Source organism: Rhamphochromis longiceps, linkage group LG5, assembly GCF_057381845.1.
Source record: "Rhamphochromis longiceps isolate RC_006_pf linkage group LG5, R_longiceps_female_GT1.1, whole genome shotgun sequence".
NCBI lineage: Eukaryota > Metazoa > Chordata > Actinopteri > Cichliformes > Cichlidae > Rhamphochromis > Rhamphochromis longiceps.
In genome coordinates this window covers 14,504,750-14,750,735 of record NC_140561.1, presented here as the reverse complement: position 1 = coordinate 14,750,735, position 245,986 = coordinate 14,504,750, and the positions used below count along the sequence as shown (strand labels likewise).

Below are 245,986 nucleotides of genomic sequence, written 5' to 3'. Positions count from 1 at the left end.
CTGCGTAGTTGCCGTGCAGGCCAGAACAGAGCGGTCCACCTGCTACAAACAGCTTGGTGCCAGAGTCGTCATAGCAGTGGGTGTACACTGCATTGGGGAAGGAATGAATGTCTGAGAAGTAACTCCTCCACGTCTCATCGTGATTCTGAAAGGAATATTAGAGGGTAAGTGGGCAAAGACATTGCACATGTACACCAACTACAGTTTGACTGACCACAGTTCACTGCTTGATTTGGAAAAAACAAAAAAACAAAACTGCATACCAGCCAGCCTTTTCCCGTAGTGAGCTTGAGGATGCCATCTCCAGGGCACTTCCGATACCCTCCGTTTGGATTAAAAGGGTTCTCCAGGAATCTCTGAGCCCGGATGTCATAGAAAAGAAGAGAACCTTGGCCAGTACCCACAGTCACGATGTGCTCATAGAAACTCACTGAACGGATGCCTGCACAGACAGAAAGACATGCCAATGTAAAGCTACACAGTCAACATCTACCCTCCCACCGTTTGAGCTTTCCAACTGTCGGAATCCTCTGGAACTCTGCTTTCATTTCTAACCAGACAGAGTATGTTACAACTTTTATATCACGGTGAAAAATACAATTGTTATGGATATGTTTGACACATTGGAAGGCAATCATCATTTAAACTTCATACTAAGCAAGTATGAAGGTGACTTATATTGTGCCATCAGTTGAAAACTAACTTAAAGGAGAAACCAGTAACACACCCCAGTGGTAGTGGTACCAGGTCAATCTCACACACACAGTCCAAAGATGTGCATGGTAGGTTAACTACATTGGCTGCAAGTAAAAATGCAAAGTAAAAAGTTTTTTTCCCCCTCGCTGTCAAAGACTAGTGTTAGTTGCACTGACCAACAAGTCTGAGTGTGGAACATCCTCTGCCCTTTTGGCCACCTCTTTCAATTGCAAGGTTTGCAAATACCTTGCGTCTATTTTATAAACCCAGACAGGTTGCCAGCATACTACAATCAATCTGAGTCAGTCTGCATCACTCATCTGTGACACGTCTCTTTGTAAAAGGGGATTCACCTCAACTGGTTTCTAACTGGTGGTATTCGGGATACCTTTATATATAAAGGCAAGGCTGCTGAGCACTGTCATGTTGTGATTAAAGCGCATTATTACAGTAAATGTCATTACTTGTGGAGGAAATTATCAATTTCGGTTTCAAATCTGAAGTTCTGGCTGCCCTCTGAGTGCAAGCAGATACAGTGGCTTGCAAAAGTATTCGACCCCCTTGAACTTTCCCACATTTTGTCACATTACAGCCACAAACATGAATCAATTTTATTGGAAGTCCACGTGAAAGACCAACACAAAGTGGTGCACACGTGAGAAGTGGAACGAAAATCAGACATGATTCCAAACATTTTTTACAAATAAATAACTGCAAAGTGGGGTGTGCGTAATTATTCAGCCCCCTGAGTCAATACTTTGTAGAACCACCTTTTGCTGCAATTACAGCTGCCAGTCTTTTAGGGTCTGTCTCTACCAGCTTTGCACATCTACAGACTGAAATCTTTGCCCATTCTTCTGTGCAAAACAGCTCCAGCTCAGTCAGATTAGATGGACAGCGTTTGTGAACAGCAGTTTTCAGATCTTGCCACAGATTCTCGATTGGATTTAGATCTGGACTTTGACTGGGCCATTCTAACACATGGATGTGTTTTGTTTTAAACTACTCCCTTGTTGCCCTGGCTTTATGTTTAGGGTCGTTGTCCTGCTGGAAGGTGAACCTCCGCCCCAGTCTCAATCTTCCAAGATTGCCCTGTATTTGGCTCCATCCATCTTCCCATCAACTCTGACCAGCTTCCCTGTCCCTGCTGAAGAGAAGCGCCCCCAGAGCATGATGCTGCCACCACCATATATGACAGTGGGGATGGTGTGTTCAGACTGATGTGCAGTGTTAGTTTTCGGCCACACATAGCGTTTTGCATTTTGGCCAAAAAGTTCCATTTTGGTTTCATCTGACCAGAGCACCTTCTTCCACATGTTTGCTGTGTCCCCCACATGGCTTGTGGCAAACTGCAAACAGGACTTCTTATGGTTTCCTGTTAACAATGGCTTTCTTCTTGCCACTCTTCCATAAAGGCCAACTTTGTGCAGTGCACGACTAATAGTTGTCCTATGGACAGATTCCTCCACCTGAGCTGTAGATCTCTGCAGCTCGTCCAGAGTCACCATGGGCCTCTTGGCTGCATTTCTGATCAGAGCTCTCCTTGTTCGGTCTGTGAGTTTAGGTGGGCGGCCTTTTCTTGGTAGGTTTACAGTTGTGCCATACTCCTTCCATTTCTGAATGATCGCTTGAACAGTGCTCCGTGGGATGTTCAAGGCTTGGGAAATCTTTTTGTAGCCTAAGCCTGCTTTAAATTTCTCAATAACTTTATCCCTGACCTGTCTGGTGTGTTCTTTGGACTTCATGCTGTCGTTGCTCCCAATATTCTCTTAGACAACCTCTGAGGCCGTCACAGAGCAGCTGTATTTGTACTGACATTAGATTACACACAGGTGCACTCTGTTTAGTCATTAGCACTCATCAGGCAATGTCTATGGGCAACTGACTGCACTTAGACCAAAGGGGGCTGAATAATTACGCACACCCCACTTTGCAGTTATTTATTTGTAAAAAAATGTTCGGAATCATGTATGATTTTCGTTCCACTTCTCACGTGTGCACCACTTTGTGTTGGTCTTTCACGTGGACTTCCAATAAAATTGATTCATGTTTGTGGCTGTAATGTGACAAAATGTGGGAAAGTTCAAGGGGGCCGAATACTTTTGCAAGCCACTGTAGAGTGAATTTCTGTGTATGCAGACAGCAACAGATGCTGATGGACGATTTCTGCCTATTGAAACACAACCTGATCATCACACACTTCCACGTAGTTCCATTTTATTTCCATCCTGATGCACCACAGTCACTTTCAAGACAGCAACAGACTTTATGCCGTTGCAGATGAGTTTGTTCCACATGGTCTCCAACCTCTTTTTCCCCCAAGTGTTACTGTAGCATAAGTGCACAGAATGAAGTGTTGTAGAAATATGTATGTGTGAAAAATAGTTTGTCAAGTACTTTGAGTAAACAGGCTGATAAAATGCTAAATCAAGCTCACGCCACTGTAAATTTATTGCCACCAATATGGAAAATATGTTAAATCACAACTTTACCACTCTCAGTGCCAGAATGACATTTTCTAACCTGACTGAAAGCACACTTAGTTCTACAACATGCAACATATAAATAACTTCAGTCAGCGTTTTAGATAGCTCAACTAATCTTTGATTGTATTACTGGCTCACTTCAAAAGCCAACAGGTGACTTACCACTTCCTCTCTCTCTTGAACTAACTGACTTGATGCTGTGTGTAGGTTGCCGTGGATCCAGAAAAGAAACATGGGCTTGAGAGCCTACAGCATACACTGACCAGTCCTGTCCATATGCCAGGCACACATTTTCTTTGCAATGAGGCAGCTTGGTGGACAGTATCTAGAGAAACCAACACAGACTGTTAACACTGAAGAAACTGAATTACAAAATCCTAGCATTATGAGAGAACTATTTATCATTTTGATCGCATATTAAAAATAACTAGCACTTTATTGGAAAAAGAATTACCAATACATAAAACTATAATTTGTCAATCTATGTACTGTACCTTGCACAAGTTATGCTCAGCTTTCCAGAGGTGGAAATAGCCATCCAAGGAAACAGCACCCAGTTCCTGGAAAAAAAAGAAAAAAAAAAGAAAAAGAGGAAATGCAAAAGGAAAAGGCAGGTCATAATTGGCTTAGGTCTAGAAAAACTGACACACTCCTGTGTGTCAGTTTTTCTAGACCTAAGGCTTCAGAATTCTAAGAGCTGTCGGTCTTCGTTTCATAAATGACTACCCTGACTTAGCGATGGGTAAATTTGTTCACCGTTTTAGATGCCATTAGATACTGTTTTGAGATGCAATTTGACAAACCTCAGATTCAAGTTTATTTATTAACCTAAATAACCTTAAAGTCCACAAAGAAAAGAAATTGTTTGGTGATGTGAGGCTGAGAGAACAAGATAAATCTATACTACATGTAAAAATTTGGAGCAAAGGCGTTTCATTAAAAATATTTTTAACTTTTAAGGAAAGATAATTGTTAGGTTAGCTAAAATTATAGCCATTATAAACAATATATAAAAGTTTGGTGCATCCAATCTTTTGTCGTCCTAAAGAGCAAATTCAGCAAAAGGAGACTTTGTTGCACACAACAGTCGTGTAGGTGAGTCTTACTTTATGGTTGTTATTGAAGGCCAGAGCACGGACTTTACAGTTGTATGGGTTGGTGTACTCCTTGGGGATGTCCTTGAGGGCACGGTGGGAGATGTGGGCATAGGAGGGCACTGTCTCCTCATTTTGACTCCTCTCAGCCTGGCTCATTACTTCTTCTGTAACCTCCCACAGTCCCATGGAGCCATCTCTGGACCCTACAGATTAAGACAAACAGAGCTCATGCCTATAGACTATGTGCACCTTACCATATGCTACTTCCGGTGGGGAAACTCCTGTAGGGCGCTTCGTTTCCGGTGTGATATTCGCGTCTTGTTTACGGTCAGATTTTCCAAGAAAAGTCAACCAAATGGATGAATCAAGCGGCGATTTACATTTCTCAAGATGTCTTGGGCATTTACCGAATATATCTGTAGATGATGCTCATCGACTTATCGATATTTTACCCTTGCGCCTCAGAGCAAAAGAGAGAAGGGATTGAAATTTCTCAGTACTTGTATATAGAGTTCCCTCGTTTATCGCGGGTGTTACATTCCAAAAATAACCAGCGATAGGTGAAATAGCCAGCTTTATTTTTTACAATTATTTTAGATGTTTTAAGGCTGTAAAATCCATCACTACACACACTTTATACACTTTTCTCAGACAGGCATGAACAGTTTCACACTTTTCTCTCTTGTTTAAACTCTCAAAGTTCAAACCTTCGTAAAAAAAAAAAAAAAAAAAAAAGTCCATTATAGAATGAAACCAAAGATCAAAACCTGTTTTCAGTCCCAAACATTTTTTTGAGAAATAAACAAACAGTTTATTTGTTTTTCTATAAATAATAATGACAGATTTTAGAACAAATGAATTTAACTTTAAGCGTCATTGCTTAATTTAAGCTTAATGCACTTTATAATCCAGTGCGCGGTATGGTAAAAAAAATAAAATAATAAAATACAGTGCAAAATTGCACTAAAAGAATCTGCGAAACAGCGAGGCTGCAAAAGGTGAACCGCGTTATAGCGAGGGACCACTGTAATTGTGAAGATAAGTCACAACATACCCTTGGTAAATACTAACATATAGAGACCCTTACCTGCAATCATTTATGTATTTTTTATATCCTCTGGCTTTTTTTCACGGTTTGTTGACATGCTGTGTAGGTGTGTACTGATATCGACATAACGGGGAAACATCTGGCTTTGACTATTGTTCGCCTGTACTTTGAATGCTGGACATTTCCTGTTTAAATCATAAGAACTGTCACTATACTGTGCTTCTGAGTGTGGACGATGTGTCTTCTGCATGCAGTAATGCAGTTCTGCTTGTGTTGAGTGATGTAAACAAACAATCGATCTACGCTCTTCAAACATCAAAATTGATCATTTGATTTTTTAATGACATAGCAATGGTGAGCGTTCCCACCCACTGCTCTTTGTAACTTAACGTAATCTTTCCATTTTTGTATTTTAGACATGACTTTTGAGTCCACCTTCGCAGTAGCAATTGACTGCAAAATAAAGCTACTGGAAATGTACAACCCTACATCCGGTCTTAAAACAGGAAGTTAGCATTTTCTCATGCACAGGGTCTATTATTGCCTATACTACTGACCTACACACACACACACACGCACAAGCCTAGTATGCCCCTACAGAGTAAACTGATTAATACCCATGTTCCCTCCAATGTGAATCGTGCTAACTCACCAGAAACTGCCATGTTGTCACTGATCCATGCTATTGAGAATATCCAGTCATTGTGACCATCCTGAAAAAACAAAACAAAAACAAACAGCTACAATGTCAAAGATATACAAGCTTGTACGTTTGAGGCTGGATTTCCAAATAAACACTGCTACAGTATTAGCAAAACATTATTTCAGCATTTCATTCTTCTGTGCCTGAAGGAAAGAGAACCTTAGGGAACCTGCAAGGTCAGAAGTGAAAAGCTCACAGTTAGCATGTCACAATATTCAGGCACAGGCTGTTAGCATTCAAATACACACTTAAAATTACTTACTAATCAGTGTATAGTGAACAATTTAGTGAGTTCAACATTTTTACAGTGCCTTCTAAAAGTAATGTGAGTATACTACGCTCACTTGGCCACCACTACACCTGTTTAACTGCTTGTTAAGACAAATATCTAATCAACCTCTAATCAAGTCATGCAGACATGGTCAAGACGATCTGCTAACGATCAAACAGAGTATGAAATGAAAGGCGATTTCAGTGACTTTGAACACGGCATGGTTGTTGGCTGCCTAGGCTGAGTAAAAAAAAAGAAAGAAAAAAAAAAGTAAATGGCCTGTATTTATATAGCGCTTTACTAGTTCCTAAGGACCCCAAAGCGCTTTACATATCCAGTCATCCACCCATTCACACACTGGTGATGGTAAGCTACATTGTAGCCACAGCCACCCTGGGGCGCACTGACAGAGGCGAGGCTGCCGGACACTGGCGCCACCAGGCCCTCTGACCACCACCAGTAGGCAACAGGTGAAGTGTCTTGCCCAAGGACACGACCGAGACTGTCCAAGCCGGGGCTCGAACCGGCAACCTTCCGATTACAAGGCGAACTCCCAACTCTTGAGCCACGATTGCCCAAGTAGTTCAGAAACTGTTGATCTACTGGGATTTTCCCACAAAACCAGCTCTGGGGTTGACTGAGAATGATCTAAAAACAATAACAAAAGAAAAATCGCCACACTGCTTCAACCTGATTAGACAAAAGAAAATTGAAGAAGAAGAAACAAACAAATAAAACATTGCCTTGTCTCAAAAAATGAGAATTTTCTAGTAAAGAACAAGCATGAACCATCCAGCCTTGTATGAATGCTTTCGGGTGCTGGTGATCGTATTATTGTGGTGTTGAATATTTTTTTGCCACTCTTTGGGCCCCTTAGTACCAATTAAGCATTGTTTAAATGCAACATCCTATAAGAGTATTGTTGCTGACCTTTTATGACCACAGTGTGCCCATCAGCTGATGGCTGCTTCCAGCAGAATAATGTGCCATGCCCCAAAGCTCAAATCATCTCACACTGGTTTCTTAAACATAACAATGAGTTCACTGTACTAAAACGGATTGAGATCTGGTGACTGTGGAGCCACAGTCATCAGATCTCAATCCAATAGAGCACCTTCGGGATGTGGTGGATCAGCAGATTCACATCATGTCAATATGCACAGCAAGGATCTGTAAGGAATATTTCTAGCACATAGTTGAACTCGTGCCTCAAAGAAATAAAGCAGTTCTGAAAGCAAAAACGGGACCCAAAAAGTAGCACATTACTAGTTGTCAGTATCCTGGCACTGCATACCATCAGTCACTGTGCCAAAGGAAACATGACAAACTGACAACAGCAATTGTGCAGCAGACATGATAATTGTGCTGCAAATAACAACGAAGAGACAATGATCAGTGTAGTGACAAGATATATTTTTCATTTTGTTAAATAGCTCACTATACATTCCTCTACATACAACTGCCTGTATATGAAGTATTTAATCAGTAAATTGTTTTGGTCTTACATAAGTTGTAACATGTTATGTTGGCTTCATGTTTTAAAAAGATATGATGATCAGACAGACTTGTCACTTCATTAGACTATATTCATTCATTCAGACATTGTAACACTTAACTCTATATAGTTTTAATGGCCAAAAACAAAAATGTCCATTAAAGTTCTAACCATTTTCCTCACCATTTCTTTAGAATCTACATCTGTAGCTTAATGACTGCTATGACATGCCTGCCAATCAACACAGAAAACCATCTGTCAACACAATCCCAGACCTACTTGATTTATTGACATCTCAAAAGACACTACATGATCGCACCTCTGCAATCTTGGAAACGAGTACAAATGAGCAGAGTGGTATTACAAAACGTTGGATTTAAAAGGGAAGCTTAATGCAATTATGTGTTTCCAATTAACCTTTTATTTTACAGTGACTTCACTCCATTTGTGTGGAGAGGGTACCATGCAGAGTGGAGCAGACATGGAAAAGGAAAACAGCATTACTGTCATTACAATGACTACTCATTATACTACTGAATAAGTGGAATTAAAGCATCTCAGCAATTTTGAATGCCTAAAATCGCTAGAACTGTTTAATGAATGTTGTCTGGTATATGGAAAGTTTGATATCATTTCTAAAGCAGGAAAAGTGGATTAATCACTATTATCAATAACCAAATGTCAGGAAACAACCAAACAGTTCAAACTACTTACATCGCCAACACAAACAGGGTCTAGTGTAGGGAGTTGATAGATGGCCAGGCTGTTAGGATTGTCTCCTCCTGTGGCAAGCAGTGTCCTCGAGGGGTTGAGTTCAATAGCGTGGATCCCACAGCCTTGCTGGTCCAACCGGGTATGGGAGATTTCTGTTAAGTGATAATTGCGACCAGGCACCACTGGACCCACCTCTCCAGAGCCTCCATCACGACACTCCCTGTCTTTCAGCATGGGAATGCGTGTGATCTGTCCTGTCAGTACATCAACTACAAAAAGCTGAAAGTACATGAAGGAAATACAGCTAGTTGGCCAAAAATGTGTGAGGACAATTGAAAAAATTCTGACTAAGCTCACTCAAGAATGTTTACTTGATTTAGCTGATTTAAGATCGATCTTTATCTCTTTATAATGAAATTAAATGAGGTCATGTAAACCTACTGATTAAGTGGGATTTCTGGCAAACATTATTATAACATATGGAAAAGCCTAACTAGCTAATATAGATCACAAATAAAAAGGGCATCTTACCGTGTTGCATTTTGTCCCACACACCACCTGCCGATGATTGAGCCACTGTGAGGCAAACACTTTGTTGAGCCGCCCGAGAGAAAACTCCCTCTCCTTAAGAATGCCGGGGAGCCTGCCGGCTGCAAAGCCACGCAGGCTCCTCTGGAGCCTCAACTCATGCTGTTGTTGAGGTCTGAACTCCCGCCCCCGCAGAGCACATACCACAGAGCGTCGACTGCACCACCACTGCTGGGCATGACGTGAAGAACAAGAAACACGGCTTCGCTTGTGTGGCGCCTGACACCAACCCAGCTGTGAAAAGAGAGGGAAATAAAATTAAAAACAAAATGTCTTAGTTATTATGTTGAATGTGCAATTTTGGAGATTGAATCATAAAAACAAAGGGATTACTATTACCAACACAAAACAAATGAGATTTGAATGTATGTGAATTTCAGACTTCTTCGTGCCTATTTCAATGTCTCAGCTTATTCATGCTGAGCCATACCCATCTATCTCCCACATGACTGTGGACACAGCTTGTACACAGAGACTTGAGAGAATTATCAGAGCATTTACATTTGAACATCGAGTAGTTGAGCTGGCTGTCTAAAACGGTTGCAAAGTCAAAGGGTTTTTGTGGGGTCTAATGACAAACTGTAATATCACTGATGATAAACACTTTTCTAAAAGGGTTTTGATCATGTCATGTTTGTGTGATGTTTGTCCATTAATACATTAATTTAACTTTTGCAACAATTAGTGGCTTTCTTGGCCAATGAATACTAAACTCTGGCCATATGATTAAAGCACTATCCACATTTTACAGTTTACAACCTCAGCGCTTAAAATGTTAAATAAACAGAAACAGAATCAGACTCATACTGTGTGCGATTGCTTTGGGGCATTTCAGATCCTGAATATGGGCTAATATGTAAACATATAGAGGCACAGGGTCCCCAGGACATCATTCTCACTGCTATTAAGTACACACTAGTGGCAAATCAGACTACTTAAAAAAAATAAATCATCTCATTTTCCATCCAATACAATTACAAATGTTGATTAATAATTCTCTCACACTAAGCAAACCAATTATAAGCCGGATCACAGGTCTTGAACAATGGAAGAAAAACACTCAGTATTTGTGACTTTGTATGTCAAAGGAAGCCATTGTGCCATGTTGTTTTTGTCGTTCTTTCTTGTACTGTTTGAACATTTTGCCGGTTTTGTTCAATGCTGGAAAACTATTCTGACAATCTGACTCAAATCTACCGATGGCGGTGGCTCCATGGGCCTGAGAGGTGCACTAGAAGCAGGTCGTGATTACTGTGACCAGTCTCACACGTTCTGGTTCAGGTCAAACACGTTTTTTTCTGATGTGCTGGACTCAGTACTGGCTATTTTGGCATGCCTACTCGATACGGTATTTCATTTGTCGACAAACGTCCAATTCGGGGCGTGGACGCAACCAATCTACGGTTAGTCCGTACATACGGGAAATGGCTAGTCAGTTTAACAGTTAACGTTTCAGCTAGCGTTAGCTGTATAGCTATCTATGCCTGATAACACTACTGAGCTATTTATAAGATCAAATCTGCTTTTATTTTTGATCGGAAGGTAACGAGAGACGGCAATATTAGAGAAAAGGACTGCCAGCAGTATCCAGCCAAATCTGATAAAGAGAATAATAGCACAAATAACGTGGCTAACATTAGCTGTCAGATTGACAACGGACTGCCGTTGGCTAACGATATGTTAATATAAGCGGGTACTTTCAAATCGAAATATATTATGTTATTTGAAACAATACAGAATTGTTACTGTTTGTTGCATGCTTTTTCCATATAGCGAAGCTGTTAAATGTTATAATGCAAGTAAAAATCTGTCATAACATCTTATATCAGCTAAATCTGGCTAACTCACTGCTAATTAGCATCCCAACATAACAGTTTAGCTAGCTAATATGGACCCGCACCGGTTTCCGCCTACCTGTTGTTGGTCCTTGGGCTCTCCTGCCTTCCTTTTCCTGCTAACTGTTTTCTTCGCCATAATCTGACACACACAGTTCCCTCACCCACATGGAGGGTAAAAGTGACGCTGGACACTGGATCATATAATGGCGATGTCTATTTTGTTCCTTGGCCCTCAAAGGCAGCGTCCAGCGAAGAGGAAAGGCGATCACATACGGGTGAGGTTCGTTAAATCGCAAACTAAAATTATCCCCGAACGTCCTCAGATAGCGTACTTACTCGCCTCTCAAAAATCTCTACACTCAGTCCGTGTAAACTATTCACTGCCGAGCTAGTAGCTTGCTCTTTTTCCTTGTCAGGTCGCGTCAGCGGCAACGGCGAAGGCAGCGCGCAGCCGCACTGAAATTAAACATCAACAAAAACAAGGTCGTACGAGAACGTCAAACGTGCTCGTTCACGTTAAACTGCGTGGTACCATTGACCCGATCGTGTGACGTCAGAGCTGTCGTTTGACACACTAGATTACTACTGTATTTTCGTTGTTGTTTTTAATATGGGTATTTTAACATTGATTTAAATTTATATTCAATATATGTTCAATAATATAGAGCTGATATCTATAACTGTTTAATTTGGTTGAAATAGCTATTAATAGTTTGTTGAAACATATTCTGTTTGCTCACAGATGGTATTTCTAAACATTTTACACATTCTTATGACAGAGACAGTGGTGTAGGGTGGCTTGTTCTCCAGTTGGAGTTGGCCATCTACCCTTCAAATGCCAATGCATCCCTGGGAAAGAAATCAACCCCCAAGTTGCTCCTGTTGGTGGACAAACACCCTATATGTGTGTGAGTGTGTGAATGTAAAGCCCTTTGTAGAGCCCCAAAAGGAGCTGTACAATGTTAAAAGGCACTGTATAGAAGCAGACAATTCACCATTACAGGCGGCTTACTGGATTTTTCCGAAGTTGACTTATTGTTGGCATGAGCACCCAAGTATGGAATCACAAAGCTGATAAGCACTTTAACTCATTGAACTCTAGTCTTGTCCGTTTTTATACCTTGATAAATGCAGGCAGGATACGTTTGGCCTCTCTGCTGTTGTATACTCTGCTGACTAGGCGTCAGGTGTGCCCGTTGGATGTTTCCAGTTGCTAGTGACAATACCAATTCTCTGTATTTACTCTGTCTCTTCCTCTAAACAGAGAGAAAATAAATATAGACATGTTTCCTAACCTGAGAAAAAGAAAAAAAAAAGAAAGAAAAAAAGCCATCTCACCACTCAAAGGATGTGCACATTTAATCATTTCCAAATGATAATGAGGAAACTGAACATTTTCTGAATCACATTGTAGGACTTTGGGAAAGACACTTACCCACCATTTATTATAATATTAAAATATTTCAATGTTCATTAGATGGAGACTGATCATCGATGGAGATTTAAATATATAAATGCTTAAATATGATCGCCTAAATGAGAAACCAGTTGCGCTTCATCCTTGCACAACTCCGATGTTAGAATGAAAGCAAAGGTCAATTGGAAGTTCAGATTAGATTTTTTTCTATAATCTCTCCAGGGTGTGGGGCTGTCAGAGAAGAGGCAAGTGGACACCAGCTTTACCTATAATTAACAAAGCTACGCGAAAGTCAAGTACGGACACTATAATACCACTTGTGTGTTTGTATGTCTTCTTTAGCTTGGTAAATAGAAAGGAAGGCAATTAAAAGTTAAAAATAAAAAACTGAAACTTACTTGTTGACATTTCAGTTTCAAAAGGCTGGATGATGACGCAACGCCTTGCTGAAACCAATAATGCAAAGTTTTAACCACCCCAACACTTTGGGAATTTACTGCAAACGTGTTCATCTTTGTTTGAATGGTACCGTGTATTTTTCAGACATTTGTCACTAATATCTTAGTAAAATAATTTCCCTATTGGCAAAATAAACCAAAAAAACAAACCAAACAGACTGATGGTTAGAAGTGGTCTCCTCTCATTTGAGCTAGTCCGAGTAAAGTTTCAGTTCTCTGAGTCACCCTTTGCTTACATTAAGCCCTTAATTGTTACCATGCCTTTCACAATCCCCATCAAACCAGACACACTTTTTTAATACCGAACTCAGCAGGTCCATTACCACGTGTATAAAAGATAAAAGAGGAATTCTTTTAAACAATTTCAACCCAATTGACATCATGGAAAATGTTTTCGACTTTTTCATTTAAATGTTCCGTTTAAGACTATGGAGATGTCGACCAAACTAAAATCTGAATGAACACATATCTTACTCGTAGGGAAAAACAGTGAACCAAGAAAAAGTATTGTTTGCGTTCGTGGTATGAAATCCAAAAAGCAAACAAACAAACAAAAAAAACAGTGTGTGAATGACAGAAATCTCTAAAATCAAAGCTTTTCCGGTAAAATTTCCAGCAAGGCCAGCAGACCATTTCTCCTCTCCCAAAATCACTTGAGGCTCAAAGTGCCAAGTCAAAAGTCAAACAATATGAAATGACTCTATTGCACTGTGACGTGGCTGCAAAAGCAACCCTCACATTTCTCTGTCTTTCTTTAAACCCCGCCCCCCCCCACTGTTTTCCAGTGAAAGTTAAAACCATCACTTTTGCAAGTTAACATATCTTACATTATTATATCAACCTCTTTATTTTTAAATCAAAGTGTCAGTGTTCTATTTTAAATAAGTTGATAATTATGAAAGGTGTGTGCCCGTGCGGTATGTGACACATCAGTGCCAATACATCATGGGATATTTCTCAATTTCTTACACCTCTCCTACTCCTTCAAGCAGGCTTTCCAGTGCAGGTCAAAGAGCACAATGGGGCAGTAGTACTCTTGTGTTCATACTTATGATGACAAATGATCTATTAATGCAATTCCTAAAACAGAAAGCAAAGAAACTGAATTTGAAACCAACATGAAAAGTGCCCAAAATGAACTGTAAAAACCAACAAGAATGAGTGAAAGCATAAAGTAGAACAGAAACAGGTGCGGGCACACCAGCACAGAGGTCACTCCTTGCGAGTCAGTTCTCTGTCTGTGCTTTTTCCCCCTCTTTTGTTTTTATTTGTTAATGTAAAACTGTTCTGTTTGAAGAAAGCGTCCACAAGCCCACCTATCCCCTCCACTGTCTACTAGGTCTGCTGTGAGCAGTGGAAGATGGCAGGTTTTTTTTTTTAGAGATTCTAAAGTTCAAACTGGTCATTCGTGGATGCACCCAGAGTTTGTAACCAGCTCCTCCTTATTCGGCTTTGCGTTTAGTTTTGTTTTTTGCCTGCAGTCAGATAAACACTTCCAAGTGGAAGCAAATCAGAATGGCATCAACTGCCACAGCTCAGTTATTCCTCCTATTCACGAATATCCTAGCAGTACCAAATCCTGGAACACCCTCAAGAAGCATGGTTACAGTTTAACCTCCTCCACTCTAGGCACAGTCATTAAGAAGTGCTGACACACAATGCGGTTTAGCACAGAGAAATACAACAGTCTCCCAGCAGTCCCTTCCACAGCCAAGGCAAGGACAGGGCATGGTATGATAGGGCGGGTGGAAGGAAAGGGGCTGTTGGGTGGTAGTGGGAGGCATGCCCTGGGTAGAGCTTTGGTTAGCCAACTGGCTAGGTTCAGCTAGCCGTGGCACGAGCCATCAGGTCCTCCAAAGCCTTGTCCTGATCGTTGTTGTGGACTAGCAGCACCTCTTTGATGGTATCCCGCTCAAATCCCATTTCACCAAATCTTGACATCAGCTCAAGAAACTGCAATGCCTAGGAAGAGTGAAAAATATGTTGAAATTACATTGTTGTTGTTCTTATTGTATTCTTAAACCTTTTTAGCCTCTCAGGTCCACTGACAGTTTTTCCTCATCTTTTTGAGATGTATATTTGGTCGTACAAACCTTTTCTTCTGAGCACTGGTACATCTCTAAACATTCCTCCACTGCACTTTCATCAAAGCCACGTTCACACAGACGACCATGGACAAATAGATAGTCCAGTACCTTGGACAGACAATAAGTAAATGTTTATTATGTGTGAAGTAAAACAAAAACTAATTCAAATACGCACATAAAAGACAACTTTAATAGCAATGTGGTACTAATAGGTTTTGTAAGTTTTTACAGTGAACCGAAATAACATCATATTAAAGTTCTTACTCTGTAATTCCTGCTCTGTGAGCCTATCATCTCACATTACTGAGTCACAATTCTACCTCATTACTCAAACTTCACCAGGTCAATGTAGATCACTTATACCAGTTATACCACATTTACTCATAATTTTCATAATCATCTAACCATGGACAAACATTGTATCATTGGTTTTAAGTATTTCATACTAGCTCTACACAACCTGATCTATTGCCTTAACTTTTCACAAAAAGAGTGAGTGGAGTGCAAAACATTTATTTTAATACATGTGCACACTGACAAAAACATATAGACAAAACGAAGTGCTAAGCACCAGGCAGCAAATAGGTTATGAATCCAAATTTGTGCACGTTGGAGTAGGAGGGAGTCACACCTGCTCCACATTCTGCCCTTGTCTTTGCATGGCCCGCAGGACGCCTTCATAAGAGTAGCCCATGCCCACAAGCGTCTCCACACACTGACGCTCGCTGGGAGTCATGCTGAGGAGGGCTCCACCACACGGTAGACCAGCAGATCCTGACCCTAGAATGGCCTAATGGCGGTGGGGGCAAAAGCATGAATATCAATACAGCTCAAAGAACTGTTTTTAACCATCCCTTGATATGCGCTTTTAATATTTTTATGTATCAAACATGTCGAGTCTTCATGAAGGGGAATGTATGTTTTCTACTTGCACAGTCAGCCCGCATGCAGTGTATGGTTTTGGGACCAAAGACAAAGCAAAGTTTGGGCATTTTTTAAATTTTTAATTCTGCAGGTTTTTTTTAATATGGCACAGAAGCATTGAAATTTTGTAACATGATAAGTTAACATCTAAAGTGCATGGTAGACTATTTAATACACCTAAAGCGAAAAGAATTTCCCATAGAGCCATATTATTATTTTATTTTATTTTTTTAAAAACGAAAAAATAGACTTCACCTTGCATAAAAATAAATAGGAGACTTGCATAGTTTCACTGTTGCAGAGTAGAGCTCTGCAGCGTGCTCACAACACTTGTGTACGCTCTTGCCTGGTTAACCAAGTTTCATTATTATAGTGGAAGTTGCAGCTGAAGTGTTCAATGTATACACTGAATTATACTCACAGGCTTTGGTGTACCACTCTTGGTGTGGCTGGCTAGCTCAGGAGCAACAATAACCTGGGCCTTGGGCATGGTTGGTGGGCTGCCATTGGGCAGGTTCTGTCGGGGAGCAGGAACGGTGGTGGGGAGAGGAGTGTATCTCAGTGGTTCTGGGTCACCAGAATCAGAGAGCTTGGGGAAAGTCAGAGAGCGAATGTTACAAGGGCGATCGTCTGTGTCAAATGCTGCTCTTCCAGGATGCCCAACTCTGTCCATGTCTAGCAAGGCAACCAACCCGTTGGGTTTGTGGGCAAAGCCTGGTTTGGATGAGAGGCTGGTGTTGATGCTGGGTGGGGATGGGCTGTTTCCACGTGATGTTGGCCCTAGCTGAGAAATCTCTGGTGGGGAAACAGAAGGAGGATGCTGTGGCTGAGGTTGAGCTTGAGGTTGAGGCTGACTCTGGAGGATGTTTCTCAGTTCCTCCTTATCGTCTAAAGTTTTGAGTTCCAGCTTGTCAAAGGGATCTTCTTCCCGCTCAAAATCAGCTAAATTGAGGCTGTGTAGCTGAGGAGTGCTGGGTTGGGTGTTCCGGTGGTCAAAGCTTCGAGCAGGCAGCGGAGTGAGGATGGCATTATGGCTCAGCCCTGCAAGAACAGGGTTCAGCGCTGGTGGTGGAAGGTCCTGGTCCTCTGCAGCAGACTGGAGTTTCTTCCCTCCACCACCATCAACCTCCTGGGCCTTGGCCAAACGCTTCCTGCTCTCTGCCTCCTGCTTGGCTGCAGCCTCTTCTGCTCTGGCTTCTGCCGCTCTGGCCTCAGCCAGTTCTGCCCCCCAGCGCACACTACGTTTCTCGAGAGAAAAGTCATACTGTGGAAAAGAAGAATGATAGGTGTTAAGGGGTGAACAGGACACAAAGTAAAAGAGAAAATATTTACTGTATTAAATTGAGAATAACAGTAACACAAATGATTCCCTCGCATCTCATCTTCAACTACCAAAAATGATGTGCAGAGCTGCATTTATGCCACAGCTAACATCTGTGGGAAAAAACCCACCTTTGTGTCCGCCAATGCAGAGCCGAAGTCTGGCAAAGAGAAACCAACAGGCAGACCCACTTTGGCTGGACAACGGAATTTATCATTTATCTTGAAGGGAACATCATCAAGATAGCTGATGGGTCCTGTGCACATTAAAAAACAAGGAGAAAGTAAGTATACTTTACAGAAAGCACACTGCAGATAAAGGCACCAACAGAGCTAACAGTAAGACAACAAAGTACTAAAAATAAGTCCTTGCCATTGTTGTATGCATCTGAGCCAGACTTCCTTGCAGCCATTTAGAGTCTGAAAACAGAAATAAGCATGCTGGTTAGTGGTCAGTGAGAGTACCGTGATTTTTTTTTTAAATTTAGTGATAAAAGAGAGCAAAGGGTTATAAGCTATAGGCTACCATATTTTAAAATGTTGTGCCACTATGAAACCAGCACAAAGTAGACTTCCACAGCCTTTCTTCCACCAGTTTGCCAACATATGTAATATTTTGTCTAATATGGGATATTTGCACTAAAGTATGTTGTTTTGAGAAATGCCAATTTGACATGTCTAATTAAAGCACAAGAGAAATAACATGCCTTCATACTGTAGTGCAATTCCTTTTAGATTGGAAATAGCTTTATTTGCCTTTGTGCATTATGTTGCCCAGTATCTTCAAGTTATATAATCCTGTTATTTGGTAATGCTGTGCAACAAAGCCTGACATTATGGACACAGACGTTACTGTTTTCAAATCTGCGAAACAGAGAACTTTGATCTGTGAGCTGGTGTGCAGACCAGCTTCCAGCAGAAAATATTTTGAAGCCGATTTAATTAACTTTGAAGTGCTCTGTGTTTTTAAAAGAAAGAGCATTTCAGATTTCCTCAGGCTAAAGTGGACACAAACACTGTATCACCTGGTTTACTGACACACTAGGATAATTTACCTGGCACTTCCTGAATAAATGAAAATGAACACCCAAGTCTACAGATGTTTACATGTTTTAGTTCCGTGTCACTTCCAAACAACTGAGACAAATCAATCATGATCACAAGACATCTCGTGATTGGGGTGCATCTATTTTATCAGATGTCTTAAGTACGAAGACGTTAGCTTAGTAGCGCCACAATAATTGGTAGGGTGTAGTAGTTGGTGATAACGTTATATAACAAAACACCGAGTCAATTGGTCCTCTATCTACTTTCACAAATGATCTTATAACGATTTCCTTCTGGCTCTGGTATAATGTTTCTGCTTCAAACCACGATTAGAGTTAAAACATATTAGATATTATAAATCACACGATTATAGTCATTTATAATATCGCAGACAGCGGTGGCTGACTCATGAAGGTAAATAAGTTTGAGTAACTTAACTGCGAAGCTAAAACGAGAACGAAAGCACCGCGATAATAGTCGAAAACACATTTTCAGACAGCGATGAGTTAAACCAGACTATTGCAATAGTCCCATTTTACACGTATGTGTCATAAAATATTCCCCCAAGTACGATATATTCGTAAGCTAGTGGCACTAAAGTTATGATAGCCTTAGCTTCAAGCTAAGCCAGTCTACACTCTTAGGGTACTTCCAGCTCAGCGCACTAACAGTTTCACAGTGACGGTGATAGTTAAACAAGCCAGCGTCGGATATAGCAGTAGTTTACTCGACATTTTAGGACTCTAAAAGCCAAATTATTTAACTCGCTGACAGTCACCACTAGATAGTGGCTAACTATCTTGGTGGAATGTCATTAAACCTTTTTTCGGCGGCTCCCTTATTTACACGGGGTCGCCACGACGAAAGATCCGCATATTTTGATTTGGCAGACACTAGATGCCCTTTCTGACGCATCCCAAAAGGGATGCATGTCTCCACCTCGACTCGAACCATATAACCGTCGGACGTTAGGCGAATATGTAAACCACTATTCATGCTAATAAGCTTAGCTTCGCCAGTGGCCTGTTTGTTATGTGGCCGGACAGGACAGGCTGCTGCCTGTGCTGCCACCGCCCCTGACATTAAACCGAGCTCATAGAAAAGAACATGCCGCTCTCACCAGTATCTGCTCCGTCTTGTTCTTTCAAAATCCAAACGACGCTTTATATCGCTGCCACTCCAATTTAAGCTAATCTCCGATTCGGTTTTATTTATACTGAAACCTCTTTCCTGCTTCAGCGTAGGTCGCCATCTTGATTTGTCAACCTCCCCTCCACTGGTTCCTGTCTGACGTCACTCGGATGCACGGCACAACGGCAGGCACACGAACACAAAATCTGTTGATTTAAACTACACAAAATGAGTATTTTAATAAACAGTCACAGCCAGGTTATAGAATAACAATGTTGAGTGGTTGCTATATTATCGCAATGCTTATTTGACGTATGGCTATGGAAAGATTAAATATCAATTTAAGTCAGGGCTGGACTGGGACAAAAAAATCGGCTAGAGACCGGCCCACCAGGTATTATAGGAAAAGCCATAAAGCCTTTGAATGAAACAAAAGCTGTCGTGACAGTGACGTACACTGTCTTGTGTATGTAGAGGTGGCCCCATGATCGGAAGGTCGGGGGTTCGATTCCCCTGAACAGCTACCCTGAGGTACCCCTGAGCAAGGTACCATCCCTACACACTGCTCCCTGGGCGCCCAATGGCTGCCCACTGCTTCACTGAATGGGTTAAATGCAGAGAGGAATTTCTCCACAGGGATCAATAAAGTACATTTTCTTTCTATTAAAAGCTAGACATTTTAAATGAGAATAAGAAAGAAAAGTATTTCTTTGTGCCCCCTTTCCCTGTTACTGCCCTACCTGGCCCCCTGGCAAAACTTTGCTAGACCCGCTCCTGCACAGTTACCAGCTGTAAGCTATGTAGAAAAGGATCCTGGTGTTATTTGTCTCTCAGAAACAGTTCATAACTTCCCTTCAACTCATTCATGTCACCTAAAAGGTAAACCTGTTTCTCCATCACCTGTTCAGCAATGAAGATTCAGTAAGGACATCTCCTGGTTTCATCTTCATGTTTCCCTCTCACCACATATCCAAACCAATATCAGGACCAGCAGCTTTACAGCTGTGGCACCACCAAGCATCAGCTGACACTAGAAATTAATATTAAATAAATTCTAACAACAGCTGATCAAGCTTAAACGTGCTGCTGTTGTTTAGCGCGACATCCGCTGGTTTCTTCTTATTGGCACAAAGTGGGAGATAAACAAACAAGAGAGACGGGACTTGTGACAGAAAAGCCGATCAGCTGATCATTGATCAGTTTCATGATTGAAGTAGCAACAGGAGAGGGAGGGGAGAGAATGAGCGAAGAAGAGGCAGCTGTGCAGCGTAATGACAGAATAACTCCAGCTTTGTGTCTTTTTCCATTCTAGCTGAAGTACAGGACAAACTGCGTTCCTTTTCAGCTCAATAAGAAACGCCTAATATTTTCTCTCAATACGGGACATTCTGTTTATTACAGGACGGTTGGTAACTCTACTAACTAACCTTATGAATAAAATAAAGTTCACTATCAGTAACATCATAGCACCCACCCAGCGTTTTATTATTTTTCCTACCGATGAAGACCTCCACCATGGTCATTCCTACTATGCCAATGAAAATCAAGTAATAGATAAGCTTTTAAAAGATATTAGATGTTTTTTCCAATATCATCTAATATAGAAATATCCTTTTTTTTTTAAATAATATAATTTTACTTTTGTTATTATTATTATTATTATTATTATTAGTAGTAGTAGTAGTAGTAGTATTTGCAGTGGGTCCATGATAAAAAAGAAAAAAGAATTAAAACACAGTCTGAACAATGAGCTACCAGAACTTATTCTGTAATTTTACACATTTACAGTGGGGCAAAAAAGTATTTAGTCAGCCACCGATTGTGCAAGTTCCCCCACTTAAAATGATGACAGAGGTCAGTAATTTGCACCAGAGGTACACTTCAACTGTGAGAGACAGAATGTGAAAAAAAAATCCATGAATCCACATGGTAGGATTTGTAAAGAATTTATTCGTAAATCAGGGTGGAAAATAAGTATTTGGTCACCTCAAACAAGGAAAATCTCTGGCTCTCACAGACCTGTAACGTCTTCTGTAAAAAGCTTTTCTGTCCCCCACTCGTTACCTGTATGAATGGCACCTGTTTGAACTCATCATCTGTATAAAAGACACCTGTCCACAGCCTCAAATAGTCAGACTCCAAACTCCGCCATGGCCAAGACCAAAGAGCTTTCGAAGGACACCAGGAAAAGTATTGTAGACCTGCACCAGACTGGGAAGAGTGAATCTACAATAGGCAAGCAGCTTGGTGTGAAAAAATCAACTGTGGGAGCAATCATCAGAAAATGGAAGACATACAAGACCACTGATAATCTCCCTCGATCTGGGGCTCCACGCAAGATCTCATCCCGTGGGGTCAAAATGATCATGAGAACGGTGAGCAAAGATCCCAGAACCACACGGGGGGACCTGGTGAATGACCTGCAGAGAGCTGGGACCAAAGTAACAAAGGTCACCATCAGTAACACACTACAACGGCAGGGAATCAAATCCCGCAGTGCCAGACGTGTTCCGCTGCTGAAGCCAGTGCATGTCCAGGCCCGTCTGAAGTTTGCCAGAGAGCACATGGATGATACAGCAGAGGATTGGGAGAATGTCATGTGGTCAGATGAAACCAAAGTAGAACTTTTTGGTATAAACTCAACTCGTCGTGTTTGGAGGAAGAAGAATACTGAGTTGCATCCCAAGAACACCATACCTACTGTGAAGCATGGGGGTGGAAACATCATGCTATGGGGCTGTTTTTCTGCCAAGGGGACAGGACGACTGATCCGTGTTAAGGACAGAATGAATGGGGCCATGTATCGTGAGATTTTGAGCCAAAACCTCCTTCCATCAGTGAGAACTTTGAAGATGAAACGAGGCTGGGTCTTCCAACATGACAATGATCCAAAACACACCGCCCGGGCAACAAAGGAGTGGCTCCGTAAGAAGCATTTGAAAGTCCTGGAGTGGCCTAGCCAGTCTCCAGACCTCAACCCCATAGAAAATCTGTGGCGGGAGTTGAAAGTCCGTGTTGCTCGGCGACAGCCCCAAAACATCACTGCTCTCGAGAAGATCTGCATGGAGGAATGGGCCAAAATACCAGCTACTGTGTGTGCAAACCTGGTAAAGACCTATAGTAAACGTTTGACCTCTGTTATTGCCAACAAAGGTTATGTTACAAAGTATTGAGTTGTATTTTTGTTATTGACCAAATACTTATTTTCCACCCTGATTTACGAATAAATTCTTTACAAATCCTAGCATGTGAATTCATGGATTTTTTTTTTCACATTCTGTCTCTCACAGTTGAAGTGTACCTCTGGTGCAAATTACTGACCTCTGTCATCATTTTAGGTGGGGGAACTTGCACAATCGGTGGCTGACTAAATACTTTTTTGCCCCACTGTATGTCTTACAATTTAAGTCCAAAGTGTCGTGCTGACTGGTTTTGTTTGCTACAGCAGCACTATTTTTATCATGTACAAAATTGAGATATACTGTTCAAACTGCACTTCTTTTCTTATATTGATATATTCCAGATATTAAATGTACAATTAAACCTGTTTGCACTGATTGAAAGGGGGATTTCACTGCTCCTTCTCACTTGAGATCAAAGTAAGAGTCATATGGCCCACAATGTACAGTAAGTGACATCTGTGTTGTAGATGCTCTGAGAATTGCCAGTGAAGGAAATTGATTGAAAAAAAAAAAAACACTAATTGTGATCTCGTCAATATATACACCCCAACTAACCAAATACTTTATATGACATTCTTATAAGTAATAATATATGGGGATATAGTTAAGGACAGGAAGTAGACGTAGGTTTAATGAAAATTACAATAATGTCAATAATGTCTGAGATCTAATATTAATGCCCGTATGTGTGAGGACTTCACGCTGCAGATATTTAGTATTAAGAAAGAGAGCGAGGGAGCTTAGACAAATAATGTAACCAACTTACATAAAAAATAATAACATATTATTAAAATATGTTTTACAAATATGTATTTTTGGAATCTAAAACATAAAAATGTCACGCGAACGAACATGTAAAATAACATCGAGTGCGCGCACGTCACGTTCAGATACGCGCTTTACGTTCTGCAGACACGCGCAATGATAGCCGGAAGCATAGATGGGAGGAAAATAAAAATCGATTAAATCCACTGTAATTCGCGAGTATAAACCTCTCACTTACTGTCCTTTTAGCGACCGCGGGCTCGAAATTTTCAGTCTTTTACACTGTAACTGTGCCGGAGAGACGACAAAGAGCAGAAAATCTGCTCTATTTGAACGAAGTTGCTCGGTAGGGGTTTAGCTGACGTGTGGAGAAGTTGAGACTGCCAGTGAGCAGATAAACAAACATAAACAAGCAGAGATCAGCTGGGCGCCTGTCCGAACCGAACCAGCAGCACGGAGAGATGGCAGGGAGAGCCAGAGTCCTGTTTTAAAGCCAAGAATGATCCGCAGGAGACCGTGACTTACACTGATATTTGCTCCATGTCAACTGTCAACACTGGCACACAAAGAATTTCGGAAACACAACACGAGGAGCAGCCATAGGCTTTAGCAGGGGAAAAAAAGCCACTGCTATTGTCACTGTCTCTTTGTCAAGGCACAGCCAGGTTAGCATGGACAGCCAATGAGTTTATCCTGCAGGGCTCAGCTATAAGGAAGCGAACACAGTGCAAGGAGACAGAGGTAAACACTTTCTGTTAACTTTGCTTTTTTCCCCCACTATAATGGGCCTGCGAGCCAAACCACTGACATAATCAGGCTTTGCAGGCCACAAATCCTGAATGTTTATGAGCTGTTTTTGTGTGTGCCTGGTTTTTTTTTGTTGTTTTTTTTTACATGTAGGGTTTAATTTCACAGCGTTTTGCTTTTCCTATCGTTTTTGTTAGAAAGACTCCTGTTAATGAAAGCAAAGCTAAGACACTGCAGCTGTTTTCTGAGTCAAACTGGTCATGATATTAAAAATGCATGAAAAGTGAGTAGAGTCCTGACAGTGTCATTAAACTCGTAATATTTCTGTCCACTCCACAATTCCTGCTTCCTCTCACTGATCTGTGCGGCTAACTGTTGTCAAGAAGTGTGGAAAAGAACATGGCCCACCAGTCAACCCCTAGTTCCCAGAAGGCCCTCATGATGGAGCTGAAGTCTCTGCAGGAGCAGCCAGTGGAAGGCTTCCGCATCACTCTGGTGGAGGAGTCTGACCTCTACAACTGGGAAGTGGCCATCTTTGGTCCCCCGAATACCCTGTATGAGGGAGGCTACTTCAAGGTGGGACAATCACTTCCAGTACACATATTATGTGAAGTCATGCTTACTTAAAGAGTTCATATGAAGCTATTCATTAGCGAACAAACACATACAATAAATATGTTTAGGGACCAAATATATTATCGGCTAGAATTTCTTTGTAATATAATATATGTCAGGGCATGCTACAATTCTTAACACAGCTTTGTAGTTTAGCCTCCTACTAAAATCTGTACAAACTCAAACTTTCAAACTAGATCTTTTTCACTTCTTGAAGCTGTAATTGAAACGTGGTTTGCCTCTAATGGGCGAGGAATTTTTAGGCTTTATATTATATTTTATTCATTTTCAGTCGTTCTGTCCTGTCCTTCTCCTCGGCCAGCCCTCACCCAGCCCTCACCCACCTCACTGTAAGATGGTTGTGCTTGCTATTTTTAGCTACGAGACTGATATAAATGGCACCTGAGTACAGAGAGAAGGGACATGATTAGATTCATTATATTTTTTTCTTTGAATATGTTGCATATTCGGTGAAACATTTAGAAAATGTAGCATAAAGAGCACCTGCTTTCAGCTTGGTGCTACGCAGATGATGCTGTAGCCTATTGGGAATGGAAGGATAAGACAGAGCAGGTATTGCTGTAGTATACTCTTTTAACTGGCATGTCTTTAGCCACAAAAATTTGAGGAACATCAGCACTAACAAATGTCAGGATTAGATGCCACAAGTAAGAGTGAACTCTGGGCTGGTTTTCCAGTCTATGTGATAGCTAGCAAACAGGAAATGTGGACTTCCCTTTTTTTTTAAGGGACATGTATACTACTCGTTTGTTGAATACTTTGGCAGCCAGTGCCTAATGACATTAATAAATTACTTGTTTAGTCTTGTAAATGCCCGACTGGTGGGTGGTGCAGCTGACCTTCATTTAATGAAAAACTGGTGAAAGTGAATTGTAGTACAATTCAGGTGTTTCAGTGTAACTTTGTTTTTACTGCCTGGTTCCTGCAGCCTACACCATACACAATCATGCTTTTGTACAGGGATGAGATATTTTGGGATATCTTCAGTGTCCCCTGTAATTATACTGAGAGTAAAGTGAAAGGTGTTTGGATTTAAAGTCAAGCAACAGCTTTCAATCATTCCCCAGAATTCTCTGTGTTGTGTTGATTGCCCTCACTTTAAGGTATACAAAAGTAATTTTAGGATAGACTATGTGATGCAGACAGAAAAATAAATAAAACCCAGAAATCCAGACGAGCTCAAAGTGATAAAAAGAGAAAGATACCCATGAAGGCAACTACATGTTAGACTTTACTGTTACTTTGACACCAATCTGTTAACTTGTGTTTGCACATTTAAAAAGAAATGTTGCTTCAGCGACTGATACTAAGCAGTGGAACTCATGCCAGTGTGTCATGACGTCTACGTGTTTAATGTCACACAGTTGCAGTAATTTAGTAACTAGCTGTGGAGTAATGATAGTCCTATCAGACGGGCAAGCAGTTCAGTGAGAGTTAGGGCGGAGCTACACACACCCAAGCCTGCCATCCTTTTTCTCTGATAATACTTTGGAAAGAAAGAGCCAGAAGCACCTGATGTTGTGTCACAGTGAAATTAATTAGGAACCGATGACAATATAGGGTGATTCACAGTCTAATTGTTGGTATGGCTGGATGTGTAACTATTTCTCTGATGTGATGTGGTTTAAAATATGACGGTAAAGGAAGCAACTTTGTGGCTGACTGAAACCCCGTGTCCAAAAAGAAGTTAGGATGCTCTTTAAAATGTAAATAAAAACAGGAACTTAAAGGGTTTCAGCTGCTAAACTTTGTATATTTTTTTCATAATGCCCCAAATGCCAGTTTAACACCCTTCTAAAAGTTAGGCTGTGGCGTTACAACAACATAACTTTGGCGTTTGACCTGCTTAAATAAGCAAGACCTTTCATATGTATTGCTCCATAGAATATCAATATTTTACATGTTTTCACAAGAGTCCGGTAGCACCTGAGTACAATAGTACTGCTTTCATAGGAATTAATAGCAGTCAGGTGCTACTGATGAAATGCTTTTTATTAACTGATCATCGGAAAGTGTGGCCATCTCTATAAAAGCAAGATTTCTTTGCAGTTTGCAGATCAGCCCAGCAAATTCACCCCAGGTCAGACTGTGTAATGCTCAAACATGAAACCCAAGAACTACATCTCAGATTCTACAGACTTCGGTTAACATGTTAAATGTTAATGTTCATGACAGCACAATTAGAATAATACTGAACAAGTATGTCTTTTTTTGGAAGGGTCGTCAGGCGAAAGCCTCTTCTTTCTAAAAAGAAATTGGAAGTTTGGAAAGCTGCATCATAGGTCAATGTCCTCTGAATATTTTATTTATTAACCTTTATTTAACCAGGAAGATCCCATTGAGATTAAAAAGCTCTTTTTCAAGGGAGACCTGGCCAAGATAGGCAGCAGCAGATGTCTCACAGTTACAGAAATTACTCAAACACAGGCAGTAACAACACACATGCAACAATAAGTGAAAGAATACAAATAAAATAAAAAATAAAATTCAAATAAAAATAAAAAAGTCAGTTAATAGATGAGACCAAGTTGACACGTGTGGCCATAGTGAACAGCACCATGTCTGCAGAAAGGCAGACATGTGATACCAACTGTAAAGAACGGTGGTGGAGTAGTGGTGATTTGAGCTGGCTTTACAGCCACAGAACCTGAGCAGCTGGGCACCTTGCAGACATGGAGTTGGCTGTGAGCTTCTCTGTATACAAACATGTTCTAGAGTTAAATGTGAGGCCTTCTGCCTGACAATGGGACAGTGATCCCAAGCACAGCAACAAATCTGTACCACAATGGATGAAAAAGAAAAGGATCGAGGTGTTGCAATGCCGTCGCAAATGAACTTAGGCAACGATGCAAAGAGTGGGCCATAATTTTTTAAATATATTTTTTTATTTACTTTATATGTGTGTATGAATTGTCCCCATAGCAACTTAAATCTACTGTCAACATCTACTTAATGTAGCTTTTTGATTCCTTTGTCCTACTTTTTGGTGAACATTGATAATTATAATTTATTATTGCACAAATAAAAATACACACATGTGCAGTTTAATTGGATAGTGGGGTTTTTTCACATTCCAGATGCTTTCTCCTTGAAGTTAAGACCCCAGTAATCTTAAATGGCTGAAGCTTAGTTACAAGTAACTGAAGTCAGACTTCTGTTTGTTCTTTCAGGCTCACATCAAGTTCCCAGTTGACTACCCATACTCCCCACCAACCTTTCGCTTCCTCACCAAGATGTGGCACCCCAACATCTATGAGGTTTGTCCTGAAGGATCTTAATGCTTTCGTGTTTGCAGTTTGGCATTTATTTCCTTTTTAAAATGGATTTGTTTAAAGACGCTGCCGCGTTTGTGTTTTCCTGACAAATGTTCCTTTATGTCTTTTGGTCTTCAGAATGGAGATGTGTGCATCTCGATCTTACACCCCCCTGTTGACGATCCTCAGAGTGGGGAGCTGCCCTCTGAAAGGTGGAACCCCACCCAGAATGTCAGGTAATTTCTCAGCAAACCTTCTGGTCCAAGTTCACCTTCACTAATTTTACACCTTTAGGCCTGTTGATAAGTCTTGGGGGTGTCTTGCATGTACAAGCATGAAAAGAATTGTTTAGAGCATACTGTAACACCGGTGGGAGCTGTGTGAAGCCTGACATACTACCTCAAGTGATGTCAGTTTACAGTTGTTTTAATACTGCATGTTTGAACATGAAGAATTCAGCGGCGGGGACGAGTTAGACAGGCATGAACCCACTAGACCCCTCAGTTTCTGATTTCTGCCAAAAACTAGCAGATCGAGTCTAAAAATGCTGCTGCTAGGAACAGCTAGCTGTGGTTCAGTTTCCTTTTGGCTAAATTAGACATTTTTTGTGGCACAAAAATTGGATCTAGGTCTTATTTAATTTTCATAAATGAAATTAAGAATTGGATATAATTATCTTCTACCATTTCTTTGTTCTGTATTCTATCTGTAGCGGTAGACACCACTGTAGGGTAGGTTTCTGAATTTCTTCTAAATTTAGCATATCAGCAAGAAACACAGAGTTGCATTAAAGTGCCGAGTCTGTGTTTGAAAACTTGAGCAGATTGGGTGTAGAATGTAATTGAGCCACGAGGGGAAAGAGGTGAGGTAACACCTCTCTCCGAGCTGGGATACAGCTTCTGAGGTTTCAAAAAGCTCGTGTAGAGGTTTTCTTTCATATGACGACGACATCTGATATTACAGTGTCCTCATTTCGACTCTCTGTGTGTGTGTGTGTGTGGCATGTGTGCGTACGTGCTGATAATCAGGACCATCCTGCTTAGTGTGATCTCTCTGCTCAACGAGCCAAACACCTTCTCCCCAGCCAATGTGGATGCCTCAGTTATGTTTCGCAAATGGAGGGACAGCAAAGGCAAGGACAAGGAGTATGCAGAGATTATCAGGTACAAATGAACACACTCTTACCAGTGTGTGTAGTTACTTTGAAGAAATGTATTTTATGCAACATGGAGAAAAAAAATAATAATACACCTCCTCCACGTTTGCTCACAGGAAGCAAGTGATGTCAACAGCAGCAGAGGCGGAGCGCGACGGCGTCAAAGTGCCCACCACGCTGGCCGAGTACTGCATCCAAACCCGGGTTCCTTCTCAGGACCGCAGTTCAGACCTTCTCTATGACGACCTCTACGACGACGACATGGAAGAGGAGGACGAGGAGGAGGACGAGAGCGAGATGGAGTCTGTAGGTGAAGCCGGGGGAATCGGCGCCGTGGAGGACTGCGGGACGTCCACCAGATGTTACGACAACCAGGACGACTCTGGCAACGAAGACTCGTGATGATCTGGATGATAACTTCTTCCTGCCAACTCCACCACCCTTCTTCTTTTTTCTGTGTGTGTATGTGTGTGTATGTGTGCACATGTATATTTGCACATACAATGGGGTCAAAAGTCTACTGCCAAAAAAAAAAAAAATCTTTCATCATTTATTAAACTAATACAAGCGTTGGGTCAAATGCAATTCCTTTGATGCTGTTACGTAACTTTTCAGCAAAACGTTGTAGGTAGTGTTCTCGCTGAAAGCAGAATTTGACGTTTCCACCGTTTGCCTTAATTACAGCTCGCACTCTGTGTGGCAACGAACGTTTTATTACTCCAGCACTGTTTGAGAGTGTCCTGAAGGTGTTTATTGATTTGAAAACATGTTTCACATTTTTAAAATGTGCCATGGAAGAGTTTGAGGGTCTGGCCTTTTCCTCATTACCATAAACCACAAAGATGGCGTGCTTCTGCAGACTTGAACATTAGAGTGTTTCTTTATTGTTAGCATGTGTTCAATCGCATCCAAGTCACAAAGTAGATTATGCCTCGCTGTATTACAATCTCATTTAGACAGTTGCTCATATTACCTTACTTTAAGTTATTTGGTTGTGGTTAAGTTTAGCCTTCAGCCATTAAATTTCAGTGTTGTCTTGCTAAACCAGTCATTTTGTTTTAGAAAGAGTAGGTTGTTGAAGTCACACCTTGGTTTTAGGAAAATCAGTTTAGCCAACAGCAGCAATGACATAATAAATATTACGGTGTAGTAGGTGTACACATATATTTGAATCCTACTAGATACACGGTAAAACAAAATCTTCCAGTATATCAATATTTCCTGCTGCACATCTCCTAAAGCTAAAAGAACTCTTTGATTTTGAATAAGTAAGTAAGCAAATTGTCTTAGCTTTGATAAATGATGAAAACAAATAGTCCTTGTGGTGGTCTCTTGAACTCCGCTGTCACTGGCCAGCCCCATGACGGATTGTTTGGTTTTGGGTTGGAAGAAAAGTTGGATCTATCCACTGTGTCTGTCCTTGTTGCTGTTTTTATGTGTTTATTTGACCGACACATTCTTCACTTGTATTTTCTCAGAAGGCTCACACAGGCTGGTTAATGGACACTTACCCCTTTGGCTCATTAACCAGTCGATGAGTTGGCCAGCTCGTCACGTCACAGTCGTTCATTCTGCCCCCCCTCCAGCAGAATATCTCTGTCCCAAACGCTAGCCTGTTCGACTTTGATGCAATCAACCTGAACGTGCAAACGCAGGCTCTGGCGTTCCACCTTCTTGGATACACCTTCAGTAGTACCCTCATTTTCCGGCAAAGCAGCGTTATTTCATTAAGGGTGTGGGGGGGGGGGGGAGTGTTCTCGTATCGCCTCCCGCACCTCTCTCTGCCTCGTAAACCTCAGGGCCTCAGACTTTCACTGAGAGAGAAAAAGCAAAGAGAATCTTAAGACACACCTGCTCCTCACCTCCGCCTCCTTTTCTTTATATCTCACTTGGTCTCATTAGAGGGCTAAGATTGCTCTGAAAGTTTCCGATCCCTCTTCAAGCATTTACACATCACTGAATGTTACTGTTAGTGCAGACTGGCGTCCGTTAAGTCATTCTGTTTTCGGTAGGGTAAAGAAAATCAAAATGCATCTCTTTCTCCCCAATGCAATGCTCGCATTACGTTGCGATAGATGTGAAAATCTTCTCTTTTTTTGTGCCCTGTGACTCCCAATTGATGCTTCAATGCAACTTAGTGAAAACTGGATGTTGTTACTGTGCTACACCACATCCAGAGTCTTGTTTATCGACAGGGACAAAGATCAACATGCAGCTTAGATACACATTTGCATTTGAATGAATACGACACTGATTGCCTGTTATCCCCGTGTGTGTATATTTACATTTACTATTCATATTGACTATGATGTCAGGGTTTTCCTTTGTTTCAGTAGTCCAGTTGATGAACCATTCAGTTTGTAGGCACTTTGTTCAAGTGCTGTTTCTGGAGGCGTGAATCATCTGAGGATTTGACTGATTTAAGAAAAAAGAAAAAAAAACACACACATTTTGAGTATTAAGCTTTTGAACACACTGAACAGCATCATTGTGCCGCATCGAGTAAACCATGCATTTTGAGCTATGTTTTAAGAACCTGTTGCTCATTGAACACAGTGGAGCACTGGGGTTGTGACTCCAATGGATGGATTTTATGCCAAGGAAAACAAGTCCAGCCCCACATTCATTCATTTTAAAGACTATGGACGAATGGATGCATGTAATGGATTTAATGCAGAGTGAGTAGACTCTTAGAGACATACCTTTTTGGATTTTAATGTGAAGCCAAAGGAGTGAAGTATTGTCTCCTGGCCTTGTGCTTTGGAGGTTTGCAAAGACTGGATTCTGTTGAGAACGGCGACAAACAAAATTCACTCCTAAAAGACTGAATGGATTTGATACCAAGCCACGAGAGGAGGTGGAAATATGATTGAGATTCTGGACTTCTTCTTGTTGTGATCACCATTTTTGCCCATCACCACGTAGAAAGAAGTAAGCTCAGTAGTAAACAATGGAAAGTACAAATCTCACGTGTGTCTGCTAAAGAGAGAGCTGAACATTTTGGGAAATGCATGTTTTCTGATGCTGAAGATTGATATGAGAACGTCTAAATTTTGGATTGTAATCAAAGGTTATTAATTATTACTTTTGTTTATTTAACAAAACGTCTTTAAGAAATGTAAAAATGAACGGTTATATCAATCTTCTAGTCTCAGTCTCAGCACAAAAAACAAATAATTGCATTTCCTAAAATGTCACGAATGCTTTAAAGCCAGGTTTTTGCCTTTCACCCAAAATTTAGAAATCTGAATTCACATTAGAGAAATAAATAGATCTAGTGTAGCCCTTTTGGTAGCAATTTGATGATGAATTTAATCAGCTTCAGTATTAGAACTCTCCACTTCTTAAATAAAACATATGCCTTCTTTTTATCCTGAGGGGAGGTGGAGAAATGCTAAGAAGGCCGCGGACTATTAATGCTAAAGATGAAGAAACAAAAAAAAGAGAAAAGATTAAATAAAATGAGTCGCAATCCATAATTTTAACATGTTATTCCACACACAGTTGCATAGAAAACTGAATGAAATCATTTACTTTGTTTATTCTCTGTGTGTGAGTGTGAATCACAAGCGTGTATTTTCTAAAGTGTGGGTGGACACAGTGAGGTCATCCTGAGACATTCGCATGGTCCCACACTCTGCTGATTGAGCTGTCCACAATGGTACCACAGTCTGTCCACACCTAATGATGTTTATGCTGTCCTTGTCGGTTTCATCTTATTTCATTTTTTCCCATCATTTTGTTTGTGAGGATGCAAATGTCACTCAGTTTATATTGTTAAAAAAAAGAAAGAAAAGAACATGACGTTGTTGGGTTGTTTGCAATATGGCTCAGATATCTGTTGCTGCTAAGCCCACATGTCATGAAAAATGGACAACACAGCAAGTTTGATTTTTGACTAAAATTAGGAGTGATATGCAAATGGATAGTAATGGTGGTTCAGTTTGAAAATCATAAGAAATAAAACAGTATGTCATCAAAGCCTATTGAAAGGATTTTCACCTTATTTGAGCCACTGACCCTTGATTACTCTCAAACTAAGTAAATGATACTAGTCAATTTTTGAGTGTTGAGCTCTACAGGATTTTTGCCTTTGTGCTTGACATCAATGTATAATAATCAGATTGGTAAAAATGGATTTCATTCTCATTAGTTACATGTAGTTCCAACATACATTTACAATAAGGTTTGTGGTGTACCCACAGTCACAAGGGTATAGTTTTTAGCAAGATGTGTTACTGTAGGATTTCTCTTTCCCTTCTTCGTTTACAATAATAGATATCTCAAGGGATTTTCATAGTAACGTAAAGATCCTCCACTTTTAGAGAGAGAAAACCCAAACACAATTCTCTATGAGCAGCACTTGGCAAAAGTGGGGAAGAAAAACTCCCCTTTCACAGGATGAGATCTCCAGCAGAACCAGGCGCAGTGAGGGGCAGACATCTGCTTTGACTGTTTGTGTATGAGGTGAAATGGGGGGAAATAGTGAGAGACCAAAGTCAAAAACAAGGACTAAACAAACTGAGAAAGTGGATAAAAGTTAACTAAAAAGAGGGAGTAGGGGAGAGGTCCCCTTCTCATGATGAGAACTCTCCCATTAGTCTGAGGCTAAAGCAGCATTACTAAGGGATAGTTCGGATCATTTGACCCAGTCCTCTACAAACGTTATTGAAAAGGGAAGTTTTAAGCCTCATCTTAAAAGTACAGAGGGTGTCTCTACTCTGTGTCTCCTGAATCCAAACTGGGAGCTGGTTCCACAGGAGAGGAGCCTGAGAGTTGAAGACTTGGCCTCCTATTCTAGTTTTAGAAACTCTACGAATCACAAGTATGCCTGCAGTCGAGCCTGCTCATTCCAGACTTTGTACCCAAGGATATGGATTAAAAAATCTTCAAGGATTTTAAACTCGATATCTTTCTTATATCACCCGTTCAGTCCCTGGGTTTTCCCAATTTATATGTGTAAAGAAGTAAGTCTAGAGACAAAGCTGGTGAGGGCCATCACTATGGCTAAGGTGACAAAGATACTAAAACAACTGCTGGATGACTGTGCCACTGGGTGGCTGGAATTCACCCTGACTTCCTCAAGGTTCATGATGTTTTGCGGCTTTGTTGGTTAAATCTCTTCTGCATAGTCTTTATGGAAGTCTGGAGCAGTGACTCTGGATTAGCAGACTGGGGCGGTGATACGGGGATTCCTGTAACTATTCTTGTAACTGTGTGTGGTACATTTACATGGGAATCACACTTTTCAGCTCACCTGGAAAGGTCTTGCCAGTGTACTGAGGCGGTGGGTCCCTCTGTTAGAGTGTACTTGGAGAGGGCATATAACTGCGTCCTTTGGAGTGTCCGGGTGCTTAGGGAGAATGGTGCACCTGGCTCATTGTCATATTCAGTCCCTGTACAACCATCACAAAAGCATGGCTCATATTGCCAGTAGTAACACTCTTCCCAAGAGCATCTGCACCTGGAGCTGTTGAAGGAATTGAATTATCTTGGCTCTCCTTCACGAGTGAGGAGTGGAGTGGAAGATAAATACGGTTTTGCGGTGTTGGTAGTGATGAGGGTCTTATACTGGAAAGTGAAGCTGTCAATTTACCAGTCTATCTATCTACAGCCATGAGCTCCTGCTAGTGACCAAAAGAATAAGATCACAGAAACAAGCAGTAGATGTGAGTTTCATCTGAAGTGTGTTTGGGCTCAGCCGTAGAGATCGAGTGAGGAGTCATTTGGAAGTAGAGCTGCTACTTTTCTTTATCAAAAACAGCTCACTGAGGTGATTCGGTGTTCTGACGAGGATGTCTCCAGGGCACCTTGTAGTGAGGTGTTTTTGTCATAGAACACCAGGAAGATACCTCGGGGAAGATCCAGGACACGCTGGAAAGACTACATGCCTCGGGTGAGTTGGTGGTTTTGCCACTGAAGAGATCCAAGGCGTGGCTGCAGAGGGGGGTTCTGGATTACCGTGCGAGATGATATTAGGAAGCACCATAGCATAAAAAGAAGCTAAAAAAGTAGCATACTTCACTGTTAATGTTTACTCGTGAGGGTAATTTCAAATCCATTAGTCGGCTTTTAATATTTGTTGGAAGAGCTTGTAATCTCTTGACAGACATAAAAAAATTATTACTGACTTACCTTTTTGTAAATATTATATTTTCTAGTATATTAAGGTAGATGTATCGGTGTTTCAGTGACCTCCACTTACATGATCACTGCCGTTGCCCGTTTGTGTCTTCATAATGACAGATGACAGGTAATTAAAACCATAAGCGCTCCCATTCTGCTTCTTGAGTTGAAGGCACACATTTTTTTTCCTCAAAAACTCTCATTTTATCCTTTCAAGCAAAGGCATAGTCCTCTATCGTGAAATCCAGAGCAGACTGTCTAACTGTACTTATATAAAAGAGCAGCAGTACCCAAGAAAAGGATGATGTTTATTCTCACCATTTGCTTCTGAGCAAATAAATGTATTTAGATCCAAAGATGTTGTTTTTTTAACTGTTATATTTAATGTAGAACTTTTCCTCGTGACAATGATGATGTTAGTTATCTGTTGCAGCTTTTGATATCAAATGTGCAGCTTTAGGAAAAAAAAAAGTTTGTCCCCACCATGTGGCAGCATCTGCTGTTTACAGTTTATTTTTATCATTAGTGTTTCACTTGACTGTTCTATTATTAGCCCAGTATCCCCTTGCATCTTTGTAATGCATGTTTAAAAAAGAGAAAAAACAAAACAATCCATTCAGAAATTATGTAAAGCTGAGTAAGTATCAAAGGTAGGAGAAAACCTTCGTGTTGGTCTAAATTTAATTCAAACTGGAGACAGACCGAAAAAAAATGACCAAAAAAAACCAGCTGTAATGCACAAACCTGCAATACAGCTTATTTACAATCATAAACGCATCATTTGTGCATTTAATCCTAGCATTCAACTGTTGATTTTATTTTCTCTCTGATTTTTTGTGACTTAAGGGAGTCTTTCTCTTACATAAGGTTCTGGAAAGTATTTAAAGAAAGACAAGGCAGGGAAAGTCAGACTCATTCAGTTAAAGGAATTAGGAGCAGTGCTTTCAAAACAGATGCTCTTCCAGAAAATGGTACGATCCCACATACCAGCAGGAAGTTACTTCCCATTTATGATCTTCTCCTCTGTGACACATCATTGTTTGTCCTGACATGCCTCTAGGTGTCTGTGTGCTGCTCTCAGTGTGTCCTGCAGGTCTTTGTACCGGGCCAGAGTGCAGGCTTCCTCTAGCTGGGCCCAGCGGTAATCCTGGTGCTCATCAGACAAAGTCACAGCAGTCCCTGGGTCCTTCAGCTCAGCCAACCAGTACAGCACCTCTTTGGGTTTGCCACGCACCTCATAGTGCAACTCCTGAACAAAGCCTTTTATCACTTTCAGGTGCTCTGCCCCAAGCCCCGCCTCCTCCTTGGTCTCTCTCAGTGCTGTGGTGAGGTCATCCTCACCTGGGTCCACATGACCTTATGGTGAATTTATTAGGGGGGAAAAAAGACTCATTAACGTGTAATTTTCTGTAATGAAGAAAAAATCAATCTAGTGTTTCTTAAACACACCTTTCGGTGGCGTCCAGTGGTGTTCCCCATAAGATGTCTGCAGAAGGAGATACTCGATGTTGCCTGGAGGAGGGATGCGGCCGACTAGACGGCGAAATATGATAAAGCCACAAGCTCGGAGTACCATCTTCCTGTTAAAGCAACTTATACACAAACACAATTCCTCTGTTATTGTGTGTTTGCTTTCCAGAAAACTAAGGACTTTATTGGATGATGACAACATTTTATAACCGCAGATATAGAACAAATTTAAAGTGTCAAACCACAAACTCATGCATCCTGCACTCAACTAAAATATAACATTTCTTTCAACAGTGCCTTAATAAAAGTCCAGTGCTAGTCATTTTTTGTTGTTTATGCATCATGTTTTGCATTTGTTACATAAATGTGTATTTTACAGATAAGGTGCACATGCCCACAAATATTAACATAGACAAATGTACATATACTCACAGGCCACTTTGTTAAGTACACTTGCTCAACTGTATTAATCCAAATATTTAATCAGCCAATCACGTGGCCACAACTTTAAGGTCAAGACGACTTAGTGAAGTTCAAAGTACGTGTCAGAATAGGTGATTTAAGTGGCTTTTCATGGCTGTTGGTTCCAGTTGGGATGGTTTAAGTATTTCAGAAACTGCTGATCTACTGAGATTTTGCCACAAGGCCATCTCTACGGTTCACAGAGAATGGCCTGAAACACAGAAAATACGCTGTGAGTGGCAGTTCACTGCTTGACTATACTATGCTGATGCCAGAGTTCAGAGGAATGGCCAGACTGCTTTGAGCTGACAGGAGGGACTCAAATAACTGTTCATTACAACCAATGTATGCAGAGGAGCATTTCTTAATCCACAGCATGTCAAACCTTGAAGCAGGAACAAGAAACTGAAACAACAATTTACACGGTCTCACCAAACTTGAACAATAGAAGATGGTCGTAAAAATGTTGCCAGGTCTGATGAGTGTCGATTTCTACTGCAACATTTGAATGGTAGGGTCAGAATTTTATGTAAATAAGATGAAAGCATGGATCCAACCATACATCAGGCTGGTGGTGATGGTGTAATGGTGTGGGAATTATTATCTTGCCACACTTTGGCCTCTTGGTACCAATTTTAACTTCACAGCCTGCATGTCATTCCTTTTAAGACCACTGTGTACCCATCTCTTGATGGCTGCTTCCAGGAGGATATTGTGCCATATCACAAACTTCAAATGATCTCAAACTGGTTTCTTGAGCACGACAAGTTTTAAGCCAGGCTATTCCCTGTATTTGAATGGCCAAAAAAGCTCCTTTGGGATATGCTGGAACAGGAGATTAACATTATATTGACATGCTGTCATATCAATATGTACCATAACCCATAGAAGAATTAAGGCAGTCCTGAAAACCAAAGGGGGTTCAATCAGTACTAGCAAATTGTGTATATCGCTTTTTGTTAGTTAGTTACGGCAAAGATTAATGATGGGTACATTTATTATTGTACATGTGGTACTAAGTCCTGTGAAAATAGTTATAAACACTCTAAACCAGCTCAGTGCAGGTTTTGAAATGTAGCTTTGCGGGAAGACTAATTCTTTTATATATTTATTTTAAAATCAAGCGACAGTTAAAGACTAATTCTATACCAGATTCTATGGATTTATTTTGTAAAACACAGTCGCGACGATTAAATATTTACTGACGGAAAGAAATGTGTTAGTATTTACAGCACACGGTTAGCTAGCTTTCAAATCGGATGTGAAGCCTAATATGAGCTTCAACCGCCGCTTTTATGGTGGATGTTTCTGCTCCACCGGACGCACTGCTGATCTTCACCTCATGCTCACACACTGCACGAGGCCATTATAAGTCAATTATTTTCAAGAAATCAGCGCAAACTACTTACAGTGAATGATTTGACAAGGAAGAGAGAGCGGAGCGCCGAGAAAATACTCCGGGCACTCTGCAAAGAATGACACAGATAGTTCCGGTTTGTAGAACAAAAATTATCAAATCAAGTCTAAACCAATCAATAAATATAAAAAGTATTCTATTATTGGCTTATATAACGTATGTTAATATAGCATTACATCACTAAATTATTCCTGTTAGCATATATTCTGTTGTCTCTATAATATAATGTCACTATGCAAACCGGTTATTAAGTCTATAATAATGTATTGTGCATAATGCATATATGTAAAATATATCATTATATGTTTCTTTCACATGAAAAAAAAAATCTCTGACCAATAACGTCAGCTGTAGAATCAAAACACTAGTATAAAAGCCAGTTTTGATTAAAAAAAAAAATTTATCTCCTAATTTTATAAAGCTACTTTCCACCACCGGTACAGCTCGTTTTACTTATGATAATTCATCTTGAATTATGTTAATTTTGAGGTGAATCCCAAAGCAGTTAAATGCATTGGACTAAAATAAAAAAAATTAAATGTACTTATATGTGATTTAAATAACTAGTTTTTTTTTTTTAAGAAAATGATAGAAATCTCTCCCAGTGAAGGCTTAAACCAACGCATTTCTTTACAATCTTTGTAGCTGATGTGCCTGAGAGAAACTGATAAGTAATGTATCCAGTGTAGGACCAACCAACAGACAGCTTGTGTCTGAAGATAAAAGACACGAGCCCCCACTTTTCCCACACAACCCTGGGCTGTCAGCTGTACACTTGTTCAGCTTGACAGAGGCGATACAGCGGCTGACTTTCAAGGTAAGGCGATGCAAAAGTAAAATGAGTTATTTTTGAAGCAAAACCACCAGAGAGAGGGGCGCAGAGGTACTGAAAGTCCTTAAAGGATCACTTGAAGACTTTTCTTCTTCCTGATATTTCATTATATTTCCTGCTTGCTCATTTCAGCTGGCTGTGCTTTGGCCACAGGCTTCAGGGCATGTGACTTTCGCTGCTACTACTACTGTGCTTACTCATCCTGTGTGTAGGGCTCATTATTCCACTCCACTATACATGAACATGAATCATCCTCACATTCAGATATTTTTGGTATATGCTGCCTACAAGGAGATCAGACGTGGAGATGATGTAGCACTCTGATCTTTGGATAACCCATTCTTGTGTTGAATGATGACAGCTGAATCTCTGTCAGTTTTTTTGTTTTTGTATTTCCCATTCAGTTTGTGCCAATTCATGTAGGTCATTTAGCGAAATCACTGTTCTCTTGTGTTTAGCACAGCAGCTTTATTTTCTATACTACGATGGATACCAAATAATCACGAGACAGATAATAGGGCTTAAAGCTCAGGGCCTTGGTGTGTTTGGAGCAGAGCTGATCAGTGCCAAGAAATGTTCTTACATGAGTGTTCTTGAGTTGTTCTGGACTTAATTTAAGCTGACAACTGTGAGGTGAGGTGCCAACACAATAATCCCAGTGACGAATCCAAAGCCCACACCTTTTTTACGTGTGTGGATTCAGTTAAGTTTTTACCCTAAAATACACCATAGTCACTTTGGGCCACATATGAGAATGATGGAGGGACAAATACACACAACCTTGAGAACTGATGATATGACCTTCTTGACCTCAAAGCAGCATTTGGCAGCCACATGGAGGAGAACGAGCAGTCAGCAAGAGGCCTCCATTTCGTGGGCAAGAAGGATGAACTTATTGAAGCAAAGCGGTCTTTCAGATCAATAGAAGATCGGGATATACTGATTATCTACCACCAGGGAGTCTTCTATGCTATGGATTCTTACTGTTACCGTAAGTGCAATTTTTCTAGTGAAAAACTCATAGTGGTCACTGCAGAGAGAGGAAATACACTGGGACCTTTAACACTGGGCTTCATTATTTAATAAATTATTGAACATTTTAGCACATGTCATCTGGAAAGTGTGTCCTTTTTAGCAAACTGTTAGTATGTTTGTTTATTTTGTGATACACTGATACCCCGTCATTTCGGCAGATGCTGGAGGAATGCTGAACAACGGCGACATTGAGGTGAGTTTCAGGTTTAAATTACGAGGGTTAGATCAAGACAACATTCCAAAATATCAGAGCAAATATCTTCTACAATCACTCAAGCAGTAATTTAACTAAACACATGAATACTTAACACAGTTTTCATATCTGAATTTACTGCCATTCACTACAAAAGCCTTGAACAAATAGTGCCTCATCTCAACCTTCTCAACTGATCTTCTCTAACTTTGGCTGTTTTTAAGAAATGTTATTAATCACTACTGCTTTTAAGTAATCTGGTATCTGTATTATTATAGTTATTATTTCTTTTTTCCCTCCCCCTTTAAACCACCTTGAATGACTATAGCATTTAAGGGTGATATATAAATAAACTTTCTTTGCCTTGTCTTAAGTTATTATCTCATTCCTGATTTAACATATTCTTGTATCTGCACAATAATGACTAAAGGCAAATGCTGGGCTAAGGCTGTGAGGATATTGTATTATTATTTTATAGTGCAAAGAAACCTAAAATGACATACACACAAGGTCATTTATCTGCCTTTTGTCCACAAGCAGGAAATTAACGGCAAGCTGTGCATAATTTGTCCGAAGCATAAGTACAAGCTCACTCTAGCCAAAGGGGAGTGCTTATACAAAGGCAACAACCCCAAGGAAAAGCCACCTGTGCCCAGATGGTACTCCAAGGGTGTGAAGCAGAGAACGCACACAGTCACAGAGAACAATGGGGAGATCTACGTCAAGCTCTCCGATAACCCAAATTGGATCGAATCAGATTACTACCAAGGAGAAAAAGGCAAGATAGAACGAGCCAAAGCTGAGGCGTCTGAGAAGGAAACATCTTGACAGTAATGGATGAAGATTGCACCCAAGTGTTTTCTTTTTGTCTGCTTTGATCTCCTCTAAATAATTGCATGATGACTGTATGGCAAGGTTGTTAGTGATGACATGCACTCTGTGGTCAATTTATTAGCACTCAGTTGGATAGATAGCTCTAAAGTGGCTCTTGTTTTTGGTCATTTTTGACTGTATTTACACTTTTGTTTGGGTGATGGTTTATTTCAAACACTGGTAAAGCATTGCCATTTAACACTGATGTCTGTTTGTCAATAGCATCATCTCCATCTCTAAATAAACATTTCTAAGGATGAATTTGGATTTCTGTGTCATCCATCTCATATAGGACAGTGACATCCAATACTCTTTGTGTAGTATGCATACAGGGAAGGAATCAGTAGCACTGATGAGATCCTAGAGTGGAGTGGTTTTGCAGTATCCAAGTCTGTATTGCTTCAAATGGCTTTAGAACGCAAGTATATGATCTCAGAGGCTGCATAGATTTACGTATTTGGGATTATTGTCACATATGTTTTCCCCCAGTAACTGCAAAAAACGAAAACCTGTTTGCTGAGAAATTAGATAATCCAAAAAGTCTTGGAGGGTTGCAGATACAGCACGCATTTGTCTGGCTCTGCGGCCTCTGAGGGGGCCCTGCATATTTTGTATAAAATGTATGGTTTTTGTTGGGGATACTTTTATTTGTATCCAGTATTGCATAGGTGTCAAACTCTGGCCCGCGGGCCAAATTTGGCCCGCAGCCTAATTACATTTGGCCCGCGAAGCCATACCAAATTACTATTAGAGCTGGCTTACTGGTATTATACAGCTAATATATATATTGTTTAGTATTAAGCTTTGCTTGTTCCATATTCAGTTTTTCAGCAAACCTTGTTTGAGTCCATAAGAAAAGATTCATTCTTATATCTAGAGGAAGATTTTTTTTCAATAAATATTAATGTTAGCCCGCGACTTTGTTCCAGTTTTGAATTTTGGCCCACTGTGTATTTGAGTTTGACACCCCTGCTGTAGCTCAACTGCAGGCATTAGCTGGATAAGCAAAAGAAGATGGATGGACGGATGGATTAACAATTTCACAAAGCAGGGAAAATACATACAGTTAGTGTTATTATTATCTATTTCATCACATGTCAGTAGAATTAATGTGACTTAATGCATGGCTTTCCTATACTTCACATGCAGTGCAAAAGAATGAGGCTGTAGCATTTCTTAACCATTTGATATGACGGGTCAAGGCAGCCTGTCACATTCAGATTATTTCTCTGTTTCTGTACCAGAATTGTACAATAGTGACATTGGTTGAGAGCACAAATGCTGTGGGGTATAGAGCCCCTCTGTGCATGAATGATGCTGTTCTCTAGCTGGCTTATAGCAAACTCAGTACTGTGTGACTCTTCAGATACAGTCAAGAAAGACCCATGGTTTACATGGAATAAGGGGGCAGTTTAATTACATAATCAAGTTGGGAGTCTTGACAGAAGGCAGTGGCCATTGTCTGCAGGTGGTCATTTGCAATAGGTCAAGCGGTGGGCTGTTCGTCAAGATAAAGAGCAGACTGTGGGGAAAGTGCTTAGCAGGGCCAGTGCATCTGCCAGAAGGAGAGCATGTAAGCAACACAGATTTTCAGTGTAGAAGGGCATTCAAACTCAAGCCCTGGTTTTATGTTATGCATTATTCATAATGGCTGCGAATGACCCATGAGGCTCTGATTAAGCCTTTAAGGGTCAGGCTATTCTTCCCCTCAATTCTCAGTGGATGCCCTGGAGCTTTTCCAAGAGGGCCAGCCAGATCTTATTATTACCTTTTACCTACCTCTCCCACAACAACAAAACACCTCCCGAAAAAAAGCTGGTTTAAGCATTTTAAATGTCGTCGCAGTGTCAGCAAATAGCCGGTCGCGTGCTCACTTTGGTGGTCATTATTGTTATCCCTGTCATTAACACTGAGCCCCGTGCTTCCAGCTCGAGGTAATTAACTTTTGTGTGAACGCCTGTGGAGGAGTGCGGTGACAGTGTGGGGCAGCGGAATGGTGACAGGCGCACACACGAGCCGTGCAGAGGGGCAAAGCTGCGGTGAGGCAACAAGGTGTAAGTCCGAGTAAACAAAAACGGGTGAGGGTGTTCGTTTGTGCGCGTGTGTTGGCGCGTGTATGTCCGCGCGTGCGTGCTGCTGAGTCAGACGCGGCCGCTCACGGTTCAGTCAGCCCTCCTCTCTCTCTCTCTCTCTCTCTCCCTCTCTCTCTTTTCCTTCCCAGTTGTTATTTTGCTAGCGACACTTTGTTTCATCCACCGACGTCATCTATACAGTCTGGACACCGAGGCGCGAAGCTACCCTCCCTCTCCGTAGTTAATTGTTTCCTACCGACTGACAACTTGTTCGCCTGTTAGCGCACTGGCTGTCTGTCCATGGGCGCTGCTGTTTACACACTCTGCTGCTCCTCCTCCGCCGGCTGGGCTGTCCGGTGCGCCTCTGCGGTCGGTTCGGGACGGTGTCGAACTCCGCTTTTATGAATGAATAACGAGACGGGGAAATGCCCGTGACTGCGAAACTCCCCCTACAGCCGGGCTCCCGGGGGGCCAGCCACCGATGAGAGGGATTACCGACGGAGCCGAGCCGCGGCTCATTGCGGAAAAAGCGAGCCTTGACTGCAGACTGGCGTGGAAAGGCACCGTGAGAGGGAAACGGGCTCCATAGCATAAAGCAGCGGAACGAAACCGCGGTGACCACAATGTAAGTTCCTCTGGAGCTGCAACTCATTAAGGCTTATGAAGAGATGGGGCTCCTGGTTGCATGCCTTATTGATTTTTTTCAGTATATCACTGCTTGGAAAACACACAAAGATAGCGGGAATAATTTGTCCGTCTGAATTATTCTAACATAATACCCACTCAGGTGTGATAATGAAGGCCTGGGCGAGCTTCTCTTCAGTGATTTTCAGTGACATAGCCGTGATGCACTGTCTCCGTGAGAGACATGAATAATAAGGTCCAGTGCAAAGAGAGGAGCCTCCGCTCCCTCGGTGCTCTTTGATCATCACCATCATCTACCTGTGTGGACTGAAGGCACCTGTGTGATGCCTTCAGTCCACTTTCAACCACGAGTTGTCTGGCTTGCAGGTCCATCCACATCGTGGCGCTGGGCAGCGAGTGCCCCGGAGGAGTCGGTCCAGGAGATGAGATGTTGGGGCAGGGGCAGCTGCAGGGGGGGTTGCTGTGGAGCTACTTGGGTCAGGGAGCCATGGTGGGACCGTGCGACCTAGAGAGCAGTATGCACAACCCGGCTTTCATGGAGTACACCTCACGTGTCTTTGGAGATGTCACGGTAGTGGTTCGGGATTGTCCCAGCTGGGTAAGAGACAGGTGGTGTGTTTGAGTGAGCAGACTGAGAGAAGCAGAGACACCTGCATGAGTCAGCTGTTACATTATGACTTTGGCTTGTGCATGTATTTGTGCACTGTAAGTCTGATCTTCAAGTGCTATTATGGCTCTTTTCCTCTACATTTACATCCTCTTGATAGTTTATTTGTTTAAAATAACAATCTGCAAATTTTATGCCAAATCAAAGGCATTTCCAGAGTACTGTGAGAAAATGTGAGTTACTTAATGTATATGCTGTTTACTTTTCAGTCTGCTTCTGTTTCTCAGAAGATACAGCCTTCTACAACATTTCAACTTCCAGCAGCCCTTGCCTTGCAGCGCTGATTGCAGGCTTTATAAAAACGTCTCTATTCTTAGGACGCTATTTTAACATGCATTGCAGAAAAAACCTGATGAAAGAACTTTTGTTCTTAATAGCATATGCACTGTTAGGGTTTTGTATGCATCCTATTATAGGCCTGTCTAACCCCGTCAGGGGTGTTGCTGGTGGAAGTCTGTTTGTCTAATTCTGCGTCTCTGCCTTTTATTTTTAATTCAAAATGCTCAAAGCTTTCTGAAGCGTTTTTCCTTCCTAATGGGTTGAATTAAGTTGGTTTAGAGTAGCTAGCCTCATAAAGATCTCTAGGGGGTAAAGTTAAAAAACCCAGTTACACTGATGAATTTGTACTTACATGAGAGGAAGCGTTAGGTTTATATGAGGTGTGGTGAAGACAGGGGTGTAGATACATCTCTGTGTATGTCTTTGCTTGGGTCTCAGCCCTCCATCTATTTACAAATGTCATCCTTTCCTTGCCTTTCTAGGACTTGCTGGACAGCGACTGGGCCAGTGTTCGGAAAGTTCTTGAGCAGGCGGACATTTTAGTTATTAAATATTCAGTCACTGACAAGCTGGCCTTCCAGCAGGTCAGGAATGGCTATGCTCCGAGACTCCGCCCACTCCTGAGGCACTGGGGCGTGCCCGTCATCCTCGTTGCTGTGGGAGCGCGGCTGAATGGTGAGGATGCCTTTTGTTCTGTGTTTTTGTTGGAGCAGGACCTAGTTTAGTTTAGCCAACATGGCTTGCCAACCCTCCAACTGTTTATCGTTGCTGCATATGAGCTGTCACTGTACTGGATATCCTGGCAATTTCAGGTCAGCTGACTGTTACCTAAGCTGTTGGTTTTGGTTTCGGGACAGCATTATGCTCTTCTTGCTGAGATCACTCAGTGAGTCTTGTATCCTCTAGCATGTCCACACAGCAATGAGGAGGATGCTCATGATTAACTCTCCTCTTGGCTGCCTTCAGGCTGTCAGCTCACATGCTTCCCCACAGGAAACACTCCAAAGAAGTACAGTGTACAGTACAACTTTGGGGCTTTTCTGTTCCAAAAAAAAGAAGCCTTGCTTGTAGACAAGAGTTCATTGTTGTGGTGCAAAAAAAAAAAAGTGCACCAGAACAGAAGTATGTGCCTTCAGCAGGATAGAGCACACATTTACAGCCTTACTGGAGGCTGCTTAACAAAATAAGCATTAACATAACACACATGTGTTGGCATCTCAGTGAGTGACCCACACCCTGTTAAAATTAAATCCTGTAAACAAGCCCATCAAATGTACCAGGTTATATTTTTAGCACGTGTGCTCAACATACTTTGAAATCCTGTCAGAGCACTGCAGCAGCGTGATCACAGTGAAAGTCAAGTCTGAAGAGAGAGAAAAACGAGAGGGGAGTGGATCACTGTAGACCAGAGCTTTTGTTTGTGTTTGTGTTTTTTTTCTTTTTCTTTTCTTTTTAGCAGCTGCTGTGAGTAGTTTCATGCAAGCCCCCCCCCCCCCCGCCCCCCCGCCATTGTGACTGCAGAGAATGACGGCTGAGGTCTGAGCGCTTCCTGTCTTTAGACCACCTAAGGCACATCTGTGGCAGGGGGAGCGCTGCCGCACGTGCATTAATGCAGCCATTAAACCAGCGAAGAACGGAGGAGCGCAGACAGATTTATCCAAGGGCACGCACGCACACCATTGCTCGCACAAACATACCACTGATATGCCAAGTCACAGCCGCTCCGATGCTCACGCGCGCACTTACACACACTCCTTTTCCTGCTGTCACCCTTGCACTCACTCACACGCTCTCAGCCTGCCATCGTCTCTGTGTCACGCCTGTGGGTTATTAGCAATATGATTTATCCAGTGCCTCGGGACTTGGCTGTATGTCCTGCAGATTCTGCCTTTCTCTCTCCTCCTTTGTGCAGCCCTTGCTCTAGTCTTTTTTTTTTTCTCCTTCAAGATAATCCCTCTAATTTTCTGTCTGATTCTGTTTCTGTGGTCTCCCTGTGCACACATGCCACAGTACAGCCAGTCCTAGTCCACGTGCCACTGCAGATTTTACACATCTATATGATCTTGCTGTACAATTACTGACCCCCCCCCCCTCATTAACTTGCTGAAGAAATTGCAGCTTGGGGTGTGCAGCAGAAATATTTTTTTTTGAAACGATGATTTATTGATTTTGTCAGAACAACACGAACAGCAACAAGTCAGCACAGCCAAGCACAAAAAAAAAAAAAAAAAAAAAAAAAAAAAAATAACAAAGCAAATGCAGGTATATGAGTTACCAGTACACACGCCTGGGACAAAATATGTAAAGCGTTTCACATTCGAAGTCAAGGGAAACAATAAATAAAAAAAAAAAAAAAAAAAAAGGGGGGGGGAAACACAGACATTAATCAGTGTGTTTAAAAACAAACTGCGAGTCCCCTTTATGTAATAGCACAGTAAGGTCATGAGGTAGGTGATCAAGCAGAGGCTGCCATATGCTACAGAATGCATTACAATTGCCCTTTATGATGGCACTGAGGCGCTCCATCGGCAGCACCCTGAGCAGTTCTCTGTACCACTGTGTAACAGTAGGAGGCCGTCTCTGAATCCATTGAAACAGTACACATCGCCTCGCCAAATGTAAAAGTTTACTTAACAAAAGCATCTGTACAGAAGACATAGAGAGCCCTTCTATAGATAGACCCAGAACGAACAGCATAGGGTTCAGTGGGATCGTTCGGTGGAAAATAGAGCAAAGCTCTATAGCAATATTCTTCCAAAATCTAGTAATTAAAGGACATTGCCATATGCAGTGGTAATAGGTCCCTACAGCCGTATTGCACTTCACACAAAGAGCAGAAATCTGAGGGTGAATTTTATTTAGGAACTCCGGCGTACGCTGTAGTCTATGTAAGATTCTGTACTGGCTTTCCTTTAGTCTGTTACAGGGAAACAATTTCATGGCAGATCTGAAAGTTTTGGACCATGCTTCCGCACCAACCTGAGCTTCGAGGTCGGTTTCCCACCGAACCCTGGCCTTATCAGTGGTTATAAAGTTCAAAGACAACAATTTCCCATAACAAAGAGAAATAAATTTCTTTTTTGTAGTCATCTCCTCGTTAACTTTGAGAAGAAAGCTTTCAACAGGGTTCAAAACTGGTTGATTGGCTGAAAATTTAAGGGAGTTCACATAATGCCTTACTTGCAGGAATCCAAAGAAGTGTTTCTGTGGTAAATTATACTTAACGAAATATTTTTAAAATCCAAACGTACGCATGCATGCTTTCCCTTTTAAAAACCCTCGCTAGCTCTCTACATAGTCACCCAGAGAAAGAATTGAGGAATCGGGAAAAAGGGCGAGGCCACACCATAAAAGCCACATGTGGTTGTAGCATCTGGTTCATATGTTCTGATTTGTGAAACATGCTTTCCATTCTAGTTTAGTTTGCAAAATGTATTTTTTGCTCCAGCAGCACTGACTAACAACACAACACTTTTGCATTCTGTAAGGGCATTGTTTTTTGTTTATTATTGTTTATTTTTCTACAACTTTTTATTGTAATTATTGAGGAACATTGCTCATCTGAACAGGCTAAGTGTTTGCCATGGGAATTTCAGTCACCTGAAGGGAGGGTGTGTTTGTGACTATTTTAAATCTAATTATTTCTTAGAATCTGTTCAATTTTGCTGAGTGCCCTTCAGTGCGCTGCTACTCCTTTGTCACAGGCATGTTATTCTTTTCCACTTCCTCTGTGCTTGAGTGGTTCAGTAGAACTCACTGAGTCACACATGGATCTAGTACTGCCTTAGTAGGTTCATGCTTCTCAAAAAGGATAATGTAACATCAATAGCACATGTATTCCTTCAGATATACACACATAAACTAGTTATTAGTAAAGTGTGCATTACCTCATCCTACACTTGAATTCTACTGTTTTCAGATGAAGGCCCCCCCTGTACGTGTCCACTGTGTGCCTCTGACTGGAGCAGCTGCGTACCTCACAGTGAAGGTTTGCAGTTGTCCCGGGACTTGGGGGCCACCTATCTGGAGTTGCCCTCCCTCAACCATGTCTTCGTGGGTCGCTACTTTGGCAGCGTGGTAAGTGATGATGCAACACTGGAGTCAGAGTTGATGCTGTGGTGTGTTTTTGACTCAGCGTCCCCAAAGAAGAGAAAGACAAAAACACATCTCACGATGTTCTTTTCCTTCAAAGTAGAGTAACTCTGCGTTTCCAGATTGTAGATACAGTGTTTAGTAGGGGAGACAGTGACAGGTTGGACGTCCCGGGACGTTATTTCTAAAGCAACAAGATGATGATGTAACTTCACTATCTTTGTACAGATTTTGAAATAACATGTATGTTGTTTGTGTTGTTTAGCTGGAGTACTTCATGATTCAGTGTCTGAAACACAAAGCCAAAGAGAGGCCAGAGAAGAGGCGAGGAAATAAAGTGAATGAACTTCGCCCCCCTCACTTAGAACAGCCAGGTCAGAGGAATACTATGCCAAGCAATGAGTTATCCTGGCTTTGTTTCAAGTGTCATGCATGCCTGCCATTTTTAATTCATTTAAGCAGATTTGTAGCCTGTGTGTGTTTTTTAAAAATATATTTCTTAATTATATATATTTTTGTCAATTGCCGTGTTTATGGTGTTTAGAAACATTCAGTGAACTGGATGGATTGTTACCTTTTGAGCTTACATAGCCATAAAAAGAGCTGAGCACAAAGGTTTTATCTGGATCAATACGCTCTGTTCCAAACTGGAAAGACAAAGAGCTAGGTAGACTACTTTTATTCACTGACATTTGAATCAATTTTAGCCTGAGCAAACAGAAGCAGTAACAGCTGAGTTCCCTGCGTTTGGTGGAGGCAGCTCAATGATTGTTCTTATGAGACTGTGGGATTACTCCTTAACCTCATCTTTTAGTGAAGCCCTCTCATGTTGTCAGTTCAGCGCTTGGTCCTGTATGTTATGTGTTTTTAATTTTTCATGCCTATTATTGAAGTTAATTATTCACAATATGTTTCCCCCAACAACAAAAAATTATCTTTATAACCAAATAAATGTGTTGATTATAATGATTTTTGTCAAGGCAATGGTGATGAGCTTCTAAAATCTAGAGCAGCGGTCCTCAACCTTTTTTGCGCCACGGACCGGTTTATGCCTGACATTATTTTCACAGACCGGCCTTTAAGGTGTCGCGGATAAATACAACAAAATAAAACTAGTACCGGTACCGAAAAAAAGAAGATTTATTCATAACACACGTGAAAAGACCCAGGAAAACCAAGTTAACGATAAAAACGATAACAAAATAACGCTGAAAACCGATAAACCCCCTGAAAACCATACATTTCACACCTGAGCCTCAACTCTCGCGGCCCGGAACCAAACAACTCCGAGGCCCGGGGGTTGGGGACCGCTGATCTAGAGAAGAGCGATCATGGATGTTTAAAAAAACAAAGAAAGACCAGACAGTTTCTCCCAGTTCTCTCTTTAAGTCGCTCACACTACAAAATGACTCAAATGGTCCATTATAAATCAAAAAGTTGCCAGTTAATTGCTGACTAATTACTTAAGATGTTATTTAGTCTTAGTCTGCTTATCTGAAATTCAGAATTTTAGATGAAATTGCAATTAAGCTGCAAAAAGCCACTCATGTTAAAAGTTCTCTCTCTCTCTCTCTCTCTCTCTCGCTTTTTTTTTTTTTGAGGCCCTTGCAGATTTATTGCAGACTTAATCAAACTGCGTCTTATCCAGTCACATTCTGCAAAAGACCACAAATTATGAGGAGATAAATGATCAAAAGAGGCTAAACCTCACAGAAAGGCTGACACACAGCAAACAGCTTAGACACAGCGAGTTTGATTACTGTAGAAACGCTGAAAAAGAAACGGGCTGAGCTGGAGTGCTCGGTGGCTGCATGTCTGCTGCTCTCCCTTTCTCTTAATGCTCTGCTTTTTTGGACGCTCTTTGTCCTAATTGGATACAAGAGAGTCTGATTAAAGCTGCAACTGGCTGCTGGATGTTGCCACAAACTGAAAGCTTTCTGTGCACTGAATTTGAAACCAGGAAATTAAAAGTAACAACTCCAAGACCTCGAGTAGACGAAGTAGTCTGGTGTTGTATTCAGGGAGGGGGTTAGAATACAGAGCTGCACTCCTTGGTTCACTTTTCTTCTCCTCTCTGCTATGGCCATTCCTGCATGCAAAGTCATGCTTTTAAAAAAACCGAAACACCTGAACATATTTAACACAAACTACGCTGTTAAACCTGTGTTAAATATCGATCCGAGCAGGTTTCCGCTTTGCCTGTTTAAATCTGACTGACATTTTTAAGTGCTGCCAAAAAAATGGCAGCAAGTGCCTGCAGGATTTATTGGTGTCGTTCGACACTGCTTAGCTCCCTTTACGGTGTAGCTTACATTAACAATGACATACGGGGATTAAGAAGCGGCACAGTTGTCATGGCTAAAACAGAGCACTCATAAAAAAGGAGATGAGCTCCACAGAGGTGCAGTAAGTATTAAGCATCAATAGGAATATAATAGGCCAATGATTAGTGAAGCTGAAGCTCCCTCGCCCTGCCTTCTTTGTTCCCCTGCTCAGTGCTTTTTTACTTTTTACTAATTTGACTTCATGAATGCATGAATCACTGAGCGTGCACAGCTTTGCCTCCCATTTTTCCAAGAGACGCTTTGTTGTGTTTTTCTTCGTTGCAATTTTCTGTGTATTCACGTTTGTCATGCAGTTCACTGCAAATCGTTGTCTTTTTTTGTTGGTTTTTCCTTTTTGTGTCTTCTTCATTTATTAGATTAGTTCCAAATCTTTTTAATCCCAAAGTTTTGGGGTGTGCTGTTCATTTTAGTGTTTTATCACCAAAACAATTTAAAAGTAAAGTTGACAAATAAAGGTCAACTTCAGGTCCTTTTTCAGTCTCTGACCAGACCAGACCAGACTAGACCAGAATTTCACTGCAGCAGCCTTGAGCTACTTTCATCTTTTAAGGACTGTTATTAATGCAAAGACAAACGTACCTGGAAGCCGTTCTTTAAACATGAGCAACGAGAAAGGACAAAAATGACCTGTCTCTTTTTCTTGGCTTTAAAATCTCACTGTGCTGTTGCTGACAAGATCACTCCCTCGACCTGCATTGTACACCCCAATTTTTCTCTGAGTTGTCAAAACTCATTGCCAACAGCCTCCCAAGAAAACACAAGTACAAGTAAACAAGGCAGACTGAAGGAAAATTGAGTACACCAAATATCAATACTAAAACACTCCTGAGAGGCTTTGAACATAACAAGCCCATTCAATATTCTGTGTTATTCTTTGATATGGAGGCAAACTGAATTTCAGCAGTAATTGCTCATCATCTCTGTCCATCCTCACTCGTTTCTTTTGTTGCTCTCTTCTGTTCAGCTCGTCTTCCCCCTATTAGAGTGGAGGAGTCCAGCTTCTCCCAGGACATGCAGTGGTTGTTGGAGCGTGGCGTGCAGTTCGCCGATGTGGCTTTCTATGCCGGGGATTCTGGGAAAGAGCTGGGTTGGGCGCATGCCGCTGTGCTGTGTGCTGTCAGCCCGTACTTCAGACAGCTACTCCTTGGGCCCAAGACCAGGTAGGAGAGATATTAACCTCTTCACAGCATGGGGTTTAATATCCTATTTCACCACCTGAGTCTGTAGCCAGCGAGAGCCCAACTATTTCGGCAAACTTCTCTGTAATTGAAACATTTTCTTCTATCTCTGGTTGGACAGGGAACGTCCACAGTCGCGGTGTGTTTGCAGAGAGCGTGACGGAGGTCCCCACTCGCTGCTTTCCACCTGGGATGGGAGTATTATTGATGACATGCCGAGATCAGATGGACACCTGACGGGACGCCTCACTCGTCTGGTGGTGAAGGACCCCCTGCTGTGCATGTGCTTGTGGGAGACTCTCATGTTCATTTATAGAGGTAAAAACCTCCATCCAAAGAAAGATTTGTTGCTGTTATCCTAAATCTGCTGTTATGTATCTTTATAGAAAATGCCATCATGTCCATTTATCCAATTTAACAGCCACTTGTAAGCTCTCGAGGTACTGAATGTGGAAATCCACCTGATTCCTAGTGTGACTGAATGAAATCGAACAATTTGACAAATTAGCTGATGGATGTTTTCTAAGGTCAAAGAAAATGAAACGCTATATCACAAACCTCTCTTTTTCCAAAAGAAAGAGAAGTGGTGTGATATCCTGTACTGTATGTGTTGTACCAGCTGACAGAAAACTCACAGGCCTCACAGACGTAGCTGCAGACTGAAGATTAAAGGTTCTGTAATCTGAAAAATCCCTTCTTTGCTAGGAAACTGTTCTGGGTACGCTTTGGATACATTGCTCATTGCTCGTATTAGTAATATATAGACAAAAGCAAAATGCATGAAGGTAAATGGTTGACAGGAAGAGGGTTTTGTTTTTTTGTTTTGTTTTGTTTTCCTTACCTTTAATTTATAGTCTGATTATCTTAGAAAGGCTTCATTACCCCACACAACCCTGAATTAGTGAAGAAGATGGATGGATGTGTGATTGGGCATTAAACTAGTGTTGCTGTAAATGTACAGGCACCTATATTAGTTAGAAAAGCTATTTATAAGCAGTAACACTGATAACAAGTCTAGTAAAGCAATTATTATTAGGACTGACATAGCTATCATGATGTCACTCATTCGTTTCTGGAGTGTGCATTTATGCTGGAGTATTGGCAGCTGCCATGCTGTTTTTTTGGTGCCAGAAATGACCGTATTTGGATGAGAGGTTGGAGAATTAAGTTATAATCTAACACTAGTCAGCTTGGTTGGCAAGCTGCATCCTTAAAGTGTACAGATGCTCAAATACAGACATGTACTATTTAGTGCTAAGCAACAGACTAAGAAAATATTACAGTTTCACACGGCATTATGAACACAGGCCAAAGATGAAAATGTTGTTAGCATTACTAAGGGGGCAAATTTTTCTGGCTGACTGGCCAGGGGCGGGCAGCTGAAGGGAGTTTTGTTCTCGCAGATTTGCTGGATGAGGATTTGTGGCAGATTTGTATAGTTTATGCATCAGAGACTGTTCAATAAACTATGGATATAATTTTGAGAGATGTTTGCAGACAGTAAATTTAAAATAACAAACGTTGGAGCCTGGTTTGATTGCACCATTGCTTGGCAGGATTCTTAGTCTTCATCTCTTGGTTGGCTTTTCCTGTGCTTGTGAAAGATAGAGGCTCACCATAATCTGATGGATTTTAACCATCATGACGTTTTATTGTGGTGTAAAGTAGGTAGCTGATCTATAGTGTCATTCCTCCAGCCATGCTGCTAGTGTGGCTGAATAAAATGAGAGTTTTTTGGTAATTAAGAACAGTTATACTAGACTGCAATCTAAATACTGTGGTGTAGTTTGTGTTGCTAAATAATTTCTGTGTTAAAAGCTGGACCAGCTTAAATGGAAACAACAGATAAACCACAGACGAGCCTCTCATCTCAGCCGATTAGCGGCCTGTGATTTCGCCAGCATCGAGTTGCCCAAACGGACACCCTGGCAGCAGGATGACATGCACAGAAAGTGCCAAACAGAAATTGGAAATCAGAAAAGACAAAAAAGTGTCTCCAAGCATTGGAGTCCAAACAAAGTACTTTATCCAGATAAAACTCAGTCATTTCACTTCCATGGTGCTACATGATTTCTGGAAAGTGCACATTGAAATGATTATTTTTACTGAATACTACAGGCTTATTAATATTTGATCCATTGTATACATCCATCCATCCATTCGCTTCCGCTTATCCTTTTTCAGGGTCGCGGGGGGCGCTGGAGCCTATCCCAGCTGTCATAGGGCGAGAGGCGGGGTACACCCTGGACAGGTCGCCAGTCTGTCGCAGGGCCAACATACAGGGACAGACAACCATTCACACTCACATTCATTCGCACATTCACACCTAGTGACAATTTGGATTATCCAATTAACCTATCCCCACAAGCTGCATGTCCTTGGACGGTGGGAGGAAGCCGGAGTACCCGGAGGGAACCCACGCAAACACGGGGAGAACATGCAAACTCCACACAGAAAGACCCCGGCCTGATGTTGGAATTGAACTCAGGACCTTCTTGCTGTGTGGCAACAGTGCTAACCACCGTGCCCCATTGTATACATTTATGACATATTTAAACAATGCAGTCCTGTAGTGATATTTTTTTATGTTGCCAAAGCCAGTGCTGCATCCTTGATGTTTCCTGTTTTGCTAATTTAGACACATTAGGTACATTACAACTGGAGCAAAAATAGCTGGACTGACATTCACAGGAAGGGAAATCTATTCCCTAAAAGCAGTTACTCTTTTTCTAATAATTTAGATGTGATGATTAATGGTCCTGTGGCAGCAGAAGGCAGTTTTCCTGCTGCTGGGCCTTGTCCAATGTTCCATTACGCCGAGGAACAGAAGTCAGTCAAGTTGAAAGTACTTAATAGCAAGCAACTGTAGTATTTTAATCTAGGACCAGATCAATCATTTTGTAGTAGTGTGATCTTGAACTCCTTTCTGGAGCTACGCTTGCACTTCCCTTGGCTCCCTCAGGACATGTATGTGTCTTTTGTCTCTCTCGTAGCGTATTTCTATTAAACATTATGGAATGACAGCAGGAGGGGTTGGCACACTGGTACACCATTGTAATTGTGAATGTGATTAGCTGATAGAGTCAGACTCTGCCACCTGTTCCTGGGGGCTTATATTTACATCAAGAAATGATAAAGTGCACCTGTCTTGTATAATTTCCAATGCCATCTATTAGGTTGCTCTCACGGACTAAGCATGCAAGCACAAAACATCCGAGGCACTGTAAACACTGAGGCAGTTGCATCCAGTGTGTTCTCGAGTCGGGTGTGAAGCCAGTAAAACAGGCATGCAATATTTTCTTCAACTTTAGCAATGTAATAAAAAAATCTTCTCGCTCCCACAGCTTAGAGTCTGTGGTGCTGTGCCTGCTGCATGTCAGCTCGCAGTGCCTGCTAGCTGGCACTTCAACACAGGCTGCACGGTGTGCACAAATCCTTATGGCAAAAAAAGCTGTGCAAACATCTGATTCCTGGCTGCCTGTTAACGTGCATGTGAGTCGCGTTGATGCTCTGACACACAAACAAATCAACAGCAGAAGTAGACACACAAACACGTAAGCTGAGAGTGTATGCGGCTGGTGGAGGGTAAGCAGAGGAGGGAAGAAGATTATAGAGTTAGACTGATTCTCTCTGAGTGACTGTCTGAATAAGAATAAGAAAACCAGCAGTTGAAATAAGGGGAGGGCAGTGTGTGTGTGTTCATGTGTACATAGTCCTTGTGTGTTTGTGTGGATATTTTTTGAGTAAGAGAGGAGGAAGATGGGATAGTGTGGAGTGGAAAAACTGGGACCAAGGGGAAAATGAGAGGGGAGAAGAAAGTAAGACCCTGCTCATCTGTAGATAATGTGATGGTAAAAAGCTGAGCACTACCGTTAGTTTGTGTGTGTGTGTGTGTGTGTGTGTGTGTGTGTGTGTGTGTGTGTGTGTGTGTGTGTGTGTGGGGGTGCTTGGAGAGAATAGCAGGAGGAATGTGTGCGTGTGCTGAGTGGACTAGGAATACCTTGTTTTCATAAAAGACTGCAGGGAGACGGTGTTAAGTCTCGTGTAAAAATTGACTAATGTTAACCTTCAAAATGGTGGGTCTCACTGTATGTTTAAAGCAGCTGACCTCATATACCGAGTGTGTGCTAGTGTATTTTCTTGAATTGGCTAATCAGATGTGAATGAGCGTCTTCTTTGCCCACAGAAACATTCAGAGCTCAGCGAGCCAATATTTGTTCATTTGCAGTAAATCCACAACAAGCTGTACTTTGCCTTTCCAGAGATGGGATAGATATTTTTTTTTGACTGTGATTCAACAACTGGCAGTTGTCGCTTATTTTATTTGGCTTTCCAGAGCTAATTTGCATAACAATATATCATGTATCAGTAAACACACACACCCATGGTGTTATTCCAAACTTGGGGTTTTTGTCACATGAGTGTGAATGGACAGTCACAGAGGCCATGACTTTGCTTGTGTGATGTTAACACTGTGAGACTCTGTCTCCTTGTGTATTGTGCTGCTGTACTATTGAATTTGTCACTTGGTTGGTGTGGTGTGTATGTGCATGTTTAACACGTTTAGTACATGTCTGTGACACAGATCTGTGTGTGTGTGTGTGTGTGTGTGTGTGTGTGTGTGTGTGTGTGTGTGTGTGTGTGTGTGTGTGTGTGTGTGTGTGTGTGTGTGTGTGTGTGTGTGTGTGTGTGTGTGTGTGAGGACATTCAGGACCAGTTGTTTTTTAGGGCATCTTATCTCAAATTATCTTAGAAGTTTGATTTGCTGACCTTGCTGCTGTGTTATTCGAATTTAGTTGAAGTTAAACTTAAGAGCCAGGAATGAAACTTCTTGGAAATGTCTTTGTGATTGTTTTTTTTTAATTGTTTACACATGATTTCTTCTCCAACTTGTTTGCCTGTCCACTTTTTGTCTATTTGAATACATAGTCTTGGTGTCCAGTTGCGTCACGTAAAAGCACGACAGCGCTTGAGCTAATCTCTCGGCCTGCGTTTGAGGTGTCTGCACCACACAGTTTCATTATCCGGCCCCGCTTGTTGAGGTAATCCCTCTATCAGGCCAAATACCATCATTATGAACTAATGATGAGCTAAATCCTGACCAGACCAGCTCCCTTCTTTCCTCGACAGCCTGTTTATGTCCCAGTGAGACAGAGTGTGCCACCCCAATCAAGCTACAGGAATGTTTTGCGTTTATAAAGCATCTACAATTTAAGATTGTAGTACACTGCAATGAAATCCAGCTGTTTTCTCCAGATGTCTCAGCTGAGGAAGCAGCATGAAGAATTTTATTTGTTTTTCTGCAGTTTTGTGCATTTTTATGTTTAGGTTTATCACGTTCATCAGTGCTGATAATTACTGGGTCGTTATATTTTACATCCTGTTTTATAGAAACCTCTGTGCATTAAACCCTGACAATCTGTTCTCGCCCTTGTTTACTGTTGAGCGATCATTTTCAGCTGCATTAGTGGTGTGGCTATGAATATTTTGGCGCATTTATGTGTTTGTTTGGTTGGTTGGTTGACCTCTTAGGTCCAGGGTGAAATATCTGCAACTGCTGAATGGATTGTCATGATTTCTTTTGCAGACATTCAAATTTTCCACATGGTGACTCAGTGTGACTTTGGCAATCTCTTGTGTTTCTTGTTACTCCCACAACAGATTTTCACAACAGCTACTGAACATTTCTGTCAATGCTTCTTTTCCTTTTAATTGAAAGTTAGGCATCACCCAGTCAAAATGTCCAGTGTGTGTTTATCATAAAAACAAATGAGATTCTCATCAGATACAGCTGCACTTTGTGCTTAGTCCTGTTTAGTATGCACACATGGAAACCGAAGATACAGTGGCTTGCAAAAGTATTCGGCCCCCTTGAACTTTCCCACATTTTGTCACATTACAGCCACAAACATGAATCAATTTTATTGGAAGTCCACGTGAAAGACCAACACAAAGTGGTGCACACGTGAGAAGTGGAACGAAAATCATACATGATTCCAAACATTTTTTTACAAATAAATAACTGCAAAGTGGGGTGTGCGTAATTATTCAGCCCCCTTTGGTCTAAGTGCAGTCAGTTGCCCATAGACATTGCCTGATGAGTGCTAATGACTAAACAGAGTGCACCTGTGTGTAATCTAATGTCAGTACAAATACAGCTGCTCTGTGACGGCCTCAGAGGTTGTCTAAGAGAATATTGGGAGCAACGACAGCATGAAGTCCAAAGAACACACCAGACAGGTCAGGGATAAAGTTATTGAGAAATTTAAAGCAGGCTTAGGCTACAAAAAGATTTCCCAAGCCTTGAACATCCCACGGAGCACTGTTCAAGCGATCATTCAGAAATGGAAGGAGTATGGCACAACTGTAAACCTACCAAGAAAAGGCCGCCCACCTAAACTCACAGACCGAACAAGGAGAGCTCTGATCAGAAATGCAGCCAAGAGGCCCATGGTGACTCTGGACGAGCTGCAGAGATCTACAGCTCAGGTGGAGGAATCTGTCCATAGGACAACTATTAGTCGTGCACTGCACAAAGTTGGCCTTTATGGAAGAGTGGCAAGAAGAAAGCCATTGTTAACAGGAAACCATAAGAAGTCCTGTTTGCAGTTTGCCACAAGCCATGTGGGGGACACAGCAAACATGTGGAAGAAGGTGCTCTGGTCAGATGAGACCAAAATGGAACTTTTTGTCCAAAATGCAAAACGCTATGTGTGGCGGAAAACTAACACTGCACATCAGTCTGAACACACCATCCCCACTGTCATATATGGTGGTGGCAGCATCATGCTCTGGGGGTGCTTCTCTTCAGCAGGGACAGGGAAGCTGGTCAGAGTTGATGGGAAGATGGATGGAGCCAAATACAGGGCAATCTTGGAAGATTGAGACTGGGGCGGAGGTTCACCTTCCAGCAGGACAACGACCCTAAACATAAAGCCAGGGCAACAAGGGAGTAGTTTAAAACAAAACACATCCATGTGTTAGAATGGCCCAGTCAAAGTCCAGATCTAAATCCAATCGAGAATCTGTGGCAAGATCTGAAAACTGCTGTTCACAAACGCTGTCCATCTAATCTGACTGAGCTGGAGCTGTTTTGCACAGAAGAATGGGCAAAGATTTCAGTCTGTAGATGTGCAAAGCTGGTAGAGACAGACCCTAAAAGACTGGCAGCTGTAATTGCAGCAAAAGGTGGTTCTACAAAGTATTGACTCAGGGGGCTGAATAATTACGCACACCCCACTTTGCAGTTATTTATTTGTAAAAAATGTTTGGAATCATGTATGATTTTCGTTCCACTTCTCACGTGTGCACCACTTTGTGTTGGTCTTTCACTTGAATCAATTTTATTGGAATTCCATGTTTGTGGCTGTAATGTGACAAAATGTGGGGAAGTTCAAGGGGGCCGAATACTTTTGCAAGCCACTGTAGTAAATGATACCTTCTAAACATCAGCATGCAAGACTTTGTAAGCACGTTAGCATGCTCATGTTGGCATTTACCTGAAAGGAACATTGTGCAGTACAGCATGTGAAGAACAGGTTCACAAATTAAACTAGTATCTTATATATCCATCCATTTTTGTATCAAATTATCCAGTTCAGAATCATGGGGGCTTGAGCCTATGCCAAATGACTTTTGGCGAGAGGTAGGGTATAGCCTCGACAGACACGGACAACCACACAGTCTCACAATCATACCTAGAAAGGCCTGAGCTCACCAGCAGGTTTTTATCAGAAAACTTCTTGTGATTAGGCGACAGTTCTACCTACTGCACTGCTGTGCTCCTCTTTTACTTCTGTCACTTGTGATTTAACTGTAATATTAGAATAGAATAAAATAGCCACTTATTGTCATTGTACATGTACAACAGAATTATAAGTGCTCCACACCAAATGTGCAGGAATAAAATATAAATAATGAGACTACAGAAATAAATAACAAATGGGAGAAATGTATAAAATCAAGAAGAATATATACAAAACAATAGAAAGACGCACATTGGAGAGCAAAGTGCTTTAAAGCAGTGCAAAAGGACTTGGTCTGAGTATAGAGTCTGTATATGAGTGGCCAGCGTGATGAGGGTTACACAGACAATGGCTCACACTGGTGAGGTGGGTGGGCAGGGGTGGGGGAATAGTGTTTGTTTACAGCGGAAGGAGCTGTTTGTGAGTCCGGAGGTGTGGGACCCGATTGACCTGAGGCACCGACCAGAGGGCAGCGGGTCAAACAGGTTGTGGGTGCATGGGGTCACCTGTGATGGGCTTGGTTTTCCTGAGACTGGAGGATCTGGCGATGGCATCTAGAGGTGGTAGAAAGCAGCAGAGGATTTTTGGGGGAGGTGTTAATTACCCTCTGTGCAGCCTTCCTCTTCTCAGTTGTGGCCCCTACGTAACAAACGCCCAAGCAGTAGGAGAGGATGCTCTCCACTGAGGAGCGGGAGAAGGCCAGCAGGAACGTCTGGTCCAGGTTTTTCTTCCTCAGGACACGGAGGAAGTGCAGCCACTGTTGGGTCTTCTTTACTGGGGCGTTTGTGTTTTGGATCCAGGTGAGATCAGCAGACATGTGGGTGCCCAGAAACCTGAAGGCAGAAACAGATTCCACCTCTTCTCCGTTTATAATGACAGGGGAGTGGACCTGTCTGTGCCTCCTGAAGTCCTGAAGTCCATTATGAGTTCTTTTGTTTTAAGGACATTCGGCTTCAGGTTATTTTCTACCACTGTATGTGTCACCGTGCCATATGCTGTCTCATCTCCATCACGTTTGTCGGGTGGGTTGATGTACAGGGCGTACAGTAGGGAGAGGAGAGGTGGGGATTGGTGAGGCCTGATTGAGGCTGGTTGGTGAGGAAATCTTTGATCCAGGTGGCAGGGGGAATCTGAAGGTCCAGTTTGGGAGTGAGGATGTCTGGGATTATGGTGTCGAATGGTTCACGAAGAGCATCCTCACTTAGCTTTTCCTGTTCTTCAAATGGCTAAACGCTCTGTGGAGTGTGATGGTGATGGCATCCTCTGTGGACCGATTTGCCCTGTAAACAAACTGGTGGAGGTCAAGAGAGGGGGGGGGGGGGGGGGGGGGTAGACAGTCTCTGATGTGCTGAGACACTATCCGTTTAAAACACAGATAGTGTCTCAGACGTGAGGGCTATAGGTCTGTAGTCATTGAGGCTGTCTATACCAGCCACATCTGAAAATGCTTTGATTTTTTTTTTAAGCATGTCTAGTACCTTTTCTGATTTGTATGGACTATGCCAATATTTCTATACAGGAAGACAGAGTGATATGAACAGAGGGTACAACTTTCAATTGTGTGCTTTTACATTTATGTCTCACCAGACTTATATAGCATGTGCAGAGAAGACTTTTAGTGGTCCTCAAGACTGATATGCTGCAGCATTGTGTTGAGGTCTGATTAACAGACTGGAGTGGTGGCTCACCTTTTTAACAAAAGGAACTGGAGAGTATGCTCCAAATTTTGGGATCACACTCCTGGGCCTCTCAGGAAGTCTGTGCTGGAGTAATGGAGAGGAAATCCACTGATAAGTTGAACCTCAGATCCAGGAGAAACAATGAGGTTTTGCTCATTGGTCACTGTATCAGCTCTTCACCCTCTCAATGATAATTGAAGGTCTGTGGGAGTTTGCCCAGCCAGTGTACATGGACTTGTATTATTGGATTGGATTGTTTCTCAGGGTAGTCTGTGGGGAGTATGCTGGTAGCATGGGCTATTGAACCTGTTGTTAAAGGCTATTTGGTCCATGAGTGGCTGGGTGTATTTTTATTTGTTCAATAAGGTCGATTGCTATACAATACAGTTCTGAACACTGTAGGTTCTTTACTTGCTGCAAAGAACCTACAAAATGTTAAATGTGGATGCTTCAACAAATGTGTAGCCTGTGAAAACAGAAGATGGCAGATCACTAATTTAATATGTGACTAAATGTAAAGTAAAATGTAAAAGATGGTCCCATTCACTCCTTCAGTACCAGACTTATGTCTTGAATAAAGGTCAGAAAAGTGTTAACTTTTTGATATGAAATGTCATCACTTCATAATTTTCTCCTATTAATCATTTGTGTAAAACTTTGCCATATTAATTGACCTTCATTAATTGTTGAATTATGGCCTAAAATGTGTTTTGTGAGATCACAGTGACCTTTAAATACCCAAATCAAATTTTTTACCCAGAAGTCCAAGTGAGTTGAGGGCATTTTGGACTTGTGTGGACTCTAGGCCCAGCTCTTCCTGCCACCAGGTACACTGACGTAAATGAAAGTAAAATATGAATTACTAACCAGGTAGTTTGAAGGCAGATTTACGATTTGTTCTACAAATGCCTTTTTTATTCACTGTTTCTGAGTTTGCTGGGTGGAATCTGGACTGGGCTCCCCACCCATAATGACAACAGATTACATAAACAGAAAAATTTTAGAACAAGCCAACTTTGACAAAAACAGGCCTCAAGTGTTTGGTGTAAGGTATGTGGGTGGTCAGAGCACAGTGCCAGCTAGAAAAGTGTTTGCCTGTGTGTTTCTGTAAACTATTGTGGATCCATAGAATTGGGTTGTTTGTGGATGTTTTGTAGGAGCGTGGGAGTGGGACCACCTCCAGGAGGCCCTGGATGAGAAGCTGAAGAATTCTCTCGCTGTGGCTCAGCTTATAGACCGAATACGATCCCTCATCGGCAGAGAAAGGGTGAGGACAAATTTCGCAATAATAAAAATCTTGTTTAAGGCTCGACTGTGTGTATGACACCGATACTGGTCTGTCCTTAATAAACAGGTTAAATAACTTTAATGTGTTAAATCTGCTCTTTGAATGTATAACATGTGTTTTGCATTTGCAGACTAAGAGTGCCTTAATTAGTGCGACTTGTTTGGAAACAGCACAGTAATAATGTTGCTATAATTAGAATATTTACATAATTACTGCCTGTAATCACCTCTCGGATACTGTGGGAATTAGCAGAAAGTAAACAAGAGATACCCTCCAAGGAGCAAAAAGCACAACACAAGAACACATGCACACTAAAATTATTTTAGAAACTGCAGCGTCACGCCTGTAATGTGTAATTGCAGCTGCTCAGAGAGCATGACATGGCTCTATGTTACAAAACAGCAGGCTTTAATATTTAGAGTGGGATAAAGAGATGTGACATGGCTGTGTCTGACAAGCCTTTGGCACCACGCATAGTCTACCAACCCATCTGGATAGGACTAGTTCTACCTGAGGCGGTGCTGGGATGAGCTGACACACCGAGACGGCTGGGCCACTTTAACGCAATGAGATAGCCTAATGTCTTGTCATGATTTGATCGCATCATCTCCAGCACCTCCGGGGAATCTGACTCTGTGAGACCTGTATAAATTAATTTCCCATAAGTTTTCCATGAGCTTTGATTGATTTATGAAATTTTAAGCCTCTTGATTTTGTTTCTGCCTCCAACTTGAACTGTGTGTGTTGATCTTGCTCTCTGTCTCACTCTCTCACTGTGAAATTATGGAGTTCTTTGCGCTTCAGTTGACTGAGAAAGGTCACATAGTGGAAATGGGATGCTTTGAAGGCACTCTACTGTGGACTGAAATCCATGTGTGCACATACACTTTGCAAAAAGCACAAACACACACACACACACGCATTGACAGATTTTCTTATTCCACCAGTTTCACCCGCTGTGCAGTACAGAATACATGAACGTGTTGATAACAGACAGTTTGGACTGCCGTCTGCTTCTCACTGTGTTCTGTGTTAGCCAGTTCCACTCATGACATTCTTGGCATTGCAGTTCGAGCATGTTTGGGTACTGCTAAGCAAGACTGGCAGAGACGGCATTAGTATTCCACAGGGGATGTGGGATAGATGCACAGAATGGCAATTGTGCTGGTAACGAGTACCTGATATGCAGCAGAGGAATTTCAACTCTCACTGGCCGATTCTTCTGTCTTCTTCTCCACTGTTTGCGTGTTTGTGTGTGTGTGCAGGGCACCAGGGACACACCGAGTGCGAGGGCAGCTCAGCTTGGTCCCCAGACTCTCGTCAACCTCTTCAATTCTCCTCTATACTCTGATGTCATCTTCATGGTGCAAGGTAAGTTCACGTTGATCCTATTAGACACACCCACATTTACAAATGCATGTAACACAGCAGAACAAGGTCATATTTTATTGCCGTGATTGAATTAGGATCTCCGTCCCTGGCCCGATCATCCATTTGGAGACAAAATAAGATCAAATAGCCCCAGCAATGGGCTCTCTTTCATTCTGGTCGTGTTTCAGCTCAGCAGAATCTCTTTTGCATTCAGCATTTCTCTATGAAATCGAGAAATTTAGAAATAATGCTAAAAAGCCTCTCCTAATCAATATTTATCTCATAAAAATTGCAGCCAGCTTTTCTTGTCCTTGTGCCCTTGAGCTGTGCGCTAAACTTCATGGAGGTCATGGAGAAAATCTGTCTTGTTAATGGTACTCGATGATGAGACTTGTGTCATTGAGAGGTTGTACAATAATTTCCTGTTCATTTAAATGGGCAGTTGTGACCGATCACTCATTAAAAGCCGAAATTACATTTATACTCTACACTTCTGCTATATTAGCAGGAATGTCTGACTGAAGTCAGCTTGTGTTCATGGCGGCTATTGAAGTTTCTCATGCCGATGCATCAAGATGAAACATGTTACTCACAAACACTTCACACTCTGTGGCTGCCGAAAGGCTTCATAGAAACTTCAACTTTACATCTTAATTTTCCACATGTGTGATTTAGGGAGTGTGCTGCCAGCCCACCGGGCAGTGTTGGTGGCCCGCTGTGATGTCATGGCCGCCATGTTCAGCGGGAAGTATGCAGAGGCTCGTAGCCGAGTGGTGCCCATCCACGGCGTCTCCTCAGACACTTTCCTGTCTTTCCTCGAGTACCTCTACACCGACTCCTGCTGTCCTGGTGAGTTTCCTTCACTTAGTCAGCAGCAGGCATAGCTGCACTGGTATGACCACTGTCTCGTTGTACACAGTAGGATGAATGATTAAGGTGGCTAAATATGGGAAACTAGCCCTAGATATTGCTTCCTTTTAACGGGGGATGATAGATCTGAACAGAGATTTGCTTGATTTTTGAAAGAGATGAAAGTCCCGAGTCTGATCAGTGTAATGATAACAGCCCAGCAACAACTGGAAATGGAAATAATCAGCGTTACCAGTCATAAAACACTCGAGAGAGGTATGTCAGCTTCTCTTCTGGGCTCCGCTTGCTCAACACAAACCAAAACTAAAGTGCAGATGACAAGTCCCATCAACCATCTGTGTGACTGCCACATCCTGCCAGTGTTGTTCTCAGGAGGTGCTCTGAAACCAGCGCTGAGCTTAAAATTAAATTAGATTTACTGATGACAAAATCAACTCTTGGCATCACTGCTTTTAATGGTGCCAAATCACGGCCCCAGACGTCTTGTTTTTGTTTTCCTGTCGCTATGTGACACGCTGTGTGTTATGTCTTCAAAGTAATTAGTGCTGGTAATTCTCTCTGGTGACGGTGGTGAGCTTTAGGAAAGAATAGAAATAAAACACACTGGAGGCACTTCTACAACATTAATTGCTGCATTAAGCAGTATTTTTAGAACTTACTCCCTATCATTATAAAAACTTTATCTTAAATATTGGACTTTTTGCTGCTTCTTCTTCTTCTTTTGTTTGAACAGATTGTATATAAACCTTTTGGAATAAGATATGAATAAACACTCATACATTTTTATTCAAATTCTAAAATGCCTTCGTCACCATATTTATGTGATATTCAGGCTGGCTCTGCTCCATGTTTGCAACTCTCAGCTTCTGGGTCAGTTAAAACATTTTGTAACTTGTGTTTTATTCTTCTTATTTATGAGTTTTTCTGCCCCCTAATGTTAAAAGATCAGTCGGTGCAGCTGTGAATAAGTGTGTTTGCTGGGGTCTCTAAAGCAGCTTATATCTAATCTGGACCTTATGAATACAAATTGAGAAAGAATAATGTGCTACGTTCATTGATTAGAAGTATAAAAATGATCACTTTAATGTATAGTTGCAGAGTGATTTACTGCAACACTGACTGTCACCCTCCTTTGTAGCATTATATAACAAAGCTGCTGAATAGACAATGCAAAACTTCAGAATAATCAGCTTTGAATAACAAGCTCTCTGCAGCTCACAATCCCATTATTCTGTGGCGTGAGATCTTTTGGTTAAAAAAAATAAATTAAATGATGAAAAAAATTCAACAAGCAGTCCTTATGATCCAGCTTAGATCAGGGTATGATAAGCAAGCTTTCTCCAGAGATACAGCTCCAGGTTGAGTCATGGGAACAGGAAATTAAAGACATGAAACTGCTTCAGAGGCTGCAGCCGCTGTAGTGTTATGTAAGAGCTCGGCACTCAAGGTCAAATCAAGGTAATTCCACCAGTAGCAACAACAACAACAAAAAAAGAAAGAAAGAAGAAGGGTGTGAAATCAAAAGTAAAGAACCATCAGAGTATTTCCCTGTGTTAAACAATGTATACTGTACATATGAGGGATGCTGTGTTAATGTTCATTTGGGTGATTGTGCAGTGACATAGCACAAACCCTCTTGTTTTGCTGCTGCTCAGCTGCGTCCTGTCAGGGACGCACGCGGAGGATCAGCGCTCACGAGTGAGTGAAGGATGCTGAAGGTGGTGTTTGACATAAACGGCGGGAATCTGTTTGCATCAGGGGTAATTTAATTTGACATTTTGACATTACAGAAAAAGATCGACACCGCTTGTTTCGTGCTTGCTGCATGCAAGCATGTAATTTGACAGCACAAAAAGAGCGATGAGTAATTATTTATTTGAGCATTAAGTGATTTGACTAAGGAGCTTTATTTAAATTCACAACCGGCTGAGATTTGATGTTAATATCTGATGATGAAATGTGTACACTGTGGTGCAGTCTGTGTTGCACCAATACAAAAATGGCAAGCTGGAGCGAGTATATAATGGGTGTTAAGGATGTTAAACAAGTTCTGAATTAATACACATTTGTTTGTATTCTTGGGTTGTGATTAAAGAGCTTCATTGAATTATTTGTCGATATTTTGCCTTTAAAATTTCCCATTATGATTATTTATTACTCTCTTTGTTGTAGCCCCCTCCGGTTTTTGCAGTCATCTCTTTATACATGCAGCAGTCACAAAGCAACTTTCTCATTATTTTGAGGTTCTACATGTGCACCTATGGCCGACCCTTAAAATAATTTGACTCTTTAATCCAGCTAGTCGCCAACCTTGTGTACAGCTCGGCAGGTAGGACAGCCGCATACTTCTCAGAAATGTGGCTTACGTGCTAAGAGCTCAACAAAAAAGGGAGGGGAACAGGTTTCAGATTGTCCGATCCATCGACTGTATGTGTCTAAGCTTTTTTAATCACTTTGCCACCACCCCCAAGCCCAGACGCGCTGCAGTGGCCGCCTCAAGCTCATCCTAAAAGACACATTTTTGGTTAAATAAATGTGATGATAAACAGGAAAAAAAAATCACTTTGCCAGTGCTTGGCTAACATTTGCACATTGCAAAACAATGAGAACAAACTCATGTCAGAGGAGTTTTCACATGCAATCCTTTGTCTACTCTGTTTCTACACTGTGTTCATAATTAAAGGTAAAAAAAAAACAGTTGGAATGACAGTTGATTTAAAAAAAATCAGATCTATATGTGCAACAAGTATTTGCATGGATGTGAATGAAATCCATCTGTAGAACTAAAACAAAAGTGTGGTCTTTAAAATGAAATCAGTCTTATGAAAGATCCTAAAATGCTTTGAGAGAAATGACAGAAACAGCAGAGCTGAGTGATCATTTTTGAGCTGTGTGCAGTTTTACTGTTTTGGGAGCAGCTGAGCATTCAACCGTATCACTCCTGTCTGTGCTGTGCAAATGCAAACCAAACCATGTCAAATAATGTTGAGTTTAAATTCTGCTGGAAGTGGTTTGGACTGATAGCACTTATGTGTTAGAAATCTGCTCTTCAGATTCTAATTGTGTGTAAAATAGACCCAAATCGGTTTTATTGTGACAGTGTTTGATTGATTTAAGCTCATTGTGGTGCTTTACCTGAATGATTTTTGGAACAGGAAGGATAAGAAAACATTTCAGCTTCAGGGAGAATATGTCCAGCTATTGCATACATCTAGAACAAAGTCGGATTTACATTGGTTTAATATACGTATAATGCTTTCACAGTATTTAATGTATACAATAACTAGTAGTGGTGGGAATCACCAGACACCCCACAATACTATATTTTGACAATATATCAGTGTGATACCTAACATTTTATGATTTATTGATTAGTGCAGTAAAACATATTGCGACTTCTCAGCCGTTTCCAGCTACAAAATCTGTCCTCAAAGTTAAAAGTTATCTCACTTCAGTTTTTTTCTGCAAAATGAGATTGCCAAGCAAACAAACACTGCCACTAAAACCTGCCATAAATGTTGCTATGAGACTGAGTCAGTCTGCAATCAATCTGGTATCAGCCTGTGATTGATACATGCAATCTGTTTCTAATAATACAGCAGTTAACTGTAAAAATGTCACATATTTCTTGCTGTCTATACAGACAGATATTCACATTAAACTATTAAATTTGCACTCGTCAGACTTCCTGTTCTATAAGAAGATAACCAGAATACAACCAGCTCGCAGCCTGCTAAGACAAGAGTTGGGTTGTGCTCAATGATGACAACTTATTCAGACTGATGGCAACATGTTGGTAATCGGTCTCTGTTTATAAATTACACAGAAAATATTTGCAAGCTTTCCACAGTCTCTCTGAGAGTGACTCCAGTCACTCCAAGTCAGACTGTGACTGTTTGCAGAAAGGTTGTTTCCTGTCAAGAAATCACCTTGTGATCAAAAGTAGTTGTGAGTGTGCAACAACCTCAGGCTCTCGACAACAATTTAGTAACTGCAAGTTACAGCTGGTATGTGAATTCAATACAATCAATTTTGTCGATGCTAGGACGTCGCTGTCCTAATTTTAAGTGACTGAGCCATTACCTTGCTCTTAATTAGGAGGTAGCTTTGTCAAGCTAAGTGTGTCCCTTGTTGGATGGTTTTTCAGTTAAACCAGTCTGATCTAAGTTTTCTCAGGATGGTGGTGCATAAGATGAGCCCTTTTGTTCATACTATTCAGAGTATTTTAATTTATATAATAATATATCAATATTTGGTGCCCATGTATTGATATTTCTCACCCTGAGGCAAATGGGATAAGCTCCAGCCCCCTGCAACCCTGAATTGGATAAGCGGAAGAAAATGGATATCAATATTTTATTGCCATGCAAAATATTGCAATGCTATGCTGTATTGATTTTTTTCTTTGCCCTAGTAAGCAGCATATCAGACAGTACTGTGTGTTTGTGTGTCCAGCCAGTGTGCTTCAGGCCATGGCTGTGCTGGTTTGTGCCGAGATGTACCAAGTGAAACGACTGCAGCATCTGTGTGAGGTCTGCGTATGTGCTTACCTTCAGAGCATGCCCAGTAGAGAGCTGGCATCAACAGGCATCAGTGTAGTTCGACTACTCCGCAGGGCAAAGGTGAGTGAGTATCAAAGTATCCAGTGCAATATTTTCTTGTTGAAACATAGTCTGTTAATCAGCAGCTGCCTTAGGCTCCATCTCTAGCAGATGCTCATACAATTTCATTTAGGAGAAGACCTGCATTTCATATAGTGTCTCTATTGATTTCCAGTGCCACAATGCAGAGCAGCTCTATATCTGGCTCCTCCACTTCATCGCCAACAACTACCTAATCTTCAGTCATAAACCTGACTTCCTGGAGCTCTCAGGTCAGTGTGCAATTTTAAAGGGATAACTGTTCTAAACACTATTACAGGTATCACCTGCGAATAAGGGAGCAGCCTTTACAGTGTTGAAACTACCCTGTGATTAAGTGCTTTGAAATAAAGTGAAGGTGTCCCCCCCCCCCCCCCCCAAACACCAGTCCATCCAGCCAAAATCACAGACTGTATAGAAAAAATGGAAATTACCTCAATCAAGATTTCCAATTTTATTCCCCAAATTGAGCATTTCTTGCTGTACCAGTCTTGTTTTGAAACCAGATGTAAGGGATCTGAGAGAAACTAAGAATTAGTCACTCATACAACAGTGACACAAAATAGCCATGTGCTAAAGCATACCTTGCTTTACTGTCCATTTGACCCTAATTTACAAAATTAATATTTTGTAGTGATTGAGATCATCAGCTCATCAGGAAAGGGTTTACTGAGGTCATAAAACAAGTAAACAGGAGGTTTGTTTTACCAGACTTCTAAACAATCTGAATTTTTTTTCAGCAGAGAAGTCGTCCCCCTGCTGGACAGAAAGAAAGCAGATTTAATGCACTTCAGCACCAGCTTCACTTCCCAGAGACAGGGCGGGACAGTCCCACCCAGAGACAGTCCCGCCCTGTCTCTGGGATTTCTCCTTTTTCCTTGTCGATATAATTATACAGACTACAGGCCAGCTTGACCAGCCACTGCACAATAACCCATTCACTTATTTGCATTGACCAATAAAATCTCTTAACACACCTGGCCCATCCCTTATCTTCTCTGTGTGACGTAAGGGATGGGCCAGGGACAGAGTTTAATGTGGAAGAAGTGGTAAAGATGGACAAACAAAAGTGAAAAGGTGGAGCTTAAAAGAGAAAAAAGAAACTACAAATAGATGCAGCAAAACATGTCAAATTAACCAACATGTTAGCATCTGCACTGTCGACATTAGTACCAGAAACAACTAGTATGAAGCCCCCTGTTCTTTTATTTAAAAAATATATATAATAACAAGCCCTTACAGTCATAGGAAACTGTTGCTCGCTTTAGTGGGGAAGAAATGCAGGAGGGACAACAACTGTAAATCTGTGGCTCAACAACAAAGTATAATTAACATGGTAAGAACATAGATGAGGGGAAATAATTATAAATAGAGAGATTCAAGCGAAATTAATGGCTACTTTGACCACGTGCTACTTCTAATACCTAAAGTGTAGCTTTTAATCGTCACATGCTGCCCTGCAGTGCAATTAATGTGTCCTAACTCAACAACAATCTACTGATTAAAAAGAGAAACTGCTTTACTATAAATAATCACACTGAAATATATACATATACACATCATTTGCATACATGTAATGTATATAGACCTATCCTTTTTAAACAATGGTTTTCCTTTATACATATAAACAAAAAGAGAAGGATTACAGATGATCTGTACATTTGGGATAATTAGCCTGTACACTTAACGTTGTGAAATATAACAGAAAAGAAAAAAAGTGAAAGACAGAAAAAGAAATAACACAAGTATTTCCTCAGATAACATAGTCCCTGCAAAATAATCCCATTTGTTGTTATTTTTTGAGTCAGGGCTCCGTCTAAAACTACATGAGGTATAATCAAAGTGCTCATCAGTTATGTGTAAATTGAAATTGAACCACACTGAACATCCACTTGTTTTTAGATAATAAAATTAAAATCATTAACTTACTTTTTTTTTTATTGGAGAATCAAGCATGGTCCTGGAAACCTGTGGAAACCTCCCATACAGCATCATAAAGCACCGTGTTTGTAAATTAGATTGTGACCTGTCAGACCTTTAAATAGTGACTCCTCATACTAGGTTCAGTACTATAACTTTACCCTTATATTATATTTAATACTTAATGTTTGTGCATATTACTGACCACATCAAAGTAGATAAAGACAACATCAACAGCAAAATTGTGTAGCAATCCCACTTTTTTATTGTCATCATAGGTCATACAAATATCAGCCTCCTTAAAGGCCATTGGACGGATATTACAGTAACAGTATAACAAAAGCCCAACAAGTTCATATTCCATATGTGTCTGAGTATTGGTCAAGTATGATAAATCTTCCTCTAACATTTTAAGAACAAAAACATCCAGTAGAGTACAAATTAGTCTAACATGTGATTGCGTTTATATGTGTCCAGATGAGGAGCGCGAGCAGGTGGAGAGGCTACGATGGCCGTCCAGAGGCTACCTGCAAGAGCTCAGCGAGTACCAGCAGCGACGCCGCAAACTCCGCAAGTCCCGCTGCCTTGTCATGTGACCAAACCTGGACGCCAAAACCATCTGTGGGGAAGAGCAAAGGAAGACAATGACAAAAGAAAAGAAAGGATTCCAGTGCACATCGACGTGTGGGAAAACTGACAGAAGACATGTTTTTTTCTTTTTATCCTGCTGCATGAAGGGCTGATCGAGAAACAACGATGCAGAGGAAGAAAAGGAAAGACTTGTTAAACTGCTGCGACGCGCCTCTCCTCCCTCAGTGGACTGACTGGCGCATCCTAATATGACTATTCCTTCGAGGGCAATAATAAAAAAACTGATCCATAAAACCCAATAAGACTTTAATATGACTGGCCACTGGCCGAATCTCTGTGAAAGATCGCATTTCTAATGGCGTGCAAAGCTGTGGATTTCAATATTGACCAGTGACACAAAATGGCTTCAGTATAATTACTGATATATCAAATGACCACACATCTGTCAGGAAAACAACCAGGATCATGTGCAAACTATTTCAAACTACATTAACGGGTAATGTGACTTCAGGTTGATTAAACAGGAAGATCTCCTCAACACTCAATAGCTTCTGTGTGTCTTCTGTAGGATTGACGCAGGACCTCTCTGTCATAGATGAAACCCTTGATCACTCATGATGCATCCCATCTGATCTAAAGATTGTGAACTTGTGAAAACAGTTTCTCAAAGTGCCCGTATATAGCTCATTTACAGGCTCGCAGTTTTATTTTGAGGCTCCTCAAGAATAGGTTTACATACTTTATTGTTCCACAACATGAAAGCATGCAGCACATTTCTGAAACGCTCCCCTTTTTCTGTTCATGGCTCCTGTCTCTTTAATGCCCCTGGGGGGAAGTTTCTGATTGGCCCAATGAAAAGCCCTCTAAGATTTTGTTAAGATCTAACAAAAAGTCATGGGAAATATTACTTTGTTTTATTTTTTGCAGCAACGTTCATTTTATTCTGTTCAACTCGTTACTTTTCAGTTTGTGTGAATAATGTTAAACAGTGAGCTAGCTATCACCAGTAAGTCATGTGACAGAAGTACGGGTCTCCCGTTCAGTCACATGACCAAGAGATGGCCTATCCGAGTTACCTTTTCACTCATTCACTCAGTCCTTGTGTGTCATTAAACTCTGGTTCATTCACTGTCGGTGTCCAAGTCAGCTTCCAGCAGATTTGCTCAATAACTCCACTTTTCACTGGCCACAGCAATTTAGTAAACACACCTGGGAAGGGAGGGAAGCTAACCTTTGCGTACAACATCTCTATAACAAAAGCTCAGTGTTTATTTAATTTATTTTCCATTCAATCCAGAGCCTTTAAAAGTCTCTGGGGTTATTGTTACTGTTTTCATGTCACCTTTTGCGCTAAATTACATCCTAAAATTTCCTGACAATACAGATGAAAGATTCCTCCCAGTGCCCTAATCTTAAACAATCCAGATCTGCACCAAACATCATTCTTTCTTTGGCTCTGCTTCACCTCTCCCCAGGTTTAAGAAACTGGGTGAGGTTGTATTTTGAGTGAGTCAGTTAAACAGCACTGAAATAATAAATTATTGACTCTAGGGTAAACAAATGATCCCGATGCAAGTCATCCACAATTCCTGCTGTTAGCAGCGTCATATGTATTTTCATGTGTAAGAAAATGAGCAGGACAGGTTTAATTACAACACTTTAGTCGATCCTTTCACATCGATGACACAGCCTCATAAACTGTCTTGCAGCCAGACTGATTTTTATAACCACACAGTAGAGTACATAGGTGTCAAATGAAGCAGTTACACTATCATGGAGAAAAGGCTTCAAATGTAAGCCTCAAATCAAACAGCATCTAGCCTGTAATTAATATCTGTAAACCAAATCAGCAACAGTAATAACATTTTTCTTTCAAAACTCCTTTTTAAAATCTACTGAGGCGGACTTTTACACGCTTTCCTTTGCGGGTTAATGAGAAAACATGCTTTTCTGTTTGCAATAATAAATAACGACCTGTCGCTGTCACAAAAAACGAGGAAAAAAAAAAAAAAAAAAAAAAGAGCACCGTATTATGAACATAAGTTAGTACAGTAAAAATCTCAAAGCCTCTGGGTGAATACGAAATATTTCTTTTATCTTTTTTTTTTAATTTAAAATGTTTTTTAATCATAAAGAGATTATGATTTATTGGTGCTCAATTATTTTTGTAAACTATACCATATGTGGACATGATTTTTGTTTTTTTTAACATTTGGAGTCGAGACGAACAGGGTGGCACTACTTTCCAGTCTAATGTTTCACGGCTGTTTACTCGATTTAAAAAAAAGGGGAAATGGAACATAACGGCTCAATTTGTTAAATAAACCTTCACCTACGCGAGGGTGAAAGCGATCAGTAGTGACAGCTAGCAGATGGGGTTTTTTTTTAATCTGTGGATCACAATCAATCAGGAAGCGGCGTGTAATGCTTTCATATTCTATTTCTGCAGTATTAACAGAAATTCTGTGTATATAGTACAAGCAAGCTCCCACTGTCAACCAGCTGCTGCACAAATTCCACTAAATTCTGTGTGTAAATATCCTCGAATACATCTTGATCTGCTAATAAACAGGAATGCAGCGATTTATTGATTGATAGTCGCCTTGTAGATATACATCGGCCTATTGCCAAAATAGATGACATTCACCAATAACATTGGCGAATGTCTTCGTTCGCAAGAGTTTGCCGTTATCATCTCTGGGATCCACTTTCATAAATATGTATGACTGAATTTGTGCTCACTGCGAGATAGTATGATGAAAGGCTGAAAGATGCTGAAACAGTTCACTTATTTATTTTTGTCCTATCACAATAATAAATCAAACTAACTAGGATCAGAAATCAGCCAAATTGTTATTTTAAACATTGGCAAAAACCCAGAACGTTACAATCCTGGTGGTGCATCCCTACTAATACGAATCAGCAAACAGCAGGTGAAACTGTGGACTGTGAAACAAAGTGTATCCCAGTGCTGCATCCACACCTAGTGTGGAGACACATGGCTCCTCTGAGCCTGTGCTGTACAGACTGTAGAATACATGGCGTCTGACTTTAAATAAAGACATGTTTTAACATACCGCTGACTCCATCGCTGTCTTCACTGGCAAGTTACTGCTTATATGTTTGTTTGTTTTTTGTCTTTCCCTGGAATTATGCATTCTACACTAATAATTTCTTAATAATCATACTGTAATGATCATAGCGTATGTTTCCTCCTGAATAAGTGGAACGATCTTAATGAAATGTTGCATAAATATTAGAGTGATGTGATTGCAAACAGCTGTATGGTGTATACAAATATTTTATACAAATCCCACAATCGTATATATTTGTACATTTTGAGAGTTCAACTGAGTGCTAAACGAAGACGTGCGCAGGTTTGCTAGTACCTATTAATACCAATTTCCAAACCTAGTGACGAGCTAAACCCTGATGGGCCACAGGTATATACAAAATAAATAAATAAATAAAATCACCCAGCTGTACTGTCTGCCTTTATATTTGTGAAAGAATAGATTACTCTAAAGAGCTCTCTGAATTCAAGTGTGGTAACAGGAGGCCACTGCTGTAACAAGTCAGTTTGTGAAATTTCTTGAATCCTAAATATTCCCGCAGAGCGCCAAACACCAAATGTTATTAATATCAGCACAGAAACTGTGTGCTGGGAGCTTCCTGGCATCAGTTTCCAGCAGATCCAGTAACAGCTTTTATAAAATACGTAAAACAAACTATATAACTTATAAAATTATTTTTTTAATAATACGAAATGTGATTTGTAAACATCACCACTTTTTTTGTTGTTAAATAATATTTTCCTTGAGTATTCCTAACTTACACTTTCTAAGCGGTTGTTATTATTTCGAGCATTAGTAACAGGGTGTGTGCTGTAGTTTAAGGTGAAGGGAAGCTACATTCTCAGAGTCCATGCCATACCTGGAGATCTTCAGGTGAATCACTGCAGGGCCCCAATGGATTTCAACTTGCCCTCCAGTTTGCCACTCCTCTGGAGGGCCGCCACATCACTGCCACCACCGATGCACTCCTCACCGATGAACACACGTGGGACCTGAACCAATACAAGAAAAAAAGGAAGAAATTCCCTTTCAGCTTCATGCACAGGGTCAGTGATCTGTGAAACATGTGCATGAATATCGGAATATCTGTGGTACTGTTGGTCTGCCACGGCTTCTGCATCAAAGGCAGCATGCATGAGCAGCAAAATCTGATAACGCATTTTATCTCGTCACAATCAAAATCAGCACAGGGAGCTTCTCTCATGTTACAAACGCTTGATTTTCTCAGTTTAAGTGAGAGATGGGGGTGAAGTCGGGTGACTATGAAGCTTGTGACAGTCAGAACTTCCCCGAAGGGACCCAACCCCAGACTTCTTTCTCCTGTTTGTCTCATTACATACTCCCTCGTGTTACTGCCACCAATCATATGCTAGAACACTTCTCGAGTAGTTACTTCTACCACAGTACATTTGCTTTTTGCATAAACAAACACAGAGATAATAAAAAAGCAGAACAGATCCAAATAATAAAGGTATATCAAATCAAATCAAAATAATACTTTAAGGACAAAAAACTGTAGTAGCTGGCGTGTGTTGGATTTGAAGAATGTCATAATCAGGAGGTGAAGTTCCTTCTTGAAATTGTGATTCATGTAATAATGGTGATTTCCAGATTATCAAATGGGCATTCTTACTTAGGGTCTGATCTACTGGGATTTTCCTGAACAACCATCTGTAGGGTTTATAAAAAATGGTTTGAAAAAGAGAAAATGTTCAGTGACTAGTAGGAAGGTAACAGTAACTTGTTAGAAGTATGCATCTCTTAACGCACAACATGTTGAACCTTGAAAGCAGGCAGGCTGCAGCAGCAGAAGAGCACACTTGGTCACTCCTGACAGGAAAATGAGGCTACAAGCCTGACAGCCCAAAACAGATGTTTGGAAAAACGTTGCCTGGTCTGAAGAGTCTCTAAATGACCACAATGTACCATCATCTGTTGGCTGCTTCCAGCAGAAAAAATGTGCCATGTCATGTCAGCTACTGTGTAATGTCATCATTTCAAAATGAACCAAAATCGCTGAGGAACATTTCCTGCACTCACTGGACATTTTATCTACCTTAATCCTATATGGAAAATCTGTATCTGCTTTATTTTCCATTTAATACCGGATGCTTTAAGGCCACGATGCTTACATTTCATTTCCCACAAATACGTAGAAGTGTTCTTTAAATTTTGTGTCAGTGCCCTGAAGATACAACGATATTAACACTGAATTTATGTGTGTGTGTATTAAAGTAAAGCTCTCGCCCTGCTTGAGACGGAGAGGCTGTAAGCTTACCGTACGGGCTCCAGTAAGTTCCAGGAAGTAGTCCTGCATACTGTCCATTTCGCTGTGGTTGCTTATATCAACGCACTCATAATGTCCCGGCTTGAACTTGTATTTCTCCAAAACCTCTTGAGCCATGGTACAGTAAGGACAGGTGGGTTTCAGAAACACCACCACTTTGTCGCCTTTAATTTTCGCCTGGACAAACTGCTGCGCCATTTTAAGTTTCTTGGTAAAGTGACGAGGAGGTGAGGAGTTCCCTACTTCTTTCCTTTTTTTTTCTTTCCAGATTAATTTTTTCGATGCAGAAGAAGAAACGTGATCTCTTTGTTTTCAACAGTCATTGGTTAAGTCAATCATTCCAAGTCACGCCCTCCTTCTTAAAGAGACAGCGCACAGATTGGGCACGAACCGGACAGCCACAAGAGTAAAACCACTGAGTAGGGAAGTGGTTGTTGGTCATCTGACACAAATCTAAACACTACTGCAGACCAGTAGACAACGTAAGATGCACGTTGCTTGTGTGTCTGAAAAAGTAGAGCCAGTTCAGAAGTATCTTAAACCTGCATTATGTTTAACGGGCAGCAGGGGGCGACTCCGCTGGAGTTTGTAGGCTCAAGTGGTAGTTTCAGACTGTACTGAATGCAGGTGTGCCCATTTATCCTGTAAGCATCCAGTGTCCTCCCTGAGGTTTCATAATCGGACGCCACAAACCAATAGATGACATCGCTGCTGCTATTGACATAGGAACAGCGATTTTCATCTCTGGCTCTCTTCCACAGTGCGTCTTCCTCCTCTCACTGCCAACCAGCTGCAACAGGAGACTGTCCCTCCCTGATCCTGGTTGTGCCTGAGGTTTCTTCTTGTTAAAAGGGAGTTTTTCCTTTCCGCTGTTGCCAAGTGCTTACTCACAGGGAGCATTTGATTGTTACTGTAGGGTCTTTACCATACAGTATAAAACACCTTGAGACGAATGTTGTTGTGATTCGACACTATATAAATAAAACTGAATTGAATGTTTTATACTATCTATGTGCAGACTGCATTAGAGCATGGGCACCCACAGACAGCTGCAGCAATTCACAGAAGCACCAAGTTCAAGTTGTAGGAATTTTTTTAGGGCTCTTCCCCCAAATCTCACTTACCAAATGAGTGTTTCAAATACAGCTGACAGCATAAAAACTTATAGTCAGTGATGTAAACTAACTTGTTATGTACATCAGTTCTACAGTTAGATTAAAAATTCATGTTATTTCAAATACTTAAAATAAAATTTAAAAAAATCATGTTGCAATAACCAGTTTGTTATCACCAGCGTTGGTGATTACAGAGGGGTTACATCCAAGTCTATTCTTTTCTGGCTTCTCTGTGGATTATGTCTTCTCAGCCTGTGGCAATGCCTCGTCAGCAAGGCCACTGGGATAAATTTGAGACATCATAAAGGGTAGGAACATGTGAATGCTGAATTGTCATAGTGAGAGCAGTATAATAAGAAATAAGAACCAAAGTGATATTTTGGAATTCAGAACGGCATCTGTCACTGATTTAATTGAGTCTCACCGGTTTTCTTCCCCAAGCCACAGGGACAAGCTACATGGAGGCCGGAGGCATATTATGTATGCAGCTGTTTCCTTGTCTGGTGCAGGGAAAGCTTCCAGGCATATGAGAGACTCCGGGGACCACATGAATCTTTGTTAAACAAGGGATGTTATATCCGAACAGGTAGCCTGATTTTCTTTTTTTTTGCATTTAGATGAGGGTGGAACATATATAAGTGTTTGCATTTTTGTTTCCAAGAACTGAAACTGAAGGTGTGAAGAATACAAGTTCTCACGCCACACATCTTAAAACATACTCAAACATCAGATCAAGCTGCCTCTCACAGTGAGTCACAGGATGCATGCTACAGATTAAAAAGAATAAATGATGCCCCTTACTCCGTGTTTGTGGGTCAGACTCAACCATCATTTTGATCTCAACTACTCTGTTATAAAGTTTCATGATTATATCTTGCACATTTTTATTGGGTTTATTGTGTGTGTGCCCATAAGTACCCATAACTGTTTTACAGTTGTGGGTATTTTTGCATACACCAGTCCATCTAAGCTCTGTTATTACCAGCTGCATCACCGAGGCTGGTATTGTTTACACCCTGTGAGCTTGTCTGTCTCTTTGTGTGTATGATCGTGGCAAAATGTGCTGCTAGACACACTTACTTTAACCACAAAAGCAGTTTTGAGGACTTCAGCAGGTGTTTGTGTGTCTGTCTTCTGTGCATGAAGCTGTTGCAACACTGTATAAAATGTTAATGAGGTGAAGCTAAAAAATGAAAGAATTGGAAGATGAGCGCTTGCTATATATCACTTTTCTGCTATACTGGAGTACTCAAAGTGCTTTACACAACATACCCAGGCAATTTCTTTCTACACCTTTGTAACATTTAAACTGGTAAGCAACTTGGTAAGCAAGTATCTTGCTCAAAGAGACATACAGTCTGGAGCAGCAAGGGATCAAACCATCAACCTTCCAGTTAGTGGATGACCTGCTCTACCTCCTGAGGGTCATCACCCCCAGGTGTTGACATTTATCTGCCCTGTCATCAAGTGAACAGAAATGCACCATCTGAATGTTAGTCACACAAAATAGATTAGACGAAACTTTATTAATCCCTCGGGTGGGTTCCTCTGGGAAATTCAGTATTTATATATTTTTTTAGATTAGAATATCACAAAAAAAATATGATCCCTTTCTGGGCCCACTCAGTAACCAGGACACTAGTATCAGATAACTCATGTTCTACCTTGTGTTCATTGCTTGCAGACATTAGTAGTAGGCATCTGCTCACAGGGCTGGACTGGGACAAAAAATCGGCCCGGGCATTTTGACTAGAGACCGGCCCACCAAAAATGTGACGTCATTCAGGGGTAAAACCGCAAAGGATTCTGGGAACTTGTGGCAAGAGGTACTAGCGCATGCAGGCTTTCAATTGAGCTCAGTTACACAGCGATAAAAAGAAACACAAAAAATGGCAAGAAGCTGTTGTATTATTAACTGCAATAGCCGGTGTTGTGCCAAAAAGTCTGCCAAAAACTGATTGCTGGTATTTAAATTGCTATGAGTAACTTGTTGGGCTATAATATGTGAAACATATGTCAAATGCATCCCTCATGGATGACATGAAGTCATCTCTCCATCTCTCTCTGCTGCTCTCCTGTCTCCTGTCACAGACTTCTCCACTTTAACAATAACACTAAGTGCAATAATCTTTTCTGGCATCGTTGTATTTTTACTCAGTTGTATATAGCATTCGTATTCTATTTTTATCTTATTGTATATTTTTATTCTATTTTATTCTACTGTATATAGTATATTATTTTATTCTATTCTGTACAGCTGTGTACTGTATTTATTCTTATTGTATTCTAATTTTTGCGTCATAACTTTTGCACTGTCCACTTCCTGCTGTGACAAAACAAATTTCCCACGTGTGGGACTAATAAAGGTTATCTTATCTTATCTTAAATCAGCCTGGTGCAACATGTAAGGATTGGCACAATTTGTTAAGATTTTGAGGAGTTTGAGAAACTAACCTGAAGCATAAAATAAAATTTACTATCAGTAACTTCATAGCACCCGCCCAGCAGTATATAAACTCCATCATGCTAGCTAGTACGCAGTACGCAGTACCAGTTATTCTAAGCGCCTGTAAAAAGTCAGCACAACGAAAACAAACTACAACTAAACTTGGTTTATATCTGACACAGACAGCAGGTCATAACTTCTTGCCTGAAGTTCAGTTCCTCTGCCACTATGACCGGCGGCCGCCTCGGTCTCTCCTCCTCTTGCCTCCCCTTTCCCTTATCCACCTGCTGGCCTCCACCACTTGCTGATGTTGCTAAATCTGTGGAAGCTATGCCATAGCTACCGCCAAACAATTCAGTTATTTTTACACATTTGGCAGCGTCTGCCTGAAGGGCTCGTTTCTTTTTGGTCCTAATTTTTTCTGCACCTTTTTTCCTTTTTTTGTTCTCCATTTTCTTTAGTTCGTCTATAAGATTGCTAAACAAGGGGGCGGGTGCATCCGACCTCCTCGGCTGTAATTGGTCCAGCCCAGAGTCGATCATGACCAACTGGCCAATCCAACACCTTTCATTATTTATACCCTTCCCAAAAAAAAAAAAAAAAAAAAAAAAAAAAATCGATCGGCCCATAAAAACAAAAAATCGCCAGCGGCCCACCGGGCAAATGCCCGGTATGCCCGATGGCCAGTCCAGCTATGTCTGCTCATATAACCGTTATTTCGTTTCTGAAAACCAATCTTATTAAAATACGTGTGACAGGTCACAGGATATTTTAACGTTAGTTGTACCTCTCATTGAAATTGAATTTTGAAACACTGGATTACTGCCAGCTAGCTTGGATCTCATTCCTATGAAGCCACTCTCTGATGCCATTAGAAAAAGTTATATTTAAGTACCTTTTAATTACTAACCCACTCTTAAGTCTTTGTACTATACCTCTTTCTACTTTTAATTGTCTTTTGCATACAAGCCTTTGTAAAAAAACAAAACAAAAAACAATCCCAACACGATTTAATAATAACTATATTTTGTGATTAAAAGGGGGAAAAATTTTTTTTAAAAAAAAAGGAAGCGAAACATCTTTCAGGTAAAACTGTGTTGATTTTTATTGAAATGTCTTGTACATTTTCAGATGGGCAGAATCAGATTTCTTTCAGAATGGACTTGTGGCTTCTTGTTTAAACATTGCTGGGAAATCTAAAACTTCCTCGGTATTCCTTACTAAACCCCTCCACACTGATTCATATACTGTTTGTTCATTATATTCTGAATTAGCTCTTACAGGGAAGTTATGTGAAGTAGCCCTTTGTAGCTCTTAATTCTGGGAAATTATCACAACCAGGAAAAACAGTACAAATACCAGCCCTTTCCCCCACAGCGGGATGGACATTTTTCGGTTGTTGTGACACCTTGTAGATACAAGTGCTAATTATCTGTCCAAAATAAAAAGTTAAGGAGAGTTTGCTATAAACCCAAATTGATTCTGACAACCAACCCAAAGAGCCAGTCTACTGCAGAGACTGACTATCTGACAGAATGCCACAATCACATATAATGAAAAACAGGACAGAACAATATTCATTTTTGTGGGAAATGAAAATAAACAGTGCCCCCCCAAAACAAAGTACAGACTCTTGTCTGCGAAATATTTCACACGTCAACAGCACAATGACAAAGTTCCTCTTTTACATCCCTACATTTAAGGAAGTTTTATTTCAGTGAAAGAGAGACATCGCATAATCAATGACTTCTCAACATTAGCCCCAATCAGAAATTTGACTCCATGGAAGCATGACCAAAGAAACAAAAGGCAATTACATTTTTTGGCAAACATTCTAAAACAACTTAGTAAATAAAATTTCCCTCATTGAAATAATTTCATAGAAGCCATTCATCCAAATCTGTATCCATGTTGAAAAAGAAATGCTCCAACTCACACCTTTCATTGCTGTGTGGAGCTCCAACTGAGAATCAAACGCACTGACATCATAATACAGAGAAGTCCTCTGGTGGATGATAACATTTTGCTTCCTTTCAAACCTTTAAAAACAAAAAAACAAAACCTGTTTGCCGCTGGATAAAGCTCGAGAGGTTGGGAGGAAGGGGGGGGGGGGGGGTTATTCCTTTGCAGGGTCTAGAGAAGAACCAAATAAGGATTTTCCTTCTTTCTTCAGGTAGGATCAGGTACTCTTACTCCAGCCAGGTCGATCCTGAGTGTTCCTGGCCGGTTTTAAACATTATAGCAGCTTTTTTTTTGTTTGTTTTCTATATTTCTTCATTTCTTCTCCACATTTCTATTTTTCCTTTCATTCAACATAATACACATCCATACAACTACACTCACAATTTGTAACACTCCTTCCAGACTTTACATCCCTTCCTCTCTCGATCACTGACATCTGCACACCACCCACCCACCCGCTCTCTCACACACACACACACACACACACACACACACACACACACACACACACACACACACACACCTACACCTGTTTCTAGGCAGTTGTAGTTCCTTTGTACAGCCAGTGGACTCCAAGCCCCAGCTCGACATTTCCGAATGTAAACACCTTAAGGCATACATAATGCACTGTGAACATTAAATATTGTTTGGTGTGGGAAATACTGCCCCCTACTGACAGGGTGGGGGGAGGGGTTGGCTTACGCCAACGTTCAACACCATTTCATCATTGCAATTAAATTCACAACCCATGCACACAAACTGTTGCTTCTTAATCAGCTCAAGTGATTTCTTCTTCCTGTCTCATTTCCTTCCTCTTCAGCTTCAAATTCAGCTTCGGCAGCAATTTATTGAAGTGTGGTTATCCACTGCTGTTTGAAGTGATGAGAGGAAATGAGGCAAGACAGGCATCTTTGTCAGATGAGATGACAGATGGATCTGCATTCAAAATGGCTTCACAAAGTCAAAACACATAAGGCCTGTGGTATTTTTTTTTTTTTTGCATTGTTTAAAAAACAAAATTAAACAATATATCATTTGCAGACTCTTACTTTGCACTACGAGTCACAAAATAAATAGATCTCCCTCTTTTTTGTTTTACTTAAATACATGTTAATATTATATCTGATGCTCAAAAATACTTTTGTCTGAAGAGAAAGTCCTTCAAAAGTTAGAGACAAACCCGCTCACACATGCAGACAGCCCCTTCCACTGGTCCAGTGGTGTCAAATCCACAGGAGAAGAAGAAGAAAAAAAAAAAATACTGCAAAAGCAAAGGATTGATGGGTAAAGTCGAAAAGCAGGATTGCAGGCACCAATGAAGCCTGTGGAATCAAAGGTCAAAAAGAAAAGGAGGAATGAAGCAAGAAAACAGGAGAAGGAAAAATGGTAAGGAAAGTAGGGGAAGGAGCTGTTGCGAAGGCAGCAACTGAAGGGGTCTCAATAGCTAAGAGACAGCTGGACAGATGCTCTTGGTTTGACCCTCCATTCTCAATACTGATGAGTGAAGCTGTTCTCTACTGTGCCCTCAGGACCAGGCCTGGGCTCTGCGCTGGTCAAAATCAGCTATGAGCCGCTTGATGTGGGCCAGCTTGTTGTGCAGGTACTCGCAGCGCAGTTTCTCTTTGTGGTAGTTGGGGCTGTGCTATTTTTATTTATTTTTTTTTTAAAAAGGGGGAAAAAAAGAAAATGTCAGTTCAGCTGCACTCGGTTTGATTTTTTAAAGTGCAGAACAAATTACACATTTTGTTCATCCTTAAAATAAAAGAAGTCAACCTGCTAATGCTCTGTTATTTTCTGACCAATCGTGGCATGCACTCTTCCTTACAGAGCACTTCAGATGAGACTTTTAGGGCATCTTTCAAGAAACACTAAAAAGGTTAAAAGTTGTGATGAAAATGTTTAACTTTACTGTGGACATTTGTCTGTTTTGTTTCACTGACCACAATTCCAGTTTATCCGGATTTTACTCTGCATACTTCAGGCACTTTTGTTAAGAATTGGCAGAGAGTTCGCTTCAGAAAGCTCTCCTTTGACACCTTGTTCATGAACAAGCACAGCAAAAAGGAAACAGTGCACTACCGTTGCCTGCACTAGCTAAACATGCCTGACATTCCTATACAAATCCATGAGGAGGTGCTTTGTCTTCCTGCTCAGAAGTTAAGTTATCTCAGCATGCCGTCATGACTTCAGCACTTTCTCACAGCTGCCATTCCTTACCGGTATTTGTGACCATTCATATTTAGCCTGCTTTAATACATTTTATAGCCATATTGAGTTGATTGGTATGCAAAAGAGGAGTCAAAGAAATAATCAGGCTCTAAACTCTAATAAGTTCACAGTTCCGAATGGTCTTAGGACAGAAAGAGCTTCTGCACATGTCCAATTATGTAATAATTTTTATGCACATGGAATATAAAGCAACAATACTGCACTAATATTTGAAGGATTTAATATTTAACGTTAATGCACCTTTTCACATCAGTTAAAACACCGTGTCATTTACACAGGTGTGCACATACCACCCTGCCACCAGTACATATATGCGTAGTGTGTCTAATTCAGATCTTAAGAATGAGCGTGATTATGGAGTGTGACAACATTTTGGCCAAACTTAATGCAACAAACATTCAAAAAAGTAAAGACTTGGTTATAGAATTCACATTGTTTTTAGGTTATATCAGGGGAAAAGGCAGAAATGCACACAAAGACTTAAAATGATGACAGCCTGTGTAACTTACTTGTTTGATCTTTTTGTACTCTTTCACTATTTCTTCTTGCACCTTCTGTAAAGATGATTAAAGTCATTAGTTGTTCCCAATGGACGTCATGTATAAACATTACAAACACGTGTTCTTTCACTTTTTGTAGATAAATGAAATACTGACCCACCTACATTTACTTTAAGGAAATAAAAAACAAAAGCTCTGATAGCTGGGGACAAAAAGCAGGACCCTGAACCAAAGCACAGAATGAAACTATTAGCACTCTAAACAAATGTCTGTCGCCTGCTGGTTGCAGGTGTCTCTGGATTGAGGAGCAGCTGTGAAACTTTGACAACACTATTACTTTTTGTTGATTATGAATAAGCTGTCCATCATTACTGCCTCCTGTTTGTTTGACAGCAGTATACAAAGAGCCAGTTGTGAATGGTTAAAGGCCAAAGACTTCATTATATTCTGTCACAGCCAACAGGACCACAAATGTATAATAATGTAGAAAATGATTAAAACACACATTAAGAGAGAGAACAGCCTGTGTCACATTTCTATGATTGTGGTCTTTCTGCAGTCATCACCAGCATCATCGAAAATGTATCCAAGCAAAAAGTTTCAATATGACCTGATGCTCTTTGGTGCCAGGGGCCAACTTCCGACACTGGGCGTCCAACTGGGTAAAGCGGCGGGTGATGTTCTCCACGCGTCCATGCAACAGGCGGTACTCGTCATACTCTGCATTGAAATCGTCCTTGTAGCTTTGCCGCTGGTCGAGGGACACCAATGCTGTGTACTTCCTGTAAACAAAGGAAAATTAGATCCATTTTAAAGTGGTGACAAAGTAAGTTTTAATTTGAAATTTCAATCCAGAAAGAGCTGTTACAGACAACACCAATACCAGCACTGGACTATGAACATGCTCTTTCCAAACTTTATTTATTCTGAATGCACCTTTGAAAAGGTCATGCCATTTATAGACATATGGGAAGTTCAACATCTGTTGCACTTCTCCATTTCAAATGTGCTACGGATAAGATATTCCCTGAACTCATTACCACTGATGTGGAAAGTACAAAACAGTCCTTGTACAGCAATGAACAAAGAATACTAGCATGCACACTGAAACACATCTGTGTTTACAGCAGCATTTCACGTGTCCTAATTCTTGTCTACTCTAATTCACTTGTGTTTGTTCAAAACATCCTCTTTTGCAATTGTTTCACAATTTGTGGTGAGAAAAGAGGAAATTAAAAAAAAAAAAAAAAAAAAAAAAAAGACTGTTGATAATGGACCCTTTTAGAATTATAACAGTTACTTACAGGATATAGTCAGGTGTATCTATTTTGGATGAAAATTCAGTGGATTGGACTGGCCTCTCTTTGTCTGAAGAGTCTGAGGAGAGACAGCAATATGCAAGAATCTAAGTGCAGAATTTATAATGAACATTAAACATAAGCACCGCTGCTATGATGGAAAACTGTCTAACAACAGGATTTTATTTTTAACCATCTTGTTCTGATGTAAAGAATATGAACAGGTCTCTTTTAGTTGATCCCTGATGTTTCAACAGTAATGTAAATGTTTGTTGCATGATGACATTAACCCACAGCACAGGATTTTTCATTCAATATAATCAGGACCGAAAGGTACTGATGGACAGACATGCACTGCTTTTATAGGAAAAGACAAACCCATTTTTCTCATGAAATCAGTGGTGCAGCTGCTGAAAAAGCAAAGGCTGCTGCAAAGAAATGGAGGCCTGTAATGTAAAGGTTTTTGTCCTGTTTTCTGAGTTAAAGTGACAACATAAATTTTCCAGAACTGCAGGTATCTGATTCAGCGGTCCATACAAGAGATTCAGAAACGCACCTTGATCTTTGTGAGAACTTTTGCTGATAACTCTCCTGGTCTCTTCATCAGGGCTCTGCCTCTTCTTGGCTCTATGACTTTCTACAGCCTGCTCCACAACACCATGAGAACTACTGCCATCTCTTTCCTTTCGCTTCCCTTTCTCCCTTTCTCGATCCTTGTCTTTGTGCTTCTTAGACTTCTTTTTAACCTTCTTACTGGTGATGCTGGACAAGGGAGGGCTAGAAATGACAGTGGAGGTAACTGTGAGTGAGGTGCAAGGCGGAGGGCTGGGGGATGGTCTGGGACCGGGGTTAGGATGCTGATAGCGATCCTGCAGGGATCTATTGGACGAAAAGGACTTGGGTGAAGGATCTCTGCAGGAGGAACTCTGGTCCACGGGCAGGTCCTGGGTGCCACAGCCCTCTGGGGTGCTTGGTGAGTTGGTGTTAGAAGCTGGGCTAGGCTGCTGGTGAGAGGGGGCAGGTGGGTGGGATGAGATGGGGAGATGAGTGGGAGGGCCTGAGGTGACATTGGAGGGTAGGGATGAGCGTTTAGAGCTGAGGCTGCCCTCGTCCTCAAGGCGATCCGAGGAGGATGCGGCTGGCCCTCGATTACTGAGGTGGGAGATGCGGGCTTTCTTCGGTGCCAAAGGATCAATGAAATCAAAGTCTGGCTGACGCTTCTGCCAAAACCCCCCCCCCAATGAAACCAACCACAGAATTTAGTCTGAAAAATCATATAACACCATGGGTTGAGCTTTAGAGAATTTTTGTTCAGGTACCTGAGGCGATGTGGGAGCGCTGTCTTTGGGAGAACCACTGGATGAGGTTGCAGTTATCTCATTAGGAAGACCTAATTTGCTATTGAAGAAAAGACAGAGTGTTATCAGTGGGGAACAGTCTAAGTGGCAAGAAAGGGCAACTTAGAGGGTAGCCTTCAACCATCATTACACTAAGACCTGCTAAAAATGTGGATTGGTCATATTCATGAGGCTTAATTTACATTTTTCCAATGCCACAACACAAGAAGGAGAAGAAATGGCTCTAAAACACAAATCTGTAGTGTAGCTAATGTCAAAATAAACCGTACCACAAGCTAGTCTAAACAGTGTCGATGTTTTCATAGAAGCTATAGCATGTACTGCAGGCTGTAGCCACACACCAAGATAACAGAACAGTGTGTTTTCTTCACTCTCTCACGAGTTTCAGCGTTTCATTCGTTCTTTTGGAAACTGTGCTCATGTATGTAAAACCACTTCTGCTTAAAGTGTAAACAGTGTTAGCCCAATTACACACCATAAAGAACAAATGCTTTATCACTACAGGCAAGCAGGAGACCATTTAGGAGCATAATTGAGGCTATATTTTGGGTCTTTTGCCATGTGACCAAATGACTGATGCTTCTATTCAAGCATGAGGATCTCTGCTCTGTATTTCACATCCTACCGTTCTGTACATTTCCTTTCAATATATCGACTGCTTTTAATTTAATCAAAGGCAACTCAAAATTAATCAGAATAAAAAGCTGAACTGGCTGCTTGTGTACCGAGTCAGGATCCGGTCAATCTGAGACTTCTCATCTTCTGAGTAACCAGGCCAGTCTCGCTGGACGTCACGGTATATGTAGTCCTTCAGAGAATATGCATTGTCTTTGGGATTCAGGTTTGCCACCTAATTTGCATAGAAACACACAGAGTTTCAAAGTTAAGTTGTGGCAGCAGGAATACTGGTATAGATACTTCGTACATCCTGTGCTGGCTAAACATCTGTGTATGTAAATACTGTTCAACGACTAACAGTCTCATTTCTCATGAATGAAGCATTAATAAAGTGAGCAGGATTTCATCAGGCAGATCTGCAAGCAACAATCTTGTTAGCCTTCTTAAACAGACAAATCTGTTCAAACTCATGCAACTCTCCTGTTGGGAAATACCTGCTGCAGGGCGGTCCCCAATGAGTTGCGATCCTTCTGGTTGATACCGTCACGCTGCAAACGTGCTAGCACTTCCAGCTTCTTGTAGGGCCTGAGTGCCAGCAGATGAATGATGCGGTCTCTGAACGGCCGCTGCGATACAGGGTTATTGGAAAGGCACTTACGAATAGTGTTGGCTGGGTTGATGGGTGTGGAGCGTTTACGCTCTGGGACCACTTCTGGGGTGGATAGTGCAGGCTTACGGATATGTACTTGCTTTCCTGCAAAACAGAAGGAAAATGGAAAGTTACGACTTCTCTTCTCGGCAGACTGGCTCATCACAGATGATTCTTTTACGCTGACAGATAACTTCTGATTAACATCTCTTATTAAAAGTGGGTGTCAATTGCATCTACATTACACATACATTAGGACTGATCCAATGATTATAATAGTGAGAGCTTAAAGAAATGGATCAGGGTTTCCACCAGTGTATTACAATCCTGGCAATGTGCTTAGGCTAAATGGATCTATGCCAGACCTATGGACTGGGGATGGGGAGATATATATATATATATATATATATATATATATATTTTATTTTTTTTTTTTTTTTTTTTTTAAAGGTATATTAAAGGACCAGGAATAACTTATACCATAATACTCTTTTACCTGTGTTCACTAATGGATTACAGTAGGCTAAATCCTCCACTGCTGTATGTGAATGACATTAACCAGGATTTGGTCACCTACACATGGGTTGAACCTTTCTGAGAGGAAATCATGTGAGAGTGTCAATGGCATGTAGGAAGACCAAAGAAGCTGAGCTGCTCAAGTCAAACCTTATTTCAAACTGACATTAGGAACTGTAACCACAGAATATAAGAGACACAATGAGTGCTTTTGTTATGTCAGTGACATTCACGATTTCAGTTTTTGAAACCAGTGACAATATGGTCTGATGTTAATGCCATTTCCAGTGAAAGTGTATGTGGCAAGAAAACTGACCATACCAAACTACATAACTACACTAAGCAGCTTAGAGAACCCATTTTAAAGTGTTGACGTTAAAGCCAGAGAAACCTTATTACTGAGCAATGTGCTTAATCATGGTGTCAACACTTCCCTGTATACCTCTTCATGGTCATTATGAAATTCTAAAGCTCTTTAAAAGATTAAGGTTAGGGAAAGGAAGAGAAAGGAAAAACTCCTCCCCTCCCTCCTCGTCAAAGAAAAGGAAAAAGACTCGCAAACAGTGACAGAGATCAGTGACAGATTCTAGCAGGCGTAATGCTTTTGCATCACATTTTTCTTCTTCAGAAAGAGATATTCTGTACAGACCATCTGTACATTTATTAAGAGTTACTGCTTTTAAATGCGACTGCAGAAGGCAGACAAAGATTAGGGAAAGTTAGAGGCTGCTATCTGAAACAAAAAGCCTGCGAAAACAAGAATCTAAAGGCCCCTGGCACATCTGTAAATATGATACTTACTTCAAACCAGGTGCTACAAACGACTGACCCACCCCCTTTTCTGTACATCATCTCGATTCCCAGTTTCTATGTGACAGTACATGCAAATATACAAATATATCCCCAGGGCTCAGAAAAATAAAAGGCTTTTAGACTACATCTACAGTAAATAGTGTACATTTTTAAATGCTTACTTGTATGTGTGAAAATAATGACATTTAAACCACAAACTGGGATTTGTAGCGATTTCTATAGTGAAATGGGACAGATATACTTTGCCCTCCTTTTCTTTTTTGGCAAGCAACAAAATTTCATCACAATTCAGATCAGGATAGAGATCAGAAAACTTAAAATAAATACAGAACAGGGCAACAGCTCTTTACCGTGGGTTATAGTGAAATTTAAAATACTTGATTACTGTAGAAGATGAAGACAACAAAGTTGTCTTCTTAAATTTGCTGGCACCCAGGTGTGAATGCAGTCTGGTTACATTGCTGAGTATCAACTCTCTGTGATCAGTCAAACTATCTTTTAACGTTGCATAAGCCAAAGTATTTGAATTTTACGCATTCTTTTTTTGTTGTCAGACATCTGAAAAGCAGGGAATACCTAATGTAGGCCTAGATTAGCTGCATGTACCAGCAGTCATTCTAAACATGCATCAAGTTTAAGAGCAACAGCTATCTGTATATAAAACACTGTAACAACTATACATCCCTCATGTGTAAGGAAAACATGAAGACATAATTTGTTGAAAAGATAAATGTTAAACACAATAAAACAAAAGTAAAGCGTGTACTATGTGGCAAGCTATGCATTACTAAAACAGCATTAGCTTTATCTGCCACCATTTGTCATTATCAGACAGACTCCTAATCTGGAAAAAACTGAGACGGCAAAATAGCTTAGTCAGTCGCAATAATGGCTTTGAATAGAGTTAGTCTGTCAGCTTTCACCTATTCAGGCTCTCAAAAGAGGCAGAGTTTGAAAAGAGAGAAGAGGGGTTGTAAAGCCATGGTGACATGTGGGATCCACACCGCCCTTTGACTGCGGCAGTGGGAAATAAGCGAGATTGTAGGAAGGGTCTTACCTCTGTACTGACCACCAGGCTTGATGACTTTGGTCCCACGTTCTCGTGTGTCCTCCACAGCCTGGGTCATGCGCTCCCGGGTCACCTGGTAGGAGTCATTGGTGGCACACACTGTGACCTTGTCGTGTACTGTCGCCAACAATGCCAGGTGTGAGGCCCCTGAGCTAGAGACAAAGAGGGAGTGTGGAGGAGAAATGTAATGCAAGAGAGGGATTACCTTCCAGCAACGTGTGGTAAGAAAGTAACAGTTGATTCAGCTGACCAGCTATTAACACTACCTCGACGCATACTGATGGATGCACTCGAAGCTTCCCTGAGGGTTGTCCTTGCCCACATTAGACAGATAGAATTCAAAATTGTGGAAGGCGTCTGAAGAAGAGTCACTCTTGGGAATCTTAATGCGCTGTCAAATAATTCACATACATATTAAGTATAACACAAACAGTATAACAGTGTATTCAGCAGTAGAGCTATAGAGGATGATGTGAACAATTTAAGAGTTACGAGGAAACAGGACAACCCAAGTTCTTATCATCTAATGGGAGGTGAGCCATGCCATTATGGAGTACATACATCATACAAAAATATATATGAACCAATTATTAACTTGATATTTTATCGAGAGGAACATCAGAGGAAAACACACATTAAAAAAGAAAAAAAGAAATGATCTTGCTTTATAAACAATTCCGTTTGAATCATTAAAATCATTAAATTGGCCATTTTGTATTGAATTTATATTTTATTACAAGTGCTAAAATGAGTTAATGCCAGAAATTGTTAAGTGGTTTTACTGATTTTAGGATCAATGAATACAACTGGCAAGCTTATTTTTATCAGTTAATGCAAGACTCACAACCTAAAATACAACCAGGTTTTTTGTTTTCCTTGTTGGACTTACCCCTTGTAGTCCCTTGAACTGTATCGTTGGCCGCAGAGAAGGAACATTCTGCAAATAATGGGAAACACACATATACTTTAACCCCTGAAACAAAAAATATATACAGACATAAATAAGCATTAAAAAACAAAAAACAAAACAGAAAATAAAGGCCTAGAATCTACACTACACTTTACTCCCAGTCCTCCTATAACATATGCTTCCATCATAATGCAGACAAATGCTGAATGCTTAACCACTTGCTCTGCATGTTTGTTTAAAGGCTACATTTAAAAACATGCTGCTAGGACTATAGCTGACAGCCAGCTGATATCTGACGAGCACGTGCCTTCTTTGTCTGTGGGAGAGCAAGTAACTAGGTCATAATCAGTATTCATGATGCAAAAGAGAAAAAATGAAGAGGCAGCACAGCAAAGATAATCCCTGTCAATCACGCAACTGGGAACTTGTTAACAGCGCTGTGTCTGATGCAGTGCTGCTGCTGATCTTCAGATTATTTCACCAATTAACCAACTGGTTGTTTGGTCAGTAAATTATCAGACAAATAGTGTGAAGCCTCACATTTCCAAAGCTCAAAGCACATCGGTCTGGCCAGAGCTATTTAAACAGTCACCCAATTATTGCAGTTTTCCTTGTATGGACAGCTTGCATGTTTTTTTCTGAAGCCATGGGTGATTTGCAGCATATAATGCTCAGCGAGCCACTTAAAGACAATCTTTACCTGAGGGCCGAGAGAGAGAGAGAGAGAGAGAGAGAGCGAGAGAGAGAGGCTATATAAATCAAAATGACCTGTGTCTTTAAGTGGTAGGTGAAATGATTTGTTTTGACACTAAAAACAAACCAGATATTTTTAAATAGTAGATTTCTAAATCTCTTTTATTTACATTTGTGCCAGTGGCTACTTGAAATAAGAGTGACAGCCACAAATATGTGGTGGCTGCTCTTCAGCGGTATACAATAAGCTGGGAGAAGCACATGACTCCCAGTTTCTTCACCCGGCTTAAGTACACAGAAGAACCAGTCAGCTAGACTTGTGAACTAGTCTGAGTGGGAGGTATGCGCATTTTAACAGATTCTCCACGTTGCTGAGTCTTCCTAAAGCGACTCAAGAAGTAGGTGACTGGATAAAATGGGCACTTTTTTTTTTTAAACATTGAAATAAATATGTCATGGTTGTAAAAGCTGTGCTACTCCAAGCCATACTCCCTCCTCCCCCCACTCGCACCGTTCTGATCACATTTCACATCACCACAGAAAGACAAAGATAGCCGGCTTCCAGAGTTCGATGACTGGGTTAGCTACAGCACACATTACCGAGAGGGAGAGAGAAACAAAAAGCAGGCAGTTTTTGGCTGCTCAGTCAGCAAGAGATTGCAGGCTGCTGTTCAGTGCAGAGAACAGACCAACATTACCACATCCAATAAGGTTGTAGCACGGGCTGTCACAAAAGAATTCCCTCAACTAAGTGATAACGCAGCCTGCCAGCTGTCACAAAACCGTGTGAATAATCATTTTGGATTTTGCTTTATATCCACATTTTATAAACACATATATTTGCAAGAGGAATTCTCACGGGGCTGACAATAAGCCAAAGCTTATCATACAAGAATGTATACAATGTGTGGCTGGCAGACGGACAGGTAAGTGTATATGCAATAAAATGATAAAGTCTCAGAAACCTCAGCACACTATAGCCTACTAGCAAGCTATAATGTATCATCCCTGAGTGGAGACCTAGACCTGGCCAGTGTGTTACGTAACAGCGTTGTTGTTGGCAGAGAAAAGTCAGGTAACCTGGCTTTAGGCCTCCTTATTCAAGACTGCAGAGGTTCAGATTAGTCCACCTGCATTCACCTCAACAAGATTACACCATTCGTATGGTTCAAGATTAACAAGTTATATTTAATCGGCACAGGCATGCAGTGATCCAGAGCAAACAGTAGTTTTAAAAGCACTACTTTGTGTTACAGCACACTGGCTTGAATTAGTTCAGAAAGAGTATGGAAATACATTACATTAATGCAAAAAAAAAAAAAAAGAAAAAAAAAAGAAAAGGACAAAAATAAGCTGTTCTTCTTGCTTTCCTTTCATTTTTTTAAGGTCTTGTATTAGACATATTTATAAATGCTGGCTCATTCTTCTCAGTGAAGCTTGATGCCAACTAGAAAAAGATATATATTGAATGAATTAAGAAAGAGAGAAAGAAAGAAACTCAATAAATAAATATTTGTCCTATGAAAACCTTGGAGATGCTTGCTCAGTTGTATCTCTAGCTAGTGTTGGACTGCAACAGATTATAACAAAGTTAAACAGTTAAAAAAGGGCGAGCCTGACTAGGAGCTCCATATCCCTGCCAGGTTTTTGTTAGGTTTTGCCAGCTGGCTAAATCTAAACATATGGCAAGCTAACCAGTCATCGACATGCTTCAAACGGCACGAACCTGTGATCAAAGTTAGATTATCACTCATTTATTGCTATGTTTCCACTCCTGCTCTTAATATATAACGTCGTCGAAAAAAAAGTTCAGGTTACTTGACTGCGATTTAATATTTTAATGTTAAAACGCTATGCTCATGAAGCTTGTCTAGTGTATTCGTCGATATGAGCCTACCACTTTCCTAATTTGGTAAGCAACATTAGTTTGGCAAGAAAAAAAATGGACTAGGTTGGTCAGCACAACATAATAACGTAGAGCTAGCGTTAGCTAATCAGCGTCCAGCTCAACCAACAGGTTTTTACGTTAAATCATATTTGTCAGTTCGTAAAACCTGGCTAGAATATAAGACCAAGGTCTCATTTATCTTCTGCCGTTGATTACTTTCACGACACCCAACTAATGTGATCAAAAAACCCAGCTGAAACTCGCTCTGTCAACAGCTTAGCTAACTTTGTAGCTTTTAGCTATGCGTGGCAGTTGGGACTTCCTAGCTGATCCGAGCAGTGTCAGTTTGAGTCCTTATTCTTGAAATACACGGCGTTTTACTCACCGTACAGTTTTGGTAGGTCTCTATCGCCCTCAGTGCTGTCTCGGTTAACTTTACATGTAATACAGTGACTCTTTCTGCGCTTTGTTGGCCACAATTTAATCCGTATCTCCCATCCACGGAGAGCGCCGCCATCTTTACCAGCCCTCCACCATCGTCCCTCTGAAGGCTGGAGCATTTAGCAGTCCAAGCTCACTGTTCGCACTCTGACGGGGAGGGATTACGCTTACTGCCCTCAGGACTCACACCTCTGTATGTCTTCACTTGTCAGCTTGCTATTTTTTCCTTCTTCAACTTTTACCACAGCGACTTTTAAGTACGTCGTAAAGATATATATGTTTTTTTTAAAGACTTTTGGGCATTAATAATATATTAAGCATTTCTTCTATAACTTAGATATGATTAGCAGCCTAATTCACAGCTGTATCTTGCTATGTGTTTAATAAAACGAGACTGCAGGAATTGCTTATTACTATAAGAGGAAAAATTACTAGTTAGTAGTCCCCCTTCTGTGTAAGCCAATAACCTCTTTCAGCTGCGCATTCTTCCTCTGCCTGCTGTGTTTTGCTGACACGGTGAAACTGATTCTAACCTGCCGAAACTGTGAAAGGTAGCTGCTGGAGCAACATACAGTCTACAACAAGTACCTTTCCTTTCAAATAAGTTTTTTACCACTGTTATCCTGAATTTCAGTTACTTTTGGACCTCTCTGAACTATAAACACCCATACTGGCCTATAGCTTGATAGTATTTTATATGGTGCCTTTAATGATATGGCATATAAGATAACATCAGCACAAGTTTTCACCCCCCTGTAAGCTGGACGACTATCTCCCAGTGTCAGTCCCCTGGAATGGTGATTATTGGCTTAGCCCCAGGCAGGGTGGGGAAAGGCTTGTGTGAATCAAGCAGATTATCATGGCTCTTTACCCCACCCTTCCCCTTGAGTAGTTACACACACTTGCATGCATGCCCACACACAAACACACACACGCACAAACATATTGAGAACTTATACATCAGTGCACTGACAAAGTAACTCTTTTCATTTCTCTAGAAAACATATGCACATATAAAGTTTATTTAAACATGATTTCAACAGTGTGCTCATTAATACCACTGACTGTAAGCTACCTTTATCTGCTTGACAATAGTGAAACACAACCCTGGCTGGGAGGAAAGCTGTACTTCATAAGCATTACATAACCTGTTCTGTGGCTTCTCTTGGATCAAATACATGGAAATATGAAGTGTGAGGTCGTTTCAACTCAAGTCGTGCTCTACTTTATCTGATGGGTTGCCTGGTGTGCAAACAATTAAACAAAGATAGGACTCCTTGATTTTAAAGCTTCTGTGTTTACAGAGGTGTCAAGTGTCGCCTGGTAGAAGCTTAGGAATACCTAAAAATTACACACCCATTGTTTTCAGGTTAAACATTAAACACGTGATGCTTAAGTTTGTTACCTGGAGCACAAAAACAGTTTAAACTGAGCTGAGTGTTGATATTAATGAATGCATGATTTGACCAGTCAGGCTTCAGTTTTGATGCCAAACAGAGGTTTTAGTGAGTGGAGTCTGAAGAGTGATGAAGATGCACTTATTCTACTTAGATCAAAGGGTTTACATTTAGAGGTATGATTCCTCAGCCTTTGAATACTCCTTCTTACATGTTCTTTTACTATATCAATAATGAAGAAAACTCCATCCAGTATGTTAACACACATTAAACTCCACAGAGTTTTCATATACATTAATGTGAACGAGAAGTATCAGCTTCTGTCATGCTGTTGTGTCTGTGGTTATATTTTAAGAAGTAGTGCAATATTGTTAGTGCTTGGAACTATTTATCACACTTTCTATAAACACTGCCAATAGTGTGGACAATGTGTTTTCTTTAAAAAGCTGCGTATAAAAGTATCAACAGCTTTTGTTGCAGAGAAGCTAATTGATCACATAAACTGCAAGCTTGTTCATTCTCCAGCTGCTGGTTAGTGTGATGCTCTTCGACATCATGTATAACTTGCCTCGGCCTGTTGGAATATCATTTCAACAAAATGAAGTATTTCTCCACCTGGAGACCTAAGCTGTTAAAGCTCTAATTTTTATATGTGAAAGATTTTGTTGCACCATCATCACCGGTGTTCTCCGACACTTTAACCTACTTCTTCAGTGAACTGTAGTTGAGACTAATAGGCAGGCAGAGGTACAGTGCCTCATAGCAACATCCTGGACTGGATTTTATCCAGATGCTTCAAGATTTCTCCTTTAGCACAGACACGTGTAGGCGGGGTGAGCTGTAGGCTTCAAACGGCCTCTTGGTTTCACATGTCTGTTTATGTGGATACAATGTGGATACCAAATCACACATGTCAATTATTTAGCTGTATTATTTATTTATTTAGTCTTTAAATAAATAAATAATATTTATTTATTTATTTAATAAGGGCAGACGTGGCTACAACTGTAGCTTGCCTCCACCAGTGTGTGAATGTGAGAATGAATGAATAATGGAATTGTACAGCGCTTTGAGGTTCTTGAAAAGCGCTCTGTAAATGCAGTCCATTATTATTATTATTTATGCACACTTCCCAGGCTATCCCTGCAATAAAAATGTGCAGGAATGGTATACAGCAAGAGTAACCTCATACTTCACCATTAAGCCACTCACCAAAGTCATTTTAGAGATAACTGATCAAAGCCTGTTTTACATTGAAATAAGGGAAGCCAAAGAAATTCAAGCCACTGATGACTCTTTAACATTTCAACAGGTAATTTTGCATTTGTGTACAGCCCACTCAAGGAAGTATATGAGTTTGAACCCTATTCTATATAATAAGAATTGAAGGAATCACCCTTGTCCTATTCATCCAGCACAACAGATTTATCTGTCAGCAAAGTAAGATTTGATATTCAGATTAATATCTTCTCACATCACTGATTTCTGTGTTGTCTCTTTTTTGCTTTAGGTTATGCTGCTCCTGGAAATATGCTCTCTTTGACCACCACTAAACCTGCTTTAACCTGCTTTGCATAGTGGAATGAAAAAGGGGCACTGATCATGGATCAGACTGACAGAATAAAGGTAAACTAAGCAACATACCCTTTATACTGTTGGTAACAAAGGTTTTCAAAGCAGGTGTTCAAAGCAAGGGAGTGGTTTCACAGGCTGATCTATAGTTCTGGTGACTGCTGATCTAATTAAAGAAATACAGATTCATAAAATCCATGTCTTTCCCCCTTTTTATAGCCAAAGAAGAAATAGGTTTCCATTGTAACAGCCACAGTGATAGTGGCTTCAAAAAAGATAAAAAAAAAATACTCAAGATGTTTTTTTTTTCTCAGTACATTAATTTGACTACTTAGATGTAAGGCACAGTCAGTCTGTCTTAGTGAAACTAGCCCCAGATGTTGAGGAACTCTGCACACGGAAATCACTTTGTGTTCTGTGCATTTGTCGATATGTGAAAGCAGGGTGTTATGAGACAGAAAGTCCACTGAGTAATTCTGTTCCAATTTGAATACCAGTAATGAGTCAAAAAACATGCAGGTAGCAAGCCGTGATGGCTTGTATTGCAGGATTATTTGAAATCCACCTTCAACTTCACTCCACGTGGCGGTCTGGCCCCGAGGACAGATTCTGTTGGCAGTGAGAAGAAAACATCTGCTGCTGTTTAAGCCTCCCATTAAAACACAGCACACATGGAAAAGAAAGCAAAGTGAGAATGTGGGTGTATGTTTGTGCGCGCGCGTGTGTGTGTGTGTGTGTGTGTGTGTGTGTGTGTGTGTGTGTGTGTGTGTGTGTGTGTGTGTGTGTGTGTGTGTGTGTGTGTGTGTGTGTGTGAATGAGAGAGAGCGAGAAAGGCCAAGGCACAGACAACACAAAACAACCACCATCAGGTCGTTTGAGTTTGCTTTTTACTCCAAGTCATAAACCAGCTTATAGTGGAAACTATTCAGTACATCCTGAAACATTTTCAAAAACATTTACTCTCACAAAGCTCAAATTTAGACACGTGCAATCTGGGCAGACAGCATCCTGTTGTGTCCATTTTCAGCCACCTGGTCTTTAAAAACCTTGAAACAGCAGCTCTTCTCGTTAATGATTGGCCACTGTGGGGAAAAGAGTGCACTTACTCTGTTGACTCTTATCGCTGCTGACCACAAAGCCAATGGAGCAGTATCTCTGAGGCTGACATTAATGGAGTAGACAGGACTTTCCTTTTAAAGAGACAGGTCAATTTCTTTTTGTCTGCTCTGGCAGAGATAGGAGGTGCAGGGGATCGTTCCCCCAAATGGATCTTTAATTCAGTGCAGATTGCGCAGTTTGCTCTGGTGTGATTGCAGGCTGCATTTATTGGCCTATAGAACAAACAGTTAAATGGAAATTGTGACGTTAACTGCAGTATGTGCCCCTCCGTTATCTTTTCTTTCCATCATCTGTCCTGTCATAACAGCACAGTCAGATATAACAATAGAAACAGTCCTCTGTGTAGATTTATGGGTCTTTTTTTTCATTTAAAAAAAAATCAACATTTGTGTTCTTCTCTCTGCTTATCATTATAAGACTCACATTGCCTTCCCAAGGACAGCAGCCTATGTACAGGCACTTGAGCAGACAGGTCAGAATCCCACCAGCTGTACTCTGGGGACAGCACGCAGGTCGGCCTGTGGTCAATCAGGTATCGGTTCAGGTAGCTCTCCTCTAGGCCCCTGGCTGTTATCCCATCAGCGTGGTCCTGAAGAATGAGCAAAGAACAAGCGAGAGCAAGTTTGTACATCTCAGATACCGCCCCGCCATAAAACTCAGAGGTGTAGTAAAAGTCTCCTTCATCCTCCTCCACGTAAGCTGATGAGCCTTCATCATCCTCATAAGGGAAAGCATTTCTTGGCATCCCATAGAGTTCTGGGTGCAGTGTAGCCACCAGGTCTCCAAGGATTTCCGCTCTAACAGGAGCAACAAACTCCTGGTCAACATCAGCACAGAAGATGTAATCAGTCTCACTGTCAATTGATTTTCGGATGGCATCACCAAGAAGGGTCATTCGACGATGAGCCAGCCTTTCCCACCCGGGCAGCTCGGCAATAGGAACCACCTTCATCTCTCGTTCAGGCCCCAGCTTGACGGGGGGATCCAGAGAGCGGGGATTATCTGTGAGGATGTAGTATGTGACTACTTGACCAGGAAGAAAGTAGGTTTCAGCCGAGTACAGGAAACGCCTGATGAACTGGGCATAAGTCCCCACCACAAAGGCCAGCAGACCTATGCGCATTTCCCGTTGTGCAAATTTAGCCCTGCACGATGCCGAGTGGCGGCTGTCACCCCACACCAAGGGAGCACCCCATGGCGTCTCTGCAGGAGTCTGCGATTCTGCTCCCTTGAGCACCTCCATGTCTGTCACTTTTCTCCCCCTGTCCATTTCCAAGGGATGAAATATAGGGTGAGCTGGGTGCACTCTGGCAGCAGCTCTGCTGCCATGAAGGTAGTCTGAGGAGGAAACACCAGACGCTTATTTGTGCAGTGCAAACTGATCTTATATACTTCTACTTTGTAACTTGTACTATGCGCAAAATATTTAGAGGAGATGATTCATAGCAATCTGTCCCAAGTGAAGCCAAAAGCAAAAAAATAAACATTTTTCTGTGGAAATTAATTAAAAGCGTGTGTTTTACTGAGCACATGACTCAGCTGAGGTTTTTTACTGTGTACTCTTCTAGGTGTATGCAGTGACACAAAGGGGTAGAGCAGAACACATTATTCTGTACACTTACATATGATAAGAGACAGGAGAAAACAGCACAGGACTAGTTGTATTCTGCTCACTCTGATTGGTCCTGCTTGAAAGGCAAACACACAGATGCAAAGAAAGACTGACATTACATGGGACTGCACGAGATAAAACTAACATTTTTCTGTATCGCATGATAGGTTTAAAAAACTGCAAGTTTTTTATGTCTGTTCTTCTTTCTGCTTGATTCTATGTGAGTCTCTTCATCTTAAAAGTAATCCAGTTTTAGCGTACATAAATACAGCACAAATCAATCAGGCGTAAACAACCAGATTTGACATCAGTCGAAGAGGTGGAGCAGTGGTCATAGATATTGCACTAACCTGATGACGCCTTGCAGAAAGGGAACAGTGCCATACTGTGACCTGCTGGTGGTAAAACACGCAGAGCCTTTCCCGAAGGCACTATTTTTTTGCTCCTCTGTTTGTGTTTCTCTGTTGCTCACTCTGTCTCTTCCTGGAAATCTACTGTTTAACTCACTGTTTTTCCACCAGGATTTTTTTTCGGGGTCAGTTTTCCCACATCTTCCCTATGGTTTGTATTTTTCTCTCGCTGCGTTTATAATATTTTCCTCTCCTTTTTCTTCACATACCTTTCTTCATCTCCCCCCTCTCACATTCTTCTTCAGGCTTTTTGCAGTATTCACTTCTGGAGAAAAACCAAAGTAGCCAGATGTGAAGGGAAAAGAGGGAAATGGGAGGAGATGAGGGGAGGAGAGTAAGACATAACAGGGCAAGAAAACCATTAAAAGGTAGTGTTACACCCACACTTCTTTCCTTCTTCCCCTCTGTTTAGACAGTACAGGATACTCAAAATAGAAGGACAACTTCCTCAAATTCATTTTTAAATCTCAAGATTTGCACAGATAAGTCATACAGCAGGCATCAGGCATTTTTTCCTTATCCTTTCTCCTTCTGCTCCACAAGGTGGCACTATTCAATATCAAATCCAGTGACAGAAGCTGCTCTAACTGCTTGTTGCATTGTTGCAACAAGTATCATACAATAAGACAAAACATTGTCACTCTCACATGAAAAAAAAAGCAATTAAAGAGGGTTATTATAAAGTAACTGAAGCAAATATTTGAATGTTTATGGGTTTAATGCATGTTTATGAGGTTTAAAACACATCTGGACAGTGTACATATGCAGCTCAGTGGCCCCATTTCAGTGCAAATTAACAAAATAGAACTTATTAGGACAATTAGTACTTCTATTTAATTTAAAAGAAATTGTAGATTTTAGACAGACAGTGCATGAAAATCTCATTTCCTTCAGATTTTCTATTCTCAGCAAGTTGTAATTTCAGTGCGAGGTGTCAATGCAGGGCTTTGGTCCCTACACTGAGATATGATCACTTATAAGTTCAGGATCACAGAAGACTAAGCAACACTACACTAATTTATTTTAGTTATTTATTTTCTGGGTATCATAAATGCCTCTACCAGTTTTTAATGTAAAAGCTGCTTATGCAAGTTCTAGTGCTAAAAGACAAGCTAGGGGATTCCAGAGTCTCTAGTCTCAGGAAACCACAATTATATGACAATAAATTGATAAATCAACTATTGGAAGGTTTTAGAAGGTTTGTGGATTAAACAGCAGATTTAGTCATGTTCTATAAATAGCAATACTGTTCTTTACAGAACATGGCTAAGTGAGTGTTAGCATTGTATGGCTTAAATTTACTTCCATTAAGAAAAATATGAATGTTCATTTTGAGCCTCAAAAAGAGAAGCTTTTCAGAAAAATCCAAAGTGCATCCGCTGGTTAATCTGCACCCACTGCTTGTCTTTCTGGACAAAATATCAATGTAGTCGTACACTCAACAGTTATTCAGCTGCACGCAATCACATGGCAATAAATTCAGTGCTTTTAGTGCCTCCTTGAAATTGTGATTCATGTGTTCAATAATGTTGATTTCTAGATTTCATAAAGTATAATCTGGACTTGATTATCTATTGGGAAACCTATCTAATGTTCAGCTGTAAAGCAAATATCAAAGCATGGATCCATCCTGCCTTGTATTAATGGTTCAGGCTGCTGTTAGTGAATTAATAGTGTGAGGAATGTCTGTTTTTGGCACACTTTGGGCTCCTTAGTACTAACTGAGCACCGTTTAAACACCACAGCTTACCTGAGTATTGTCAGCGATCGTTATCGTGTCTTTATGACCACAGTGTAGTCATCTGCATTCAGCAGGATAATGCACCATGTCACAAACCTTTAAAAAATTCAAACTAGTTTTTGGAGCATGACTTTATTGTACCCAGGTTGTCTCAAAAGTCCATTGGTCACCAATAGAAGACCTTTGGGATGCGGTGGAATGGAAGAGCCACATGATGGATGTGCAGCCAACAAGTCTGCAGCAACTGTGTGATGCTCTCATGTCAATATGGACTAAAAATCTGTGAGGAATCTTTGCAGCACCTTGTTGAATTACAGCAGTGCAGAAAGAAAAAGGGAGATCCAACTCAGTATTAGCAAGGTGGCCCTAACCTATTGCCAGAGACTCAAACACACACAAGAAGTCACTTTGCAGTTTATTAAGATAAATAATAATAATTTTTTGTACACCCATACAGATATCACAACATAACATTGGTTTGTGTAAACAACTCTGGCCTGAAGTCTCAGCCAGAAACTAAAACATAAAGGAAACAGCATGGACTACACTAAAGAATGGCTAAATTACAGGGTGCATGTAAAGCGTTTTTCCAAACATTGTTGTTTTCCTGTCACTGTGCTGGCAGAGCAGTGGGGGCGGGCAGCTCCAAGCTGGAGGGTAGGGACTCTGCATAAGAACTTCATAGCTATTTATGTCATAAACACTTACACTAGCATCTCTAAACCAACCTACATCACATAGAGATGAGTATGCACATGTGTTACAGCATATTTTAAGGCGTTCAACATGAATGTGCTTAAGAGTTGTACTGCAGAGCCCCTACTCTACACAGCTTTTGGTCAGTCAATAGATTGATTAAAATCAAACAACACCAGAGAAGTGGTTTATTTGCAAATAATAATGCAAAAAAAAAAAAAAAAAAATTGTGTCCAGGATTCACAGAACTGTTTATAGATGGCATATTACAAATTCTGATTAAAGAGCTTTTTGCACAGGAGCTTCTTTGTAAGAGCAGGATTTTTGGCAGTGCTCATTTGCAGTGATTATAACTACACTGACTTTACTGAACTGTGTCACGAGAAAATAAATAGTTTGAGACTCTATATATTGTTTCATAACCTATAAGGTATCCATAGAAAAATATTTAATTTAATGCAGCATTATACTCATACAAAATTAAACAAATTGCACAAGAAGATTAATCTGTAATTCGCTCCAACTGAAAAGATTTCCAGTGCTCTTTCAGTCATTTGTTGCTATCATAATCTTTTCTAGTTTTAATGTTTCGTCTGTATTATCGTGTCATCTGTATCATTTTACACTAAATAATCTGTCACACTAAATATATTTCTCTAAATACTTTGAAAAGTCCTCTGTTGAGGTTCGCTGACACCCTGAGAATAAATCTTTAGTCAACACTTTTAAACCTTTTCAAATGACTAATCGAATTCAAATTTAATTTCACTCTTAAATTCATGTTGATTTGAATTAGGATCAATTTGTCCCCTACAGCAAATAAATTTGTAGTGAGAAACATATTGACATAAACTTTGGACAATGCCAAAAAAAGTCTGTAGAAATGGGATTTTTGAATCAGAATGTCAAGATTTTTGATGTAATTACAAATCCATATTACAATCCATGTCTCTGAATAATATATAGATAATATATAGCTACTATTACAAAACTTAGATTCTAAAGGTGGCATGCTTCAGCAGGCAGTAAAGAGATGAGAGAAAAGGCCACCGTCAACCCCATCACCACCACCAACTCCACTTTTCGTCTGGTGTAAATGATTTTTTTTACTTTCACTACATGGAGATAAAGCAGATGCTTTGAATCACATTTGGACATTATGCACTGAATGAAGGAATTTAAATATCTGTTTACAAAAGGTGATTGGCAAGTGAAGGTTAATAGGTCAGATATGCAGCATTTTGGGGGGAACAACAGAACAGGAAGAGTTCTCTCTTTTTCTGTATCTTTTTTCCTCCTCCTCTCCCAGTGCCTGGTCTCAGCCTTCTTCGTTTCACCTTGTTCCACAGCTCCCAAACCAACAGTCTCTTCCACTTAGATCTCCTCACTGCTCTGTTAGACTTTCACTTGCGGGCATCGTCGAGCATCTCAAACAGGGCCTGGAGCAGACGGTCATCTCTGTGCCTGTACGGCTTGGTGCTGTAGAAGCCGTCACTGTAGTCACTGTAGACACTGTCCTCAGGGCTCCGGTACTTGTTGATCATGTCCAGAGCCTGGTACAGCTTCTGAGGCGGGAGTCTCGTAGCAGGGGGAGAGAAGCTCTGGCCCAGCTGCTGCTGCTTCCTCCAGGCCTTGGCAATGGGCTCAGACTGCTGCAGCGCTGGGGTCTGCTGGTTGAAGGCCGTCTGCAGGAGACGCAGCAGAGCAAGGGAGGGGGAGAAGGGTGAATTTGAGGGTTTTTTGATCTCCTTCTCTGAGTTATTAGGAGAGGCTTGGGCATTCTCAGTCTTCTGAGGTTGGGCCTGTGTTGGTTCCTGTAACAGCAGACACAAAGAGAGAAAGGAGGCTAGCCATTAGTTTGGCACACTCACAGTGATACCAGAATAATCCAATGAGGAGGTCTAAAGTTTGGTTTTGATTCTTGTGGGTCGTAAAATATGTTTAAAAATTGTTTCTATGGACAAGATCCCTGTATCACTGCTTTGCAGATGTAGACAGGCTAGCTGAAATAAAACAACATCTGTTATCAGATCTAAACAAGGTTCCTGTCATCTCCTTATCGTTTAACCCTCTGAGGTCTAAGTTATCAAATGTGCTAACCCTAATCTAATGCTGCCCCGCGCTGCTGGGAGAGCAGCACCAACAATTGCTCTCAAACTTAGTCTAATGCTCAATTCCCACACATCTTTTGAGATTATCTGAAATATAACACTGACTGGGATTCAGAACATTTCTTGTTTTTGCATGGATTCTTTTACATAGTTAACAGGATCATTACTACATCATCAAACATCTGAAAAGCTTCTGTGTTTGTTACACTAAGATTTGTCGACCAAATAGACAACATAAGCACGGTTATCGTGTTGGCTTTGAACCGATTCTGTGGTGTAGGATTTATATGCATCAAGCTGCCAATCACTATTAGAATTAAAAACTGGTACATAGTTTAAACTTCGCGCTTTCGACTCAAGTTGATCTTAAATGGATGCTTTGATCTGTTCCTTTGTGCACTTATTACTGTCTGTCAATCGTCTAGCATCCAAACCTTCGTAGGGATTCACCTGCAGTTTTAATTTATGTTGGACTTGCACTCACCTCCATCATGTCATCCATATGTTCTACACCACGGCGGTCGTTCTGCACGGCATTGTAAGGAATGTACACTCGAGGTTTCTTCATGTGCTCCGGTTTTTCTGATGTTCCATGAAGGATCAGCTTCCAGTTCAAAATCCGACCCTTGTTCTCCATGCGGCCGGACTGGGTAAGGTTTGAAAAATATATATAATATATAAAAAAGACTTAATTTTACTTATAGTAGAGAGTGGAATTTGTATTGGGAATACATGTAGAAAGAAGATTTTCATCACAACATATATAAGTATATATATATATATACATTCTTAACTCACAGTATCTGTGATTTTTAGGGTCCATGTACCAGCAGGGTCCTCCCCCCATGTGTGGACGGACATGAAGTCCCAGTTTCTGAAGCCGTTAGAGGATGTGTCCCTCTCTCTCTCTGCCAGCAGCACTGTACTGGTCCCTGAGGGAAAAGCCAAAAGGGATTATTTGAGAGCTTTGTCATTTCGCTCGCGTGTGTTATTTGTGTTTGTGTGCGTGTCTCTAACCAGCTGGAGAGGTGAGTGTGATGTGTAGGTCCCCCCTCCTGGTATATTCAATGCTCGCCTCCACCTGCACATGCTCCAGTGAGCGGACCGCGTTCTCTTGGCCTGCACAGGCTTTAGTTGGAATCTCTATAGTGATCTCCCCCGTTGCTTTTAGCTCCCTGCGGGATGCATTAAAATAGCAGTGAAACAGCAGGCAGCAAACAGCTCCTCACGACGACAAAAATTGATCATACGTGACATTTTCTCATTTTTGCAGGTAACTCAGCTAAAACAAGCAAAACGACAACAACAACAACAACAACAACAAAATCCTGCACTACTTTAGTTGCACAGCTTGCATATCAGTTTATAGTTAGTTCAGACACATATATATATGCACATATAAAATGCATATGAGGCATTTGAAACCTCTGCTCGTTTATTTGCATAAAAAAAATAAAAAAGCTAATCCCCATCTCTCCCAGACATGAATGAAAGGATTTCCGTGTTCAAGCTGGCATAAAGCTGGAGGGGGGGTTGTAGCCCACTAAGCATTGACGGAAATGTAAAGCCAAATCCCCGGGATTAAACATGGATGTTGGGCGGTAATGGGGAAACTGGGTGCTATTGAGTCCTATAATCCAAAGCAAATTGCAGAACAGACACTTTCAGGAAGACACAGCTCAGCTGACCTCGGCTGCCTGTCGGTCTTTCCAATATGCTCTTAAAAGTTTCAATGACGGATCAATTTTCTTTGATTTCTTGTTAATATAAAGATGACATCTAGTGAGATAGAGGGAAAGGAAGGTGTTTTTTTTTTTTTACTTTCTCCATGGCTGGTAGCTTATGTATTTGAATACTTAATGCCAATGCTCAACAAACAGGTAAACGTAAAGGTAAAGGCTGGCATAAAATTTAAATGACTGTGGCTTTCGTGCGTTTTCATTGCAAAGAAATCTCCTGCGCTCAGGCTTAAGACTTAATATTCTCATGACTCGAATCAACAAGTAACAGATGTGTCTTTAATAACACAGATGGGTTTGTCTGTTTGCTCTGCTGGAATCAACATGTCAGGACAAAAGGGAACAAGCTTTCTCTCTGTATATCTAAAATTAGATACTGAAAATGATTGTTGGATTGTGTGGTGGACTTAATCACGATCATGTCCGGGATATATTAGTTACAATGTGCACGTGTCATACAGCTAGTATCATCATGCATCATTTGATCAAAAAATCTTGTCCTTTTGTTGCCATTAATAATTAAAAAAAATAAATTACAACATGAAATAAAACTAACACCATGCAGACAAATGGAGCAGCAGCTGTAAAATTTTACACACCTTGGCTGAAAAGAATCATCTCTGACTATACATTGCTTCTTCTCTGGCACATGCTTCCAAGTGGCCGGGTCAGCTAGGTCCACCAAGGCTTTGGCGTTGAGAAGGCCAAACCCAAAGCGGCTGTTGACCATCAGCCCTGCTCCGTTCCTCTTCCAGCCGGGGTTATTGGCCAAAGGATCAAACTCTGATGTCCAGACCACGATGTGCTGCAGGTCTCTCCAGGTAAGGTCAGGACTGAGTAGTGAGATCAGTCAGCATTTAATAATACTTAAACTGTCAATGGCATGAATATATTTTAAATGAGTTCAAATTTTAGATCATACTTTTGTTCCAGTGCCAGGGCAAATATTCCAGCAGCCAGCGGGGCAGAAGCTGAAGTTCCAGTGTGAGTCTGAGTGCACTCATTATGGAGATCGGCACTGGTCTGAAAACCAAGCAGGCAACAAATGACGTTAAAACGAAAATCATGCCACAATCTAACCTTACATGTGACACAAACAGACATGGTTACATACGATCCTCTGGTCAGTGTAGTCTCCACTGCTGTACGCCGTAGCCAGAGTGGAGGAGCACTTCTCAGCGTACCACGGGGACAGGCCCTGCTGGGAGGCACTGCTGATTGAGATAGTGTAGATGCTGTCTGTGTAGCCGTCACAGTCACAGTTATCACCCTGGCGGCCGCCGTTCCCCGATGCCCAAACAAAGATAGAGCCTTTTCCACCACGGCCCTACAGAAGACATGAAAGACAAAAGCAAGCACAGCTTGGGTTTGTGCTATCAGATATTGCCCTGTAGCTTATACTCCTAATAAGACACTGTACAAACACTGTAATGCTGTCATATAGGATTACACACTAATATATAAATGTTGGCATTTAATGAATTATTTAGAGGTGTAGGGTGTAATAAATTTCATGTGAAAAGTTTTTGTCTTATTTTGACAAAAGCAGTCTGAGAGTAAATCAGTGCTGTCCGCTGCCAATCTTTGCTAATAAACTGGAAGTCATGGCACTTTGTCATTAGCAGTTTTATTCTCAGGAACGAATTATGTTGTCCATATTGATTTTTTCCAATCACACTTCCTTTCTGCTGCACATAGCAGCTCCTATTAGGAATGCCAAATGTGTTTCAAAGCTCCCAGTTGGATCATATACCTTCTGAATGCCATATTCAAAAGCTTTCTGCGCCAGACGACCAGGGCCCTCCACTGTCTTGCCGTCATCATTTGGTCCCCAGCTGGCACTGTAAATGTCCACGTGTTCCGGATTGAACCCAATAGAGCTCGCCTCGATGGCATCGGTCACAATCCCGTCCAGCATACGAATCCCTGAGCAGAGTGAGACGGGAAGGTCAGAGCGGTGTCCAGACTCTTGGGCTTACTGTCAGTTACTGACTATTCATTATGGTTTAATTAAAACAAAGAAAGAAAAGTCAAAGACTTTAATTAATTTGCTATGAATAAAACTCTTCTCTTTAGATTTTAAAGATGATGTTGCTGCTGCCCATTCATATTTTTTGAGCCATAATATGCAGATCATTGTTTCAGTGGATTGGAGCTGAGTAATTTTGTAGATTGACATTATGTAACCATCTGGTATCAAAATCAGGCCTCCATCAGGAAGTCTTTCCTCCACACATGCTTAAAATAAAACCAAAACAACAAAAATCCCAGGATAGCAGCCAGAGTACTGAAAAAACCCCCGGCCATTTCTGCTCTTTTGCATCCTGACTAAGAACATTAAGAAGAACATTAAAAGAGGACGGGATTGCTTCACAGTGGTACATGTGTTCCAACTTTGTTGAGATTCTTAACGTGGTATATTTTTAACATTTGGGTTAATATCTGTTTTACACACAAAGACAAAGATGCTGTAAGAGGTGGCTTATAATAAATATATGAATAATTAAACTTGGGTCAAAATGTTTTTGTCATTGGACAAAAATCCTCAATCATCTCTCAGCAGAGTGTCAACATCAGGAAATCTAAAGAAAAAAAAAGCCCAAATGGGATTTTAAAAGGGAAGAGTGATGTTTTAATCCTGAATAGAGAACAAATATCATCATTTACTCTTGGCACTCATGAGCCTTGTCCCCTCTCTTAGAGGAGAGATCTACAACAGTCTAGCTATAAATCTATAAATCTATAAATTTCCCCTCCCTCCTTCCCCTAAATATCTGTCTACTGTGGATCTAAAAAAAGGGAAACTAAACCTCTTACCTCCAACTTTAGAGTCGTAGGCCACTCCAACCCCACATTTATTGTTGTCTGCCTGCATTGCAATCTCCCCAGCACACCTAGTGCCATGCCTGAGAAGAAAAACACAATTAATTAACAACACTCATTACCCACTACCTTGTTTAGTTACATAACTTATCTCATTGAATTTCATATTTAGAGCAGAGGCTAAAACAGAGGTGTTTTTGTTTGACTGGCTCCAATTCATCCAGGAGGCTTTGAACTGGAGTGGAGTATTCTGATAACAAAGGAGCTCGGGGTTGCTGGCAGAGGATAAAGTGTGTGGATGTGCATGCGTGTGCGGCAGCTGGCAGAGGGAGGATTGTTAACCTAAACAGGAGTAAAGTGAGTCCAACGTGAGCGCTGTTTTTCAATTTTCTTGCCGTTATCTGAAGCTACTGCAGAAACACTCTGTTTATGGAAAGGATTTACACTGCTAAACTACGTATGACGACCCCTGCCCCTTGTTTTCAGTCTTTTCTCATGTGTTTCAAGTCTTTGCTACACCTGGACCTTGTGTTTCCAGACTATAAATCTGGCACTCTCTCAACTCCCGCTTGTGCGCTGCACTTGTTTTTCTTTCATTTTTGGTTATTTACTAAATTTACAACACTTGCAATATCTTTTCATACATGCACACCCTACCCCACTGATCCTGTTGATTTACACACCTCATTAGCTTGTATTTCAGTTGTTGTAACTGATAATGTTTAAATTGGCAAACGGTGTGTCCATCTTTTTGTCCCGGCTCTACAAGCCAGGTTGTGACAGGAGGAAGAGTTAGTCCTATTTTGTTAAAAAAACAAAGGAAAGACAGATGAAGCAGTGAGAATACCAGTGCCATTAACTTACTTGTTTTCATTAGTGGAGTCATATCTGGGGAAAGGGTCGGGATCATTGTCATTGAAATCATAGCTGGCTGCTGGATCCTGGAAAAAGTGACAAGGGAACACAACAGTCAGGGGGCGTTTCTGAAAAGATGGGATGAGGTCGGTTCACGCCAGTGACGACACACGCTTCAAACACAGATTCGCCATGGCCTACCTCCTGTCATGGTAACACATATGATTGCGTTCAGAGAAAAGAGGTGTTGTGGTCAAACAGTGAAACCACACATACTGAATTATTGCTCTTGGCAGGAGGTTGCGGCATGAATTTACAAACTGCCCTTTTTATTTATAGCAAGATATATCTGCTCTCCATTTTTCTCATTCCTGTCATTCTCCTGCATTACAAGCGCAGTCAATCATAGAAATTATCCTCTAGCTGAAAGGGAAGTCAAACAGAGCTGTTTTAGCTTCTTTTCAGTTTCTGGTTCTCAGCAGCAGCTTTAACATCAACTTAATGGCCGTGACTGTCATCTTTAAATGGACTGCCATTAAGTAAATGCAAATGCATGCCACTCATATGCCCTGATCGCTGAGGATGAGTGTCTCACTTGATTGGCCCTAGTTGATTAACCAGTGTTAACTTGATTACAGTGGGAGTCTTTTCCATCAGGCCTGTGGATGACCCCTGTCACACATCATTTCTCTTCTTCTCTTGCTCAATCCCTGTCTCTTCCGCCTTCATTCTCTTGCTTTCTGCTCGCTTCTGACAGCAACGGCACTGTTTGAAACCAAACCACAGATGGAGCCTTTAGAGTTTTTCTCAACAAGAGAAACTATGCCAAACTGAAACGTCTCTTTGAGCTTCTTTTCAGTCGCCCTCAGTCTCATCGGCTCATAATTACGAGACAGTCAAAACATTCACGGAGGAACAACAAATGTTTTCAAATTTTGCATCCTTGTTCGCTAGGAGTGCAGTCATTCGCAGTGAAATCATCATTACAGTTAAACGCCCATTTCGGGTCTAGAAATGAAAGCTCATAAAGCTCCTCTGAGGTAGGCATTATCATATAGATGATTTAATACTGCCTTTATGAGTCGTCTTGCAAGGTGTCACCAGCAGCATTGCTATGGAAACGACAGACCCAGACTACGGAGGCTGTCTCCATGGAAACGGTGTCTTACGTAGTTGGAGTAGATGTCTGTGTGGTTCCACTCCAGCCCGTCATCGAGAACGGTGATGACCACTCCTTTCCCCGTGATGCCTTTCTGCCACACGGGGATCACGTGCAGGTCGAGTTTCGGCAGCGAGGAGGACGTCCGCGTGTCTTGCTGGAAGAGAGGCACGACATCACAAAATGACACACGAGTAATTTCAAGTTAGATTACGTGGGAAATATCTACGACCACTTCATTTAGTCAGGCTGTTAAAGCATTATCATGCAACGGTCAGTCAAAGTTCTCCAGTCTCCTGGTTCTTCCACTGACCTTTACCGAAATTCATTACCGAATTGGAGGCATTTCCTTTGTCACTTCACTTTCACTGCTGGGCCACTTGAAAACAGATTGCTATGGGAAGGTCATATAATTCAGGCTTTTGTGTTTTCAAAAACATCAAATCGGCTGATTAGCCTAACCCTCAAAGTGCCTAACAATATCTGGAGATGAAGTGTGTGTCAGCCCACAGTTTTTCTGGTTTTCCTGCCTCGACACACATTCAATCCCCCTGTCGGCATATTTAGAAATCCATCTCTGCGGCTGTATAACATTACACAGTGTGGAGTGCATCAAGCCTGTTTTAAATGGAAAATCAGCAGGGGGTGGATGGAGAGGGAGCAGGGCTGAAGCCTGTTTGCTTTGGGAAGAGCATGATTCAGAGCTGGAGACAGTTAAACCTAAAAAAAGAACTCTGCTCTTTTGCTCTTTGTGCATTATGCACAGACACTGCAGAACGCTTCCCCAAGATGTGACTCATCCCTGTGATATATTCCCTTTTCCCCCCCCTCCCTCCCCGACTTCCACCTCAGTTCCCTGTTTTCACCCCATCCTCTCAGTTGCAGCTGACAATGAATAGAACTCAAATCTCAGAGAAAATACACAACAACTGTCACACTTTTACATAACATTTGTTCACCAGCAGTTTGTCAGAACGGCTTGTACGCCCAAGACAGCACATAGTTACACATCGCCTGTCTCAGTGTGACCAAATGACTCACTTGTTGATGCTGACAGCAGCTGAGGGGGTCTTTCAGTAACCTGCAATGCATTGATTTTAATGGTAAACACAGCAGCAGCTTTCTCAAGTCTCTCCACGCTCACTGCACATATAACAAATGAGTGGCGACTTAAAACCACAGAACAAAGATCCCTCGATGCACAATTAAAGTGGACTGACACATGTACAGCCATGGATACACACTCACACACACACACACACCCGCGCAAACAGGGGGGATTTCAGGCTACAAGTATGAGTCACTCTCTGATTAAATTCAGGCAGTCACCCACTCACGATAGATAACGACACTCATCCCAGCTCTCCTCCCCTGCCATTATGCTGGCCTCTGCCCCCGTCACACAGCTCCACCTCAAATCCAGCATCAGTGATCATCGAGTCTTGTAACCTGTCGCACCTCTTTGCTTTACTCACACACTGCAACCTTCTATTACCATTCAGCACTCTTTTTTTCTTTGCTTATTATCTACTTATTATGTGTGTGTGTGTGTGTGTCTGTGTGTGCATACACTAGAGCTAAAAAAACCCAAACATATTATACTATAGTGGCTGAGACCATCGCTTTGTCTACCTCTGCTTTTGTCCGTGCTGAGTGGAGGAAGTGAATAAATCATGATGCTTGAGGAGGAATATCTTGTGGGCCGTGCAGCAGCACAGACACAGGCTGATGTGGAAATACACTAAGCGGCACTTTAAGGCCAATTCCATTAGTGTCATCATCCCTCATCGGCAAAAATGATTCATCTCAATTTGTTTTCTTATTCTGCACAAGCGTGTGACTCATGTTCAGTTAGTGCAGGTGCAAAAAAGTCGGGGCTAAGCGTAATGCACATCCCTTGCTCTCTATTTCTTTCACCTTAAACTCACACACCAGCACATATGCCGCACACAGTTATGTAGCCATTTTGACGTAGGTAAGGCAGGTGTTGCAGATCGCTTTAAAGAAGCGTTAGGGTCAGTTAATTATTATGATCAGCGACATTTGTGTTCACCTACTTTGCTGATAAAAGGACCGCTCTGAAAAAAAAAAGGGTTATTATTTTTCCTTTTGGGTAAGAGAAAAAGCAGTGACTCAATTGATCAGCTAAAATTAATTCAATTAATCAGAATTTGAATGATTTTTGTAAAAAAAGCCAGACATCTCTTTTTAAAAAAGAGGCAAGAAAAAAGCTGTGTTTTGCCCTGAAAAGCTTACAAAAACCCAAGCAGCTGCAATAGTAGGCACTTTGCATTCAACCATGCTAAAAGTCCTGAACTTATGGATCAAACTCTATGAAGACGTTGGGGTCAGTTTGTGCTCAGGGTTTAAATGAATATGGTAGTAATGGATCTGGAAAGGGATATGATGCTGTGACATGCTACTGTTGTATGCTACTACTTGGCCTCACAGGGCTAAAACATCCAATTGAGGGTAAATTGAGACCTAATGTTCTACTCTACACCATCCCGCTGGATTATAGTCTCTCCATCCCTCTCATCTCCACGAGGGACTGGGTAACCAATTAAGCAAATGGCTCTTTTGGCAAGAACTGCTTGATACCATGCTATTGTTTCACTGTTGTCATGTTTTTCCTCTACTCTTTGGGCAGAGGTTATGGGAACAAATGGAAGCGTTTGCTGTTCATTTTGTAGACCGGAGAGTGCAAATTTTGCATATATATTTATGCATTAATCCCCCTCTCGAAGCACAAGGGCTCTGTGGGGACAGAGCAGAAACTGTAGGGAGCTGTCCAGCACTCACAGGGCTTTGGGATATATGTCTCATGGGTAGACAGACTGGGTGCATGCAAACAGAAGGCCAAACCAAGCCCAAAGTACACAACACAATGTGAGTTGAAGTGTGGTTGCCGACTTAGATCTGGCGTTTAAAGAGTTCTAGTGAGTACAAAATGTTTTAATGTTTTATACTTTGAGACTTAATTCAGTGTAACTCACCAGGTACCACTGCTGGTTCCACATGGGATCATCAAAAAGCTTGTCCACCGGGCAGTCCCTGCACTCCCTGAGGGATGCTCGTTTGCTGCGCCGTTTCTCATACTGCTGTTCAGCCCACAACACCTACACATACACAGATAGATGAAGGCATTGGATTTTGTTTTTTTCAGTCTTTAAAGGTTAGACTAGGAGAGAGACAATCCACTCACCCTATCATCCTCGGACAGCTGCCTGGTGATGTGGCTGGCGCTGCGTTTCATTCTGCGAGGATGGCTGCGGTGCTTGAACAAAAAATGGTCTTCCAGGGCCCCGATCTGCCGAGGAGAAGACAAGATGTGCGATAGGAGTGATATTTTATTCATTTATTTCATTTTACAGCATGTGACCAACTGCATCATTAGAAATCAGCCTATTTACACTTTTTGTTTCTAATATTTACAGCTGGAAGCAAATAAAATGCAGTGCCTACAGAAAAGGGGCCTACAGCTATGAAAGCTCACATTTGGATACATTACATTGATCTTTAAGGTTGTTAAAGCTTTTATTGATTACTGTTCGTAGTCTGTTCCACAGCTGAACCAATCACATGTCATTTCCAATGAGGATGAATGCAATTATTTCAAACTTCTTTGGAAACGTGTAGACTAACATACTGAATTCACGTAGGAGAAACTGCACAAATGAACACTGCTTATAACATTTACACACGGAAGATCAGTTAATCATTGACCGCTGCTTTTCAAAGTCAGGGGATCACTAAGAATTAATGAATTGAGTTTCTAATTGAGACTCAGTGTAATATGTTTGCATAGGTCTGCATTAGTCAGTCTCCAGTAACAGGAAAAGCAGTGATGCACACAGCAGGGATATTAAAACCCTGACTCCCAGGTATGGGTTACCAGAAGGATGTAAACAGTGAGTCATAGCTTGATTAAATAATTTTCCTCTAATGAAAAATGCAGTGTGTGCTTTAGGGCTATCGTTAAACCAATAAGCTTCAACTTTAATGGCTTTACCAAGAAAAACCAGAGTAACTGGCAGAGCTATATCCTGCTGGTCTGTTGTTTGAGCACAGCCCACAGCCTGTACTGTCGGCACCACGTTTAATTACCTTTTCACTCACTGCTTTCAGATTTCTAACTGTTAAATGAGCTGTTTGTTACATGAAAACGAGCCTGCAACAATTCTGTACTGGTTCCAGTTTGCCTTCATTTCTTGCCAAATACGGAAACTGCCAATACACAGTTAATTTTAGACTCGTTCACGCATATTGCCGCTGGGCGTTGGTGCCTACCTGTCGGACCAGTTCGTAGTCCAGCTCTCTGGCGATCGCCTCCGCAGCGGACAGCCCGCCCGGGATCTCCACTGCCCACTCGTTCAGGTACTGTCTGTCCCCGTAAGAAGACTGTCGGGGAAGCGCGGAGCAGAGAACGGCAAAAACACAGCACATCACCACCGGACGACATCTCACTTCCATGTCAGAGGTAATTCAACCAGAGAGGAAAAATATTTACAAAGATGCTTTGATTCCCTCCAAGACAGGATAAGCAGCCAGAATTCTCAGATATGAACGCCGTGCAGTGATAATAAATAAATCTTCTTCTTCTTTTTTAGTTTATTCTTGAAGAAACCGCTGGCTGAGATGGAGGGAGAGTGAAACTGCGCGTTATTGGTCCGCCAAGGAGAGGAAATACTGGTGATGGGGAGGGATGGCTTGTGCGCTGCATGGGTGTGCGTGTGGTGTGGTCGGGATGGGGAGGGGGAGGAGGGAGGTGATCACACGTCAAATTACTGGTGCTCTGACGTCAATTTGGCGTCTACCTTTGGTGGGATGTGAGCGCAAGTCTCCGAGGATGTAACTCAAACTGTGGTGGGGGTGGGGGGCTCGGACTAAAAATATCTCTCAGTGCCCCCCCACCCCAACCAGAGGAAGAGAAGGAGGAGGAGAAAGAGGAGACACCGGGAAGAAAACAACAATAACAGAAGTCTTATGTGATCCCCTTTAAGGTGGCTTATCCTTATGAGCCAAATGTCCTCGCAGTCTCTCGTACACGCATTTGTTTGTGCTATTATTCGTGTGCTTTTGGATGCACCTCGTAGCGTGGATGAGGGAAATCTGTCCCAGTTCACGAAACATCCCACTCTGCCAACACACACATACACGCAAGCGGTTTCAGCACCGCGGACAGCTCCTCGTCCACACCACTGATTCACGTCAGAGAACGAGGAGATAAAACTAAAGCAAACACGGAGCTGCCCGTAAGGGGGAAATGGTTCTTCCACTAACTGAGGACAAAATCCCAACATTATATTTATGGAACCAGACAATTTATTATTTATTAGCTCAGCATTATGTTATTTCAGCTTACACGATAAGAGCGTAATGACTGATACAGCTTTAGTGCAGCAGGTGGAGGTGGACATGGCTGTCAAACAACAGTAATAATGTTTCATATTTCGTAAGTCCATTGACAGCAGAGTGAAATCATAATCTAAAAGGAAGCTATACTTTAACCCTAGAACACTATCGCCGGGTGATTTTCACCCGAGCAAATGTATTTACATAATTTTCAATATGTTGCGTTTGTCTGAGTGTGGTGGGTCTCTGGGTAGCTTCAGCATTGTCTTTGACGTCTTTGAAGGCGTGGGTGTTTCCCTACCCCAAATCCCGCTTTTTCCTACAGGCATGTGTTCGGGTGAATTTCACCCAGCAATAGTGATAGAGGGTAAAGTAGGTTTTGGGTGGATTTCACCCGGTGATAGTGTTAGTGTATAAAATCAGGTGATCTTGCCGCATTTCAAGGGTGACAACATTCAGGCTCACCATATTTACTGTCCCTCTTCAACTACAGCTGTCACCCTGTTGCAGGTTTAGTGTCTTTGGCATCTCAGCTAGTGAGTAACACAGAGGTAAGGTTTGTTTAACTTGGCAATTGTTAGCTGATTAGATTTCTTTTTCTTTTCTTTTTTTTAATCTAAAAGCTATGTTATGTAGCTAGCTGTGGCATGACCTTAGTGGGAACAATAAAAGCAAACAAAAGGGAGATCCCACAAGTGATGAAAGTTAAAGAAAATCACGCGCCAGGCTCCAGTGCATTTCTTTTTACCAAAGAACTAACCTTGGTGTCCTTCCTCCCTGACAAAGCTTCAAAAAAGAAGGTTGTACTGCTCCTGTCATCCATGCATACACAACCAAGCATAGGACCCACTCGTAGGGCCGAAGTGATTGAATTTTACAACAAAACAAAGGGAGGTGTCGATACTTTTGACCAGATGTGCGCTCACTATGGTTGTGGAAGAAAAACCAAGAGATGGCCCCTTTGCGTGTTCTATGGCATGATCAATGCTGATGTGATAAACTCATGGATCATTCACAATGAGAATGCAATGAAGAGAGGTGAAAACCAAATGCAGAGGAGGCCTTATATGCAGGCTTTGGCATTGGCACTCAGCAAACCATGGGCAGAGCAGAGGCTCCCCTCTTCAAATCTGTCACATCAACTCAGAGTCCTGATCTGTAGCGTGCTCGACATCCCTACCCCTGGCACTCTTGAAGGTGAGGCACGACCAGTGGCAGCAGAAAGCAGTGGTCCCTTAGTGAGGTGTGCCCCACAGGCTTGGACAGGAAGACGCGATACAGGTGCCATGTCTGCCGTCGACCGGTGTGTCCACGCCATTACTACCCTGTGTGTACTGACTGCATGTAAGGAATAGGTAAGTAAAAGTGGTCCTGGAATTTGCATGTTATCCTTATTTAGTGCAGTGGTTATGAATAAATATCAACAAGTGGTGATTTCCAAGGGAATTCATATGGTAAAAAGAAATATTTTAGTCAACTGGTCATTTTTACCCACTCAAAAAATGCCATTTTTTGTTTCTCTCTCCTGCAGCTGTTCGCGTGTCAAGGAGACTGTGCCTTCACCAGGGAAGACTCAAATATCCCAGGAATGGGTGGACCAAAGACCAAGTTTCCAGCATCATTATATTTTTGTTTAGGATTTGTTTTGTTCTCCAACTGCTAATTTTCCAGAAATTTTGGAGCATTTTTTAGGGTCCCCCCATGAAACTTTTTTTCCATTTTGTTAGATATGGCACAGCTGAAAATAAAAGAAAACCCCTCTAATTTGTCATGTGTTGTCATATATTTTATATATTTTGATGACAAGTACTTTTTGTTGGGTATATTATATTGGGTAAAAATCACCCGGCGTTAGTGATGGTGTTACTATTTTTAGCGATAGTGTTCTAGGGTTAAATATAAGAGACTGCTCTCACAATAGTACAATATTCTGATTTAAAGCTGCTGAGACAATAACGTGGTTTAATTCTTTCTTCTTGTATATAATTATAATTATTTTTACATAAATATTATATAAAACTGCTTCTAAGGAAATCTGATAGTTACTGAAGATCTGAGAGTCACAGAAACAGCAGTGCTGCTCAGAGACAGGTGACATTAGTAGCATCTTTCTGGTATAAGCACACACAGGATGTAAATGTTTATTATTCTCATATTTGTGTTTTTTTCACCCTGTATCTAAACCAGATGATACAAAGGTTTTGACAGTGCTGCCATTAAGTGAGAATATTTAAAGGTTATTGTGCGTTGATTCTAGTCTGGTTATGTTTTTAGTGTCTATTTGCAGTTTTGATTAGTTGTGATTTAAATAGTCTTTTTCTGAATATTTGTTTTATATGTGTATATTTGGCCACATGAGGGGCTGCCACGATTAGTCGACTAGTCAAATCGTCAACGACTGATTTAATAGTCGAGGCGTAGTTTGAAGCCTTGTAAGATCCCAAAAGACGCAGGAATAATAGCAGGATTTAAGAGTGTAATAACGGACTGAAACAGAAGATGGCAGCACTGCATGTACAAGGATGCCAGCTGCCGTTAAACCCCGAAGAAGAAGTAGCTCTGTCCCAGAATTCATAGCGCAGCCCAGCTCAGTTGTCAACAATGGCGGCAGCTAGTTAGTTTTAATATTACTCTTATTATTCTTTCTGGGTCACAAAATAAACGTTTAACATATTTTCAGGCGAGAATGTAGCTGTGTAAACCTCAAATATCTGCTCAGTTTATCAAGACACCACATATTTTCAAAAGCGCTCCGACGTTTTCGGAGACGTCTGTTACCCACTAGCTCGATAGCTAGCCGGGGGCAAGGCTCACTAGAGCCCGTGAGAACACCGGACTCCCGGCAAATCGTTTTTCGCTTCTCAGGTCAAACATGATGTATGAGTCACTTAGATAACTTAAAATGTTATTGTTTGGCTTTTTTCAGTATTTTATTTGTTCCTGAGTAAATCGGTTTGGCTGAGATTAAAGTTATAGTTCTTACACAGCTGAGTAAACATCAAGCAGACAGCTGATTATCAGAAGTGTGAGATGCTGGAGAACATACTCTGGTGTCCTGTTATATTTTAGATAGCAAGGAGCAGACGGCTGAATTTATTAAACTTCACCTAAACAATCTGCAAACTTCATTAAAATTTAATAAACTAGCATGTCTTTATTTTTAGTTAGCACATACCTTAAACACTTAAAGCTGTAAGCTAATGATAGAGCAGATGCTGCTGGTGCAATAAGCTGTACGTTTTACGTCCAGTGGATGATGATCTGATTAGTCGACTAAATAATCGGTGACTAGTCGACTATCAAAATAATCGTTTGTGGCAGCCCTAGTTGTGAGCTACAGAGTTCATTGTATTTGTTAGTCTGGTAAATATAAAATCAAACGCAAATATGGCAAAAATACATCCATATACACTGGACAGTGTTGAGTCCCTAAAATTATCTACAGATTTTGTCAAAGATAATGCAACAATACTTTTTTTTTTAAAAGAGGCAAACCATGCAACATTTGGTATTATAGAAAGAATTGTTGTTATGTGGAACGGCGTTAATAATTGCGTGAAGCATCATCAGAGTTGCTAGATTTATAATTAATATAAATCCTGTGAACCTCAGATTCTGTCGTCACGGTGTGACACATGCAGAGGTACATTAAAACAAATCCAAACCAGCATATGGGTTGTAAATGTTGTCTTGCACAATCTAGAAAGAAAATAGTTTTTCCATGTAAAAATACAATTCTGCCCCCACTGACTGCAGGTAGCTATTTGTAACAGTTATATAGCCACAGATGCTGTTGAGTTTGTTTACTAATGGAAAATCTGTTTTAGTGTGCTCTGATTGCATTTAGGTGCAATGACCCAGAGGCAAAAGTACCATGATTATGGACATAATAGAAATTGTTTAGCTGCAGTGCATGGCACACAAACTGTATAAATAAAGAACCACAAAAGAACCATGAAAATAAAAACACTACTATAGTAATGGACTTATTCATTCCAGTGTACACTGTTTTTTCCCTTCTTTTTTCTTTTTTTATAGAGTGAGCTTGTTAGTCATTGTGCTCTAAACTTGTCAGAGCTGATAATGACTGATATGTCTGGTCATCTGGCAGTGTGCAAACAGGTCTGCACCAGATCTGCAGTATAATCCATCTTTACCTAGCAACCACTGTTTGCTCTGACCACAGAGGCACACTCAGGCGGACACACACTTGAAGAGCTGCAGGAATATGAGCAAGCTGGGCAGTTTATTTCAGGGGATTATGGTTTCATTACAGATCACTGAATCTTTGACTTGGTTGTCATCGATTCTCTGCATCCTCTGCCTTTATCTCTGGGATGTGTGCGTGTTTCAGTGAGTGGTGTGAGCTTACTCCTCCTCCTTTCCTTATTCCGCTGAGCGGACACTCACACCAGTTTACCAAAAAGATATGCACAATGAGTTCATCGAAATGAGGTCAAAGGTCCCGCCGTGTTTCGTCAGCTAATTATTTTTCCAGCTCTACAGACAGGCAGTGACGGAAAGCAGGAGCTTTTAGCTGGAGGTTGACGCAGAGGTGGCTGTAGAGCCACCTCAACACACAAATGTTCAGCCCCGAATCAATTAGGCGTGGCAAATAGATGTGACGACTTGAGCTGCACTTCCTGTCCCTCTCATGGTTCAGTGGCAGCAACAATATTCTAGGTTGTTTAGTGATTTATGAGCATGTTACTTTTTAAGAGCCACAGATCAAATTTCAAGCACATAAAAAAATGAACAATAATGAAATAATTTAATGATGAATTATATTCATAGTCCATTCAGCTGAAGTCTGTTATGCAGCAAACACAAAGCAAATACTTGTGACATGAGGAGATGCCTTACAAGTTATACAAGTTAGTAACCAATGGAATCTGCAGGCTGTGACACATGGTTGCCATGCCAACCCACATTACAAGCGTGTGACACATCTTCACCCACACGTCTCAATAAGTTGTCTAGAAGGACTACAGTTCATTTGAAATAAGTTCACAAGTGTCTCCTTTATTACATTGCATGTGTCATGTGTTGGTCAGATTATTGCTTAGCTGAAGTAATAGTGCGACATTTTTACACAGACATGCTGTGCAGACAAAAGCTAATAAGACCTGTAATACTGCCCTGTAAATGTACTACTGAACATCCCAAAATGTAATGTAATCTGTAATGATGATTTTCAGATAAAGCTCTTGGCCGAAACAAAAGTTTACCTATGTTAGTTTGGTTTCTAGGAGATACTGCGGTGTTGTGTTGCTATTAGGAGAAAACACTACAAGTGCAATTTAACTAGTCATCACTGAGAAATGTCCCCAGCCACATTTTGCAATCTGAACCTTGCTTTGTGCAGGCAATGTTGCACTATTTTGACGCAATGTTTGGCGTAATCTTTTAGCTATTGTAAATGAATATAAGAAAACCTAAACTGTTAACCAAAGCAAAGGTTAAGATTTTGATTAAATCATTCACGTCCCCAAAGTTCAATCAACGCTGCACAAATGCCATGTGCTATCAGAGGGTGCTGTGAAATTCTCTTTCTGGTGTCAGACAGATTGAGATTGATAGAGTGAGGAAACAGTTGATTGATGTGGGGGTGTGATGGAGTTTAAACTGTTATCGGGACGTGCAGGTGTCAAACGGACTTTGTCTCTAAAGGCCATCAGAGTGTTGTTCGGACATGTTAGTCAGTCACGTCACTTCAGGGATGTCAGCACTGAAAAACAGAGATGCGGGAAGCATAGATTTACAGGAAGTGTGGAAAAGGCTTGGTGCTGACGGGTAGATTAGACAGGAAGTGCAACTCATTGGGGTGCAATCGTCTTTGTAGACTTCTTTGGTGTCTTATCTAGTGGTCTCTTTTAATTTACAGAAGAAGATGCCAGTCAAATCGTCTGTTCTGATAGTTTCTCATTTTTTAAAGTAAACAATTTCATAAACACAAAAGCAGTCCTGAAAAAAATTACCCTGTAATGATCCATACATTTAAAACGAAATGTTTTGAATTGATGTGTCACAGACATGAACATATTAGGTATGGAGAACAATCTCGCATTAATCTGCAAAAAATTCAACATCTAGCACGTCAGAAAATGTGTTATTAGGAGTCGCTGGAGAAAGCAAATAGATAAAAGAGACTACAGAATATCCAATTCAGGCTCATTTAATCTAATCTGCATGTCCGCTGCATACAAAATTTTGTTTATGCCAGTATGTATCTATGTATGTATTGTTGACAGTTTTAACGTTATCATTACTGCCTATTATGGAAAAACAACTCTCAAAGAAGGATATATATTTATATTATACATTAGAGAAGTGCATTCAACAGATCATCTTTAAACGGTCTTCATCTTGTGTGATATTTCATTTGCAGTGTGATCAGTAACCTTCTAAACCCTAGTGAGTTGGTGCTTGTGTAAACAAAATATTTTTCCATGCTGTCACGTCATTGAAGGAGCCCCATCACCTGATATTTACTGAACATGACTGAGTGTTGGTTTGCACATTTGCCCTACATGTGAAGCACCCCAGTTTGTGCCAAAAAGTGTTTGCCTTTATTTAAACTGTTGTAAATGACTTATTGACCTATGAGCAGTCACACACATCCTTTATGAATAATATCAAGTCATTGTGAGCCAGAAAGAATATTCATGTCAAGTTAAAAGATGCAGCAGTTTTTTGCAACATGATTTTGTCCTTTATTTATACAGATAAGAAGTGCCACTGACACTTCTTTTCAAGGTTTGGCCAACAGGGAAGCAGAAATTCCCAAAAATATATTATCACAGTTCTATAAAGAATTTTAATGGCCAAAAAACACTGAATTTATTATAATGTAGATTTTGAAAAAGAGTCTTAAAGATACTTTCTACATCTCTTTATTTTATATATAATCCCTTCATAAAACATGATGACTACATGCTATCTAGAAGAAAATATGGAGGTTTTTTTTTCTAAAGAGAACTTTTTGGCACAAAACCGTAAAAGGGACACAAATCTCACGGAGGATTGCCTCGTGAAGGCCATGCGGTGTCTGCCGATTCAAATTCAAACGAGATTCTTTCAGAGCAATCAAAATAAGCCTTTGTTCTTTTCCCCCCCTGAAAATGTTGTCTGTTAAATGTTTTATGTTCACTCGGGTGAAGGCCAAAACCAAAACCTCTTGTCAAACATTCGCATTATTCATTATACTGAAAGCGTTGCAGCGTTTTCAAAATAAGAGCATTACTTATAATATGATTAAATGCAATTATAAGTAAATAAATTTTAACACTGGACATTTTTTCTGTCACGTAGAAACTAGATCAGAATGGACAACCAGTAACATCGCCATAGAAAAGGCTAATTTCGTCACTGAACACTGTATTCAAACCTGCTGTTGCTGCTGTTGTTTCGTGTTGACCCAGACTGTACTCGGTTTAGCCAGCAGAGGGCAGCATTGTGTCAAGAAAAACATCTTGCTGCGAAGGGAAAAATAACCAGGGGTGAGTCAACTCTTCCTGGAGCTGTGGGGCGTTTCCTCTCACACACCCAAACTGAAGCGAATGTGTTGGATACTTGTTTAAAATGCAAAAGAATACATTTGTGAATGCCAACCGATCCCAGTTATTTCCGCTGAACACTGAGTTTTCCCATTCACGTGATCAAATTAGAGTTTTGTGTGTACTTTGGTAACTTTTGGCTTAGTTTCTGAACCAGTCTGCACTATAAATCCTAAAAAGCAGCAGACCAACGAGACCTTACATGCTTACGCGATTAAATAAACTCCACGTTGAGAAATTTTCTGGTTTTGCCAACTACTTTAATCATCAAGGACGAAAGCTCTTTCAGCGGGAGGGGCAGCCTAATTAAAACCAAAGGCTGTGTGTCAGTCTGTAGAGTTTGATTTCCCAAACAGAACTGAGGGCACTAACGAAACTTTGAATAAAAGTTCATCCATTTAGATTTTTTAAGATGCCACATAAGAAGAGAAGCCATGGCCATCATAAAGCTACAAAGGAAGCAAAGGACGAGGTAGGATTTTTCCGTTTTTTAGAGACATGCGGAATTCAGTTAATGTGTTTAAAGATGTAAACATCTCCGATATATCACAGCTGATTATTCTTAGACAAAGCTGCAGAAGTGTTGATACTGATTTAACCTGATAAACTGCATCCCATTGCCATATATGTGCTCAAGCGAGAAACTGTTCTGCACATGTTAGAGCTTGGCTGTGTCATCGTTTGCAGAGGAATTGCTCAGGGCTCGTTGATTTATTTATAATGTCAGTAATTGGTTTTACTCGGCGTCGCGAATGATTTGCCGGTGCCAAATGCCTATAAGGCTTTCATGTCATCTTTTGTAACTATGGACTATTGCGTAAAGCCCCCCTTGGTAGCGCGCACCACTGAGCCAGAAACAAGCACAATAGAGATCTACGAAGTTCCTTCTTTGGAAATACAACCGTGTGTGTGTGTGGTGATGTGAGTCAGTGGGGTGGTTTAATGCCAGGCCTACAGGTTAATGCTGGATTGTTTTTGTTTATGCGAACCAGAAAATTTCACTGGAAAAAAAAAATTAGAGAGTGAAATTCTTTTGTAATCGCTCTGAGTCAGAAATTGCACCCCGGACAGAAGTGTGTGGCGATAATTTGGTGTCTGCTGGGAGTGGCGCTCTGTTCGGCAAGGTATGAGAAAAGATATCTGTCAGTGAAGACAGGAGAGAGCGGCATTGTAGCAGAGTGGAAGTTTTATTTCGGACAGTTGTTTTCACCTCCTGCTCTCTCATGGCGTATGCGGCATACTGGAGCAGTACTGTGAGTACATCGCCCTCTTTTTTCCCCTTCACCTTCTTCTCCCTCTTTCTTTTATTTGAGCCTCTGGCATTAGCACTTTCAAAGTAAATCTTGGCACCCTTTTAGACGCCAGGTGTGCTTTTATTGCAGAAAACCCGAACAGCTAGTCTGAAAGTGTAGGAGCGGTTCTGGATGCTCTGTGGGCTGTACAAGATATTGTTAGAACCGAAATAAAGTGCTGAAAAGACTTCGCCCACTTTTTGTCAAACACTATTCATACATGAGGGCGTGTGGCTGTTTAAACGGCCTTCAGCCCTCACGTTTCACATCTGGATTATCTCCAGTTATTGTGTCTCGGTACTGTTGCATATCAATAATGAACATTTTAGCATGTTAACTAATGCAATTAATGAGCTGGTGTTACCTTGCTTACATACCTTAATGCTACAAACTATGAAAATCTATTTGAGCAGAACTTTTTCACAGTTAAGAATATTACAAAAATGTTACCAAAAAAAGAAAAAGAGGAAAAGCTAGAAAATAAGGCACCAACACAGTAACACAATAGACTGAAATCACTGCTTCCTGTCCAGAAGTTGTGTTTAATTTAATGCCAACAACTGACTCACCCTAAAAGCCCTAACAAACTGTTGTGTGTGTGTGTGTGTGTGTTTGTAGCATGGAAAAGCAGATCCTTGCACAGCTGAAGTCAAAAAGAGTAGACAGACTTCAGCCTTCTATCCCACTGCAGGGTCCTACTATGGCAAGGTACTGACTTCATTTTCTCCTGAATGACACAATGCCTTCAGCAATGTTCTGCAGCTCAAGGTTAAAACAGGGCGGGGATGCAGTCAGCTACTTTGCTCCATGTAAACCTCACAGGATACATTAAAAGATAGGGGCTGCTGTGTGATTTTTGTCTCTCAACACTGCCCAGTAACTGAGAGTGGATACAAGTAGAAGTGTAGCTGTAAAAAAGAATCACCGCTGAACCCACTGGCCTGTTAATGTAGATGCAAACAAGTAGGTGACAATATTTACAGTTTGAATTTTCAGCTGCAGTTGCTATCAGAGCCTCAAAATTAGACTGTGATCTTTCCAGACATTTTGAATATTTCACATCTATCTTATCTTTGTTTTTCTTTGTGGGTCAAGCGTTGGAGTTGCAGGATGGATGGGAACAAAACTCAACTCTTTGTGTTTGTCTCCCTCTGCTGAGGGCAGTGCTGCTTTTGGCTGCAGATGTTTAAGGACTGCATGTCTTTTTTGTTACCCAAAAATCAGGAGACACAATGAGCGTGCATGCTTATTTAACCTGCTACATAAATTAAAAAAAAATGTACATGTTTGTGATTGTTAAGAGTAATTTACTGTGACTGACAACTTTAGGAATCACACGTGAAGCCATTTATCAAGGATCACTTTTACCTGTAATAACTTTTAAGTATCTTTAGCTGCAGCACAATATAAATTCTGTTATTCTTGTTTTCTAAAAAAAAAAAAAGAAAAACAAAATACAGGCTTCTGTCGACATCTGATCATGGTCCATACATTTGATGCGGCTCGACAGGAAGAGCTTATAGGTGACTGAAGTGCAGCGTGGATCTAAATATAAAGATGAATGCCACTTTGGTCACAGGGAGTCCAGTTACCCACTTTATGCTCTCTTACACCAGCACGTTGGTGACAACATCTGCTATTTTGTTTTCTGACACAGTTAAATATGTTGAGCATACTGCTATCTGCTGATTCTCTGATAACCTCAGTCTAGGTGAAAAAGAGTTTTTAAAAAAAAAAGACTACCACATGCCACACAACCGCTGCAGGTTCACACCAGTTTTTGTGAGGTTATGGGAACGGATAGTTTGCTTCACATGGCCGATGAGCTAATTTTGCAGGTTTGATCAGTTGACACTTTGAAAGAGATATGTCAGTCTCAGAGGGAGTGTGTAATGAGTTATGGACAGCCTGTGTGTCTCTGTGCATGCACCATCATTGCACAATATGATCCTGGAGACACCTCATATCTCCCTGAGTACTTTCCCAATAATATATTAGGTACAATAATATAAATATTCACAGGTACAGATGGTCTCTAGCTCATAGTGTTTGTTGATTTAATCTGTTTTTAATAGTGTCAGATGGTATGCATTTACAATGTTATGTCCTTTTTAAAAAAACAAAGAGGTGATGGGGTTTCTCAGGCGAGAGTGTTATCATCAGTATCGCATTGCATTGTTGAAAACAAGCGGATTATCCTCAAAGTGTGCTTTGTGCATAAAGGGCCGATTCACCACTTGTAGCTTTTTGCAGATCAAATAGGAGTGTCAGTTTCTGTCTGTTTGATTTAAAGTGATTAGTGGTAGGGTGCGTGATTGTCATATTTTTCCAAGGTGTGCCGTTAAAACGCTCAAAAAGTGAAAGGCTTGCCTGTCAAACTGATTCCATCACAGTGATTCACTCAGGGGCTGCACTGTTTGCACACCCCACCCAAGAACTACCCAGAGAGACAGATAAACTCACACTTTACAGGTGAGGTACAGCCCCATAGGTATGGATGGGATTGCACTTTCATTGGTTTTCATCACCTTTGCAACTTAATTGCCTTCCGATGTTTCTCAGTTTACTTTTCATGTTTTCCACAGTTCTTCTGGGATAATTCTTATTAATAAAGTTGAAAAAAGGGACCACACTGGTGAAGTTTCAGAAGCCCAACACCCGTGTTTCATGCTTCAGTCATGTGTTCACAGAGACACTCCCTACATTCCTCTTTAACACACCTTGTTTGTTGCTCAGGCCGTGGTGCAGAGAGACATGATGAAATCTCTTCTGTTGTCATTAGACAGGTTTTCTTTGGCTCAACTAGATGTTGAGATTAGCCTGCATCTAATCAGTATCTCTTCCTGCTATTATCCTTCGCAGATTTTATTACTGCAATGCAGAAAAGAATTGAAAATTTCAGCTTCGGCCTCTTCTGTCATGGAAAATAGCTGACACAGGCAGAATATAAAAGTTGGTCTCTTGTTTTATATATGCAGTGTGGATAGACGTATGCGCCCATGTGTGCTCAAGGCTCGTGCACTATCATATATCTAAATGTGTTCTTGCTAATGTGTAACTTGAACATTGTCCCAAATAAAACCGGTTCTGTTTTAGGTATGCTGAGTAAATTTTTTTAACACCACTGCGTGCATATCTTCTTGCATGTGTGCCCCCGTGTGCGTTAAAGGATCTATTTCCCCAAGCAGAAGCTTACATGTTGCCCCCCTTTTAAGTGGGTGTCAGCCCATGGTCAGCTCACTTCCTAGTATAGCCCGGAGAGTTACGCCCCTCCCGGTTGTGACTTCCACATCAGATCCTCTTCTCCCTGACTACGCCCAGTTTAGTCCTTCTGCCCTCCCCTTTTCTCTGTCTGGGTCCATTCCCCGTTTGATGCAGGGAAACATGCTGCAAGCCGACAGACAAGGCAGAGGCTGACACACGCGCGCACACACACACTCACACAAACGACACGTTCAGCCAACATGGGTCAGATACTGAGCTGGATCCGAGGCCCACGGGACACCCCGGCTCTGCAGGATGTGGCAGTGGAGGAGCAGGTGTGTAGTAAAAGTGTGTCTGTGTGCTTGTGTAATGGTTTGTGCTGAGTAACAAAAGTGTCCACGTGTGTTTTGTTTTGTTTGTGACCCCCATCTCTATAGATATAAAAGCATGTCTGCTGTTACTGTTTTGTTAGCTGTCCTAGTCTTTTGTGTACTGTATGTTTAACAAAGGACTTATAAGGGAAACTCACACAAGGAGGAAAACTGTCTTGGAGCCAGTCCAAATCCAGCCACACGCTCTCTCTGCTGGAATGTCTGAGGCTCCCGGTCAGCCTCTGTGAGTTCAGTGTTCTTACTGTAGTGGGATATTAAACCAAGGCTGCAGGAAGGCCTCCAGTATTTGCTATGAGGTGCTTAAACCATCAAACTACATGGGAAACTGATAGACTCCTATAAGTGATAATGGTTGTTTTGAAGGATATACCAGTTTTTTCTTTGTGAAGGCTCCCACCCCAAATAGCATTCTCCTGTGATAATCCAAAGCTGCAGATGGAGCTGTCTGAAAGGGTGTGTTTAGCTGGAATGAGCTTAAGTGCTCTGTTTTTTATTTGGACAAGTTAAAGTTGAATGCAATGTAGGTCATATGCTGCAGGCTTTTGTTAAATTTTCACTCGTCTGGCAGAGAATGTGATTGCATGCTGATGTGTGACAGTTCAGCATTGGCTGTCCTCATGTCAGTGCTCTGTTATCAGGGCTGTGTTCGTTTGCTCTGAGTCATTTTATGTGTTAAAGGTCAAAGAATAAATGTGTCCCAGGAGGCTGACTGCACACAGATAGCCTTTGGACTTCTGGTCAGACCATTTTTGTTGTGTTGCATTTTCCCAGCTCTGGGCTGCAGAGATCACCCTCCCTTGGGGTCTGGCAGCATTATCATAAAACTTAACAGGAAATGGCCACTGGGAAAATATATCTTGCCTGCACATGCATAACCATTACAACAAAGTCAAAGACAAAAAGGCATAAACAGGCAGGAGGGGATACTGTGCAAGTTAGTCATGACATACCTGTTTTTACATGGTGTGGTACATTAGAGGGCTTTACAACTATAGCGTGAACTTATATCTTTAAATTAAACTAAACAGAAACTGATGGCTTCACAGATCTTAAAAGCCAGTTTCAGTCCATTGTTTAGTCACTCGGCTCACTGCTGTACTGTTCTGGTTCACGCTCACAGAGCTTTGTCTTGTTGTCCTTGGCTGCAACGTGTAGCCGAACATGCTATAAATACCTGCTTCATACCTGCTCTCAGTAGATGGACAAAGATAAAGAGACAATAGTGTTGGAAATGAAAAACAGAGCTAAAAAGAGATTTCTGGACTGGCATTTTTTCAAGCTTGTATCTGCTTTGTCAAAGAAAAAGTTTGATCTACAAACAACTGTTATCATACACATTCTTTATTTTTAAATAAGGAATGTCGATGATGAATTACCTATTTTAAAAAAAAGAACTGGGAACTCTTTTTCTGAGACATATTATTAGTTGGAAAATCTAACCCTGCTGGTAGGAACGCTGTGTAATGAATCATGCATGTGGCTACTAGTGCTTGATAAACAAAACTAAGACCCAATGAAAAGTGTCACTTCATAGAACCGCTATAAGGCACCTTTAAATACAATATCATGCTGTTTCCTGTTGCCTGAAGTTACCTGTGTTACTGTTGTATTATTCATATTAGCTTGGCTTAAGCAGTATTTGTTATTCTAGGTTTTTGACTTTTATCCTCTTGAGACGTCTCAGCCTCCGTATGTATTTTTCATCTTTAAGTTCGATGTAGTCATGTGAAATGATCCCCTCGGTTTTACGGTTGGGCATTTGAACAGTGAGTTACACTGTACGGTTCAGTTATGAAGGACTATAGCACTGTGTGCAACCAGAATACAAAGTATTGAGCAATCACTGAGACAGTGAGACACAACTGACTCATGTTATTAAATCACAGTCTGATGTCAAGCGTGCACCTATCTGCCCCCACTGTCAGAAAATGCTGACACTCAAATTTCCATCTTTCATGTTTTAATATTCAGCAAATCACAAACAGTTCAACTAAGGTGGTTACTAATGACATCATGACACACAGTGCCCGATTGCTTCAGTTCATACGTCATAACCACCTCTGACTGCCTTCTGAAGCCACACCTCAAAAAGATCATTTCAGACCACGGTACTAAAGCCCAGTTTGCACTGGAGTGGAGGAACACACTGTGTATGAGACCATATATATACACAGAAACTTTGTTGACACATATCCTGCTCAGCTAAATCAGCCTTCCATTTCCTGTTGAGTTTGTTGTTGTTTATCCCGTTGGTAGGTACGGTGCTACTTTCCATCACTCCTCAAAACTCGTGCCTTCAGATTTGACACTGTGCTCTCAGTTTGGCTTGACACCTCATCTAAATGTTGCTCGCTGAATTTTGTTATGTCCGTTTTGGTATACCCGTCCTCCTGTCTGTTTACTGCAATGCTCGAGCAACAGCCTGTACTTGGAGCCAGATGACATTTGTCCGGATAAGTAATGTGAAGGCAGCAGACTCACGATTGCTGGAAACTGTAATGTGATGCAATGATTGAGATTCTCAGTATCGCTCCTCATAAACACGCAGGAGAGGTAAAAATGTTAGCAGGCATGCTATGATTATTGGTAATTGCTGACAAGTCCCAACTAAATCGTGTTATTGTAGTTCTTGTTCTTATTCTGTCATGTGGCTGACAGAGTCGAGCTGTTTCCTCTGGATAGGCTCTAGCCCTCCATGACCCTGAAGTGGATGGCTGGATAGATTGATGACATAATGTGGAAATGCAGCTAAGCAAGAGACATTTATAGCTTAGTCGTTTTTGTGGTGATGATATTTCTATTTGTATCTGGCTAATCTGTCTGAAAATCTAGTTATAGTATAGTATAGCATCATTGCATGGCTAACACACAAGTTTAAATTCATGGTAGAACCTAATAAGCTAATGCAGAAGTAATTTTAGCTGAAGCAAACAAACCTGTGCTGAAGATGATACAAGTCTGAAACTGAAGCTCAGCTCGCTAAAATAGCCTCAATCTGGACACTTGATTTAGCACACTTCCTGTACCTAATAATCGGTGGTTTGTTGGCAGTCACAACAAGCTAACATATTATTTTTTAAAAATATTATTACAAATATTTCTCTACTTTTCCTAGAAATAAAGCAACTTTGAGCAGATGTAATGTTTTCCCTGAAGCTTTTTTGCTTCACTTTTTTTAAACTGTCCCTATTGATGTCTCTGTAACTGAAATGTTTCACAGTAAGCGTGGCTCGCTTTACAACTGGAAGTCCGGTGAATGCTGCTCTAGTCTGCATGTTGAAGTATCTTTGGACAAGACACTAAATCCCAAGTTATGTGTGCGAGTGTGTGTGTGTAAATGTTAGACAAGGTGCTGTGGTATGAAGCTTGTAGTAAAATGATTTGTGTGCTCCGAGTAGAAGTGTGCTATTTAAGCAGTAACCACTGGTTGCTAGCATTGACCACTTGTCATGCTTCTGGCTGGGAGCAAAGTGTGTTTCTCAGATTTACCTCGGTCAAACTTGCAGGCTGTTGCTCCTGAAAACACTGCTGCCAAAACAATGAGCTAAAAGGGGATGCAAAACTGTTGTGTTTGGTTAGGTTAATCTCAACAAAAGCAAATGCATCCTTTTGATTTGACTTCACTGTGTTTATTTAAAAAATATACGATTAGGGTTTGTCAAGTTCCTCAGGCCACTCCTCTGCATTTTTTTCTGGCTGTTTGTGCACAGTCAGCACAACACTCACTGTTTTCCATTTGCACTTTTAAGTGCTTCCTTGTATCTGGTTCAAACTGAGCGCACAGATTGTGTATGGCTGCTCCTGCTCCTAATCAGACCTGATTCACACGCTCTTTCATAACAGCTAGAACTTTCTGGCAAAACACATTTCTACAAGTCTAATCTCTCTGCAGAGTTCCAATTGATTTGACTGCAAACTTTTGCCAATGTAAATATCCCACATTAGTCTTTGCTTAAAGTCTTAGTTTGCATGCAGCCTCCCACCAAGTTTGCCTGTAAACTTCTATGAACAGAGCCCACCTTTTATACCAGAAACCTCCAGCTTCTAGGTTTACCATTTCTATTGGTTGATCTCCATGAAAGGGTGTGTCTAATGTTGTCAATAAAGACAGCTGTTACCAGGGGTTGCAAACTAAGGCATTTGGATTCAACACGAGCATGTTATCTTTCAGAAAAGGGGGCAGGCTCTGGTGTGTTTTTGGAGTCAGTCAGGCGAAAGCTGTTAAGTGATTTATTTTGAAGGGTCCCAGGACAGACACAAGAATTTCTGCCAGGGCAGGAGACATCAGGAGTCTGTCTGCTTGTTCTTATAAAGACATTTTAAAAAGAAACATGGTTGAAGCCAAGCCGATAAAAACCAGACTATAGCTCTCGAAGAATACAGCGATATGTCATCATCATGCTTACGCTCTGCTGTTTATCTTCATTCGAGCTGATTATCCTGGTGCTTGATTGTCAGCTGGCTTCGGCTGATATTTAACCAAGTCTGTTGAAGCTTGTGTCAAAGCAGCTTCCACATAGAATATTTCCTATAATCCTTTTCTAGCACATCTATAATAACATTAAATTTCATGCCAAGTCTAAATGCAAAGTATTTAGAGCTGTTTGAGTTCCCATTTTAACCGCAGCGTTAAAGTACTGGGACTGAACAAACACGACACGCATACAGGCCGACATTGTGTCCAAACAACAGTCTGCAAGTTAACAGGCATGCACAACGGTTTCAGATGACACACATGAACACAATGCTCCTTTTTAAGTTTCATCTATGTGCTTTTGGTGTTTTGTGACACGAGGGGGCGCTGCTCCCCAGAGCACTCGCCTCTTAACGCGTTTGACATGTTTTTCGGTGTGGAGTGCTTGAAGAAGTTAACATAATAAGGATAAAGTTTAGAAGTTATTGACCTTTCAGCCAATCAACGCTGCCACTGCTGAAAGGTCCTGTTTAAAGAAAGGGGAAGCGTTAAATGCCCCTCTCTCTTGTCCCCCCCCAAATTCCTTTGTAACCTCTGGCTGGTATTTCCTGTCTGTTCCGTTGTTCGGGGCCTTTTTTGACGACCTGTGATGGAAACAAACATGTCTGAACATCACTGCTCTTGCCCTTTAAACTTTGTCGTTCTCCCCCATTTTAATGTTCCTCTCTGTCTGCCTTAGGGTGTGGTTTGAGCTGCATGTGATGGATCCTCCTCCCTCCCTCTCCTCTTTTCTGCCTTTGTTGTAGCTTTGCATTCTAGATTCCAAAGTTGTGAGTCTACCCGACACACCCAGACTCCTGCCAAAGCACTGCTGCAGAAAATCTACTTTCCTTCGTCACCCCTCAACTCTTTCTCTCTTCTTCACCTCTTCCGGCTTGATGCAGGCTATCGCGTGCTGAGCTGCATCATGCGTCTTCACCTAGCCCAGCCCGACCCAAAGCTTGTTCAGTTTTCCTGGCACCCATCGAGCAGTGGGTGGGGCTTCATGTGTTCAACTGCCCAATCCGACCGAGCCTGCTCTGCCATGTTGGATGAAGGGGTGGAGCCTGATGCAGCGGCGTCTTGTTGTGCTGATTCAAAGAGGGCGGAGTAGCAAGTTTTTCACTGCTGGGTGTGTGTATGTGTTTACATGTGTGCGTGTGCATGACATAAAGTTCGAACTAAAGTGTTCCTAAAGCAGGGGTCTTAGGTTAAGCAGCCTGAAGAGAGCCTCTTGGTAGTATTCACAGCAACATTTAAAGAGGATACACACTCACAGTCTGACCTATGGTATGTATCTGGATGGTATTTCCCTTTATGCTTGCTCTTTTGTAAATGCTTGCGTGGAGAAGCTTCCTGTTTGATACCTGTCACATCACTTTGGTGGCTGGTGTGTAGCAGAACGTTTGTTCAGATCAGCATTTGACAGTTTATCGCTCATGTGATCCTTCATGTTGTGGTAAGATCAGCGTGCTTCCCTTTAAGCCTCAAATTATGGAACTAAAGGACTAAAGATTTTTGTGTTAGTCTCTCTCAAATGGGCCTTGAGAGCAGTTGTTGCTAGTGTAACAAAAACTTTGTTCCAAGTAAACGTGAACGACCAGCAATCAAATGTTTCATTACTATTTATGTATGTGGCATTCAAGGTTGACACCTGGCTCTTTATGGCTTTATATCATCTTTTTGTGCTCTCCATACTGGGTTTTCTCACTGTAAACGTGTGATACAATAATCCTGATGGGAAAATGCAGTACAAACACTGAAGCACAAGGGTTGGTTTGTTTGTCTTGTATGATTAGGATTTTGTTTGGCTGCAGTTGTAATTTTGCCATGGTTGTCCTGTTTCTTGTCCTCGCCTGATGTGACAGTTAAATGCGTCACCACCTCATCAGAACAGGTTGCCTTTTAAAGTACGTTTAGTCAACGCCATTACTCCTGATTTCACCCAGCTCTCTTGAAATCTGCCCTCCAGCAATAATGCTCCTCCTGCTGCAGCTCTGTGCTAAAACTGAAACGCTTAACTTTCACACTATTGCTCCACTTTCTTTCCTTGTTATGCAGCTGACTGCAGCTTTCGTCATTTCCACCACTGGTCAGAGGTGAGCCACTTATCACTATTGACCTTTTTTCCACAAGTTGCCAGTGCTATTTTAAAACAGAAAGCTGAGGAGTCGTTTCCAGCCATTTTCACATATGCGTGTCTGTGGTGTGTTGGGTGGGGCCAGCATTAGTCATCAGTTTTCATAAGAGGGCAAAGCTACTGCTTCAGTCCCTGTTGTTTGGTAGGGCCTGGATATATGTACTGCATTGTTCCTTGACCAGTGACAAATGCACAATATGGAGTGCAGTCTTGGCGTTTCATGCCTGCGTGTGTTTTTCTATCATTCATATCTGACAGCAGACAAAGACTTGAGCAATAAACCTCAAGCTGACAGGCAGTTTCCTGTCGTGCTAAATTGAAAGACTACCAAAACCTGTTGGTTTCAGATGGCAGTGCGCCGCCCTTGCCACACTGTCACTGCTGGCCCAAGTCATGTGACAGAAATGGTGTGGATCTAAAGTGCTGCATCTATTTTGGACACACTCACTTAAACTATGCCCAGCACTGCGTCTAGCTCTCTCAGAATGACCATGATGTTACTGGTGTCCCGTTATCAACTACATCAGGCAGTGTCCTCGCTGCTTACCCAGTGGCTCTATCTATGGACATGCACGGCATGTCAGTGTTTGCATACGTCATGTGTCTTACATGGAATAAAAGATTCAACAACATATGTTCACATATCACGATCTTTATATGCGCTGTTGTGTTTCAGACTACAACTGCACCGAATCCCAGTCTACTGTATGTACTGTATGTGTCTGACAAAATCAATATGTCCTTTGCAAAGCAGATCCATGCTAACTATTGAGTCTTTTCCACGCTTCGACTAAATTTGGAACCCTGCATCATTTTTATGACACGCCCCCCCCTCTTCTTTTACTGTCTTGTGCATTTCTGTGCTGCATAACAGAAACACAGAGTGCTGTTTAAGAAGACAACATCACAAGCTGCAGAAGTTAGTTCACTGTCACGGGTTCAACCAAAGAAGGTCTCATAAAGTTTGTATTATCTGCACAGTTTTCATATATGATGCGTGCAAAGGTTATTTCTGCTCTATTGGCTTTTTTATCAAACTTGTATACCTGTTGTTTGTATAAAGAATGAGCCAAAACTTAAGGCTGGACAGAATGGCAAGTGACATCTTGCATACTGTCAGTTCTACTATTGAGTGCATCTTCTGATAAAGGCACTATTGATCATTTGGACCTTTTAAGTTTTGCTGTGCAGTATGCTCCACGTATACAGCTTATAACTCACCTCCATCAACTTCACTTTACTTTCACACAGTCCAATATGTACTCAGATCAATACAATAAATACTTTATCAAGACGGCAGAGATTTCCTAAGAGTGGATGTTAGGCCTCTTCCGGTTGTTTGGTAAAATTAGTAAATACCTCCCAAAAAATTATTCTGAAACTATAACCCAGAAAAAATGTGGCCAGCATCTGCAATCGTGTTTGGGCCACATTTGACACTGCCTGACCTCATGGCACCATAAGGCAGCTTCAAATGAGCCACAGGTCGACCAAATACCGAGCACATCTGGAAGACTCAGCACCTGCTATAAACCACGTCAAGCACGGCTCATGACATTTATGCAACACCTGGTCTGTAGAAAACAAATGTGTCTACTATGTTTGATCCAAATGTGTCTGCTCTGTGGGAAGACTTGTTGCTACTTCCTTTTTTTCTGTGGTGCGTTGTGGTTTGTGTTAACCAAGAAAGTGGTCCTTTCCCCCCACTCGTTGTCGAATAAGAGTGAACACAATTGGGTTTTCTTTGTCAAGAGGTTCTGAAACAATATTGATTCTATCATGTCAATATGCATCAAAATTTAAAAGGGAAAAACTCCAGCTCTTTGAGTCAATGGCGTGAAAAATTAGGGCAGTTTTAAAGTCGAAAGTGGGTTTAACCCAGTACCTAATGCGTGTACGTGTACTTGCAGTGTGCATCTGCTGCTGCCGTAGTCATGAGGAATGTAGGAATGCAGAAGTCTGGAGTCACTACAGACTTCCTGAGAGTTTGGGTTGGTCTCAGGTGAACACAGAGGTTACACACAAACATTTGTTTTTAATTTACCTAAATCAGTGAGTAGGACTAATCCACAAAATGTTTCATGCTTCAGGTTTTATTTTATTTGAGTTAAAGTTGATGATTATTTTTTTTTTAACCTTTCTGATTCCTAACCGTAGTGCAGGTTTCTGCCCTCGTCATCTTTGTTCACTTTTATTTTACAATAGAAATCCTTTCTTTCTTTCTTTTGTAGCATCTTCCAGTGTTGGCTTCCTTTTAAGAGGATATTTCTTTTATCTCTTTAATAAATGTTTTCAAGATCGTCTGATATTGACACTGTAAACATACTGATGAGCTCAACTATTTACTACTTAATGTTTCAGTGTATTGCTTCTTTTAATCGATTGGAAATGAACTAAGAGCTCTGTCTGTTTGCCTACTGTACAATTATAAAAGCGGGTCGTGCTTCCTGGCCTTTGTCAAGTGGCATCTGTCGGTGTTGTCGGAGTTCTGCAGTGGTGATGAGTCACGTATTTGCGTGTGGTTTTGAAGAATAGTTTCAACAGAGAATCCCTCATGAGGTAAATGCAAAAGCGCATGAACATGATTCTAATTTATACAGTGATATGGAAATATGTCATTTGTTCTGATCCGTACAGTGTTACTCTTTGTTGTAACTCACAAATCTGTTATAGGTTTTGCCATAATGTACGCTTCTGCAAAAGAAAGTTTTGATGAAGTAATGATGTCATTCATGTGGTCAGTATGATTACTCTGATGACACATCAAAATACCTTTTGTAGATAAGAAGGGGGAAGTCAATACTGTGATTGCCTAAACATCTTTAATCAAATGGAATTAGAGGTGCTTTTCACTGTTTCTTTAAATTATTCCTGTGTTGAATCAAACACTGCAGGCACATTAAAAAAACTAAATAAAAGCTAGCGCCACTAGAATGGCTTGAGTGTGTCTATTAGTTCTAGAAGTTTTCAGCAATCTCTTGTGCTCTATAGATGTTTGCAAATTCTGCTTCCAGAACAGATCACTGCCATGAGAATACAAGGCTTCAAATATCCAATGCTACTTTTATCATTTTGTCATGAAAATCCAAGCTTGTGGAGTTGTTGTCTCACATGCAGCAAAATGCGCCTGACACATCATGCAGTACAGCTCATCTGTTTCTTGGTTATTTAAGTAACTTGGCAACGTTCAGTATTTACAGTGGTAACGGGATCAACACAACTTCCCCTTGGCTGCTTGTGACCTCACTTTCTCCTCTGTGCCACTTCCTTTTTATTCTCGATCTAAATAATATGAAGTTGACTCTTAAAGCTGTCGGTTCATATCTGAAAAGTGTGAAAGGCAGAAGGCATGTGACTTGTGTGTGCTAATCCCGACCTGGATTATGACTTTGTGAGCCCGTGTGACTATTTGAGCGCGTGAGGAAATCATTGATTATGCCAAGTTGCAATCATTACTAACTCAGAGTTCACCTAATGCAGATGATTCACATGTCCTCTGTCTCTGTATGTTATTTACCTTGACTGTCATTCACAAGCATACATATGTGCTTTACCTCCATCCTACCTGTGTAGCTGTAAAAGAGGACGCATAGCTGGTTAACTCGCTCAGAAGCTTACGTGTGATTAGAAGTAGCATAATAACTGGAAGATATAGTTGGGGGGTTTCCCCACAGAATTGTATCTGTTAATCTGTTATGGATACTTCTGTACACTTCTCTTATTCTTTTATTATGATCATTATTATTATTATTATTATTATTATTATTATTATTATTATTATTATGAACAAATGGAAAAAAAACCAGTAATGCTCGCCGACAGGCTGGGCTGGGTCTGAGTCTACAATGATACAACTGCATACAATATATGGAGCTGAATGTGAAACGGACAGCAGTATTAAACAGGGTGGAGGTTCACTGCTCTGTATTCACACCTTCAAAAGAGCTGGGCTGGGCTCTGCAGCAAACTGTGCTCCACCTGGAGATCAGTATATGCTTCTAAAATACTGGACTACGTGCGCAACATGTATAATTGTTAACAAAAGAAAGTTTATTTTTGTACACGGTTGCATATTTTAGACTAAAAGCACAATCTTCACAATATTGTGAAGCTTATTACAGGTAGAATCAAGGCGTCTGGATGAGCCTCACATTTAATGACTGCACAAACAGGAAAAACAGTCCAGGGGAGCAGTGCTACTGTCTCCGCTCTACGTTACGAGGTTGTGCTGATATATTACCTGTAGCTTTCTGGAGCCTGTGCGAGTAGACGCAAAGAGTGCGATTTAGATGACCCCGAGAGTTGGCTTTACAGAGTCCATCTCCAAATGTGACTGGGCTGATCGGGTCAGATTCCAATCCCAGTGCATTCTGCTTGCAGTAACACCTTTTCATTGACGTGCGATCCTTATCCAGATAAAGGTCACATGTTTTACAGGGGGAAACTGAGTAGTAGTGTAAGGCTTTACTTCTTGTACATTTTTGTAGTTTAAAAAAACAAAACAAAATGAAACATTATTTGCTTCTGAAGGCCTGTATATTTCTCTCAAATGTATTAAGAACAATGATCTTTATGACATTCTACCTTGCAGAAGGATTTCCAGTACTGTAAAAAAACAGGCTAATAACTGATCAATATTTCAGATGACAGTTTTAAATGATAAACTACTGCCGTGCACCCACAGATAAACCATGGGTCCTGCAACTATCATTCCAGGAAAGTTTGCTTTGATTAGTACACATGATAAAAAGTAATAATATCCCATGCGTTGTAACACGGCTTCTATAGATTGTTTTATTACAGCTCAGCTATGGGGAATTTAAGACAAAGATCAAAGCATCAGTGATATAGTATGACTAATTGTTTCTATGTGAAGAAGTGCAGTGCAGAACAAATATGACTTCCATCCAGTATGCATGTGTGTGAATACTGGCTGCATGTCTTCAGCTACGGGAGGCAAAGGCCGATCTCTCCTGGTTCCTTAAGCAGAAAAATGTGAGCTATGTTAGCGTTCAGCTTGCACTGGATGCCACTGGCTGGAGATGTGAATCCTGCATTCTTCTTGTCAGTTTCTAAGGTGACCACAGACGACAGTCTCGTTGACGCACTGCTGTCAAACAGTCCCACCGCACAGTCAGGAATGTAGGACTTGAATCAAACACTTCTGACTGCTGTGTGATGGGTGTGTTTGTGAGCAGTTTACAGTCCTGCATTTCTCCCCATGTTTGTTTTCAACTTGAAAAGGAGACTGTATTGACCTGAACCTGTAACGATTACGATTTCAGCTTTATCCAGAAATAAGTCTACTGGAACGTTTTGTTTTCCAAAAATATTGCTGTTGTGAAATCAACATGTTGCTGGGTGGTTTCTTGTGTTCCCTGCACATATTTGACTTCTGTCTCTTTCTCTCTGCAGTCGCAGTCCAGCCAGACAACACCCAAACCGGCAGCTCAGGTCTCTACTGGAAAGCCTGCACAGTTTGAGGTATTAGACATTCCCCTGTAATGCTGTTTAACTTCTTCTTCTCCTCCCTCAGTCTGTCAAAAGAAACTCATTTGTTGACTGCCAGTTTGACCCCTGACCCCCCAGCATTTTCTGTTGTTCTAGCATTGTTACTTTCTTTCCTGTTCCAGCACAGCTCTTTGATTAATAGCAAAAAGAACATTTTCCTTTTCCTTCCTTCAAACTCAAGGCAGGTAACACCCTGTTTAACCCATTAATGCTGCTCGCAAACCAAGGTTGTCAAACTGCTGCTTGAATGCTGACTGGAATATTCTCCAGGGAAGACTAATGGAAATGTTAAAAGACTTCATCAGTATTTCAATCAGGAACTCATAAATTAAGTGGAATGTAACTATATTAGCATGTATATGAACTCTATTGGTAGAAAAAATGTTGCAAACATCAGCATTTTGTTGGTAAACGGTTTCCAGGTTTGCATGATTGCACAGCACATATATTTAATGACTTAAAAAAAAGAAGAATTGGGATGAGGTGGGTGCTTTGGAGAGACCATTTGAGAAGCTTAATGTTAACTTGTCTTATTCATTCCAAACAACAATTGTGTCAATCTTCTAGCTGTTGACTTGAGATTAAGTTGAATTTTTTATTATTACTTCATGCAATGTACGAGTACCACCGGCACCATAACAGCTCTGGAGTGTGTTGCTTCAGGACCATGCTCAACAGCAGATATAGTATTTTAGGAAAGCAGTTACTCCTCCAAGCATACTCTTGTGGCCAAATAGTTCATCTTTGTCTCACAGAGTCTCATTTATCCCATAAAACCTTTCTCCAGAAGGCATTTAGCTTGTCCATGACAACTACATAAATTTCACATCACCGTGGACAATAACACTGGTGTCACAGCAGTTTCCAGCTGAAGGCAGGCTTGAGCCTGTTGGTTCACAGGTTGTTCCTTAACATCCTGCTCCATTCCCTTTCATCTGGAGGTGACAGTTTGGGTCTTCTTCCACAACATGACAAAGTAGTGACATATCCGATCAAACTAAATGACCACAATATTGATGCTTATGATGAGTGTACGTAAACTTCTGACCATAACTGTATTTTATATAAAGTGTACTTCATTAAACACTTTTAATGACTATTTTTTTTTCAAAGTAATAGTACACTCCATTGCCTGTCATTTATCTCTTTTACTTGCATACAAATAATGTTTGAACAGAGCCATAGTGCCAGCCTGAATTGTTTTCACACATCTTTCAGCAGCGGGGCTTAGACGGTGTATAGTTTGGTGCCCGGCTTGTAGAGATAAGGTTTAGTCGGATATTTAGAAGTGAGAGAATTACATGGTTTTATTTTAGACCTATTCACACACTGAGCTTATATTACTCAGTCATTAACCTTCACTGTAAGTATCTCATTGCCCTGCTTCCTTCTTTTTGCTTTGCCACAGTAAAGTACAACTGCCTGTGTTTCAGTGTCCATGTGCAATGGGAAAGATAATCTACTGTGCTATAAAAAAAATATGTCCCTGCAGAATGTATGGTAATTACTATTAGCCAGTTTCTTGTCACATAAAAACACAACTATAATGTTCACCTATTAACCTTACAAATATGGAATCTTACTTGTGTGTTGCTTTTTCTGCAAGTTTAACGACTTTCAGAAAAAGCAGGTTATAATGGAAGCAAAAAAGGCTGAAAGATTTACTACATCTCAATTTGGATACTTTTGTTACCACAATTCCCTGTAGTACACGTAATGGCATAGCAGTGTTGCAAGTTGTGCAATTACCTGAAATGACAATCACATTTGACTGGGATTGTCATGCTAGCCATGGCATCTTGTGAACATTTTTAACTTATTAAGTCCCTGATTGCACATAATAATACATTCTTCTACAGTGAGCATGACAGTTTAACACACATAAATGCCAAACAATACAACAGCACGTGAAACGATAATGCTGCTAGCCAGCTTGCTAGCAGTCGCATCAGTATTTCTGCTGAGGATGTGTCCTTTTGGCTTAAATCAGTTGGTGATGCCTTCCTTTAAGCAATAGAAGGTATAAAACATGGAACCACAGTCACATTACCAGCTGATGTGCGGAGCTACGTTATGAAACGGAGTATTGTTGCAATCACCAACATATCTAATTGCTCACCACCCTCAAGCGTAACCAAGAAGATGTCATTTTAAGATATCAGGCTAAGATATATTACAGTAGGTTTCACAGTCTCTGTGGCTGTCTTGACGATAAGTTAACTAGCTTTCATGTGCAAAGCCAAGCACACAGGCAATTCTAGCATCCATAGAGCTGTAAAAAATTGCAGTTGATCAACTTCTCCTCACCTGGTGCATTGCAGACGCCAACATCGGGATCTGGAATGGCTACAAAGCCTGGGGCGGTTACCACGACAACAGGAGGAAGCTCTAATGTTGCAACAGCAGGGAAAGCGGCACCTAAAGCCAAACCAGAGGTAGATAAACTCTGGCGGGTATGAATAAAAGTGGTGGAGGCTTTCAGCGCTTTGGCGTGACATAACATGAATCTCTGCTTCTTTCTTTTGGCCTCAGCACCTCATGTGTGCTCATCACTAGTCATCTCTTTACGCGCTTCATCTTTGGTCATCACCGTTACGCAACATCTTACCTGTCTGTCTGTGACGTCTTTCTGGCACGGCCGTTCACTCATCTTGCATCAGAAGCTGGACTGTCACCGTGCCACCATAAAAGATCTGATATGACCTGCATGGGATGAATGCTCCTCACAAACTGTGACACTAACTTAAAGAATAACTGTCTCTTTTCACTTTCTTTAAACACATGCTTCTCGATTGTAGACTAACACTACGCTGGCCAGTGCTACTGTTATTGACATGTTGTTTGCAGAGGCGAGTGGCGCTACTAGAGAGGTGTTAAAGGTAATGCCATCATGGCCAAAACTCTAGCTAGTGCTTTTTCTTTGCTTTAATCCAACAATCTTTTAAATGATAATGTTTTTTGTATTATTTTATTAGAAATTTTGTGAACTGTGTGTGAGGTATTTGAATATTTCATGAATGCAAATAAATCCCCAAAGTTCAAGGTGATTAAGGCATGAAAAAGCTCCAGCATCTGAACTCTTACTGATCACTGGTCATCAGTCTCAGCCCTCATATTATTTTGAGATCTTTTGGGTAACTGTGACTGAGCTGACCAGTGATCAGTGTAAATGTTCTTCTGCTTCGTTTTCACTAACACTTTAAAAATTTACACTGTGTCAGTACATCTACTGGCTTCCTTGTGTTTTTGAGTAATCATTTGGCGACATGTTTGTAGACTGCACCTGTCTCCCAAGCCAAAGTCGCACCTACAATTCCTCCCACTGCTGGCACTGCAGCAGCCACTTCTGTGCCCGCTCCTAAAGAGTCACCTAAGGACACGGCTAAGGTATAAGCCTGACTACTAATGCCACTCTGAGTCTTCACTGCCTCCATGACTCTTGGGGTGTATCTTTCAAGGCCTACTTGCCTTTCGCTCTTCTTTTTTCTTCCTTGTAGTCTTATCAGGTTTTTTGGGGTTGTGCTTACTTGAGACTGTCCAGATACCTTATTAGCTTTAGGGGTTTCTTGGAATGCCTTGGAATTCCTTTTCGGAGTTTTATTTTTTATTTTTTTGAAGAACAAGGACTTTCATTCTTTACACTGCAGCTCTTTGCTCAGCATGCCTCTGCTCGTTGTTGCATTTCGTCATAGTCGACGCCCGTCCATTTGCAACATCGCATGCATCATCACTCCGAGTCAGTGAGGAAAAAACAAATGAAGAGGAGAGGCATACAGTTTACTCATGTCCCTTCTGACCCCAGTTTCATTGCACAACACTTCTAGATGAAAGAAGTTGGTGGAGGCTTTCTTTTCCTCAAGTGACTTCCTGTCTTTCATTTGTTTCTTTGGGTGTTTTGCATGTATGTAGCAGATCTGCACTTTTACTTGACATGAACTTGGCCTGTAATAGAATCAAATCTTGTTGCATTTTAGAGTGCCACTGCTGCCACAGCAGTCAAAGCTGATGTTCCTAAAGTTGATCCTGCTAAAACATCAAAGCCAGCTGCAGCAGGCACAGCTGCGGCTGGAAATGTGTCTGTGCAAGGCAAAAAGGAAGAAGCTAAATCAGTGCAAACAAAGGTAGATGTTCCTGAAGCCAAACATGGCAGAGGCTGTGTGTCAACTCTGCCCTCCGTATACTCTGCACAGTGATGATTTTGCATTCAATTCAATTCATCCTCTCGGTCTCTGTGTTTAATGAATGGATGAGGATGTTGTGATGAGGTGTTGTCATGGCTAGCAGGAATTTTTCACACCAATCAAACATTTTTTTTCTGGAAATTCTAAAGAAGAAAAGTCATTTCATTAAAGCAATTAACTAAGAAAGAGTTGGAATTTCTTTTTTTTATGGCTGATAATTTCATGATGCCTTACTCCTAATAGCACAATGGATATATTGTGTTGTTAAGGTCTGTGGCCTGATTCTGGATCTGTGTTGCAGGTTCAGGCGGAGGTTACATCCACAGCAGCTAAAGGAGCCCAACAGGTAAAGACTTAATGTAGCAGTGCTAGTTTCCTTTAAAAAGCATGTCGCTTGCGCTTGTGTGCTGAGCTGTGTTGCATGCGCAGGCACCTCCAGTGGATGCAATCGACGAGCTGGCCAACATACTACCATCAACTGATCCGTTCGCTCGCCCAGAGCCTGTGTTCACGGGGCCAGAGGTCAAAGAGGTATAGCATAGCCACAGTGTGCAAGCATACACACACACACACTCCAACATGTGTGTGTGTGTGTGTGTGTGTGTGTGTGTGTGTGTGTGTGTGTGTGTGTGTGTGTGTGTATGCTTTAGAAAGTGAGCAGCAAGCTGCATGGGCCTTTAGTGTGTAACCGTGTAATGCATGTGTCACAGCATGACATCACCTCTGAGAAAGGTCAGAAGTGTGGAGAAAGGGACGACACACTGCCTCCAAACTACAGATTCAAAAATACGGTCAGTGTGCACCACTTTCCACTGCTTTCTAAACTTTCTACCCAACCTCACCTTGTTTTTTGCTTTTGCGTGCTTCGCTGACAAATTCGTAGGGACTACTTTATGTTGGTAGGAAACTGTCACTTTTAGCTTATGTTCTTTAGACAAAGTTGCTTTACAGGCATGACTTTGACACCAAATTAAAGCTTTAGGACTGATAACTTGTTAGTATGAAGCAAGAGTGGCTGACTCCTGCATCTGGAAGGATATTTGATCCAGATTAGTCTGAGGTTTTCATGTGAAAATCAAGAGGATATGTCTTAGCCTTTTCCTATTCCTGAGACTATGGCAGGAAATGTCCAATTTGACCTTGCAATATAAAATCTTGCCAAAATCTCAAATCCAGATTACATCCAAAATGTAATTGCTTTAAAGAAAAACCAAGCTCCATTTCTTTTTTTGGTAACATTTTCATGCAAATCCATCAGCAATGTATTAAAAAATGATCCTGTTAAACAAAAAGAAGCAAACAAACCAAACCAATCAACAATTACTACTGGCATGTTTATTACTTAGAATTAGAAGGCCTTTTCAGATCTTAAATGATTTCACCATTTTATTTTTCTTACCAAGTGTAAAACTACTTTATACTTTCTAGGGTGGAGCTCCTGCAGATGCTAAACCTGTGGATGTCCCTGTAAGTAAAGCTTTTCAAACTCCTGCTATCAGTTCTTTGTAGTCCAGATAACTCACACATGCAGGAAGTGCTGTTTCCACTGTATAATCTACCCGTTCCTGGGTGGAGAATGTGTTGGGTGTTGTCCTAAGAAACCACCTTCTCCGTTTGAGCTTGTTGGCTCCTGTCCGACCAAACCCAAACACTCACAAATATATGTGCCCTGTCACATGCACACTTACATTGCGCACAGTGATACACCAGTTAAACCGAGGAATGTGTTCATAGTTACTCACAGTCACTAACACACCCACATTTGCATCATAGCCGACTCCCACTTTGGCCTCCTGGCATCGAAGAAGCTTTTTTGGTTCAGTGTCTCACCAAGTCTTTCTGTTCTTTCTTCCTGTGTGAGTTTAATGGTTTCAATTTTGTGTTGGTCATATTTTTGTGGAGTCAACACGATTTGTGTCACCTGCATCTCTTTAGAGAGAGTATTTGAGTTTTTGGCGTCTGTGGAATGTAAAGGGTGTGTCTGTACTTTTCCTTCACTGTTGGTACAAGTCTGGTTTGCATTATTTTGCCTTTTGATTTGGTCACTCATGCCCTCTAGTGGAACTTTGGAGCAATTCTTTCTGACTGAGTTATTTTAGGTTGGTGTAACGCACAGTATTTTTCATTTCAGAAACCACTGAGCACAGACGCGGCCCTTGATTCCCTTTCAGCTGATTTTAAATCAACTGGTCAGCCTGGACCCAAGAAACAAGAGGTCAGTCTTTAAGCATGAAGCACTTAGCTGCTACTTCCATTTGATGTATGTGCTGCACACTCCTAGTATGGCACCTGTGCTGTAGACTGCATTGGCTCCAATAATATCATTTTTGTCTTAAAGGTCTAAAAAGTCTCATTGTGTTTTTTTTTTCATCTTCATCCATAAAATAAATAGCAAAAGGCACATGTTGAGACTATAAGTGCCTCTTCTGCTGGCCCTGCGAACTTTGCACCTCCTCCTGTGAAGGTAAATTTACATTTTTAAGTCCCTGATGTGTCATTACAGCAGAGTCTGGCTGCAGAGGCTGATGCCTTTTCGTCCTTGCTGTCCCTTTTGTTGCAGAAAGCTGAAACTCCTGCAGCAGTTCCTCCTATGGCGGCTCCTCCAGCTGATAAAAAAGCTAAGATGGAGAAAGTCTCAGATGACTTCTCACTGGAGGCTGGACTCTCTTCTTCCAGCACGGTACTTTTACTGTAATGGTTACTTACAGATCTTAGCTCTGTCTTAAAATGTTTTAATAAGTAAATTTCTTATGGCTGTTAAAGTTAAAGCCAAAATTTTACTACACTGAAAATAAACCTGATTAAAGTTGCATTGTTATTCTGCATGGATCAGTGAAAACTAAAACATTTGTCTGTTTGCTCTTGTAGAAAGCGGTATCTCCTGCGGTTGCTCCTGCTGATAAGAAAGCCAAGATGGATAAAACCACTCCCGATGTCTCTGTCAAGGCTGGATTGGATACCAAAGCAGGCACCAAGCCCAAGACCAGTGAGGTGAGATGCAGGAGATGAGGTTAAACAACACAGGTGTCATTAGCTTGTCATAAATGCCATGTTCTCTCTTCAGGGTGACTCCATGTCTCTGGATGCTCTCGGTGCTCTGTGTGACACACTACCAAAAGATGCACCAAAACCTGAACCCCCCAAACTCAGACCTCAGGACATTGTATCGGTAAGAGGCACAAACAGCTGCACTGTCTTAAGCAGCAACTCTGCAGTCACTTTAGTTCAGTTACACATAAGATTCATTGCTAGACGATGTCTCACTTTGTCCCCCTTACTTTCTACAGGAGGGAAAAGTGAAGAACGAGAAGGGTGTACGTGTAGGAGAGAGGGAGGACACGCTTCCTCCAGATTACAGGTTCAAAGAGGAAGACCTCAAAAAACTGCCTCCTCCAAAACCCGAGGTGAGCCCAGAGTGAATTCATTTAACGATGAGCTCCATTGATGATAGATTTTTGAGGCCAGTGTTGATACTGATATTTAAAAAGTTACAGATTTTATAGGTTTGTTTTCTTTGTATGCACATAACATCACATTTTGTGAGGGTAATATCAGGAATCTTGAAGAATGTCAAATATCTTCTCTTTCTTTACGTCATATCTGCCCGACCCGACCCTTGCAGCCCAAGATGGACGCTGATGATGCTCTGGACATTTTGTCTGGGGACTTCAGTACTGCTTCAACAGCTCCTGCTGTCCAGGCTCCTCTCTGCTCCTCAGCTGCTCCTCTGCAGGTAAGCTCTGTCTCGATCAGTGACACCACTGTATAAAATCTAATATCCAGTTTTAATGGTGCTTTGTGATTGCTGCAGAAATCTCCCGCTCCTCCCACTGATAAGAAAGCCAAGGTGGAGGCTGGACTCTCAGCAACTACTGCTAAGGTACAGCAGAACTTCTTCCAATCATTTTTTTTAAAGAGATCTGTAAAATAACAGTGTACATCATGGCATAAGTTATATACTGAGTGAAATAGCAAGATTTATTTTGAGTTGGGCTTTTTCTTTACTGCCATCTGTGTTGTGTGGTGTAGAAAGTGGAATCAGCTGCAGCTCCTCCTGCGGCTGGGCCCGGTGCTCCTTCTGCTGAGAAGAAAGCACAAGAACACAAACCTGCTGCTGGGAAGGACGCCAAACCAGAGACCGACAAGGTTTGACATAAGATGTTTGAAGTCATTTTTCTTCTTTTTTGCCCTTCTTCCTGTTCTTGTTTCACTTCATATTCTTTAGACAGACATTTTATTTTTAATAGTTTGATAAATCCTGTTCTGTCTTCAGGGTGGCTCCATGTCTCTGGATGCTCTCAGTGCTCTGTGCGACACATTACCAGTAGATGCACCAAAACCTGAATCCCCCAAACTCAAACCTAAAGATATCGTCTCTGTAAGAGTGAAGCTACACCCTAGCATTAAATTCACAGCTTTTGATAACTTTTTTTTTTCCACCAGGTGATTTTGTTCTCTTTCTCTATGTACAGGAGGGCAAAGTGAAGGCGGAGAAGGGTGTACGTGTTGGAGAGCGAGACGACACTCTTCCACCAGCTTACAGGTTTAAAGATAAAGACCCCAAAAAACTGCCACCTCCAAAACCCGAGGTGAGACTGAAGGAAATTTACTTTATGGGTTAAACTTCAGCACATTAAGCTTATGAAACTCGTAGATCTACAACTGTTGAACATTTAGTAACTTGATTTAAGCTTTACTTTGTCTCCTCCCGCAGCCCAAGATGGACGCTGCTGATGCTCTGGACATTTTGTCTGGAGACTTCAGTTCTTCATCAGCTCCTGCTGTCCAGGCTCCTGTCGTCTGCTCCTCAGCTCCTCCTACACAGGTACACTGTGAATCAGTTATTTGTTCCTGCACATAAACAGCGCACGTATCTCTAAAAATGAAAAGCCTCCATCTTTTTTTTGGAGTCCCTACAAAATTCCACAAAATATAAAACTGCATCGTTTCAGTGCTTTGTTTCAAACTCTCATCTCTGCTTTTCAGGCAAAAGTAGAGGATTTGTCAGCTCTTGATGTACTCTCTGGAGAGTTTGTGGCTTCATCTAAGGCTTCTGGAGTTCATGCACCAGTCCCTCCTCCATCAAAGAAGCCACCAGAGGTAAACTTGTTGGTGTGAATGCGGGTTTTTGCATAAACTATTTTTTTTCCTTCCATAGAGGATTTCCCTGCCAAGCAAATAAATAAATATTATTTTGTTTTTATTTTTGCCACCATGGCTGTCATTGTGCCCTTTTACATTCATGTCTTTGTTTTCACTCCTTTTTTCCATCTCTGCGTTTCTGCAGAAAACAGTCTGTCCCGTGGAACAACCTAAAAAAGTCGATGTAAGCGCACAACAGACAAAGCCCAAAATTGAGAAGGTAACTGTGAGGAATCAAAAGTCTTCTGATTTCTTTTGGCTTTAGTTCTTCATTTATCATTCAGAGCTGTATAACATGCCTTGTCTAAAACTGGCCTATGAAGTTCCTCTTCTCTCACCCCTCAGGGTGACTCCATCTCTCTGGATGCTCTCAGTGCTCTCAGCGAAACACTGCCAACAGAAGCACCAAAGCCAGAGTCTCCAAAACTCAGACCTGAGGATATTGTCTCGGTATGTGGTGCCCAAAAACATATAGTGTTGTTTTGTTATGAGTGACACATTTTATTCCAGTAATGGTATACCAGTACAACTGAATTATCCGTGCACATATTTGGGTTTTTTTTAAACACTTGTCCTGTTTAGAACCCTTTAAAAAAAATCTGTATTTAGGAGAAACAGAGTGTCTGGACCAGCCAGTCATTCACCCTTTTCCCCTTTTTCAGGAGGGCAAAGTCAAAAAGGAGAAGGGTGTGCGTGTAGGAGAGAGGGAGGATACACTTCCTCCAGATTACAGATTTAAAGAGGAAGATCTCAAAAAACTGCCTGCCCCCAAACCTGAGGTGAGCCCAGGGCAAATCTATTTCTAAGCAACAAAAGTTAGATATTTATTAATGGATAAAAAGCCATAAAGAATATGTACATTTAGTAATTGAAATAACGGCTTATTTTCTCTCTTTATCTTCTCCTGTAGCCCAAGATAAATACTGATGATGCTGTGGATATTTTGTCTGGAGACTTCAGCTCTTCGGCCGCTCCTGCTGTCCAGGCTCCTGTCGTCTGCTCGTCAGCTCCTCCTACACAGGTACCAATCACGAAAAGCAATAGTATTAATTTCAAGTTGAGTATTATCGATTTTAAGCATAGGATTGTATTCTGTCTCCCCCTCAGGCCTCTGCAGACGCTGCTCTTAAGTCCTTGGCCGGAGACTTGGTTGCCTCCAGCGCTGCACTGGCAGTGAAGTCAGAACCTCGTATTCCTACACAAACAAAGCCACAGGTAAAGGCTCAAGTGTTTCTCATCTACTTATACTCTTTATACAACTATCTGCAGCTACATCAAAATCATATTTTTTTCTGGGGTTTTTGCACATTCAGCTGGAAGCTGGAGCAGACAATGCCCTTGATGCTCTGTCAGACACCTTGGGGGATATCAAACCTGTTCCTCAGCCCGCCCCAGGTCCCGTTAAAGATCCCGTCAAGGTAGCCAGCATGGTTTAAAAAAATAATAGAAATAATTTAAAATAATAATAAAAAATCTGCATGCCACTTCAGCTGTTTTGATTTGCCTTGTTGTTGCAGGAGAAAACGATTGCTGAGGAGAAGCTTATTAAAATGGGAGAGAGAGATGACACACTACCACCAGAGTATCGACCCACTGAGGAAGACCGTAAGGTAACCTGACAGCCTTTGAAATGAGATCCTAAAAGTGAAGTACATTTACTTAGCAGTCCATCAATTTCTCTACCAATCCATGCATTTACTCAGTACAACTTTCCTACTTTAAAGATGTGAACATATAGAGTGTTCTTCCTCTTGATAGTCTGCTGCAAGCTGGGTTGGGTAATGAGAATTACATTAAATATTGTGAAGTAATAACAATACAAAACATGATCAGGGACACTATTCATTCATTTAACTGTATTTTTCAGTCGGTGTGTAATATTGTGAAAACAGAAGTCTTTTACATTATATAATCTTGTTATTAGTCCACTAGTCCATCCATACACTACTGAAGACTGCAACATGTGACAGGGACATTTATAAAGTGTAGTATAGCATTTGTTGCTTTGAGAGTCTAAACTTCATGAATTTAATTTTAAAGAAAATGGAAGAAGCAAAGAAAAAAGCTGCCAACATCCCCAAAGAGGTCAGTTCCTCACACAATATTTCTAAAATAAAATAAACATTAATGATATATGTGAAAGATGACAATAAAGCATTCCCTTTTTAACACTCTGTAGAAGAGTATGGATGACACAACAGCCTTAGAAATGCTGTCCAGTGACTTCTCTGATGCACCCAAGCCTGATGCACCGGTCACCTCGTGTGCTGCCACAACAAAGTTGGAACCTCCTGCGCTGGACTCAGCTCCTCTGAAGGTAGTGGAGAAATAAAACCTACCATTTCTACTCCTTCTAGCTAAATTCCATCAAGGTGTGAGACATGTGCCTGTCTCACCTTAACTGAGCGTTGTGAGGTTTGACTCATAGTTGGTGACGACCATAATCCTAATCTTTGCTCATCCTGAAAAAGGAACAATGAGCTCATACCAGGGAGAGCCACCTAATAGGCTGTGATTGCGACTATCACTGATGATTACTTACAGTGTTAAAAATGGTCCTTACTTAGTTGTTTTATACCATCTTTGTACCTGAAACCACTTCTAGAAAATGCTTTCTTATGATCTTCTTGAGTTTATTAACTGTTTTTTATTTATTCTTGCTTTTCTAGCTGATGGCTGGTCCTGTTCTGGAGTCCCTGTCTGATACCCTGCTTCCAGATCCAGTAAAAGGCAAATCTAAAACAGACAAACCAAAGGTAAAAATCTATATGACTATTTAGAAGTGTTTAAATATTACACTTTACTATAAGAAACAGGACCAAATGTACATCTTTTTCTTGGAAGCTTCTAAGAAAAACGCTTCTGACTAAACTGCACTTCAGAAGAATGATTGCAGAACATTTATTTCTCATTGGTACATGGCGCCCCCTATAGGTTTCCTTTCTAGCTGTTACTGTGTCTGTGCTCACTACGTCATGGAGCAGTGTGAGTTGTAGAGCCTAATCAAGGTGTCGACTTTGTTACAGGGAAAGAGCAAGTCAAAGTCAAAATCTAAAGTAAGCAAATCGTCTGCTGCATGAAGACCTAATTTAGGCTGAATAAGCAACGTATCTGACACACTGGATCTGTGCACTTATAACTGAGCCAAAGTCTCACAGCAGAAGCAGTTATTGAATTCTAATTTCTGCAGGGGCCTCCACATAGTGGCATGTGACAAGCTGCTCACGCTCCTCACGCTGCTTTGCCTGATGTTGATTTCAGCCTGTAATACTGCAAAGGCATGAATTCTTTATCATTTTTAATACTTATTTGTTAAAAACATCAGAAACAACAAGCAGAGGAACCATCTGCCCCTGGCCAGCTATCAGCTCAGAGAAGCTCAGACGTTGTGCCAACTTCTACAAAGAAGAAGAGCTAGGTCACATGGTAAGATCTGTCATATTTAAGTGATTTAAAAAAAAAAACCCTGAATATTAGAAGGATAGATATCAAGTCTTTAAACTGACTGCTGAATATCACTTGTTACAGGTTGTCGCTTTAAATCTGTCCTCCAGGCCACGTGGATGCATCGGTGAGGGAGCTGCTCTCTGGATAACGATTCTATTTTTGTAAATTGTTAAGAATGTATATTGGAGTCAAGAAAAAAACCTACACATACCCATAACATTTACGCAATGCACACACATAGAAGCACAAACGGACATGCACGCACACTTAAACACCTATCTGCTTTACAGTTCAAAGATAAGAAGTTTTGTTTTGGGCTTTTTGGGTTTTTTTAGAGAATATAAAAGAGACTTTTAAAAACTGGATGGAAATGAAAGACGTGAAACTGTGGGAAAACGTTTTTGGGTGCCAAGAATCACGCATGTACATCACAGTTGACAGGTGGGGTTTTTTTGTTTCGTCTTTTTCTTTTTCCTACAGCAAAACACTTCTATTACAACACCGGTGACCTAAACCTGCTGGTGTTGTGACATTAGTTGGAGCAGTGGAGACTGTCAACTTGTGTGAGTGCAGTATGGAGTAGGTGTATAGCACCGGGAAGTTTTGTGCAATCCAGATGTACACACACACAAAAAGTTTTTCTATCATGATTGGACACCATTACATAAGACACTAGTGTACAGCTTAGTTCGCTTATATTTTAAACAATACATAGTTTACATTATTGAATATGTGGATTTCCCAGGAGGTGTTCTAATTAATTCTGTATTGGAGAGCTTTTTGCAAATGTCTCTCTTTAAACAGAGCAATATCTGTCAAGTAGGTCTTTTTCTGTGTTTTTGGGTTTGCAGAAAGGAAAAAAAAGACGTTCAAAAGTGCACTTATTGAAGCAGGATGTTTACAAGCTTTGTAAACTGCCGTTGTTTGTGAGCTGTAAAAGAGTTTTGCTCTACGTAACACAACACTGTAATTTGCAAAGGGCTACTGCTTTCAATTGTAAAGTTAGTCACTATAATTCCACCCTTTTTTTTGTAGAGTTAAGCCAAGATATGAGATGTATAAGGGGAAATGCTAACTAAATTGAAAAAAATAAATACATAAATAAATCATGCAGTATCATTTTATTATTATTGTACCTTAAAAGAGAAACAAAAGATAACATTAACTGACTTAATATGCTGGAGAAAATAACTAAATATTGTAGGAAAGGTGAACAAACAATGTGTTTGTAAAGGTGCAAGGGGAAATGTGTATGTATTAAAGTGCGTGGGAGTGTAATCTCCTATGAAAGAATTTTTTTATCCGCTCTTGACTTGTGGTTTTGCGCTCTGCTTACAGTTGTAGCACTCCACTTCCTTTAGACTCAAGGGGGGGGGCTTAAAAAACAAATGTCTTTTGCTCAAATCTACTTTGGTGCCAAGACCCTGAATGACTGATGGGAATCCAAATGAGTGGGTTTGATGTGTGGAAAAATAAAATCTAATAAAGTCAAATACAGTTCATTGAAGAAGGAATGCTTGTCCGAGTGGTTTTATTTTTTTATTTTATTTTGTACAGCGTTTTATGTTGAAAATAGAAACGAGAAGGTTTTTTTTTTTTTTTTTTTTTTTTTTTTTTTGAGGATGTGCAACGGTTAAAAGCAAAAACAAAAGAACGTGCCATATTTGTTCTTTTCAGTATTACTCTACAGTCTTAAAAACATGTGAATGAATAAAATCAAATGCTTTTCGAGTAAGTGTAATTTTAAACAAGCCATAAAAAAAAATCTGCTTTAAATTGTTTTGATGACTAAATGCGAGTGCAGCAATTCAAATAGTGTGTGCAGAATGCAAAACAAAAGCACACTGTTATTGCTTTTAAAACTTCCCAAAAAATTAAATAAAAAATATTTAAATTCAAAAGAATTATATACAATTATTGCTCACAGTTCAGAAACAAAATGAATTCTTCTCAGGATCATCTTCAGCTGTACCCGTAACCATAAGAATTGATGTGGATTTGCAAAATAAACTCTTTAAACCACACAATTATCATTAAAAGGGTTCAATCTACCTGTGACAAAACAGTGTTGTTAGCCATCAAGCCACATGAAAATTATAACTCAATGTTGGCAATAAAAGGCTTTCCATTTATGCGCTGAATACACAACCACTTTAAAACCATCTCATATTTTCACAAACAAAGAAAATGTTTTAGGCTGACTTTAGCAAATAGGATGAGAAGATGCAGCAATAGCGTTAAAGAAAAAAAGAAGTGTCTGAAATTTCACCATTTAGATTAAACATATCGGCCGGGCATCACTTCTTTTGCAGGAGGTGCCGTTCGAGGTCTAAATTTTAAAAGACAAAAACAGATGTAAATTTAGATGATTAATACAAATAATAATTAGTAACCTTTGTCTTTTTTAATGTAAAAAGGGACTGTTTTCTTCAAATAGACTGCAAGTGTAATTGGAAATAGGGAGAAAAAACACATTCAACAACAATCATAATATACTATGGGTATAGGTATTTAATTTTGTTATTCAAATATTAATATTATATAATACGTTTTTTTTTTTCAAAAATAAAATATTAATGAAAATAAGAAGAAAGAAAATTGCTGAACAATATTAACAAAATAAAGTCTAAAATGTCATTTTGCTGTCTGGGTATGGTTCCTGATGTTGGACTAATAACTAAGTATTCCTCATTTATTCATGGACTGTATTCCTAGACTAAAATGGAACAATAATGTTAAATGTAAAAAAAAAAAATAAAGGAATAACTTACCTTCTTTTGTGATGGTGTGGGCATCTCCGTGTCCTTATCCCTACATGCAATTGAAATGATTTAAACTTGAGGTGAAAATATAGATTTTACAATAGTTTTCAGCTTTCCAAGTGCAGAAAATGACAGAATTTTATATATTATTCAGTTCCAAATTTTATGCACATGAAGATCATGTAGATTTCATATTGAAGATGCACTTACGATTGCAGTACAATATGGTGACGATGAGGAGCAGAAGAAAAAGGCCACAGCCACCAGAAAGAGCTCCCAGCATTATTGGACTACAATTAAAAGCAGAACTGGACTCCCCTTCTGAAAATGAACCATCCTTGTTTACCAACTTTTTCTACTCACAGAATTTTAAACATGAATATGATAAATGTTATAACACATCACTGATTTTGAACACTTGCCTTCTGCTGTCTTGCCTTCACAATCACAGGTTACAATTTTGGGCACACTCAGTTTGGTGGTGCATGTTGGTGGTGCTTCAGTTTTATCTTCAGTTTTATCTAAAAAAGAAAGAAGAAGTTAAAGTTATGTGTAAACCTACTAAAACAATAAACAAAACAATAAATTAAACCAAACAAAGAAACATAACTTACCTGCAGATATTTGTGTTGTGTCTCCAAACACCAGTGTATTACCTTGGATAAGTGACGCACAGCCATATAGGCCAGCGTCATTTTTTTTGAAGGACTTCAGTGATAGACGATTATTTGCGTAAGTGTAGAGCTCATTAAAGTTTTTTGCTAAGGCCTTTCCTATGCCAGTTTTGCTGAAAGACCCAATGAATTCCATGTGATTGCTTAGAACTCGAAACCAGACAATCATGCTGGCCCCTGTTGTGTCTTTAGCTGTACAGCTGATATCAATCTTATCCCCTTCCTTTGCTCTTTCCTCTTTGAAAGTCCCTGAAGTGAATTCTAAAAGATTTTATAAAATGAGAGAAGAAAAAAAAACATTCTGTGTCTGCGAACAATACACAATAAACAAAAAAACAAACAAATCAGATAATACTTAATAATTAAGTTCAACTTACTCTGACATGACACCACAATCACCAGAATCAGAAGCCATTTTTGGTCCATTTTAATCTTGCAGACGAGAATAGGAGCTAAACACGTCCTTTTCGTGTTTATTGAAATCTGCTGGGAGATAATTCAGCGTGATATGAAACCCCGCCCCAGCTGTAACCTTCTTTTCTGCTCTGTCAAATGGGACCATTGCAGCAGAGTCTTGCAGAGACCTCCTGCAACACGATCGTGGTCTGCACAATGTTTGTAACCCACCCAATCTGCACTTCACTCCTCTACCTCTGGTTTGAAGCATTGAACACCACTACTTCATCCACAAACTATTGGCACACAAATGCAGCAGGGCGCAGTATGTAGGCTGAAAATGGATGAGATAGGAAGTGAAAACGATGCACAACAAACATAGTTCACGCAACTCTACACCAATTCTGCACAAATTAAATGGTGCATTATACCAAACTTTTCTTTGTTGAAGTTTCATCATGAACTCCTAACAGTCACTTTGTCATTGCTATGTAATTTGAATTTGACCTGCCTTTGGTGAATGATTGCTGAAATTTAAACATTCAAAGATTGCAAACATTGCTATATTTTAATCTCTCAGATTAAACTAGTTTAGAGAAATATAACAGTTTAGTTAAGAGTAAAACAGAAAGCATCAGGGTCTCTCAGAGGCCTTTTCTAAGACTTCACATTATCTTACATCTTACACCCCAGTTTTTAACATCACCATGTTCTGAAATACGGGCAAAAAGCCTTGAAACTGTAACAAGCACAAGATATAACACAAATATAACGTCAATAAATTAATTTTAAAAAAAAATAAAATATACTGTTATTATATAAACTAATATTCACTTTAGTGATTTCCCATCTTCTCAAGTTCTGGATAAAGATTGTTGTCCTCTTCAATTTATAATCACTGTGTTATATTTAAGATTTAAGATTTTTACCTTTATACTCGACTAATTTATGACAATTTCCAATATTTTCATTGTTCCAAATTATTTTAAAGTACTGTGTAGGCAAACACCCCTAAAATCCAATGTTAGGCATGCGATTGCGCAGTGTTACAACGCTTCCACAAGACCGATATTTACACCATTAGATGGCAGCAAAATGACTTAGCGCCATGTTGCTGTCAGTGCACTGAATCCTTGAACAAAATCACAAAACATACTTCTGAGCGTCCCAAAAAGCTGATTCTGTTCATCTGGACGTAGCGTTTTAAGTGGGAGAAACGTTTTGTCAACAGTACCTTTGCACAATTACTGAAACTAGTCCCCTGAATGAACAATGGGCTGTGAGGTCAGGATCTGATCAACTCACAGCCCAGTCCAGATGAACAGAATCAACTTTTTGGGATTTATTTATCTGAATGATTAAGCATCCATCAAGACATACTTCTGAGCAAAGACACAAACTTATGTAAAATAATTTGAAGTATTAGTCAAACCTGAATAATTCATTTTATTACAGGTGTACACCTGCTGAAACAAGTAATGGAAAATATGTTCAGTGACATTGGTCTGAATGGTAAATGGACTGGTTCGTAGTGCTTTTCTACTCTTCTTGAGCACTCAGAGCGCTTTATTTAACTTGCCTCTTTCATCCATTCACACATATTCATACAAGTACTTCTTCTATTGGATGGAGGGTACAGCGCATGATTTTAATCTTGTGAAAAATGAACAAAGTAACATTTAAAAAAAAAATGTTTTTATTGTTTTGTTATGCTGTGCATGAGCAACAGCATGAAGTCATTCTTAAAGATAATGGCTATCAGGTCTTTTTTTTCGGTCTTGGGGAACTTGGGGGACTGAAAATTTAAAGGAAACCGCTTGTGAGCTAACAAAAGATACTACAATTTTCATTATGGGAAAAGACAGGAATTTGAATTCATTAAATTTCTAGAATATTCATTTCAAAGAGTGTTCCTACCTGCTTCAGTTTAAATCTTATCAGTTTTATTCACAGTTTATAAAGCTATATTGAGCTAACAACTCTAGCAAAAGGAAAGAAGAACGTAGCAACCATAAAGCGTTACAGCTTGTATCATTTCAAGTGAAATGTTGTCTAAGAGCTGTACGGAAGTGAAACCCCCTTCAGATAAACTGAGTAGAGCAACAGCTGCTATGGCGCAACTCGAAGCCCTTTTTCCGGTTCAGTGCTGGAAAATAAATGCAGCAATTTGGTAATGGGCACTGAGTGCTGACATTTTGCGCTTTTGTGGGTGATCTGTTCCATGGGTGGGAGGAGACAGAAAGAATGAAAAAGAGGGGGGAGTGAGAGTAATAAGAGGACACAGTTTTGTTTGGTTTGTTAATCTCATTTAGCGTCTGTCTTTCTTTCTTTCTTTCTTTCTTTCTTTCTTTCTTTCTTTCTTTCTTTCTTTCTGTCTGTCTTTTTTGTCTTTCTTTCAACTGTTACAATAATTCCTCGAAATTCAGATTGTCATTGACCCTATTTTTGCTTTCAATAAGTCACTTTTATATTTATTACAAATTAAATCAAGTTTCAGTCTTGCATTGTTTTCAGCAAATAGGGGATTCTGTTGATGCATTGTATCAAAGGGAAGACCCAGTCAAAAAGCACACAATTAGCCCACTTCACCTTTCCATCTCTCTGTTTCAGGGTTGAGTCACTCACAAACACACCTGCATGGGCTTCCCTATCTTAGTCACACAGGGGATCTCCAACCTGAAACCTGAGCGTGTGTGTGTGTGATTATGTGGTGGGTGACCAGGGGAAGCCAGTGAAAAAAAAAAGGTACTCAGCACAATAATGCTGAATATCCTTGTGTTCTGAAAATGCCACCATTACCAGTAAACACATTTGAATAGTATTTTTTTGTTCACTTTGGCTCAGTTATCATTGCTCTGCTGCTCAACTGGCTGGTCTGGTTTCAAGCATTATAGAAAAAGGAGTAAAGTGGAAACCAAGAGTATCAAGAGGATTGGAGTAAGTAGAAATGGAGCGCTCTAAAAGACTTCAAAGTTAAAGTGATTTGGTCAGAATTTTTTTCATAATTTGTGGATAATGCTTCCTGTTACGACTTTCATTTTGCTTTACTTTGTTGGCTTTTGCTAAGTAAACTGTCTAAATATTGCAAAGTAAGAAGTTACATCTCCTTGATACTGATATCTCAAAAAGGTCTACGCTGTGTGCTTTTTACAAGCAGCACAAATTTGTCCTGAATGGGCTAAATTTACACTCAGGCCATTTTACATATAAAATGTTTCTCTATCTGAAGACGTGATGTATTTACATATACTGTTTGGGATTTTTTGGGAAGGAAGCTGAAATAGTTTATACAAATGTGACAAATTGGAAATAATACGTGTACGTGTCTTCTTACTAAAGAGCTTGGAATAATTTTGTTTGTTGCACTTTTCAATAGAGTTTTGAAAATAGTGCACAACACTTTCTGTACACATGAAAGGATAAAGCTCAATTTTTCTGTGTATTGACTCTTATTACATGCATGAAACTGTACTTAATATTGATATCTCAAGATGGTCTGTATTAGAAAACTGCAGTTTCAATTTTAGTTTATCCTAATTGTGTCACAATGTGCATATTACCTATATTTAATTAAATAATATATAAATATGTGGCTTTTATGTATTTTGTATCTGTAGCAAGACGTAACATGAGATAATAGTTATGGATTTCACCACAAACAGTTGAGTGTATAGCACTGCCACATCATTAGATTAAAAATTGCATGCTGTTATAGTTTATGGCTGTTACAATATTTAAGAAGAAAAGTACTGGATTAAATTCCCTTTTTTGGGATGTAAGCACTTGTTTTCCATGATTTATGCTGCCCCCCCCCCCCCCCCCCCCCCCCCCCCAAAAAAAAAAAAATTTAATCCAAAAAATTAATCGTGTGTATTTTCAGATAACCGGAAGAAGATGGATGGATGAATGGACGTTTACAAGACTTCACAAAGACATTGTTATTTTGCAGGTCAAACATTATACAAACATTATCATTTGCAAACAAGTTTGTTTTGTTTTTTTAAAAAGTAAATGTAAAAAATGTATGTCTGATTTGACTCTACTATTACAGGAAACAAATGAAGGAGACATCAGAAAAGTGAAAAATAACAGAAAAATAATGTTTACAGTTCATCATATCTGTGAGCATTTAGTTTCAACTGTGTCTCAATGTTTAAAATAAATCTATCTAGAAACAGAAAGCTGAAGAAATCCATTCTTTTTAGCATACATCACATAACTTAATGAATTTACTTACATATGATAATAACGTGTAAGGGTTCTATAAGTTTTTAATACATGTTAAAATTAAAAGCAAATACAAACAACAAACTCTACAAAGATTACAATATTAAGTTTTCTACCCAATGAGTTGGCGCACCTTTATGATTTGTGTTGCTGTGTCTTAAGATTATCTCATACTTACATTTTTGCTTTTCTTAAGGTGGCAGTGTACTGTGACCTTGGTCTACTTGGCTTTGACTGTGAAGCAGTAATACTTTTGCATAGTGCTGATACAGGATGTGTTTTTAAAAGTCTTCTCAACCAGTGTTACCTCAGTTTACAAGAATTCAAACGCATTCCTTAATTTTCTTGTATAATAGTTCTTGTATTTCCATTTATTAAATGTGTAACATCCTCAGCCAGTGTAAATCCATTTGGTCAATGAAATGTCTTCCAAAAACTCTTAAGAAGGTTTTCATGCATTTATTTATTTATTTTACTGCATTAATTTAGAAACTTTTTACTTTGTCTTTCGCTTACTGCTCCTCTTTCTCCGTCAGTGCTTGTGGTTCAGTCTGTGGTACTTTTTGTGGTCTTTTTGTTTCAGGGACTAGACGAATAGCTCAAAGCTGAGCGAAGCGATAGCATCTCAGTGAACATAGTTCGGTATATCCTCGTGCTCCAGCACACAGGAAAGAGCTGCGTACATTCCCTGCGACCCAATCAACCGCGAACTTAGTTGTGTCTTTGCACTTCTCAATCACCCAGGTGTAACTGGGTTGGTTTGCGTATGTGTGTGTGTGTATCTGTATGCATGCACACAAGGGTGAATAAGGAAGCAAGAGACTTACACTTACTATGAAATGACTTTGTAGCCTGTAATTTAACATTATACAGCAAAGCTTGTTGCCACATACATGGCAGTTCAAGAGAAACTGAATATGATGCAAGTTTACACATCAAAAGTAAAAGAAGACACCAAACCCTGTCACTCACCTACTCAACTTCCGCTAAGCACAATATTGACAATGGAAGTACAACGCCCACTTTCAAACCTCTATGCCCTCTCCACAGACAGGCACAGACATCTAAGACGAACAACGCAACAAAGCCAGAACGTCTTATCTGTTCCTATCACTGGAAAACATGCACAGTGCTTGACCTGTAGCTTCAGGACAGGAAGCATTTCTGCTATTGCAAAATACCTCCTGAGTATCATTGCTTTCTAGGCAATGCTGAATTTTGGATAATTAGATCACTCATAACCACCATAAATGACTGAAATGATACAGTTTTATTGTTTAAACACAAGCATGCTCACAGAAATACCGACATGACAGTGCTTTTTGTTCTGTGTCTAAACTGCTGCAATAACGTGAAAAACACAAAGAAGTACAGAAGAAAGCAAAGAACGCAGAAAACTGCACAATTACTGTATGTCTATTTGTGTACTTTGTGATGTTTGCATCAAAATAAATGATTACAGTTCACAGCACATTAATACCTGATGAATTGAAAACCACATTGATAAATTACGCTAAATGCAGCTCACTGATTAGAGGCAGAAAGAAAGATTATAGATACAAAACACAACATGGGTCTTTAAACTTTATGTTACATTATGCATTATTACATGCGTTATGTTACATGGCTGCTGCTGCTGTTGAAAAAGCAAATTTTTCTTCTTGCTGAGAGTTCATTGAAGCGTAAATAAACTCGAGATGTTGTTAGAAGACCTGATATTAGGGGTGAATCATGCCTTTCGTGGCCGGAGAGAACACTCAAACAAAGCACTTCAGTCACTGCAATCAAAGAAGCAATATTTGTTAATTTTCATTAGTTTCAATAACCATAGACAACATTTAACATATGTAATACTTACCTTAAAAATACATGAGACGCAGGTTTTTTTAGAACGTCTGCCTTTTCCTTAATAGAGAAAACAGAAGACGGAGATTAAAGCATCATCCGTGCATATGGTGGCAGAATCAGAGTTTAAAAATACTGTAAAGAATTTTGATTTTTCTTGTGCATATGGATGAAAAATAAAATGAAAGACAAAAACAGTTGTTTTTACTAATGTTGTATTTACTTTGCAAAGTGGTGGTGACACTTTCTTGGCAGTCCTGTAAGTGAGAATGTTGTTGAAGAAAAAAGGAAACATTTTAGAAATAAAACATTACTATATCACAAAATTTGATTTTCTCAACCTTTATTAGCACAATTTAATCCATTTCTGGTCGTGTCTTTCTGGAACCTTTGTCCGGCTGTTTTGTTGACTTCACGGTATTTAATGTATTAAACGCTACTCACGGCTGAAGTAACGCAGCGTGCAGAGAACAGCCAGAGCCAAGCCTCCAAGAAGTCCGACAAGAGGCCAAAGAATCATAGAGCCACAGCCTCCTGGAACAAAGGAATAATGGAGTACATGTTTCTTCCCCCCAATGGAGTCATGATATAATCAATCATTAATCAATTTTCATTTTGCAAGAAAATGTTCAATTATGCACTGCTGCAAACAATTTAAAGTCCTTTTTATTCTTTTTATTCTATAATAACTTACCCTTGGAGTCGCCTGTATTGCAACGACAGGTTGGTTTGGATGGTGGTTTGGGTTTTGGCTTAGGAGGTGGTGTTGGTGGGGTCTCTGTCAAATAAAGACCAAAGAAAGGTAAATGGACTGGTTCTTGTAGAACGCTTTTCTGCTCTAGTTCTGCTGTAATTCAGCGTTTTATACAACATATCTCTGTCACATAGAGGCACTTTTTTCTTTAAGTGTTTTTCTAACCAAAATTTACACTCTGACGAACACAACTCAAGGTTCAAGTATCCTTCTTAACATGTAGATGGGTTAAGCCAGGGATCGAATCACCAGCCTTCCGATTAGGAGATGACTTGCCTGATCGCCTGAGCCAAAGCCACCCAGAAGCACCATTAAGAAAAGTAAAAAGCAACTTTTTTCTAAAAAAAAAAAAGAAAAAGTTGTTGTTGCAGCAATTCTCTACCAAGTTTCTAATTGGCAAAGAGAAGAAACAATTGACATGATTATTAACAGAATCGCCCTCCATCTGTACATCTGTTGAGCCAGCGAACAGTTTTTCAGCATTTTATTTTCTTATTTGTAGTTAGAATTTACCCATTTGGCCTATTGAATGTGTACCAATATCTTCTGTTTGCCCGTGCTGTGAGAAAGTTTTACTGCTTAAGCCTCGTTCAGAAAGATAAGTAAGGCAGCATCAGCTAGGCAAAGAGAAGCAGAAAGCCAGGATACAAAAGAACTTCTCAACGTTTACTTGTGTCAAAGACACCAGTTTGGTTTCCAAAATGCAAATATGCATTGATTTGCAAATGATTTAAACCTTATGTCATACCAAATGTGGAAACAGAATTTTTTATGATTTGAAAAATATACACTCATTTTGATTGTGATGCCATAAACACCTTTAAAAAAGGTTTTCTTTCTCTGGTGCAGCTTTAAGCGATAAACAGTGTTCACTCACTGTCAGAAGTGTTTCTGGAGTCCGTGCAGTGATTTCCATGAAACATCCATTTTTAACACAATAACTCCAGAGTGCATGAACATCACGGGCATTCCATACCCCTTTCACGTCTGTACAAAGATTTCCGTGCATTCCCTGAATCTTTTGATATTAAGTTCTCTAGATGATAAAATCGACAAATTTGAATTTTCCTCAGATACTTAGAAATTCTACCTTGACTACATATGTAGTCACACACGCTTTCAGAGAGTCGTGAAAGCTCCATCTTTTACTCCTTATGGACATTGGAATGCTTTTTCATACCCAATTTTATTAAAAAAAAACAAAAACAAAACATGATTACTTGTGGCATGCTCCCCCAGGTATCTTTAAACATTCTATAGCTGCTTCTCCTGGAAAAACGATCATATATATTTAAAAAAACAACAACAAAAAATCTAAATGAAGGTCTGTCAGAAAGTGATATTCTTTCTTTGTAAATGAGTAGCAAATCACTGCATACTGTTTTAGTTCACATTTTTGCAGTGCACCTTCACCGTTTTAAAAATGGTGTTGAATTCGACTGATACACCAAGGTAAGTGCGCCACACTTTTAAAGCTGTCCAGTGAGTCCGCAGAATATTAGACATTTTTTGTATTAAAGTAGGAGTCCTAATATGTTGGATTTACACACCAAAGCCTTAAATCATCCATCAGCTTGACCTGCCTCTTCAAAATCAGATGGATATTTTGAAAATTTCACATTTAGCCTGATATTTAACTGTGACAGGAAGCACTTAGAATACAAACCTCCTGGCAGTAGAAGAGTCCCAGGCTTCCATACTTCATTAAGATTTTTTTCCTTCAAGACACAAGAATAAATCCCTCTGTCTTCTTTCGTCACATTGATGATACGGAGCGCAAAAGACTTACTGCCCCTCTTACTGAGTTTAAAACGTGTTTTGTCCACGTTATCTCCATAGAGAGTACGGTCAGCATTGTTGCATCTGCCTAGAAAGTGGACTTTGCTACTCATGTCACTGTGGAACCAGAAGACTAAGTCACAAGCCATGCTGCCACAATCACAATCAATGGTCTCACTGCTTGGGATCTTAGGGTAACGAACGCTGACTTCTTCTTCCAGCAGCTTCTGTTTTAAATCTTGACCTAGGAAAAAGAGCGACATTTAAGATTTCAGCAACACATTTGTAGCACATTCAAAAACTCCTCCGAAATTATTTTTGAGTTACTATATAACAAGCTGCCTCGCCCATTCGTTGCAAAGGTTTATGGCTAATCCTCCCGTAAAGATGTGCAGTTAATTAAGGAAAAGGAATACTAATACGTGTAATAATAAATGCAAGTTGTCACGCTTCCTACATAGCGAAAGCCAGTATAAATCCAACTGGCAATATAAAATATGAAAATATGAAGAAATCTCCTGTATATATTTCAAACTCTTAACAGTGACATTTTGGATTTGCTGTATGGTGGATTTAGCATTTAGGTGATATTTTACAAGAGGCCTATGTGGTAAAACATCTTTTCGCATTTTACAATCATTTTCTACTTTCTATGTTTTCAAGTCAAATGCACAGGCCTGTGTTATGAAATAGTGTTATGAAATATATAAACATACACAGCAAGTCAAACACTGTGTTTGTATGAAAGGTTAAGACTTACTGGCTCTTGCTTCATGCTGTTCTTGCAAAAATAAATGAAATACAAGTGCTGTGTTACATTCAAGACTAATTTAGTTTACATGTGTCACAATACGACACAAATCTGATTTATTTCAATCTCCCCAGTAGAGTGATGCAAATATAAAAAAGACGATGATGATGAAAAACTACAGGGGAATGCTGCAATGTTACCCTTAAAGTATAGAAGCAAAACTCAGAGGCTGATAATTAACGTAATAACATAGCCGTATCAATAATCTATACTTTCATATATATCATGTCTAAGTGTTAAACCAACAAACCAAAGCTCACTTCTTTGACTCTTAAAGCCACATTTCATTCTTTATCACATGCTATGGCAATGACTGTATTTAATAAATGTACATTTTAAGATAAAAATCAGACGATTATCAGTTGAACTTGAAAACAACAACATCCCTCGGTAAGCTACCTGACTTTGCAACAGCAAGAACGCTTGTGTCTTATGAGATTAAAGACAAAGCTGATGGTCTTACCAGATGTCCAAAGTGGTCCTGTCAACAATAGCCATGCCAGTGACAGAAAGAACATTTTGTCAGGCCGTCGCTGTGTATCCGTATCTGTGTGTAACTTGTGTGCTAGCTGAGGGAGGTTGCTAATACTTTCTCGTCTTGATATCTATCTGTCATAGATGATGGGAGGAACTATGCTGACAGGGCCCTGAGGCTTGAATGCAACACCCTAAAATGATACAGAGGGCCTATCAGATACGGTATAACAGCATTACACCAGTCACTGGGACTTTAACGTACACGCTCTAAAACCCCAAATGCCTAATACAGATAAGGATCAGCACAAGTGCTGCATCAAAATAAACCTATTGATGCCATTCTTTATTCTGTTCAACTAACAGAGCCCAACGATGACAGCTGTTACTATTATGTTAAGTCTGTTATTTAAAAAAAAGAAAAAAGAAAACGTATTCATCCCCAACATTCATAGAGGCGTAAAGTGAATGTTTCACAGCTGAAAATGTGGTGTTGTCTCACATTATGTCCCACATAAACAAAAGCAATTAAAAAATGTTGCATATTTCCAGAGCAGCAGTTTGCAGTGCTGTGGTCTCTGCCCAGGTGCATGACCTAGAGTTCAGCAGAGCCACACATACAGAGCTTCATGCACAGAACAAAAAGGGAATATACACATATGGCACCTAAACTCTGTAACGAAATAATTGCATACGAGGATTAACAATACAAAATACATTTAAATATTCAATGGAGTGTGTAAGGCAACTTCAGTATTCCACCTGCCATAAAGTTCTTAAAGACTCGCATGAAACAAACATTAAAGTCAAAACCAGTGAAGTTTGTGCCTGTGCAAGTAATTTTGCATTACCTTTTTCTTCTTTGAAAAGTGCACATATAGTTTTATATTATAATCAGTTCTTAAGTAAATATATCTCATATTATCTGACTTGTTTGATATTCACATTTTTACTATCCAACCCCTTACATACAAGCATTTAACAGTTACAGACCCCTGGCTGTGTAAAAACAGCAGACTATGTTCATTATGTCCCACTGCACCAGCATCATTGTTAAGGGGACTCATTATTAAGTTTAATCAGGCAGTTACAGGCACATTGCTTGAAACAGAAAAATAAGCCAGTTAGAGCTGCAACCATCAGTTATTTTCATGATTGCTTAAAACAACAACAACCACTGATTGATTTTATATTTAAAATTACAGAAAATCATTACAGATATAGTATTTAAACTTTATATATGTACACATACATCACACACAGGACACCTATGCATTTCCAAATGTGGAGCCATTGTATGTTTGGCTTTTCACAATGAATTTTTATTTTTTGCATTTTGTGACAAGATACATCAACATCTACTCAATAAACTCAAATCTATGCCTCACGTTGAAGACTATGAGTTTCACTGACATTCAGAGATAAAAACCTGATTTGAAGCACTTTTCCCTACATCAAGACAGTATCTCTGCAATGTTTGATGTGTAATTTTTAAAGTTGCCATTCTGACAAAGAGAGGACTTTTGAAATCTCTTTTTCACAGACGTCCTTTTCACACTTGCTCGATAACAGTGATGATCCTTTAAATCATGTGGTGTTTGTGGATCTTTTGTGCGTTCGTAAAGGGTAAGGGTACAGAACGGTCTGGTGGGGATCTTAAAGTGAGAGGATGTGGGAACCCTAAAGTTCTACGGGGGTTGTACACTCAGGCGAGGAACAAGATTCTTTGAAAACAGATCTCAGGGGTCTTCAGATGTGCGCTCTTCACACATCGCTGAGCTATAAAGCCTTTGTTGGTCTCTCCACTTCAATGCTTTACGTCAAATGCTGCCAAGCTCTGGTTTTACTTGCCTGCTCTGCTATTTCTTTCTTAATTTTTTTACTTTAGTATTCTTTGAGAAGTCATCCATAAAAAATACAGAGATGTAGCAGTGTCATTCTCATTACCAGAGCTTTAAAGATAATTAATGTCAAGACCATAGTTCAGAAGATTATTTACAGCATCTGCAGGACTTCTGCACTAAACCATTTCAACTTTTGTGTCACTTCTATGATCCACATTTTTTCTTTGCGCCAGCAATCCAATCAACATCTAACTTAATAACGACTGACATTCAAAACACAATGGGAAGTTATTTCACGCATGTTGATTTAAAAGTTTTTCTTTATAAACTTTTCAGATAAATTCACACTCACTCCTCGTTTGACCACTACCAACTACTTTCATATCTAGGCTCATACATATAGCTCTCAATGAACATTTAACAATACAGCCCACAAGCAAACGAAAAGATAAAAACACAAAATTGTTTTTCTTGAGTAGATGTGATGTACCAAGAGCATCAGAGGAACAGTGGCTCGGCCAATCAAAGTATTTTGATAACTCATTTCAGATACCTTAAGATTTACTTAAAAGAACATTTGTGTAGATGCATGTAAATAAAAATGACAGTAGGGATTAGGAGTGTAAGTGGCCCACTTTATAGCTCATAGTTTAACAGTAGGTGATACTGTTTCCCTTTGGAGTTTCCTTTAACTACTAACTTTGTTCAGTTTGCACATTGCTCTTCAACCTGAATTCTGAGGTTATGTAAAGAGTTGTCCTCATTTGAACGTCTGCACCTGTATGACCGCAAATGTGTTTTCTGGTTGTATAAATACAATCATAAAACATACACATGTACACAGTGCACTGCAGACTAATGAAGAGTTAAATCTGCTGTGGTGCAACACATGTGCCAGGCAGTATTTGTTGTATTTTTATCATTTCATAATACGTCTTACACTGAACTTCTGTACAGCACGTTGTCAGTGGCTTTATTTCAACTTTTGTGCCTGAGAGTGAGAACACACAGAGAGCTTCTGAAGTAATGAAATGAATAAGCTTCTGACATCTATGAGCTTTTATTTTCAGTACTGATGAAATGGATGAAGCTCAACAGTGCCAACCAGAGACTGCTAAAGGGATGACAATCTATCAAGTCCATGCCAGATGCACGCATCCATAATCAAATTTACCTTAGTGATGAGTTAAGAGTACTTCATAAACAAACAGTGCTAAACATTACAGCCATCAACTCACTGTACACACAAACCAAACTTATTATAAAGTGTCATAGTATAAAATTAATGCTGAATCTCCTCCAGATACAAACGAAATACATTCATTTCTTATACACATACAAATTGACTCTACATGGCTAGCCAGCTAGCAAACTTGTATAAGAAAACACTTTTCGGTTATTAGAGCAGATATAGAAAAGGCCTTTGCTACCTGCTGACAGGATTTTTTTAAAATCATTTTAATATAGCTTATTATTATTTTCAATGTCATGCTTATAATAAATGTTTGCCAAAAGTAGTCCAGAATACTGTTCACTTCAGCTGCTCCTGCAGAGTTTAACACCCCAGAATCGAGTCGTCCCACAGCTTTTCCTCCTCTGTCCTAGTGTCTGCTTTCTCTTTTGCCTTCTTCTTCTCTTTTCTGTATTTAGGTTTAATGGACTCATCCTCTTCACCCTCCCTTTGCTTAACATTAATTTCAGTCTGAATATGCAGTTCAGTCTCTTTGCTATTCTTCATCATGACTTCTGGCTTTAATTTGTCCATAACTTGATCTCCTCTTTCCACTTTAAAGTTTTCCTTAAGGGATTTTCTTTCTTTTCGTCTCCACTTGCCATGAATTTTTGACTTTTTCCTGCTCCTCTCCTCCTCCGACTCAACAGATTGCTCTCTTCTTCTCTCCTCTGAGTCATCATCTCTTTCCCTCCTCTGGCGTTTCCTCCTCCTCTCCTCATCCCTTCCTCTCCTCACTCTCTCCCTATGGGATGTTTTAATCTGCCTCTTTTCTCTGTGCCTATATTCACTATGATCACTGTCACTTTCACTACTGCTGGAGGAGGAATACGAGGAGGAGGAGTAAGATAATGAGGTAGTACAGGAGGAAGAGCTTGACCTTCTCTGCCTTCTTCTCATGGGCCAACTAGTGAGCGGTGGAGGACCTGAGTTACGAAGAACTGGAGGAGGATAGTTGTAGTTTGAGGCACGTGACGGCAAGGGTGGGCCCTGAAACGATGAACACCCCATTTGAAGTGGAGAGTAATGACCAGAGTGGGACTGATGAGGAGAAATGGAGGTAGGAAGGAGGTTCGACACAGGTTTATTTAGTTCCACCATATTCTTCCTATTTATTACTTCCCGTTCTTCAGCTTCATCTTCCTTTTGCATGGTATCCTGAGGGAGGACCTGATTAGTCTTAGGAGTGATTCCACGAGCCTTCTGAACCTGAATGTAATCAGCCAGTTCATCTGCAAATGTGCTGTACAGTTTTTGCTGGGATTGGCATAGATCGATGACCTTCTTCTCCCTGAGCAAGAACACATAAACTTGAATTAGGCTGCTATTCAATCAGATAAATGGTGATGAAAAACCTACAAAATATAGCCTTAGTAAACCACAGAGGCATTCTGAGGTTCCTGCTTGAAAATGACATGCCCAAAATGAATTCATTATCTCTCTACAATTACAAACTCCCTGTAAACCAACTTGGTATCTAAATTAAGCTAACACTTGATTTGTGTCAGGTTGTTACAGGTTGCGATTCCTTTGTATATTTATAACAGTGTTATTTTCATATTATTTAGTGTCATCACAAATAATTACTTCTTGCCAAAGGTAAGCTGAAGTGCAATGTAGTAAATATTACACTTTAAAAGTTGACATTGTCTTCTTAAACTTACTTTATCTGGTGTTTGTTTCCCTGCATGTGGTCCTGGTACATCTCCACAGAGTTAAATTGCATACTACACATCTGACACATCAAGGAACTGCCTGGAGAAAAAGATTAGAAAGAAGAGAGATTTTTTTAAAAAATCCAACAACTTTCAACGGGCCAATAAAGATTTAGTAAAGTCATTTTTCTACTGTTTTACAAATTCTGGTTTTCTCCAAATCATTCATGCCATCTCCACAAAGAGATGCTGTAGCGCCTAAAGCTGAAAATAAAAAACAGGAAACTGCTTTATTAAACTTTCTGACATTCTGGCTCACCTGATTCAATCCCCTCGAGTCAGACTTATCAGATTAAAGTCAGATTATTGTTATAATAATAAATAATAACAAAACCACAGAATTATAGCTAATCAGACTATCTGAATCACATCCATACTTACTGTAATAATGCTACAAAGCCAACTTCTATTTGATTATCTCCTATTCACCCACCTGTGCTGGGATAAATCTTCACTGCTGATGTAGATGTTTCAACTAGATTTTTCACTTTTCCCTTCAGAACTTCCTGTTTCTTTTTCCCTTTCTTGTTAATGTTTCTGTCCTGGTTTCAGGCTGCTGTGGTGATTTTTATTAAATTCCTGAAGGATTTAACGCTCTTTGTATTATCCTGTTTGCTCAAAGGCAAAAAGTTACCTTGCTCTACATTGTGTCCTAGCTGTTTGAGCAGCTCCTGTCTGGCCTGATTCCTCTGGTGTTTGCGTCCACTGTAGTGCTGCAAGGCTACATGGGGATTCGTGAAGGAGGCAGTACACAGGGCACAGTACTTGTTGGGATCCTTCAAATCAACCTCTGTGCTACATGTAGCACTGGTGACTGCTGGATCCAAATCATGCTCCACAACACCCTCTGAGGATGGTTTTTGCTGAGACTTATCAGGATCCTGTTGGAGACCTGATGAAGCACGCACTTCTGTAGACTTCTCTATAAAATGACAGTGAAATCATGATGTCAACATATCTTCCTTACTGTGTGTAAATATCAAAATCTACATCAAGAAAATGCTTTTTGCATCACAGAGCTCAAACTTGCCTGATAGGTGAAGACTTTGTTTATGAAGATTTTTTGTATGGACTTTGCCTTCATAGTGTGATCTTGCCACCACAGGTGAGCTAAATACCATGTTGCAAAGCTCACAGAAATGATCTTTATCATTACTCATCGTCTGCTGCAAAAAACAAACAAAAACTATAAACTACTTATTTTATGAATACAAGATTGCTTTCATATACCCCTCATATTCTTTTGAGAGGGATATTATTAAAGCACTAATACTGTAGCTCTGATATTCTTCACTATTGGATGCTTACATTAGTTTGTCCTCACTCAGTTCTCATGATTACAGACAAGAGACTCCATCTGACAGAAAAAGAAAACTTAAACTTGGCCACTAACCTGGGCGCCTGTTGACTTTTCTGCTTTTTTGGTCTGCAGGTACAGCTTGAGTTTCTGAGCGTGTTTCTTTCCCTGCAGTTGGACAACATGTGAGACATTATTAGAAAATATTTTACTTATGGCAGGTCTAATTAAAGTTGTACTACGGTGCTATGATTTGTGCCTGGAGGATAAAACACACCTCATAGTGAGACAGCCGCTGTGACTTAAACAGCAGCACAGCCTCACACACATGGCAGTAACTGTCTGTAAGGAGACACTTCAGTAGCGCCTCTTCAGCTTTGTTTCCTGTGCGGCAGAATACATGAAAACTTATTTAAACATGAAGCACAAACGAAACACTATTAAATTATTAAATTCACATAAGAGAAAAGTTTGTCCAATACAACTTCCATTTTCTCAGTACACAGAAAAAAAAGGCTGAATCTTTAACTTTCACACAACCTTTATTGGATCATATATTAACCTATCTAATGGTTCTTTTTCAAAACAAACTAATTTGTTTTGTAATTTGTTAATTTATACAATATGCTTTGCCTTAGTGTGGCAAATCTCATTCAACATTTACAATGATTTTAATATGACCTGCTAATTCTACAAAGGTCTACACAACTGGGGAGTTGTGAATATAACCACTTAAATACATATTTCTATTAAAACGTTCCCCTTATGGAAAAGTTTATTTATCATTTATGAGGGAAAAGTAAGATACACTTTTATTTTTTTTAATCTTCTAAAACTATTTCCGCTCAACACACACTTCCTAAAGTAGCATGCAACACACATGTTGACACATACTGCATATTATATTGCTAGCCCATAACAAATTGTTACTTGATTTCTTCCATTCTGCAGATTCTGGTTGAGATGCAATAGCTGATTCACTAGTGGTGCATTCAGTGCCAATTAACTAAAAGTAGACGTAAAAAAAAGAAAAAAAATATGTGACAACTTAAATACCCACACATAAAACAAAAAAGTTAAACTAATTCCTAAATAAATAAAAAATAGATGACAAATTACCCTTTTGTTGCAATACCTGTTTAGTGATTTACTTTTAAAAAGTACAGTTTAGTGATGACACTCACGCATGTGGATTAAATATTACGTTTTACAAGCAAAGAAATAACTTGTCTGCTCGGATATTTTGATAAAGTGTGGCCCAGAAACAACATTAAACCACACTGAATGAGCATGATGTTTCTGTGTTATTTCAACAACCTAACTGTTCAGCCAGTCTTGTATTGCTCATATTTTCAAAACTTTGAAGGACATTTTGCAACACAGGAATATGAAATTTATTAAAGTGAAATCAACGAGTACAGTGCTGATACCAGTAAATAACAATGTTTAGGCAAGATTATTGATGTTGTAGGCTGTACTGAACTAATCATAGGACATGATGACTGGTGGAGACTGAATTTCTGTTAGAAGAACTAAAATTGTTAACTACTTTACTTCAGTAGTTTTTTTAAATTAAAAAAATAACTTATTTAAAATATCTGCGTTTGTCTCAAATGTAAACACATGCACTTGCAGAGGTGCTTATCATGAAAAAATTTTCTAATTGAAATTACGGGACAGTCTGATATACTTATAAATACTGAAAATTACTATGAAAAAGAAAATAAGGCAATCAAAGGTGATGAGGGTTTACTTTTAAAGTGCTGAGTATCAACACTGGCATCCTACATGAAGTGCTGTGAAGCACATATAAAGGACCTCAGGACAATTAAACACTAAAAGGTGTTTAAATGGAAGAAATAAAAGACTGAAACAAGTACTCTATATGTACTCACTCTGATGCTCCTGAAGAATTTATGTGCACTGATATATTTCAAATATTGTACTTACCAAATGACTTTCCATTTCCATTTATTATCCTTTCACCTTGAGAACACTGTTTTAGTTTACTAATGAGTTTAACCGGCACAAAAAAGGTGGATGCCAACTTTAAGTTTTAGCCTCAATGATGCTTCAGGTGCTAAGGTTTGCAGTCCTTAATATTGTTTTTTTTTTTTTTTTTTTAAATGGCGACATTTCAGACTAAGTTTACAATTAGACTAGCTTTCCCATGTAGGATGAAATAAATTATGTCATCCACTTAACAGTTTATGGCTTCTGCTGCTAAAACCGGTTAGTCGACGAATCGGTTAGCATTAACTACCGGTATATGGAATCATTTAAAGGGACTGTTTCGTTTCGTGTGGGGGTCGAACTTGCTGGTACTAGCTCTGAGACAAACATAAGGAAAAGTACCCTAACTGTTCATGGTTTAATCATCAAGCTGGGCCAAGGGTAAGAGGGAGATTTTCGGGGCGATAGTTTCTACTATCCTCCTCGTAGAGACCGCTATAAAATTCTGAAAGCCCCTCACGTTAAAGCAGATTAACGTTAGGCAGCCGACGTTAGCAAATTTAGCTAAGCAGCTAACGAGCTCACTAGAATAATGAGCTGGCTAGCCACATAGCAGAAAAGCTAACAAAGGCGCAGCAGGTAGGGTGCCATACGGCTGAATTTTCACATTCTGAAGACAACTCACCTTCAACCTGGGTACTATCTATTTTATTGTTTATTACTTTGTCAGCACCTGTGACAGAAGTCGCGTTAGGGATACTGGCAATGTTATTTTGAGAGTCTGACTCCGCAGTTAGCGAAGTACAGCCACTTGTGTCGTCCATCTTTTTTTCCCTACCTGAACGTGCATGCGCAGTAGTATTGTAGTCCTGGTACAGGAAAGCTAGTTTTAATAACTTACATCCTCCGTATTTTTTCGTCTTGTGTATTTTAAAGACTTGTTTTCATGAAAATCCTTTAACGAATAATCAGAAACGGCAATGGGAAAATCTCTCTGTTATGCTCAAATGATTTACTTCTTCTATCGAAATATCTAAAATCACGACTCTGCGCATGCACAGCAGGACCCGGATCCTTAGTATGTAAATGGAACTGATTCATATTTATGTATTTGCTACTTTTTTTATCATCTAAGAAGTCAGTGTTTTCTCTCTATGCCTTATATTCATATCATTAGCTGCACCAAAAATGAAGAAAAAAAAACAAGTTAATATCAAAATAGATATTTTATTCTGGGACATCATTTTCACATCGAAAAAAACAAGACAAATTTACTGACAAACATTACAAACAGCAAGGCCAGATGATCACAAAATCACGTCAAGGCAGAAATACAAAGGAAGTGGGTTACTATAGAAAAGCCGTCTCTGGAAAGATGTCACTTTCTCTTCTGAAGCTCTCTGGCTAAGGCATCCAGCTGTGGAAAGAATTTAGTATGGCATTAGACTAATACACAGAAATCAATACAGGCTACACACAGATATGCACACTATGGCTGGATAAGCACAACTTCACTAATATGTGTATGTCAGTCAAGAATTTTCAGTCAATGTCAGTCAGATTTCAGAGTAGACAAAATCTCATGATCATATGATCATAAGAAATATACTGATGGCAAGACATTGTGATTCAAGTACCATTAAACATGCTACTGTTCATCTCTGCTTTTCTCACTTACAAGAATGTTTCTCAGGATACTCCTCCTCTGGGGTCTCAGGTAGCTGCATTCCCCTGCTTCACACAGCTTAATCTCCTCTGAAATCTAAGAAGCAAAACAGATTGAGGTTAAGGGATAAAGGGTATCTTCATTCTCAACAGAAACTACTCAGTGATTGGTTAAATTATTCACACAAACACTTATCCCAACCTCTGATGTGCCAAAGGAGTCCAGCTCCCTTTTTCCTCCAGGATACCAACCATGGGACCAGTGCTGGGCAAAGGACAGCTGAGCCCCCACACAGAGAAGCAGCCCCAAGAGCAAAGCCAGTCGAGACACACACATGATATTCCCACCTAGAAGAATGGACATAGAGTTAGTTTGAAAAATATTTGAAGAACACATTCTTTATTGAGAATTTCCTGCAATAAAAGCTAAAAAGAAAAGTGTTGTTAGCTGCAATAAAGTTAATTTTAAGACCTGAGCTAAAACATTTCAGTGCAAACTTGCTATATTATTATGGATGCTGGCTATCATTTCAGGCGAACATCCAAATTTTTCACTGCATTTGGAAAACTTTTACATAACATCACTTTAAGCCAGGGGTGTCAAACGTAAGACCCGCAGACCAGAATCAGCCCTGCAAAGACTCCAATCGCGGCCCACTGGATGGCTCTGGAAAACGTGAAGGAACACATACATTTTTGAACTTTTTACTGCATTTTCACAAATTTTACAGCTTTTCCCACTCATAAAGAAAAATGAGTTTGACATCCCTGCTTTCGGCGCTTCTATCATTTACTCAATTTTGAGTACAATATTCTAGTTGTCCTTTGTCATTCTGAAAGTAAATATTGAAAGTATCAGATCTTGAATCGAATAATAGTTTTAGATAAACTACTAAAACTGGGCAGAAATGTAGTCATTTGTCCTTACCTTAGTCTTAGATTTCACAGCTTTATCAGTCCAAGTTTCCCTCAGTGTACCTGCAGGGGTTCACTTCAAAATGTTCTTTTCCTTTGGTGGATTTAGTGCTAAAATCAGCTTGCGGTACAACCGAGGTGTTTTACTGAAGAGATTCTCTGCTCCCTCTTTCTTCCCCTCAATATATAGACCAATCCCCCAGCACACATCATTGTCTTCCTTATTCTTCCCCGCCCATTTTTGACCCCTTTGACTCCCTCTTCTTCTAAGGGGTCAAATGAATCATCCATGGGGACGAGACGTACATGCGGTCCGACCAATTCCAATTATCATCTGTAAACAGCACTGACACCCATCTATACCACCAATATCCTCTTCTACACTATGTCAATTTAAATAAGACATTCAAGTCATTATTAGTGAGATCCATCATCATTCTGTCACAGTCAGTGCTCATTGAGGATAAACCTTATACACGGTCAGCTTGCTTTCATTACTGGCTCTCAACAGGGAGGGCCTTTTAAGTAAGAATGCTTAGCCATACAATGTCTGAAGCTTCAATTTCCTACTTTTTACACCAGTATTGACCACAATGAACCACCACACGTTTTCTCTCTGACCTTGCTGACACCTCAGGGGGATCTGATAGGAAGAGGAACAAATACACTGGATTCCTGACCAATCCACAGGTGACATTATTGTCAATTAGAGGAGAAAAGGTATTTATGTTTCAGTTCACACCCAGGAAGTGACTGCATATGTTGCTACAGATGTAACATAACTCATTAGACATAATCAGTCAGTGGTAGATGCTACAACAGGCCAAGCTGACCATTAATAAAATCAGTACATTTTGATGTAAAAATTTAACCTTAATGGCCAATTCGTTTTCCCATTGCCTTATTCATCAAATACTATAATTAACTTAGAGGGCTAAGTTTGGTCATTATTAATGTATTTTTTTCACCCTACGAAGCAGAAATGAAACCATTTTCACTAAAGGTATTTCCTTTACATATTTGTGTGTATTATTGTAGGGTTCTTGCAATATGAGGCAACTGATATGAGGTGGCTGATGTGATTATATATATATAAATAAAATTGAATCTCATGTTGGCGCGTAAGTGAAACTAGCCCCGTTTAAAAATGGATATCTGCAGATTAGGCTCGACAGTGAAAGGTTTGTTGCTAAACATCCATTTCTTTCAGTAGGTGTTGCAGACTTTGTGTTAACATTTTGACTTAAAGCTGCCTCTTAAATCACAGCATTTTTCAGCTCTTGATATAAAATTAGGAATTTCTTGTCAGTGTCAATAAAAATAAATACTGTACCCATCACACCGAGTAATATTAGGGTTAAGGGTTAACTCAGTACTAACACTACCAAAAATAGTCGCTTTCCATTCTTTATACCTTTCAATACTTCAACAACACCAGTGAATGAATGGTGCAAAGGGTTCGATATTGACTGGAAATCTTTCAAGAGCAGGAGTGCCTGATCCTTAAGGTAACCACAACCCATAGTCAATTATTTGGCACCACAGCACCAGCATTAGTTATTGAGAGGTGAGCTGTACATGTGTGTCAGATCATCGTGACTTTAAAGAAGCAGAGAAAACGTGGACGCACAAATTGTACTTAGAGATGGGATGTATGCTGACAAGAGGTTAAAATCTCAAGCACTTTATTAGGTTTGAACAGTATCTTGCTTAGAAAGGCCATTTGGCATTATATAATTATATATAATTTTATCATATATAATTATATATACATATATTCAAATGTTGAATAACAAAAAAAAAACCACAAGAAACAAACTTAGGCAAAATAAAAAATAGGATTTGCTTAAGACAATCATACCAAATTAAAAAATGGCCGAAACACATCTGTAATACATTTGAAAATGGTCCCGATACAGTTCAATATACATCTTTAAAAAAAAATTACAGGAGGGAATAGAAAATAAAATAAGCAAGGCAGCAGACAGGAATGAATTATAAATAACCTTACATTATGTACAAAAGCGGAGAGGGTGTTGACCACTGGGAGGAATGGTTCAAGAGGGAAAGTGAAGGATAAAAAGGAAGCAACAAGTGAGCGGAGATGAATAGGAGACAAAGAGAAGGTGATGAGAAGAGAAAAGTTGGGCAACAGTTTTCTGCTGTCTCCCTTTCTAGAAATGGAGACCGTGGATTGAGTTTCATAAGGGCATTCAAAACGCTCCAGTGGGGGAAAACTCCTGGAATAAAGGGATAAAACAAGGGTAACTGGTTTCCCTTGGTGGTAAAGGATGCAAATCCTATTTCTGTGTTTTAGTTCTACATTCGGGGTACCAACACTTGATTACTAGTCATGGATCCCACGTTCAGCTGATATGGAATGAAATTAAAATACTATGCATTTGAAAAAAAATAAAATAAAGGTGTCAATGTTAGTTTGATGTACACAAGCACGAAATCCACAAATATACAACTACAGGGAATGTGAAAGAATAACTGACCCACACTTGGTTCTGGCTCCCTCAATTTGTCACACAAAAAGGATTTGTCATTGGTCAACAGGTGAAACATGAGGAAATGCATGCGAGTTAAGAAAACTCCAGGGATGATTCATTTGTTTTGAAAACCTACCCGTGAGGCACTTCATCAGTTCACTTATAATAACAAAATTAACAAAATATTGGGTCTCACAGTTTGGCACAGTGTCATGTTTTGTGGTCAAATTGCAGTGAGACATGATCACATGATTGAAACGTGCACAACAAACCCCTGTAATTTAAGAACAGACAGTAACGCTAAGCATCCCCTCTTCTATAACCTGATGAAACACCCAGTGAGTGTCAATGTAAATAAATGAAAAACATAATGGAACCTAACCAATCGTGTTAGCACTTGTGATGCTTTGGAACAAAAAGACCTGAAATGAAGAACATGACCCACTCACAGCCAACAGTGATTTGAGTGACTGGTCAGCTTAGCTGTCCGCTACTTTTAAGTAATCAGCCTAGGGCTTTGAGACCTGAAAACCCTCCAACAGATCAAACACAGTATAGTCACCATATTGTAAAAATCAAGGCCATATCTTTTTGACCTTAGCTCTCATTTGGTTCTGTACTTTTTAAGGGCTTTACATTTGGTGCAAAGAGTGCATAAGTGTTCAAACAATCAACATTGATGCGATCAACCCTTCTCAAAATTTATTATTTTTAAAAACGATATAGCCACTATCAGTTTGACACACTTGATTGTGCTCCTTCTTTTAATAAAATAAATTAAATAAAGGAGTGCTAATGTAATGTAGATTATACACAAGTATGGGTCTGTTTACAGTTAAAAGCTACAATAAGAAACACTGAACTAGCTGGAAAATTCTAAAAGAAGGAGAAAAAAAAAGATTACATTTTTTATTACAGTCTTTTAAAATCCAGCTGTGGGATCATATCTGAATACCCTGACTTTGGTGGAAGCCAGTACCACTTGAAGGTGACACAGCTGCAGAGATCAACTCAAGTTGAATATGTTCAATTTGTAAATTTAAACATCCTGGCATCAGTCATTTCCTGAGCGGACTGACCTAAAACCCTGCGGTTAACAGACATCATTTATCTTTTATTACAATCAAAAAAGGGCATGGCCTCAATGTTGACCTTGGATTAAATAAAAACACTGTAGTTCAAGTCTGAGCGCCATCCTACGACATTCATTTAAAAAAAGCATTGCATGGCACATTTCCTCTTTTAAAGTAACAACAAATCCATTTTTGAGAGAAATTGTTAGCAACAGCATTCGAGTAAAAGAAAACATTCCTCAGTTATCAATATTCATGATGGGAATTAAAAAGGCATCGCTCTGAAGGAGTGACAGCGCAGTCTCGTGACCCGACGCCAAATATTTAAAAAAGAAAAGGAGGAAAAAAAGACAGTAAATCCCAGAAGGCTCAAAGGAAAACTATAAACCCAGACAGAAAGGAAATACAGTCTACAAAATTAAAAAAAAAATACTGAAGTGCTTATGTAAACAAAACAAATGCTGGGTATTGTTGATTTGTATGATGCAATAATGAGTTACTGTTTATGATTTGGCTCGCCAACATCATCAACATTACTGCTGATACCGTAACAGACCCTAGAACGTCATATAAGCCTTAATAAAACTACATGTCTTGAGTGTACGGGGCATATAAAATCTCAATGTTTTAATTAGTGATCCTTGGATAGCTCAAAAGTTTTGCTGTTCTGAACGTCTAAAGATGAAAGTCTCCAGACTCCAGAGCTACATACCCGACTAAGTGAAGGACTTTGGCACTTTGCAGACACGAGAAAGCGATGTGGAACCACGCCACAGCGCTCTCTGCCAGCTTGTGCTCCAGTTCAAACACACACAGACGCTCAAAGAATAATTAGCGGCTCCTGGTATTTAGGGTGTACGTTTACACGTATTAAAACCTGAGACTATGAGCTACATCAGAGATTCCGATCTCCAGTAATGAGCTACCTCTGAACCCCTGAAACCTAACAGAGAGAAACTGTAACTGGCTTGGAAAGCTGTTTGGTTTTTTTTTTTGCCAAATCGAGGCAACCGACCCAATGTAGAGAAAAACTGCTTGTGTGAATGTCTGAGGAGTGAAAAACAGTTCAGGGTCTGTGGGTGAATGTAGAAACTTCTGCTACCACACAAAGTTGCTACAGTGTGGCTCGGGCAAAGTTTAAAATGTTTTAGGTCTCTGTCCCCAAGGTGTTTACAAAAAATAAAAACAAATGGTTGTTGTACATTAGCCACCAAAGCATTAGATTTATAGTCATATATATTTATATATTTATACCAATAAAATACATTACAGGTGCCACCCTAAAATGCAGCCAAACTCAAAACTGTGTCTAAAACCATAATAATAAAATGCAACACAGTTAGGTATATATATACATATTGGGGAGGGGGGGTGAAGATGGAAAGCAAAATAGGGGTGAAGGGCTGTATTAACATCATTACAAAATATTCAAGAAGGCATCTCAGTTTTTTTCCTCTGTCCAGCTGCACTGCCCTGTTCTGTCCTTTGGGAGGAGACCTCTTTTCCCTTTTCCTCCGGGCAGTTCAATCCCATCCACAGATCAAGCTGTGATGAGTTTTTTGTTGTTGTTTTTTTCAAAGATCCATCAGATGGGGATACGCAGCTCTCTGCATGGCAACATACTGAATGTGTGTGCTCTGGAGCGTGTATATGCTTTTATGAAGTGCATGTGGATATCTATTCATCCATTCATCAATGGCAGGTCCCTACTTGAAGTTGGCATAGTCAGAAAAAGCATCAATGTATTCTTGAACCACTTTGTAGCAGAACTCGTACTGCTCCTGCAAAGGGGAGAGAGAAAAAAAAACAGCTACATCAGCTGGAGCTATCAATCTGTGACAGTTCAGTCACTGAAGTCATCGAGCCCACAATCTGAGAGGCACTGCGTACTCTCAGGCTAGCAGCTTGTCAATCAACCTGCTTTATCTCCCTTTTTGACTCTTGAAAATACTGACTTAGTTTTTACAGATGTCACAGAGCAAGAGAGCCAAGGGTCCCTTTTCTCATAGACCTCTACAGGACAACGGAGGCACTGGTCAATAGAAAGAATGTGGGTTTAATACTCTTCCACATTAGCTTCAGTTTTCAGACCCAGAAGCTACATACACCCCTTTTCTACTAGGAACTGCAGTATTACCCACTCAGCTTGACTCGACTCAGTTTTTAGGGTTTTCCATTAAGCGTCTACAGCCAGCTGAGTCTGAACATTTGAAACACCTAAACAAGATCAATAAGAGCATCTTTCAAGGAAGTCAGTGTGATGAAAGCAAACTCTCCTCGTCAAAGACAAACTTGCTGCATAATGGGGCATTATAATAAATGAAAAGTTCAAGTTCAAGTGTAATAAGTCCTTACCAGTGTCTGCACCATGTGGGGTCTCTGCAGTCTGAGGCTCTTCACTGTCTGGAAGACATCCAGGATCCCTTCTGCTTTCACCCGCTCCAGAACTGTACTCAATGCACAGAAAGTCCCCGTCCGGCCAGCACCAGCACTGTAAACACAAACACAGCCAAAAATGCAAACCTCAGTATGCACGCTGGAGTCCGAGCCTGCAGAAATAACACATGCAAATAACATTTGTTTTGAGCGTACTTGCTAGAAACAAAAAAAGGGTAGGAACTGATCTGGGAGCAGTTAAAATATCATAAGGAAGAAGAGAACAATTAGTCTGAGCTGTTTTTTCCTGTGGTTTGTTTAGAGGAACAGTTTCCCAGCACCTACAATTGCAGGGCAGTTTAGAAGTGTACAACAGAAAAAAATGTAATTATATTAATGTTACGCATTTATCTCCGTAAATTTTGTTAGACTGGCACATACAAATTCAAAGGTTAGGGGTTTGTGTGTGTCTGTATTTTCTTACCTGCAGTGCACAGTGATTGGGTGGTTGCCAGATTGCTGCTGTTGTCTCTGCACTGCAGCAATTAAGTTGATCATGCCTTTACCATCAGTGGGGATGCCCACCTCTGGCCAGCCATGGAAATGGAATTGACGCACTACTCGAGTCTTGTTCTCCTGGAAAGATGGATGATAAAACAGATAATAAACAGATAATGTGTTTGTTCCATGTTAGAACTGCTCGGTTGTTTTATAGTATTTCATCATTTCATTGAGCCCTTTATTACCCTGGTGTTGGTGACCAAGAGGTCACGCACTGTGTAACTCTCGTTCTCTTCCTCTCTTTTAAGCTCAATTGTGATGTCTCCATGGGTCACTGCTGAATCACTGGGCCAATACTGAGCACATTTCTCCTATAGGACACAGGACATGGAAAAAAGTCAAATAAAGGTTGATGACATGTTAGAAGTCATAAAATACCAAGCAGATTTAAAATGTCAGACACATCTGAAATATATGCTAATTTTTATATTGTATATGTAGTACTTTAGTACTGCATCCATCTACTTGGAACACAGAGAGAACCTTTATTACACATTAATTACAAAAACTAAGGGAAAAAAAATGAAACTGAACTGGTAACGCTGGAATCTTTATTTCTAATTCTGGCCTTTAAAAAGGGATTTACCGTTACTGTTGAGCTTTCAAAAAAAAAAAAAAAAAAAAAAAAAAAAAAAAAAAGTTGCTTTTACTTGCTGGGAATAATTTATAGTGCAGTTAATAGAGATTCATGATAAAAACATGTCCACTGGCAAAATAACAGTTCTGCACATGTACTGCAATTTGTACAATGCAAGCCAGATGCACACATGCAGAAACACACCGTTTCACTTCACAATTCACCCCAGAATTAAGATGTTTCTAATATCAAAGTAGTACAGTTATAGGTATCACTGAATTGAACAGTACATGTAAGATTTTATTTCCCAACAAATCGAGCGTTTAATGGAGATAAAACAGTTGACTGAAGTTGCCAGCCTGTCATATGTAATGTAATTAAAAGTGACCAGTGATAAGAGGGTCATTTCCTCACTTCCTATTCGCCACTGAACTGTCAAAATCCAGTTGATTCACAGTAGAAGAAATGATCTTTGAAAACGGAGACACCAGTGAGAGCGTGCACTCAAACTCTCGCACTCTCAGTTGCTGCTTTTTTAGCTTGCTGTGTAGTTTTGTGTTGTTTGTGCGTAAGGCTTTATACTGTGAGAGAGACAGTCAACAGCAGTATGTGTGTGACATAATATTTGCTAGTGTCTCACAAGAGAAATGTGACGCCACAAGTAATACATTATACAAGACTGGTAGCATCCAGTTGGAATCAGTCCCGATATCAATATTCTATCTTTACCAGTTACTGATTCGGTATCTAATACCAGATCAATAACTGCACACACACAGACACACACAGAGACCTGGCCTCTCTCCTCCAGCTCAGTGAGCATGACTATGGAGCAGCTTCTCCACTCCCAGATCATCCTCCAGAAGTCCTCTATAGTGTGTTGCAGGGGCCCCTGGCTCGCCATATAAGCATCCTTCTGACGATAGCCCTGTTACCACAAGGAGGAAAGAGACAGGAGTGATGTCCACGGAGAAAAAGTTTAATGATGCAAAAAAAGAGAGAGAACAAGAGCGGAGGGAAAAAGGTAGATGTAAAAAAAACCGATCGATTGCACGCATTAATGAAATGAAATGCTCCACTCTAATCCGGACACTGTTACACTCACATCAATGAAGGAAGCATTGACATAGTCGGTGTTCTCCTCTCCTCGTTTGACTGGAATGATCACTCTGTTGAACTCGTCTGTTAGAATAAAGGAGAAGCATTTCTCTTGATTAATGGAAAAAGCTTTAAGCGTTTGCACAGGAGCATATGCATTAATAAATACGCTGTTTTTATGCATTACTAATTCATATAGGCGCCAAATAAAAACCCACACCGCACAACTAAAATAGCTCGACTCACATGGAATGATCTGCAGAACTCTGTTCTTCTTCATGTTGACAGGAAGGTTGCCCGTTCTCATCTTGTCATTTTGAATCTTGATGGATGTCAGTTTCTAGAAATTACAAGATAACAAGCAAAAGTTTAAATTACTTCGAACTTCACAATATTACTAGTAGGAACCTCAATTGATACAAAATAATGCAAAAAGGAGGGGAGTAACAGAGAATAATTTGTCTACGGAAGAACACATAAGCAGACCTTAAATTCAGCCTCCAGACCACTGCAGCCAGCTCCAGGTGAGGGCGCATAGAGTTTGGCCAAGTGGGATTCCAGTGAGGTCACCTCTAACTCTGTGTCTCCGTACAGATAGTGCTCTAACAGCGCTTGGAAGATAAAAACGTACTGCATCTGTGGGAGAGAGTGATGATTGTGCAGAGCAAGACGGAATAAAAGGAAATCGTGAATAAATGACTCCGATACAGAGTTTTGATAATTCAGTAGTTAGTGTCTAGGTTTTTGCTTCTGCATTATAATCATGAATCTACCGTTGGTGCTTTGTGTTGATACTCCACTTACATCTGTCTGAACCATTTGACAGCGTTGGGCTCTTATCCTGGTGACAAAGCCAAACACGTCCACCTTCTTTTCCGCGATCATCATGTCCAACATGGCATCGATCACAATAAAGGTACCAGTCCTCCCCACACCCGCACTGACAGAAGGAAACATGATCTTGTGAATTGCAAGTAGTGTGCAGAGAAATACATAACAAAAACACAGTGGGCGGCGTGAAGCACACCTACTTACCTGCAGTGAACAACAATGGGCCCAGCATACTGGGGGTTGCAGGCCTTGACCTTCTTTAGGAACTTGAGCATTCCAATAGGGGTGAAGGGCACCCCGAAGTCTGGCCAGCTGGTGAAATGGAACTGGGTGATGAGGCGCTGAGGCTTCTTCCCAGAAACATCTCCTACCTGAGACACAAACAACACACACCATAAAGTAAACCAGAATATATAAAAAAAAAAAAAAAACACACAACAAATTTCACAGTATGTACAGAACAGACTTTACACTGATAAACCAGGCATGGAAACTTATTCTGATAATAAACTTCAAAACAATGAGTAAAGCTCAACAGTTAAAGGACAAGCATGGTACCTGTTGGATGCAGAACTTGCGGATGGTGTAATCCACTAGAACCATTGTGTCTTCTACAGACACCCGAATGTTCCCATATGTCCAGCAGCCCTGGTCCGGCCAGTACTGAGCACACTTACACTAAAAAATACAGAGTGATTCGAGACAAAGCACATGCGTAAAGAAGTGCATGTAATGAAACACTCAGGTATTACAGTATTGCTGTAGGATTAACAGAACAAGTACAGTAGAGAAAACAAAGACAGGTTAAGTCATGCTGTGAAGGTCTTTGCATAAGGACTCATACAAGGGGGGCTTTAAAGGAGCACTCAATTTACCATCTTAACTATATTATGAATGTGGATACAAATGCAATCGTTCATATGTTAAAAAGCTGTTATAACATCACATAAATCAAATTAGCTCAAAAGAAGCATCATCATCATCATCATGTGTCCAGCTCTCTCACCTCTTTTCTCTCCTTCAGATTGGTCACCATGACTATTGTGACTGTGTTCTGCTCCCAGATCATACGCCAGAAGTCATTTACAGTTTCCTCCTTTGGCCCTGAGAGATTGAGACAGATGAAGCAATCAAGAAGCACAATCAGGTTTATTATTAGCGAACGACGGCACAGTTTGTTTCTGCCTGACTGCAACTGCCAGCCTCACCTTGAGCTGCAATAAACTTGTTCTTCTCTTGGTAACCCTGCAGAAGTAAAAGGCCGCGAGGACACATTAGCATGACACTGAATAAAATGTGATCGGTAAAAAGCAGAACTGTGGAAAAGAAGCTCAATGTATATACAAACATTTATAAATGAGGCATTAATAAAGTCAGAGTCTGGGACTCCCTCCAGAGATGAGAGATGCACCCTGGAGTGATCATCTGGGAGAGAAAGAATGACGCATGTTAATTCCACCTCAGTTTAATTGTGACTTTTTTCTTTTTGAAACTACGAGATCTGTTTTTTGTGTCAGTCAGTATCAGTCTGAGAGACGAGGTTTCACTTACATGGCAGGATATTCACATATCTGTTCTTTTCTTTATTCTCTTCCTTAGAGGCAGCGTCACACGTTGCCTGAATGGGGCAGACTGGCAGTGCCTAAAACAGGAGAAGAACACAGACATATTTATAGACAGCAGAGATTTGCATCAGTGTGACCATAAAGATAATTTCCTGCTCTTTTTGCCAACTGAACCTAATGCACATCACAAACTCATTTAGTGTGACTGCACAGTATGGTCTGTGCATTGATCAGGATTCATCCTTATTTATTCACCACAGTTTAGCTGCCTACTTTATTTTAAAACACTTTTAAAAACCTATTTGTTGTCACTTAATTTCAGGTCTAGTTGAACAAAGTATCCTGGCTTTTATAATGCAAACAGTCTTATTTGCTTCTTTTATTTGGTTATAGTGTATGCTTATTTTTGATTTAGTGACTGTTATGTATAGTCTATACCTAATATAAACTGTACAGCATGTTGGTCAGCTGAGCTTGTTTAAAATGTGCTTTAGAAATAAACTCTCATTTTGTGCAAACAGGGTTAACTATTTAAGCCAGTGGCTCCTTAACCTTTTCTCTTCAACATTTCTTCTTCATGAAATGGAATCATCAGCCTTACATTTGTACTGCTACCACGTGGAGTGACTAACACGGCTCCTTACCCTTTAATCCATTACTTTTCCTACATTAAATGTAATTATGTAACAACTGAGTCTCATGTGGCTCTAAATTTACTGGAGACTGTGCCTCCAGAATTAGCCAAGTCTAAATATGACTTTTGAACTGTTACTTGTCCTTTAATACAAATATCTATACTTTTTCATTTAAAGTTTTTCATTCTGATTTACTAATTAAACCAACAGAGTTGCATGCTATCAAAGAGTGCTTGCTTGAGTGTGCCATACATTAAACTCCTCTCTGAAGAGCTTGTTGTCATCAGCCATGCGTCGGTTCATTTCTTCCTCCAGCTTGTCCACGGGAAGCGGCGGGTACTTCCTGTTTGTACTGGGTGAGCGGGCCAATAGCGGCACACTCTGGAGTTCTGTAGCAATGAGCAGGAAGGGAGGAGGCAGGAGCGAGGAGAAGGGGAAGGAACGGGAGGGGTGAGACAGGTAGAGATAAACACATGGGTAAGAGCATGAGACTAGAGATGACTTACATCATGCAACACTGACTTCATCATTCACTGTCTTTTCTTGAAACGCACAGCAGAGGGCGATGTGAGTCAGCGCTGCAACATATAGGACTAACTGCAGCTCTGCTGATTAGGTAATCACAGTGAACAAAAGCTTCCTCCAGCAGTGAGCCAGGGAAATGTTATCAGTTGGGGAAGTAAGATCAATCTAAGCTTATCGGGGAAAAAACACTGACTAACAAGTCTGGTCAACCTGGCTGTGCATGTTTGCCCAAATGACCCAAATCAAATAAGCTCAGTATTTCACCGAGATTGTTGCCGTATCTGTCAACAAATACAAAGCACACACAAACACACAGTCACCCAGAGCTGACAAGGGATGCGCGATTGCTTTTACCTGTGTCGTCTGACCTGCCATTGGTCAGTCTGAAGGAGTTCGAATGGCTCCCTGCTTGTTTGTACTTCTTAAACCTGTCGATCAACAAAGATCAAAGTGCATTTTAACACAGATACACACTCTTACTTGATCTCGCTCTCTCACAAAAACACACTACTTTTGTCTCACAGCAGAATGGCAGTCAGTCATTGCCATGGTAACAGCAGCACCTCAGGCCCTCACCACAGGTCTCCGTGTCTGACAAACATCAACCGTAGTTTACCAACCTGAGCATGTAGAGGATTATGATGATGAAAATGATGACCAGCAGGGAGGACAGGGCCACCATCACGGCTATGATCGGCATGTCCCCAGCATCTTCGTCACCTACACGAGGCACAAAGGGAAAGGGCAGAATAACCGATAAATGCACAGAATTTTAGGGGGAGGGAGTCAACACCTGATCTGATTCAGTGCTTTGGTTAGATGCCAAATTCCAAAACCATTACTAAATTATTCTCGTGTTCTGGTGGGCCATAAAAGCATGTGCTGAACTTGCTAAATGTGAATGCTGATTAGCTTAACGTCCACATTTAACAGCAGACATGTTGTGTTCTTGGTGCACAAAATGTGTAGAAGAGTAATGTTACCAACACACCAAATATAACTGATGTCAAAGAATAGGTTGAGGCACTAAAGTTCTTTCGACATTCAAAAACTCAAAGCTGATTCACAACTTAACAGCTGGCAAATCAAACAACTGCCTTTACTGCCAGAGTTAAAAAAAAAAAAAAAAAAAGGAAAGCACAATCACGAGCAAATCCAAAATTTGTTGTATGTAAAGAATAAACACAATAGCACGTTGTTACATGTAATACTACAGTGAAGTTCTCAGTGGTTCAGGGGGAAATTAGGCTAACTCATAAGAGAGCAGAATAGCTAATGCCCCCTTGTTTATAGAGGGTGACAATCTTTATATCTACAAAAACAAGCAAGGACATTTTCACAGGACTCTATGCTGTCCAGCAGTGAGCAGCCAGGAGCTGCTAATTAAAAGCGCTTTATTAACTGATCATCAGCAAGTGTGACCAACTATATATAAGCAGAACATCTGACAGTTTGTTGGTCTGAAGCCACAATCTTCTCAGAAATAGATGTCTAATAAGCAGAGACCTTGCAAAAAAACCCAAGAGCTACATCTCAGACTCTACTCGAGCCTCAATTAGCATGTTAAATGTTAAAGTTCATGACAACGCAAACAGAAAAAGAGTGAACCAGTACAGTTTGTTTGGAAAGGCTGCCAGGAGAAAGCCTCTTCTCTTTAAAAAGAACACGGCAGCACAGCTTAGCTTTGTAAAGTTGAATCTGAACAAACCACAAGACTCCTGGAACAATTTCCTTTGGAGAGATGACACTAAAGCCGAGATATTTGGTCATAGTGCAATGTTTGGACAAACAGGTTAATCAGCATTAACACCTAACAGCATAACTGTCAAGCACAGCAGTGGAGGGGTGAGGATTTGGACTTGTTTTGCAGCCACAGGACTATGAGCACCTTGCAGTCACTAAGTGAACCATGAACTCCTGTATAAGTATTCTGGAGTCAAATGTGAGGCCCTCTAACTGACAGCTAAAGCGGGTCCTCCTCTGTTGTCTGCCAACAGTGAGCTCGGACTCTTTCAACATCATCCTGCACTTTTCCCTTCCAGAATGGCCGTCCATGTTAATATTTCATTGCATGGCTTTAAGAAGGAAAAAGCCACAAATGGAGAGAGCAACAGGCTGTCCCTTAAGAATAAGCAGAAATCACAGTTTAACTGTGAAGGTCAAAAACTGGTTACACCCAAGATGACAGCACACACAGGATGATGGTATAAAACACTGAAACTTTAAAGAGGTTTGCTGTGAATTCAATCTGAATTATTAAGAGCAAATTTTAAGCACTTTTTACATATCAAGTCTCTACAAGCCTCTATCCTGCTGTGATGTTCGTGACTAGCAGGAAAGGATTGCAGTCACATTGCCAAGTTACCTGTTCTTCGTGATGTTACTGGGCTGTTACTTGACATTTTGTATACGTCACCACCATGTGCAAAAGTTACTATTTGAAGACCCTGTGGTCTTCTGGTGACCTTTCACTGCCACAGTTGGAACAAAAGACATGAGATTTGCCCTAACAACAAGGGTCGTTTGGTGTGCAAATAATGGCTGCCGTTTGTGTGTCGATGACTCGGCAGTAAGACACGTTAGGGCCAAACAAAAGGAGAGGATTTTCTAGAAACCTGCACTGTGGTGATCACAATGGAAAGACAACGTCAGTTCTTCTGCGGGCTAAATTCAAGAAAGTTCTCAACATTGCAGACAAACTATGCTGCAAAGAATGCATCATTTGACTTCTAGCTCTGTACACACTTTCTGGGAGAAGTATTTTGGAACGACGCCCAGTTGTGTTGCTTATTCCTCGCACAATTCCCAGGACTTTTCAGTGTTCCCCTTCGGACAATGTCTACATTGAACAGAACAAGAGCACAACAGGCTGTGAGTATCATGTGGAACTGACACAGCCTTGACGGATCTAATGCCATTTACAACTGCTTGCAACTTTCCACACAAAGCTCACAGACGGCCAGAGATAGACAATAGAGCAATTACATAACACCTGTGAACCCATGATGATTATGTCAGACATGCCCTATAGTGCTGTGTAGCCACATTTACATTGACCAGGACTTAAGGTAGATAGCTTGATGTGTATTGGAACCCCTATTGGAACATCTACAAACACATCAGGTATGTGTTGTTGTACCAAAAAAATCAATTAAATTAAAAAATGGTCAGCGGATGCTTTCATTATTCCATTTTTATTTCAGAGACTGGTAGGAGTGAAATTAAAAGAAGCAGACATTTTGTTATTCATTTATGAATCTAACAATTTTATGCTAAAGTAGAGATTTTCAAGTAAATTGGAAAGCACTCCCATTACCCTTCTAGCACCCTTCTAGCAGTGCAGTTTTGCAAAATTAGGAGGTAATAAAAGACTTTTTTAAATACACAGAGCACCTTCTAATTCTAACTGTAAGTGATAGCTAGATGGAAAAATAAACTCAATGAACAAGAAGCCAACAGGACACAACGATCATGTTGCTACTGACAGTTTAATGCATCCAAGCCTGGTTTTAGATTAAACATCTTGTAACTGTGTGGCGCCATCGGGGTCTGTGGGCTACTCTTGGTTATGCTATTGTTGGTCAATTTTGTTGCCGTGCCGAAGACCGAAGTTATAACATACAAAAAGCTTCTTTTGTAGTGAAGTAAGCGCTTTTCTCCGGGCTTCTGATGTTTGCTTTATGTAGATGATTCTTTTTATTGCATGTTTCTCCTTGTGGTGAACTTTACTTCTCTTTGATGCAATCTTTGCCAGCGTTCAGCATTCGACTCGTGTGTAATGTCATCACATGTTTTATGGATGACTGAATGTTGCAAGTTACATATCTATAATTTTAGACTCTTCATAGGTAAATACCAAATACGTGCAATAGACTTAATTCATAGTCTAATACTACACTTCATATTCTGGAAAAAATAAATACAATCCAACCTGCTATTATTACACCATTATAATGATCTTCCAAATCAACCAGTGACGTTCGACAGTGACTGTTATACTTCTCTGTAATTTCGTAATATGAATAATTAATGTGAAAGAAAAGGTTGGTGGTCTCGTGTTTCACTTGCAGGGGTATTAGCAGGATTTTCAGCGCACAGACACGAAGCTAACACCAGAAATCTCCCAGGTTTCAGTCTGAAGCTGAACAAACATGCTGTTTATTTAACACAATAAAGGTTCTAATAAATCTCTAAGATTCTGAAGAAGAAAACTTTGTTATTATGTAAAAGTTTTTGGCAGTGAATGCGTGGATGAGTGGTCAAATGCAGGTATGTCACGTCAGGATATTTCCAGCACTGCGACAATGGAGTCTAAAAGCAGAAAAATGTTCAACCATCTAAAATATTAAAGATTGACTCTTGACCAGAAAGCGCACTTGCTTGCTGTTTTCAGCTTCTGCTTTTTTGCACAAATAGAGCACAGCTAAAGGAAAAAAACACCTTGACACTGTGTTTATAAGTAATCCATGATCTTCATTTATTCATGGAGCTGTTCTAATCTAGTGTCGCTGTCTGGTCATATCCAAATTCCCTTATCCTCTTTTGTCTTCTTTTACTCTGCTTCAGGCAGGATCTGTTCACACATAAGAATAAAAATGTGTCGTAGACAATCTGATGCCAGGCAGAAGGCTCTAACTACAGGCATGAAAGCACCAAGAGGCAATTTATTCAGAAGGGACACACTCGCATGGACCTCCATAACACCATCATGGAGCAGAAGAGCTCTCTGATCTTACCCAAACAGTTTGAATAAGGTTTTAAAGTATAACGCAGATTACACAGTCGTCACATGATGATCAGCTGATATGGTTTCTGCTTAGTAACAGATAAAGCCAAACTGATCGAGAGAATAAAATCTAATCAGAAGTGACATATTTACTAAGGTATGAACTTTTAGAATTTAATAATTTCCTACACTTCTCTTAAGACTGAACATCTGCAGTGAAGGTGAAATTATTAACTTCTTAAACACAGCTTTACTCCACAGACAGCTGTGGTTGGGAGGCTCTCATCACTGGTCAGACGAGTTCTAATTTTTCTTCTTTCAGGGCTGCGAAAGTTTTAAAATATTTTTTATAATATATATGTTACATACTATGTTTTATAGCTACACTTTCAGAGATAAGAGATTCAGATGTAGATGGAGTCTTGATGCAATCTAACTGGATTATTTTATTTATATACAGTGTTTGGATAATATGAGAAATGACTCAAGAGCAGTTTCATTTGTAATTTAAGAGGTTTGACAAAAATATTGGATTCATTGTTTAGGAATTACAATCATTTTCACAAGGACTGATTTTAATACTTAATGTGTTTTCTGTATTATTGTAGGGTCAATATAAGGTGCCTTGAGGTGACTGTTGTTGGGATTTGGTGATAAATAAATAAAATTAAATAAATATGAATTGAAAATCTTTTGCCATAACTTATTACAATTACTGAAATAAGTCAGTAACTGTCTGTCTGGAACCCACAGGACGTCACAACATTCAGTGTTCCCTCCCTTTAACTACTCTGCTGGGCCTTTACAGCAGCCACCTCCAGTTGCTGCTTGTTTGTGGGTCTTTCTGCATTCAGTTTTGTCTTCAGTAACTGAAAAGCTTGCTCTGCTGGCTTGAGATCAGCTAACTGATTTGGCCATTGAAGAATATCCCTTTTCTTTGCCTTGAGAAACCCTTGGGTTACTTTCACAGAATGCTTTGGCTCATTATCCATTTGCACTCTGAAGCAAATGGATAATGAGTACAAATGGCACAAATTAAACTTGGTTTCATGTGTCCAGAGATTTTTCCAGCACTGTGCAGGCTCTTTTAGATGTCTAATCTAGCCTTGTTGTTCTTGAGTGTAATCAGGTGTTTGCACCTTGTTGTAAACCCTCTGTTTTTCCATTCAAGTCCTCTCTTGATTGTAGAAATGATCAACAGAGGTCTCCTTCACTTGCACTGACATCTCTCTGGACCACATTCAGTTCTTGTATAAAAAGATCTGTAATTCCTAAACAGCAGTTTTGAATTGTATTTACCGTATATAGTGCCCAACAAGCACCCCAAGGTGCTTTATACTATAAGGTATAGCTCCTACAATAATAGCGAGAAACCCTAACAGACCCCTATGAGCAAGATCTTGACAACAGTGGGAAGGAAAAACTCCCTTATAGCTGGAGGAACCAGCCTCAGGGAGGGGCAGCCAACTGCTGTGACCAGTTGGGGTGAGGTGGGGGAGCAGGAAAGGCACACTGTGGAAGACAGCCACTACAATCCAATTTTGATTGTTTGATTTAAAATCCTGTGGCAATGAAAAAACAACAACCCCAAAACAAAACAAACAAACAAACATGCCAACTGTGTCACTGATGGACCTAACTATAATTTATTTATTATAACACGAGAGGTTTTTTTTGTCATTTTCACCATTTTTCTCTGTTGGCTACGACAATGTATCAATCACGTGTGATCTGGGACCACCGGGCACCATCAAAAATTTTTTCTGAACTTAAAATTCATATTTATAAAAGCTCTTATATAAACCTTGATTTTAAATCCCACTAGTCTGGAATTTTGACTGACCAGCTTATTTGTTTAAGGCTTGTAAAATCGAAATCTGAAATGTTGTGTTTCTTGCCCCATCTGAGTACCTTTTAGGGAGGCCTCCTTGTACTCAGATGTCAGCACTAACCTTGACTACATTGTGCGTGTGAGTAGAGATGGGAACGATGGCAAAAACTACCATAAATTTACCTGAAAAAATAATAATCTGAAATCTTCCTTTCATCATCCTCAAACTATTTCACTATAATCTAAAAGGTTTATATGCAAGAAGAGAAAAAAACAATGATGTGTGCATCACTCACTATTAGGGGTGGATGTTGTTGTGGTTGTCGGAGTCGTTGCAGTCTCTGGAGATGTGGCTGAGGTCTCATCATCTCCTTCCGATATGCTAGGAGTAAGTGGAAGGTTGATGCTTGGTGGTGCCTGAGGGGTAGGAGGTGAAGCTAGCTGTACTGTGGGTGTTGAACTATTGAGTTCTGTGTCCTGATTACTATCTAGGCTTGTGTCTGTGGTAGCTGCTGCTTCTGCTGCTTTTGTTGTTGTCGTTGTCGTTGTCATCGTGGTTTTTGTTGTGATTGCTGCTGATGTAATGACAGCTTGGGCAAGCTTTGTGGGTGGGTGTGTAGGGTTTGATACTGGCACTCCATCCTTGAGGGAGGGTGCTGTAGATGGCTTTGTGGGTATGGTAGTAATATCTGGAGGACCTGTTGAAGAAAACAGTACGTAATTTTAACCTGTAAAAATGAGAACATAAAGGCATTTGAATTAAATGTGGAAATGGCTCATACCTGTGACAGGGGCAAGATCCTCGGCTGAGCCCCCCAGGGCTACACCAAGTAGCAGGAGCAGGGCGCACACACCCATTCTGCCCTACGTAAGTACACACACACACACACACACACACACACACACACACACACACACACACACACGAGACAAAATCCTATTAGTGGAAAAAACAAAACTGAAAATGATTGATTTTTTTTTCAAAAGATAAAGGTTTGGTTGTTCTATAATCCATTATGTATTTTATAATCTTCCATCCTAATCCAACATGCTATTTGTTTGCAAAGAAAAAAAAACAAATAAAAACTTTGATGACGTGGGCTTGTGTGTGTTTACCTGAAGAAGCGTAGTTGGCATCAATCACTCATCCGCACAGCCTGGTCTGAAGAAAAAAAAAAGAAAAAAAGAACAGTTTAGAACGACAAGCAGATCCTTCCCCTCAATCATTTCCCTTTTTTTAAACTAAAAAACTGCAACATGTTTTGGTAATACTGCTTCCCCTATCATCCACCACGACATCCTGCCTCTGCTCTGCAAAGGCTGTTAAACAACCGTACGTAAACTAGTTATTTGTTTAAATTGCTATTTTTTTGTAATTCACAAACATGCTAGTTTTTTCACCTGTGCTCACTGTTTTTCATGCTTGAAGCCCCTTTCTCTGTATATACGAAGCAGCACTGAGCAGTGGAGAACTCAGCAAAGTGAAGGTAATGTTACAAACTTATTACCAAACTAAAAGTGCATTAAAATCGAATCTATGATGACAAAATGACAGGGGAGAATGACTCTTTCACATTCTCTTTGCTGCTGCTGTAAAGCTGATGGGATGAAGTGATAAAGCAGCAGTGCAGTGCTTACCACTGCCCCGTCACACAGGAAGGTTCTGGGTTTGCTCGTCAGCTGAGGCCTTTTTGTGTTAAGTTGGTGTGTTCTCTCTATGTGCCCGTGTGGGTTTTCACCGGGCATGTCTGCTTCCTTCTAGAGTCCAAAGACATGCCTGTTAGGTTAACTGGTGATTCCAAATTGGTTGTAGGTGTGGATTTGAGCATGAATGGTTGTCTGTCTCCTTGGTGATCTGTCCAGGGAGTAACCCACCTCTTGCTTGATGTCACCTGGGACAAGCTCGAAAACCCCGGGGGCATGAGCTGAAGTTAAGAAATATTTTCATTGTTATCAGAAGCTAAATCTCAGCTGTCTAAATGAATGATTCAAAGAGAGCTGCAGTTAAAATGTTTTTACAGAACACTTTCTGCAGCTCGACACGGGGATAGTTTACTCCACTGAGGACAAACACGGTTACCTGTAATATCTGAAAAACTGTATTATTAGTATGTTTATTTCAATGATACCATGTTCAGATCTGTGTACAGTTGTGTTTAAAAGAAAGCTTTCACAGCACTCTGTCTTGTCAAAAACTCAGTGCACCCTTACTGCTTCCATAGGAATAAAGAGAGTAAGTAATTCCTAATCAGATGAAGTTGATTATCTGAGGATCAATAAGCATGACCACCTTCAAAAAAGCTGATTTTGGCAGTTTAAATGACTGGCGCATTTAGAGTTGTTTTAACACAATGCTACAGTCTTCCCAAGAGTGGACGTCCCAGCAAATTCACCCCAAGGCCAGACTGAGCAGTGCAAAATTACAGGCAGAGAAACTGCAAAAAACCCAGCGCTACATCTCTGAAGCTACGGGCGGAGGTAACATTGCACATAAAAGTTTGCGTACTTGTACGAACATATGATCTTGTTTGGAAGGGTCGCCAGAAGAAAGTCGGTTCTTGCTAAAAAGAACATTGTAGGCTTGCAAAGTTGCAAGATGTCTGGAGCAATGTCCTTTGGACAGATGAGAGCAAAAGCTGAGATGTTTGGCTATCATGCACTGTGCCACATTTGGTAAAAATCACATAACAAGTGTCAAACCGGTGGTGGAGGGGTGATCATTTGGACTTCTTTTACCTGTAAGGTTAAGCCAGAACTCCTCTGTACTTTGACAAAGTATTCTAGAGTCAAATTTGAAGTTACCCGACTCAAAATTGGGCCGTGCAACAGGACTATGATCCCAAACACAGCAGCAAATCTCTGACAGAATAACAGAAAAAGAAAAAAATCAGTGTTGCAATGGCTCAGTCAAAGCCTACACGTTAAAAGAGTTGCGCATAAACAAAAGCTCACAAACCTCAATGAACTGAAGCAACACTGTAAAGACGAATGGACCAAAACTCCCCCGCAACAATGTGAGAAACCGATAACATCACACAGAAAATGATTACATCAAGCTGTTACTGCTGGTTCTACAAGTTATTGAATCATAGGGTGGAGTGGACTCTGTGCAGTCAGTTGAGCATTCAAAAACTAAGCAGGATTGATGCTGAATTGGTGTCACACTTTAATTCTTGCTACAAATGTTCTCAAACGGAATACTGAGTGAACGGTGAATAAAAGGCCAGAATGCAGACAGATGTGAAGAAGGCAGAGGCCGAGTGGTTGGTTGGGTCGACTGTCATTCTTCTGCATTATCGCAGAGACTGACTGAGCTGTGATAATCTCTGAATCTAATCCCACGGTCTTGACCTTTGAATAATCCAGCCCATCTGCCTGTGTTTACAGAGATACTTGTACCAGCCAACAGAGCCAAACACTGCAGCGCTACCACACAAACCACCGCTTTAAATCACAGATTATTGCATCACAGGGCAGAGAATAAATTGGGCTCTAAAAGCTATAATTGAGCCAGTTGCCAATATTCTGCTGTTTTGAACTAAGCTCATTCATTGCAGTACTTACATTCTGGTTTGAGCACACCACTCTGGCTACAGTTAAAAATGGGACATGATAAGCAAGTAATGCGGTCAATGTGGATGCTATTAATCTACAAATCCACTTGTTGCTCTCCCTTTCTCACTTTCAACCAACTACTTAGCCAACAAATGCCTGCTTTCAGGAAAAAAAACGATCCAAAGAAAAGCTATATCACATATTAAATTATGTCACTCATAACTCAAAGAGCATATCCTGTCTGGTCAAGTAGTCAGAAAAACAAAACTCCCTGTTAATACATCTTTGACCTAAGCCCATAAACACTACCTTACCCTGTTCTCCTCCAGTACTCAAAAAAGAGCCTTCAAATATAGCAGACAGGATGATTGATACCAGTCTGTGTGAAGCAGCGTTCTACCAGATCAATTTGATGAGATGCACTAAGATTAGTAATGTACTCGTGACTCATTGCTTTCTGTATGCTATCCACCGAGGCTGCATGACGTGTCACTGTGCTGGTGTAAGTGATATATGCCAGTCCTGCTGCTAACCTCACTTCACAGATGCTGCAGGTGCCTGAGAGGTTTTTATCTAGAGGCAGTGTAGCTGCAGGACTACAATAGCCTAAGGTGACATTTTAATGTATTTTAGCCTCTTGAGCAGTTGTTCCAGTGTGTAGGTGTAAATGCATGCAATTCCTTCTCAGAAGACTCATGTGTTGGTAGAAGACATCATTAATTTAACACGCAATGGGAAAGAGCTTCTATTTGTGCCACTTTTAGATTCTATGCAGGCAGAGCTATCTATTAAAAAGATACGCTAGGTGATGGACAGGGTTGGTGTCCTTACTCAAAAACAGTAATGCATTACAAATTACTTGTTACTTTTTTTAAAAAGGTAATGCAGTATGTTAATGAATCATTTGTTACAATACTCATTATGTTATTTTTGTATTAAGGCCTTTATACACATGCAAATATTTCACAATGTGTTCAGTTGGTAAGGGCCTAGATAATTACTAGTTAAGAATATAAGGCTTAGACTACAATCCTCCCTATTAACACAAATCCCTATGCTAAAGAGGAGATAAATATAATTATTTTCGTGTTTAAGTTGGACCACAATGCTGAAAACACAAAGCAGTTGAAAACCAGAGCAAAAAGACTACTCGTAATTCTACTGTAGATATATGTACAGGTAGGTATAGGAATAATACTACAAGACTGAGTGATCTTCACTGCCTTTGTTACCTGTTGAAGGCCAGACTGGCTGCTGGGCTGGGGTTGGCATGCACTCAGCTTTAGCATCACTCTGGACTGTTTGCTAGATTTGTGTCACCATGCCGTCAGTGCAGATGCTTGCAAAGAGCTGCTGTTGTGTCAACACTATAATGCTGTTGTTTCTGTCCTGGATGCAGTTTGCACTTTAGCGTCTCGTTCTTCTCCTTTCATACGCTAAAAATAAGAGTAACGTCCACAACGTCACTTTCAGTTTAAGGTAACACTTTACTTTGGAATGTGTTACCTTAAACACTGTAATTTACACTCAAATGAGGATGCAGGAGCCAAAGTGCTTTTAGTGTTCAATTAATTAGCTGTGTACTTGAATTAATAAAGAGGACACTGCAGCTTAAATTAGTCAGTCATGTGGTGCCTTGACAAGACACTAATGTCTCAAAATGTCTGATAAACATCGTCTTACTGTAACACCATTACTAACAACGTGTGACAAGCTCCTGCTTAAAACAAAACGCAGCAGCTCACCACTCCTATTTGATTTGATATTTCACAAACACATTTGACTGACAAAGCATTTTTTAATTCTCAGTCTGCCTTCTTTAGAGCCAGCCTGCTGCTCAGCAGTAAATATCTTTCCAACAGTTTCATCATACTATTCCCTGCAGAGGCAACATGTACATACACATACACATCTATTAGAGAATGAATAGCGCAAAAGGTAGTCATGCAGTTCCTGCTCGCCTTACTTTGGGCTTGTGTTGTGCAGCCATGTGAGTATTTTTCAGACAAGGCAGAGCACTTAGAGCTAGCCCTTTACAGTGGCCACTGTTTGGAAGAGCTGTCCTACAGCAAAGTGAAAGCCGCCACAGCTTCCTTAAGACTATGACACGCAACATAAAATCAATAGATTGACTGGTGGGAATAAAAATACAACGCAGAAATGTGTCAGCACACCCTCTTCCTTTTTAACTCCATTAAATAATGGGATGGTTTTTTTTACTCTTTTAAAAGATATACTTTTGATTTAGCTTTAGAAATAAAAGAACTATGAGAACCAACTGCACTGGCTGGAATGATCCTTAGATAAAAAGGACTTTGTTTTAAAAAAGTATCAATAAACTGACTTTTTCCACTCGGACTACATTTTTTAATTATTCTCTGACTAGTCGAATATTGCATGTTTTCTTATCAACATTAGGCATTTCCAATTATGTGTCATATGAGACAAAATGAGTCTGGGGCAGAAAAACTTTGGCCTCCACAGAATGCTGAGCACCCATGTGTGCCGGCACACGCCCAGATTAAATTTAGATTGACTCGATATGAAAACTTTCAGGTCTGAGAACTTCAATCAGAGCACTATTTCATAGAACAAACGAACAGTTTGGCACCAACGCTCCTTACGCAACGTTAGCTGCTAGAACATTAGCCTTGGAGAGAGAGAGATGTAATGTTGATGAAATGGACAAATTTGTAGTTAGGAAACTGAAATCCACTAGTTCCAGTTCCACCAGTGCTCATCAGTTAACACTGACAGATAACACAAAAGAAGAGAATGACTTGTATAACACTAGCTGAGAAATTAAATTTCTCTACATAGCTTTAAACTCCATGAAAAAAAGTGTCCTCTGAGATCTGTGCTACAGCTATAAATATGAGTACCCTGCTTCTATTATCAACACATGATCAAGGTTTGTAAGATGGTAGCTTTTGTGTAAGATGGCTTTTCAAGTTGCTGCTGCTAGCATTGTTCCTTCTATGTCTGCTAGAATAGCTTTGTTGGCTACATTATTCTGTCTTCAGTGTCAAGGATTGGCGATTTGAATGAAACCAGATGCACAGTTCAATTTGATCCAGTTGCTAAACCTGTATGCTAAGGATATACCAGAGTTGCAGTCATGGCTAATTTGTAAGGATAGCAAGTGAGTCTCTCATGATATCCTAAACGTGTTTACTGAAATTATGTCCCGTGATGTTTTGAGAATGCTAATTAAATAAAGTCTCCAGAGTATTTCTCTGTGATTATGGAACAGACAGCTGACATTGCAGTCAAAGAGCAGGTGTCACATTTTGTGAGTAAAAAATTGGGGGTAGAAGAAACCAAAAACCAAAACCCTTTTAGTTGTTTAAGATAACCTTATAGATTCTTAATGGCAGCCAGCAAATGTAGGGGACAGTGCTATGACGGTACATAAAATATCTTGTATTTAAAACTGATGAGCATGTTCTTTGGGGTTGTAATCAGGTGACTTATTTGGCCACTTAATATCTCATTCCTTTGTTTTGGGTCACTATCTATTTGCTAGTGCTGTGCAATCAGTCTGGCTTAATCTAAGCAGAGAGCATAACCCTGTACACTTCTGAATTCATTCTGCTTCTTCTATCAGCAGTCACATCATCAACGCACAGTAGTACCACAGTAGCGGTAGTGCCAGCCATACATGCTTAAATGGAAGAAAATGGATGGATGGAAGAACTGTGCCAGCTGTTTAAGATATTTATCTACAAAGTCTAATCTGGCCTTCCTGTTCTTGAGTCTTTTTTCTTTTGCACCTAGTTAGAAACACTTTGTATTTACATTCATGAAGGCACCTCTTAGCTTGGTCAAGACTTGGTCAGATGTTGTGAAATTATTTTTTTTAACAATGGAAATAATTCAGTCATCATGCACTTTAGTCATCTTATATGGCCTTTCAGACCTTTTGGTGCTGCTGAGCTGGCAAATGCATTCATTCAATTAAGAATGCATCACATTGTTATTTGGCCACTCCTAAAGTTTTTTGCTGTCTGTCTCTCCAGCTTTATTATGTGTATTCGGCTTGATGAAGGTTTCCTTCACTTCCACTGGAATCTCTTTAAGTCTCATATTTACAAGTACAGTGAAGATCTATCTATCTATCTATCTATCTAAACATACATATATGAATGATAATATACTGAACTCTGAGAAACTGTGCAAGCAAGTCAAAGCCTTATAATGACACATACAATTCTGTCTACAGTCAAGCGCAGGCAGACCTAATAAGAGAGCAATCGTACAGTTGTGAAAGAGCTGGGCTGTTGCCATGCAATTTCATTCACACAGTGAAAGGAGCATTTATAGGTAAAATATAAAGGAAGTCCAATATTACATCTCCATGACAACCACAGGCCAAAATCAATGCAAGGTAGTCATTTGATATGGCAAGTTCTTGCTCATGGTTGAGGACTTCAGTGATGGTTTTGTATTTACATGTGACCTTAGGGTCATATAGGTTATTACTATATTTTTCAACTGCAGGAATATAAATGTATGAATAGAAAAAGAAGAATCCCTAGCAGTTGCTGATCACACCTTTTATCTAAAGTAGATGTGACTGAAACCACAGTCGAGACTGCTCGTTTTATCAATGTGTTAACGGGACAAGACTGTTGTGATTCAGATGCCAGGGAGCGAGTTGCAGATTTTTTCTGTGTGTGGAAAAGACTGTGTTAGTGACATCAAGTACAGTAGCATCAGCTCTAGTGTGACCACATTTTTTTACTTTTTAGTTCTCTTTGTTTTTGCCACTGAGAGCAGGGGGACTGGTGCTATGCTGAAAGTGATATCAAAATAACTACTCACATTCCAATCCCATCTAATTAATGGAAGGCATTGGAGGACTAAAAGACACTCATCTTTTATATTATTTTTAAAAATAATTGTATTTAGGATTCAATATATTTTAAAAGGTAAGCGCTTGACCCCTGTACCACACAGAGCCTAGACCTCAACGACAGGACACCAGCAGCAGAGTCAAGGGAATTCACCATTCATGGCTTTCTCACAAGGCTTCCAGCTTCACAAGTTTCTGCACTGCTTGTCTGTCTGTTTCCATTCATAGCATATTAATACTGTTTCTATGTCCTCAGAGGGAGGGGGTCTGGGGTAACTGAACTACTGTGAATGCTTCTCTTCACGGGAGACTGAAGTAGGTCTAAGTCAAGGCCGCTAGGACTCATGCTCTAAAACAGACCACAGATTATATGTCCCCAGTGCCACATACAACAGCCACAATCCTCTGGACTTCCCTTTTTGAGGGATACTACTCCCTGCTGGTGTGGTTTGTGTTCCTGTTGGCTTCATTCACAAGCTGGTGAGTTGATGAAAAGATGAAGAGAAGCATGGGGTTACTATTCTGGCTAATCATAAGGGCAAGAGAGACTGCTGTGTCTGTTATTAAGCCTGTAATGATCATTTGGTTCCATTAGGCTGGAAGGATCAAGAAAACTAACTTGTTTCAATGAGTGAAAGTGGTGAGTCAGTGAAGCTCTGCTCTGTGTCTAATTCGTTGTGGGGTTTCTCACAGAGCATGCCAGGGGCCTCTCAAGCTTTCCCACATTGGACACAGAGAGGATGTGGAGGCGCAAAGCATGGTCTCCCCACAAAAGCCACTGTGACCTTGAAGAGTGGTGCAGGGCCAAATGGACAGCTCAAGGGCCACAATGAAACTCGATTCACTTCTGCCCTTTGAAACTTAAACACCAAAACCGATTTGTAGATCCAGCATGCATCTGAAGCAGGCATGAAATCAGATTTTTTTTTTTTTGGGCACTGCACTACGTACCGGTATATAAAAACCATCAAGCCCCAAAAGTTGGCACTGAATGAGAACTTCACACTGTTAGTCTTGCTTACCTAACTGTTTTAAAAGATAATAAATCTCTGTATTTAAAACCTATTTTTAAACAGCTTTAGACTATATTTTATTGCTCCTGTGCAGCTGTTGGGAGGCAGAAAACATTTATCTTTGTAGTTGTTGGTGCCAACACTCATATCATATATAAAGCAGTGAAGGATGTAAGCTGATTTTATAACTAATTAACAGGAGTAATAAAAAAGAAAAGTACAGTTACTTGGGGCTGTAACAGTCATACCGACCTATGAATCATTCAAGCATATAAAAGGCACGTAACTCAAGGGACGACCAGTGTTGTGCTACACATTACCAAGAACTCATACACTTACTGATACGCTTATTAACAGCTGGTCCGCCCCCCCCCCCAAAAAAAATCAGTCTGTTAGGCATTAAATTGTTTTGTACCAACAACATAAGTGCCAAAGTTTTATTGAAGAATTAAAGGTGGTCACACCAAACAGCGGTCCCCAACCTTTTTTGCAACACGGACCGGTTTATGCCCGACAATATTTTCACGGACTGGCCTTTAAGGTGTCACGGATAAATACAACAAAATAAAACTAGTACCGGTACCGAAAAAAATGATTTATTCATAACACACGTGAAAAGACCCAGGAAAACAGAGTTAATGATAAAAATGGTAACAAAATAAAGCTGAAAACTGATAAAAACCCTGAAAACCATACATTTCACACCTGAGCCTCAACTCTCGCGGCCCGGTACCAAACGACTCACGGACCAGTACCGGTCCGAGGCCCGGGGGTTGGGGACCGCTCACTTTTCAAGTTTGTTAGAGCTGTTTTATGTCCTATGTATTAAGAAATGAGAGGCAGCTGTAGTCCCGTATTTGTATAGGCAGATTTTACAGTAGATGTTCTTCCTGATGAAAAACACCCATCCCACTAGTTTATATCTCCTCCCAGTCTCAAAGCAGGAATCTGATGTGTAATATGTTAACCACTACACCACAGGACCACACTTTTCATTCTTAAATAATGAACATCATACAATACAGTAGAGCCTGTTCTCCTAAGTGACCACTTAGTTATATACAACTCACAAAATCTGTGTGTGTGTGTGTGTGTGTGTGTGTGTGTGTGTGTGTGTGTGTGTGTGTGTGTGTGTGTGTGTGTGTGTGTGTGTGTGTGTGTGTGTGTGTGTGTGTGTGTGTAGGGGTTGCTGTGAGGACATCCTGCTGCGTTCCGTCATTATACAAGCTTGGTCTGATGTCTGAGGTCGCCAAATTTGAGCTGAAGGTTTGATTCTTACATGTTTTCTTTATAATACAACATAGGGGGTATAGAATTTAATAACACCCCATAAAATTGACCTTAACCAGGTGTCAAGTTAAAGGCCCCTCTATCCACATTTGCTGCTGAGCCGATACCATCTGTTGATGATAGTAAAATGTAGACACACGTAAACAAAGGAGTAAATACAGAAAACAGCCCCCATCAATGAGTAGGCTATTACTGCATTAGAAATTACTCATTTACTTTTACTGATGTTTTACTCTGTGGTCAAGTTGCGGATAATTTCAATACATTTTATGTCCTATTGATTTATTCCCTTTAAGCTCTTTAATTTAATTTTGTCACATGACAACAAAACCATAAAGCAGTTATTGGAACATCCAGAAAAAAATCTTAAGGAAAGGAAATATTTAAGGAAAAAAAAGCTCTAATTTGCAATATATAAGTAAATAAACATCTCCATGATCGGTTAAGTACTGCTTATACAAAAAAATACACATATACAGGTTTACATGCACAGGGTGGCATTGCTCAATTTCCCAGCAACACTTGCCAACTATCCCTTGGTTATTTTGGATCTCTATCAATGGAAACCCAAAATGACAGCTCTGATATCTGAAGTAGTCATCCTACTGCAGCCGTCCCCTCCTTTTCCTCTGAAAGATAACAAAACCATCTAAGATAATAACATAATCACCGGGGACTTGACTTCAAAGCAACATCATGACTTGGCTTCTCTTTAAAATCCATTTTGTCCAGCTTCACCTTTAGGTGGTGCACTGAAAAACTACTCACTTGCTTACAGGCTCTCTGAGCACTCCCCCCCTTCTTCCAGAGCAGGACAAAACAAGTCTTGTTGGCAGGCCGATGGCAAATATTAATACATATAGCTTCAGTGTGAATCATAGGCACTCATTTGAAATAAAGTGAAAACCTAACACAACATAAATGTGCAACATGGCTCCAAATTCTTGCTTTTTATGAACAGAAATCACACACAAAAAAGTTTTAAACCCAATTACTGGCTATAATAACACATATGCCATATGAGGAAAAAAAGGTATTCATGTAGCTGTAGTTACAGTACTGCAGTACAGCCAAGAGTAATCCTTTATGTTGATTTCTAACATCCCCCAAAAGGGAGAAACAGCACTGCTTTAACACACTATGGTGGAAAAGGAAGGTGGCAACCAGATCCTCCTGACTGACGTGGACCCACGTGAGCTTACAAAAATCAAAAGAACCTCTTTGCACATCCAAAGTACTTTTCCATGTACAAAAACACCCACTGTTAATCGTTGCTATGAGCGTGAGCGACCAGAAACACCAGTCAGCCGGAATCAAGAAGATTTTAAAGAAACATTTGACTAAATAACTTGAAGATATTACATAATTACTATTTCCATTCAGCAGAGAGGCAGGGCAAAGCTGAAGGATGTTCGATGGCGTCCTTTCTAGCCAGGCACAATATTTAGTCAGTCATTAGTAATCACACAGGTTCATTTCCTGTATTGTGGAATAAATGTCATTAAGATCCAATTGACATATCGCATGTAGCTCCAATCAGGCCCCTGTAATGCATCATAATCCTCTAAATGGAGCAGTGTTTATCCCGCGAGAGGCTGAATTACAGTGCTCTTCCTCAGCAAAACATACAGGGCCCACAGGTGGAAACAAAAATATACCTCCAGCCCCACCCAAAAAGCAAACTCATAATATTGTGTCAGAGCCCTGAAATTGTGAAATTTCACAACACACGGGCCATTATTTTAAACACCCACTCATTGACACTCGACGCAAAGTTCCCACAAAGTGATTTCAAGCTATACTTATTTTATTTTTAGTAACTAGGCCAATCGTGAAAAATGTGGTGCGAGGATGATCACTCCACTTCCTCTGCTAAAACTCTGACAGCATCCCAACAAGACAGAAATAACTCATTTTTTTCTCTCTCCTTAGAATAGGTGCAAAGATATATACAGGCATAGTGAGCACGATTCTAACAGCCCTGCCTTTTTCTGCCGCATTGCCAAAGCAAACTTTTTCCCTCTTTTCACAATACGGCTTTCAAGGTGCTGGTGATGTTTGACAGGCAGATATGATGTTACAGTTTTTTGGTTTGGTTTGTTTTTTAATGGGGTACAGGGTGAAAGGTGAATATGTTCAGGCCTGACAGACAGAGGTCAGGATAAGCCGGAGAGAAGAGTCACAGGAGTTGGGAGGTTTTGTGCACTGAGATCGTCCTAACATGACATGACGGCTTCAAGTGAAGCTGAATGCCTGCTGTGGGGAGGCACACATGGTGAAGCATGGTGTATAGATATGTGCCACAGTTCAGTGAACTGAACCAAGCATTATAAGCGGAGCTTCAGGCTGACATTCTGTAGCAGAGGCTTTTCCCAGAAATGACAAGGAAGTCTCTGCCATGTCCGATCAGCCTGACGATGTTCCTCTCCCTCTCTCTGCTCTGACTTTGAGGCTTTCACACTCTTTCGCTGATGCTCAGCTCGGCTGCAGCAGTTATGCCACCGATGTTTAATGTCAATTCCCACTACTGGCAATGACAAGCGAACCCTTACAACAAGATCCGTGTTCTGATGAGCTGGGAATCACGAATCACTGCTCAAGTCTGAGTAGAGGATTGAAATAATAATAATTTTAAAAAGCCATCAACACCCACACGACTAAAATTGTATGCTTGGATACACCCAAAGCTTAGAAAGAGAGAGGACTATTATTAATAATTAAAAAAAGAAAAAAGTTTGGGAAAGCACACATGTGAGACCCCCATCTTGAAGAGGTGAGGAAACACAAAGCAGCCGCTGTGATGTGACAGAGCATACACGTTAACGTCAGGGCGACCTAATTCCTGTTGTGGGTCGCATGAAGCCCCCCTTGCTCCTCCACCCAGCCAGCTCCACTCCCTCCCTCTCTGAACGTGTAATAACAAAGCGTTGATCAATAAAGTGTACTTTCCAGTGAGGCAACCCTGGAACCCCCTCTCCCCGCCACTCCACCCCCTCTTTGTTCCAGCGTAAGCGCAACAGCATCTGTGTTGGCACAACAAAACCAACTTCTTAAATGTTGTCGCACTCTCTCTTAAAGCTTCCCCCCTCCCCTCCTTTCTTCGGAGTCCCCTCTCGCCAAAATTTCCCTCCCTGCCTCCGAGCTACTTCTGAAATGTTCAGGCGTTACAGGGAGGCTCACAACTCATTAAACGCCGCGCTACTCCGTGGACGAGCCCCCCCCATCGATAACGGCATCATGTAACGTAAAAAGCGGGAGGAAGGGGGGGACGGGGACGGAAAGTGCTCGTTTGAGGGTGACACGATGTTACAACACGGGGAAACATGCTCGTAGAGCGACATTGTAACAAGTGGGATTCTGCTTTGCGCAACAAAAACAAGAAAACTCACCACAACTCCTGTAGAGCCCAAAGGAAACCGGAGGGGGAGGCGAGAGAAGAAGAAGGGGGGGAAAAATGAAAGCCAAGTGGGAATTTATCCTGTCTTCCACGTTTTCAACCCCGGCCCCTTTCTCCACACCCCAGGAACCAAGAGTGTGAGTGGGGTGGAGGTGGGGGGGGGGGACCAGGGTGATAGCAGAGGAGGGAACCACGATCTGGGACGCACTGCCAACACTTCACAGTCAGTTTATCCGCTAAAGCCAGGGTAAAGAAAGCGCCCCCTCCAAAAAAATTAGAATTTCGCCCTTCTGTAGCGTCTCTTCGGAGGGTATTTTCTTCGCCTTCTTGGATGTTAAATCCCAGGGTTTATCCGCTGTATCCGGGCGCGTCGGCCGACTATTCTAGTCCGCCATGTTGTGTGTCTGTCTGCATAGGAAGAATGGGAAGCGGGGAACGAATTCCCAGGCCTGGCCCCGTCTCTTCTCCGCTGTGTTTCTCTGTAGCCCGCAGCGACACCTGCTGGCCCAGATCCACTTTACACCTTCCACACTGCAGCGGCCCCCATCAGTGCTACTTAACACAGCATTGAGGGCCAGAGACCTGTTCTGATTGATGATAGACCACTTCATTTTTCCAATCTACATACATTTCAAAGGGAATTATCAGATTATTCTTTAAAGAGGCAATATAGAGGCAACTCTCCAGGGGCAATATTACAGAAATGTGACGTCAGTTTGATGGTTGGGCCCACATGTTTAATAGAGGAAAAGGTAATTTGTTGAAAGCCATGTAATTTATTTTTAACAAATAATTAAAGACTATTTTATTCAGTAATATATCCAGCGATAGTCTTTTGCCTATAAGCAAAATTATTATTATTTTTATCCTTTCATTATTAGTCAAGTTATTTTGCTGAGGTTATTACATTTTTACCCTTTCTAATGACGTTTTCAGTATTACATCTTGGTTTAGTAGGGATAAGTAGGTAGAGAACTGATTTTCTAACTAAAATAATATACATTTTAAATTATATTTTTATTTTACTGGTAACAATTTTTTAAATATAATTTACTGAGCCACTTTGAAACTAATAAATAACTAGTAGTAACATATAAAGGGTAAATAGTTCATTTTCTGTCTACAACAGTCGGAATGATCATCAGATTCAGAAAGTTTAATAAAAAATATTTTTCATTGTTTTTTGCTGTTGTTGTGTTTCTTTGAGCATGTGTTAATAAAATAATCAATAGGAAACTGTGGGCTAGAGGAAAAAACAAAATTACTGGCCCTTATATCTTTAACACATGCCAGGAGTTTAACCAGACGATTTGTATCAACATCAGGTATCATCTGTATATGCAGCGTTTTCTAATATTAATTCCAAAGTGAAGAATGTATAACGAGAACAGTCTGGGCCCTAGCACAGAACCCTGTGGAACTCCGTGATTAACTTTTGTGTGTAAGAACCATCATTTATATATATAAATAACTACAATTAAAACTTCCTGGAAACACAATTGTGTATTCTAGTCCATCCAGCCATCCTCTTCCGCTTATCCTTATCAGGGTCGCAGGGATGTCTGGAGCCTATCCTGGCTACCATAAGGTAAGAGGCAGGGTACACGTGATCAGTGTTATGAAATGTTGCACTCATCTAGCAGCACAAGGCCAGGCAGAGATGTTGTCTGAGGGTGTGAGAAGATCATAAGGAAGCATCATTATAGTGCTGCTTCTATGCTTTAAATTTATTACTAAAATTCATCCATAAACTATTCCTCTGAAAATAGTCACATAACTGACCTGTAATAACTCTTTTGCGACCTTCTGCAGTAAAGAGAAAGCTGGAAAATTTCCTACAATTTATTAATAATTTATATAGATGAAGGCAAAAAATATATTTAATATTGAACTGTTAGTTAATGGTATTGGGGACTTGGAGCATACACTGTCCCATGATACACCCAACACAGCCAGAAAAACTCAGTTTTACCAACATTTAAATTCTCCAAAAACCACCATGAATATGTTTGGACACAGGAAGGGAGTTAGGATCCTCATGCGAGGTGACATGTGCCATCAGCCATAATAAACTTTTAATAACACCGTATTAGTCTCCATAATGCTCATTCAAGGATTCTGCACGCAAGATGTCATATTCCATTTCTTATTTATTATTCATATAGCATAAATGAAGAAGCATTAAGTTAAAACTTTATTAATATTGAAATATACATACGTTGTGTTTTGACTTCCGGTTAATGTCCACACATAAAATCATTAAGTAGAAATTAGAGTATCATGCAAGGCAGTAGAATGTCAGGAAGTGGTGTGAAATAGTGTAACAGCATTATAAGTTTTGCACCATAATAAAAAGAAAAAATATCACCAATCCACTTTTTTTTTTAATTGGATGCAACGTTAAGTGTTTAAATATCAACTGTAAAACAGCAAAAATAAAACATTGTGGACAATGTATTTCATTTGCATTTTGCTCTGATAAGAAGGGCACTGCGTGTAGAATGTAGGGGGATAGGGCTGTACTGTGCGTACAAGCGTGTAAGACAGGAAGATAATTAAAAATGTGTGCGATTCAGCAGCTGACAGATCTGCAAACATAATGCTCAGACCGACAGGTTAGCAATGACAGCACGGGTGAACTCGTTGCTTGTTGCATAGCCCCCCAGATCTGCAGTGCGCACCTGTTGCAAACATAAGGACAGCACGTTATTATATGCACAGCTGCAGAAACACATGTCCACATTCTGTATCACGGTCAGCATGTTAGAGAGCCTTTGAAAGCAGTACTCACAGAATGAACACAGTGTGAATGATGATATGAAAAGAAAAAAAAAGCATCAGTTGAACTTTCCTCTCTTTTTCTGGCCCCACATTATTTCAAGTACCAGTCCAGGTTTGGATTTAAAACACATCAAATGACCATATACAGTATTTCAGTGTATTTTAATGATCCAGGAAAGATCACGTTGTTGTTGTTCAGTATGAGTGAAACTCTTGGTTTGTTGAAATACTTAAATTTAAATGCTGGCTAAAGGCACATGATATTGCTTTTACTGGGGAACTTGGGTCAAAGGTCAACACACAAACACTGTATACTGAAAAAGTATTTTTTTTATTTTTGGTGAGCAAGCTTCCATTTCAAATTGATGCAAAATGGTACCAAAAGCGAGATGGACAGGATGATTGAACCTTAGTGTAGCAGTTATAACTGTGCTGACTTTATGGTGGGGAAAAAAAAGAAGACTAAACCAGGAAATGCCATACAGCAATCAGCAAAAACATCAAAACCAATTAAAATGTAAATTACATTGATCAATGTGCTGTGAGAGCATTTGTTGGGAGGTTTTATTTGTTGCTTCCCACCAACATTTTTACAGAAGAGGCACACCCTTCCAAGGTGACAACACTCCCTGACAGCAGCAGCCTCTCCCTGACTACACTGCATCACACCAAAACAAATCAAAGGAACCTTTGTGAGCATCCAAGTCAGACACCACAGGACAAGTCCCATGTCCACAGCCTGATGGTCAGCGCTTGGAGCAGCACCACAGTAAGGATCCAAATAATATTAATGTTTTTAATGTTATGGCTGATTTCTGTATAATCATGTAACAAATTCTTCTGCTATGTGCTTAAATAACTCTTTTTAATAAACTACATGCTACAACAATGGTGACTTTGATTGTGAATGGCTAATGCAAGCTAATGCTGCCATTTAATTTTTTTTGATGCACAAAGATACTGATCTTTCATATCAGTTTCCCCAACAGCTGCCAATTATGTTTTTAATTACGCCAGGTTACAGTGAACAGGAAATCCCAGCACCAATAGTTGAATTTATAGTGCTGCAATAATGAAATTACAGTTTTATTTAAATGTGCAGTAATTTGTAGCAGCGTTGTACTGTTACTGAGTTACAGTTAGTTTTTAGACCAATTCTGAAAAAAGGCGATACAAACTTTTTAAAAGACTGGTGGCTTTACAGCAAGTTTTCAATGAAATGCGAGACCGATGGGACAGGAAGAAACATTTAGATAATAAAAGTGAAAAGAAAAAAAAAAAAAAAGATGCGTTTCCCACAATGTGCGAAGAAATCGTCTTTATGAACTCATCAGTTCAAAACTCCAAAAACAAAAAGATGCAAATGGACAAAAGATTGTGAGGGCAGAGGAGACTGCATGAATACAGGAAACAGGAGGTCTAGCTGTGTGATGCAAAACATCATGAGGTATACTTTTTAATCCCAAATCAACAGATGTCAAAGCTTAACAGAAGAGGATCTACAAGCAAGCCAGCAGAACTAATGTCATTATGATGCAACTTATGTCAGAAATGTATAGTACAGCTCTCAGTGAGCTGGCATTTGGGGTGGGTGGGTGGGGAGGGTGTCTTAACATGCATCCAGACCATGTTAAGAACAACGTCCAGATTTAGGGAAAAAGGAGTCAGTCAGCGAGGTCTATGATGAAATATCTTAGTAAATGGGTCGGTGACGCAGGTTTTCCACAACAGCATGCACAAAATCGGTAGTGGTACAGTATCCGCCAAGGTCTCGTGTCCGTACCTGGAATTTGCACAAACACACAAATGTATACACACACAAACAGATGGCAATGGGGTACAAGGAGGTGGAGGAAATTAAAGCAGATGGGAGAAAATGAGCATTCAGACAGTGTAATAATAAAAATAATAATACTTTAATGATAAACTACCCTGCAAGCTGGTGTTTATTATCATCATCTAGGGGACAAAGTCTGACCACCTTCATGTGCATGTTTGTGTCAGTGCATGTTAGTTTCAGTACAGAGCAGATGCAGCTTTTTAGTCCAAAATAGTTTAAAAAGGAATTTACGACATAATTTTGTTAACAAACCCATACAATCCTGAACATGTAAAAGAGGGACAAAATTAAGCAAGGAAGGCACTGAAAGAGAGGAGCTAAGAGTGACTTAAAAGTAGGAATTCAAAGGCTCTTTAACACACTATGGTATAGTATACAAACAGTTAGGATGAGTTATTTGTAGGCCAAGAACTACTGAGATTTAAGATGATGTTGTTGGCCTTAGACTGCAAGGCAGAGCTCTAAGGCAAGCTCATCTAAGGCAAGTGTAATGTAATCAATGATTTACATTACGTTTCTATCACCATTTTCTTTAGAGGTTCTCTTTGAGACTTTGTGTACACAAAGACAGCAGTTATTGACCCACAATACCAAGATCACAGATTTAGAATATACAAGTCTGACTTTATTTGCCCACATATTGCAGAGCTATCAGCTGTTATTTTACTCTGTTAGAGGTACTGAAAAAGTGGAAGTAAAACATACAGAAAAAGCAGCTCTTTTGGTGTTAATAATGTTAATGCTTCTGGATTTATATACCATAGTGGTGGTCTTATCATTCAAAGCCTGCATGCAGCACAGACTGGGCAGAGCTAACACTTACCTTGCCCTGTTTTATGACCCTCTTGACAGCATCTGACACCATTTGAGAATGGTATTCCAGACTGCAACACAATATAATCACAATGAACAGGTGACCAGACAAATGTCTGCATTCAGACAAACAGAGCTGCCTGAGGTTGTTTAAGATCTTGATGATTATATTGGGTTAGGACAGACAATTTGAGGCTATTGTGTAAAATTTGATATACTCATTATGAAAAAACATGTAGAAGGTGACTCACTTGAGGTGCCTGAGCATGTTAGCAGCACTGAGCAGCATGGCTGTGGGGTTTGCAATGTTCCTTCCAACAGCTTGTGCAAATGGGTGGCGTGCACCCTGAAAAAGAAAAAAATGATACGAGAAATGAAAAACTGCAGTATAAGGATCTGGGCAGAGAAACCAACAGTCCATTAACCCTCTGGGGTCCAGGGTATAATTGGCCGTTTTTGACTACTTTTGATTTTACCTCTATATTTCACCTTTAAAATGTGTTTTTCTTGCCTTGTTTGGTATCATTATTTTCAGCACAACCTCAAATATCTGAAATTTGAGTTATTTTTTTCATTTTGGTATACTATATTAGCACAGTGGATCTAAATTCAAACAAAAAAATTCAAAATCCGAGTAGAAAAGTTATATTTTTTACTGTAAAACCCACAAACATGTTTAATGAATCATTTTCTTAACTTGAAATGCAAATAGAAATTGTACATTTCTAAAAATTATGCACAAGTTTTGCAAACAACAAAGTTATATGGTACTATTTACCTAAAAATGCAGCCAAGGCCTCAGACGTTTTTTATATAACCATTTAAGTCTATTTACAGAACGATCAGGTGTTCTGCATCAAATAAGAAGACACACAAATTATTTGTGCCAGTCCAAAAAATGTAGTTTGTGTTCAGTATAAGACAGAGGAGAACACCAAAGGCCTAAACCCTGCAGGTCTGACAGCAGGAGGTGCATCAGTCCAGTTTTCCATGTGGGAACAGCGTTTACACTGGAATCTGCCTTTGACGGCTTTTTTAGAGCAAATATAAAATTCAGCAGTCTAACTGACACATAATAAAAAACAATAACTACACAGCACACTAACTACAGCCTCCAAACACGCTAAACGTCACTAATGTCTCACATATGAAAACTCGCTCTCTCTGTCTTTCGCTCGCCCACTTTCCGTCTCCAGTGTCACTCCTAAAAACTTCCCCTTCTCCCTAAACAACCAATTGTCACATGTTGCCTTTTCATTTTTTTGATTGGCTGACATGGTAAACTCTAACACCAATAGGGAAGGGGTGTTTTTTCTTTTTTCACTCGCAAAGTGTTTGCTACAGTTGTCTGTAGAAAACGCAGTTTTTACCGTTCGTCATGCTGTAAACACCACTGTTTTGTTCAGAGAAAAACAATAATAATACAGTAATACAAAAAGGGAAAGTATAGGCTTTTAAGTAAAATCAGGACAAGGAAAAAAACAAAACAAAAAGACAAACAAGTGAGAGGTTTTGGAAACTCACAGTCTCAAAAACAGCATATTCTGCACTGTAGCTTTCCCCAGGAACAACTCCTGCTCCTCCAACCAACCCTGCTGCTAGATTGTCAATAATGTTACCGTACAGGTTAGGCATCACCAGCACGTCAAACTGGTAAGGGTTTTGCACCAGCTGCAGAAGAATAATACAATGACAAATTTAAGCCTGAATCAGCGGTGCTCAGCTATGGTCATTTACTGCAGTGAAATCAAAGTGCACGTCTTCAGTTATTCTATTTTTTTTTTAATGGAGCACTTCTAGCAAACGCTAAGTTATAAATATACAATTAGGAATAAAAGACAGCATTCACTTATTTAATCTGAATGGTAATGGATAATAAGAACAATAATAATAAGGCAAAGGGAAGGAACTGCAAGTCTGTTTATACCTGCATACAACAGTTATCAATGATGATGTTCTCATATTTGATTTTGGGGTACAGCTGTGCCACCTCTGCACAGCTCTGCAGAAACAGGCCATCACCGAGTTTCCTGAAATAAGATACGAGGACAGGAGTTACTGTAATGCTAATTTTTAGCCTTAATGGAGGTACATGGTTTCAAAATAAGACAATAACAAAGACAAAGCTGCCTTTAAAAGAAAAAAAAAATTACCCACATGATGTTAGCTTTGTGAACAGCAGTGACCTTGTTTCGCCCTTTCTTGGTAGCATAGTCAAAGGCAAACTTGGCGATGCGGCGTGACTTCTCTCTGGTGATGATCTTCAGACATTCAATCACACCTGTTACACTCTGGAAAACACAAGAGGATGACAACATATGGTTAAATATATTTTGCCGAAGAATCATGCAAGAAAATGAACACATACATTATGTTCTATAAACAACAATCTCCCACATAACCTGACTGTAGACAGTCTTTGAGGTCTAAGTGTAAATAATCATGCTGTAAACTAGGTTTCATATTAAAATGAATAAATAGGAGAGTTAAAGAACCTCAATATAAGTAAAGGACAAATCAAAATCTGGCTTAATCTGTATTCCTGTGACTTAACTATATTCTGATGCCCAGTTTAAGGCTTCTTTCAAAACCCTTAAACAAACCTTCCAGTGTGTTTGCAGGTGGGTGTAAAACTGCTGTTTACGCTCTGATTGCAGTGAGTAAGAGTACTGTTTACCTCATGCTCTAGGGAGCTGTACTCCCCCTCAGTCTGCTCACGGATGATGACTAGGTCCAGGTTGTTGTGACGAGTGCTGTAGCCTGGCAGGCTGTTTACATGAACTACATTAGCAAACAGGTCCAGCTTGCGCCTGGGGAGTGGACGGATGTAGAGTTATTTTTAAACGTGACATATGCAAATAATAACACACAATTTTTTATTTGATCATTTACCTTAATCTCATCTCATATGAAGCCAGCTCGCCTTTGAATTCCATGGGTGTGTGAATCTTTCCTAAATAAGGTAACGTGCCCCAACATGTTAAAGCCTAAATACACTGCAGTTCAGACTACTTCAGTGCAGCCATTTAAATCAGCTTTTTGTTATTGGATTCAATTTTTTTGTGAGAGAAAAATCAAAGAATTAAAGGAAATAAGACTACCTTTAATGGCAACTCTGTTGCTCTTCATAGAGGTCAACACTTGTTCCAGTTTTTCCTCGCTGGCCATGTTCTGCACTTCACTCATGTGGAATTCCTCAAATTCTACTGGGACATCACCTGCCTTCAGAAAAATGGGGAGAAAAAAAAAATCATTCTTAAAAAAAAATCACAAATCAACATAAAGAATGACAATCTTACTCAGTTTTAATGCACTATTTTACTTTAACATTAAGCACCATATTTAAAATGATTTCTTAGAAAAAGTAAAGCAAGGAGATTATTTGTAAAACACAACGAGATGAAAAAGGAGCTTCTTAACATTTAATATAAGAAAAATGTAAAAAATCAGACCAGACAGAGAAAAAAAAAATCTGTACATGTATTTTTTGTCAAAAGTTCCCTATTATTTTCTATCATCAGTAAACCTGATATACTGAAGACAACATGTTTGGTATAAGGATAAAAAGCAGTTATGAGTCCATCGTCAATCTTATGTAAATGTACCTTAAAAACTTCCTTTACAGCAGTCATTAGTTCAGGTCCTACTCCATCCCCTGGCACCATTGTGACTTTAAAGGTAGCATCAGCACGGGCCGGTGGTGTTTCTGGACTACAGAGACCAGCAGATACACTCAGTGGACGAGAGGCCAACTGTGGACACCTGGAACCGACCAGGCCCTGAAGGAGGGAAACAAAGGTACACTTACTAGGTACAGTATTACAAAGAACACTGCAGTATACTATAAACCCATATATCTACTCTCTAATAGTATTACTTATCAACACATTGAAAACCCTAATATCGAGAGCTCAACTGCAGAATTTTTTTCCCTTTCAGACACATACAACAGATTCATGTTAATTAAATCTATTTATGTTTGTTTATATACTCATTTAAGCTCAACTCTGCCCAAGTTAGTTTGGATCAACGGGTTGTTCCAACTGGGAAGCTGCAGAGTGTCTTCTTGTGGGCAACATATACAATGTCAACAATTATAACATTATTGAATGGTGTTTCTCCAGCCTATTTACAGTTTTAATTGTTTTAATCAGTTGTTATACATGATGATACCAACAGACTGGTAGATAATATAAGTCCACTGAGTATATCAATGAGTCTCAACTATTATGGGCTTGTAGACAGATATACTACATATATATATATAATTTGCACATATACCAAACAGTGCACCTACATTATACATTTTGTGGTAACTTTTTAGGACCTAAGAGAAGTTAATAGAGCAGCTAGCCTACTTGAAACAAGACTATTATTGGTCATTGATCATTGGTCAGAGGTCTGTTAGTGTCCAATTGGTCAAAAAGAACTTTTTTGATAACAAGCAACACCAGAATCACTTGTCTACATCTGTTACATTCAATGTTTGCTTGTTACAGCTTCTGACCTCCCCCCCCCCCCCAGTGTGTATATACAAAAATCTGTTCAAGATTTTGAAACATAAAGACATTTAGAAATTATCGGAATAAAACAATGTTGGGGGAATGCACCTGTGTTCAGACATTTGTTAGAAAAAACACCAAGTGAGAACAACTTTGTGTAGCAGGAATGTCTTTTCCTATTTCACTCATTTCATCATGTCATGACGTGAGCCCAACTTTATGAGAAGCATGTTTTAGTCAGAAAGAGAGAATGAGGGTACAACACTGTATATAATATTATAAATTACATTTCACCTAATATTATAGTAATTTCATGCATATTGCTATTCAGGATGATGCCTAGATGCATTTTATAAGGGAAGATGTCAGTAGGGGATTTTGTGTAAATACACACAGACAAATAAATGAGAAAAAAAAATCTGCGTAAATAAAGAAACAACAAATGCAGATGTTTCCACACAGGTGCACTATATAACACAACTCCAATCAGGTTTGGAGGCATATATGAATATTTTAAGCAGGCCCAGGTGATTCTGTATTAATAGAAAATGGCAATAAGAAAAGGTGTTGGTGACTTTGAAAGATGAAGTCTTTGTAGATCATTGTTTGAGCAAAGATGGCAGGCGCATCGGTCTCAAACAAGCCAGGTTATGCCATCCTTATTTTCTGCCATCCATATACTGTTAATGGGAATTTATGCTTCAATCAGCAAATCAGAAGCAGCAGCAGCAGCAGCAACTTTCATGCAACAATGGGTAGCTCAACGGATTTTTAGGTCAGATGCCCTTCCTGACGGAATCTTTGGCTTGTTAGGTGAATTGTGTTAACTAGTACACTACAACATCAGAAGATGTTACTGTCTGCTGACCACCAAGACAAAAAGAATGGGGAGGAGCTTTCTTCTTGGAGTCATAGTTGATCCACAGATTACATCTGTCCAAATAATCAAGTCAGTATATGTATAAATAATCCCTGTGACACAAGCTTCGCACTGTGCTAAAGACATTTTTTTTACTGGCTCTGTACTGGCTAGTACTAATGTTTCAATGGGAAGAGTTACATCTGCATTTAGATCTATGAGAAATTTATTACTTAGTGGTATGAAAAATTGTCGTTGAGAATAATGGTCAGTCAACAGCTGAAAACCCTAAGGGAGGTTTTGGATCGACGGGTAAAACAGCACTCTGCGCGACCACAATGGGGAAAAAGTGGTTTTCCATCCAGGAAGAGTTCCTGAGACTTTAGGAATCAGTAGCAATGCATGGTAAAACTGTCCTGGTGTTGCCCCAGCATCTATTAATAAGAGACTTTATGTTGTCGTCCTCTTCATTTATTTTGTCACCGGTTTGTATATTTCAAGGTGATCCTGAATGATTATCACCCTCACCCGCATCTTACCTGTAGGCAACAAGTTAAAAGGCCAACTCTGCAATCTTACAAGTTAAAGTAAGACACTGAATATATTTGCACTCTTACTGACACCTAGAAATCTGACTGAAAACTAAACCTTGTCTGAGTTGCTCGCTTCAAGTCTCTAAGCTTGTGATTAGCCCCACGAGTAGCAGTAGCTAACGGTTCACTAAGGACAGGGAGGTTACTGACATGGTTAACTGACACAGGCTGGGAGGCTAAGCTAATTTAGCTGACCTTCTCAATTAACGAGGATGTCTTATTAAGGCGCGTATCTACTGACAAATAAAACAAACCGAGAACTATGTCCAGCAAAATAATTCCAGATACGGAAACACACTTCAGAATCGTTCTATCAGTAATGCAGACGTCCACGAAGCTCACGATGGTTAGCATTCACGTAAGAAACACATGACAACACTCAGTGCGTAAACGTCTCTTTGCTGCGTTTATATGAAATATGACTAAAGCAGCCATTTTTTTTCTATTTACACAAAAAGCCCGTCAACATAATTTGTGCTCTCACCTTGAACAACGTTACTAAACTTCCCCTCAAGACAACCGCCATCGTCACAGGCACGAAGCAACTGGGCTACTTCTTCTGTGGTGGAGGGGTAATAATGGGACAATGGCGCCACCTGCAGGGGAGAACGTAAAACTACCTTACTCCACGGGGAGACCAATTTCCATAAACCAGATGGTACTCAAACCTGGTTCTCACCTTACATGTCACAGTGCTATCACATTGCCAGTCTGAAATAAATACATAAATAAAGAAATGAAATTAGCAGAAAACAGAAAACAAAACAAAACAGAGCGTTAGAAAAAACATTTCAAACAGAATTTGAACTTGAACGACCCCCTCAATTAAGGTGATCCTGACAGAGCTGTCATTGAGTTGAGTTGGAGCTTGGGGCCCTCAACATGACCCTCTCATTATTAAAAAGAAACATCACCAGAATGCAATAAAGGATTTGTGTGTTGATTAAAATGTCCTGGGAGAGGACACATCATATGCTCAGACCAAAATTACACAGATGAGTTCTCCAAAAGTTGATTCTGTTCATCTGGACGTAGCGTTTTGTGGGAGAAATGTTTCGTCACTCATCCAAGTGACTTCTTCAGTCTCAGCTGACTGCAAGTTTCCCCAACCTTATAAACAGTACATTTGCATAATGACTGAAACCAACAATGGCTGGGAGGTCAGTTCCTTAATCATAATTATGCAAATTCTCATGACCATTGATCAACAACCACTGACCAAAACCCACTGATCAATGGCCATGAGTACCATTCACAGAGAGTTGGGGAATGGCTGCAATCACAGCATTGTAAGATGGCGAAAGATGTACCCTTAGGCCCCCTCCTCGATTCAGAGATGGTCTTTCCCTTTTCACGTAAATGGCCTCCTTGACTCCGCGCTCAAACCAGCGTTCCTCCCTGTCCAGGATTTGTACATCCTTATCATTGAAAGAGTGTCCACTGGCCTGTAGGTGTAAATACATAAACAGGGTGCACCTTTAAGACCGATTGTCTGCATGATCAACTCTGTCACCTATAACATCTCCAAGTTTCTGGCTTCGATCTTCAACCCGTTGGTAGGCAGCTCTGAACACCACATCCAGAACACCCTGGATTTTGTTGAGAAGGTGAGAGATGTCATCTAAAAGCTGACGTGTACCGTAAACCTACACATACGGATCAGTATCTAAGGTTTGACTCTCATCATCCACTGGAGCACAAACTGGGTGTCATCAGGACGCTACAACACAGAGCGAACACCATCCCCACAGACACAGCGGCCAGGGAGGCAGAAGAACAGCACATCAAGAAGGCCCTGAGTAAATGTGGTTATCCCAGCTGGACTTTTGTCAAAGCTGGAAAGGCACCTAAAGAAAGCTCCAGCCGATCCAGGAGAGAAGGACAACCGCTGCCCAAGCGAAAACCTGTAGTGATCCCTTATGTATCAGGAGTATCGGAACAGTTGAGACGCATTTTTTCTAAACACCGAGTCTCTGTGGCTTTTAAACCCCAAAACAAGCTGCGCCAAAAATTGGTCCACCCCAAGGATGTGTGTCCCCCGACACAGAGTAACATAGTGTACGCTGTTAAGTGCCAGGAGGATTGCCAGAATTTATACATCGGGGAAACCAAACAACCTCTGGCGAAGCGGACGGCACAACACAGAAGAGCTACCTCGCCAGGACTCTGCAGTCTATTTACACCTACAGGCCAGTGGACACTCTTTCAATGATAAGGATGTACAAATCCTGGACAGGGAGGAACGCTGGTTTGTCAAGGAGTCAAGGAGGCCATTTACGTGAAAAGGGAAAGACCATCTCTGAATCGAGGAGGGGGCCTAAGGGTACATCTTTCGCCATCTTACAATGCTGTGATTGCAGCCATTCCCCAACTCTCTGTGAATGGTACTCATGGCCATTGATCAGTGGGTTTTGATCAGTGGGTTTTGGTCAGTGGTTGTTGATCAATGGTCATGAGAATTTGCACAATTATGATTATGGAACTGACCTCCCAGCCTGCAGAGGTCCACACTCTCAAATGGACCCATCATAAATAGGTCAGGGGATTCCCAGTCCTATTCCAAGCAAGTGAGTGCCTACACTCATGCAAATAATAAGCACAGGCTTATAACATCACCACTATGGAATTACAGATAAGGGACAGGTTACAAGTGACTGTAGATAGATTTTCTTCATTTACCTTTCCGGGCAATTCATTTGGTTACTCATGCTATCACAAATCCACGGCGCCCAAAGGAGTGCGTCTCAGACAGCGAGCTTTACTACCCTGAGTCAGGCCTCTCAGGCAATCAAATGATTGCGCAAAACTCACCTCCTTATTTTAGTTTTAACTCTATTTCTAGATGACACATTCATCTAGAAATAGATTCCTGGATTATATATATTTACTAACAGGGTAACATTCTTTGAGGAATTAGAAATGTTGTTTCTATATGTTTATCTTTTTAAAAATTAAAAAAGACTCTGTGACCTGGCTGTAGCACATGATATGCCTCAAAATGAGGCAAACCTGGCCATTTTGATTAGTGAAGCTTTGGAATGGCTTTAGTTTGGCCCTGGAACCTGAGAGACCATATTTAGGTAAAATTTATCCCCAAAGCTCGAGCGCACGGTTACTGGCTGACAGCCTCAGCGTGGTATCTGAGTTTACTATATATGGGCAAAGCCAGGCAGAGCGAGAGCTGCACCCGCTTCCGTGTTTGTGTATCAGGGAGGGTAGTGCAAAGCCACGGGCGCTTTTCTGTCTTCACTGTTTCATTCATCTGGAAGAGAAAAGCCAAGCCAGAGGCAGCGGAGAAAAAATGCCGTATGAACTGAGTAAGTCTGTCTCATTTCTGTGTCAGCAGCAGGGCGGGAAAAACAGGAACAAGGCTCTTACTTCGCGTGACACTAGTCGGCAGATCTGCTAGTCATCCAGGTAGCAGCTAGCTAGCCTCGCCCATAGCTGCGTAATTTTGACACTTCACCCCACACAAGAAAGACCAAAAAAAGCTTCGCTCATGCAACGATTCTGGCAGGTGTAGTACACACCTGTGTTTGGATAGCTCGGAGTGTTGTGCAGATGTTTTGGCACTCAGTGCAGCCGCTTCATGCCACAGGCAGTGGCTTTTTAGTTAGCTAGGTTGCTAGCCTCAAGTCAGGAAATAGTTGTGCTCCCATTGCTTTGTTATGACATGTCCACACAGAGGCTGTCTGCCAGTGAAGCACCGAGGAAGTACTGAAGTACACATTTGTCGCTGGTCGAATGTCCTAACATATTTAACGCTACATTTTTTTTCTCATTGAATCAGTCGGAAATATAAATGGCGAAAACATGGCAGTGATTTATTTATTTATTTTTGGTCTTTCAAGGCACATTCAAGTTACAACCGTGTAGTTACTGCATAAGGCAGGATTGACTCGTGATGTATTCAAAAACCATTATGAGCAAGCAAAAGTGTGCTAGTGCATTTTGACCTGAGTGTATATCTCGTTTAGTTTATTACAATGGTATGTAAAAATTATGGCAAGCAAAGTGTTGGTAAATTTATAATATAACTATAATAAAACATTTTAAATACTAATATTTGAAATTGCTGTATAATTTGTGCAATTATATAAAAATCGGTATTATTATTATTATTATTATTATTATTATTATTATAATAATAAAACAAGACTCATCAACATAAACCTTACTAAATGGATACTCTGTACTTAAAAAATGTGTAACTAAACAAAAGCAAATACTTCAATTACAAGCAGTTACTTGTATTTTTTTTTCTTTAGTAATTTACAAAGTAGAAAATTCACCCATGTAATGATCAGCAACAAATCCAGACTTGTCTTTTACTGGTTTTCTAACATAGTTGGCGTCAAAAATGATGGCCCAAATTTTGAGGAAGTGCACTGAAGAACTTAATCTAGTTATGTTTTATTTTTGTTACTCCTTAAAGGTTGAAGTGTAAAACGCTTTGCGTTCAGGGAATTTAATAAGGAGGGTGAAACTGCTTGGTAGAACAATAGGAATAGACTTGGCCGTGTGCTCAAAGTGTCTGTGATAATCAGTAAGGTACCTGAAACCAGCTCCACTTTAAGTCCTATGGATGACTAATGAACGACTGGTTGATATAGAACACTTCTGTTAATAATAAAATCTGCTATCTGAAATGGCAGATTTTATTCCCAGCAGATAAAGGATATGCAGTGAAACACTTTTTCTATTTGTGTTTAACCCTGTCTGCAGTGCATTGATGTTTTCCACATCTTTGATTTTATTATTTTCACTTTTTTCAGAACGTGTGTTTGCCAGTCTCCCACAGATGGAGAGGGGAGTTGCAAAAGTGATCGGTGGTGATCCCAAAGGCAACAACTTCCTCTACACCAATGGGAAATGTGTCATCATCAGGAACATTGAAGTAATTAAAAAAAAAAGTCTTAAAGTTGTATCAACATGATGCTGATTATTTTATTCATTTGTATTTACAAATCTACTGGCTATGACAGAATCTACTGAATGAGAGTAATGACCACATAAAATGTACAGCATCAAAAGCTAGCAGCCACATCAAAGACAGCATTTCACTCTACTAGTGGGTGGTTTTGTTTGTTGCCCTCCTGCTACACCCAGTATTTTTGGGCGTGTTCAGTATTGTGCCCTTGATATTCTCTGAAATCTGAGTTGCATGCTGGCACAATTACTGTTAGCATAATGCTGTCAGTTAGCACCTAATCTAGAAGTAGCTCAGGAAAGGATTTCAGCTTGTGGTTTACCAGTGTTTACCAAAATTTATTTTTTCTTTGCCAACACTAATTGTTGATTAGATGTTTGGGTTTAAGTGACCAATTGGAAAAATGCTCATCATTTATTTGCAATTTCTGAGCTAATCTAGCTAATCTTTCCATTTTTGTGTTGTTTTTTTTTTTCGTTTTTTTTAAGAACCCAGCTATTGCAGACATTTACACTGAGCATGCCCATCAAGTTACTGTTGCGAAGTATGCACCCAGTGGATTCTACATTGCATCTGGAGGTAAAAGAGAAAAATACATTTGAACATTTGCAAGAAAGAGTTTGTAAACCTACTGGAATTTACTGATTTTTATCTAAAACATAATTGGGGATGAACACCATTAGAGTAAACAAAAAACAAACTGCTGTGCTTCTGACACTCAGTAACCACTCGCAGTGCATGCAGAAAAAAACTGGACTCCTTCTGCCGACTCGGGGCTTGGACCATTTTTGCAAACAAGCTCAATTTGTCTTTTTGGCATCAAAATGTTATCCCAGTAGTGTTACTGAACATCTACAGTGGGGCAAAAAAGTATTTAGTCAGCCACCGATTGTGCAAGTTCCCCCACCTAAAATGATGACAGAGGTCAGTAATTTGCACCAGAGGTACACTTCAACTGTGAGAGACAGAATGTGAAAAAAAAATCCATGAATCCACATGGTAGGATTTGTAAAGAATTTATTCGTAAATCAGGGTGGAAAATAAGTATTTGGTCAATAACAAAAATACAACTCAATACTTTGTAACATAACCTTTGTTGGCAATAACAGAGGTCAAACGTTTACTATAGGTCTTTACCAGGTTTGCACACACAGTAGCTGGTATTTTGGCCCATTCCTCCATGCAGATCTTCTCGAGAGCAGTGATGTTTTGGGGCTGTCGCCGAGCAACACGGACTTTCAACTCCCGCCACAGATTTTCTATGGGGTTGAGGTCTGGAGACTGGCTAGGCCACTCCAGGACTTTCAAATGCTTCTTACGGAGCCACTCCTTTGTTGCCCGGGCGGTGTGTTTTGGATCATTGTCATGTTGGAAGACCCAGCCTCGTTTCATCTTCAAAGTTCTCACTGATGGAAGGAGGTTTTGGCTCAAAATCTCACGATACATGGCCCCATTCATTCTGTCCTTAACACGGATCAGTCGTCCTGTCCCCTTGGCAGAAAAACAGCCCCATAGCATGATGTTTCCACCCCCATGCTTCACAGTAGGTATGGTGTTCTTGGGATGCAACTCAGTATTCTTCTTCCTCCAAACACGACGAGTTGAGTTTATACCAAAAAGTTCTACTTTGGTTTCATCTGACCACATGACATTCTCCCAATCCTCTGCTGTATCATCCATGTGCTCTCTGGCAAACTTCAGACGGGCCTGGACATGCACTGGCTTCAGCAGCGGAACACGTCTGGCACTGCGGGATTTGATTCCCTGCCGTTGTAGTGTGTTACTGATGGTGACCTTTGTTACTTTGGTCCCAGCTCTCTGCAGGTCATTCACCAGGTCCCCCCGTGTGGTTCTGGGATCTTTGCTCACCGTTCTCATGATCATTTTGACCCCACGGGATGAGATCTTGCGTGGAGCCCCAGATCGAGGGAGATTATCATTGGTCTTGTATGTCTTCCATTTTCTGATGATTGCTCCCACAGTTGATTTTTTTCACACCAAGCTGCTTGCCTATTGTAGATTCACTCTTCCCAGTCTGGTGCAGGTCTACAATACTTTTCCTGGTGTCCTTCGAAAGCTCTTTGGTCTTGGCCATGGCGGAGTTTGGAGTCTGACTGTTTGAGGCTGTGGACAGGTGTCTTTTATACAGATGATGAGTTCAAACAGGTGCCATTCATACAGGTAACGAGTGGGGGACAGAAAAGCTTCTTACAGAAGACGTTACAGGTCTGTGAGAGCCAGAGATTTTCCTTGTTTGAGGTGACCAAATACTTATTTTCCACCCTGATTTACGAATAAATTCTTTACAAATCCTACCATGTGGATTCATGGATTCTTTTTTCACATTCTGTCTCTCACAGTTGAAGTGTACCTCTGGTGCAAATTACTGACCTCTGTCATCATTTTAAGTGGGGGAACTTGCACAATCGGTGGCTGACTAAATACTTTTTTGCCCCACTGTAAGCTTTGTGTGGTTTGTTGTTTCTTGTAATGGTGTTCTGCCCTTGCCCTTGGGTTCTTTTACACTTTATTGAATGAATATTGTAGTCTTTCTAGAATCTTCACTCCCAACAGTCTAGCAACAATCCTGATATCCTGTCAAACTGCAGATTGTGCATATCTCCTCTAATTTCATGCACTTTTGTAATGCTCCTTGCTAAGTTCCTATGAAAATTGCTGTTACGGCACAATGCACGTGAACCAGTTTTTCCTAGGAAGAGTAGATTGTGATTTGTGGACATTTAGGGACAAGGCTTTAACTGAAATATCTGAGTCCAAGTAGGTTTTGATGATGTTAATTGACTTTTATTTACTTTTTCCAGCTTGCATTGTGAGTTATTACTTAAGAAGTTGTGCTAAATTAAAATATGTTTTTAAATGGATTTGTCAGATTTTGTGTAGAATTTGGACCATAATGAAGGTCAAGTCACATTTTATCAGTAGCCACTGCAAAAATCCTGGTAAAACTGTGTATTCTCATAGTTGCCACAATAATGTGACTGCTATGTAATCATGTTGCTTTTATATCCGTTAGATGCATCAGGAAAGATCCGTATCTGGGACACCACCCAGAAGGAACACATGCTCAAGTATGAGTACACCCCGATTTCAGGGAAGGTGAAGGACATTGCATGGACCGAGGACAGCAAGAGGCTTGCTGTTGTTGGGGACGGACGAGAGAAGTGAGTGTCAGGATTTTTTTATTTTTTTTTTATTTTTCTTTTTTTCTTTTGGCGCTACACTGGCTACAAATTGATTCGTAGTTTAAAATCAACCATGGTAACTGTCTCATGAGAAACTTCTCTTACAGCGTTCACACTGATTTATTCCCACGTGGCACAAACTCACTGTTTGCTTTAGATATCAAGGTGATATGTTTGTGCACTTGCAGGACCAATGTTATTTATTTATTGTTTTTATTATAAAAAGAACTGTTTGCATCACTATTGTGCAGGAAATCGAAACCTTCTAGCACGTATCTTTCTTCCTCTAATTCAAACCTGGATCAACTGTATCGGTGTTCACTTGTCATTGTAGGTTTGGGGCAGTGTTCCTGTGGGACTCTGGCTCATCAGTGGGAGAGGTTTCTGGCCACTCAAAATTAATTAACAGTGTAGACATAAGGCAGAAGCGCCCTTACCGCCTTGCCACTGCCAGTGACGACACCTGTGCCTCCTTCTTTGAGGGACCTCCCTTCAAGTTCAAGTTCACATTACGGGTGAGTTGCATTTGTTGGCAATTTGAGGAGCTTTAGTAAAGAGGTGTTTGTTCCAGAGTGATTAGAGCTAAGCTGGATTGTTTGTTTTTTCTTTTTTTTTCTTGGCTGTTGTTTTGCTGGACAAGTCTTAGAGAAAAGATGATCTGCTGACATGTGCTGGATTAAAGTGGTCAGAACAGCCAATGGCTAAATGTTGTCTTTGACATGCACTGGTAACAAAGCATTGCAGCTTTCCAACTTTCTCTGGCTTTAATATCTGTTGGCCATCTCAAATCTGCCACACTCTGTTGGGTTTTGACAATGTGGCCTTGTTTGCCTGTTTCCATATTACATAATCCACATCCCCATAAATTCTTCGAGAGTGTGAGCTGCTTCCTACAACCAGGCACAAAGTGTACTGCAGACTAATTTATTTGAAGTTAATATAAAATCCAGTTGGTCAAGGTACATAAAACGGTGGATATATTTGTTAAATTTTAAAGTAAATTACACCTTGTATTCCCTTTAAGAATTGCATTATTGGCTTATTAGTGGGGTGTTATTAAATTAAAACAAACAAGAATTGTAATCACAGCTATTGATCCCATGTCTTTGCTCTCCACATGAACCTTGTGCTATTTGTGTCATAGGTAAATTTAAATTCTCAAATTTGCCTATAACACATGCTTAAAGGAAAATCAAGGAAACATTTGTTTTCTTTAAGCCTGCATATTGGTCGGTCATGATGGTCTCAATTGAGGAAGGACTGAGTTTCTGTCGGTCATGAAGATGACTAAGCAGTCTTTTTTTTTTTTTTTTTTTTTTTTTAATTTATTTATTTTTTGCTTCTTCCTTCCTCACTTGTTTGAGACTATGTTAAATCTACACTATGACTATTGAAAATACTGGATCTACTTTCAATGTTTGGTTTCCATTTATGCACAAGACCAAATATTATGTGTCAAAATCAAACACTCATTTGATCCATAAAGCTAACTTCTATGTTGATTTCTTTTTAATTTTTTTCCACCCAAAGGACCACAGCCAGTTCGTCAACTGCATTCGTTTCTCTCCAGATGGAAGTCGGTTTGTTACAGCGGGTGCTGATGGTCAGGTAAGTGTCCGTTATCATGTGAAACTTAAAATTAAAATGACTTTAAGCAAAATGTGTACCTAATTGTTTTTATTAAATATCCACAGATTTTAATCTATGATGGAACAACTGGTGAACGTGTTGGCTCCCTTGGTGGAGAGAAGGCTCACAAAGGAGGAATCTATGCTGTAAGTCTTTTTTAGGTTAAAAACCAAACTCCAGTGAATAATATGGATAGGTACATTAACAGTCTGCCTTGTTTAAAGGATCAATCCTAGTGTTTTACCTCTTTGCTACAGTGTTAACTTACAGTCACTTTGTTAAATGAATGGCTTTTGTTGTTCCGGAGAGCCAACTATAATCAGATTTGGCAGTCTGCCTAGAGGAATTATGTGCCAATAGGAATTATGCATGCTATAAACCCTTCTGTCCTCGAGTTACTAATCTTTTCTCATTTTTCTTTGATTTCTTTTCCACGTAGTGTTGGTGTGTTTTCTTCTATTGTTTAATGCCCATTCATAGGTTGCACAAACGGTGCTTACAAAATTTCTGTCTTTGCTCACATGCATTCTGACATACTACGTTTCTGGGGTTTTTTTTCGCCCACAGGTCAGCTGGAGCCCTGACAGCTCTCAACTGATCTCTGCCTCAGGGGACAAGACCGTGAAGCTCTGGGATGTCGGTGCAACCACGGCTGTCACCACCTTCAACCTGGGCTCCGACGTGACAGACCAGCAGCTGGGGTGCCTGTGGCAGAAAGACCACCTCCTCAGCATCTCCTTGTCAGGATACATCAACTACTTGGACAAGAACAACCCCAACCGGCCCATACGCACAATCAAGGTCAGCCCCAAGAATTAAAGGATGCTATTTCTGGATAGAATCACTGATTTGATAATGATAATAATGGCAGTTTTGTTAGTTTTTTAACTGTGTTTGAGCTTCTGAAATACAATGGAAATTAAAGTGTCATAGTAGAAACATTTTCTACAGTGTTTGAAAACCAAACTTGGCATCTGTTAAATGTAAATCGCCATCAATATTTGCATAGCGATGGTTCAAACTGCATGCCTAAGAGTGCAAATGCACACTGCAGATCCTGCTTTACTGAGTTGCTTGTTTTCATACAAATTTTTTTTGTTTTCAAATGGGAAGATTAGTTTTTAGTGATGAAAGAGCAGTGTGCTCAACATTTACACGTGGAGGGTGTCTGTGTGAGGAGGCTAGAAGTGTCTTGTGACACATCTTCCTGATGTATCCATCATACACTTGTGGTGTTCAGTAGGTAAGACAGGAAAATAAGTCATTACATAAACTTCTCACAGAAGCATCTAAATATGCACTGTGGCTATTACAAAGATGAATGTTTTCAGTTCTCTGTGCTGTCTTTCATTTGTGTGGGGATGCAATACTGTAGTGTTAATGTCTTGTGTACCTTTCCATATATTCAAATGTGTGCTTATTCTTTCTACAGGGTCATACCAAGTCCATCCAGTGTGTTACTGTTCACAAAAATGAAGGGCGGCCGTACATCTACTCGGGGAGTCACGACGGACACATAAATATCCTTTCAACACTTACTGATTGTCGCTAATGACTGTAAAGGTTACTCAGTGGGACATGCGTAGGCGTCCTGTCCTGCATGTAAGCTCAATCTTGCCCAATTGTTTTCAATATAAAAGAGGTTTGATGTTTTTCTGTTTAACACAAGGTCATTACACACTTGTAGTGATAATGTAACATGCCCTTTTTTCATTCATCAAATTTAATTAATTTCTATCAATGTAGATTTGATTCACATTGTGCAGGAGCTGAGTTTTAATCAAAATTTAAAAATCAAAATGTTAAAAATTTGAGCTTTTTAAATTGAACAATTACATTTTTTACAACCTGAAGCAGCAGAACTTTCTAATAGCTTGCTTAAAAAAAGCCATAAATAAAAAATATGGCCCATCTACCACTATTGAATAACTCTTTAGAGAGCTTTGTTATTTGAATAGTGACGCAAGTTACAAAACAACTTTTCAGTTTTGTTTTTTGCAGGCATTTCTCAGACTTTCATATTTGCATAGAATAACTGCAGACATAGATAACGTTCCTTAACGTATCCCTCACATTACTGGGATGCAGAAACTGGAGAGAACGACTGCTTCTCAGGAAAAGGTCACAGCAACCAGGTTAGCAAGATCGTGACTGATGAAGCTAATGAGTTGGTGACTTGTAGCATGGATGATACACTGCGCTACACCAGCATCAGCAAGAAGGAGTACAGGTGAGGGGCCATGATGTGGCTTTATGAATAAGCCATTTTATTAATCATTTTACATTTGGTCTATTAAACAGAAGTTTGTCCTTGATAAGGTGAAGGACAGGGTTGAAGGCTAAAAGTACCTTTTTTTTTTTTCTTTTTCTTTTTTTTTTTAAATGCATGCTTACAGTTCAATTGTTCATAGTAGGAAGAGGGTTGTTGTTGTTCTTCCTCTCCTCACATAAATAACCTCTTTGTTGGTTTCTAGTGCCTCTGATGTGGTGAAGATGGATTTCCAGCCTAAAAGTGTGTCCGTAGGGGCAGGTGGGCTGTCATTGGCTGTGTGCATTGGGCAGGTAATGTCTTTGCTTCAGTCATTACTGCTTGCATAAATCAGATCCAGTCATTCTTGCACTTGCAAGGTTGGTGATTTTTTTTGTTTGGGGAATAATGACTGCATTGTTATTCATGGCTCTTTGTAGATTGTCCTTGTGAAGGATAAGAAGAAAGTCTTCACATTGGACAATCTTGGCTATGAAGCAGAGGTTGGAGCTTTGCATCCTGGCGGCACCACTGCTGCAGTGGGCGGAGCAGTAAGTGGACACAGATAATCTCACCACATGTTTACATTTGTTCAATGTTTGTTGGTTCCATGTAATAAAAACACTATAGCTATCACAGAAAAGCTTGGTTGGACTCTGGATTCATTTTCTTTCTTCTTAGGATGGAAAAGTTCATCTGTACTCAGTTCAGGGCAACACTCTGAAAGATGAGGGGAAAGCTCTTGAGGTCAAAGGGCCCATTACAGACATGGCCTATTCGAATGATGGCGCCTATCTGGCTGCCATTGATGACAAGAAGGTTATCACGGTCTTTAACGTGGCAGACGGCTATTCGGTAAATATTTGCCTTTCTTAATGATCCTGTCTTCTGTTTGCTGCCTGTTACGTGGGTTTTTTTTTTTTTTTTTTGGTTTTTTTTTTAAATACTAATTACTGTTTTATGGTTGCCTTTTTTTTTTTTTTTTTTTTTTTTTTTTTTTTTTTTTTTTTCCCCCCCCCCCCCCATCAGGTTAAAAATGAGTTTTATGGACACCATGCCAAACCTGTGACTTTGGCCTGGTCACCTGATAACGAGCACTTTGCGACTGGTGGGATGGACATGCTGGTCTACGTCTGGACAGTTAGCGATCCAGACCAGCGGCTCAAAATCCCAGGTCTGTCTCGCAAGCAATCCACACTCAACACATCTAAGCGTGTTTTTAAAAAAGACTAGGAGTAACTATAGCTAAGCTAAATTTATACATTTACTGTTGGCTCATTTCACGGAACCATGAAGAAACTGCATCTGATTACAGTTCAGCTGAACAAACCTGCATAGTTTTCAAAACCGTCAAAAACGATTACAGCTGTGGTCTGATTTTTACGCCGGGCACAGCAAAAGCTGTTAGAAAACCAAATGCTGTTAAGTAACCCCAAAACAACTTTCCTGGGAACTGTCAGAGGAAATTTTATTCTCGAAAATATTTCGCTGTTGAATAAGTGATTTCTACATGTATACGTTCTTCAGATAAATGAATGGTTTGAGTGGCTTCTGTCACATTTTCTGCAAACTCTACTTTCTGTGTGTTACTGTAGTAATCGGTGTTTAAATCAGACGCATAGCACATTGATCAATGATCTGTTGTAATCAGTCACAGTGATGGAAAATGCCTGTCACATTTGGAGATTAAAACTGAAAAATATCCATCAAAAAAGACAAACTACTTGTCAGAATATACAGACACTTCATTTTCTTTATGGTAGCTTTCATGATGATTATCAACAAACTGCTTGTGCCTTTTTGGTGTCTTTACTTCTTATACGTTGAGACAATACAGACTTTAAAAAAAAAAGTGCATGTCCTGCATAACCAGTGAAAATGTGTGATGAGGAGAAGGAATAAAAATGCTGTGCAGTCCCACAAAGAGACATCTGGTCATCGTAGATAGCATTGACTCTGAACTGGATCTGCAATTAGGGTTTGAATCTGGATGCAGTTACACAGTGGGACTGTTACCATTATTTTTCTTATTTTCAATAAGGAATAAGCTTTTTAATATTAAATGTTTACTGAGCAATCATTGAAAAGAGGGTAAAAATAAATTAAATGGTCCTAAACTGTTACAAAGTTTATAAACTCAGTTTGTTGAATCTGCTTCTTAAAATTTAGGAGCAAAACCAGGCTTGATTTCTTAAAGAGTTGTAACTCACATCTCAGTCAGTATGGGATGTTAAACAAACTAAACTTTTATTAAACCCAGGTTCTTTTAGTTGAAGATGGCTTTTTTTTTTTTTTTTAAATTGCTGTGATGTCTTTGTTGCAGACGCTCACCGATTGCACCACGTTAGCGGCCTGGCTTGGATAGATGCTCACACTCTGGTCACCACCTCCCACGACGCCAGTGTCAAGCAGTGGACTATTACATACTGAGCTTCAAGCAGACAAACATCCACATCTCCAGGGACAAGGACTACTGTTGAATTTAATTCTTTTTTTCCCTTTTCTTTTTTCTCTTCTGTATTTTCCTTGTCTAAAAAGTGTTCAATGCTGTCTATAAACACCAAACTTGTAAATGATTTTGAGCAGTAAAAAAGGTACCACATGTGATCTGTTTAATGCAAATAACCTCAGCTTACAGAGAGGAAACGTGTAACAATGTGTGCTTTTACAGCACTTTAAGCATGATGGACCCCAAAAAAATATTAATGAGCTCATCATTCCATGGGTATAAACTGTGGTTGGGGTCAATGCTTTCTGGCTTAAAGGAAGAACCATAATCCTTTTTTTTTTTTTTTTTTTTTTTTTCTTTCTTTTTCCTTCTCTTAAATTGAACAAAAGTATGTTGGAAACAAAACCCGTTGGTTACATTCCTGAAATTAGCTGTAACTGGTTCCAACTGCAACTGCCTGTCAGTCTTTATTTTCAAAGTTTTAAGGTGGGTGAGTCTTTGCCTTTTGGCTTTGTCCTAGGTTTCATACTTTGTGGTTCACATTTCTTCTTGTTGGACTGGGGAGCAATAATAGGAACTGAGAGAAGTATGTGTACAATCAAGATGCTGCCTGTTTAGTTGAAGGTCCTGTGTTGTTGCTGTGCGTTTGGGCTCTCATTGCTTGTCTCATAATTTTTTTATTTTTTTTTTTCTATGTCTTTATGCATCCACTTACAAAGTGGAACAGACTCATGATTATTATTGTTAATAATAATAAAACTTTTTATGCATGTTTCTTGTCACGCAGTAATCCTTTTAAACACCTGGAGTTGTAGACTGAACTGAGAATTTTCAGCACAGCTTCATGGCGAACATGAATAGATTGAACTGTAGAGGTTTACTAAGAGGGGCCTCCTGAGTGACCGGAGCCGATGAACTTCTTTAAAGGGTGTTTATGATTCAAATAATTTCCAGTCTCTTTTTTTTCTTTTTTCATAAATATAACAAAGCAGAGGTGATTGAAATGTTTCCTAACGTATTTTCTCTCTGGTCTGTAGTACCATTTGCACATCCCTATCATTTTACATAATTTATTCAGCTGTTTGATTAAAAAGTCCTCTTTAGTATAATAGAAGCTGATGGTACTTGCCTAGAGGTCCTCATGGCATCAATAAAAGCACATTATTATTATTATAGCAATAGTTAGAACAGATTTTTGTTTAATGTGCAATGGATTATTTCATTTAAAAAAAATAAAGTAAAAAAAGATAATGCCAGGCAAATTCTAGCTCCCTGAAAACTGTTTATTGAGCCATAGCACAAACAACTGAAAGGATGTGCTTTTACTTTGTAATAGTCAAAGCTTGTAAAATCAAGTTAAACTGATGGATATCTTCCAATTTACACACAGCATAACTTCAGGGAGCTGGCACTTGAGAAAGCATTGTGCCAAAATCAAAGGAAAAAGTTTAGACTTGAGAAAAAGAATTGATGCTTACAAAGCAGGAAAGCGAAGCATAAACACGGTTATGACAACTGAAGTGAGAAGTATCTTCAAGAAATTGAAAGAGAGCCACACAGTACAGAACAAGCCTGGCAGAAGTAACTGTAAGATATCAAAGACTCTGCGAAGAAAACTAGTGAAAGATGTGTCTAAAGATCCCAGAATAACTGCCAAGACACCAGTGATTGACTTAGACAGGTCAGTATTTGCAGTCTTAAGACAATCACTAGAACTCTGCACAGGAATGGACTGTGACGTTGCAGGCTAAGAAAAATTGCACTTTTGCAGAAGAACTGTGGGGATGCTTCAGTGTGTCTGAAACTGGGAATCTTGTCAAGATGGAAGGAATCATGAAAGCAGAAGCATATGTGAAATATTTGAAAGAAAACCCTCAAGTAGTCAGCAGCAAAACTGAGTGAGTGTATGCTTTGTCTTCCATCAAAACCTTAAACATATATCGCTTCTGGTAAAGAACTAAAGACCAAAGTAAACTGACATAAATCTGTGTGGTGAACTGAGGAGCAAGGTCCACGTAAGAAGATCATCAAATCTGGAGAAGCTTGAGAGATTTGACAAAGAAGAATGAACTGGGGTTACTCTAGAGGTGTGTTTGAGACATGAAAACAACACCTGACAACAGCAAAAAGGATACACAAATGAAGATTAACATCATTTGGGCTAATAATTTTGACCATTGTAGTTTTAGTGGAATCATTTTGTTTCTGTGCACAAAGTTAAACAATGTAACCATCAAAAATAAAACTAGGATGTTTGGCACTTGGGAAATACTTTGAAAACATGTATAGGTGGGCTAATAATTCTATCCTCATCTGTAAAGTAGGCCCGTGTCTCTCTAGCACATAGGGGTCACAAAAAAGATCTGTCTATTTTCCAAGTTCACAGCGTACTCGCACGGCAAGGTGTCCTTTAGAAAAAGCAGTTGAAGAAAGAAACAGCTTGACTCAAACAGGTTTTGTGTTGGAGTGAGAAGGAGCTCAGCTGGACTTCTTGAAGCAACCTGCTAGAGAAAGGCAAATAAAAAGGCAAGTGAAATACTATACTATGAGATTAAAAACAAGGACAGTCAGGGAAATGTGTTGATTAAAAATGATGTAAAGTGCTGTTGATGTAAAGAGATGTTCAAAGGTCAGCGCTTGTTAAATTGTTATTTTCTTCCAGCAGTAACATTATGTAATGCTATCAGGCCAATGATTGACTGAGTTCCTGTCTGAGCTGTGTTCTTTCTCTTTTCATGTCCAGCTTCAGCAAATTAAGTTACCCAGCAGGCTCTCATGTGATAATGATTACTTTTTAATTATGTGCCTATGGCTACTCTCTGAATCTGCAGGGAAACCCCGGCACTGGACAGAAAGATTCTTAAGAGGGTCTGGTGAGTTTACTCTCTCTTACGCTTGTTTATGTATTTTTTCTTTTTACAAAATGAATGCTGCTGTTATCAGGGGAACGTTTGGGAACTTTCCTGTTTTTTCCCACTTGTGGAAAAATACTTTGTTGACAGTGACATTGTAGTAGTAGCAACAATTTTCTGTCGTAACTATGTGAAGTCAGTGGAGTAGAAAGCACCAGAGAGAATGATCTCAGAGATAAAACAAGGCTAGGACATGAACTTTGTGTTGTTGGCACGATCAACAATCTATCTATCTATACCGTATATGAATAAAAGATCCAGTCCATTTATCTGCTGTTTTTTATTGTAATATGTCCATATCTGTCATTTTTATTGTACATTATTGCAGTATATATATATATATATATATATATATATATATATATATATATATATAAGGGGTGCAACGATACACAAAATTCACGGTTCGGTTCGATACTTTGGTGTCACGGTTCGATATTTTTTCGATACAAAAAAAATGTTCATGCCTTTTTAATTTGTCATTTATTAAAATTATAAATATATATTTTAACTCAAAAGTACAGTTTTTAAATTTAACCCTAACCCTTGTGCGTGTTTTTTATTTTGACAGCGAATGTGCACCTGCGGACCACTTATGTGCAGCCCTGGTTATTTAGCTCATCATATCGCAGCCACAGAAATTCTTTTGTCCATGAAACCATAAAGCTGCACTTTCTTTTTGCCTTATAGTCTGATTTGTCATAACTTTTCCGTTTTGTGGTAAGCTTTTCTTTGGCTGTCACTTCTTCACCCTGACCTGTCTTATTTGGCTCAGCAGAACTGAAATGCTTTTACACATGCACTCACATAAGCTCAGCAATTCTCTGCGCGATCAACCTCTCACATGTTTAAGCTTGCTGCGGGAGATTTCACTTGTCATGTTTGCATAGTAAGCTAACAATTAATAAGACGATGTCAGAGGAATTGGTGCACAAATTATCATCACTCACAGATCAGTGCTGTCGCTCTCTATACTAGGGCTGCCACAAACGATTATTTTGATAGTCGACTAGTCACCGATTATTTATGCGATTAGTCGACTAATCAGATCATCATCATCATCCAAAATAAACAAAAAGTCCTTCAAAAATAAAATGCAGCAACCATCACTGGACGTAAAACTACAGCTTATTGCACCAGCAGCATCTGCTCTTATATAACTATCATTAGCTTACAGCTTTAAGCTTTTAAGGTGCTAACTAAAAATAAAGACAAGATGATAGTTTATTCAATTTTAATGAAATTTGCAGATTGTTTCGGTAAAGTTTAATAAACTCCTTGCTATCTAAAATATAACAGGACACCGGAGTATATTCTCCAGCATCTCACACTTCTGATAATCAGCTGTCTGCTTGACGTTTATTCAGCTGTGTAAAAACTATAACTTTAATCTCAGCCAAACCGATTTACTCAGGAACAAATAAAATACAAAAAAAAAAAAAAAGCCAAACAACAACATTTTTAATTTATCTAAGTGACTCATATATATTTAACCTGAGTCGCGAAAGACGGCGGTGGGTTTGAAAACAATTTGCCGGGAGTCCGGTGTTCTCACGGCGCTAGTGACCTAGCCCCCGGCTAGCTATCGAGCTAGTGGGTAACAGACGTCTCCGAAAACGTCGGAGCGCTTTTGAAAATATGTGGTGTCCTGATAAACTGAGCCGATATTTGAGGTTTACACAGCTACATTCTCGCCTGAAAATATGTTAAACGTTTATTTTGTGACCCAGAAAGAATAATAAGAGTAACTAGCTACCGCCATTGTTGGAAACTAAGCTGGGCCGCGCTATGAATTCTGGGACACAGCTGCTTCTTCTTCTTCGGGGTTTAACGGCAGCTGGCATCCTTGTACATGCTGTGCTGCCATCTTCTGTTTCAGTCCGTTATTACACTCTTAAATCCTGCTATTATTCCTGCGTCTTTTGCGATCTTACAAAGCTTCAAACGACACGTCGACTATTAAATCAGTCGTCGACGATTTTGATAGTCGACGTAATCGTGACTAGTCGACAAATCGTGGCAGCCCTACTCTATACACAGTTCGCGCGATTGCAAAGTGAAAGCAAAAAAACAAGCGCAAATTCAAACGCGATTTCAATATGTCACATATTGACAGTGGCTCACCGATGCCAATGACATAATTACCCAGCTACATTTCCGAAAGAATGCAAAAGCATTGACATATATTTTTCCTTCCTACAAAAGCCCGACGGGCAGGGCAGAGATAGATTCTGGTAGCCCGACTGAAAAAATCGCTAGCCCCGGGACGTTGGGCTAGCGATATTGCGAGCCCTGTATCTGATTGAGGACTCACTCATCTTTGGAAAAGAGAGTTTATTACAGAGAAATGTCTCTTTCCAAAATAAAAGCTATACTATCCGCTTCTTCTGGGCTATATTCTCAGCAGCATATTAAACAGCTGTCTAAATGACTCGGCTAGCATGCTTGCTTTTTTTTGTCTGCTTCCACTTGTCTTTGCACTAGGATGATGTCGGCGTAAATGTGCAGTCATATTCGTTGTGTTCCCACTAGTGCTTTCAGGTTAATCTCGTTGAAATGACCTTAACGCCACAACACAGCAAATCTCCGTTAACGAGCTACTGCCGATCGCCCCGTGCATGGGGCTAGACGGCCAACACGTTAACGAGCTAACTGCGCTAACACACTAGTTCCCACCCATGTAATTGAGCATTGCATGGCACATCCAACATACTGTTTTACTTTAGTCCATGACTCGCTTACCTTCAGGGTCATACGTCACATGAAAACCAAAATAATTCCAAACGCCAGATCTGAATGAGAGTGGGGGAGGTCCATGTTGTAAGGGGAGCTTAACTTCTGTCTCGCTAGCTTGCCGTGCGCTCTTCCTTCTGACGATGCTGTCTGTGTTGAGCGCTCAGTGAATCTGCGTTCGACTACTCCGCCTAGGCTGCACTGTCGACCGTAGGCGGAGCAGTCGAACGCAGATTCACTGAGCGCTCAACACAGACAGCATTGTCAGAAGGAAAGTTGATAAAATAAATTACAAATTTTGTATTGTTCGATACATATGCGTACCGAACCGAAAGCACTGTATCGAACGGTTCAATATCGATACGAATATCGTTGCACCCCTAAAAAAAACACCCAGCACGCCCCTGCGGGCGGTTTATCCTTCAAGCTCGGGTCCTCTACCAGAGGCCTGGGAGCTTGAGGGTCCTGCGCAGCATCTTAGCTGTTCCCAGGACTGCGCTCTTCTGGACAGAGATCTCCGATGTTGTTCCCAGGATCTGCTGGAGCCACTCGCCTAGCTTGGGAGTCACCGCACCTAGTGCTCCGATTACCACGGGGACCACCATTACCTTCACCCTCCACATCCTCTCGAGCTCTTCTCTGAGCCCTTGGTATTTCTCCAGCTTCTCGTGTTCCTTCTTCCTGATATTGCTGTCATTCGGAACCGCTACATCGATCACTACGGCCGTCTTCTTCTGTTTGTCTACCACCACTATGTCCGGTTGGTTAGCCACCACCATTTTGTCCGTCTGTATCTGGAAGTCCCACAGGATCTTAGCTCGGTCATTCTCCACCACCCTTGGGGGCATCTCCCATTTTGACCTCGGGACTTCCAGGTTATACTCGGCACAGATGTTCCTGTACACTATGCCGGCCACTTGGTTATGGCGTTCCATGTATGCCTTGCCTGCTAGCATCTTGCACCCTGCTGTTATGTGCTGGATTGTCTCTGGGGCATCTTTACACAGCCTGCACCTGGGGTCTTGCCTGGTGTGATAGACCCCAGCCTCTATGGATCTTGTGCTCAGAGCTTGTTCTTGTGCTGCCATGATTAGTGCCTCTGTGCTGTCTTTCAGTCCAGCTTTGT

At 40.3% G+C, this 245,986-nt stretch overlaps 18 protein-coding genes and 1 long non-coding RNA gene across 45 annotated transcripts in view; 6 read left to right on the top strand and 13 right to left on the bottom strand.

Moving 5' to 3' along the window:
• The window catches only part of dcaf12 (DDB1 and CUL4 associated factor 12), a 12,889-nt gene extending 1,474 nt beyond the window's left edge, over positions 1-11,415 (bottom strand). Inside the window, exons 1-9 of the mRNA XM_085406047.1 lie at positions 11,013-11,415; positions 9,042-9,332; positions 8,511-8,789; positions 5,980-6,040; positions 4,289-4,482; positions 3,677-3,742; positions 3,345-3,507; positions 264-442; positions 1-145 (exon numbers count right to left, since the gene is read on the bottom strand). The exon at positions 1-145 is cut by the window's left edge and continues 1,474 nt beyond it. Of these exons, the coding sequence (XP_085262173.1) occupies positions 1-145; positions 264-442; positions 3,345-3,507; positions 3,677-3,742; positions 4,289-4,482; positions 5,980-6,040; positions 8,511-8,789; positions 9,042-9,332; positions 11,013-11,072 (1,438 nt within the window). The 5' untranslated portion in view covers positions 11,073-11,415. The remainder of the gene's footprint in view (positions 146-263; positions 443-3,344; positions 3,508-3,676; positions 3,743-4,288; positions 4,483-5,979; positions 6,041-8,510; positions 8,790-9,041; positions 9,333-11,012) is intronic.
• An 862-nt stretch (positions 11,416-12,277) lies between these two features.
• On the bottom strand, positions 12,278-19,461 carry ubap1 (ubiquitin associated protein 1). Its single transcript, XM_085406046.1, has 7 exons — positions 19,310-19,461; positions 17,516-17,562; positions 17,275-17,399; positions 16,244-17,086; positions 15,530-15,688; positions 14,905-15,006; positions 12,278-14,773 (listed from the first exon to the last, which is right to left on the bottom strand). Exons 2-7 carry the CDS (start codon positions 17,553-17,555, stop codon positions 14,633-14,635), a joined length of 1,410 nt encoding a protein of 469 aa, XP_085262172.1. The 5' UTR covers positions 17,556-17,562; positions 19,310-19,461; the 3' UTR covers positions 12,278-14,632.
• A 3,624-nt stretch (positions 19,462-23,085) lies between these two features.
• Positions 23,086-30,688, top strand: ube2r2 (ubiquitin-conjugating enzyme E2R 2). 2 transcript variants are annotated; one of them, XM_085406045.1, is made up of 6 exons: positions 23,086-24,008; positions 24,401-24,590; positions 27,821-27,907; positions 28,043-28,140; positions 28,933-29,067; positions 29,177-30,688. In XM_085406045.1, the coding sequence occupies exons 2-6, from the start codon at positions 24,414-24,416 to the stop codon at positions 29,460-29,462; spliced, it is 783 nt and encodes a 260-aa protein (XP_085262171.1). In that variant the 5' UTR covers positions 23,086-24,008; positions 24,401-24,413; the 3' UTR covers positions 29,463-30,688. The 2 variants fall into 2 exon arrangements, with proteins under 2 accessions (XP_085262171.1, XP_085262170.1); XM_085406044.1 differs by having other exon boundaries at positions 23,088-24,008; positions 24,398-24,590.
• A 4,856-nt stretch (positions 30,689-35,544) lies between these two features.
• Positions 35,545-38,589, bottom strand: nudt2 (nudix (nucleoside diphosphate linked moiety X)-type motif 2). Its single transcript, XM_085406040.1, has 3 exons — positions 38,528-38,589; positions 36,636-36,778; positions 35,545-36,542 (listed from the first exon to the last, which is right to left on the bottom strand). Exons 2-3 carry the CDS (start codon positions 36,760-36,762, stop codon positions 36,220-36,222), a joined length of 450 nt encoding a protein of 149 aa, XP_085262166.1. The 5' UTR covers positions 36,763-36,778; positions 38,528-38,589; the 3' UTR covers positions 35,545-36,219.
• Positions 38,590-39,234: 645 nt separating this feature from the next.
• Positions 39,235-41,722, top strand: rfesd (Rieske (Fe-S) domain containing). Of its 2 annotated transcripts, none has more exons than XM_085407883.1 (4): positions 39,235-39,352; positions 40,188-40,358; positions 40,561-40,595; positions 41,136-41,722. In XM_085407883.1, exons 2-4 carry the CDS (start codon positions 40,202-40,204, stop codon positions 41,421-41,423), a joined length of 480 nt encoding a protein of 159 aa, XP_085264009.1. In that variant the 5' UTR covers positions 39,235-39,352; positions 40,188-40,201; the 3' UTR covers positions 41,424-41,722. The 2 variants fall into 2 exon arrangements, with proteins under 2 accessions (XP_085264009.1, XP_085264008.1); XM_085407882.1 differs by having other exon boundaries at positions 39,251-39,352; positions 40,185-40,358.
• Positions 41,723-43,634: 1,912 nt separating this feature from the next.
• On the top strand, positions 43,635-72,855 carry rhobtb3 (Rho related BTB domain containing 3). The gene is made up of 13 exons (XM_085406042.1): positions 43,635-44,165; positions 44,552-44,783; positions 45,614-45,806; positions 49,051-49,208; positions 49,489-49,597; positions 52,533-52,728; positions 52,868-53,064; positions 63,328-63,437; positions 64,724-64,829; positions 65,505-65,678; positions 70,155-70,321; positions 70,476-70,572; positions 72,737-72,855. Coding segments are annotated over exons 1-13 (1,860 nt in total). The 5' UTR covers positions 43,635-44,163.
• glrx (glutaredoxin (thioltransferase)) lies at positions 72,502-78,570 on the bottom strand. Its single transcript, XM_085406041.1, has 3 exons — positions 78,203-78,570; positions 76,784-76,916; positions 72,502-72,878 (listed from the first exon to the last, which is right to left on the bottom strand). Exons 1-2 carry the CDS (start codon positions 78,407-78,409, stop codon positions 76,803-76,805), a joined length of 321 nt encoding a protein of 106 aa, XP_085262167.1. The 5' UTR covers positions 78,410-78,570; the 3' UTR covers positions 72,502-72,878; positions 76,784-76,802.
• A 4,288-nt stretch (positions 78,571-82,858) lies between these two features.
• Positions 82,859-96,853, bottom strand: ell2 (elongation factor for RNA polymerase II 2). The gene is made up of 12 exons (XM_085406038.1): positions 96,661-96,853; positions 93,674-93,721; positions 93,051-93,175; positions 92,773-92,936; positions 90,232-90,491; positions 89,845-89,969; positions 89,081-89,159; positions 88,318-88,981; positions 87,768-87,840; positions 87,074-87,245; positions 86,473-86,517; positions 82,859-85,376 (listed from the first exon to the last, which is right to left on the bottom strand). Exons 1-12 carry the CDS (start codon positions 96,790-96,792, stop codon positions 85,260-85,262), a joined length of 2,004 nt encoding a protein of 667 aa, XP_085262164.1. The 5' UTR covers positions 96,793-96,853; the 3' UTR covers positions 82,859-85,259.
• Positions 96,854-100,562: 3,709 nt separating this feature from the next.
• LOC146669440 (globoside alpha-1,3-N-acetylgalactosaminyltransferase 1-like) lies at positions 100,563-103,073 on the bottom strand. Its single transcript, XM_085406039.1, has 3 exons — positions 102,767-103,073; positions 102,427-102,489; positions 100,563-102,142 (listed from the first exon to the last, which is right to left on the bottom strand). Exons 1-3 carry the CDS (start codon positions 102,798-102,800, stop codon positions 101,184-101,186), a joined length of 1,056 nt encoding a protein of 351 aa, XP_085262165.1. The 5' UTR covers positions 102,801-103,073; the 3' UTR covers positions 100,563-101,183.
• Positions 103,074-105,015: 1,942 nt separating this feature from the next.
• On the bottom strand, positions 105,016-118,632 carry pcsk1 (proprotein convertase subtilisin/kexin type 1). The gene is made up of 14 exons (XM_085407881.1): positions 118,241-118,632; positions 117,156-117,260; positions 116,947-117,069; positions 113,961-114,107; positions 112,801-112,877; positions 111,931-112,019; positions 110,867-111,039; positions 110,228-110,440; positions 110,036-110,136; positions 109,713-109,946; positions 108,392-108,549; positions 108,173-108,306; positions 107,859-108,020; positions 105,016-107,077 (listed from the first exon to the last, which is right to left on the bottom strand). The coding sequence occupies exons 1-14, from the start codon at positions 118,421-118,423 to the stop codon at positions 106,667-106,669; spliced, it is 2,310 nt and encodes a 769-aa protein (XP_085264007.1). The 5' UTR covers positions 118,424-118,632; the 3' UTR covers positions 105,016-106,666.
• Positions 118,633-119,830: 1,198 nt separating this feature from the next.
• On the top strand, positions 119,831-121,069 carry LOC146669438 (uncharacterized). Its single transcript, XR_014911856.1, has 2 exons — positions 119,831-120,660; positions 120,837-121,069. It is a non-coding gene; the product is annotated as an uncharacterized LOC146669438 (long non-coding RNA).
• A 5,863-nt stretch (positions 121,070-126,932) lies between these two features.
• Positions 126,933-158,137, top strand: cast (calpastatin). 22 transcript variants are annotated; one of them, XM_085406015.1, is made up of 36 exons: positions 127,695-128,114; positions 128,772-128,861; positions 143,758-143,826; positions 146,175-146,288; positions 147,130-147,240; positions 147,828-147,974; positions 148,336-148,380; positions 148,464-148,565; positions 148,745-148,825; positions 149,463-149,501; positions 150,166-150,249; positions 150,427-150,498; positions 150,595-150,714; positions 150,903-151,025; positions 151,099-151,203; positions 151,322-151,438; positions 151,657-151,767; positions 151,846-151,914; positions 152,064-152,180; positions 152,308-152,412; positions 152,507-152,623; positions 152,749-152,859; positions 153,021-153,134; positions 153,322-153,396; positions 153,522-153,626; positions 153,839-153,955; positions 154,087-154,197; positions 154,284-154,391; positions 154,490-154,594; positions 154,694-154,786; positions 155,217-155,261; positions 155,356-155,493; positions 155,846-155,932; positions 156,203-156,232; positions 156,502-156,602; positions 156,731-158,137. In XM_085406015.1, exons 1-35 carry the CDS (start codon positions 128,085-128,087, stop codon positions 156,592-156,594), a joined length of 3,300 nt encoding a protein of 1,099 aa, XP_085262141.1. In that variant the 5' UTR covers positions 127,695-128,084; the 3' UTR covers positions 156,595-156,602; positions 156,731-158,137. The 22 variants fall into 22 exon arrangements, with proteins under 22 accessions (XP_085262145.1, XP_085262156.1, XP_085262141.1 ...); XM_085406014.1 differs by having other exon boundaries at positions 127,700-128,114; positions 156,705-158,137; XM_085406019.1 differs by lacking the exons at positions 127,695-128,114; positions 128,772-128,861 and adding an exon at positions 126,933-127,333 and having other exon boundaries at positions 156,705-158,137.
• Positions 158,138-159,693: 1,556 nt separating this feature from the next.
• On the bottom strand, positions 159,694-160,662 carry LOC146669436 (uncharacterized). Its single transcript, XM_085407880.1, has 3 exons — positions 160,437-160,662; positions 160,000-160,320; positions 159,694-159,906 (listed from the first exon to the last, which is right to left on the bottom strand). Exons 1-3 carry the CDS (start codon positions 160,483-160,485, stop codon positions 159,755-159,757), a joined length of 522 nt encoding a protein of 173 aa, XP_085264006.1. The 5' UTR covers positions 160,486-160,662; the 3' UTR covers positions 159,694-159,754.
• A 5,277-nt stretch (positions 160,663-165,939) lies between these two features.
• Positions 165,940-170,394, bottom strand: cd8b (cd8 beta). The gene is made up of 7 exons (XM_085407879.1): positions 170,335-170,394; positions 168,948-169,304; positions 167,222-167,305; positions 166,972-167,061; positions 166,751-166,784; positions 166,541-166,587; positions 165,940-166,460 (listed from the first exon to the last, which is right to left on the bottom strand). The coding sequence occupies exons 1-6, from the start codon at positions 170,387-170,389 to the stop codon at positions 166,569-166,571; spliced, it is 639 nt and encodes a 212-aa protein (XP_085264005.1). The 5' UTR covers positions 170,390-170,394; the 3' UTR covers positions 165,940-166,460; positions 166,541-166,568.
• A 2,203-nt stretch (positions 170,395-172,597) lies between these two features.
• On the bottom strand, positions 172,598-179,215 carry zmat1 (zinc finger matrin-type 1). The gene is made up of 7 exons (XM_085406012.1): positions 179,071-179,215; positions 176,710-176,816; positions 176,529-176,600; positions 176,166-176,301; positions 175,770-176,057; positions 175,085-175,175; positions 172,598-174,711 (listed from the first exon to the last, which is right to left on the bottom strand). Exons 1-7 carry the CDS (start codon positions 179,207-179,209, stop codon positions 173,745-173,747), a joined length of 1,800 nt encoding a protein of 599 aa, XP_085262138.1. The 5' UTR covers positions 179,210-179,215; the 3' UTR covers positions 172,598-173,744.
• Positions 179,216-179,623: 408 nt separating this feature from the next.
• Positions 179,624-181,126, bottom strand: gnrh2 (gonadotropin-releasing hormone 2). 2 transcript variants are annotated; one of them, XM_085407878.1, is made up of 4 exons: positions 180,979-181,126; positions 180,253-180,398; positions 180,064-180,147; positions 179,624-179,802 (listed from the first exon to the last, which is right to left on the bottom strand). In XM_085407878.1, the coding sequence occupies exons 2-4, from the start codon at positions 180,385-180,387 to the stop codon at positions 179,764-179,766; spliced, it is 258 nt and encodes an 85-aa protein (XP_085264004.1). In that variant the 5' UTR covers positions 180,388-180,398; positions 180,979-181,126; the 3' UTR covers positions 179,624-179,763. The 2 variants fall into 2 exon arrangements, with proteins under 2 accessions (XP_085264004.1, XP_085264003.1); XM_085407877.1 differs by lacking the exon at positions 180,979-181,126 and having other exon boundaries at positions 180,253-180,447.
• A 1,743-nt stretch (positions 181,127-182,869) lies between these two features.
• On the bottom strand, positions 182,870-213,796 carry ptpra (protein tyrosine phosphatase receptor type A). Of its 2 annotated transcripts, none has more exons than XM_085406010.1 (22): positions 213,361-213,796; positions 200,375-200,420; positions 200,041-200,122; positions 199,555-199,956; positions 193,322-193,421; positions 193,056-193,129; positions 192,429-192,565; positions 191,528-191,618; positions 191,325-191,401; positions 191,185-191,221; positions 190,983-191,080; positions 190,535-190,654; positions 190,181-190,347; positions 189,950-190,085; positions 189,632-189,781; positions 189,392-189,485; positions 189,153-189,229; positions 188,841-188,975; positions 187,656-187,781; positions 187,394-187,545; positions 186,889-187,024; positions 182,870-186,314 (listed from the first exon to the last, which is right to left on the bottom strand). In XM_085406010.1, exons 2-22 carry the CDS (start codon positions 200,393-200,395, stop codon positions 186,240-186,242), a joined length of 2,487 nt encoding a protein of 828 aa, XP_085262136.1. In that variant the 5' UTR covers positions 200,396-200,420; positions 213,361-213,796; the 3' UTR covers positions 182,870-186,239. The 2 variants fall into 2 exon arrangements, with proteins under 2 accessions (XP_085262136.1, XP_085262137.1); XM_085406011.1 differs by having other exon boundaries at positions 200,041-200,117.
• Positions 213,797-215,500: 1,704 nt separating this feature from the next.
• Positions 215,501-225,460, bottom strand: idh3b (isocitrate dehydrogenase (NAD(+)) 3 non-catalytic subunit beta). 2 transcript variants are annotated; one of them, XM_085406008.1, is made up of 12 exons: positions 225,436-225,460; positions 225,241-225,352; positions 222,408-222,581; positions 221,904-222,024; positions 221,695-221,755; positions 221,480-221,612; positions 220,960-221,093; positions 220,730-220,832; positions 220,327-220,473; positions 219,054-219,148; positions 218,813-218,873; positions 215,501-217,932 (listed from the first exon to the last, which is right to left on the bottom strand). In XM_085406008.1, exons 2-12 carry the CDS (start codon positions 225,280-225,282, stop codon positions 217,843-217,845), a joined length of 1,161 nt encoding a protein of 386 aa, XP_085262134.1. In that variant the 5' UTR covers positions 225,283-225,352; positions 225,436-225,460; the 3' UTR covers positions 215,501-217,842. The 2 variants fall into 2 exon arrangements, with proteins under 2 accessions (XP_085262134.1, XP_085262135.1); XM_085406009.1 differs by having other exon boundaries at positions 215,501-216,049.
• Positions 225,461-227,922: 2,462 nt separating this feature from the next.
• Positions 227,923-239,985, top strand: wdr1 (WD repeat domain 1). The gene is made up of 15 exons (XM_085406007.1): positions 227,923-228,073; positions 229,532-229,653; positions 230,175-230,265; positions 232,721-232,868; positions 233,224-233,404; positions 234,420-234,497; positions 234,584-234,664; positions 235,086-235,319; positions 235,951-236,040; positions 236,594-236,748; positions 236,993-237,080; positions 237,207-237,317; positions 237,448-237,621; positions 237,796-237,940; positions 239,090-239,985. The coding sequence occupies exons 1-15, from the start codon at positions 228,058-228,060 to the stop codon at positions 239,194-239,196; spliced, it is 1,821 nt and encodes a 606-aa protein (XP_085262133.1). The 5' UTR covers positions 227,923-228,057; the 3' UTR covers positions 239,197-239,985.
• Positions 239,986-245,986: the final 6,001 nt, after the last annotated feature.

Coding starts and splice junctions, on each gene's coding strand:
- ubap1 (XM_085406046.1), bottom strand. CDS start 17,555: ATGGCTGCAAGGAAGTCTGGCTCAGATGCATACAACAATG. Junction 17,400..17,515: donor CTCAGATGCATACAACAATG/GCAAGGACTTAT, acceptor TAATGTGCACAG/GACCCATCAGCTATCTTGAT. Junction 17,087..17,274: donor CTGCATTGGCGGACACAAAG/GTGGGTTTTTTC, acceptor TCTTTTCCACAG/TATGACTTTTCTCTCGAGAA.
- ube2r2 (XM_085406045.1), top strand. CDS start 24,414: ATGGCCCACCAGTCAACCCCTAGTTCCCAGAAGGCCCTCATGATGGAG. Junction 24,591..27,820: donor ATGAGGGAGGCTACTTCAAG/GTGGGACAATCA, acceptor TTGTTCTTTCAG/GCTCACATCAAGTTCCCAGT. Junction 28,141..28,932: donor AACCCCACCCAGAATGTCAG/GTAATTTCTCAG, acceptor GCTGATAATCAG/GACCATCCTGCTTAGTGTGA.
- nudt2 (XM_085406040.1), bottom strand. CDS start 36,762: ATGGTACTCCGAGCTTGTGGCTTTATCATATTTCGCCGTCTAGTCGGC. Junction 36,543..36,635: donor CCACTGGACGCCACCGAAAG/GTGTGTTTAAGA, acceptor ATTCACCATAAG/GTCATGTGGACCCAGGTGAG.
- rfesd (XM_085407883.1), top strand. CDS start 40,202: ATGGAGGAGAACGAGCAGTCAGCAAGAGGCCTCCATTTCGTGGGCAAG. Junction 40,359..40,560: donor TATGGATTCTTACTGTTACC/GTAAGTGCAATT, acceptor TCATTTCGGCAG/ATGCTGGAGGAATGCTGAAC. Junction 40,596..41,135: donor TGAACAACGGCGACATTGAG/GTGAGTTTCAGG, acceptor GTCCACAAGCAG/GAAATTAACGGCAAGCTGTG.
- rhobtb3 (XM_085406042.1), top strand. Junction 49,598..52,532: donor CCCTCACTTAGAACAGCCAG/GTCAGAGGAATA, acceptor TCTTCTGTTCAG/CTCGTCTTCCCCCTATTAGA. Junction 64,830..65,504: donor TGTCATCTTCATGGTGCAAG/GTAAGTTCACGT, acceptor TGTGTGATTTAG/GGAGTGTGCTGCCAGCCCAC.
- glrx (XM_085406041.1), bottom strand. CDS start 78,409: ATGGCGCAGCAGTTTGTCCAGGCGAAAATTAAAGGCGACAAAGTGGTG. Junction 76,917..78,202: donor AACTTACTGGAGCCCGTACG/GTAAGCTTACAG, acceptor GTATTGGTTCAG/GTCCCACGTGTGTTCATCGG.
- ell2 (XM_085406038.1), bottom strand. CDS start 96,792: ATGGCGGCGCTCTCCGTGGATGGGAGATACGGATTAAATTGTGGCCAA. Junction 87,841..88,317: donor AAGTTCTCACAAAGATCAAG/GTGCGTTTCTGA, acceptor GTCTCTCCTCAG/ACTCTTCAGACAAAGAGAGG. Junction 85,377..86,472: donor AGTACAAAAAGATCAAACAA/GTAAGTTACACA, acceptor AAATAAAAATAG/CACAGCCCCAACTACCACAA.
- LOC146669440 (XM_085406039.1), bottom strand. CDS start 102,800: ATGGCACTGTTCCCTTTCTGCAAGGCGTCATCAG. Junction 102,490..102,766: donor TTTCTGCAAGGCGTCATCAG/GTTAGTGCAATA, acceptor CCTTTCAAGCAG/GACCAATCAGAGTGAGCAGA. Junction 102,143..102,426: donor TCTCCTGTCTCTTATCATAT/GTAAGTGTACAG, acceptor TTTCCTCCTCAG/ACTACCTTCATGGCAGCAGA.
- pcsk1 (XM_085407881.1), bottom strand. CDS start 118,423: ATGGAAGTGAGATGTCGTCCGGTGGTGATGTGCTGTGTTTTTGCCGTT. Junction 117,070..117,155: donor AGCTGTCCGAGGATGATAGG/GTGAGTGGATTG, acceptor GTGTATGTGTAG/GTGTTGTGGGCTGAACAGCA. Junction 108,307..108,391: donor CACACTCACCTCTCCAGCTG/GTTAGAGACACG, acceptor CTTTTCCCTCAG/GGACCAGTACAGTGCTGCTG.
- cast (XM_085406015.1), top strand. CDS start 128,085: ATGGCGTATGCGGCATACTGGAGCAGTACT. Junction 151,026..151,098: donor CCAAGCCCAAGACCAGTGAG/GTGAGATGCAGG, acceptor TTCTCTCTTCAG/GGTGACTCCATGTCTCTGGA. Junction 152,181..152,307: donor CCAAACCAGAGACCGACAAG/GTTTGACATAAG, acceptor TTCTGTCTTCAG/GGTGGCTCCATGTCTCTGGA.
- LOC146669436 (XM_085407880.1), bottom strand. CDS start 160,485: ATGGACCAAAAATGGCTTCTGATTCTGGTGATTGTGGTGTCATGTCAG. Junction 160,321..160,436: donor GATTGTGGTGTCATGTCAGA/GTAAGTTGAACT, acceptor AAAATCTTTTAG/AATTCACTTCAGGGACTTTC. Junction 159,907..159,999: donor CACAACACAAATATCTGCAG/GTAAGTTATGTT, acceptor TTTCTTTTTTAG/ATAAAACTGAAGATAAAACT.
- cd8b (XM_085407879.1), bottom strand. CDS start 170,389: ATGTTCTTTCTGTCACTGGCATGGCTATTGTTGACAGGACCACTTTGG. Junction 169,305..170,334: donor AGGACCACTTTGGACATCTG/GTAAGACCATCA, acceptor TCTTTTTCCTAG/GTCAAGATTTAAAACAGAAG. Junction 166,785..166,971: donor CACGCTGCGTTACTTCAGCC/GTGAGTAGCGTT, acceptor TCTCACTTACAG/GACTGCCAAGAAAGTGTCAC.
- zmat1 (XM_085406012.1), bottom strand. CDS start 179,209: ATGGACGACACAAGTGGCTGTACTTCGCTAACTGCGGAGTCAGACTCT. Junction 176,058..176,165: donor ACAAAGTCTTCACCTATCAG/GCAAGTTTGAGC, acceptor GTCATTTTATAG/AGAAGTCTACAGAAGTGCGT. Junction 175,176..175,769: donor AGGACACAATGTAGAGCAAG/GTAACTTTTTGC, acceptor CTTTTTCTCCAG/GCAGTTCCTTGATGTGTCAG.
- gnrh2 (XM_085407877.1), bottom strand. CDS start 180,447: ATGTGTTCTTCAAATATTTTTCAAACTAACTCTATGTCCATTCTTCTA. Junction 180,148..180,252: donor ACTCCTTTGGCACATCAGAG/GTTGGGATAAGT, acceptor TTTGCTTCTTAG/ATTTCAGAGGAGATTAAGCT. Junction 179,803..180,063: donor GTATCCTGAGAAACATTCTT/GTAAGTGAGAAA, acceptor TTCTTTCCACAG/CTGGATGCCTTAGCCAGAGA.
- ptpra (XM_085406010.1), bottom strand. CDS start 200,395: ATGCCAACTACGCTTCTTCAG. Junction 193,422..199,554: donor AACAACATCCACCCCTAATA/GTGAGTGATGCA, acceptor TGCCTCGTGTAG/GTGACGAAGATGCTGGGGAC. Junction 189,230..189,391: donor AGTTCTGCAGATCATTCCAT/GTGAGTCGAGCT, acceptor TTATTCTAACAG/ACGAGTTCAACAGAGTGATC.
- idh3b (XM_085406008.1), bottom strand. CDS start 225,282: ATGGCGGTTGTCTTGAGGGGAAGTTTAGTAACGTTGTTCAAG. Junction 222,025..222,407: donor CTGTAAAGGAAGTTTTTAAG/GTACATTTACAT, acceptor ATTTTTCTGAAG/GCAGGTGATGTCCCAGTAGA. Junction 219,149..220,326: donor AATATGCTGTTTTTGAGACT/GTGAGTTTCCAA, acceptor TTTCTTTTTCAG/GGTGCACGCCACCCATTTGC.
- wdr1 (XM_085406007.1), top strand. Junction 236,041..236,593: donor GTCACGACGGACACATAAAT/ATCCTTTCAACA, acceptor TATCCCTCACAT/TACTGGGATGCAGAAACTGG. Junction 236,749..236,992: donor ATCAGCAAGAAGGAGTACAG/GTGAGGGGCCAT, acceptor GTTGGTTTCTAG/TGCCTCTGATGTGGTGAAGA.